The following is a 269,787-nucleotide window of genomic DNA, read 5'->3' as shown; positions in this document are numbered from 1 at the left end:
GCCTGGGGTGTGACTGTTTCACATTGACTTTTGTTTTTGGAAAGACGGAGGATGATAGTGACACCAGATATCGTCACGGGGGGGGGGGTACATTTATTCGGCATGGCAGAGGAGGAAACAGATTATTTGAAGTGCATTCAGGCGCAAGGAGTACCGGGTGATTGGCAAGGCTAACGATACAGCCCGGGTCATTTTAGGACTCAAGACTATTTGCAACGTTTTATGTCATGTAATATTTGTCAAAGGCCAGGGGCTATGTATGATTCAGCAGAGCTCTTGTCTCTTGGTATTTATAATCTCTCTCTGTGTGTATCTTTGTTGATGTCGTGAGGAGAGGTTGTGGCAACATAGCGTTGTGCAATATCAGTCATCCATAGGTTGGGAGTTTGGGGTTCTCATTTACGTATTGAATGGCACGGTTTTAAGACTGAAGATATACTTGCTAGGATGTTAGAGATGTATGTTTATCGTCGAATTATACAATTGAGTTGAATCAATATTCCTCGTCGCCATCTTCCTCCTCGTCACTGTCCTCGTCTGAAACTGGGAAATGTGAACCATTGTTCTTCCTTAGGTCACCACCAGATGGCACATTTCCACCTCTCCGTGACTTTGCCGGATCAGCTTGATGTTTTCCCTTGGTACAGCCTTTTCGTCCACCTAATTTGTCGCAGCACGTCCAGCGGAACCCATCAGGCATCTCCTCTCTCATCTCAGGCGTATCAATCTCCCCATGACAATCCTCATCATGATCCGCCCAGAAATCCTCTTTGTCATCAACAATAAGTTCCCCTAACGTCATCAGCCTCATCGCAACAAACATGCACACAGAAGCGCAGGGGCTGGTTAACGTACCTGGATGGTAACGGCACGACGTCTCAGTGTTATCTTGGTGTGTGAACGCCTGGTCGCACTGAACACAGACAAACAGGTCATTCATGGCTTTGCGCTTGAGGCCGGTCACTGGGTTGTCAGCGGCTTTGAGGGCGCGGTAGTGGTTTAGGGCGCGGGCTTTGACGGAGCGGTCGTCGAGGAGGGCGAGGAGGATTGCGCGGACGTGTTGCTCTGGTGCGAGATGGACCATTTCTTGTTCTAGTGTGAGTGACATTTTGGTGTTTGAGATGCTTTCAGTATGAGATGAAGTGAGATGAGTTGAATTGAGTAAGTGAGTGAGTGGGTGGGTGAGTGTAAGTGAAGTGACGTCTTGAATCGGGGTAAGTTGGGAGCTTGTTTTATTGGTGTCAGGGTGATATGCAGGGGTAGAGATACCATCCTAACTTTCCAGATTCTTCCAAGTCGACGATCACGATAATGAGTGAACTCAGAAGTATTTTGATGCATTGGAATTTGGGAGTTATTGTGATATATTCTGCCTAAATGTCATTCCTCATCCTCATAATCGTCACTATCAATTGGCTCTTCACCGCATTCTCTCCTTGATTTGGTTGGATCAGCTTCATGCCGCCCAAAGGTACAGCCGGCCTCGTCGCCTGGTTTATCACAGCAAGTCCAAACAAATCCTTCGGGGTTTTCTTCGCGCATTGAATCTGTGTCTATGGTCCCGTGACAGTTCTCGTCGTGGTCTGCCCAAACATCGGCATCATAGTCAACCTCTAGCTCTCCTGAAACTTGCATGTCAGCTCTCGTGTTTCTGTACTAAAGGCGATGATTTCTTACCCCAATGGTAGCAACAAGCATCTTTATCATTGTTGTCGTTTGTGTAAAAGGCCTCGTCGCATTGGACACAGATGTTAAGCTCATCTTCCGCCTTGCGTTTGCCGTTGTCGGAAGAATCATTGACAGCTTCCAGGCTCTCAAAGTAACTGAGGGCACGGGATTGGGTGCCACTATCTTGGCAGAGAGCTCGGAGAATGGCACGGACTGTAGCGTCTGAGGCTTGTAACATGTCTTCCAGATCAGACGAAGGCATGATAGATGGAACAACTGAATGCAGAAATCTCGTTTGATTGTTTGGTTTGTGGGAGTAAGGAGCTGAGTTTGCTCTTCCCGTGTCCTTGTCCTTTTAGTGCCACGGATTGACATGGTTGCTTTCCCCCCCGGGTTGAAACGCCAAATATTAAGACATGCCTGCTCGAGCACTTACATACATGCCCAATGAGAAGGTTCTACGGTAGATCAAGCCAAAGCCAAGGTTTATACCCGTGAAGGCTGATCGGATGGCGTTTGGTATTGACGATATTCGTGACTTACATCGCTTGGCTGTGAGACAGGCTTGATGAGGTAACTCACTGGCAGTCAAACATTGATATATATGTATCTGTTTGCAATGCACAACCAAACGGGACGTGGACTCAGCTCATACTGTGAGTCTACCCGTTCATTTGTCCTTGTTTCTTTCTTTGTCTTTTATCTTGTTTCTTATCCTTTTGCCCCTTTCCTGTTTCCTCCCGTGCCGCCGACCAGAGTCAGTTAGCAAATTGGACTACGACTAGACTTCAGCTTATATGTTTTCGTCAGTCACAATCCTTTCAACATTACCAAATCTTATTATTGTATCATCCTGTGAGGTTCAGATTGGTGTAAGTTTCCCTATCTCATGTTTGCCTGTCGGTTATTGATCTAATCGCTAATCTTGTTAGTCTCTGGAAGTTTCTCACGATGCTCTTCATACTCAGATACCTCATTCTGTTTGCAAACTTTGTTGCTTGTCAAGAATATGGTCAGCCTGGAAACGCCAGCTGTGTCTCCGGAGCTCACATCATTGTGGCCAGAGGCAGTTTGGAACCTCGGGGACCAGGCATCATCGGAGCAGTTGCTCAGCAAGTCCAGCAAAGAATCCCCCACTCCGATGTCGTGTCTCTGGAATATCCTGCCATCTATAATCCCTATCAACCTTCACAGATGGAAGGTGTGGCGGCCCTCGCTGTTGTGCTGGCGCAGTATGTCACGGTCTGTCCCAAGACGAAGATTATTCTACTTGGGTTCTCGCAGGTCAGTCCATCTAGACATCACTTTTAGCCCCATTAAGAAGAGCCTTGTGATCCTTTACTGACTCCGTTATGCAGGGCGCCCATGTCATTGCCGATGTCATGTGTGGTGCGAGTTCCATCGGATTCCTCCCTACCAAGCCCTCGCCTTTCGCCATTACAAACAACAGTCAGTCAAAAGAGCCACAAACCCCCATCACTCATACATTCTAATCCTCTTGAAGTTGCAGCTGTGGTTCTCATGGGGGATCCGAGCACTACCAAAGGCCAGCCCTTCCATGTTGGAAGTAGTGTTGGCAACGGTGTAAGTACTGGGAAGCCTGCTAAGCATGATCGACAGCTGACTACAATTATTAGATATTCCCCCGTCAGAAACCCGAAGGATGCAAATGTGTTTCGGACAAAACAGTCTCTTTCTGTGACACCGGTGATCCTTTCTGCGAAGCTGGGGGTCATGATCTGAGAACTCATATGAACTACGTGACTGCATATGGACATGCTGCCGCGGACTATGCTGTTAGCATGTTCCATAGAGCCTAGCATCTTTACTGAACTGAGTTTTCGTTTTTTGGAGTATGTACAGAAACGGATAAGACTGGAATTGATCCATCATCACTGGGAAGAATATCTAAGAATAAATCGTCATCGAGCCAGCAACGTATTTTGGATTTCTCAGATACAGTTGAAGTAAAATTTGTGGTGTGAGTGGTCTGTAGTACTTACTGCACAAACGTGTTCTTGGAATAGGGGTAAGCTCCCGTTGATTGTTAACGGCCATGATGAACGAATCAAGCCCACTCCGTCAAGGACAATCTTGGCAGCAACTAACACAGTTTTCGAAACATCCAGTTTAATCATGCTGTAATTCTAGCAAACATGGAGATCCAATCCAACCCCAGCACAGTGCAAGGAACTAGTGTTGATTCTCTCCACTTACACAAACAGACAATAATAATATAAAGGCAGAGAGAGTTAGCTATTTAGTACGGTCGTTGGACATGTCAAATATAATTTCTTTTCATCACACTGTTCATCCATGCTCTATAAATTACTATCTTCCATATATAAACCCGTCTGATGTCGAGTTACGCAGACTATAGTGACCGAATCAAGAAACAAGTCCGATACCATCGATCTACCCCAGTCCCTGCAGCCGAACCGCAAAAGTTGCAAAGATGCGATTTGACAGTCGAGGTCCACGGTTTTGCTTTTTCCAACCTTCACTAGAGCTTCTAGAGTGCTGTTGTGGGTCTTCCACTGCTACGCCGCTGCTCTACTATCTTGAAGATGGATATCAGATCGTGAGTGAGGTTGAGGTTACTATCTATCACTGTCTGCCACTGGCAGTGATCGCGTTCTGATTCTGCAGCTGCCACTGCGAGTTGGCACTGGCAGTCGCCAAGGTGAGGCTATATATTCTCTTGTACTCTTTCATCCGCTCTTCTTCTTTTCCTCCTCTCTCTACTTTCATCCCGACTTCCACTCTACCAAACCTCATCACAATCAACAACTACACTCTCACAGAAAGTGATTACTTCTTCATTATACCTTCAGAAACTTGTCTTACGGTTCACTAACCAGAATTATAATCAGCAACATCATCACCATGATCGCCTTCATGCTCATCGTGAGCCTCTTCCTTGCTCTGGCTGCGGCCAACGCCACAGCCAACGCTATCACCTGCGCCAAGGGCGCTCATCTCGTCGTTGCCCGCGGCAGCCTCGAGCCTCAGGGCCCTGGTGCGATGGGTGTTCTCGCTGAGGAAATCCTCAAGCTCATCCCCGGGTCGGACATGGAGGCCCTCGTCTATCCCGCCCTGTATAATGAGTATGTCGAGTCTCAGACTGAGGGTGTTCGTACCATGACCTCGGTCATCAACAATTATGTCAAGAACTGCCCGGACACCGACCTCATCCTCATGGGATACTCTCAGGTAAGTTCCTATCTTTGTCCTTGTGGATGATCTTGTTAATGATCCCTAGGGAGCGCACGTCACCATGGACACAATGTGCGGTGCCAGCTCGGACGGCTTCCCTGGTACTCTCTCCCAGCCTGCGTACATCACCGACAATGGTAAGATACTCTCACTCAGGACATACTTGAAAGGTTGCTAACCTTTGACAGTGGTGGCCATCATTGCCATGGGCGATCCGAGTCTCACCGAAGGCCAGCCCTTCCTTGTCGGAACCAGCGAGGGTAGTGGTGTAAGTCTTGACTGATATGCACATCATAAACACAACTGACACATTCCAGATCTTCCCACGCAACCTCCCCATCGGCTGCGATAGTATCGCCAGCAAGACCGTTTCCATCTGCGACAAAGGCGACCCGTACTGCGAGGCCGGCGGCAAGGATCTCTCCGTTCACTTGAGCTACATCAAGAACTACGGAGAGTTCACTGTCGGCCACGTCGTCAAGGCGTGGAAGGCTCGCAACTAGGATCACTCGGATACATTCTTGAGGTTGGAGTTTGGGAGTAGACCAGATCGTTTTCGGATTGATGCGCAGAGAGTGCTTTGGAAATACCACCAGCCAAAGATGCTGAGTTTGGCTACATAGAGATGCTGGATTGCTCTCACGAATAAAGACACTTTTGCGACATTACTGCTATCTTGTGTGATACGAATAAATTGCCTAATCTCTAAACTTGCGATAAAAAATCAAAAATCTCTCAGTCTACATTCTTTGTCGTCTTATCATTAGAAACGAAGGAAATAAAAAAACATCCATCTAGGGTATCATGCGATGCGTAGCTGTAACCAAACTTTAACCCCGTAAGCGTAACCATAATCCATATCCATGCTGTGCTGTGCTGTGTCGTGTCATGTCGTGTCGTGTCGTGTCGTACTGTGCCGCCGTAATTCCCCAAACTCCAAATCATTCCCATGTCACTCAGTCTCATTGATCGCAGCTCATCTTAATACCATCCCTCGTTGGGAATGCTCCATCCGGCCTTTGCAAATAGAGGCACCGATTCTGGATAAGATAGTGTGAAGGGCAGCCAGAAGGTCTCCCTGGTCAGGTGAGGTATCCTCTCAGGGCGCAGCGCATGCTCAGGCAATCTGCACTGGATGATTCTCTTGAGGATCCAGATCATCTCGTGGGCCAGATTCTCCTGCCTGTCGCGGTCCGAGTGCTTGAGCTCATTAACATAGGTCCTCGCGAGCTCATCAGCCAGCCCCGCTAGCGACAACATGGAGACGGGGTTGCTGCCGGCGGTGCCTATTTTTAGGGCATGCATCTCGTTGAAATCGTAGGGAAACCTCACGCGGATCTGCTGGATGATGCCGTCCGAGGTCGCGACACCCCAGACGTGTCGCTGCCGCGGGATGGGGATCATGCCCTGCGCCTTGGCCCAGCACTTTTGGTTCTCGCGCGTGTGCTCGGGACACACGATGCTCACTCTGTACGGCCTCGCCTCGTAGCCGTAGTAGACCATGGCCGCGAGACCGCTAACGGCGTAGGGGATGTGGCTGAAGCGCTGTGCTATCATGTCGACTACCTCTGACACGGCCTCGCGGTTCATTGAGCGGTCGTCGGAGAGGAAGATGGCTTCGTTGCTCCCCTGGTCCTGATCCTGATCCTGATCCTGTTGGTAGAGAGTATGTATACCATGCTTCTTCCGGTTCACCTGCTTTGACGCGTTTGGTCGGGTATCAACAGCATTGCTGCGTTTATGTTTCTGATTGTGGCCCTCCCTTTGCAGGGATGTATCCTCTGATGGAGTCCGCCGTTGGCCTCTTGCTTGTGGGGGACGTTGACGTGGAGCCACAGGCAGAGGCTTCAGTTGCTCACTAAGACGATGCTGCTGCCCGCCTGACGCGTGTTGATCCTTGTGACTCTTTTTCCTTTTTGCCTCACGTTCACCCCTAGAAAAATCATTGTCTCCGTAACCATTAGTACCGTGGCAATGGCTGCAATAAGTTCGCTTCTTGGGTAACCCAAATGGATTCTTCCTTTCCCTTTTGTGTCGCCCTCGATTTCGGTCTGGTAGAGGACACTCTCCTCTCGCTGATTCTATACGGACGTCAGGTTCTGATTCAGAGTCAGAATACTTATCCGACGCAAACCAACCGCGCAGGATTGAGCGTAGACTTGTTCGAGAGCTCATGGTCGCCTGAACAGATCTACAGCTCTCTCAAGAGCAAGAGAAGGGTAAAAACTTACCTGCTTTTATAGATATCAAATCTGAGTATGCGCTCTTATAAGAGAAGTTACTGAACTGCTAAAAAGATATTCGGCGTTGACGAGCTGCTTCTGGTGGCTGTTGTTGTCTTTGTTCCAAGCGTGACTCTAGATTAAACAAGCAATAGCTGAAAGCCGAAATATGCAGTTTGTCAATATGAGCGCAGTTTTCGAAAAGTGAATTAAAAAGCAGAAGAGAATTTGTGCATCTTTCGCCTTTATAGAATCGTCAACACCTTTGTTCTACGCACGAGTAACTGTGTTCCAAAACATAATACCCAGAACTCACGGCGCTCACAGCGTATGAACACCAACGACAACCATTCCGCACATCAACTCACTGAACATGTTACAAGGTACACGCGGAATTAATTCATGCATGCTATCATGCTAACCTTGTGCAATAATTCGTGACATGGCTAGGTCTCTAAATCTTCCGTCCCGACCGCCAACGCCCATTAATCTTACAAGTCCATCCCGTGGCCTCGTTATTTCTTGTTAAAGGTATTCATTTCCTCGCGCTTATAACTCCTCTTCCACGTCCATTTGTTCACCATTCACTTGCCCCTTGGACCCTGCTTGGCCCTCCTTCCTGGGCATGGTGGCCTCCTTGTCGATCATTTGTCTCGACACAGATACAATGTTGTCCTCAATGAGCTCCTGGCCAACATCCTCGAGATGCTTCTTGGGATCCAACTTGCCAACGTAGCGAGTCTTGAGCTGATCCTTAGTCAGCTCAGTCTCCTCCTTTACGCGCTTCTCATAACCATCCGCCAATGAGACCAGCTGTTGCAGTCTGTCCTTGTTCTTGCAACCCTCGTGTCGGAAGTCGTCCATCTCCAGAGCTTCGGTCCAAACGTGCTTGTGCAGGTTCATAAGCATGTTCTCTTCGAGGGCGGTCTTGCGGTAGTTGATTCCAATCGAGTAGTAGTGTCGGTTCAAGCCGTGGATGAGAGCCTGAATCGAAGGCTTGTTGAGGTGACCCAAGTTGCTAGTGCTCTGTCGAGGTTCTTGTCCAAGCATCAAGAGCTGGGGGTTGATGAGTCGGAAAGCGTCAATGACGACTTTGCCCTTCACGGACTGGATAGGATCAATGACAACGGCAACGGCGCGGGGGTTCAGCTGCTCGAACGACTGCTGTGTGTTGATATCAACAGAAGAAAGCCAGCAGCCGAATCCAGGATGCGAGTGGTACCATCCGACAACCGACTCGGGTCTGTTCAGTCCATTAGGTAGTGATAACAAATAAGGGACTGTAATCAACTAACCTTCCTGTTTGCCTAAGCATGTCCATCATCTTGGTCTGGAAAACGGGGTCGACAGCCTCGACACTAACACCGGTACCGCTCTGAGGCATGGCAAACACATCCATAACCTTGACAGTGAAGTCATCCACAAACTCGCCAAGCATCAGACCCATGACTTCCATGGGCACACCTGCGCGACCGTGTCGAAGCATTTTGAGGAGGGCAAGGGAGGAGATATAGACTGTTTCGGAGTTATCAATCAGATTTGTGTTGTCCTACAGTCGTCAAGGTCAGCGAAGCTCAGAATTGCAAAGCACACCCCATTAGGGAACTCATATGAAGGAGATGATAGCTTACAGTGCCATGTGCAGCTCCTCCAAGGCCCATTCCACCGCCACCAAGTAAACTCCTGAAGCGCTCCATGATGTCGACGGTGTGTTGAAAGTTTTAAGGATAATCTGTGCGTAGAGTAATTCGTCGACAAAAATAGCGTGCGGGTGTTGATGTTTGATGGTGGGCGGTGATGGAGGGTTGGTGTTGCTATGATCGGAGCTTGGTAAGGTAATTGACGTTGACGCCAGCCCGGCAGCCTGGGAGCCACAGCTGAGAAGCTTAGTCAAGTCACGTGCACGATCTTCGTCGCTCTCTGTGGCGTATCTTATGCGAGGGACTCAAATTGTGGCTTGCATCAATTAAAACGGAGCGCTTCAATATTTATTCCGGTGTAAACGGGAGACTTTCAAGCTCCGGGGATATGCTTCGCATCAGCCAGTGTTAAGTGGTTCTGCCCATGTAACTTTACATACTTACACCCAAAGATTCTTCTCGAAAGCTTGTCACATCCTACGAAACTCTTGCCTAAACTTCTCCCTCGATCATGCTGAGCTCTCCCTGAGCAATTCACTATCGAAATACCCATCACAGATCTTTTTATTTCGAGCGCAAATTTGATCTAACCCTTTCTTTCACACCCGCTTTCCGAGATTCGCGACTCCACGAGTAGCCGCAGTCATGGGCGACGATATACGTGTCGAGCTCGGCTCGGTTGCGCTCAATGGCTCATCCCCCAAGAAGGTCGCTTACTTTTACGATTCCGACATTGGTAACTATGCCTATGTTACTGGTCATCCCATGAAGCCTCATCGCATTCGGCTGGCGCATAGCTTGATTATGCAGTACAACCTCTACCAGAAGATGGAGATATACGTGAGTCCACTCTTGATCCCCCAGCCAACTCTTGGAGTCACTGAGTTTGGGATATCATACTGACAAATCCCAGCGCGCAAAACCTGCGACCCGAGGCGAGATGACCCAATTCCATACCGACGACTACATCGATTTCCTACAAAAGGTCACACCAGACAACATGGACAGCTTTATGAGAGAGCAAGGAAAATACAACGTCGGTGATGATTGCCCCGTGTTCGATGGTCTATTTGAGTTCTGTGGTATCAGTGCGGGTGGCAGCATGGAGGGTGCCGCGCGACTGAATCGCCAAAAGTGCGACATCGCCATCAACTGGGCTGGTGGTCTTCACCACGCCAAGAAGTGCGAGGCCAGTGGTTTCTGCTACGTCAACGGTATGTCTCTCCCAGATATCTCAGGTATCGCGATCTAACCCAGTATCTAGACATTGTCCTCGGTATTCTCGAACTCCTCCGATTCAAAAAGCGGGTCCTCTACATCGATATTGATGTGCATCATGGCGATGGTGTTGAGGAGGCTTTCTACACCACCGACCGTGTCATGACCGTTTCTTTCCACAAGTACGGAGAGTACTTCCCCGGCACTGGTGAACTTCGGGACACCGGTATTGGACAAGGAAAAAACTATGCTGTCAACTTTCCTCTTCGAGATGGTATCACCGATGTGTCCTACAGGTCAATCTTCCAGCCTGTCATCGAGAATGTCATGAAGTACTACCAGCCCGAGGCTGTTGTTCTTCAATGCGGTGGTGACAGTCTGTCTGGCGATCGACTTGGTTGCTTCAATCTGAGCATGGACGGCCACGCCAACTGTGTCAACTATGTCAAGAGCTTTAATCTCCCGACTCTTGTTCTCGGCGGAGGTGGCTACACAATGCGCAACGTCGCTCGAACTTGGGCCTTTGAGACCGGTGTTCTTGTGGGCAAGGAGATGGACCGAACCCTGCCCTACAATGAATACTACGAAGTAAGTTATCTGATCTTGTGTTGACAAGCCCCCACTAACGTGGTACAGTACTATGCTCCCGATTTTGAGCTGAATGTGCGATCCTCTAACATGGAGAACTCCAACAGTCGAGAGTACCTTGAGAAGATTACTTCTTCAGTCATCGACAACCTTCGACAAACAGGACCTGCTCCTTCAGTACAGTTGCAAGACGTCCCCCGAAAGCCCTTCGGCGGCATGACTGATGAGGAGGAGGCCGAGTTGGACGACCTAGATGAGGATGAGAACAAGGATGTTCGCATGACCGAACATCGTTGGGACAAGCATGTTGAACACGACAACGAGTTCGAAGCCAGTGACGACGATGAGATGGCTAGGGCGCATGGTGCCACGCGCCAGAATGGCAACAAGCGCACCTTTACCGACTATCGCAAGGGGGAAATGGAAATCGATAATGCCGATGCTCCTCCTGCCAAGGTAACCAACGGTGCTTCCGCTGACGAACCTGCTGAGGAACAAGCTGGCGAGGATGCTCACGATGTGAATGACGATACTATCGACGACATCTCAGCTTCGGCCCCAGTCGAGAAGGAAGTCCCACCCAAGGAGAGCGAGAAGCCTGACGAGACCGCCAAGGAATCTGAAGCTAGTAAAGTGGATGGAGACGGTGATGTTGGCATGGAGGACTCAGCGGCTCCAGAGACAACAATCAAGAAGGAAGAGGTCGAGCCTGAGGCACCTGCGGAGCCTTCAGCGCCTACTGAGAAGGCTTCAAAGGACGAGCCTGTTGCCCAAGAGGCCGCCGATACCGCTACGAAGGAGCCCACCACAGAACCTAAAGGTACTGAAGAGGCCTCAGATAAGCCTGCAGTAGCACCTGAGAAGGCTCGGAGCGAACAACCCGACGATGCTATGGACGTCGATACGGAGAAGGATAAGCCAGAGCCAGCTGTCGAGAAGAGCAAGAGCCCTGTAAACTAGGGGCTTCTGGGCAAAGCCCTCTTGATTTCTTAGGAGATAATTTCACGTTACAAGAACAAGCTCATGCCACGTGCACCTTTGCATGGAAGCAACCGGCCTACGACACTCAACAAGTGAGGAGACGAAAGCCTTGCATGCGAAGGAAACATGTGGCCTGCAGTCAGGCGTTCCAGGCGCAGGGGTAAAGACGATACGAAGGGCCAAGCATCGAATTGTACAAGAAGGAGGAATTTCAAGGTTCGGTCACACATAATTGTGATGCTTTCTTTATTATGATGTTTGATGTTTGTACTGAGTAGTTTGTCACTAAAGCGAAAGAATTTCTTTGAACACTACAAGTCACGATATCTTGAGCATGAGTGACATGGGTGAATTTCAATATTATTGAAGCATGATTCTTAGTGATGATGATAAGGTGTGTTTGGCGCGGAGTGACGAACCAAGTAACTTTGGACTGAGTACACAATTCAGTTCCTCCCGTAACTCGACTACTGCTCTCATTATTCCTCCTCGTTTCTCTCCTATTGTAAAGCGTCTCTCCACGGATATGTCCTAAAGTCTACTTGATCTCAGCATGGACATCGGTCTGACTCTCACGCGGGCTTGCCCCTTCACCTTTCTCGGGTGACTCATCGGCCAAAGGCTCAGTTGAGCTCGGTGGAAGACCCATAGTTTGTGGGTGATTCTGCAGTGAACACATCATGTTCAAAAATGCTTCATCCTGACTCCAGGGACAGTGGCGCTTGAGAAAGTTGTAGCGTTCGATCGCTCTGGCGTGTGAGGCGAGCTCCGGGCTCAAGTGCGCGAATCTGTCGCACATGACTGGTGACTTTGCGGAAGAAAGATCCTCCTGTGTGTCTTTTCTTGTGCCTTGTGTGTTTGTTTCATTTGCTGGGGAGTCGGCGCTTGGAGTACCACTGTATGAAGCGTCATCATTCGAGATAGCTTCGTTGAGGTGGCCTCCAAACATGTGGCCAAACTCGGCCATGAAGGCCGTGACCTCTTGGTCGAGTTCTTCTCTTTCGGCGGCTGAAAGCATTTTGAGGATAGCTTGTAGATTATGTTTAAGGGATTGGTTCATGTAATACTAAAGTCGGGTTGGCTTGATGTTGCGTTTCGTGAGGTTCGGCAGTGATACTACATTTGGAAAGACGTAATGTTTTCGAGGAAAGGGAGGAGATATATTAAGGGTGAAAGAGAAAGGAGCATTGCTCTTGGTATATAGTTAGATTGGTGAACTCTTTATATGGGGGCTCATTCGATGAGTTGATACGCCCTTTCACGATCCTAGAGTTTATTTATGAGCTCATGGAAGCCTCAACCTTCACATTCAGTGGCAGCTTCGCGGCCGTGGCGAGGCTTGGAAGAGTTAAAACACAGTCAATGTCGGACTTCACGGTATATTATGTATTCTTTGGTGTTATGTCGGATTGCTAGACCGTCAGGTATTTGTGATGTTGGTGTCATTAGTTGGGCACGAGAATGTGCACTTGGCAGACACGAACAAGATGTATAAGTGGAATAGGTGTGTAAAGGTATATGCGATCATGAAGCGATTTTACAATGATCTCAATATTTGTCTGTGTCAGGTCTCATCTGGGGAGACCAGGCCGTTATCGGCTGTTACGTATACAAATGGTTTCTGACTTCAATTATCCTTCATAGCTCAGGACTTCAGACCACATTACATGGCTTTAGATAGCATTCCACATGATTCATATAAGATCAAGCGAGGGACCCTTGATCAGAGCATAAAACAATGTTACTATCGCACACATGTCAACTCACAACTCTAAAAATATTCAAACTCTCATGACAGTAAGGGTCTAGGGTGGCTGGAGGCATTGACAGATGGTGGGGGACCGAGACAATGATAAGATACCCCACATTCCGCGGGCACTGCCGACATTCCGCCGGGTCGACTCACAGGCAGGGAAGGCGGAAAGGTGGGAACGTAACCTATTGTTCAGTAATAAAGTAGCAGGGTAGGGGACGAGCTACACTTTAGCGTCGACTGTGGGGGACCTCGAAAAATAATTATTTCCAACCTAACCCAGCCGCTTCTACTCCAAGAGAAGCCCATCGTCATCCGTCTTCTCTCTCACATTCTCTTACTCGCCACTCGCTATCTTATGTCAATGTAGCATCAAATATAATCAGATCTTTGACTCTTCTTACCAAATCCTCCCTCCTACGACAATTCTATCCCTCCCTCCTGTCGCATCCTCGCTTGACTCACAATGCCCACCCCCGCGCCCGCCGAGGGCGACGCCGCGACGGCCAAGCTCGGCGTCTGGAAGCAGGCCCTCTACGATCGATGTCGCGAGTCTGGAACCGACATGTTCTCCCAGGACGATCTGTTGCGCCTCGATGTCATTCCAAACCGAGACCTCATGCTGCTCGCCCGTGTCGTTCAATCCCTCACAGACGACAAGCTTTTCATCACCATGCGCGAGGCCTCGGGCCAAGTGCTATGGAAATGGCGCGACTCTGAAGAAGCCCACAAGTGCGTAGCAACACCTCTGGAACACTGCATCAAGCTCTTCGCTGACAATTGGCTAGGTATAAGCAGTGCTCGACCGACGAACAGGTCATGGTTTACTCTCTCATCGACGACTCGGGCGGCGACGGTATCTGGTCGCAGACGCTGCAGAAGCGACTGAACATGCACGACTCGGTCCTCAAGAACGCACTCAAGCAACTCCAGACAAAGGGTCTGATTGCGCCCTTCAAGAATGTCGAGCACCCGAACAAAAAAATGTTCATCAAGGCCTCTATACGACCCAGCGATAGAGCTACCGGCGGCCCGTGGTACACCGATCAGAACTTTGATGAGGCCTTTATTGAAGACCTACAGCGAGTTGTATATGACTTTATCAAGCGTCAGAGCAGCTATCACAGCACACACGGGGGAGGTGCTGCGCGGACGCAAGTTCCTAAGAAAGGTGTCGTGAAAGGTGGCGTGGAAAGGGGCAAGAAGCGAGATGCTAGTCACATAGATGAGCCCCCAGCAAAAGCCACCAAGATTTCTCCCACGGCGGCCGTGAAAAAGGACGCCCTACTTCCTCTTCCTGCTGGATACACCGGCTATCCGACCGTACGCGACATCGCTCGTCTCCTCTCCTCAAGCGGCATCACCCATAACACCATCCTTTCCGAGCACGACGTACAGAAGCTTGTCGACGTACTTGTCTGGGACAACCTCATCGAGTCGGTCAAAGTTGCTGGGAAGGTTGGCTACCGCGTATCTCGCATTGCCAAGCAGTCTTTAGAAAGCTGGGCTGGTCGGGATGATCCTACAGGTCGTGAAGGCGGCCCCGAGCCTATTATCAGTGCCTTCACCGAAGCTCCCTGCGGCCGTTGTCCCGTGTTCGAGATCTGCGAAGACGGTGGCCCTGTAGGTCCCAATAACTGTGAATATTTCAAAAGGTGGCTGGGCGTTGAATAGAGCACGAGTGCAGATTTTGCATGTCGATACGATAAGTATGGGTTATTGATACCTGCTTTTTCTGACGGAGAACGGAGTTATGGTCTGGAAGAAGGCTTTTTGTTTCTAGGGATAACAGTAAAGGCGTAGAAGGACAAGCGATGGCCATTTAGAATGCAGCCAAGCGCAAATGATCGCAGCGATGATCAACCAATTTTACCAAGTAGAGGAATAAGCTGTCGAGCGGTGTTTCAAGAATGAATCATTCACAGCATGATAGTATCAAGTGACAATGCATATGGGGTTAATGGTTGACATTTCTCATCAGCTAAGCTAGTCTTTTATGCCAGCTTGCGAAAATCCAGCTATTTAGTGCTAGTCCTCATTCAGTCAGTTTTGTAATGTGCTCCCAAATCCCATCCCTTTGCCTTGTCCTTTGTGAGAGCTTTTTACAGCTCACCACAGTCGACAATGGTGGCACGCTTCTGGTACTTGACAGCACCACTGCCGGAGCCGGTAGCCTCAAGAGCCTTGACAACCTTCATGGACTCCTCGTCAGCGACCTCGCCGAAAACGACGTGGCGGCCGTTGAGCCAAGAGGTGACAACAGTGGTGATGAAGAACTGAGAGCCGTTGCTGGAAACACTGTTAGTCTATTGAATTTGTAGCCAGGAGTGGAAGTGCTTACGTGTTGGGTCCGGCGTTGGCCATGGACAGCAGACCGGGGCGGTCGTGGGTGAGCTTGAAGTTCTCATCGGCGAACTTCTCACCATAGATGGATTTTCCACCAGTGCCCTTGATCGTGTTAGTATGCACCTGGAAAGTTTGGGTTGACAAAAACGTACATTACCACGGGTGAAGTCACCACCCTGGAGCATGAACTCGGGGATGATTCGGTGGAAAGAAGAGCCCTTGTAGCCGAAGCCCTTCTCGCCAGTGCAGAGAGCACGGAAGTTCTCAGCGGTCTTGGGAACGTCCTTGTCGTAGAGGGTGAAGTTGATGCGACCACGCTGGTCTGGAGAGAAGGAATGTTAGCATTGATGCAACAGCACGCGGAGCTTAAGCTGTGAACTGATGATGCGAGATGATGACGAACGCTGTGCATGCAGATCCAAATGCCGCAAACATCAGATCATCGTGCATCTCTCGAGGTATCGAGCCGGAGGGTAGGGTAGCTGAAGATGCAGCTTGCCGTCTCGGATCGCTGGGGACGATGGCATCGGGGAGGAATCAATACTTACTCTGAATGTCACGGGTAGGATGGCCGTTTTGGAGGACGGGGCCCTCCCACTCAATATCGAAGAAACTGATCAGAGTTAGCTGATGCCTACATCAATGCGATGATTGGGGAAGAAAGGGATGACTTACACCTTGTTACCCATGACTGCGGATGAAGCTGAGAAGAATCTAACGGATCTGATTGTGTTGGAGAGTTGAGGAAGAGAAGAAGAAGTTCTCGCTGCAGAGAAGCAGTTATGGCGGGGTAGGAGGGGCTTGAAGAGGGAGGGTCTCATTTTGAGGAAGCTGGAGGGGCAAAGTGTTAGCGTGGGCCATTGAAGCCAATCGAAGCGTGTAGAAAGTGTGAAAGAGTGGGACAGTTGGCCGAGAGCAGATCACGTGAAGTGATCCTGAGAGCTCCCTCTGGTTGTTTTGCTGCCCGCTAGACCATGAGGTCACCGCGGTGGCTATGGCCACAGTGGGGCGGGGGAGGGGGAGCTTTGCAACAGCTAAGGTTCTGGCTCTGTTGATCAATGATGAATCCATCAATACCTGCTTGTTATTGCAAGCAAGCGAGAGCTGACGAGCATTTTGCATTGCCCCTGGCTCTCAATGGCATGACTCTGACCGCCATTACCTGCTGCCATGCCATGCCAGACATTGCAAATAGCGCAAGCACGCGCATTGAGAAACAACAAGACCACATTGGACTGTGCTGTGGACTCAATGGCTGGCTCTGGCTCGCTCGCTCTACCCGTCAAAGCTTCAACGGGGCTATCCTTGGAGCTGATGGAGGTTGCCCGGGCCACGTCAAGCAAGCAACGTATCGTATCGTGCTGGACTCACACACTCCTCTCTGATCTGTCTGGCTGCAGCAAGTCTTGTACTGTACTGTACATAGTACATACATGGCCCCTCAAACCACCCAGAAAGACGCGTCGAGTCAGTGGCCCGATATGCCCGAAGTGCAGCAGACTTTTGCCAAAGCATCACCCCCATTGGAGGGGACATGGGATACGGCCACCCCAGTGGATTGCATGGGCCCTCCACATCGAGTCTCATGTAATGTACCAGTATCCAGTCCATGAATCAACCCGTGGGCAGAAGTGACCATTCCAATGCATTTTGAACAGTCAGACGCCGGGAAAAGAAGCTCCCTTCCCTCCGCAGGACCGGGTAGGACAGGGGCAACCAGACCAGCACCAGGCAAGCTCAAGCTGGCAGTGAGGAACAAAGGCGAGAAGAAGCCGACAATACCGGTACTGGGCCGATCAGCTGGCTTACCCAAGATCCCAATCCGGGTCAGAATAATACTATTGACCCAAGAATGGTGCTCAGATGGCCAATGTTTGCCTCAAGGCGTCTTGCTTCTCCTCTCTTTGCAGCGTGCACTACAGCTTGAGCTTCCCAGAGCTCTCTGTGGTAGAACAAAGGCAAACGCGGCAGGGGAAACAATTGAACTTGCACGTACCTTGAAGACTAATACACTTGGGGAATCGACTTGATAGTACAGAAGATGCAGATTTAGATAGATAGAATTACAGAAAACTGGTGATGTACGTGCTGAGGTTGGTCTTTTGGACTGATCTCGAGAAAGGGAAGATAAAAGTTTGGACCAGCTTGACGTCTGGTATCCAATTCTAGCGCCGTGACTGGCCCTCTAGGGCCCTGTTCAGGCCTGAAGTCTAAGGTTGTATGGCGGGGACTTAAAAGGTTCCCATCCATGGAAGTCTCCAGATGAGTTAAACCTGCTAGAAGCTTGGTTTCTGGCTCTACAACTGTAACATCCATATGACAACTAGAGGACAGGAGATGCTGGAAATTCAATTGTACCTCAGACCAGTCACATAAGCCCTGAATGAATGCTCAACTTCATAATCTCTATATTCTCATACAGGAATGTCGACAGTATCACGTGATCAGCCATGATCCATGCTGACGTTGGGCTCTGGGAAATGTCCAAGTGTCCACCATGGCAATAGCGTAGCAAGGGGCATCTTGAACTCCAGATACTCCATTCAATTCCATTACGAATCCCCTCAGGAGCATCATCAACGGCTCCGCGTCTTTTGCGCCAATCCTTCGACTTTTCTGCTGGCTTTCATCTTCTTGGACTAATTCACCATGGATATTAACGATTTGAAGAACACGGTCTCCAACCTGACCTTGTATGACCTCAAGGCAGGCTTTCGGAAGGCACAGAATGGTACCCCCTTTTAGCGACCACCTAATGCGCGTCATAAGCCGCTGACGATGTCCAGCTGTTATGAACTTTACCGAGATGGAGGCCAAGGTTGGTTGAGCTATGCGCGACAACAGACCGGGACATTGTCGACTTACCCATCTCCAGGTGCGAGAAGCAACGAATAACGAGCCATGGGGTGCTTCATCGACCCTTATGCAAGAGATTGCCAATGGAACATTCAACTAGTATGCTCGCCATTTCGAACCGTATCCAAGACCAACTTTGCTGACCATGAGCCAGCCAAACCCTTAACGAGATTATGCCTATGATCTACCGTCGCTTCACCGAGAAGGCTGCCGAGGAGTGGCGTCAGATCTACAAGGCCCTCCAATTACTCGAGTTTCTTATCAAGCACGGTTCCGAGCGCGTTATCGACGATGCTAGAGGCCACATCTCGCTTCTTAAGATGCTGCGCCAATTTCACTTTATTGATCAGAACGGAAAGGACCAGGGCATCAACGTGCGCAACCGAGCCAAGGAGTTGGCCGATCTTCTTAGTGACGTGGATCGTATCCGGACCGAGCGCAAGAAGGCGCGTGCGACCAAGAACAAGTACACCGGAGTTGAGGGTGGTGCGACTTTTGGAGGTGGTTTCTCAAGCGGTAGCTCTGGCCGTTATGGTGGTTTTGGCAGTGAGAGCGCTGGCTACGGTGGTGGTGGTAGCAGCGGTGGCCCTGGCAACTATGGCGGATACTCTGGTGGTGTTTATGGCGATGGCGGTGGCTTTGGAGGTCAGTCTGATGACTGGCGAGGCGATGGCGCTGCCAGCCGATCCGAGCGATTTGAGGAATACGATGAGTTCGACGAGGGTGAGAGACCAGCCGCCAGCTCATCAAGAGCTGCCGCCAAGCGACCCGAGCGCACTCCTGTTAAGAAGGCCGCTGAGCCTCCCAAGAAGAAAGAACCCGAGGTTGATCTTTTCTCCTTCGATGACCCTGCGCCAGCGTCTTCTGCAGCACCAGCGTTGGCCCCAAGCAACACTGCCGCCGCTCCTGCGCAAGACGACGACGACGAGTTCGACGACTTCCAGTCAGCTACCCTAGCTCAAGCAGCACCATCCAACAACTTTATGCAAAGTCCTGCTGTGACATCGACGGCCTCCTCAACCGCCCAGTTTGTTGCTCCCCAACCTCAATCGGCTCCTCAGCAAGCTGACATTAGCCACATGGTTAGTATGGCGTCCATCTCGCCTGCACCAAGTGCCTCAGGAACTCCCGGGCCCAACTATTCTGCCTTCAGCATCCCTGCTGCCCCTGCGGCACAGGCTCCCAAGCCTGCTGCCTTCCAACAGACTGGACCCAACTACTTCAGCTCTGTCCAAGCACAGACAGCAAAGACCCCAACAACATCTGCCTTCTCAGGCATTGGAAGCGCCTCCAACGCTGCGCCCAGCGGCCCTACCACTATGGCTAACATGAAGCCCGTCACTAGCTCATCAGCCAAGCCAGCACCCGCTGCTGGTGGAGATGCCTTTGGAGCTCTCTGGGGCAAGGCCAGTGGAGGTGTCAAGAAGCCAGAGACACCCAAGACTGGACCCGCAATGGGCCAACTTGCCAAGGAGAAGAGCAGTGCTGGAATCTGGGGAGCCCCAGCAGCTCCATCTTCCAGCGGCAGTGCTCCTCCCAAGACCGGCGGATCTGCCATGGACGATCTCCTTGGTTAAGCTTATGTGCTAAATCTATCTTGAGAATGGTGGATCATAACCTGGAACTGAGACGACGGCTGGGGCACTAATGCCTCTGTTGGTTGTGTGGGCTTGAGAATGTACAGAATAATAAGCAGTGGGACAGCATGTTTGTATTCATGATAGGATCCTAGATAGGCGTCTGGCGCAACAAAATGAACTGACATGTCATGTCGCTCTATTTTCAGCCAATTTGGCGTGGCCCCTGTGGTAGGCCACCAGCATTCGATCGATTATGCTGTATCAGGTGAAACACAACCAACAACGGATTCACGACGATCATTATGAGCCACACAAGATCAGATCAACAGCCGAGATCGATCCTGGACCGGATCAGTCGCCGTTGCAGTAGGACGACTATCCCGGAATAACTTGCAACAGTGGACTCATAATCTTCACCCACGCAATCTCGCCGTGTATGCGACCTCACTCTAAACAAAGGAGCCTCATCCGGGCCAACGAACCGTATTTCCCCAAGAACGACTCTCACCCAATCATGGCCATGTCGATGTTTTCTGAAACACCAGCCGCTCTCTTCCCTGCGCGGCTATTGCTATTCATCCAACATCCCTGCTCGTCTAAGCGCCGCCACAACGTTAAGCCTCTGAAGCCTCATTGGCCGACGGAACCTAACGCCCAGGAACAGCAGGAGAATCGCTGTATCATGTTGTTGAACTGGCAGGGTTGAGATGATCGTCTGTGGGAGAGCGTGAAGCGCGATGGCGGCTGGTAGTAGGCGGTTGCTGTAATTGGAAACGAGGCTAGACAAGGTCCTACCCATGAACTGAGTGTGTTATTCTTGTATCTTGGAGAGGTTTGTTGACTTTGGATTTGTGTATAAAGACACGGAGTATCGGGCTGGTTGAGATATCCTTTTCTCTCCATCAAACAACTTAGACAGCAAACACTACAATCTCTCTCTTTTCCTTTTGTCTCTTTTCCTTAGTTTCCTTTGTCCTCTCTTGGGTTTTTCTTCTTACTCACGACCAGACGAATCTCATAACGAATTCCCTTTCTTTTACAAGTCCATCTCTCGCCTCTTCTTTGGGCGGGCCGTTCACTTAGACAAAATAACTTCCTCACCCCCCTCCATCCCTTTCTACGCCAAAAACTTTCCTTTGCGCACAGCTGGCTCGTCGCGCCCTCGTCTCTCTCTAGACACAGAATCAGTTGGAAACCTCAAGCTCAAGATGCAGCCTGCTCTCGGAGCCCTCGGGCACACATGGACTGCCATGCGAGCCATGGAGTTCATCTCTCTGATCACGATCATTGGACTGACTGCCAACTTCATTGGTGAGATGGTCAACGCTGATTATGCGGCGCCTTCTGCCTTGATTGGAACACTGGTTGTTGTAAGTGGACTGGTATATGTGCTGTGAGCGAAGGGCGACAGACTAACATGATACAGGCCTGCATCTCGACCCTTTACACTGCCATTTCTTACATCCTCTACTGGGATGGCATGCTTCCTCTCCTCCTCTCGACTGGTGCCGATATCATGCTTCTCGTTGCTTGCATCGTGGTCGCATGCACTGTCGGCAAGCCCGTCAGCTACCTCTCGTGCCCCAAGTTTCCCTCGGACGGCAACACGGCCAACTTTGTCAACTCCCTCTTCCACAACGTATACCACTCCCGTGGCAACACTTTCGCATGGGTCGACCCTGATAAGGCTTCGTGCTACCAGATCAAGTCCATCTGGGGCCTCAGCATTGCCCTCTGCGTGCTGTTTGCCTTCTCCGCCATCACCTCCGGATGCCTCTGGAAGCGAACAAAGGGTGCCTCTCGCCCTGCTCCCAAGGATATCGAGGGTTGAGGGTGCGGCCGTGAGGGGCAGGTCAACGCCCTGGGCATCAGCCTAGGACCGCATGTGATGGCCCAGGAGCGAAGTCTGGGGACCATGGCCATGGCGAAGCGGTTCGACAGCGACTCTTCTGATGCTGAGAGCGCACGCCAGCCGTGGTGTCCCCCGCCCCCCACGGCGCCTGTCCGAGTAAAGAGAAAGGAAGTACCACAGCCTCTGCAACATCTTCCCCCTTTGCCTCCAGTACCGGTATCACCGGGACGTATGAACGACAGTGGACCAAAGAGTCCTCTTGAGAGGGTCTGGTCGAAGCGCAAGACTCTGCTAGAGCGAGTAGAGGGTTGGTGGGATCTTGATCTGCTCGAGAAGAGACAAACACTCTTCGGCGGTAAAAGAGTTCAGGGGTAATCGTGCTTTTGGAATATAATAGATTGGACGCCTTACTTTGTTTGTCGGTTTACGGAAATGAGTGTTTGGGAACACCTGGGTAATGTCTACTGGCTAGATCGGCTTCATCATCAGAAAATGAATAAAAATGGGATTTGGGTTGACATGGATTGTTCAACCATAAACCGCTGTACCAACGTACCTTGTGATCTATCGCCCCTGGCCAGAATAACTGCTGCTGAGAGAACACGAAACAGATAAACAAAAAATGTTTGAATATAAGACGGAGTATAAAAGCAAGGTGCCGCTTCAAATGGAGTTATCTGGAATTGTAGTAAAAAGGGATGACATTTGAGAACAAGACACGAAATGCCAATTCATATATTCTTCCTGAAATGACGGAAATTCAGCAACTCCCTTTCACAGTAGAGAGTGAGGTAAAGCAATATTCATATCCTGAACCAATCAACGAACTCACTCCCAAGGGTATCAAATCAGCAAAACTCCGTGTCCCAGAATCTGAAGGCACTTGGCCACATCCCAACTCTCATCAATCTGATCTCGCCTCGACCAAACCTTCTCCATAACTTCAAGCGCCTCTCTGATTGTGCCGAACACACTGACCGGGCCCAGACGCTCCACCATTGCGCGGTATCTATCTTCGTCTTCAGGAGGCGAAAGGCAACCTGCAATACAAAAGGGCCACACCAGAGTTCGGAGGCAGACATTGGGTGGAAGGGTCGTCAGGAGTTCTGTCATGCGGGAAACGGAGGCTTGTATCTCTGGGCAAGACGGTTGCCAGCCGGATATAACGACGTGGAGGTATGTGAGAGCTGCTTGGAGCCAGATCATGTTGTTGACCGCAAGGCCAGGGGCTTGTTTAGTATCAACACCGTAGCCGTAATTTTGAGTAGGGTTTGCCACAACGCTTATTACGGGATCAAAGAAGGGGCCCGATGCTTGGATCTGCGCTTCAATGACACTGAGTCCCCCCTTGAGGGCGTCTTCCATGATTTTGCCTCGCTGAACCAATTCGTTTATTGATAACGAGTTTTTCTTCTTCTGCTCCTTCTTCCAAGCATCCAGCGCCGCAATGTCACCAATGATCTGCACGACCCAGTTGTTAAGACCGACATAATCTTCCATGAAGAGTGAGCCCGAGATCCGAACTTCTTGTGGGGTGGTGTAAGTTTTGCAACTGGGCATAATGTTATCTTGGTACTTCTGAAGGCGTGGTGCCTGCTCGAGTGTGATGCTGGATATGACATCGATGTAGAGGACATTAGCTGTAAAGAAGCGAAGGGCAGCTTGATTAGTGCTAAAGGGTCTTCGGATACCCATCTCTGGCGGTGGCCAACGGTAGCTGTAGAGAGCCTCCAATGTCTCGCCCCATTTCTCTGATTGCGGAAGGATCTGTTGAAACATGGTGATAGCGGCATCGAGGTGCATCTTCCAGTGGTCCTTGTTACTCGTTGAAACTTCAAAGATGAGCATTTGTAGGATAGCTTGTAGAACAAGGAGGCGATCTCGGACGCCGGCGCAGGATACCTTATGGTTGACAGCGGTCATCTCACGCTGTAGTTCCCTCAAACCCATCTCAAGTTGAGACTGTAATTGATGAACCATTCGGTTTGTGCACTCCTGATGCTCGACTGCGCCATTGGCCATGACGATGCTGAAGAAGTACGAAGTAAGGGACACAGCTGTATGCCAGACGGACTTGTTGCTTTGGAGCACGTCGAGGACCCAGCCACGACCGCCTGCCAAGATGGGAGGGCGGTAGAAGGGGAAGAGATAAGGGAAGACGTAGTCGAGGTAAATCATGATGAAATGAATCTCGGTACTGGCGCCAGTTGAGCTACTGGAATCTTCGGCCGGGACAACGAAGTGACTGTGCCATGGCATATCAGGGGGGGAGGCGCCGCTGGTGTTGCTAGAAGCAGGTGTCGATCCAAACTCATGACCCGAAGCAGGATCCGTGTCGGATGCAGCGGACATTGCAGCGTCATGAGGCTGCCGTTGGCTTTGGTCCTCGTTCTGTAGTGTGACGTTGCGAGTACCGGCTTCAAGCATCTCCATATACTTGCGATCGCGACGCTGGCTGGCCTGCTTCTTGACCTGAGCCTTGATCTTCTCAGCCATGGCCTTCTGCTTTGGTCCACCATCCATCCATTCTGGCTTTTCTTCATCGAAGAAACAACTGATCTCGAGAGCGCCACACGAATCACAGACAGGACGCTTCTCATCACATTTCTTGCGGCGGAGACGACAGGTCCAGCAGCCTGCGTTGGAGCGCACCTTTGACGACATGAGATGGCGAAACATGATGGCTACCTAGTGAGCCTCTGTAGTAAAGACTTGATGGAAGAGCAATAAGTCCAGTATAAGTGAGTCGTGGTGGTGCTAGAGATGAAGATGGAGATGGAGATGGGAGTGTGATTAATAAAGCTGTTGCATTTGATCAAAGTTGCGAGTTTGGTCGAGACTCGAACTGGGGGCTGCTCAATTGGGTTAGTAGGACAACCCCATGTTGAGGACCGACAGGTTAACGCCAATCGAAATTGGGGGGACATCCACTTCCTTGCCAAGATAATTTGTCAGCCAATTCATCTTTGATTGATAACAACTAGGTACCTGCCAACTGACAGACAAGAAACAAGAGACGTAAATGTCCCGTTTAGTCTTAGATTGGGATGATGTCGTCAAAAAGACACCTGCTTCCCAGATCAAGCCAAGCAAGCCTCTTGTAAAGGCCTCGGGGAGCAAGAAAATATCAGACTTTGATATAGGTAGGGTGTCAAAATAAACTCAGCAAATGTATCCTAAACTCATGCTACCTACTCCGTAGTTTACCTAAGTCTTTTTGTCATTCATTTAGGATCAAGGCCCCAATAAGGCTGCTGGCTTACACACAACATGCACTGCGGTCATATAAAAGAATCAACAAGAACCTCTTATTATGTACTAAGAAGCAATGTAAAATAAAGCGTAAAAGAATGGAACCTCTCTACCAACTTGCAACCAAGCAATTCGTAAACCTCCTCCAGCATATTGTTGCCCATGCTTTGATCCCTTCCCACGCTTCCTAAACATTACCAAAAACGATAGGCCGCTGGAAAAGACGCTGATAAACATTTGGTTTGTTGGCTTTGGCCACCGGTTCTCGCCAGAACAATACAGTACCAAAGAAATGACCGCTGAAGATACAAATGATGATGTAACCATTGAAGGAAACAGCCATTAGTATGAGGACATAGGTCACGACAACCTGAAGCGTGCGCAGTGAAGCCTCGATAATATGTTCCACGAAGCTGGGACAAAAAGGGGGAAGGCGGTTGGCGGCATCTTGACCATTGCCGGGGCCATTAGCGGGAGCAGGTTGAGCAGGTTGAGCAGGTTGAGCAGGTTGAGCAGGTTGAGCAGCATCAGCAGGTTGACCACCAGCAGATTGAGCATCAGCAGATTGAGCATCAGCAGGTTGAGCATCAGCAGGTTGAGCGGCAGCGGGTTGAGCGGCAGCGGGTTGAAGGGGGGCAAGTTCAATTCCAGTAATGGGATCAAAGAATGCTCGAGGATTGCCGACGTTTCTGGCGAATAGGTGACGCTCCCATTCTCTAGAGGCACGACGTGCGAATTGAAGAAATAAGGCCAGACCAAAGGCGGCGAGGCAGGTGGTGGCAAACAAGGCCCCGGAATCTATATCACGCCTCGGAAATAAAGCAGACACCAATAGTGTTCCAGTTCCAAAGCATCTGGAGGAGGTGTTGTCAGCTGCGATGCTCGAGATGATGAGAAAGGGATGAAAGAACTTACAGGGTTTGTAAGGCAAGACCTAGACTCCCCAGAGCTGAAGTTGGCGGGGGCAGCTGCAGAAGTCGGAGGCATTGTAGCGGTGGGTAGATTGTGACTTGTGATTGGAGGCATGTTGCAAAGCTATAGCAAAGCGATGTCTTTGTTGATCGTTTGATGGAAGTTGATTGTTGAAGCAAGTGGATGATGATGATGATGATGATGGAGAAGAAAAGCAAGACTGCAAGACTGCAAGAAAAGAAGATATAGATAGATCCTGCGACGAACGTGGAAAGTCCAAATGAGTTTGTTAGCGAAGGAGCAAAAACAAGGAAGGTAGCTGCAGCAGTATTCGACCTTCCCTCAACCACTACGATGGGACAGGCCATCACCTTCCATACGCCACGGGCGACGAGATTACCCAAGGCACCTACCTTAAGTTGCTAGAACTATGGCAGGGACAAGGATGTGCTCGGGGACCAAGAAAATATCGGACCTTGATACAGGCTATTAAAATAAACAAACTCAGCAAAAGGTATCCTAAAGTTATGCTTAGTTATCCAAGTCTTTTTATCGTTTAGGATCGAGGTCATTAATTGTTGAGTACAACGGACGAAAAGGGCGTGAGCGCAGACTTGGAAAGTGGCACAGTAAGTGAGAACCTGAGTCTGAGTGGCAGGTAGGTACAACTTTACTGAAGTTGGTGTTAGCCATTTTTGGTGGATGAGGAGAGACAAGTGAATGCCAGGCAGTCTTCGTTGCACGATTGGATATTTACACGATTAACTTGACATCTGCAAGAAGAGACACAAATAATTATCGAGATGATGTGAGGTATATGCAGTATTGACTGTCCATGCTCCTATTGTGAAGGGTGGGCAGGGATAAATATCATACGTCCTCAACACCACATGATTACGTATCTACCGGCTCACAAGATCATCTTAGAATTTCGTGTAATAACATCAACCGATAACTACCTACCTAATCATCAGTGGCCACGGTAAGGTAGGTATACCATGTGGTAAAGGATGGCGTCATTTGACACTGCAGCTTGACACTCCAGTGCCGGCCGATTCAACTCCCATCGCCCCGCCCCTGAGGCAGCAACACTCTTCCACCAGATTCTGCATAATCCTCGTAACCCCGGGAGACGGACTGACCGCAAACAATAGAAGAGTATCCGACTGCTGTGCATGACAGGTTTGTGGATTATTAATTTGTGGTTGCACAGTGCCCTACCCTGAGCTTCCCACCAAACGAGCCCACCAGTGAAATAAATAGTGACTGCTGGCTCGATGCATTTGTTCTTGGATGTCTGGGAGGGGGAGTGCACAGGAATGGATTTGTCTAGTAAAACACGCCTATTTTGGGCTTGCTACACTGGGGTGTCCACAGGAGAAGGATATACAACACTGCTCAATTTTAGACTTCGAGCGCACTGAGCTGTGATTCAGGAGTATCAGTCAGGTCAAACAGATTCTAGGGAATGTAGAAATATAGAAATGAAGTCATTCACGTCAGAGATGGTCAAGTTTGGGTATAGTCGATGTATTGTGCGAGTCTCGAAGAGACAGCCATGTTAAAACCACTTCATCTGCTGTAGTACTGGCACCCGTTCAAAACCATAGGCATCGCTCCAAACCCTCAAAGACCCTTCCTCGTCGTGACTTTCGTAAAGCTCATGAATTCGTTGGTCGTCTGGGAAAGATGGATTTAGATAAGGTTGGGGCTGGGGTTGCCAGTCGCGTCGTCGTCCTTAGAAGCACCGCCATCCCAGATACCACCCCCATCCGGGGTGGCGACGTCCTTACCAACACTGGCGTGAGCAGCATTGTAAGCCTGCTGACTCTGGTGGAGCTCACGGGCCTCCTCAGGGGTCACCCCGAAGTTGGTTGTGCGAGGGAGCATGTGAGCTCCGTACACACTGCGACGAGCAGCGACCATAACATCCATAGAACGTTCAATCCGATGCTCAGTCCCCTCGCTGCTCAAATATAGGTTAGTTATGTCGTGAATGTATGACGAGAGAATTGGAGATAAACTTACACCCGCTGGACTCTAGCGAGACGCTCCTCATGTTTGGCAGCGGCTTTCGCGTCTTTCGCGAATCGGCGGCGGAGCTTGATCTTCGCCATGAACTTGCGAACTTTGAATTTGATCTTCGCCATAGTACCCATGATGTAGTGAAGGTTGGAGATGGAAGATATGCTAAGGGCAAATGTGAGATGCTGGAAGGGGAGACAAAGGAACGTGAAGTGAAGTGGCCCGAAGGGAAACAACACAAAGAGAAGGGTGACATACCTTAGGAAAGAGAAAGTATCGATGTAATAGGAAGCAGACTTGAGTATGAAAGCGAGTGGGAGGTGTCTTTGACTGATTTGTGTGCGTGTTGTGGTGGTCGTGACTGGGCGAGCGATGTTGACCTGAAGAAGAGAAAAGAAGTCTGCGGGGGAGAAAGGTTGGGTTTTTATAGCCAAAAGATCTAGCAAGTGATTGCAAGTTCAGCGGGCTCTTTCGAGCTTCAGGGCCATCAGTTTCTGGTGCAGCAGTTTCGTAGTTCTATTTCTGATATCAAAGGGGAGAGTATGGGAAGCTCAACTACGCACTCACTGATCCTGGGCCCAACTTTGCGATGCACGTTTCGAAAAAAATGGACAAGTCGCATCACTATGATGCCAAACTTCGCATCGAGTTTCAGGTCTATATCTTTTATATCAGAGTTGCGAATATCAAAAAACCATGTTGCAGTTCCATGAAGCTATTTTTCCCTTTTTGGGTATTCTAGCGCACGTCCTGCTAGGTGGCTCCCTACCGGCCCGCACCAACAGTGGGACTCTCGAGGGTGCGAGGCCGGGTACCTGACTAGGCCCCTTAGGGACGGGAGACTCGCATGCCATGGTGGGTAGGGGTGGGCACAGGAATGCCACCAAGTGCCGTCTTGGCCTTGCGAGGTCGTGATCCCCGATGATCCTCGATTACGGGATTAGTTCTTCAGGACCGGCTCTCCTTCAGCACACTCCGTCTCATCACGAACGTAACGATCGACTGCAGCCGCTGCATCTTCCTCACCGTCGAGAACATCCAACCAATGCCCCTTCACACCCTCTTTCTCCAACACCAAGGCCATGACTCTCGCTGTTGACGCCCGAGTGGTCATGCCTCTGGCCTGCTTCGTCTGTCCCAAGAGCACTCCCCCTTCGTCCTTGTCGGTGAGACCGCCAGGGCGGACCGATACAGCGGTCAAGCCGTCTCTCTTTCTGGCTTCAGTAACAAGAGCTTCATCAGCGGCGGTCTTGGGCTCATAGTAAGGACCCAGGAAGGTTGAGTTGACCTTCTTCCAGCCTTCCCAGTCTTCGGCAGTCCACCAGGGAGCTTGCTCGCGTCGAGCGCCCAAGTAGGAGACCTGGACATGATGACTGACTGACTTGTTGGCGACCGAGGCCTTGACGAAGAAGATTGCAGCATCACGATCGATGCGGATGATCTAGAAACACATCAGTTACACACAGCAAGTCACGATCCATAAGAGAGCTTCTACCGTGTCTTGATCAGTTCCCCTTCCAGGGCCTATCCACTGATCAGCGTACACTTCTCGCAGCTACCGGACGGAGATCCAACCCACCAGCGCTGAATACGACAGAGTCCGGCTTCACTTCGTCAAGAATAGCCGCGGCCTTCTCCTGACTATCAACTTTGATGAGATCATGGACCAGGATCTTGTGGTCTCCCGGTAAGCCCTCCGAGATCTTCTTCAGGTCATCGATCTGGTCAGGGTTACGGATCAGACTCGTCACAGTCCAGGACTTCTTCAGCAGGATGACTGTGAGAAGCCTGCTAATCTTTCCATTGCCTCCGAGCACAAGAACGTGACGGTTGGAAGCCATTGCGTTTGTTGCGAGTATCACGATTGGGTTTGGAAGTTGGAAGTTTGTGTAAAACACGCAAGGGACAACACGACATGCATGTATCTATCAGCTAAGGTAAGTTCAGGACCCTGGCTCTTCTCCCCCTTTACTGACCAACCACGACACAGACTACGGACTTCGGACTTGTCCATGACGTGAGCAGCTCCACTATTTGTCTTAACGGGACATCACTTACAAGGAAGGTACAACCGTCGAACTACACACGAGAAAATACAACATCACGAGATATGAGCATGGAGGAGCCAATGGCTTCAACTAGCAGCTGAGAACTATAACAAACACCGTTTTCGTCGATCATTGCTCATTGCCAGCTTCTGGCTCTCCTTGGTCGGGCACAAGAGCTGTCCCAGACGGACTTGACTCCCTGTGATGATGGCGGTGATGACTATGTCCATGGCAATGTCTATGCCTATGTCGATGTCGATGTCGATGACTATATTCGTGGCCGTCAGGACGGGGTTTTGCACGAGCCCCATTGGGAAGCACGACATATCCCTCCGATTTCGATTTCGACCGCCTTCGCGTTGGCGGTACTGGGTGGCTAAAGCAACACCCCATGACGATTGATGGAGACTCTGGCTGAGAGAGACTTTGGTATCTGTTTAGTCAGTTTGAAAGCAAGTATAGTGTCGATAAGGAATATGGGCTTGGAAAGAACCAGGTTTTGAGCCCCTTGGCCAAGGACTTTATACTCTCTTCTGCGGCAGTACACATACACAGCCAACAACTGTTCAAATACAAACACCGGATCGCTATCCTCTTAAATGGAAGCATATTCTTTGACTCAGTGTTGCGTAACCGCCAAAATTGAATGTTGGCGATCGAACATTCAGTACGCTGTCATGAAAAGCGGTACTATTAGACCAAAACTATGTAACACCATCGCCTGGCGTTCGTCCTAAGTTGAAATTCCCCTCAGGGGCCTCGAAACCTGAATGCACTGAAGACCCAGACCTCTCACTGTGCACAGTGGGCCTTCGAGTATTTTGGACTTTGAACACTACCACCCGAAATCAAGACAACCAACGTTAAAGTCTACATAAACAGGATGACATTAGTCCTCACAGGCTTTGAACCACCCACACGATCTATTTAGGAACGAAGAGCTATGTATGAAGACATGGCCTTGATCTTGAACCTTGTGTTGACTCCCACAATACTGACATTGAAAATCTTGCTAACCACATCCATCCCAGAAATCAAAAACTCCTACCCAAACAAGCAAACACCCGTCGATACGACATCCAAGATCTATCTCCGAGCCTAAATAAACCCAAAAGCCCTTCTCCCGAACCGTATGCGTCGAATCCTCATCCAAAGAAATCAAAACTCCTCCCATACAGAACGCTGATCCCATCTCAAGTTTTGCCCTCCAAGGGACTAATCACTGAGGTCGCTCTCAGCACATCTGAATCATAACTATGCGGTAGTAGGTCTGGTACCGGTGGTCGAGGACTCGAAGTGGCGTCACCACGAGCTTCAGTCACGACCCGGGTTCGGGTGACGTGTGCTACTCTGGGCTGTGTATCGCTCAGAGGCGTTAGGACATCAGGAGGAACGAGTCTCGGCGGCTTCCTCGCTTTCGCGGCTGGACTGAAATTCTAAGAAACGCTCGGAATGGGGTTTTGGACTACCCCAGACAGCGTGGATGGAGTCTATACTAGACTTGAGGTCGTCAATATTTCGTGTAAGTCAAACAAGCTCTGGCATAGGTATAGTTTCGACCGCTGACTAGTTTAACTTACGCTTCTCTGTTTCACATCCATCGGAGGCGATCTACCGAGTGAGCTTTGAGGAGTCAGCAGCAAGAATCAACTAGGGCCAGTCTCCGCGACTTACTCTACGTAGAGAGCTTGGAGATCAAGAAGATCACGGGCGTAGTTCGGCAATCCATCATCCTCGGGTCGGCGTTAATCCTCTTCGATCATTCGTGGAGAAAAGGGTGGTTGAAGAGATGAGGTCTCCTCCTTATGGTCAGAGTCGACTTGAACCGTGGTACTGTCGGTGCTATTGCCAGAATACGTCGAACTGGTGTCTTGAGGTTCACTAGAATCAGAGTTCGTGGAGCTCGTATCTGACCCCCTGTCACAGGCTGAAGAGACATCCGAATCCCAGCTCGTGTTTGAACTTCTACTGCCGCCGTTCTTCTGGCTTCGAAGCGAAGAAATTGAACGAGCCATGTTGGTAATGCAATGCTGGCGACAAGGCTCGTGAATCCGACAGCGGTCTATGAGTCTGATTTTTCCATTAATATCGTCTTCAGGATTCTGGTAGTTGTCCACAAGAGTGATGAGATGAGGAACAAGCGTTGGCGCAGTGCTGAAACCGAGGTTTTATAGCCATTCCACGACTCATCAGAGGGCCTGGAGTCATTCCTGGTTTCTTTCAAAAATCGTTTCTGCAATATGACTTATGAGGCACTGACATGTTTGCAAGTCAGGTCTTTATTTCTTCCGCTATCCGATGCAGTGTGACCACGACTTTACCATAAGAATCTACAACTTCAAAGAAAACGCCGTTTATTCCTTTTCCACGACCCTGTACCAAAAGAGAGTCTACAATGCGGGAGAAATTCACCGCTAGGACAAGGGGAAAAGTGAAGATGGTTGGCACACCGATCCATTGAATTTCTTCGACTAACAAAGCTACAGTTTTCATCCTTTCACTTACCAACAACGCCAAAGAATAACATACGCACCTTTCATCCAAGCCCGACAGAAAGAACCCAACTTCCCGATCACTGCTTCAGACTCCGAAGAGCGTAGAGCTCCTGAGGCTTGCCCTGCGAATCACAGCTCGAAAACTTCCACCACTTCCCGTACCAAGAACCCGCGATATTTGTCAGGCCCCAAGAGATAGGCGCAGGCATTGGGGGCCAATTAGCCCACATACCCTCCTCGGCGGTTCGATCCAAGTTCAGGAGGAAGAAAGGTACAACATCGAGCACGCCAGCCTTTGTGACTGTCTTCTTGCCCCATGCCTTAAAGGTCAGGCCAGCGGCGGCGCCTTCAGGGGTGTCTTCCTTGGGAGCCTTAGGGTGATTCGAAAGAGCGGCGATGGTGGAGATTTCGCTGTGGAAGTGATGCTCAAAGGGCTCCTTGAAGGCATCCAGGAGCTTGATGACTTGAGCGCCATCGAGATCGTTGGGTGAGGCGAGGTTAGAGAGGTATGTGTTGAACTCGGCGAGGGGCGCAAGGAACGACTCTGCGGTCTCGGTCTTAGTGACAAAGTACTAATTGAAGATTAGGGTTCTTACCATGCTCATGATGGGTCTCGTCCCATACTGGCTCATCGCCGAGAAGCTCTTGAACCTTGGGGAAGAGGTTGTCCTCCTCATCATCGTGGTGCGATTTGACGAACTTGAACCAAGTCTGAGAATATCCAATGAAATCGGCCTTGTCGGCCTCCTTCACATGAGGAGCTTGGAGGTAGATGGAATTGAAGCCACGAATGATGGCATTGTGCAAAAGCGCCATGTGAGTTGCGCCTGTGGTGAAGAGATCGGTCTACCAGATTGAACAAGTCAGTATTGTCAGTTACACCCCAGAGCACCCGAGTTCAATTGACTAACCTTCTTAGTTTCATACTGTGGTGTTGTCACCAGCTTCATAGGTCCATCAGCCCATGGCTGGCTACCAGTCGGTGAGGCGGACATATTAAGATACGGCGAATGAGCGAGAAACACAGCAAGTCCAGCAAAAAAAGCCTGAGCTACAATAAAGAGGAGGATGCGTTGGCCAGGCATGATGAAGAACACAAGAAGAGGGGAGGGGGAGGGGAGATAAATGCGACAGAAGAGGCACAACGAGGGACACGTTTGTCCAACTTGGGAGTGAGACAGCCACTCAAGATTCAGCTTCTGGGCTCACTTCTTGATGGTTCGATAGCTCGTCATGTCATGGGAGCTCATGCGGGTGTGGGTGGGAGCTGATTAAAAGGAGATACATAATTGGGTGAAACGCGAAAGATCCTGGAGCAAAGGGGACCCAAAGGGGTAGCAGACGGACCATTTCGAAGGCCGGACCCCGGAAGTTCGGACTTTTGATGTGGGGCCGTCCGGGGTTGTTCATGATGCAAGTCCTCGGAAAGAAGATATCATGGCGTCTCAGTGGATTGTGAGTGTCTACATAGTACCTACACATGCAGTGTAGTATCACTCAGAGAGTACAAGAGTAGACAAACGAAATACGACTAACATTATCAATAAATGTATCGCTTCGCGTTACATTCAAAACTCCGTTGCCCACCCTGAAAGACGCCATTGACAAGATGCCACCAATTTTACGTTCTATGTACATCAGTTCTTTTAAATAGTCCCGTAGCCCCCCCTAGGCAAATGCTCCAACGGCAGCCATCAAGAGTGCACCGGCACAAACAGCCATATAGGCCTGCAACCTCCTCTTGCCCTTCAAAATCTTGTAACTCTTCTCTGTCAAAAAGTCCTCCGCCAACAGTTGCACAAGGCCAGCATACAGGAGCAGTCCCGATGACACGGCGTTCATGAAGCCAACCACGAGCAGACCTCCTGCGCTCTTGGGGTCGTACATACGATGCACAATAAGACCAATTGCTTGGCCGATTGGTGTTGTGGTACCATAGGCGAGAACCATGAGCCATGGACGGAGAGATTTGCGGGGGAACTGAATCGCGGCGATGCGGCTGCCAAGGGCGAGGCCTTCGAAGGTTTGGTGGAAGCTGATAGCGACAAGGAAAACTACGAAGGCGGGGCCGGTCGCGACAGAGATGGCCATACCGATGAAGACGCTGTGGAAGAGAATTCCGGCCTCGAGCAAAAGACATTGTAGTAGCTTTCTTTGTTGCTCTTCGGGGTTATGTGGTCCAGGAGACATTGGCGTCATAGGTGTCATAGGCTCCTCCTCGGCCCCAGCTCCCTCGGGCTTGAGCGACGCATAAGGCCCATGTCGATGTCTCGTGCTGCTTGACCCAGCCGGTTCAAGCTCTTCCATATCCAAGTCAAGATCCGAGTCGTCATCGTTGAAATCATCGTTAAGCTTCTTGCCCTCCTGTCCCACCAGAGGTGAAGATCCTGGGAGTGGTGACACGCCAGCAACTAGCCCCTGACTCTCCATGTTCTCAAGGTGAATATCCGGTGGTCGCGGTCCGTGTCTCCTTTCGGACAGTCCAGCTGCGTCCATCATGGGCAGCTCACTCTCGTGTTCATCGTCAGAGTCAAAATACCCATGGTTGTGGGAGTGGGAGTGACCAGCTCCTCGGGCCGTGAGGTACGATTCGATGCCGACGACAATGATAGCAGAAATCATAGCCACGAAACCTGGGAACGGCGTATATCCTTTGCTAAAGAAATCGGGGAGGCAGGGGTCGGTCATGGACTCGAAAGCGGTCGGGAGGAGGTGGACAAAGGCCGTTGCCAGAAGGACACCGGTTCCAATGTGCTGGCAATAGAATATCACGGTTTTTTGGCCTCGGCCGCGCATCGTTCGTCGCGAGAAAAGAGGGAATGCGCATGCTGGGAAGATATCAGTACCGTGTCAAAGCTCCCAATTGAACAAACCTACCCAACGTGCTGAGGGTCAAGATCAGTATCAATGCAAATACATGCGCCGAAGTATCATAAGAGCCCTTTGTTCTCGAACCGCATTCTGGTTTGTCGCCATCATCTTTGCGACGCTTCAACTCGGCGAGAATCAAGTCTGTTGGGATTGAAGCCCACGACTCTCCTAAAATTGTCAGTAAAGGGGCTCAACTAAAAATCATAATGTGCAATACCTCGGGGCACCTCTAAGTGGGCGCTCATTTTTTGACCTAACTACCTGGTTTCCCTATAATTGCTGCTTTGTCGACAATGGCATCGCGGGAGAGGACACGATTACATGGAGGTCAATGTGTGTTGTGTCTTTGGCGTGTGCTATTTTTGTTTGCGTCACTGTTCTAGTTAGTTAGGTAAGTTGAGTTGGAGTAGACGCAGACTCACATGTTTTGAGTTTGTTTGACCTGTTCTTTTCTTGGAGGCGCATAATCCTCGGCTGAAGGTTTCAAGGGGCATATTTGTTTGTTTTACCAAGGGATGAAGCGAGGGTTGTGAATAAGAAACGTCAATGGCCTCCTTTGTTTCCTCTTCAGGTACGAGGAACTTGTTGGTATCTTTATATACCGGACAATTTGGGTCTCTTGTTGCTTCATGGTGATGCGAGGTACATCTAATGGCGCTATTCCTTTAGTGGTGCTCCAACTCTGCAGCTGTCAATGGCGATCGTTCAGGGGGGGTCCAACAGGACACAGGGCAGACTGAGGCCTTGCAACACGGCCACAGATTGAAATACTTGACCAAACTCCATTACGGCAATTTTCCGACGTTTATACGAGATTCTAACAGACTCTAAGATGTTTGTTTGAATATATAAAAACATGACATGCAAGTGTACTTCTATTCTTATCAATTGCAAGTGACCCTACCGGAACTTAGGAGCGAGGAGCCGACGTTCTCCACTGAACGGGACACTTCTATTTAGCCGATGGGTGACACTCACTGGCCTCACCTTGTATCGTACTTCTGTGCACAAGACACAACTTTAGAGTGCAACCCGAAGTCACTCCAAGCTTAGACAATAGGCAACGGCTAATCAAAGGGCTCTAGAACTCTATTTACGAGAAAAAGGCATGCTTAACTAGACCATCTCGAGACTTTCAAGGCTATTCACTGGGAAAGATCCGTCTGAACATCGGAATAGCCTCGGATCGGTACCACTAGCATCGATAGACTCACCACTAAATCAAGGAACCACCTTGTCCGCGACCCAATGGCACAACACCGCGTCCTACGCAGATGCACGTAAAGCGGGTACTCAATGGCCACATGAGTGCCATTCTTCGGTTGAATAACGGATCACTCGGGTCAAGTTCATGCGAGTTCACTATCCTGGGGAAGTCGTCATGGCTTTGAGGGGTTGGCTGTTGTGCTACTAAAGAGCTGCCTTCTCCTCGTTTCACAAGATGTGACTCCCCTTCACTCCTCTTCAGTCAATTGACTTCTTCCTATCAGCATGGCCTCTGTTGATATCCAGTCCATCCTCTCTTCCCTCACTCTTGAGGAGAAGGTACGTTTCACTTACATATATCCTATCATTCATGTCCTCATTCAACTAACTGATCACTTCACTCGCAGATCTCACTCCTCGCTGGAAAGGACCTTTGGGAGACAGTCCCCATTTCCTCCAAGGGCGTTCCTCATGTCAAGGTCTCAGATGGTCCCAATGGCGCTCGAGGAGCTGCCTTTGCTGGTGGTACATCAGCTGCTTGCTTCCCTGCCGCTTGTTTGATGGCATCAACCTTTGATGTCAACCTTGCCAAGAGGATCGGCACCGCCCTCGCCGAGGAAACCCACTCCAAGGGTGCCCGGTGTCTTCTTGCGCCTACCATGTGCCTTCATCGTCATCCCCTGGGCGGTCGCAACTTTGAGTCGTTCTCAGAGGATCCTTTCCTGACCGGCAAGATGGCCGCTAGAGTCGTGGAGGGTCTTCAAGACAAGGGTGTTTCAGCTACCATCAAGCACTTTGCTGCTAACGAGCAGGAGACTGAGCGCTTGACTGTCGATGAAACCATTAGCGAGAGAACGTTGCGAGAACTTTACCTCCGACCATTTGAGATCACAATTAAGGAGGCCAACCCCTGGGCTGTGATGACTTCTTACAACCAGGTCAACGGACACCATGCTGACTCGAACGAGTTCCTGCTCAAGAAAGTCCTCCGAGGCGACTGGGGATGGGATGGTCTCGTTATGAGCGACTGGGGTGGTGTCAACTCTACCGCCGAGTCTCTCGAAGCTGGTCTGGATCTCGAAATGCCTGGTCCTACCCGTTGGAGGAAGACCGAGGATGTCATCGCGGCTATCAAGGCTGGCAAGACTTCCGAGGAGACCATCAACGAGCGTGCAAAGCGTGTGCTCAAGTTCCTCGAGCGTCTCAACTGCTTCAAGGACCCCAGCATCCCTGACGAGAGGGCTATCAACAACCCCAAGCACCAAGCTCTTATCCGAGAAGCTGGTTCCAAGGGTATCGTACTACTAAAGAACCAAGACAATGTCCTTCCTTTGTCGAAGGACAAGGTCAAGGGCAAGAAGATTGCCCTGCTAGGCCATGCCAAGATTGGTCTCGCCCATGGTGGCGGCAGTGCGTCTGTCAACGCCCACTACAAGGTCACCCCCTGGGATGCTCTTCACGAAGCTCTCGGTGACAGTGCAGAGTTCTCTTATGCTAAGGGTAGGCATACTCAGAAGCATCGTTTTAGGGAACGATGACTAACAGTACAACAGGAGCTCACACATTCCGCATGCTTCCCCCTATCGCCGAGAACGTTGTTGACCTGGACGGCAACCCCGGTTTCACTTTCAAGATCTTCGAGCCTGGCAACCCGGAGCCTATTGAAGTCCGACCTGCTCATCCCGACTCTGAAGTGTCCGTTCTGAGCGGCTTTGGTTTCAGCAACAAGGATGTCACCCTCGAGGGTACCTTCACAGCCCAGGAGACCGCCAAGTACTACTTTACCGCTTCGGGTCTAGGACCCAGCAAGCTTATCATCGACGGTAAGGTCGTCTTCGAGCAGAAGGAGAACTCCAAGGATGCGATGGGTTTCCTGTTCGGCGGCGATAACCCTCCTGAGTTCAAGGTCTCCTTGGAGGCGGGACGCAAGTATAAGCTCGCCATGCACACCTCACCCCCTGCTGCTAAGGACGGAGAGGATCTTGATCTTGGCATTTTGGAAGGACGATGTGGTCTGCGAGTAGGATACATGTCCGAGGCGGAGCATGACCGTGACCTCCTCTCGGAAGCTGTCGATGTTGCCAAGGACGCCGACTATGCCATTATCTTCACTGGTCATGAGCCATTCTGGGAGACTGAAGGCCAGGACCAAGTTAGCTTTAACCTGCCCAAGGATGGTAGTCAGGACCGCCTGATCGCCAAGGTTGCTGAGGCCAATCCCAACACCATTGTCGTCAACTCGACTGGTGTCGCCATTGCTATGCCCTGGTTGGAAAAGATCCAGGGTCTTGTCCAGACGTGGTTCCCTGGCCAGGAGGCTGGTAACTCTATCGCAGATGTGCTGACAGGTGCCCAAACCCCTGAAGGCCACCTTACCTGCACATTCCCTAAGAAGCTCGAGGACTGCCCTGCATATGGCAACTTTCCTGGAAAGCACGTTGACGGCAGGCTGAGGGTGACATACGGTGAAGGTGTCTTCATCGGCTACCGCTACTTCGATTGTCTTTCTGCCGACAAGGTCAACTTCCCCTTCGGTTTCGGTCTCTCGTACACCACATTCGACTACTCCGATCTGGAGGTCAAGGAGTCTAGCGGTGAATACACTGTCAGCGTCAAGGTTTCCAACACGGGCAAGGTCGTCGGCGCCATCGCTGTGCAAGTCTATGTGGGAGCCGCTGAGACTGCTAAGGGCGATCCTCTGAAGCAATTGGCTGCCTTCGAGAAGGTTACGCTGAAACCTGGTGAGAGCACAAAGGTCGAGATACCTGTTCGTACTCGTGACTTTGCTTTCTTTGATGAGTCGGCAAAGAAGTGGGTGGTTAAGGGTGGTGATTACAAGTTTATGATTGGAAGATCTGCTGGTGATATCGCTCTGGAGTCAAAGATTGCTGTCGAGGAGAAATCATTCGACCCATGATCGCAGATATTTAAAAGCATGTATAGCGTTAATAAATTGGATTCATTTAATCATAAATCAGTCGATGAATGCTGCCTGGCTAGGCCATTCACCACAAAAGTAGCATTGGTGTGAAGTTTGTTGTAAGTGAGCTACCCTAAATGACAAATTTGTTGACAAATTTACACAACTGGATACTAACATTTCAAAAGTCAAAGGCCCATTTCTTTATATGTGCATGTCTTCCTCTGTAAACCTCTATCATCTATCATCTATCATCCTTTCATGTAATAAGACTTATGGATGGTGTCATGGATACATACCTAATAGTTATCCCCTTAATCAAAGACAGTGCTTCTACAAAGTCCAATACGGCAGAATTGCCCATTTCACAAGCATACTACAATAGCAAGTCTATAGTTTCTATTCCTTTATGGACACCACGGTCCTGTCTTGAGAATTACTTTTGAGGTTGGAGAGCATTTGTAATCCGTGATGTTGCCGTACAACCTTAATCCGGGGTAAAAATTCCGGGTCGGCACTGCATCCCGTCATCATCACCCAAGGTTAGTAGCTACGATATAAAGTGCAAGTCTTCTCACCTCCAATCTGCACTACACAATAATCATTTCTAAGCCTTGATTCAATATCGTTTCTATAGAAATCTCATAGCTTGTTTACGAAACTTTGCTCTCTTCCCTTAAAAAGTCACATCATGGGAGAAGACGCCCCGCAGGACACCCCGCAGAAGCAATGGTGGGAGGAATTCCCTGAGCCAAAGGCCGAATGCCCTCGAACGGACCCTTCAATCGTTGCAAAGCTTATTGAAGTGAATGCAGCTTCTGGAAGAAATGCCCACAGGGACTTTTTGCTAGTCGATGTTCGAAGGACGGACTGGGAGGGCGGCACTATCGCCACATCTATCAATCTCCCCGCTCATACTTTGTATCAGACCCGTCCTCAGATCTATCAGCTTGTCAAACAGGCGGGTATCAAGAGAATCATCTTTTATTGCGGTAAGTAATCCCTAGGTAGCTGAACCGGTCTAGTGCTCATTATCACCCAGGAAGCTGCGGTAGTCGAGGCCCACGATGTGCTGGCTGGATGCAGGACTACCTCGACGAAGTTGAAGAGACAGAGATCAAGGCTGAAATTCTGATTGGAGGTATCAAGGGTTGGCAGAAGGCGTATGCTGGCCAGTTGATGGACTCCTATGACGAGAAGGCCTGGGAGAAGAAGGAGTAAGGTAGTGTAGTGTTTGGCTGGACATGGTGTAACATAACAATTCGAGGATATCCTTCCTCTCTTGATATCTAGTAAGATGTGACCCAAACAAACTGCCCTCAAGGACTTGTCTCATTTTCGACCTTAACGCCAATAAAGATCACATAATTTCCGTCGTCTCTTCTAGTGTTTCCGCCATTCTTCAGGGTTATCGGTCTCCACGTCGGTCATCGCCGCCAATTCTTTCGAGAGCCTCGAGCATTACCACCGAGTTACCACGGATGACCTGTCCAAGTGTTAGTGTCTTGTCTTCTGTGGTCCAAGAGTGCGTCAGGAAAACGTACAACCATGCCAATTCTCTCCTTCTCTCCTCCATCCTTTTCCTCCACCGCTTCGTCGAGGACAATGTTCAGGAAGACCTGTCTCTGTTAGCTTTGTCTATATAATCGCACGAATATTGCTCACATCGTAACCTCGGAGGATACCGATGACCTTTCGGCTGCCGTTCAACTGGACGAACAGTCTCTTGTCGAGGTACTGTTCACAAAGTTAGCTATGGATCAGCAGCCACAGATCGCAATGCTTTAGCCCGGGAGAAGTGCTGAAGACGACGCTGGGGAGCATGCGACACGGAAAAGACCACGACTTGCCTTCTTCAGCTCAGGTTGTGCGGGCGCCATCTTGAGCAATAAATGGTTGGATAGTTGGATGCTGTTTCATGCGACGCGATCGCGGCCTAGAGCTATCTCCATTTCTCTGGGTCACGTGCTGATAAGATATCGAGCTAAAAGCACGTCACTTTCATTCCGCGTCGCGAACTTTCTGCCTCTCAGTTAATGCGCCGATATTAAAGATAATCGCATCATGAGTTTTTCTACGAAACGAAAGGCCAAGGTCATCAAGATCGCCGATGAGGACTCCAGCGAAAATGCCCCTTCAGCAGCAGGTGGCCACAGTGCTGGTAGCGATGGTGAGTATTCCCAGAACTTGAAATGCGACTCTTGCTGATGAGATCAAGGCTAACCCTTGCGATTACAGAACCCGTCAAACCAGTATTTGGCGCAAAAGCTGGCCGTAAACCATTTCGACAGTCGGGGCTAAGGAAAAGCTTCAATCCTGCTGATAGCGAGGGCCTGGGAGATGCACCAGCCGCGAACGACGACGAGGATGATGGACCAGTGGTGGTTCGACCAGCGATTAGTCGATCGGGATCTTTGAAAGGAAAGAAAAAATCCAGTAAATCTTCACGGCTTTCCTTTGGTGGAGACGAAAGCGCTGCAGGAGATGATGAGACAACCGAGGTATTCACCCCCAAGAAACTGCCATTGGGACGAGCTTTGGAAAACAGTGCTATCAAAAGAGGACTGGGCACGAAGGGCCTTCCCATGAGGACTGTTGGGGATGACGACGACCGACCCAAATACAGTAGAGAATACCTTGAAGAGCTACAATCATCAACACCAAATACTCCACAAAGGCCGTCAACACTGCCGCCCGATGACGCCGATCTCATGGACCTGGATGCTTCTGAACTTGAAGGCGCGGTTGTCGTTGATTCGTCAGAGTTCAACCAACCACAACCAACGGCTATTCTAACAGAAGCCGAGATTCTAGAAAAGAAGGAACGGCGTAAACGATTAGCTCTGGAGAAGGATTTTCTATCGGTTGAAGATGATGAAGATCCCTTTGGTCGCAAAAAGAAGGATGATACACGGTTAATAGCCGAGGACGAGGATCTCGGTGAAGGGTTCGATAATTACGTTGAAGACGGTGGGCTTTCCTTGGGGAGACGTGCCGAAAAGGAGAGGCGGAAACAAGATCGCAAGATGATGGAAGAGCTCATCACAGCTGCCGAAGGACACACTTCAGATTCCTCCTCCGATAGCGATGCCGAGAGACGAATCGCATACGAGGCTGCACAGACACGCGCAGGTATGGACGGTCTGAAGAAGCCTCGAAAAGATCCCAGCCAGGACTTGTTACAGGCGCCACCCAAGATATCACCTCTACCAAGCTTGACGGAATGTCTAGCTCGTCTGCAGACTACGTTGAAGGGTATGGAAGAGGCGATGAAGGGGAAGCAAAACCGTGTTGAGAAACTGAAGAAGGAACGCGAGGATATTGTGAAGAGAGAGGGGGAGGTACAAGCTCTGCTGGATGAGACGGGTAAGAAATATCAAGAAGCTATGGGACAAGGAAAGGTCGTTGAAGGGAAGGGCGTGGAAATCCCAGCAAATGCGCCCGTGGAAATGGTGGGAGCTAGGGGGCTCGAGACACTTGGTACGCCATCAAGGAAACCCGAGGAAGAGGAGATTTGAGCACAGAGGAGCAGTGGCTTTTTTAACTCTACTCGTTCGATACGGACAAGCGGAGTTACTTGCTGTATGTGTTGAATAAATGAATACCCAGTAAGCTTCATGAGAGTTGTTGCAAATCTGACTTCATGAGAGTTGTTGCAAATCTGATCTCTTGTGTGGCACAATATGTTATTCGATGCCGGCTTTAGATCTGAATATGTCGAATTCATATGACTTACATGGTACGTCTAGGATGTGAGATACATACATGTTAAAGCTTCGCGTCCAATCAATTGCACAATAGAAGTCAATTCTCTTCGTCATTACGCTGGGTGATCGTGACCCAAAAGTCTGAAGCAAAGAGAAAGACCGACGTTTGTGTCTTGATAGGTCTTTCAGCGTTCAGTATAGCAAAATCGTAGCGTTTAAACAACTAGCATCTGTTAGCATAACTATGTGAGGTGCCTTGTATAGGCGTACATACCTCGAAAACAGCCTTGTGAATCTCCATGAGAGCAATCGGCTTTCCTAAGCACGAATATTTCCCATGTCCGAAATGCGTGTCCAATGCCGCTGTCATATCCCTCAGCCTGTCTTCATCAGCGAGTAGCCATCGCTCAGGCCGAAAAACATCAGCATCATCGCCCCAGACAAGCCGTGACCGACCAACAGCGTAGAACCCCTGACCGACTTGCGTTCCGCCGGGGACGAAGAAGCCGTTGATGGTATCGCCCTCTGGAGGGACTTGCTTGAAACCAAGACCAGCTACTGGCGGCCACATGCGCAAACCTTCGCGAATGACGGCTTGAAGATATGGTAGTGTTTGCGTCTGTGCCCAGGAGATGGGAGTGCCGACTGTAGAGGTGACCCCTCGAATCTCGGCGATGAGGGAGCGGTATGCGCTTGGGTTTGTGATCAAGGAGAGTATGATCATTCGAAGAGCATGTGCTGTTGTGTTAGAACCAGCGATGCTGAGGTTGGTCAATCGGAGGTCTTTGGAGTGTTTTGAGAACTTACATTGAGATGAAGGCTTGTTGGATAAGTTCTTCCTCATTCATTCCGTTACTGATATGCATTTGCATCATATCCTTCCTCATCGTGACCCCCTCGGCCAGTCTTTTGCGAACCAAGTGCCTCGCGAAGCTACAAGAGTCAGCTTGGGTTACCGTTAACCGATATGTAACTCACCCCATGAGTCGCCCGAAGCCAACCTGGTCCTCTTCCCGTGGCAGCAACAGACTTAGCGGCCACCGATGAACAATCCTTCCTAGCCAGGGGTAGACGGATACCACGTTCATGACCGGTAGTGAACTGGCATTTATCTTATTGTATTGGTACAGATCTTCATCTTTGATCAAGTAGCCGAATGGTTCACCAAAAGATACATCGCCAATCACATCTAGGGCAAAGAACTGTGTCTTTTCGGTAAGGTCGAGAGGCCGTGATTGGCTTGTAGTTGAGAGATACTTTCGGTCGATGAGCGAGATGAATCTGAGGAGTTGACGATCTATGCCTGCCTCGAAGCCGAAACCTTCATTCTCCCTGTAAGAATACTCAAGAAGCTATCAGTATCAGAAGAGCAGTGCGATGCTTGAAATGACTTACACCGGGAGCCATCTTTGCTCTCATGAATTTGTGCTTAGCCTCATTTCTCTCGGAGACGACATTGTCAACACCAGGAACTATCCTGCCGCTGCTATAAAAGTCGCCTTTTGTATAAGTGCTTCGCACAGCGGACATGTTGCGAAGCACAACTGGGTCTGTTGAGAGTACCTCATTGGGACCAATACGAACAAGAGGGCCTATTGACTGGCAAGTCACAGGTCACATATCATCTGCTTGACTTGCTCGCACTCGTCATTATCCAGACCTTCAACACACCTTATCACGGTCAATTGATCTGTAACCATGGGGTTTCTGACAGACCAATCGCTAACCAATATCTGTCTGCAGGTTACCCTTGTGTTACTTATCGCTCAGCTATTTCGTCTTGTTCGTCGCTGGTCTCGTCTCCGCCATATTCCTGGCCCAGCCAGCGCAGGATGGACTTCATGGTGGCAGTGTCAAGGTGCTCTTAGCGGTCGCTATCATGAGCATTTAAAGAACGCAGCTGATCAATTCGGTACGACATACTCATCCAGATCACTACCCAAAATCACTGACAGTCTCGATCTGCCTGGATCGACTAAGAGCAAGGGAATTGACTTTAGACTAGATTAGTCTAAACTTCGGCCCGCGTGGATGCCATGGAGCGGCGTAGGCTCAGGTGTCCCATTATTTCAGATCTTGAGATTCGCCAGACTGAAGACGTTGATAGAAAGTTGGCGTGGATATGGCAGGGTTGTTCAGGCGAGGAATATAACCGAGAGTAACAGTTCTGGGCTGTTATCAGCATGTGTAAATGAATCTTGATCGTGATCGAGATTGTTTGATCATGAAAGTAAACGGATCGGAGAGTAACTAAATAGTAAAACAGCCAATCGGGAAGAGCTTGAGGCGTTTTGCTTCGATTGTGCTAGCTCTAGGCCCAAGCCCGACTTTGACAATAGAGGCATCTTCAGCAGCCAATAACCTTGGCAGAAAGGAAGACCAACAAGTCTCAATTCAGATGCTCAGAACTGGTCAGCATGAATTACATGTAAGATATGACATTACAAGGATCCTGATAAGCTTATAAGGTAATGCCAATTCTCATCATTCATAAATCGTGTCAGCAAGCGATCCTCCGGGAGTGTCGGATCCAGGCAAACGCCATAAAGATCCAACAAATCCCGAAAAGCAAACTCGTGGCGTTCTTCTTTCGCTCAAAAATCTACGTCTCAGATATCCTTCTTTCTTTGTCCTCCGCTGTAGAGAAGCCCACTCGACATATCACCCATTAACCACGCCCACCAATCCTTGGCCAAGTTCACCCGTCCATACCACGGACCTTCATCAGTCACCTTTGGCATACGGTCCGCAGCCTTGACAAAATAACTGCTGGTAGCACTGACGGGTAGCTTCTGCGGCTTGCTCCTATCCTTTTCGTCGAGCACGGGCATAACACTCGTTGACCCCGTCTTCTCCATTTCCTTTATAACACTTATCAATGTCTTGGCCATAATGTCTGCGCCGGGCGTCCAGGATGTTGTCACGTAGCCCATCACGAAGCCCATGTTAGGGACAGAGTCGACCATGCAACCACGCCAGGCGTAGTGTGAGCCAACCTCGATGGGCTGCCCGTCTACTAAAGGGGCTATGCCGCCGAAGAGTTGGAAGTATAATCCCGTTGCGGTAACGATTATATCGGCTTCGAGCTTGCGACCAGATTTGAGCAAAATACCGTCCTTTGTAACAGTCTCGATTGTGTCTGTCACAATCTCGCAGTTGTCCTGATGCAGAGCCTTGAAGAAGTCCTCATCTGGACACATGCAGAGTCGTTGTTGGAAGGGATTGTACCTGGGGTTAAAGTGAACATTAACGTCAATGTCTTTGGGCAGTGCCTTTTGCATCTCCCCCATCAAAACCTTGCGACCCAATGCAGGGAAGTTGAGGAGGAACTGTGTGGAAAAGACCTCAAGCAACACGTCTTTCCAATATACGAACCAGTGTGCTAATGAGAAGGGGAGAAGGTACTTCAAGCAAGAGTCGAGACTGGAAGTCGTGGGTCGGGAGATGACGAAGGATGGACTGCGCTGGAGCATAGTCACCATCCCTGCCTTTTCAGCAAGTGATGGGACAATTGTGATCGCTGTGGCTCCTGACCCGATGACAATGACGCGTTTGCCAGAGTAGTCGAGGTCTTCAGGCCACCATTGAGGGTGCACGACCTGTCCTCCGAAGCCCTTGAGACCTGGAATCGTCGTTGGAAAAGCCTTGTCGTACGCATAATATCCCACGCAGCTGATGACGAAGTTGGCGATAAACGTCTTTGGCTGACCGTCCGCATCAACTTCTATCTTCCAATTCTGCTCGTCTGTTCGCCATTCGCACGCCAGCATCTTATGTCGGAACCGAATCTTGTCCCTCAAGCCTGCTGCATCAACAGCCTCTTCCAGATAGTCCACGATCTCGCCCGCCTGCGCCATCTTATGTTTATGTTTCCAAGGATACCATGGCAGGCCAAAGGCTGTCATGAATGAGTCGGATCGAAAGCCTGGGTATCGAAAGAAGCGCCATGTTCCGCCAATGGCCGATTGCGCCTCGAGGATCGTATACGAGCGGTGGGGGAGTCTTTGGTTGAGAACATGGGCCGTATTGATACCGGAGAGACCAGCTCCTATAACGAGAATGTCGTGGTGCTCTGATGATTCTTCCATTGCTGAGAGGTTGTGCGACGACGAGGTTGGAGGTGTTGAGGAGTGAAACTGGTGTTGAGAAATTGCGCTCTGAACCCCCTAAGTACATGTACTTGCTCCAAGGTGTTAGGTACCTTAGGTAGTCCCGCAGTTAATTGACGCCACAAAGCCATTTTACGGCGTCTGAACCAATTGCAGTAAATACAAGCATCTTATATCCAGAATCGGCATCGTATGAGGAGTTTTAGGCGTATCTTTTTCTCAATTGAGTCTATTTTTGTCCAAGTCCCCGGTACTGGGATCCAACTGATCCAGAGTTATACAGCACTGATTCTGGTTCTGACGAGGTCACCCTACAGGGGAAACCATTTCGTTAAAACGGAATTTGGCAGCATACAATGCAACGATTGTTCTCTACAGACTGATAAAGCATTCGTGTAATTCATATAAACTTCAATTGAGATCTGACAGGGCAGGGTGGAAAATAAGCATCTGACAGGCCCCGTGGAATACCCTGATCGACATTACCACAGTGTATGATTGGCCAGACGAAGCCATCTTCAACAGTCGATTAATGCTCTTTGACAGGTACATATTACCCATGAGAGTCTGTCCAGTGAGACTTCTCAATGAAGCAGTCCGAGATTTGCGTACTTATCCGCCAACAATCTGACTGGAGGGGGCACCTATAACTGCACATTTACAATTCGTGAAATTGATATTCATGCCTTTAAAATCAAATTAAATGCTGTGACATGAGCCTCTATCGTTTAGATATCGAACTCAATCAACAGCTCCTATCTCTTTGAAATCCGTTTCTCGTCCTGGTATCAATCCCTTATTATCATTCATATAATCATCTTTACCCTCTCGTCGAGCTACTGGACATGCTCGGTGAGTGAGCAGGGCCATATCTCGATACCTCCCTCAGATAATCGGGTGTCCCTTGAGGTTTCATCTGACTGGATCCCCATTTTCGAATTGCCACTTTGTGATCACAGTTGCTGCAGTAGTGAGCTGTGTGAGAGTGCCACTTCCCAGCATAAGGAACAACAGCGCCAGCTATCGTTGTGAATCCGAGGACTGTTGCAGAGACACTAGAGACTGTTAGCCTGAAATGTGTTTAGGACCTGCTTTGGGGATCTCACTGTGTCATTTTTGAAGATACCTTTTTCACTCGTGTCTCTGCAAGATGTCTGCAGAACGGACAATCCACAAACTTTGGGTGGTCTCCAAGCTGGTCGAGCGGTGTCACATACGTTACGACCTCATTGCTGTTGTAAGGCAGTAGTTGCGGTGGCTGAGCATAGCCGCCTGGGCCGTAGAGGTAGGGTTGCTGAGGCTGCGGTGTAATAGAAGCTGGACGAACTGGCAGCGGAGGTGCAGTTTCATCTTTGTCGAGTGTTGTGACTGGAATGGGAGCTTCGTTGTATCGTTTGTCTGTTTCCGAGTCTACTGGTATCGGAGCATCGTAGTATTCTGTGGGATTTATGGGTTGATTTGAGTGAACAACTTCTGGAAGACCTTCATCGTGGACAACGGTGCGAATTACTCTATGTCGAGTTAGCTGTTGAAAGAGAAACAGAGCTGTATTTTACTGACCTTGGAGTTGTAGGACGGTGTGGTAAGTAGGGCGTTTCTAGCGTGTTGGGCTGTGCAGTGCTTTGTATCGTGGCCATTGTTTTGTGTGTTGCTGCGCTTATGCTTATCGCTGAGTTGTATGACGAGACAAGACGGGAGCTGCAAGAAATGGAAGAACTGAGGTGGGGGCCTCAGGGTCTCTTGTATGCAATGCAAGGAGCTAATTCTAGGCACATGGAGAAGGATTCAACGCTTAACTCCTATGTCGTGCAAGGCTCAGTGGCTGTGTCTCAGCCCAAGGTTCAGCCAACAGTATTGATATCTGTGACGTCGAAGGATTTGGACCATGTTGAATTGGTCCGCCGATCCTCTTTTTGGGGGCTGAGTGGTGCTTGCATAGCGACAGGGGTAAAATGCTTAGGTAGATCCTGTCGCTCTCGCACTTGTTCCCCACTGTCTTGGCTTTTTTTGTTAGTGGTGGCACGGAATTCCGTGTTGAAAGGCCCATCTTGTGTGTCGCTTCTATTCCTCTAAGGCTGAGGGAGATTCATGAACCCAAGTTGATAGTGTAGTTAGCCGTTACAGATGACGGTTTCATGTTGTGCTGGTGGCGATAACGATATGTGAGCATCAAGCCCTGCATGATGAAATCCAGCACCTGTCTAAGGAAAAGCAAATTCCTAAGATTCTTCAGGTCGGAGTCTTGCTAACTTGACATGGCTTTGTGTCTACAGAATGCGCTTCATGGTTGGGCTGTCTCGTTTGAAAAAGTCGACACTATCATTTATCCCTTGTCATCATCAAAAGGCTGCCAGGCGCACCACAAAATTGCCCCCTGCATCGAGTTTTGTAAGGGGTATTTCTCTTTGTTAATTGATGTAGTGTTTGTCTTGCCTTGAGGAGAGTGGTGTACTCATGATAACAGGTCAAAACTCGCCACTATTGCTACTTCACTTGATTTTCCCGGCCCCCAAACTTGGATGCCTAATCTGGACTCTCCCTCCAATCACTCAAGATTGAACATCCAATAAAATAAAAATATCTATATAAGCTGTTGGCCAATAAGTGTTCTGCCAACAAAGGGTTTTTGGACGATGCAGTTTGATGTCTGAGACTGTATTCTATGGCTTGAGCTTACGTTCCCTAGTCAGAAACAGGGGTCCATCCATTATCGACATGACGCATGACTAACAACGCAATGTCCACATACCTTAGTTACAGCGGCTGTACCTGATAGAGCACAAATTCTGTTGGTTTCTTTCAAGATAGTCTCGAGTTGCATGTTCCAAAGATCAACTCTGATTCGTTGACCAGATTCCTCGACCCAGAACCGAAGATCTCCATTCATGACAGCTCAGCTCCCCACTATTGCCCCTCCTTCCCCCCCTCATGAGCTTGGAGCTCGTGTAGATTAACCGATAATGACATATTCGTAAGGATCCCCTTTCATCTTTACAACTTCAACTCATTCATTACGCCAGACAATTCATTCACCATTACCAATAACTCACAATGTCATCTGAGCAATACGTCCTCTTTGATCTCCCAAGCCGAGATCCTGTCGGTGCTTGGTCTCTCAACCCATGGAAGAGTGAGTCAAGCTACTGCTGCCCCTCATGACATATTACTAACTGTACAATAGCTAGATTCCTCTTGAACTTCAAGGGAATTGACTACAAGACCGAATGGGTACGTCAAGAAACCCATAGTAACCGCTTCTTTTATTGATCAATGGCCAGCTCGAGTACCCCGACATCAAGCCCACTCTTGAGCCTCAGTAAGTCGTCAATGTCACTCACAACAACCCAACTAACACTCTTCAGTGTTCCCGCCAACCCATCCACTGGAACATGGACCATCCCAACCGTCAAGTTCCCCGATGGAGAGTACATCATGGACTCCAACAAGATCCTCGAGCGCGTCGAGAAGGACCACCCTGAGCCCTCGGTCCACAAGGACTCACCCGTCCTCGCCAAACTCTTCTCCATCATGCCAAATATCATGAGCGCCCTTCGGCCCGTATACTTCTACACCGTTCCCAATAACATCCTCAGCGAAAAGAGCATCCCTTACTGGCACGAGACACGATCCAAGATGGCCGGCAAGCCTCTTGATGAGCTTCACCAGGAGAATGGCGGCCAGCAGGCTTGGGATAACGCGAAAGCACATATACAAGAGGTTGAGGCTCTCTTGAAGGAGAACTCAGAGGGACCTTTCTTCCTGGGAAAGACCCCTAGCTATGCTGACTTCGTCTGGGGTGGCTTCCTGATCTTCATGCAGCGTAACAACATCATTGACGAAGTGTACAAGACCAGTGGTGATAGCCAGCTTCACAAGGACCTTCTTGAGGCTACCGCTCTCTGGCACAAGCGAAATGACCACTAAGCTATACATCATCGAAGTTATAGGAACACGTGTTGAAGATATAAACGAGATACAGCTTAAAGAAAGAAAAGACACAAAATGAACACTCCGAAATAAAACAAGTCTCATCAAAGAGTCGTTCCACCATCCTCATTATCAAAGTCCGACTCCTCCAAACTATTGCTCGGCGAGTCCAGACTGAGCCCCGTAGCAAAACCCTCGCCCAGTTCATCGACATCGGGGAGATCACCAACACTCAACTCCGTCTGAACGTCCGTATACCGCACCGACATGAGAGGATGGGTACTCGAGTCATGCCTTTTACCCTCCGAGTTCCTCATCACCAAGATCCCAAAAGCATCCTGCCGAATCTTCTCTATCATCGAGTTGAAGATGCTCTGTCGTCGTGTTTGACCGAAAGTCCCGCAGGATTCGTGAAGATCTGGAAACCGCCAGTTGATGTAAAGGTTACCATGGCCTGCTCGAGTGCGGATACCGTTGTGTTGACCTGCAGCGTCGAAGTAGTAGCGGCAAAGCTGGCATGCCGGTTTACTGCTCCCAATGTAGCTCCAGCCATTGAAGAACGTGACCCCTGGGTAATGTTTCTGAGCCAGTTCTCGATTGAGGCCCATTATCCACTCGAGGACCAATATTTCGCAGTGTACAATTGGCTTGAAAGTAGATTTGGTGCACTGCGTTTGTATACGGTCATCCAAGTCAAACATCCTCTGCAGGTTCTGCGCAAGATCACAATATCGCTGTCGTGAAGCTTCATTGCTGCACATACGCCCGATGATGTTGGAAGCTTTCTCGCTCTTCTTACTGAGGGGGTTGGGCTCTGTCTGACTGGACTCTACTGAAACAACTTCGAATTCCTGGAAAATATCTGGCCATTCTCTCTCTGCTGCGATGAGATCTTGGATAGTTTTCTTGTAGCTCTGGAGACGCGATAGGCTATGTCGTAACTCTGACCAGCATACAAAGCTCCGGCCTTCGCTGAAGCGACCATTGGTGGCCCGTTTGTCGACGTAGCTTTTGACTTCACGGGTAAGAAACGCCTCGAGCGCTTGTTGAATCGTGTTATAAGTTTCAAAATCTGGTTCCTGATTAGTTCCTGCGGCAATACACGAGACCCACGGGTCTTACACTCGTTATCGCCCATGTTCTTGAATGTTGTATCCTCAATAGCTCTTTCAAGACTCCTCAAACCCTCCTCAACCGAGGTGTCTATATCTCTTGTTAGCTTTAATTTGTATCTTGGGATACCGGTAGTCTAACTTACTGGCTGTGTCTGTCTGCAGCTGGCAGTACTCAAGGCAATCCACAATGTTCTTCGCTTTTAGTGCATTAAGATAGCAGTTGATCCTTGACGAGTTGAATGAGACAATCTTCTTCCGAAGCTCACTCTCAACAGTCTTCTTCTTATCCAAAGGAAATGAATGAAAGCCATACAGACTTTCTATGACTGTCGTCAGGAGATCTTGCGTATCGCCGAGGTCTCCATCGGATATCTGGTTGCAAGCAAATATGTATTTGTACTTTTCTTCCTCATCGAGTATGGCGATTGAAGTGACGGTCTTACCGCCCTTTGTGCTATCACAGATACTTGCGAGCTTATGGAGAAAGTGATGGTACCGCTCTTCTTCAGTCCTTGGCCGTTCTGGGGCCTCAGCAGGACGAAGAGCGCCTTGTTCGTGGGTGATCTCAGTGAGAGCCTTGTACAGGACGATGGGCTCATAGAGACGGCGTTTCTGCCTGGACTTGAGCGAGATGATGTCGTCTGTTGACCGTTAGTTATTGTAGATTTCATTGATGAAGGGCCAGCTTACCAGTAGCCATGATTGGTTTTGCTATCAAGGGCCTTGTTTGTGCAATAGGCTGGAGTGTATGCTCGACAAGAGCAGTTTGCAGTTACAAAGTCAGCCATTCGAAGAGAATGTTACTCTTATATGGCTTCTTTATCGCCCAAGAGGCCTCGAGCTCTTCAGCTTCTCAGACTTTTTACACTCTTTCAAACGCCAAGATCTGCCTCGTCCAAGCCTCATGTCGGAGGCCGGCCAGTTTGGGAGGCCCATCAGTCAATCACATCGCATCATGCGGGGTGACCAACATCTGCATCTCCCAAGCCGGCCTCCAACATTCTCAATCGCCTTATCTGACATTTATCTTCATTGAATCTTCCAACCAAAATGACGAATCCCATCGAAATTGGCCTGTATTTGGCTCGCAAATGTCGGACGAGGCAGACTCGTGATATCGCGAGTTGTCTCATATCCTCACTACGCCATTGAGTATTCCGCCTTTCAGTATCTGAGGTTTTCTATCTTGTTCTCAACCCTTCCCTTGTTCAAGTATTGATCCAGCCAGCACTATCAAAGATCACAAAGATGAGAATGTGCTGTCGGCCCTCGGCCGGCCTCCAAAGAGGCTCTTTCAATGAGTATAAATTTACCTCCAATATCCTCTCAAGAGCTAATATCAAGGCTTTCAGGTCCTTTCAGTGATAATTACCATCCATTCAGCTCTTCTATAAGTCATACTCTAAGAGTGACCATATTCTAGACATGTCACGACGAAGCGACCGTTCTCACAGACACAGTCGTTCCAGCAGATCTCACCAATCTCAACAGGACGACATCCCCATTGATCCCAATCTGATTTCCGAGGCCTCATACCCTGGATATACTGATACCCAGGGCTTTGCCTCATACAGCCAGGCTGGTCCAAGTCAGAGCCAGTAGAGCGCTGACTCACAAGTCTCTGACTTCAACTCAGGTGTATACGCAACAGACACGAGTGCCCCAGAGACTCAGGATCCAAGCATGTTGTATTACATGACGCAGCAACCTGCAACTGTCAACCCCAATGAGGTTTTACTGAGTTCAGGGTCATGTTATGCAACCCAGAATTACCCCAGCTCCTATCCAACTGCCGAGCCTAGTATGTTACATCCATCTCTAGTTGAAACAGAAACAAGCTAACGACATCTCAGCTCTACCGGAGGCTTCATCGTCTACAGTCCAGGGCACCACTCCGCACTACTGTTCAGAATGTGACCGCTTCTTCAGCGGCAACAGAGACTTGAAGTAAAGTTTGCAAACATGAAACAAAGAATGTTTTAACTAATACGACGCAGCAAACACATGAAAACCCACAACAAGCCTGTCAAATGCAAAGCCGATCCCAACTGTAACGTCACCAAGGCAGAGCAGCGGGACATGGATCGCCACTACCGAACCTCTCATAAAACCTACGCAGCGAGCAAGGGTATCCTCACCGAGGAGAGGATCTGTGGATTCGAGGGGTGTAAGTCAAAGTTTACGAGGCAGGACAATCTGCTCAAGCATTGGAAGAAGTTTCATAACTACGAACAGTAACGGAACAGCCGGTATTCTTCTTTCGTTTCTCCTATCTTTCACTTGCATACGCGGGGTTTTCCTTTGTTCGTCATCAATCTCCTGATTTCATACGTTTTTGGCCAGCCTACCCTGCCATGCTACCGGAGCGGGCAAAGACGGGGGATCGCTTGAGAAGCGAGTACGGGACCACGTATACACCAATTTATTCGCTCATTATTTGGTATAGTTGTGGTTATATAGATGGAGTATCATGTCTTAGCATGTTTGTTGATTCAGGTAGAACAATGAAATTCAGTTGAATTCTCTTTTCGCTTTCTAGATACCTCCCAATCCCATCCTAAATCTCGCACTTTTCCTTCCTGCCGTTTCATTCAGATAAACCCAATGTGTCGTCGAAACCCCTTAATCGTGTAGTGTAGAAGTAGAACATGAACATGTATTATGGTTTGACAGAGAGAATATTTGTCAAAGGGAATCTTATAACAAGAGATACATCGATAAAGAATAAGATATGCGCCTAACCCGTAACGCCTCATCACTTCCCGTAATCTAGCCCATGACCGAGAGCCCCATAGATGGTTTTATTTTTTGTTCGTTCTGTTCAGATATGGTCCAAACTCATGAGAAGGGGCAGGTAGCACCATTGGTAGAGATGGCTCCGGAACTGGGGCATCTGGTCTCGTTACTGTTGATGGAATTTGCCTTTGACGCAGAGCCAATGCTCAGGTTATCGACCTTAAACTCCATGTCACCAGTGCTGAAGAGCTCAAAATGCATACGAGGGGCGTCGACCTTTTGAGCCTTGAGGTACTCGGCCATCTCGAGCATGAACTGCTCAGGTCCACAGATGTAGTACTCGGTAGAGCTGTTGCAGAGGTAGAGGTCTTCCTTGTCGACCTTGGCAAGATCCATGCGGAAGTCGTGATCGTAAGTGATACCGTAGACGTCGGACTCGGCGAGATGGGTCTTGAAGATGTTGGTGCGGAAGCTGGGACGGTTGCGTGCGATGCGTCGGACTTGGTCGTAGAAGGGAACGGAGCGGCGAGAGCCGTGGATCCAGGAGACAGGACGGTGAGGCTGGCGCTCGGAAACGGTGTTCAGGATGGACATCATGGGAGTGACACCAACACCGGCAGAGATTAGAACGATGGGAACGTTGGAAGTGTTGGACATGTCAAGGTAGAACTCGCCAGCGGGGTGAGTCAACTCAACAATATCGCCCTCGTCCTTCATGTCGATAAGGAGGTTGGAGACAACACCGGGGTTGAGGGCATCGCCTCCGAGATATCGACCGCTGCGGGTCATGTGAAGTCCTTCGTCTCGCTTGACGGTGACGCGGTAGTAGTCAGGTCGAGGAGCCTCGCTCAGGGAGTACTGGCGAGACTGGACATAGCCCTTGTCGGCAATGGGCACCTGAACAGAGACATACTGTCCAGGCTGGAAGGGAGGAAGACGCTTGCCGTCGACAGGAACGAGGTAGAAGGAGTAGATGTCGTCAGACTCTTCAACCTTCTTCTCGATGCGGAACTTGCGGTAGCCCTGCCACTTGCCAAAGTCACGATAGAGCTGAGCCTCACGACCGATGAGCATCTTGGCAAGCATCCAGTAGGCCTTCTGCCAAGCCTCTCTGACCTGGGGTGTCATGGCAGGACCGAGGACTTCAGCAAAGGCGGCGATGAGATACTTCTCGACGATACCATAATGCTCTGGCTTGATGCCCAGGGAGCAGTGCTTGTGGCACATGCGTTCCATCTTGGGGATGAGCTCTGTGATGTGGTTGATGTTGTTGGCGTAGCTGAGGATGACGGCGGTGAGGGCACGAGGCTGGCGACCGTTGGCCTGGTTGACGGTGTTGAAGTAGTCGTTGAGCTCGGGGTGATCACGGAGCATGTTGCGGTAGAAGATGGTGGTGATGCGCTCTCCGTGGTCGGTGAGGGCGGGAATGGTGCCCCGGATGAGCCTGGTTTGTTGATATGACAGAGCCATTGTGAAGAGTGTGAGGTATTACAGCTGAAGGAGTAGTAAGAGAGGCACCTCTTAGAAGGCTGAGGGTGAGTATGGAATAGACAGAGTCTTGAGAAATGTCGACAATGCTTCGTGTAACTGCTGGATATGTCGAGGTTGGTAGAGTAGCGGATGAGTAAAGGAATGAGATGGATGTTGGAATGAAGCAGAGTTCGTCAGTCGAGAGATGAATATGAGAGGGGAGTCGTCCCCAGATATTATATCCTCCTCCTCCTCCTTCTTCTCCTCCTCCTCATGGCTCATGGCCATGACACAGCAAGGGCATGGCATGGTATGGCATGGATATTGAGATATCACACGCCCCCAGTTGAATTAGAGTGGACGGGGTGATACACCCACAAACAGAGATTCTAGCCATGACTATAGGGAAAAAAAGAAAAGAAAGAAAATTTGGGCTTCTCCACAAGCCGTCTATTCCTCGTGGTAGGCCTAGCAGTACCCCCAGGCAATAGAGGGTGTATCTAAGTGAGGGCGAAAAGTAAAAGCGAAGTGGATGGATGTTGGGAAATCCAAGCTCAGGAAGTCGTACGATAGAACAGCTGGGATCCATTGTTAGTTCCCTTTAGGAGGGTGGAGGTTTTCTGTTAGTGGGGTCAGGCCCTGTAAGCTCCAGGCTCTCCTTGCTTTTTGGGGTGGTCCGGCGGCTTCCACTGAAGGGTACAGTGAGGATGAATCTTTTAGGGAAGTCTTGGCTATGGAATATGGTCCGAGACAGAAACAGGTGAGAAACGAGGCTGATCTAGATTCTAGATTCGGTAACCAAATCACAAGAAAACTCTCTTTTTAGTTAATTTTGACTTGACTTGACTTGACTTGACTTGACAGCTTGAATTAAGGCTTGACGGATATGGCGTGTGGCAAAGGCAATTAATTATCACTTATTTCCAAGGTAAGGTACTCAAGTCAGAGCACAAGCCATACAAGGCCCCAGCTTGACTCAAGTTTCACCTCTAAAACAACATAAAGAATGCCCATCACTAACTAACTTAGTTCCCTTCCAGTAGCTCTTGATCTCAAAACTCTGTGGAGATCTACAGCTGAGTTACAGTAGCTAGGCAAGTATATCATCGACGGGGATATCTGCCGTCCATATAATCCCTCACCCCTAGAAGTCTCAAGCCATGCGGTAGCCACGCGAGACAACAACATGAATGCAACTCAACGCATGGCAACCACATGTTTGAGGAATGGAACGTCAGATGTGGCCAACCGGAAGCGAGGATCCAGAACTTGGAGGCGCTATTCTAGACAACTGCTCTGTAACACGGCAAATCACAAGAGACGAAAAGCAAACATTCTCCAGGCAAACAAACGACATGTAACTTATTGGCTTTCACTGCCCGTCTTAGACTCTCAAGGCGTTGCAGCTTTATGAGTGAGACTCAAAAAACGACAGGTCATGTACGAAAGGCGAAATATACAGCGAGTATTGAACTCCAAGGACGAGAAGTTCCGAGATAGAACGAGTGTCTACACGTACTGCATAACTAGCCAGTCCAAGAGCAATAAACCTCATCCAAGCTGTTGCTCTCGGGAATAGCATGGCCTCACCTCAACACCAAAAGGACCCTTGCACCCCCAAACTCCCTGTCTACCACATTCCCCCGTAGCGTCCTGTCGGCACTAGTTTCGAGGTTACCTCACCCCAAGTTCGGGTTCGGTACCTGGGCTCGGGTCTTGACAGCCACCGTAAACTCTGTGTCTGGCCGTGGCGCGACAATAGAGAGCCATTGTGTGTGGCAGGTGGTTTGATTGTATCATCACCGGCCGGCAGAGGATTGAGCTGAACCCCAACAGCAACACTAAGAAAGCTGACAGTTGGCTGATTAAGACAGCTTCAGTTGAACGAATCAAGGGTGTCTTGTTCACAGGTTGTGTAATCTCAATTCTCCCCCACGCGAAAATGCTAGGTCTAGGTCAGATATCTCCCATTGACAAGAGTCCACTTCTCACGCGACCGTTGAGGTCTGCGTCATGGGAATCCTTTCCAAACCTTCAGATTGCCGTAGTTACTGTAACTGCAGACCGAGGTTGTATTGCATCTGAAGACCGAGTGTACGTAGTAAAGCTTGTGAGTAGAGGGATCGTCAGCGTTTTGACCAGAAGCGGCGTGTCAATTGTGCCATAATGATAGGCAATGGAATTCGGAGTTGAGATTGTGTGTTGGTTCGTTCGACCGAGGTACAGAGCAAGAGACTGGTCAGTGAATGCTTCCAGAAGACATTCGGAATTGTTCGATTACGGGACTAATCTCGTGTGTTGTGCCTGTGCCTGACATTAGAAGAACCCGGAACCATGCGAATAAGGGCATAGTTAGGCATGCGTAGCTGTAGCCCAGAGGTACTGCTCAACAGCCTAACTTAATAAACAGTCCGGTCAATGCCGTCCGTCTGCTTCTCCATATTCGCTTCCGAAGACGTCAGAGGGAGACAGAGCAAAAGAGGCCCGAGTATTCCGAATGGTCTGTGGTTCCGATCCCATCAATGCAGAATCAGAGCTTCGTAAGTAACATAAAACATCTTCAGCCCGTAAGATTTGGCTCCTCATAAAGATCCGCACCGACCACTCCTAGCTCCCGCCGCCTTTCAAACGTTGTCGATTCTCTCCGTAACTTGTTCTTGCGTCCGGGCTCAAATTAGATGCTCTGTGCTTTTCTGAACCCCATAGTCTGTACTGGGAACCTGAGTCTCATCTGTTTGACAGTTCCTCCGTAGATGTCGGCCAAAGCCGGAGACGGACGGGACGCTGGGCTGTCTTCCACCCGCATTCTTTTGGTCTCTTCTTTTCTCAACGGCCGTTATTTCCCTTATTCTCGTTCTTTCCGAGGGGAAGCTTGTCCTTTCTCCGGCTGCTTTTGCTTTTTAGTCGACTCAGGGTCCAGAGAAAAAAGGTGATTTTGAGAAAGTCTAAACTAGCGGCCCCCCAGTTACAGTCAATGGTCCATATAATTGGGTCTTTTACAACAGCAGCCCTGCCCTGACTAACAGTACTGAATTACGGATACAGTGACGCATCCAATGCATTCACGGTCACTCGAGCAGAATGATAATGAAAGAAGCAATTCAGTTTGTTTTATTACAAGTGTAGGAATCACAATGATATATCACAAATTATAGAATAAGTATCTCCCAATTTCTTACCATCCATTACAATCACACATGGCATCTGCATATCCCTATCCATAACCAACTGCACAGCATCTTGACCGACCACACAAATCTGATATGCTACGTGTACCTGCATCACGAGAGCACCCAAGATTCCCGATATCCATAGCCAAGAACCGTTCCTCGAGGATCTAGATTAGTATTAGGTCCAACTGGATAAAGGCTGAGCCATTCATTGCATCTCGAGCTCGCTAATATTAGCTAACGAGATGAGAACAAAATGACGGATACTCTTCCGCTTTGACGGAACATGATAAAGATTCATGAGGCCTCACTCGCCAGTAGACACTATCGTATTCTTAAAAATTCGGCAGCACCGGCCAGATCTGCTAATAGAAAAAGAGATGAAAAATCTTTCAACGGTCGAATCTCTCTTCTTGTCAGTCTCTAGTCTATGCTTGGCGAGCGGTGCGCTTGGTCCAGTTCATAACGAACGGTGGCTGCTCATCCACTAAGACTCATACATTATAAATATGTTAGAGGTAGTACGGAGTAGATCTACCATGTAACCTACCCCGTGTCCATGTTCATGTTGATATCAATGAATGTGGAAAAGATGAGAGACGATACCCCAACGTCCAAGGGCACTCACTGAAACTCGCTCGGCACACGGCGGATCCTCTCCCTCAGCCTTGGATAGATCAACACCTGCGTCTGCGTCTCTAGGCTCTAGCTCAATTATTGCCCAGGTATGGGGTATATACCGTACGACGGCACCGCCCGGGGTTTAGCTGGGAGGCTATCATACCCTTGTAAGTGACAAACCCCTGCTGCCACAAACTTTTTCCAACGGGCACGAGAGCCTCTTCGTGTGAAAGACGAACGTCAGTCCTTCAGCTAGAGACTGCTCAAACCGGAATAGAATAGAGAATTTCAACGTTGAATTGAGTCCTCTGATCATATCATATCATGGCAATTTCGTCATTTCTAGTGGCAGCACCTTTTTTCTTTCTTTTTCTTACTGTAGCACCGAGACAGTTGAAACCAGCCATCTCGACATCTTCTTTACGATATATCACAAAGACTAAAAAATAAAAAATAAAAAACTCTTTCGCTTCTCCAAAGATGATCGTTGCTCGCACGTTTGCACAGTTGCACTCGCGTATTCTCTCCCAAACATCCTAGTGATTCAGCATCTCACACAGCCAAACTCTCGAATTCCTCCGAGATGGCCCTGGTCTTTGCTCTCGGACCTCTGACATCCTCCAACCTTAGATCCAGCAGATGAACAGGGCATCTGTGAATCGACGATCCTGCAAAAACTGGAGAGGGACGACACTCGTCATAGCCCCTCTGAGATACTCGCATAGATACTCGCATACATATGAACACATAGGCCCAGACATGCATCAGACAGATATGGATCTCGCCGTCTGCCGAATACAATATGCACGAAAGAGACTCTTCCCCACAAGTCTCGTCTGTTTCCATATTCTGCAGCTTCTCCATCATCAAATAGAAGGCTACCAATATCATATCCCCTCAGCCTCTTTCTTTTTTTATTTGTTATACCCAAGCGAACTATGCAGCCACATCATTTCATAGCCGCACCAAAGGAAGAACACCAACACAGTGAGACAAGAAGAGAGACACCAAAGCTAAGCGCGGGCCGTCGTGTTCGGTTCATCAGTTATCATAATCAGTTCTCCGTCGAGTCATTAGTGTCGCACACAAACAAGATGAGCATCCCACTATTAAAAAGCCATTCATGTACGATAACGGAAACGGCTGGGAAAAGGAAATATCGTCATTATACAGGCGCCACGCATGAGATAAAATGTTTTCGTCAATGCTCGTAAAGTAATTGGTAGTGTAGTAGAAATAAGCTCTTGGCGTTGCGAGCTTTGTAATGACTCTGGCTTGAACCGTTCACTAGTGCATCCTCACTGTTCTCTTGAGCTTCATGTACTTCCAGCAGCGTAGTTCGACAACTTAACAAGGTGTTTTATTGTTTCAATATGTCAAAGTTCAAGGCCAGTCTTGAGCGTTATTATGAAACTGAAAACCTCCGCAAAATGTCTTAGCATCGCAGATCATGGAAACTCAAGCCCGATTCCATCCCAGGTTCACCTTGTCTTGTTTCTCTCTGTCTCTTCATATCCCGGTCCGTGGACATGAATATTTGTTTCTTTTTCTCAATGTCTCGGACCCGACCCGTCTCCTTTGTCCTCAAGCCGAGCCGTTAGCTTTCTTCACCATGTCTCACACACCCTCTCCTCTCCTTGACATTCGTTAGCTTGAGAGTCAACTTGCTTTTTCCACACTCGGGTCCAACACTTCCCGTTCTGACCTTTTTCTCCGCCAAGTTTAGCTCTCGTTTTGCTTATTGTGAAAACTCAACCTCCTTTCTTTGTAACCGTCAAACGTGGTAGACACGTTTCTTTCTCTTCCCGTTCCGTTCACTTCTCGCCGTGTTCCTGCATTACCTCGTGTCCTCCACGTGTAGTGTCTCCACGCTTCTCAGCTGTTTGTTCAGTTGCTGTACACCCTCTTGTCTTCAGCTTTGCTCGTTCCTCTTGGGGAAAGGTTGTTGGTGGGATTCGTTACTATATTCGAACCGGTGTGGCGTTGGCGTCGGACGCCGAGAGGCTTCGCATTGTCCTCACTGTCGTGAGATAACAAGGAATCGGGAGTAGAACACGGATAATCGCAGTATACTCATGCAATACTACACCAGGTTCCTTTCAGTTGTCCAATAACGGTATTCACTCCCAGCCATGTGTCGTTAATTGAAACAGCGAGGCCAGCAACGAGGTACCCTATCTCATTTGACCATTCGTAATACACCATCTCACATCACATATGATATCCCAAAAAATATGTATCAGTTTGCTTCAAAGGTTTCATTTCTCATTAGCAACCAGCAAATGACCCTGGTACTCCGTATTAATTCGTACACGTCAAGTAATCTGCCAACTCAAAATCACACACGCTCCAGATCCCTTCCCCGTCCCATGAGATTCTGGATAGGGGATTCCATGTCTGAAAAAGCAAATTTTCCCTATTGTAACCCATCACCGTCGCCATCATCTCCTTCGCTTCGCTTCGCTTCGCTTACCTACCCACCCGGATAACGCCAGCAGCGATCAGCTTCTGGATCTTGGACCGCACACCAGGGTTTCTCATATGCTCCTGAAGAGCAGCAGGATCCGACTGGGCCTGCTGGAGGATCGATTGCATCACGGGGTCTTGCATGAGTCCCATGATCTAAATATGTCAGTAAACGTTTCAGCCATTGAGCAACGGTGTGCAATCCTACCTCGGGGTCCTTCATAAGACGCTCTCGGGTCTGCTCTTCCGTCTCGTTATCACGGGCAGAGTACATGGCCGAGAGAGCCTTCTGCTGCTGTTGCTCGATCTCGCGGGCGTTAGCACCGTTGTGGTGCTCCTGGTCAACGCGCTGAGCCTCAGTGCAGGCGTCCACACATTCTGAGTACTTTCGCATGCCGAAGTAGGCCTGAGCCTTGCGGATGTAAGCTCGGATGAAGGTAGGGTCCTTCTTGATAGCCGTGTCGCAGTCCTCGAGAGCACTGGGGAACTCGAAGAGCTTGACAAAGGCAGCCGCTCGATTGCTGTAACCGCGAGGGTCATCGGGAGCTCGCTTGGTCATCTCTGTGTAGGCAGCAACGGCACCAGGGAAGTCCATTTCCTTGAACTTCTTATTGCCTTCCTCGCGAGCCTCCTCAGCCTTGGCAGGGTCGATGTAGGCCTTCTTGCCAGCCTCAGTCTTGGCACGCTCAGCAGAGCGTAGCTTGTTCAGGACATCGGGAGTTCGATGCTCGGTAAGAGACCTGTTGTAGTTCTCAATAGCCTTCTCCAAGTCTCCCTTGCGCTCGTAAGATGTACCGATGCGGGCGTAACTCTTGGCAATGAGCTTGAAGTCAGCGTAGATCTCACGTCCCTCCTCGACAGCCTTAGTGCAGGCCTCGATGGCCTTGTCGTAGTCACCCTTCTCGAAATAAGCAGCTCCCAAGTTGTTTAGGTAGGTAATATCCTTGAAGGTCTCCCAGGCCTTGGTGTAGTGTGCAATAGCCTCGTCAAAGTTGCGCTTCTTGTAGTTCTCGGTACCCAAAGCCTTCTCCTTGTCGGCCTCTTCCTTCTTTTTCTTCTTCTCGAGAGCCTCCTCGTCCAGCTCGGGCTCGGGTTCAGGCTCAGGGGCCTTCTTGGGCTCGGGCTGCTTGGGGGCTGGTGGAGCATCGGGCATGGGAGAGTCCTGGGATTCAGCGTTGGGGTCGACTTCGCGCTCGCGCATCTCCAGATCAACACCCATCAAGACACCCATGACTGTCAACAGACGGGGGTCGCTGAAGATCTCGGAAGCATTTGAAGGGTTGCTCTTGATCGATTGGAGCTTGGCCATGAATGAGGGGTCGGCGAGGAAACCGCTAGTCTTGGGGTTTGAGGCGAGCTTCTGAATCAACTGAGGGTCGTTGAACATTTGGCCGAGGCCACCGCTGGGATCTTGAGGTCCTCCTGTGGAAGTGTCAGTTGCCATAGTGTGTGGTTTGCGGATGTATTGCTTACCAACTTCGGCCTCCATGGCCTTCTTGACTGAAGTCAACCCACTCTTGAGCTGGGCGTTGTTGGCATCGAGCTTCAATCCCTCTTCATACGCATCATTGGCACCCAGAAGGTCGCCCTGTCCGTGCAAAGCAGCACCCTTACGTCCCCAGCCCTTGGCCCAGTCAGGCTTGATCTCGGTGGTCTTCTCAGCATCCTTCAGAGCATTTTCCCAGTCCTTCTTTGAAGCATAAGCAGCAGATCGGTTGCTGTATAGGATGTGGTTATCGGGCTGGATGGCAATAGCCTCGGTGAACTTTGCGCTGTGTCATAGTTAGCAACCCCGTTGTTCCGTTGTGTTATTGTCACTGCTGGTAACCTACACAGCCTCGTCGAAGTTCTTCTCGGCAATGGCCTTGTTACCTAGAGCCTTGAGCTCGTCCGCGGAAGCCATTTCGTGTGTGAATTAGCAGAATCTAAGTGTTATAGGTACTAAACGACAGTTCTGATCTGAGTATCGAGTCTGTGGTATCAAAGAGTCAAAGTTACTAGATGATGAAATATGAGAGAGTCGCCCCAGGCGATCTTTGGTGGGGAAGAAGAGGGCCGTGGATGCCTTCTAGCTCATTCGATGCAAGTCTATGCAGGGAGCTTCCCATTGGGTGGAGCTCCAACAGCCCCGCCACGCACCTACGAGGACCCTTGTGATGACCTCCAAGTTGCAGGGTAGGCAATTAATCAAGACAAACAAGGAACATGATGTCTAGAAGATTCCTCTCATCATGAGATCTTTGCATAGTATGTGAATTTGGCTTCACACAAGACATAGACTGGAGAAAAAAATACATAGTATTACGCTAAAACAATAGAACAAGTTTGCCAGACATTCTTCTTTGGAGACTCTATTTTTACCTCAAATCATTTTGTGTATTTGTTAACTCAGATGGCCTTTCTTAATCACCATAAGATTTAACTGAACTGAGAACAATATCTAAACCAGACAGATTCAATCTGGAGGGAAACCCGAAAACAAACGCCACCAAACTTGCAGGACCTAACAGAAAAGAATTGGTAAAAGATCAAAAACATAAAGACCACAATTGGCAACAGCAACCTTGACCGGCTTGGAGCCCTTACGGAGCCCATGGTGATACACCAAGAAGTCTTAGCGCATTCTCAAACACCTGTCTTGCGTTCTCATATAGAGCATATCTCGCCTCACTAGCTGTATCGAGACCAGTCCAATCTTTCTCATCATCATCGTCAAGCGTGGCTGTTAGTTGATCAACAATTCGGAGCAAGTATACCACAATAAAAGACGGTTCAAGAGTTCTGAAAGAGCCATGGGCTGCATCTGGATACTGCAATAGGATCCGCAGAAGCTCAGCATAGTCTTCTGTTTCCAACGAAGTATGATCAAGCGTCGTATAGTCGAAGCTGTCCGGTCCGGACTCTAGCTTCTTCAATAACCTGGCGTAGCAGTTCTGGATAGCCGCCCCTGTCTCTCCTTCGAGGGATAATGACTTCTTGGGATCGACTGCATACGAGGTGTTCCTCTTGTGGTAGTGGTCCTGTATGAATAGACCAGCAAGACCAAGCTGTTCCACCGACTTCTCCGACTTATCCACGTGAAACGCTTCCTCCTCTTCCTCGTCAAGACTAGTTTGTACCATCGAGCGACATCCTTCAAGGTAGTCACTCAGAAGCTCTGCGCCCTTCAACGCTTCAGGAAGTCCATTGATCTTGGCAAAAGACACATGCTGAATGCGCTCAGCAAGATCTTGTCTTCCCATGAGCTCAAGAGTCTTGGTAACTCGGTGGAAGTGCATTTCTTGCTCCATTGCAACGACATAGATCATCTTGTCGAATTGGTGTTTCTTGTATCGATCAAACACTGCAGCGAGGTCGCGTAACAGATAAGAAGTCGTCCCGTTTCGGTATCGTAATACTGCGAGCGAGAGCCCTTTTGCGTCGTGTTTCGAAAAGTCGATCTTCCACGAGTCTTCGTGCTCTTCGTATATGCCTTTGTCCTTCAAGACTTGCTCGACTTCGGCGATTGACTCGGCAGTGACTTGTGACTCCCCAGAGTACTCATCAAACGTTACTCCGAGCTGTGCGTACGATTCCGTGTAGTCTTTGACGGTTGCATCACGGAAACGCTGCCACAATGCGATGGCTTCTGGGTCTCTATCCTCCATCTTCTTGAAGAAGGCATCGCGCTCGGCATATAAGCCTCGTGACTCGATTTCTGTGACATCTTGTTTATTCGTTTTGGCGGTCTTGCATTCTTCCACTTCTGGTTTGAACAGATCCTGAATCTTATGGTTGACCTCGAGAAGATGGCGGAGCGGCTGTTTTTCAAACTCATCCTCAGAACCAAATCTCTGCCATCCAGCAGCAAGGAGACCGATTTGTTTTCCCCAGTCGCCAAGGTAGTTCATCTTGACAACGTCCCACCCCATACTAGAGTGGATATTTGCGATGTATGTGCCGATCAGCGTGCTCCTCAAGTGTGACACTTGGAACTCACTCGCCATGTTCGGAGACGAGAACTCCAGGATCACCTTCTTCCTCTGTCCATCAGTAGCTGTAGGATCGGCGAGACCGAGCGACGTGTCATAACCATAGGACGAAGACCTATCACTGATGTACGAGAGAAGGAGTCGAGACAATGTATTGGGTGAGAAGAAGACCTGCAGGCGGATGCCGTCAAGAAGGGGACACCCAAACGGGGGTGTTCTTGGCAACTACGTTGTATACCTGTCAGTGACGCTGATCATGCTCGACCCAAGTCATCGTACTTTTTGAAGAAGATCTTTCGCCAGCTCCTCAGGCTTGACTCCTTTCAGTCTAAGTCTGGGGGCCACAATAATAAGATCGCCCATTCCTGTGATGTTCGAGGTCTGTATCGCATCGTAGGCTACCAGCCTATCGCAGTTGACAAGCTTCTGTAGGGTGTCGGCAAGGTAGACGCGAAAGATGTCCTGCGGGTTATGCACAATATCTGCATCGGGGAAGTCCGGTACTGGAGTGTCCAGCCCTACCTTACCAAGCAGTGTCTCAATACCACTGACGGAGCAAGTTGTCGCTGTCATAGCCACGATGGTGTTGAAACGGTGTTGAGGACCGAGAACAGTGAATCAGCTGTCAAATGTTTTTGATTGCCTTATAAAACTAGCCAGTTGGACTGATAAACGAGCGCAGTTTGAGCCATTTCAAGCGAGGGCTCTGGAGGAGTTGGGCATCAAGACTCATATAGGCTCACAGCCTCATCTTGATAGCGGCAAGATGATTTGTCGAGGCTGCCCCTGCGCCGCTTGATGCTGTCAAGCTGCGCGATGAAGTGGCAGCCACCCAAGTCTTGTCGCAAATGAGGCTGCCAGAGAGCAATTGGCTACCAGCTCACAGGCTCAATGCAAAGTGGTGTATTATGCACGTCGTGATAGATACAGGTTACCCTCTGGATTCTGTGCTGTGTAATGCTTGTTGAGCGGGAAACGTGTCATATCTCGAACATGACCATCTTGTTGCCCAAGACCTGGTCCGAGGGTCAAAAGATCCATTATCAGTGCATGAGAGGATAAAGTTGAGGCAACTGAGGGGTGAGGAGTTCAGGGTCTGGTGATTCGTTGCCCATTTTGAGGCCCGCTTGGAACTTTCATAAGCCTCCAGTGTGAAACCTCCAACAACCGATGCAGGCGCCTTTTTTGAAGAATGACCACATGTGAATACTGTCAAATGATCATTAGTCTATTGTTTATTTTGGGTATTCGAAATTTACATTGCCTTACTGCCAAATTACTCCGTTATGTCTCTTATGTCCTTTTTCAGTAACTCAACAATCCTTCGAAACCGGTGCACAGCCGCAGAAAACGTCGACCAGGGTTTTACACCCCAAAGTCTGTAGTTTTGTCGTGTAACCGAGTAAATTTGAGGACTTGGGGTGGAGGCAACCGTCGATACACTGGTAGTGACATCTCGTCATCCTGCTCTGTCTCTTCGAGATCTGTAGCGATACACAAACCACAAAATTCCACTGATACAGATGGCATTGAAGATGACCACCATGGCAATGTACGCTGGCCAGGAGGACGAATCGTCTTTGCCTGGCTTGCCAGTATAAACCTGAGCAATCAAGTTCATAATGGCCAATCCCTATCACTCTTAGCTTATGAGTCACAAGTTTTGTTGCCGAGGTGACATACAAACGCTGCAACCGTAACTTGCTCGATTGTACGATCTCTGGTCTGCTGCTCAGCTGCATAGTCGTTCTTCCTCTGAGATGTGTTTTCTGTTAGTCCACAGGGTAGAACGTAGCTAGATTTGAAGGAAGCATGTAAGTTGGCATTACCTTGCGTCTCACATCTTCAAAGGCCTCTCTGAGATGCTCGAGTCCAGTGTTGATATCCCTCAACTGAATGCAATAACGCTTAATTGCACGTAAAGATTTGATGGCTCCGAGTTCAGCCTGCAAGCCCTGCCATAATGGTCCATAAGGCACTTCATCTGAGCCAACCATAACATCATCAGTCAAGAAGTGGCTAACCTTTTCTGCCAGCCTTGAGTTAAAGTGAACTAGTTTATTCAGAATCAGTGGAAAGCGCTTTATCCACTCGTCCATAGCAGTAGATCGATCTTCGGGAATAGCAATCTAGGTAACTTGGTCAGGAACTCTGTGCTTGCCATCGAGCAATTTTTTTTTCGTTTCCGAAAACACTGGATAGGATTACAACTCACGTAAATTTCGATACTATTCTTTAGGCAATCATGTGCGTTCGCATGATAATCAACAATCCGCTCGAGTTGTCTGTCCAGAGCTACGAGCAGGTACGCTCGTGGGGATCGGGCTCTCTTGAACTCCGGTTGGAGAGTGATTGGGTCTTCACGCCCGCCTAATATCAGGACCTCTTCCTCGCTCATTAGTCGGGACTCTTGGTCAAAAAACTCATCATCTAGACAAATTGTGGTTGAATGTTGTTCACTGCGACCCGTAATCATGAGCGAGAAGACAGCGACGTGGAGAACGGCGTTATCCGGGACGCACGAGCTCTGTTGTTGGTTTATTGGTGCTGTGGTTGGCTTGAGGTTTAAGAAGTCTATATTGTCTCGCCCTCGAAGAGCTCTGTTTTTCGATAAAGTACAGGTATCCGATCGATCTTGCGTACCAATCGCAAGATATGGTAGGCTACATTCAATAACGAAGCCAGGTCCCCACCAGTCCTTGGTGAAAATATTAGTGAGACTGATACGTACAAGGGCTAACATGGATAGGTAGATAGGCACTTACAGTTTCCGTCAAACCTAGCTCAGGCACTGGGCTGGGATTTAGGTAGTTCGCAAATAGTTTGCGAAAGCCATCAACTTGTGAAGCTGGCGTTCTTTTCAGGAGTGCCAGAATACTGACCCCGTTGGGATTGCTTATGTATCTGGAGAAAGTAAGTAATGAAGCCAAGAACGTTAGTTTGTCGCGTGGCTTACATTCGCCGAGTATTTCCAATTATTTCGTTCTCAGAATCCTTACTAAAGCGCTGATTTTATGCTACAGTCAGCTTCAGGCCCTTATTTGTCGTTGATAGTGGTTGATCATCGTTTGCGTACCTCTTGTTGCAGTGCTTCATAGAACTCGGTGTTAGTCAGGAGGCGGTCGTGAAGTGGATTTGGCGGAACCGGTATCTGAGGATTCAAGTGACAATCAAACATCCACGCTCTCGGTTCCTGCGTATCTCTAAAGCGAGAGATTTCAGGGCCGGGGTGGATGAAGTTGACGATAGCGAAGTCTGCACCTTCGCAAAATCCCGAAACTTGTGTAAGTCTGTCTTCCCATCGAGGGAACCCTGGATAAGGGAGCATAAAAGCCACAATCTCGTCCGGTTCTTCGTCTTCATCCTCTTCATAATTTCCCCTGACAACTTCGATGAACGGTCTATTCTCCTCTGTAACTTTAATCATGACTCTGTGTCCGAAGCGTTTCCCCCATTCATATTTGTCTCCGTAGGCCGAGGTAGCAGCAGCCACAAGCTCAAAAGTGGCAGTTGTGAAACGCCCGAGGTAGTCAAATCCAGAGAAACCACGAACTTTCCGAGAGTTTGCCTTTTGTGGCACCATCTGAATCGTTGTGTCCATACCTAAGCAGTTCAGAACGCGTTTTGAGAAAGCGTGGCACTCCTCCTATTGTTTCAGTGCGCTGAACAAAAGCTAAGATCGATAGAAAGTCAATTGTGATATTAGAGAAGCTAATAAATAAAGAGGAAATGAAGAGGCATTTGAGAGGCGACCGTTAATACCTGCAGCCGAGGCCACGATCAGTGCAGCGCCCAACTCTAACATCCATCATCAGGATTGGGCTCACATCCTACATCACCCGGTTGCAACCACTTGCCTGGAAGGAAGTCCCAAACTCGAGACTTTGGAATTTCGCATATGCACTTTCGATATATCTACGCCAAGGTGCGATACAAGGCAACCTAATGACGCAGAAATAAGTACCGTAGCTTGATATATCAGATTCACATTGGCCAAATCTGCTGAAGGGTACACTCCAGACCGATCATGTGATCTATCATAGCCACGGAGCTAAGCGGGAGGTTCTAGAACATTTGAAGGAAAGAGATGTCCTCTCGAATGCTTCAACTTTTGGCCTCATGTCTGTATACCAATCAACTCATGCATTGCACAGCCACATTTTTCAGCGTCAAACCCACCGGTATTTTACATTGCAGCCCTAGTCTTTAAGTTATGAGGCTCTCCCTCACCGACTTGGAAGGTCCCACACGGTGACAGTAAGGCTAGAGTGGATTACTCTTTTTGAACTTCTTTATTTGGTGTATGGGCTTACTGGGATTGGCTCGACCTTTCATTCGAGGTGCCACATCCCGATGCATCCTCCAGGAAGAGCTAGCTATGGCCGCACGTCAGTAACATGAATCTTGCCTCTAATGCTAGTCACACTCGCTACCGCAATCTATGTCTCCTACCTAAGGTACCTACGCACGTTGATGTATGCACAAGATTCCATTCCTTGCCTACCTACTCCGTACCTCGTAAGTACCTAACTTTTGCTATTGGATGTCTTCAAACCTTCATTCACTAGGTATCTTGGTTTTTTAGGCGCCCACCTTAGTAAGTACCTACTTAAGTAGCTCATACTACCTACCTAATAGGTAAGGTAACCTACCTACATCAAGGTACCTATAGTTGACGTTCCACATAACACCTAAACGGTATAGAACGATGGGCTAAAAGTCTATCTACTAAACAGATTGACTATTGTCTAACTTAACTATCGACTTAGCTGTAGGTGCTCGTATTACAATCTCCCCAGCCTCATGCGACAAACCATTGAATAATCATGTTTACTGATCCCATTGATAAGGAATGCGTGACTTCCGCTCTGTAGTGATCGCACATCATTTATTAATGGGAACAGTAATATATGCTTATTAGCCAAGAACGTATACTTATCATCCAAGCCGTCGAGTTGCACAGTTCGGACATCGATAATTGCCGCAGCAAGGACACGGGTCTACGCTAACCTTCATCCCACTTGTACCACATTGGCACTTGAATTCTTAGTTGGGAAATTGGTTCTGTTGAAGGAGCATGGAGGACTTACACAAACCCATACCCAGACGACCTTTCTTCGTGGGGGAACAACGTGGATCGGGGGAATGTAAGGGGGGCCTGGGGCCTCGGCTTCAAGAATCGCGGATCAGTCTTTTGAATCAGGATTCAGGAAGCCTCCAGAGACCAAGACGGGGCGCAACAAGTACAGAGTAAAGAGCTTGGTCATACCTTCGATGTCCAGCGAGCCAACTCCATTGGACGACTGCAAGGCGTCTTGGCTAGCACCTTTCATCTTTTGAAGTGTTGCCAAAATTGAGGTGGCCTGATAGGTTAGCATCTTCCCTGGAAAGCTGGCCCGTGACCACATGCATATGCGCTTACGTTGCACTATTTTTACTTCTGTATTTTCTGATTTGATAGAGAATACGTAGAGCCTTGACACGAGGACTTCTTGCATCAATTCAATAACAAGAAGAAAAAGAGATCACAGGTTGAATAGGCCACATCGAAGTCCCGCTGGGTTAAATGTCGACTAAAAAGTAAAAACGGTAAGGGGTTTGAACCGCCGTGGAATGGATACGTGGTATCATCATTTATTAAAATACGCGACCGACGGTACACCGCAAACTATCAACTACCTAATAATGCAACATAGATTTTGTCTCAGGAAGATGTCCCAAGCGGTGGCACAGCATAGTACATGCCCTATGTTGTACAAAAAACTCTTCAAATTCAACTGTTTTCCGTCGCTAGCCACTTAATAGCTCATGGGGAGGCCGAACATTGTCGTGCACATTGAGTTACGGAGCCGGGAGCCTGCTCCTGTCTGTGCTTTTAATATTCATCAAACTCTCAAGCGGTACAAATCTAGCTGAACCCTGTTAAAAATCAGCCAACGCTACCTAGCCGGCGAGCTCATGTTAGTTTACAAATCAACGCTATCTCTACCAACAATCTACATACAAAACCTCCAGAATCGTAACCTGGCATAAGATTGAGAGGACCAAGGCTGTGCTTAAAATTCACATAAATGATGGAACGCTCATACAACAGAGCTCTTGACTGGCCGAGATAGTCCCACTCAGAGGAACGAATCGAGCTGATGCTGAAACGTGTCATTTCCCAAAATTTGCACATCGATGATTGCTCAAGAAAAGTCTGGCAGGGAGCCCTTGCTCAAGTGTAATGGCAATGCTATTCACCGTGGAGAGGGCATGTCTAACGTTCTCAGTAGCGATGGCAGTATATTTGTGTCTGGGGAGAGCAATTCTATATTGAAATACTTGAAACCAGACGGGCAAGATGCCGACGGTTATGACGGACAGTGGCATAGTGTTACCTGAGCCCCTGAGCAGAGTATACCTTTGGAACCTTTGAAAGATCCTTGGAGTCAGTCTGCTTCACATCCTGAACACCCTCATAAATGATAGCGGGCTTGTATTATGCTTACTCAGGAAGCGTGTGCGTAATTTTCTTTCTGTTGCGATCTGCTCTCATTACTTCTCATAGTAGTGCTCTTAAGCTGATTTCGTGTCGCAAACAAGCCTTGTCAAATAAGCCAATCACGCAGGTTTTCCAGTTTCTTTGCTTCTGGGAGCTCGGTAAGAGTTAGAATAACGAGGCGCCGCCAACTTCGAATACCCCAAAAACTTCTTCAAAGGGGCTAATGTTGATAGAGAGTAGAGAGAAGCACATCATCAAGTATCTAAGATGCTGTCAAGAGCATGAAGCCTCCGCGACTATGCATTTCCCCTAGGCCACCTTTCTCAGTTGCAACCCACATGAATGACAATGCCTTAGCTTAGAGCCCAGGATTTTGATTCAAGCCACATTCATTAATTCAGAACAAGATGAATCAATGATGCATAAATGAGTTCTTGGCAGTAAGGGAATGTATATTGTCCAGTCTACGTGTGTTCAGAAACATTCATTCTGCGGACTCTATAACGTTGTACTTCGCAGCCAGGACATCATGGTACAATGCATTCTTGACGTGCAATCACGGGAACTCTCATACTACCATGTCGACACCGGCACTTGAGTCTTATCGCTATATGCTTGCAGAACAGATAATGGTGTAGTTCTGGTGTCACAGGCTGGAGACTCACATAGATCGCCCCAAGCAACTCTCTTGAGAGATTAAATTTCATGGATGGAAATAGGTTGGAAAGGGAGAGGTAGAACTGCAATAGAGATCGTCAGCTCTCCAAAGGATCAAGGTGCGGTATATTGGACGCGGCAAAACCTGACGTTGGAGTGTAGTTCAGGCATACCATCACCTTGGGCAACCGCAAGGCCTCAAATTCACCTCAACAAAAGTAGCACACCTCTTTTGGCTGAATAAAACCATTCTCTTGGTCTTCAGCTATCGTGAAAGTGGTAACTGCATAATATGCCGAGTAGGCCGTACCGTACATGTTCGGGGAGCCCCTGACGTCAAGTAGAACTTGTATAGCAATAGTACAGAGTTGGTATCGGAAAGTTGCGGACCTTCAAGGCAATTGCCATGGTGTTTGATATACGGAGTACATGCCCAGATGAAGAGAGAGCAGCAGGCCGTGAGCGCTGAAGTTTCATGAATGGAGCTTGCAGGGATGCTAGTTTATAGACTTGAAGATCAGAGACACGGGAAACATCACTCAATTACTCCAACGCTCAGCGATGCTTTGCTTTGAAAAGTTAAAATATCACCGACCAAAGTCATTTACTCTGCTTTGTGGTCAGGGGACATTGCCAATGCGGTGGGCATAGCTTCGATCTACGGACTGTTGTGGCACACCTAGTCTCAGCCATGAGAAGTCTTTGGATGCCTATTACTGCCTCTAAACTTGATCGATGTCTGAAACGTAAGCCGTCACTCCTCGGGCCACTATCAGGAAAGTTGGACTTGGGCCATAGACATGTTCTCAGCTCGAATCTGACGGTTGGGACTATGGCACACCACAGGACGGGTAGAGCTGGCCAATCGTTGAGCATAATGATTAAGTTATGCGTTATGAATATCGGGCACGCAGATAGAAGTGACCATTTACAACTTTGTGGCTCATTTCCTCAGCCGGCCACTCGCTAAGCAAACAAGAAAACACAACTTTGATCCTGTGGATCAATGGTGATATAAAAACTTTCACCTTGTGTCTTTAACATGACCTCATAACTGAGTGCAGTTAGGGTTAGGCTGTAATTGAAGCAGCTAACTTAATAATATTAACTTAATAAAGATTTGCTGCCTGTAAGGCAATAAATATTTAAATTATACTAGACTTTAGAGATATTTAGATACCTTTCAAGGCTGATATGCAAACTTAAAATAACCTCATAACTGAATTATAGGTTGATTGATCCCAGATAACGGCTTGTAGGCCTCTTCGGGTTCTAGGTACGATCCACCACATTGGCTAACACCATGCCCTCTGTTCTTAATTAACCGGCCGCTGTGGAGGAAGAACATACCGTATCTCAATAGAATGTGATCCAGCAAGTCGCATCTAACGCGGCCCGCACTCTGTCGCCATCACAAGGTTAAATTCAGTGACAAATGCCTAATGATATAATGGCTTGAGCCTTGAACCCTGTTATCTGTGTAGCATCGACCTCGGATATCACCAAGGCCTTATTACTCCCTATGTGCTAGTTGCCAAAGATGGGGTTACGCGGTCAGTATTCCTTAGGTCGTATTCTCAAGAGATCATAAAATAGTATAACAAAGTTCAGATATTTCTTAATCCTTATTCGCCTATACTCTGACTTCTCATATTTATTAATTCCACCAGTTCTCATAGAGGTGACGTAGCTGTAGTTACCCTTCTCCGTCTCCATATCGAATTATCATCACCATCTTTCTTAGCTACCTATATACCAATATGCAGAATTCGAAATTCCCTTCGAGCTCTATTTGAGGCTATATTAAAGATATTTAACTACTCCCCTGAAAGCTAAGTAATAAGCCTGCACATTTAGTTGTAAACTTTCACAAGATATTGGTATACCGCAGTACAGAATGGAATCAAACAGATGATGATGAGGAGGCTTGTACTGCCATATACCAAAGCCATGATACCAGGTGAAGAGAGAACTCAATGGTTGTGTTAGTCAGATGCTACAGGTACACCTTTCTATAGAAAAGGGTTCCCTAAGGTTGATTGGGGCAATATAGATTCAGACTACCAAAGCCTGTGACTTGTTGATGATTCCTGTTGTGAAAAAGACAATTTGGGCAGGACCGACGAGTTCAACGACCATGATCTTGTGGTAGAGTCCTCTTTGTGCTCGCTTTTGTACATTGACAATCACATTTTCGCTATTTCGACCTCAGGACCGAGAAAGCTAATCAAAACTCCTGGGTGCAAGCATCTTGCCTTAATACAGATCTGGAAGCGATCGCCGATACCCCAGCATCGCTCATCACGCGGACTATATTGGAAATCTTTGAGAGCATCCAAGTGTTTCATTACATGCTCCTCTTTTTATTGATGCTTTGCCACAGTAGGTGCTGAGGTTATTCGTCACAAGTGAGCACGAGGTGATCCGAGAAGATATACTCCAACTTTTCGATCAGCATTGAGTGGTAATGAAGCCGGATACTTTTTCCTCCTTTGATCTAATCCTACAATATTTGGGGGGACCTTTTCTTGGGAGTGTCGTAAAAAGAATCGGTAGTCCATAATAGTCCATAATGTCAGTTCTTTGTCAAGATGAGAAACTATTTCGATGCAACTTACATAGTGCCTATGGCCAGTCCCGAACTGATTCCAAATTTCCTTACGATAGTCTGCAATCTTTGCCAGGGGTGCTGCCGATCATACAAGCGCATATCACGGGGTGATTGTGTACTGTTATTAAGAGTCAGTATAATGGGGTCTGCCTAGGTATGCGTCTAGCTCTGAGTCATCTTCATCCTCAATGCTTAGGCCAGGCTTGCCCCTCTCGTCTTCCTCTTCATCTTCCTCTTATAACCTTCTCCTCCCTTTTCTCCTTCCCTCTCCGTACTTATACTAGGCTCTTCTTCTTCACCATATCGCCATTAAGACAGACAGTGGCCCAATATCCATCAGTTTGGTTAGTGACTACATTTCTTCAACTAGGAAGAGCCTTTTCCCTGAGTCTTAAAAGATAATTCAGCGCTGTCGGGTTGGTATAGATCTATATCTTCGAGCTTCAGAGATCATGCCGGCGTCAAAGTTTTTTTTCCCAAGCCAAGCATGCTGTTACCCTGTCTTCTCTGCGTACTGGTGGCCAAGAACTGTAATTTGAATGAGATCAAGAAGGTGACAGAACATCATCAAAACAGGTTACCTTATTCGCGATGAGAATGCGGGTGCTCTTTAGGACATTTACGCGCCATCGCTCCTGGACTCATGGCGGGTGTAGGTGCATTCGTGTTGTAGCCCGCAAGTAATTCTCCAATTCCTGGAGTGAGTCCCAGAAGTCAACTTGAGAATCGCGAGGCTATTGTTCTTGCCCTTTTGTCGGTATAGCTAATAAAAGGTTGGTCATCAAGCCTACCTCGAAACGAGCAGAGCATTTCAGATTCCCAAAGGAACGCTGATCTCATGATTGTCATCTGAGAGAATCGCTGTTTCAAATCCTATCAGGCTGGGCTTTTTCGCATTTCATCTTACAAAGTATGGTCCCGTGTAATTATTATGTGCTGACAAACTGTCCTTACCAAGATCATCTGTAGATCTTTTTCGTAAATGGGGTCCCATAACCTATCTGCCAGAACAAATTCGGACTCTTCAGGGCACCATTCTCTATTTAATACGCCTAACCTAGGCCCTTTTCTCCAGGTGCTCCAAAGGTCGATTGAAAGAACGCCAGTCAGAAGTCGGGTTGTGTTACTGCAAAGCCCTTTGATTCGACGTGCTTGATATTCTACGGATCGTGATGACGGATACGATACGAACAACGGATTGTGCTTACCTCCCGAGTATTTGCCTCCTGTCAATTTGGATGCTAGGGCAAGCTTCTCGACAATTTCTGCGACTGCACCGTTGCAGGACCAAGCTGGACCATCACGACACCAACATCCAAGGGCCATGCAGAATCGAGGCAGCTGTCCTCATTTCATTGGTGTTGTACAGCGAGTGAAGAATACTATTAAATGGGCAGCACAGTGGTCCCAGGGTCAGTCAGATTCTTGGGTGAATACTTTTAAATCGTAACATCAGCTGAGAACAAACCTATAGCTAAGGCCCTTCAAAGTTCAAATAAGAAGCGTATATTTCGAAGGAGCAGACTAGAACTATTATCCCTGCTTGTTCATGTAACTTCTAAATCTCAACAATGAACAGAATGGGAGACCAGTTCAATAACCCCTCTAGCAACTATCGTCTTCAACTCCGGTTCAATTTGTACGCGCGAACTTCTGAAACGACCTTCCGTATCTGCGTAGCTTTCTAGCCGTGTAACTCGCTTTCTTTTGAGTATATAATAAGAGTATCCTTCTGTCTTTCATCGGGCACTGTATTTTCGAGTATCGCAGTTTGGACAACGAGGATTACCACAATTTGGGCAAGGATCCACGCTCACTTTCATGCCCCCATGCCCACAGCAACACTCGAGAAACGGTCAGTCGATATGTATGAGAGGCGCCAGTTGATCAGGACTTCTTGCTGAGACCTACACAGAACCAAATCCATACCACTCTTCGAGATCTTGGGGGTACCTCTCTAAATAGCGGCGAGAGGAACAAAACTACAGATAGTCGTTGCCTTGTTAATCGTCTATCAGGCGAAGTTGGGCCCAGACACAGAGAGCGTGTGAGGCAACCAAATCTCAAAAAGAAGAAGAAGAAAGGCAAATCAACTTACGTTGTGCCTCGTCGCAAGCAGAAGGCCTCAATTCCACTTCAACCTCACTGACACCCAACTCTAGCTCCAGAGGCCTTGTGTTTCTAAAGCTCCTAATCTGACCTCGTATGTGCTCACATGATGAGTCTTTCAACGGTATACTCCCTGCACGATTTGTATGGTCAGTGAGAATCACTATCGAGTGGATAGCCGAACCCCTTCGATGCACCACGAGACCGGTTGCCTACCTTCGTCTCGTTCTTTTTGGGCAATTTGCGTGGCGGCCCCAACCGCAAGGTATATCGATTGGTTCCCGGGCATTTTTGTTTTCAGGGCTCAGCGTGTGAGGGTAACTCATGCTCACTTGGTTGGCAGTTTCTCTGATGGGGATGGTTGTGTGCGTAGGTTTAATATGCCCAAACCTCGCCCACAACAAGAACGTTTCTCGATTACTGTCTCTGCCATTTCAGAAGGTCTGCTTGTCTTTTAATCTTACTGTTCCTAAGTAGTAGGGCAAGTAATAAAGTTCCTGTATTGGACTGTTGAGCCAGTCTCGAGCTGTTCCACAATAAGGTACCTAACACAAACCGGGAACCCCCTTAAGGCGGCGACTACGAAAGCTGAGAGATCAAACCTTGGCTAGCAATGAGTACATGCAGAGGAAACCGTAATACAGGGCTTGCTCACCGCCACGCATCAATACTACGTACCCATGCGAGCAGCGCCGTACGGGCCGGCCCAACTGTACGACATTCCTCAAATGCAGCTTCCAAACAAGCATGGGTCTGCAAGTTAGCCGCGATGACGCCCGAGCACCGGTGTGTTGTGGTTGTTCAATGCATTCGAAAGAATTAAGAATATGTGTGGGAATGAGCAGCTGCATATCCAAAACCCCGCAAAAGTTGATGCAACCTGTAGTTATGCCAGGCACCCATACTCCGTACCTAGATAGTCCTAAAATTGGATGCTCCAGCTGTGTAACGGTGCCGTCACAACCTCGAAAGCATTAGAACGAAAAAGAAGTCCAAGAGAAAGGTTTCTTGCCTCCGGTCGGGCATTAAGACCAACTGATTCATACTAACATACCTATCCTAGCATCTAATTGAATGTCGAATTGAGAAGGGTGAAACCTGAAAATTCACTCGCAGCCTGTAACCTCATCAACTAAAAGCGCACTCGTGGTTGATTGCTGAGACAGAGTGTGACACCAGAATATAGAAGACGATATGTGGAACTCGGACAGCTTGAGGAAGGATTGATCTTGGGTTACCTGGCATGGGTCTTAGCGGGCTTCGGAAGAGGACCAATGGAAACGGCGTGCGTAGGTACCTAGATACCCTAGACAATGCAGTAGAAACGATTAGTAGGTACTGTACCTAGTAGTGTCAAATGGATAGTAGCTTCGTATGTAGGCACACAGTTCCGATCTAGGTATTCATGATGGTGATGTTGACTGGCAACACAATGATCAAGATTTGAGTAAGAAAAGCAATATAGAGCCAAGTCGTTATATGCCCTCTACGTAACCTTTCACATAGCATGAGTACGTGTTTTATAGCCTACATGCTTTGCACTCTCAATTGAAATCCCACGTCCATTCAACCTTCTGGATAATGTTCAGGCTAGGGCGGGAGGTTTCCGAGACGGTCTCATGCGTAAGGTAATACAAGATGATGCAAGCACAGGCAGTGTGATGTTCTGTCTACCAGAATCCCTGTGCACGAAAAAAGAAAAGAAAAGAGGAAAAAGAAACAATGTTTCCTTTCTGCAAAGCTGATCTACATACTAGAGATATGTGGGTAGTTGTGCATTACTTCTCATGAAGTCTAATTGGCCAGAAGCTTGTTTCTTCACAACTAACACTTGATGTTTCATCGTTACAGTATTACTTTGAGCGCTGGGGAAACCCTGCTGGTCGGGGTTGTGCTGATATCCGATACAGTCTTGTAAGACTCCCAACTTTATCTTGCGGCGAAAGGGTCGGACACAGTAACAATGAATGAACTGTGTGGAAATCTATAAGGTTAGACGTAACCGTATCTTTCAATGCATTGAGTCTCATATTCGCTTCTTCCCATGTGAATCTTGAGAGACATTCATTGCTCCGTGCGTCCCATGGAGTTCATAACAACAGCCCCCCAATCCAGATACCCGTCAAACCATATCGACGGGTCGACCCCCTGCAGCATCTCTGAAGCCCACGGCATTTCGGAGTTCCAATCTGGCATGGCGAACACGTCATGCTGTATATCCTGGCCCGTAGCCGCTACAAAGCCAGTGGCTCCGGTCTCGCTCGTGCTGCTATCTGGCATGGCCGTGTCTCGGACTTCATCGTGTATCTTTAGGGCTTCTGTCCCAGCCGCGACGATCTCGGCCCATCTTTCCAGCTTTGCCCTTGTGATCTTGACTTTGATGGCGCTCATGCTCCAGAGGTTGTGATCCGAAGAACCAGGCTCTGTGGACGCCATCTGGAATGATGCGTTGGCCTCTTCAAACCGTGCGCAGATTGCCGATAGAATCCCGGTGACATCAAGGGAGAGTCCTGGTTGGGTCTGGATCTGTGACCGAAGAGCGGCCACAGCAGCTGGTAGCCTCGGGTCTGTACCCTCCCGCAATGAAATCGGGCTGGTTTCATGAGAATCTCTTCCCGTCGTCACTGACGGTGTTGCAACTGACGGGCTTACACTCGCCGAGTATGCAGAGTCTGCCTTGTAAACCTCATCATGAGGGTCTCGTGCGCTTGTGTCCTGCGGCATCGGTGTAGTAGCCTTTGTCAAAGGAATCGGGGCCGTGTATTTGGCCCAGCGACCGAGCATTGTCATCCCGTAAACCAGTTGTGCAACTACTGGTGTTGTCTGGTTGTAAAACTCTGGAATTGGTACCGTAAGCCAATCATCAAAGAACTTCTTCAAGGCGTTTCTTGACTGGTAAAAGATGTCGAGAGCTGAAGCAGCCCCTAAGGTTGGAGAAGTCAATGATTCCGACATCGATATAATCCGAGGAGCATCCAGTATAGGAGGTTCATATAACCGGAGCATGGCCGTATTTAAAAACATATTTATCACCCCTACAAAGTCACCATCAGTAAATCAGAAACGCAATTTAAACCAGTAATAAAACTCACTGTCGTTTGTTAGCTCAGGAGGTAGCCCATTCCTGATCCTGTCGAGTTCGCTATGGAACGCAGAAACATAGGCTGATAATGGTGCTGCTGGTAGACCAACAACTTCTTCCGCTGGGTCATCTGGAGCATTGAGTTGTGCAATCCTCTCCGTCAAGTGCTGGACCCTGACGAGCGTCACGAGGCGCATGTCTGTGTCATACTCCCTTTCCTGCTCAAGAACAGCCAGGCATTGCTGTATGTATTTGGTGTACCGCATGGGTTCTATCCGTAGGAACCCAAGAGACATTCTAACAACAGTTAGTCCCAAAAGAACCGATCAGTGATAGTGGTGAAACTCACGATGAAGATAGATACCACACTCCTAACAAGGCTCTCCTCTCCTCGTTAGTCCTTGCTGCCGGTTGGAATGGTGTCACAACCATCAAGCTGGTCCGCTCAAGAACACTCGGACTGCGGTGCAAGCCCAACTCGCCCACGAGCGTAGAGGCCAAGGCGATCAAGTTGTTTAGCTGTGCGTGCATGAAGCAGTGATACTTATACCACGCAATTATGACAACGATTCCAAGTAATAAGTCCAAGGATCGTTCGGAACGGATGAGCATGTGGTCTCCTATGTACTTCATCAGGTGATACATCTGAGCCCGCATCGACCTTAGACTGCGATAAGATGTAACCATACGGATGGCTGACATGAGAAAAGGCCGCGTCGTCTTGAGTTTTGCTGCTGTGACTCCATCGGGGATGACGACGAACGGGTGAAGAGCCTGCAACTCTTTTCGATAGAGCTTCAAGAGCTCCTCGTCTGAGGCCGGGGGAGGGGGAGCCACCCCACTGGTCTGTCTGCAGATACATTGTGGAGGAGCATATGAGTTGTAAGTATCAGGTATTGACCATTCTATTGTCTCAGGAGAGAGCGAAGAATCCCTCTCTTTCGTTGAAGGCTTCCTTTGATCAGCAGTGGTAGGGTCAACTTCAGTTGGGATGCAAGTAGTGTCTGTTGCAAGATCGGCATTGGTGAGACCACCTGCTTTGAGGAGATTGACTAGTCCATTTAGTCTCTCTTCTATTTGAGCAGTTCGTCTAAAACATGTCAGTGACTGACGATATGTGAATGCGGTGTGTTGTTAGGGTTGTATGATAGGTTAACTTACGATGGTTTGACAGTCCTCTTTTTCCGGGGTCGATGAACCTGCTCTGTACAATTCTTGACTAGTCTTTCACATCTGTAAAGCATGTGTCAGTCCCATTTTCCCTTTTCAACCGCGGTCCCGGGATTAATTATGGAGAGGCTCCGTAATGGCCGCCGAAGATCCGGCCATAGGCCTCCGGAAATCTCGGGCCATTCGGAGCCTCATCTCACGTGGCTCAAGGCATCTGAGAAGTAATCGAAACGTAGAAAAGGGTTTAAAAATATACTTACCTATCGCACTTTGATCCAGGAGTGCTATTTGACCGTATACACTTGGCTTTTGCTGTAGAACACTGCGCGCAAGCAGCACCCCATTTAGCCGTTGCGGGCTTGGGTCTGTCTGTGTTGGAGGATATCATAACTGGGATCTGCCGTGCATAAAGAGCTTGCAGGAGAGGAATGGAAGGCGGTGTACGCTGACAAGTCCGGCGGACTTTTGACGAAAAGCAGAAAAACCCGGTTCTTTAAGTCGTGTAGTATTAGTTAGTATTTATCAGTAGGTTAATAAGGGAAGACGTCGAAACCGGGATGGGGCGGCTTGGAAAGTCCGGTTGGTTTAGGGTGGGTCCAGGGGTTTCAGCTCCAAGAGCCTCATAACGCCATGTCGGGTCGGAATTGGAGAGTGAATGCCGGTTAGAGCTTAGAAATACATTGATAAGAATCGCAAAAAGAACTCGATTGAGTCGCTGGATCGGTAGCGGTGTTATATCAATGTATTCTTCTTATCAAGTATCAGCCTTTAGCTGGTGATGTTGCATGATATCATCAAAGCTCGATTCGAAATCCGCTACTCATACTTATCAGCTCCACTAACAGAAGCATGTGCTAGAGTGCAATTTTCATGAGTTTGCCTGAGCTACTCAAGTCAATGAGCACTTGACGAAAGACCCAAGATATACACATAAGCTCCAGTGACGTGTTCCTACGAAACAACGCATCTCTACGAGAAACATCCATCACCAAGAGTAACGATCGCTTATCAAGACGCAAACATCCAACTCACGCGAGACAGAGCAAGCGCTTAAACATAACAGCATCACATCATATGGACCGATAAGAAACAATACTAGAAGACCAGGAGCCCTGCTCAACACGCGTCATGGCATGTCCAAGCTCAGAAAATCATCATGTGAAAGAGGGTCGGCATTCATTAACTCATCACGACATGTGAAAAGGCACTCTCATAAGTCGAATAGTTGCATGCTCTTGTACTCAATGAACTGGTCGCAAAAATCGAAACGCATTCTAACAAAAGAAGCCCCTTATCGAGGCACCTGATACAAGCTCCTAGCCTTTGTACGCCCGTATGTCAAATACACCATATGATGATACATGCCGCCCTGGAGTCATTATGTTGTGAAAACTCCCCGAGTCGGCTTACACAACTCCAGCAGCCCGACAGTTCCCATAATTCTCCCCATCTCCCCCATTCTATCTTTACTTGGACCTCGACACACCAGCGCCAATCACTCCAGGAAGCTTTTCCTCACCAACGCTGAAGAGCATGCCAATAGCCATGTACAGAATGGTAAGCAGGGCAATGGTGAAGCCAGCAAAGAGCCAGAACTGGACACTGATGTCCTGCTTCTGGCACATATTACCACCCCAGTGAGTGACGCTGCCACTCTCAGACTTGGTGACTTGGCAGTGGCAGACGAAGCAGGAGTCCTTGCTTTGACCATATTTGTTCAGGCACTTTCCATGGCCTGTGCAATTGCCGGTAGCTTCCATACAGCTGTCCTCTGAGGTGAAGCATACAGCTTTAATGGGGTTCGAAGGCTTCGCGGGGGTGGTAGAGGTTTCGGCCGGTGACTCGGCTGTCTCTTCAATAGACGAGATAACGGTCTCAGCCTGTCGACGTCGAAGCTCTTGATCCTTGTCGGACTTGTCCTCAGAGTCGACGTTGACGGGGAGGAAAACCAGGATGGTCTGCAGTTCGCCTGACTCGGCGAGCTTCTGAAGCTTGGGAAGCTCGTTTAATAGGGTAGTGGGGTGGTCACCATCCTTATCGCACGGTTAGAAAATAACTTGGTGTAATATAAATGATAGGAATTACTTACCTGTGACCTGCTGTATGACGCATAAGCCGATTGACCGTTGAAACACTTCTCGTCTAAGGCAACAATCTGGCTCAGGGGACACTCAGGCATCTTGGCAAGGACATTTGCGAAGACCTCGGGATGCTCGCCATTCTCCTTGCTAATATCCGTGGTGAAGTCTGGCTGTGTGTTAAATAGCCAGCCAAAGAATGATTCGTATTCGAAGGAGGGCATTCCCTCAATGGTAATAGCGAGCTGGCGCGGCGTCGCGATCTTCTCATCAGAAAGCAATGGCGCAGGGGTCTTTCCAAACTTGTTCATTAAAGAAACGACATGCCCTTCATCATCGGAGGCTGTGAGATCGCGAAATGAAAAGTCCTGTCCCTCGGGGGCGAGGCGCTGGTAGAGGATGAGACGGGCTTCGCTGGGGGTGATGCTCGTCGTAGGCTCGATGTGATGGGATCCTCGGAGGATGTAAACTTTGGTACCGTCAGCGGCGGCGGGTTGTTGAGATGCAGCAGAAATGCCTGCAAAGGCTGCACTGAGCCCAATGTTGAGCTTCATTTTTGATGCGGATTGATGAAGCTTGGTTGTCTTGAGGCTGAAGGCCAGGCTGAGATAGCTTAACGTCGCAAGCTTGATACAGGCAACGCGAATCCGGGATGATGCACGTGTTGGCTTGCGGGTCTGGAGTTGTTCCCTGCCGCCATACAGTGCGTCACGCCCCCAAATAGAGCGTTACAGTGGCGACTCAAACAGTGTTTAGCGTATTTGGCACAGTCTCGCCGATTACACCACCTATCAAGCTAATCGTAACCGTGGGACAGCAGTTTAGCATTGCAATAATCGTTGTCGACATTGTCACAATGCATGTCATTCCTTGAATTGCTATCTAGTAGCGAGACTAATCGCATCTTCTTTTCTTTCAACTTGAGCACTTTTTATTTGGTGTCCCCGTCCGCGGCAGCGGCAGAGGAGGCGATATGTTAGCTCGGCAAACTGCTCTGCGACAAGCAGCTCTCTCCACGACGAGGTTCCAAACCCAACGAATAGTCGCCAGCCAGATCCGACCTCTTAACAGGCGAATATCGTTCTTACCATGGCGTCAAAGGCAATCGAATCCTATACCGGTCTACTTCTCTAAGCCCAATCCTTCGACAAGCGCCAACAAGGTAAACCCAGTCTACCACGGAAGCGCAAACCAGGCGGGGTCCGAGGAAGTCAAGAGAACACTGAGAAAGGCGAAATGGGCTGTCTTCCGATATCGAATCCGGTATGTCTGGCAGCTTCGAAGCTGTCATGGTTGAGCGAACCGTGATGCTAACCCTCCGCGAAGCCGAGCGATCTTCACGACTATTGTACTCTATGCTTGTTGGCAAATCTTCATTGCCGTCGTATTCGATCCCATATTCGACTGGGCTGACGCAGAATGGGAGGCACTTTCTGAAAAGGAGAAGGAGGAAGCCGAGGCCCTCCACGACCCTGACGAGCCGTTGGTATTTCTCCCGTTCCCCTTCACAACCACAGAAGTCAAGCAACCACCATATCGAGGCTCGGACCCAGAGTGGCAAACATTCGTCAAAGTTAGTCAGGATAAGAAGCTTCTTCAGGAGATCAAGAGTAAGTGAAGCCAGTTCGAGGGGGTTTCACGTTCTGACAGTTGCATAGGTGGTCTGGCAAACGAGATCAAGCGTGGCGTTGAGCGAAACCCTGCCTTCAATAAGCTTCTTGGTGGAGAAATAACCGTGAGGAAGTACTGGCTCGACATCATCTTCCCGCCTGCTCCTCCACCGATACACTATGTCTCTGGGTGAGTTTTCAACCTACACATGATATACGTTGGCTAATCCAATAAAGAATTATGATTGACGAAGAGGGCATTTTCTGGGGTGATCGACCCATCGACTCGATTGCTGCTAGCTTTCTTGCTAAAGCACTTTACCCGAAAGCTCTTGCTATGGGTTGCTGGACCTTTGTCAGCTTCTTGACGAAGCAGGTAGTGCTGGATATCTCAAAAGCGATCGGCTTAAGTGAACCTGATCCCCCGGCATCTGGTTGGCACCAAGTGCCAGTGGGCAACCTCCCTGGCATAATTCCACCTCCGGCTGCCACCAGAACAGCAGTCCAGCACGATCCCAAGGCACATACTGCACATCTTCCCCCAGTCTTCAACGAGATCATCAGCGCTGCATTTGGTCCAGACGCAAAACTCGATCCCCGTCTTCAAGCTGCTAGCATGGCTGGCGCTCTCGCCTTTCTGCGCCATTGGAAGCCTACCAAGAGCCTGCCCGGTAGGGGATGCATCAGAGTTGACGGCATCGTTGAACTCAAGGGAAAGACTGCGGTCATGGCAGTTCTCGTTGCGGGTTACTACGATCCCAAGACTCGTCAGTACGTGGCTGTCCAGACGATGCTCAAGCACCTGATGCAGCTGAAACAACGGCCTGCGCCTGGCTAGACTTGTATCACAAAACAAAATAAATTTCGGAAATTATGCATGGCATGGCATGGCATGGCGTGGCGCATGGAACAGGTTTGGCTTGAGATACCATAGGAGATTTAGAATATCAGCGTTTGATATTGCCTTGTTCTACCCTACCCAGTTAACTTGTGCTGTGAAATGATGCAGCATCAACGTGTAAATGCTCCCTATAAGCCTATTCATTAGGCAAATTCACAAAGAAAAGAAAGAAAAAAGCATCCGTATACCCGCCCAACACCAGTACCACCCTATGCCTTCCCATATCCTGCTCATAAAAGGCATCGTTGGATATTGTTCGCACTTGCAAACACTTCCCTCATCCAATTTAGAGAACTAGTTACCATCACTAGATTTAGTAAGCGGTCTTGGAATTTCCCATGCAGAAGCCTGCTTTCTCCCATGCCCTGACTGATGACGTTGGTAGTGTTAATTCCTCAGGACGTTGATCGAGATGGTGAAAACTTCTAATTCAACCTCCGGACCGCCTGGAACACGCTCATCTCGTGGAATGGCAGCGATGAGATGTGACTCGAGTACGTTGAGCCCTGGATGTAGCATTGCCTCAAAGGCGCGCTCGTGAGGTCGCTGACCAGGAGCTTGGTGATGAATGGGCTTGAGCGGTTGCTTGTTGACCAGTGTCCAGAGGCTGTATTGTCTAGTCTGTAAATGGCTGGGTATTGCGGTTACGGCAAGAATCCGGGTGAGATGGGGAGGTAGGTTAAGAGTGGCAGACTGCTCCATCTCCTTGGGGTTGGGTCTGATGGTTGCCAGTACAGGGCTGTGTGATTGGAGAGTGGGATGAACCTGAATCTTCATACTCTCAATGAGAGCATCGTCGATACCTAGATTTGTTAGTGTTTCCGAGTTGGAAATGTGTTTGGGTAAAATACCTTTACCAGGACGACGAGGATGCTTCTGGTCCATATACCCGTTAACAAGCGGATTAGTGATTGGTTGGGGCGGCGGCACGGGTACAGGAGCAGGGACAGCAACGGGAGCAGCCGCAGGAACCGAAGGAGTTGCTTGGCTAGGTGCAGCGCTAGGCGGCTGTGACGGAACTGCTGGCGATGCCCCTGAGGCCTCCTCTGGCTTGAGAGCACTGTGTACAGAAGGACTAGGAGATGGAACGGCAGATAACGATGTGCTCCTAGCCTTTTCCAATTGAGGGTTGACAGCTTGAGCAGGCGTTGAAGTGCGTGCCGTGCCGTTCACAGTCTGACCATTTGTCAACGCCCCCTTCGATTGAACTGGCGCTGGTGAATCCGCAGAATCTCGCTGGCCTCCAACATGGATGGTGATCTTTTTGGGCCCAGGTGTAGGCGTCTCACTGGATCCGCCAACCTTTAGTTTAATCTTCGGTTGAGAAGGTTCAGTTACGACAGCTTGTGCTTGTTTTAACTGATCATAAAAGAATTTCTGCAACGCGGTTAGAAATGTTGATAAACACAGGCGAAATTACACTGACCTCGAGATCCTGCGCAACCAAGTAGATTTCACTACCTTCTTCATTGTAAAAGTACGCGTTGGTCCACAATAGCTTTGCCTTCTCCTCAAAAGCGGCCCATGACTTGAAATCGCTAACTCCAGTTGAGCCACCACGACCGTGGAAACCCTTGACTGCCTTCTGCAGTTTTCGGATCGACATTGGGTCACTGATAACCTTGAAATACTCTTTGAGAGACCGAGGCGGTAGATTGATGAAAGCTTCGAAGTAAGGGCCATCATATCCAGGGTCTTCGCGTCGGATAAGCTCCTCGATGAGCTTTTCCTGGGCCTGTTGAAATGACAATCCCTTATAGGGTACATCTTCATAGACGTGGTCTGGCTTTGCGGCTGACGCTGCTGGCTTCGGGGTCTCTTTGCCTCGAGTGGACGCCCTTCGACCAGGTGTACGACCAGGTGTTCTCCGCTTGAGTGTAATGGTTCGTCTACGAGAGCTTGGCGCCTCTTCCTCTTCCTCGTCCTCTTCATCCTCGTCATCTTTTTCTTCCTCGGGCTCATCTTCATCTTCGTCCTCGTTGTCATTCATTTCTTCGTCCTCGTTGTCTTCATTGGCCTCCTCGTCATCATCGTCTGGGAACGGGGTCGGCACAGCCTGATAACCTCTGACATGATATGCCGGATTTTTCTTGGTCATGTAATTGCTGACAGCCTTTCTCAATCGTTCCGCATCTTCATATATCTCGGTTCCCCGAGGGTAGAACTCCTTCGCGTTGCTGATCATGCGCTTGAAGTAGCCCTCAAGCTCGGACAAGTTCTCGAATTCGCCATCGTTCAGTTTCTGCTCGATCATGGATAATGAGATGGGCATGCGTGTTTGTTCGTAATAGTCTGCATTTTCCTCGCGGGATGGAAGTTCTTCGAAATTGGTTGCGACAAGACGTCCACTATAGGATGAGTCAGTATGGTAATGGTGATTGGAAATCTGGTTGGAAATACGCTTTGTCGGCAGTTTTTCGAATATGCTCTAGGAATGACAGGCCATATGTAGTTGTCGACTCTCGAGATTCGCCTTTGGAAAGATCGAAATCGCCCTGGGACGCAATGTCAGTCAATAAATTGATCGGGTGATAGCTGAGTGGCAGAGATTCTCAAGTTGTGCTATGAGGGGATCTTCGCGAACTGGAAATATTCAGATTCGCGAGAAGCGACAGGTCGGACTTACAGTAAGTCTGCGACGCTTAGAGCCTCTGTCGTCGTTGTCGACCGCAGCAGCGCCATTGGCCTTGCGTTTGCTGTCCATTGTGATTATAATCGATAGGGTCGCCTAATCGAGCGCATCAAAGATGATTACGGTATGTTTCCCTTGAGGATTTCGTTGGGACGCAATTGAGGATCGCAAACCTGGAGATCGAGGTCGTTTGCGACGGCGCTTGTGTGGATTTTGACGCGTGCGATCCAATGGTCGCGTCAAGCAAGATACCAACTCCAGGGTCGGACCTCAAAAAGACAGGGCAAAATTTAGAGGATGCACCGTATTAAATGCACCATTCGAATGTTTTGCAGGCTCCCGTTTTGCTTTAGGCTATCGCGGGTCTATGCAGGCCCTACAAATGCTCCGATGCTGGCGATTTTGATGTGGTGGTAAATGGGGCTGGCTTCTTTGGAGCTGAGGGCGAGGTTTGGAGGCACATTCAATGGATCCAATGCTAGTAGTGGCCCGTGGAGGTACGGTATCCACTTGGACCTACCGAGAAGCTATTATGTGTGCCTGAAAACGGCTTAAGGCAACAAGGCAGACATTGAAAATGGAATTCAACAATAGTGAATGTCAACAGACTATAAGGACTATTACTCGGCACAATTAATACATGTCGCATTGAGAGCGACGCCTCTGTGGTGCTATTGTTCTCACACGCTTCACGCCTCATGCATCGAACTTGAAAGGCACCCATGATACGAATTCAAGGAGATCGCCTACGCTATGATCGCTTCAGATGTATCATGAAAACTATACTTTGAACAATATGCACAATTAAATCAATCTAATGGTTTTCAGAAGGAGATAGTGAGCGAATAGGGGAATGCACTTGTCTTCGAAGAGACTATAGGTATTTAAATTCCAAACCTTTAAACACTCAACTCATAACCAAAGAAAAGTAAATAAGAATTGCCATGATGAACACAAAGTCGTTATGAGGGGTCGTTTTAGAGGCTAGGAGCCCAGTCAAACGGGGCACTGCCTACCTAGACTGCTAAGCTCAAAGCTCCCATTATTCAACCCCACATTGACCTCATTATCAAGATTCAGATCTCATCTCAGGGACAGTAACCTTTACAACTTCACTTCACCAGCACGAGGAATCAAAGTAGCCAGACAAGATGGCTGACACACCAAGCGAACCACCTCCTGACTATGAAAAGTCCACCGCCACTCAGGGCACCCCTCAGCGGCCTTTACGGAAAGGTCCTATACCGCTAGAACTCCCAATTCTTAAGCATCTCAACGGCAAGAGAGTGATTCTTGCATCTGCCTCACCGCGAAGAAAGGCATTGCTCCAACAGGTGAGCCAAAGACATCCGAGTTAACGCCAATGGCCGTTTTCTCACGATACATAGTTTGGCCTTACAAACCTTGAGATTCTCCCATCCACCAAACCCGAGAATCTCGACAAAGCTGCACTAGGTCCTTACGAGTATGTAGCTGCAACTGCTCACCAAAAGTGCATGGACGTTTATACTACCGCACTTGAAGTTCATCTGAAATCTATACCGGATCCTGATCTGGTCATTGCTGCGGATACTGTCATCGTTACCAAGGATGGTCGAATTCTGGAGAAGCCTCGAAGTGAAGCTGATCACATTCGCATGCTCAAGCATCTGCGAGACCAGAGAATGCACAAGGTCTTGACGTCGATTGTAGTAATCGCGCCCAGAGAAGACGCAAGACATCCGGGATATGTCATCGATACCTACACAGAAGAGACCAAGGTGTACTTCTTGAGTGAATCTGATGGTCTCCCTGATGATGTGATTGAGGCATATGTCAAGACTCGTGAGGGTGCGGATAAGGCCGGTGGCTACGCTGTGCAAGGCGTGGGCGGCATGTTGCTTGTCGAGAAGCTTGACGGAAGTGTCGACAACGTCGTTGGACTTCCAGTGAGAAAATGCATGGCTATGGCGGAGAAAGTTATATTTAGACAGGAAGAGGAGGACTTTGAAGGTGAAGGGGAGGAGGAGGACTAGGTGTTGAGTAAGAATAGAGGAAACCAGGGAAATAGAATGGATACTCATGCAAGTTAACGAGCTACACAAATGTGGCTTTGAGCAGTCCCCATTTTGTCAGTCCTTTCTTTCTCCCTGGCCCCTTCCAAGTTATTCGGGTTTCCAGAAGTGCTCTTTGAAGCTGATAGGTGCAAAATGGTTCTGTCCCGTCATCGTGGACCCAAGGTCTCAGCACCAGAGGACATATGATACCCGGTCCTCATGACTACTGAGCTGAGCTAACAGACAGATTCCATTAACAAGGACAAGCTGCCTTTACAGTGTCGAACAACCCAGTTTGAGCCTCGTGGATTTACTGAGAACGGTAGAGTGAAGTTACATAATTACATAATTATCATGACCAAATTAAAATATTGGTGTTGCAGATCAGGAACAAACCAACCCAAGACATGATTCAATCGCCAAACCAGGAGAACGCCGCCTTCCATATTGGATGTCAATATGCAAGGACCAGGCAGACTAAGGGTCCTGTAGTGTCATTTTCACATGGAAAATCCGGGGCAGCACCCTTGCACGTCATTTGCGACCTACATATCCTCTCTCACATGAAAGTTCTATGCGCATCTTGACAAATTTTGCACGTTTGTTTGTTTGTTTGTCTGTTTGTTTACGTCTCACTACCATTCTCCTCACTATCACTACTCAGCCAAAAGATGTCGTCTCCAAATAACAAATCTCCAGCCAATGGCGATGCCGGGGCCGCCGATGAGAAACCACGACTCACTGAGGAGGAAAAGAAGCAGAACCATATCGCATCTGGTATGTGAATTGTTTCCACGTGATATTTGCTGTCGCATGATATCTGCGATGCTCTTGAGTATTCTTTGAGATGATATTTGCTAATGCGCATCAATCAGAGCAGAAGCGACGCCAAGCGATTCGTGAAGGCTTCGACCGCTTAACTGAACTGGTGCCTGGCTTAGAAGGTCAGGGGAGATCCGAAGGCCTGGTGCTGAAGCGGACAGTTGACTATATGCGTGAGCAGCTCTCAGAGAGGCAGGCCATGGTTGATCGTATTGAACAGGCTGGCGGTGATGTCGATGAGAAACACAAGAAGTGAGTCGGGTGACCATTTTGCGATCAACAAACCAGGTACTAACTGTCTTCCAAGGGCGCTATGTCAACAGGCGGCGAACCCAGGTCGCACTAGGGGATGATTACGCACTTGGATGGTCTTCACAGCTACCGCACGTCAAGAGTCCGAACAGACTCAACGACGTTGGGCATTGAACCGATGGAACTGGTTGACTGTCGCATATCAGCCTGACCATCCCAAATCGTGATAGCAACGAGCCGCGCCATAATGGCAGCGCCGCGCTATCAGCATGACTAGGGAAGCGAGACTGATATAGAGATTATTGTATCATACAAATGTGGTTTTACAGTTATTATTACACGACATCGCATCTCTATGCCTAGGCAAATGTGTCTACCATGGTCCTGAACCGCTCACGTACCTCCTCTGGTGATAGCATCTCCTTGCCCAGCGAAACTCGCTTGTTCTCAACATCTTTCTGTCCGATCACGAGGATCTCACCATAGTTCTTCTCTCTTGCCTCCTTGATTTTCGCACCCAGAGGCCGTGCACTATCATCTATGTCAACCGACAGCCCAGTCGGTCGAAATGCGTTATCCTGGGTAGGGAGTGTGCCGTTCTCAAGCTGCTCGTAAAGTTGGTCGTTGTTACCAACCAGCATACTGCGCACTTGCCCCGCCCATTCGACAACAGGTTCGGCAGTGTTGATGGTGAGAATGATGACTTGGCGAGGGTTCAACCAGAAAGGCCATTTGCCATTGTACTTCTCAATCAGGAGAGCCATGAGACGCTCAACCGAACCCAGGACAGCGCGGTGAATCATGACAGGGCGCACAGGGCCATACTCGTCGAGCAGAGAAGCATCTGTGGTCGTCTCGCCTCTAGCTTCATATTCTGGCGCAGGGGCCTGATACTCAAGTTCAAATCGCTTGGGTAGTTGAAAGTCAAGTTGGATGGTCGCTGTCTGATGCTCCTTTCCATCCGAGTCTGTGAGGACGATATCGATCTTGGGTCCATAGAAAGCACCATCTCCTTCATTGACACCCCATTCCATGCCTGATGCATCCAAAGCTCGCTTCAAGGCGCTCTCGGCTTGGTCCCACTCCTCTTGGGTACCAATGTAGTGATCTTTTGGCCGTGTGGAGAGTGCAAGTCGGTAATTTGAGCCAAATCGCAGAACAGTGTACACCACCTTGACAAAGTCTAGGGTCTTCTTGATCTCCTTCTCAACTTGAATTGGTCGGCAAAAAATGTGTCCGTCATCCTGGTGAAAACGACGAACACGAGTGAGTCCACTCAATGCGCCGGAAATCTCGTTTCGATGCAGAGGACTAAAGTCGGCATATCGAATTGGAAGATCCCGGTAACTACGGTTTTTGGAAGCAAAAATGAGGCAGTGGCCGGGGCAATTCATGGGCTTAAGACCATAATCACCCTCTTCCTCCTCGTCAGGCTTCAGATCCTTCTGGTCACTCCCACAGCATCCGTCATGTTGCGCAGGCGGTGGCTCTGTATTCCCTCTCACAGCATACATGTCGTCGGCGTAGTTTTCCAGATGACCTGACTTGGCCCATAGTGACTTTTTGTAGATGGTCGGCGTAATAACCTCCTCGAAGCCATATCGTACGTATTGTTTTCGGAGAAAGTCAACAAGCCGATTGAAGATCCGCGAGCCATTCGGTAAGAATATGGGGGAGCCAGGGCTGTAGATCGAGCTGATAAAGAGTTCTTGCTTGGTACCGAGTTTACGATGGTCGGGAGGTTCTCGCTTTTCGGACTTTTCAGAATAGAACCGGCTGCGGGATATGCACTGCGGGCACGTCCAAGGTCTTCTTAGAGACGTATTGAAAGCCGCTCGGGCGGTCCTCGAGCGGATCATGGCCACTTCAGCATGCAATGGCGCGTGATAGATCGATATTCAATGCTTTTGCGGAAATATGACGATCCAAAATTCACAAACCCACCTGAAAGCGTTCCATGGACGCCTGCCAGCTCGTTGCTGTTTAAAGCCTAGCGGACACCCACGGGCCGCTATTCTTAGCGGTCAGCTATCGCCCATCGGCAGTCGGTGGACATGTCCAGTTCGTGTAGCGGTTAACAATATAAGGTAATACATACAGGGCGATGTCTCTGTATACCTATTAAACCTCATGAAGAACACAATCATGCTGACAGTTTGGTAGGTCAGATCATACGTAATTCCATATATGAGAGGTGATATCATAGGTTGAATGTACAGTCCCTTTGTTCTATAGTGGTTATGGACATTGTGCCATGGGTCTCTGGGTCTTTGTGTGACCCCTCCCCAATGCTAACAACCTAATGGAACCCCGCCATCCATACAAACAGAGCAACTGCGTGAGCATTGGATCTCAACTAGCCAAAATTCACGACTCATCTTCATACCGTAATTTCTCTTCGCCCTCACACAACGAGGCTTTCGCTCTCTCAATAATCCGTTGCCATACTTAAGCTCCCAAAGTCCTAACTAATCCTGCGGCTCCCACGGACATAAGCCGCTGCTGGCTCTCACCATGAGCTTCCCTATCGAAGTCCCAGGCGATGCGAATCCGCTGTCTTTGCAGTCGCTGTACCAGACACTGCAGTCAGCCACTTCAACCGATTATGCGCAGCGTCAGACGGCAGGGCAACAACTAACATCATGGGAGCTCCAACCAGGCTACTATTCTTCGTTGCAGGTGAGCCTTATGGCCGAGATGGAGACTCTTTTCAACACACTAACAATCTCGCAGGCTGTCTACCTCGACAAGTCCCTCGCCTACGAAGTTCGATTTCTCGCCATAATTCAGCTCAAGAATGGTATTGACCGCTATTGGCGGTTATTCAACCAGGTCAAGAACAGTATAAAACCAGAGGAAAAGAGCTTGATACGCTCGCGACTATTCCAAGGCTCTATCGAGGAAGAGCACACCAACCTTGCTCTACACAATGCTCTGGTGGTCGCGAAGATCGTTAGAATCGATTATCCTGGCGAATGGCCAGATGCTATGGGCAATATTATCGAACTCCTCCGTTCATCGCGAAATGGTAACCAGAGACACCTTCATGGCATCCTCGAGATTCTACTACGAGTGGTGAAGGAACTAGGAACCGCACGCATGCGAAAGAACCAGACCGCTCTACAATCAGTCACCCCTGAGATTGTTCACGTTCTAAGCGAAGTCTACTCAGAAAAGTCCCAGGCATGGATGGGCTTCCTTACTGGTGGGCCGGGAGGTCAGGAGGAAGCCAACCTGGCTATGCTCAACAGCTTACTTGCTCTTCGAGTCCTTCGTCGGCTCGTTATAATGGGCTACGAGCGCCCCCACAGTGACAACACCGTTGAGCAATTTTGGACTTTGTCCCAGAACCAGTTCGGGCAGCTCCTCAATCTTGTTAGTCATGACTCGGCAGTCCCACCAAACTATCAGGAAGTCGTTGGCAAACACTTGCTCCAGTTTACCAAGCTGCACATCGACATGGCGGAGCAGCATGCCGCCAGCTTTGTGTTTCTTCCCAACTCCATCCCATTGGTACAATCATATTGGGAGCTGGTTGCGAAGTTTGCAGAGGTATTTGACAAGTCTGGCGGTATCAGACAAGGCCCATCAGAGACCGGATCTGCAAAGTCCAAGGTCGAGGGACCCGTCCTAGAAAGACTGGCCCTCAAGGGGCTTCTCCTGCTCAGGTCATGCGTCCGGATAGGGTTCCAGCATGTCCAGACTTTTAGATGGCGAAGCCCGGAAGTAAAAGCCGAGCAAGAAAAGGCTAAGAACCTGATCAAATCGGAACTTTTGAAACCTGATCTCGTCATTCAAATTGTTAACTCCATCATCACCCATCTCTTTGTCTTCCGTAAGTCGGATCTTGAGGGTTGGGAGGAAGATCCAGAGGAGTGGGAGCAGCAGGAACAGAGCGAAGGAAATGCTTATGAGTGGGAAGTAAGGCCGTGTGCTGAAAAGCTTTTCCTCGATCTTCTCACAAACTATAAGGACTTGCTAGTTCCTCCCCTGTTGTCTTATTTCCAGACAGCACAAGATCCCCAGGCCGATATTGCTACCAAAGAGGCAGTGTATACTGCAATGGGCCTCGCCGCTGCTCATGTTCATCACGTGTTCGACTTTGATGCCGTTCTGGCTTCAACGATTGTCAATGATGCACGTCTACAAGGCGGCCTCTGCAAGGTACTGCGACGACGAATCGCCATCCTTGTGAGTCAGTGGGCTCCTATCAAGCTCGATGACTCAAGTAGGCCGATCGTCTACCAAATCTACCGGCATTTCCTCAACCCTGATGATGAGACCAACGATGTGGTTGTCAGAATTACAGCTGCCCGACAACTACGATGGATTGCCGATGAGCTTGACTTCAATGTGGACGCTTTCCTGCCATACACTTCTGATGTTTTGTCACAGCTCATCAATCTTGTTCAAAGTGTTGATGTCGATGAAACTAAGTTGGCTATCCTTGAGTCCATTAGAATCCTGGTTACACGAATGGAAGAGCAAGTATCCCAGTTTGGAGACCAGCTCATGTCGGCTCTTCCTACGGTTTGGGAGAACTCTGGGGCTGAAGAGTACATGATCAAGCAAGCGGTAACATCGATTTTCGCAGCCCTGGTTATGAGCATGGGTCCGGATTCACAACGATATCAGCACTTCATGCTGCCACTCCTCTCTGAAGCAGCCCGTCGAGGATCAGACCTACACCTCCACTTAATTGATGAGTCTTTGGAATTGTGGAATAATATTCTCATGCAGAGCTATGCTCCCCTGGCTCCTGAGTTGGTAAACATTGCAGAACTTGTTCTGCCACTACTCGAGTATGATAGTGAGACTGCCTCACTGGCTCTAACAGCTGTTGAGTCTTATATCCTTCTTGCTCCTGCTTCTATGCTAGAAGATCGCCTGCGTCGCCCGACATTGAGCGCCTTGTCTAACATCTTAGATTCAAAGAGCCGAGAACAAGTTCGTATGGGTACTAGTTGCATTGAGAATTTTATCAGGGCCGCTGTCGAGCTTGGCGGCTCGACGGGAGTTTCAGTCATCTTACAGGATATGGTTGAAATCGGCTTTATGAACAAAATCCTCGGAAACCTACATGACGCTTGGGAATCACATCAGACCACAGGTCCCAACCGAAAGGTCAGCAAACTCAGTACTATCACTGAGACAGATTACTTTGCCATTCTAGGACGATTGGCTCTCGCTGAACCCACACTCTTCAGTCAGATGCTGACCAATATGGGTTCGCTTGATCAAGTCTGGGCCTGGCTATCATCTGAGTGGTTCTCACATATGTCAAGTATGGACCACATTGAGCGGCAGAAACTCTACCTACTTGGCTTGACAAGATTGCTGGAATTGCCATCACCTGTTCAAGAACTCGTGTTGAGCAAACTCCAGGACTACTTCGACATGTGGATCAATGTGATTTCCGATCTCCAAGATGGTGTTGCCAACGGAACCGATACCCTGATATGGGGTCCTTTGGAGACCACCGAATATGATACCCCCAAGATCATTGCGGACCGCAACATGGAAGCCAAAGATCCCATTCATACCGTTCACGCGTTCGATTTTGTCAAGATGCGCCTGCAAGATTTGGTGAACAGGGTCGGAGGTGAGCAGGCCTTCCAGGAGCAGTGGGCTGTCAATGTAGATAAAGAGGTGCTGGACAAGTTTCAGCAAATGGCTTCTGGTGTTCAGCAACAACAGCAACAGCAGCAGTAAGATAATATCATTGGACATGGGATTAGAGTAGCAGAAGATTACGATGATGAATTGGGAAATGATACACCAGGGATTGGTTTGCATTAAGATTAGACCATTGTTAACGGTTTGATACAGATGGTTAAAGATTGCTATGAAGTCTTCTCTCAATAGCTGTTAACTCGGTGAATTGAAATATCAGCAACATGAATCTATCACTTGGGCCAAATATCGCCTACAGCCGCTATCTATAGCTTGCTCTGTCCCTCCTCAGGTATCTTAATAACAACCTTACCCCAAGTCCCCCGGCCACCAAGAGCCTTCAGCGCAGCCCCAGTTCTCTCAAGACCAACAAACTCCTCATCAGTATACTCAGTACCCCTGAGCTTACCCTGCTTGACAAGATCCATGATGCCATCCCACACCTTGGGTATCGTCTCCCTCTCATGGATAGAGTATGCTCCCCAGTGAAGTCCGACAATAGAAATGTTCTTAAGAAGAACCTTGTTCATGGCGACCTTTTCGATCTTGCCTGCTGCGAAACCAATAACGAGAATTCGGCCGTTCCAGGCTGTGCACTTTGTAGAAAGGTCGATCAGACCGACGGGGTCGTAGACGATGTCGACTCCACGAGACTTAGGAGTCAAAGCCTTGACCTTAGCGGGCCATGTAGCATCGTTGTAAGAGATAACATGGTCGGCGCCATAAGACTTTGCAATGTCGAGCTTGTGCTGTGTAGAAGCTGTCGCAATAACAGTCGCGCCAAAAGCCTTGGCCACTATTTCATGTCAGTTCACAATCTCATCACCACTTCTGAGAATCTCATACCTTGAACGGCCGCAAGACCAACACCGCCGGCTGCAGCATGGACAAGTACGTAATCGCCCTTCTTGACACCAGCTCTCACAACCAAAGCGCCATAACTTGTAGGCGCAGTAACAAACAGACCAGCCGCCTCCTTGAACGACCAGCCATCGGGAACAGGCAGAAGTGTCTCTTCTTTCGCCTTGATCTTTGTTGCAAAAGCGCCTTGCGATGCGCCAAAGACTCGCGATCCAACAGGAAACTTGGGGTTGGAGCTACCCTTGGGTGTGGCGACGACGGTACCTGCGAATTCGGCGCCGGCGATCCAGGGAAAGGCTTTATGGTGTTAGTATTCTGTGAGTGATGGCTTGAGTTGGTGAGCTTACGGGGTTGGTTTTGATATTTTCCTTGGATTTGTAAGATATCGAAGAAGTTGGCGGCGGCGGCGTGGACTTGGATGAGATACTCATTGTCCGTGGGCTTGGGATCGGGAAGATCTGAGACCGTGAGCTGGTCAGGGCCCTTTTGATTTTATTAGTGTATTTGATGGAGGTGAGTGTGAAATTGGAAGCTCACCTTGAGGTATTCGGTGATTTGGATGCCGCGCATGATGGATGTGGTTGTTGATATGTGCTGGCTGGGTATTATGAGTGAAGTTCCGTCGGTAAACAATTGGAGGTTATCGAGAGTTGACCAAGAAATCACGATGTATAGTTTACGAATGGCAAGTGGAGGAGAGATCGGAGATGTCGCAAAAGAAAACCAAAAAGAAAAAGAACAGATTTAATAGCTGACGTCGGTTACCTTGTCGCGGCCAGAGTCTGGGGTTACGCGGGGAAGAGATCCATGAGCCGAGGCATCTTCCCCCGGCGATCGGCCCCTACTTTAGTTAATTGATAGTGGACTACTCTGTACACCAATATGACTACATCAACTTCCATGATAACCTTATTAGCAAGCTAGCTTCATGAGTTCAGCTATAATCAGAGTCATGACTAATTACAAATCACATTAAAACAATTTGTGAAGTTCGAAATACTCTCTGTTCCAAACCTGATATTTATGACCACACCATGCTTCACCTAGAGGATATCTCCCCAACCAACCTGTATTTCTCAGCTTGTCTCGCCAGTCTTGACTCGAATACCCCTCCCAACTGAAGTGAGCAAACCCTGGATTCTAATCCCCAAAATTTCCGCACTGGGCCTCTCGTTCAAGGTCCGCTAAGCAAATGCTCAATGGCGCCCTGGACACTCCCGCCACTTCGACGCAGGGCCGCAACATTGCGGTCAAAGTCAAAGAAGCCCATATCGTTAAGCTGGCGCAATTGCTCAGCGTAGCGCTCTTCCGGGGGTCGGTTATCAGCAGGGGCCGCAGGAGCCGGGTTCAATCCACCACCACCAAGCATTTGCATCATCTGCTGCATCATCTCGGGGTTCATGCCAAAGGGGTTGTTAGGCTGTGCGCCAGCTCCAGGCGGAGGGAAGAGCGCAGCGAATGGGTTCGCGGGAGGTGGGCTAGTGGTTGAGCCCTGCTGCGTACCACCTTGGCTGGGCGTTGTTCCAGAGTTTTGCGCATCGGCCGAACTGTCCGTCGCTCCTTGGCTAGGTGTGTTACCTGTGCCAGTCTGTCCCGTCGCTGTCTGTCCCTGGCCGACGTCTCCGTACAGTGAGCGAAGTCCCTGGAGCTGCTGCATCAGCTGAGCCATGTCAGGAGCGTTGCCTCCCTGTTGGCCTCCCAACATGCCTGAGAGAAATGGGCTGGCGAGAGGGTTTGCCTGGCCTTGTTGACCCTGCGTATTTCCTCCGCTGGCTGCGGCCTGGGGTGTGGTGTCGGTAGCACCGGGAGCTGGGAAAGCTCCAGCCTCTCCTCCTTGCATGCTTCGCTGCATACGCATAGCCTGGCTCATCATCTCGGGGCTGCTCATCATCTGTCGCATAAATGGTGATGTAATGATTTCTCGGGCGTTGGGAAGGTTTCGAAGCATAGGGTTCGAATCGATCAGCATATTGATAAAATCGGGATTGTTAAGAGCCTCGTTCATAGATTGTTGAACGTTGGGATCGGACATAAGTCGTTGAATTCGTGCCTCGTCCATTGGAGCGCCCATCTAGAAGTATGTGTCAGCAACAGTCGACATCTACAGTGCATCATACGTACACCACCGTCGGGCCCAAACATATCGAGGCCGGGAAGGCCATTCCCAAATCCAGCATACCGAGCACCAGTCAAGTTGGCAAAAGGTTGGTTTGCTGTGCCTGAAGCCATGTTGGTGGGGGCGGGAGTCGATGTGGAGGTGTTGGCGGTGGGAGTTTGATTGGGCTGCTGATTGCTGGCAGCGCTCTTGACCATGTGGATTGTGTTGTTGTGCTTAATCTTGTAAGTGCTCAGAGCATCATCGTTCTTCATGACTCTGCCAGAGTAGATGAGACGCTGTCGTTCAACGGGAATGTTCTCAAAGTCCTCTCCCGCGAGCTTAGTCTTGAGGTCGAGGACAGTTGCTGTATCGTTGATAGTGATGCTATGCGTGCTGTCTGAGGAAGTCTTCACCTTGAAGGTGATCTGAGAGTCAGCGCTCGGCTCGGGGTTGTCAGCCATTGTGTAGACTGGCGATATGGCGTGGCGCGGCGCAACGAGGGGGTCGAATAGCGATAGCGGCGGGGGTTGAGGATGGAAAAGAGCGGGGAGGGAGCTCTTGAGTGCAGAAGTAGGTTATGAGCGATCTTGAGAGCTGTTCCCAGATATGCTGTTACTGCTAAATAGGTATAGTCTATTGCCTGGGGATGTTGGGAGGAAAGGTGTAGTCTTGGAAGTCAAGACGATGTTGAAGGCGAAGTTGGAAGCAGGTAAATTGAGCGAAGCCTTGAGAAGAAGTGGAGGGTAGACTAGACGTCAAGGCCCAGTCCCATACGCTAAGTGCTGAGTTACTCAATTGGATCAACTGCAGATGCAGGCGTAGGCGCAGGCAGCCTAGGCTCAGGTGGTATTATCAGTCGGTAGTGACGTGGGGCAACTTTTACTGCCAATGACGCGCTGTGGATAATTATCAAATAGAATGAAGGGTACGGAGTATGCAGAGTCGATGAAGCAGGGCAGGGTTTGGAGAAGTTATAAAAAGAAATATTCTGTGAATAGAGACTTTGTTTGCATGCGAGTTAAATGTTGTATCAAAACCTTTTTATGAGACAGGATCGTTTCTCTTGAAAGGTTTGGTTCTCTCTCAAGCATATGAACACTTATCATCTTATTCCACCGCCGTCCATCATCTTCTGGAGCCAGATTCCAGTAATCACAGCCAAGTCAACATCATTTCCGGGAGCTGCGGACTAGACCTCATCTCATCCTCTTTATCCGAAAAGGCGGACGTCATGTATTGAAATTGTTCCCCTTTTCATACCTCCTTTGTGCCTTATGGGGGACACTTGTGGCTTTAGGCTGCACATAAACTCATGATTCAAGCACCCATCTCACTCTCGCAGCTTTTCGCTTCCGTTTGTTCAAAAAGGCTTAAACAGCGCAATGTTCCGAAACAACGAGATCAGTTAGATGATGAGAAGAAGACTTTGGCGGGAGATCTCATTTTGTTATACTCATCTTGACGTTCAATGCTGAACACACCACTCACTCACTCTACATTCTTATGAGGGTCCTGGGTTGATACAGGGTAACCAATCAGCGTGGGGCGTTGGTCTTGATCCCAATTGAGTTGAACTGCGAACATGCCTAGCTTTACTTAACCATCTTCAACTCTCATCTGAAGGTTTCAATAAGATGCGTTCAAATTATTGACAAGATGGAATAAGCTGCATCGCCTAGAAGAAGACATACCATCTCTTTCATATATATATATACACCAGCGAATGGTCAGAGTCAATATCAACTCCTCTGATCAATACCAGATAATGATCCCAAGTTCATCATGATTCAAGGCATCTTTTACGCCAGATTCTTCCCCCAAGAGGGTAAATAGTCAAGACCAATGAGCTCATATATCTCTCCTAATACTATTTAGGCCCCAAGATCGTCGCACAGTCTCCCGCAGGCTGCATAACCGCCGTCGAAGGCTCAACCAAATCCCCTCTTATCGACTTCGACGTACTCCATGAATACATCATTCCGAGACAAGCCTTCTGCAATCGCTATCTCACCATCAACACGCCAGATGGGAAGTACACTGTCCTAGGATACCCAGTTGTTATTCCACACACCAAGTATCTTCGAAATGAGTTCATCTTCAACTTCGGCCTCGTGCTCGACGCTGATGTTGATCATGTTCCTTATGAACGCGTCGTTCGTGGTCTAGCCTCTACCTTTTCTGAGATGGAGAAACAAAACGAGTACTTGAGCCAAAATGCAGAGACTAAAGGGTCCGGGAGGAGACCGATTGATAGTTTGCTCGAGATTGTCAAAGAGGATTTGGACAATTATGGAGAGTGCATGATTCCCGTTGGTAAGCTAACTTTGTCGCTGGCTCGGACTTGATACTAATGAATTTACAGACGAAGCCAATACTATCAACATGAAGCTCTTCCCTCACCACATGGATCCTCCCAGGGTTCGAGGCTGGCATGTCCCTGTTCCAAAGGCCAAATTCTCTGACATTATGGATCCGACCTGGGACCTCACCCTCCAGAAAGTCATCTCTCACATCGACGGCGTCTCTGATGTTCGACGTATCGCCCACGCTGCTTCGGTCTCTCTTGAGCTAGCAAAGACCGCGCTCCGCCATCTCCTCTACTACGACACTATTCTACTTCTTGACATGTTCTTTTTCACGGCATGCTACGCTCCACGCCCTGGGATCCATGACTTTATCCGAAATGTTGACGGGATGGTTGATGAGTGTGCTGCATATGTATCTCACGGACGCGGCCTTGTGAGCAACTATCATCTTATCAAACTCATGTCCACCTTTGCTCCTGGAAAATCCGTCATGGAATGGCTCAAGGGGCATCAAGTCACAGGTTTCGAAGTCCTTCGTTTTGTTGACGTTCGCAGATTCGTTCAGTTTGGCGTCATAAAGGGTTGCATATACCGCGTTCACAAATTCGTCGTCTCTAAGCAATATCTTGCCGCCTTAGCCTCTGGCCAAAGCCGCCCTGTCCCAGGAGGAGATCCACTGCAGAAGTACACAGATGGCTGTCATCACTTTGACCAAATCATCACAGAGCAGAACATGACGGATAGTGAAATTATGGAGAAACTCAAGAAGTTGCCAGTTCCAAAGGGGGACTTGGCAGTCTTTTATAGATAGATCCAGTTTCAAATCTCTATACCCATCATTTTTAACGTTTTACTTCATATCTATGGTATCATGCAGATTACAATATAATACAGTGCTATATTACACGGCAAACACAAGCCGATTCTGCACAGGCAGCCCCTCATTTGCCTCTCCTGTCCCATGTTAGTTGAGCCCGCCTCTCACGCACATCGTGCTTATTGGGCAGCTCAATATTCGAGTTATTGGCAACGCTCAGTTGGTTTTTCTTCCTCGAGGCAATTTGAGTAAGCTCCCTGTCTGATAATGAGCTACCCTTCGCCTCTACCTCTTTCTTCAGCTCGTCCTTCATTCTGCGCAAGAGACCAGTACCAGGCTGGCCAGGATAGATCTGGCCGCTCTTCTTCCACTCTTCATCGCTGATGAGCTCGACGATTCGGACGTTGTGCTTGCCCTTGCGCATGATGAGCATGCGGTCGTCGATGAGGAATTTGGAAGTCTCCTCGGGGAACCATGCCTTCATGGGAGTCCAGGACAGATTGCCAGGGACGAGACCCCTCTTCTGGCCAGGCTGAGCGGCGATATAGGCGCCTTGTGCTGAAAGCAGACGTTGACCTTCACTGCTGCTGGATGCGAGACCGACAGCGTGGAGAATCTTTGCCGGTGAGGATTTCATGATGGAGCGAGGGAGTTGAATATCGCTTCTTGGGGCATTGTTGACAGTGACGATACCAGTGTCTGGAGTGGGCTCGTTGACAATACCCTTGGGTAGCTTGGTGCCGAATCGAAACTCGTGTTGCTTGGCCTCCTGAACAGCCCTCTGAGCTCCGTGAATAAGTGAAAGAACCTCGAAAGCCAGGGTGTGCTGGGCCTTTCGCTCCTGGGGTGCCGCTCGGTGCTCCTCCATTAGCTTGGAGATCTGCTCCAGAGGCATGAATGTGAACATCTTGAGCAAATTCTCAACCTCCTCGTCAGACCTTCTCACAAAGTAGCCGTACAAGTCGAATGCTGATGTTTTGAACTCATCCAGCCATATAGCATTGCCGGCACTTTTACCAAACTTGTTGCCGGCAGAATCTGTTAATAACGGAACGGTGAAACCAAATGGCTCATGATCCCAGGTTGAAGGCTTCTTCAAGTGAGGCGCCTCTTCGGTCTCGCGAATGGTTTTGAGGGCATCTATTCCCGCAGTGATGTTGCCATACTGATCTGAGCCTCCAATCTGCATCTGAATGCCAAGTTTGTTGTACATGTGCCAGAAATCCCATCCTTGAAGAAGAGGATACATGAATTCGCCGAGAGACATGCCGTCTCCTTCAGTCATCTTTCGCTTAACACTATAAGTCTTTGTCAGCACTCTGAATGGCAGTTTCTGGGTTTGAGGGCAACTCACGTATCCCTAGCCAGCATAGGTCCGATTCTCGTGTGCCTGGCTATCCTTTTGGCAAAATCGTACAGAGTAAGGTTCCCTAGCCACATGTTGTTGTTCAACAAACGATGTGTGGCAGCCCAGTCCTCCTCATATCCGTACTTCTGTTTTAATAGGTGGACATTTTTCCATAACTTCGTCAATTGGACATGGATCTTTGTGATGTTCTTGGAAATATCGGAATTGGAAAGAATCGTTCGGCTCTCGAGTCGGTCGGTAGGATCACCAATACGGGCAGTCGAGCCACCGATCAAGGTGACAGCAGGATAACCGTGGAACCACATCCAGAACATGGGCATCAGCGGTAGCAAGTGACCGACGTGCATCGAGTCGGCGGTGGGATCGATACCGACGTAGGAGCCTATCCTCCTGACTCGCATGATTTCTTTGATCTTTTCAGGGGATCTATTGTATCAGTTAGATTCGAGTTGAGGATCGTGGGTAGTGTCGTATACCCTGCTATATCCTTGATGTATCCTCTTTCTTGAAGTACATCTAATGTGTGTGGAATCTCGCCATTCTGAATCTTTTCTGCCCTCTCTTTCCATCTCTTCTCGCCTTCTGCAACTTTGTTGAGGTACGTCGTCGCGATGTTTCGAACTTGGAGGGACCGTTGTGCATTAAGGCATCTCGAATAAATGGTTGTTCGTGAGGGCGCAAGTTTCGAGACGATGGCATGGATCGCCATGGTGAACGGATTGAGCAATTGCTCAGTTGAAATAATTGAAAGGACAAAGAAAGAAAACGTCTCTAGGATCTAACTTTTCTCCAACTCAAACAAATCTGGGCATCATGGCTCGAAGCTGTTAGCCCAAAAAAATCCAAGCGACGTCGGATAGAATCTTCAAAAAACCGACCAATCATAGGTGACATTGATGAGGCAGCGCTATTGGCTCCGTGACAGGCAGAGGGATCCACACCACAGGGAAACCTTCGGGACGCCTTGAACCAATCACGAAAGAGGTAATTCGAGATCCTCGGCAATGGTAGGACATCCAGTTCCGGGCCAGTTCGAATTGATTGAGGTCCAGTCGACATCATCAATCCAATTCTTCCTCTGAACCACTAACGCCCTTCGAAGCAGCCACCAATTGAGCGCCGCGACAACACCAGCAAGAATAGACCACTCAACGCTTCAAAATGGCCTCAATTGCGCGTTCCTCTCTGCTTAGGCAGACCGCTATGGCTTCTCGATTGGCCGCTGTCCCCGCGACCCGAAGCACTTTCATGCCTATGCCTAACATCCGATCTCAGCTCAAGGGTGTCGCTGCTTTCCACAACACTGCTCGACGATCTGCTATCCTCCCTCCTGGACCTCGTGCGTACCAGTACATCTGTTATAAGGACCATATGCTAACGTATTCACAGAGCGCATCGAGGGTGGTGGTACGAATACATCCAAAAGCCGAATCGCAACTTGACCGGCTTCACATGACATGGATATCAATAACTAACACATACTCTAGTCAACGACCCTGCTCCCATCCCCGAGCCCAACGCCGCCCACGGCTCTTACCACTGGACCTTCGAGCGTCTCCTCGCCGCCGGCCTCGTCCCTCTGACCGTCGCTCCCTTCGCCGCTGGATCTCTCAACCCTACTCTCGACGCCATCCTCTGCAGTGTTCTCCTCCTCCACTCCCACATGGGCTTCCAGCAGGTTGTCATCGACTATATTCCCTCAAGGACCTACCCCGGCCTCCGAAAGATCTTCAACTGGCTCCTCAACATTGCGACTGTCCTCGTTGGTGTTGGACTGTACGAGTTCGAGACCAACGACGTTGGTATCACCGAGGCTGTCCGACGAGTGTGGAAGGCATAAAGCGGTTGAGTGTTGATTGGCGTGTGTAAGGTATGAAGGATGATGTTGATAGTACTACTTGTCGCGCAGATTTGTGACTGCAGACACCTGTATAGAAAAATTTCCTTTGAGTTAACAAAGATTGCGTCAACTTCACATACGACGGCTATTTTACTTTTCTTCTGAACGTAGGGTTCAGATTTCTGGTCTCCCACGGGTTTTGGCTTGTGAAATTCATAGGCTTTGCCAACACTTTCAGAGCCTAGCAGGGTGAAGGCTAAGAAGCAGCTGCGCAATATCAATTTTTATTGTTCAAGCTCGCTATTCTGTTCTGTACTAATTTCCGCAATGTCAAATCCTTGTCTCAGTCCAATCCAGCTGTCCGAGTTAGATAGTCAAAGAAGTAATCTCGGAGCCTCCAGCACGATCCATCTCGGGGGTGGGAGGAGGCAAGTTCTCTGACTTGGTGCAAATCCAGCAGCTAGCATACATGTTGACACGGTCAATGCAGGCTCCATCGAGGCGAGCACCGTGTCGTTTAGGTGAGAAGCCATGAGCCTCAAACTCTTTGATGTACCATGGGGTCAAGGCCGAAGAACGGAGCAGCACACGACCACCCATAGCCAAAGCTCGGTTAAGCTTAGTGATCTGGGCGGCAGCGGCTCGAGATCCAGTGTCGAACCAGTCCATGCTGTCCATGACGACGGCAACAGTCAGAGTACCGGGGGTGATGCGTGCAATAACCTCCTCCAGCTCATCAGTGTGAATACGGAGACCATCAAGAGCATTGGGACGAGAGAGTTTGGCGTGGGCCCTAGGGCTGAGATAATCGGGGTGACACTTGGGAGAGAACTTGCCATCCATGCAAACATAGTAGTAAGGGTTATCAGCGGCTATGTGAGTCTCCTCAGCGACAGGGTCAAGAGTGTTGACCATGTAGTGCCAAATAGCATGAGAGCGAGTGTTCTTTGCGGCAGGTTTAGGACCCTTCACGAGGTCGGACTCGGCGTGATCTGCCTCGATCATGGCCAGCTGGTTCTTAGGAACACCAAGAGCAGCCCAGAGGAAGCTCTCCTGAGAGACAACCAAGTTACAGACAAGCTTGGAAAGAAGAGCAGGGCGGATCTTTCGTCGCCAGATTTCTCGCTGCTCGTTCAGAGTCTTCGCCTCAAGAAGCTGCTTCACAGCCTTCTGCAGACCAAAGATCCGGGCAATCCAACGGAAGACACGGATAGCGTGGCGAGAACCTCCGGTATCGTAGAGACCGTAACCACTGCTGTTCTGGAACACATGGACGTTCTTGAGCCAGTACTGGAATGCGCGGCCAGAAAGATGAGGAGAGAGTTTGGTGATGAGCAACTCACGGAAGTGGGGATGCTTCCCATCTCCAAAGATCTTCCAGAAATCCTCATATGGGAGGGCAGTGTAAGAAGCAGCCTTGAGTTCGAGCAGGTGGTTCTGGGTTGGGTTCAAGTCTACAGCATGAACACGGGCAGGGCTTTGAAGGAGATACGATAGAATGTTATCACCAGCAGAAGTAATGGCCAGGACCTTGTCGTCAACACCGAGCTTCAAGAGTCGCTCATCCACACGAGTGTCCTCCCAAGTGAAAGCGTAGATGTACTCGTCCTTGAACTGAGTATGCTTGGGGAGCTGCTCATCGTAATAGATGCGCCAATGGTGGTTCTGGTAGAAGAACGAGGGGAGAGGGAGGTTGGAAGACAGATTCTGAACCGCAGTGAGGAACGCCTTGGATCGAATCTCAGGAGCAGACCTTTCAATGGCTCGAGTCAGGGCATCTCCATGGTTGGCGGGGTATAGGTAAGGAGACTCTGTAACCAGGGCGTCAATTCGTTCAACAATCTCATGGGGAAGACTGGACGATGAGAAAGGCTTCTTGTGGCATCCGAGCCAGATGTAGTAGGGGATAGCTCCGAGGCCCTTGTTGCGAGTGTTGACGTTGAGAACAGTACCAAACTTGTACTCGAGGTAATCTCGGCGACTGGGCTCGAGACCAACCCGGTCAAGATCGAACCAAGAGCGCCAAAAGCTTCGGGACAAGAAGTTGACGTGACGGTCGACAAGACCACCAGTGTAGTTTCGGAAGGCAAAGTCAACCTGGTTCTGGACATAGAAGTCAACCACTCCCAAGATGCCTTGGGGTGAGAGAAGAGAAATCACAGAGTCAATGACTGAATAGTAGTCGGGCTATTGCCGGATGTCAGCGTGGGACCCCGGTATCAAACACGGTAACTCACAATCATGGACAAGCTGTAAGACATGGTGATCAAATCCGCTCCACCAAAGTCGGGGCGAGGCTTGTCAAAATAGCTCAGAGCAGGGGAACAAGGAGGAATGGACTTTGAAGGCATTCCGGATTCGTAGTCCTCAAGACGGAACTTGCGAGCGTCCTCACAGACAACCTTGACATTCTTCCAGCCAAGGCGTTCAAATCGCTTTCGTGCCACTTCACAGAGAGAAGGGGAGAAGTCGACGAGATATACGCTCGAGAAGAAGGTAGGGACATCGACGAATGCGCCCATGGCTTCAATGTTGAAGCCAGTGCCACCGCCAATCTGCATAACATATCAGTCATTTGTTGCAACAACATGGTTGTCACAGCAGCTCACATCAACCCAGATTCGCTTGTTCTTGTTGCCATTCTTGGGCGCATCGTCCGTCAGTTTTGCCTGGATCTGCGCGGCAACAAGGGCCAGCATGTCCTCACGTCCACGAAGGAGGACCTTTCGGGTAGCATCATAAGCCCCGGCTTGCTTCTTGTAGAAGCTTTCAAGGGCATCTTGTTGATTGCCCTTTTTGCCGCCCTGGTGGGGTTTGATGAAGGAAGAGTAGAAGAAAAGGAAAAAGGATTTGATCAGGCCTGGGCTTTCGTCCTGACTCTTAATGGAAAAAATTGAGGTGAGGCAGAGCGTGCTAAGAGCAGTAGCAACGATGCCGGCCAGAAGAGACTGAGCGTTAGCCAAGGACAACATGTTACCACCCTAGCATGTTGATTAGTAGGCATTGGAGTTGGGGACATGATACAGGCTTACATGAGAAGCCATGATACTCTCTCATTGTATGGCGAGAGAACGAGTGTTGAAAGAAGGGAGCTATTGAAGCAGTGTTGAAAGCTGTTCACACGATCAAGTTGAAGACAGATGAAAAATCGAGCAACAAGAACACGGCGAGCCAGGGATATATAGGCCGAGGCACGCGAGTTGACAACCAAGGAGACCTGGCTCGAAACCAATTCGGGTACAATGTCTCGGTACAGCGGCCATTGTACGTAGTCGGCAGCTCTGACGCCTCGCACACGATGTGCTCAACGCGAATCTACTTGCTCATGTGTATGGAGGTCCCTGTTGATCTGCTCAACCCCACCAGATAGCCATGATAGCCCCGCCGCCAGGGCTCACTCTAGGCATGAGCTATAAGATGGATGATGGAGGTGGGAGCCAATAGCTGAAGCACATGTTCAGAGTTGATAGAGTTTCCAGGGTCTTGCAAGGCTGCGGCGGCGGCAAACATGTGCCATCCTTCGTTCGCTATGAGTAGTTACTCTTGCTCGTGGCGTGTGAGTGGGGTATATAGTTAGCAAGCCGTTTCAACTGAGTATAGTTGATGATCATGGGCTTGAAGAGCCGAGCGTAGCGAGGCTTCTCGAAGATGGGCTGTAGTGATGACAGAGGTTGAGTCTCAAAATGAACAAGACATTGCTGCATGACTCTTCACTCGAAGAGCAAATATCCTCAAATCATAGACGAATATGAACAGAGAAGCAGAAGTGCCGTGAACTTTTGCTTGCAATGATTAGACGTGCTTGGTGTTTTCGTATTAGTCGGGTCGTTCCAAAAGGGAATCGCAACGACCAATCAGACGATGGTAGCCAACCACATGTGGCCATCAACACTGACGTACGGATGAATGAGAGAACCCAGACAATTGGAATGAGATTCAAAAGATTTTGTGTTGCAATGAAGAAAATCCAACTGAACTGTGCGGGAGTTATCGGCTGGCAATGGCCACGTCGCTGGATCTGAGTAAGAACAAGAATCCATGGTTCTGGGAAGTAATGACAATAATTCCGATTTATGATGCTCTCGTTCGAACTAATGTTCCATTTATTCTTTGAACATGAATGATTTGTTAATGGGTGATGCTGATGCTTCCAGTGTTGGTGTTTATCGACAGTGACAAAAGCACTGTTGATTTGTTTCCCAAAGACCAAGTTTTGAATGAAGTTGAAGGCTTTCTTCTGGTTTGCCGCGAGTAAGAAGAACTATCGACGAACGTGCAACTCCATTGCACCTATAGAAAGGTTGCACTGCGAGTCATTACACGTTTTGTGCATGATTGATCTAGTCCAGGACAAATAACGCGATCTTGGTCGTCAAAGTAAATTGCTGGCAAAAATGCAGTTGACTTGGTTTATCAAACCCCCGAAACACTTGGTGGCTTTGAGGCCTGAGTCTTGGTAGGAAGTATTTGTATGTGTAGGACTTTTATTCTATGGATGACAAAAAGACTTGGGTAAAGTCAGTATAACTTTATGCCTATAGATTAGTGAATTTTGACACCTTGATTTCAAGTTAAGTTAAGATGATGGCATTCAATTGTTCGCTTCTGATCGCTCTTGAAAGGAACGGAATTAAACATATTCCGTGCCTGCTCTTCAAGTGCAAGGGTCTCATCCGGGGCATCTGTTTCCCCTCAGCTGTGAACATCAAGGGGCAGGTACGTACCGACGCCCAACCTGTACCGTGACGCACTTTAATAGGATCGCGTGCTTTAGAGCCGTGTCGTTACAGCCTGTTATTGTTCCCTTGTCGCAATAATCATCAAAATCTTCCACTCAACCTTCGATCTTATCTGATAGACCACGCGCAACTAAACCCCCAATCAAGCGCATACTAACCACGCTCATTTATACCCTCAAACACCCGCCGTCATGCCTCCAGGGGCGAGTCAGAAGGGGACGGGCAAGAAGAACTCGGTCATACCAAAACAGAGCCGCAACACCACGCCTGCTCCAGTCGCGACAGCTAGTCTACCACCACAGGAGTTCTACGATCCAGACTATCTTAACACGAGAGTCATTCTTTTTCGCAATCTTACCTACGATGATATCGTCGATCAATCCGCCTCAAATGCGACCATTCCAGATTCAAAGAGCCTCGATGGCATGATTGAACGACTTAAAAGCTTATCCAATATTATGGAAAAACGCTCGACATTTTACGACCGCGGGATGAGGCACTTGGCAGATGAGCGTAAGAAGCGGCCATCCGAAGATTATAGCAATCGCGACAATGAACAAGAAGGAAAACGACCCAAACATAAAAGAAAGAAGCCCGATTCACTTGCGCCGCAGGAAGGCAATGTCGGTATGTATTTTCATGATATATGTGTTTAGCCTGAGGCAGCCGTCTAGCCACAGAGTTTGTCAGTTGCTGGCACTGGCAATTAATTACCTAAACATGGGGTTCCGAACTAACTTCCTATAGAACGTTCGTCACCAATGCGAGACTCGAAAACCCGTAAACACGACCGCGATCCAAGTTCGCCCTTGTCACCTACACATGCTGGCTCACCATCGGCCATGGATGTTGACAAGAAGGCCAAGACCGAAGAGAAAGAAGGAGAGGAAGAAGAATCAAGCTCTGAAGACGAGGGTGCGCCTCCTCGTCGCGAACAACCCCAAGCTATGACATTCGGCGAAGATCCTTCCACCTTCCCCGACCCCACCATCTACGAAATCCGAGCGACCTATCCTGGAATGCCCGATGAAGAACGCAAAGAGATCTACTCAGTTGCGACATATCCGCCATCAGATCTCGCCGACCTTATTGCTGGCGATCCTCCCGACAAGGATTTTAGCAATGCAAAACCCAACAGTCAGATCAACTTCTCTACGTTCTCGACGTACGTGGAGCCGTTCTTCAGACCCTTTTCCGAAGAGGATCTAGCCTTTCTACGAGAACGAGGGGACCGTGTGACACCATTTGTTATGCCGAAGCGTGGCAAGAGACATTATACAGAAATATGGGCTGAGGAGGACGGCGCAATGTCGATCGATACACCACAACAAGGGCGAGATAAACTCCCCCCGAACCAGCCACGAGGAAGCATAGACAATATGGACGACGATGTCGGAGAGACAGACAAGCTTTCAGTAGGCCCTTGGTTGACCCGTTTAATGCAAACTCTTCGGCCTGAGGCCCGCGCGCAATCCGCAGACGACAAGCCGACGACAAACGGAACCACCAATGGAGATATTAGCATGAACGGTGACGCAGACGTCGAAGACAAGCCTGCATCCTCAGATGACAAACCGAACCAGCAGCCGGCAGCTTTTATGCCCGAATCGTCAACGGAGGCCTGGAAGAAAGCTTCTCATCCAAAACTGGAATATTCACAGGTTGATGAACGCATTAAGCAGGAACTCCGACACATTGGATTCCTTCCTCTTGATGGATTCGAAGCAGAGTACGATGGCCATTTTGATGACGAGGTCGCAGCAAGACTGAGACTTTTGCAAAACCGCCTCAAGGAGCAGATGCTGATCAACGGTGCGCGCAAGGCTCGTCTCACGGACCTTGTACGAGAACGTATGGCGTACCAGGAATATCAGACCATCCTTGAAGATCTTGACGGCCAGGTGCAAGCTGCATACCTGAAGCGCACACGCACAATGGGTAAAAGCAAGAAGACAAAGCGTCCCGGAGGTGCAGGTGGTGGCAGTCACTTTGTGGGCGGCGCTGCGGGTACCGCCCGTCCGGGCATTGGCGATCTTACGAAGACGCTCATGGAGCGACGAAAGCGATGGATTGATACAATAGGATCAGTATTTGATGATGAGAGCCTACGTAAGGTTCCGAGAATTACAGATCCGGAGAGTTCGATTTTCAAGCCGGCAGACATGAGCGAACTGATGAATAAAGAAAAGGAGCAATGGGATGAGGAAGTGGAGGAGGATTAGAAATCCTATTTGGCCGAGTCCCCCTAGGTCTGGTCTCTCGGTATGATTCTTCTACTGTTATGGTAGACTTGATATTGCAAAGGCGTTGGATGGTATCTACTTGATGGAGTTCAGGCGATGAGTCAATGTTACCTAGAATCGGGATACCACTAGTCGTTGTTTACTCTCTGAATACGATGATGAAGAGACTACATTCACATTGAGGACCCAATTGGCCTTCAAGTCAATTGCCCCTGAAACTACAAGCCAATTATACTCTTCTGTTGAAGTGTTATCGACTATGTATAAATATTTACACAATCAACAAGTCGAGAGCCAATAATCGACTGAGAAGAGTTGAATTTGAATGATGTAAAAGCCGTGTCAACAACGGGCGCAAGTAAGTGACCAATCGATCGGCCTCGACTTATCAATGAAGCCAACCCCAAGCAGCCCGTTATCTCAAGTTACAGTGGGGGAGGCACCGTAACTGTAGCTAGAGAGTCCAGCCCGCCCGTTGTAGGTAAAAATGTCAGGCTACTCTTGATGCGGCTATTCCGTGCCGAGATAGCTACCTTACCTTGCCTGGCTGTAACTAACCATACACTTTTGGCCCCTCTTCACACTCTCACTCTTTAGATTCTTGAGTCTCTTGATAAGTAACCAGAAAAAGAGTCTATTATCGCAAACATGCATCTGGTACCTAAAGAGGTTCGTCTTTATCCGCCAAGGCTAAGAGACCCAGTCTGCGGAGTCATGCCGTTGGTTGGAGACATTGCTTTTGCAGGGTTGTTGCAGGCAATATGGGAATAGCACATGAAAGAGCTCTAACATACTTTGTAGATCGACAAACTAGTCATCTCGCAGCTGGGATTGCTTGCTCAGAGACGGTTGGCCAGAGGAGTCAAGCTGAACCATTCTGAAGCTGTGGTGAGTATAATATCGACTCGATATGAGAAATATGAGTCAATCAGGGACTTACCTCGCTTTTAACTAACACACTATGAATTCAGGCTCTCATCGCCAACAACCTTCATGAGCTCATCAGAGATGGAAACCATACCGTCTCTGACCTGATGGCCCTGGGCGCCACGATGCTAGGTCGTCGTCACGTCTTGCCCTCGGTCTGCACGACTCTTCATGAGATTCAAGTCGAAGGTACCTTTCCATCAGGAACATACCTCGTCACAGTCCATAATCCCATCAGCTCGGATGATGGAGATTTGAGGAGAGCTCTATATGGGAGTTTCCTACCTGTGCCAGACAATAGTATCTTTCCTATGGCAGCTACTGAAGAGTATCAACTTGATAAGCAGCCTGGTGCTGTTGTTCCTGTCAAGACAAAAAAGATTACCCTCAATGAAGGAAGAAAGAGAATTCGTCTTCAGGTAACGAGCACAGGTGATAGGCCTATTCAAGTTGGATCTCATTATCATTTCATCGAGACCAATCCACAGCTTGAGTTCGACCGTATTTGTGCTTATGGCTATCGACTCGATATTCCCGCTGGAACATCAGTACGATTCGAGCCCGGAGATACCAAGACTGTTACTCTCGTTGAGATTGGAGGAAACCGTGTCATCCGCGGTGGTAACAACCTTGCATCAGGAGTCGTTGACCTCTCACGCGCCGACGAAATTCTCGCTCGATTGCAAGAGGCCGGATACGCTCACAAGCCAGACCCTGCCGGCTACATGGCCCATATCGATGTTTTTCAGATGGACCATGCGTCTTACGCGACTATGTTTGGCCCTACAACTGGAGACCTCGTTCGACTCGGCAGCACAGATCTCTGGATCAAGGTCGAGCGCGACGAAACTGTCTACGGCGATGAATGTAAATTCGGTGGTGGTAAAACACTGCGTGAGGGAATGGGTCAAGCAACTGGACGGCACGATGCCGAAACCCTCGATCTCGTGGTGACTAATGCTCTCATCGTGGACTGGACGGGTATCTATAAGGCAGATATCGGAGTCAAAGAGGGCATGATCGTTGGTATCGGCAAAGCAGGCAACCCAGACGTTATGGATGGCGTAACAGAGGGCATGGTCGTCGGAAGCTGCACAGATGTCGTGGCAGGTGAAGGGAAGATTGTGACCGCCGGCGCTATCGACACGCATATTCACTTTATCTGTCCCCAGCAAGTACCCGAAGCTCTTGCATCTGGTGTAACCACTATGCTTGGCGGTGGTACAGGTCCAAGGTTTGTCCAATGTGCATTCATCTTGTTATCTTGGAGGCTGACAGTGGTTACAGTGCTGGAACGAACGCAACTACCTGTACGCCTGGTGCTCATTATATGCGTCAGATGTTGCAGGCGTGTGACCAGCTTCCTATTAATATTGGCATTACTGGTAAAGGTAACGATAGTTCTCCTGAGGGTCTGCGAGATCAGGTTAATGCTGGTGCTTGTGGTCTCAAGCTTCATGAGGACTGGGGCTGTACTCCTGCTGCTATCGACGCCTGTCTCAGTGTTTGTGATGAATTCGATATTCAATGTCTTATTCACACCGACACACTTAATGAGTCTGGCTTTGTCGAATCTACGATCGCTGCCTTCAAGAACCGCACAATTCATACTTATCACACAGAGGGCGCAGGAGGTGGCCATGCTCCCGACATCATCTCCGTGGTAGAGCATCAAAACGTTCTGCCATCATCGACCAACCCTACGAGACCGTTCACACGCAACACCCTCGATGAGCATCTCGATATGCTTATGGTCTGTCATCACCTGTCTAAGAACATCCCAGAGGATGTAGCATTTGCGGAGAGCCGTATCCGTGCTGAAACCATTGCTGCTGAGGATGTACTACATGACAAAGGCGCTATCAGTATGATGAGCTCTGACTCGCAGGCTATGGGCCGTTGCGGAGAGGTCGTTTTAAGAACATGGAATACTGCGCATAAGAATAAGGTACAGAGGGGTTGGTTACCGGAGGATGAGGGCACAGGGGCTGATAATGCGCGTGTAAAACGCTATGTCAGCAAGTATACCATAAACCCGGCTATTGCTCAGGGCTTTGGACATGTCATTGGAAGCATCGAGGTTGGCAAGTTTGCTGATCTTGTTCTTTGGGATCCTGCATGGTTTGGCACTAAACCTAGCCATGTCCTCAAGGGTGGGCATATCGCATATGCTCAGATGGTATGCTACTCTCTTCCAGCCCTGAATTTTGCAACTTTATGAGTTACTGACTATGTATCAGGGTGATCCCAACGCTTCCATACCAACCGTTCAGCCCATTATTGCTCGTCCGATGTTCTCGCCGCACTGCGCCTCTACGAGTATTCTCTTTGTCTCCTCAGCGTCCATCGAGACAGGAGCTATCGCTTCATATGGTCTACGCAGCCGCATTGAGGCTGTCAAGGGTTGCAGAAATATAGGCAAGAGTGATATGCGCCACAATGATCTGAAGCCCAAGATGCGTGTTGATCCAGAGAGTTATACAGTTGAGGCTGATGGTGAGGTTTGTGTGGCGGCGCCTGCAGAAACTCTACCACTTACACAACAATTCTACGTGTATTAAAGTAGCAACTAGTAGCTATTGGCTAGTTAGTTGCTAAGCTATAGGGTTGCATATCATAGGCTGAATTAGGATACTGGCTAGCTCTATATGCCATAACACATTATGCCCAAGGATGATACCATGAAACATAGCCCTGTCATATATGTTCATATAGGTGCTATTATCGCCACCCTTCACGGCACAAACTGATCCGTGTGTGACACTTTTGATTGATGATACATTGGTCATTCACCCTCATACACCAGAGACGAAGATCACACAGGAGAGCACTTGAAGCCCCTTTCTGGGTAAGCAGGATTTTTACAAGGGGTGAAGTTTCTTGGATTTTAGAAGTTTCAAAACCGCTAGATGGCTAAGGCTTCAGGCTATTTTTTTGGTGTATGCAAATAAATTGTATTTGATGGTATCCTGAAATTAAGAAGAAGTTATTCAAAACGATCGCGAGCTTAGAAGTGTTCCTTCCAGAATCGGAACTCCACATCAGGAACTGTGGCTGCTTTACAAGCCGTCTTGATATCACGAGCTAAAGATAGAGTTAGCAATGTCCCAAGGTGGATGTTGAGGGTCATAACATACCGGCTGATGACGGACCGCAGAAGTAAACACCAACTGTCGTCCTGATATGGGACTCTAGGCCATTCAGGTATGTTCGGTCCAAGATACCGTTTCGCATGGTAGTAAACAGACGAGGGAAATCAGGACGACCAAAGTTTGTTCGTGATTGTAGTTCTGTGAGAGGATCCATCTGAGCACCGACACTGTTGAGTACGATGTTTTGAGCAGTGTCGATATCCAGCTTCTGTGTGAGATAGGTGTGAATCTTGAGGAACTCGACGCCCGAGCTTCCAGGCATGCGTGCCGCTTCGTTAGATTGCTCTTCTAGAGAGGACAGGAGAGTCTGGAACCACTCAAATGAACCAGTATCCTTGCACACCCAGATAAACTCGACACGGCGAAGTCGGCGGGGAGGGTTTGGTGAGTTGCGGAGATGCCAGATGTTCTTTAAAATAGAAGCCCAAGGAGTCACACCAATACCGGTACCGATAAGCACAGCGATTTCGTTCTCGAATACATCTTCGGCAGGGGCACCGTAAGGGCCGTCGATTCGGAGGGCAGGCATCTGATCACCGTTCTGAAGGGCAACTTCGTACATACCCATGGGGTCAACATCGTCGTAGAGCTTGGCCTGGGCAGCACCAGCACCGAGAGCATCACCCAACTCTCGTGTGAAGTCGCCAACCTGGCGAACGTGGACAGACACGTAAGGGTCAAAGGGGCACGAAGTGATGGTAAAAGGGTGCCACTGGTACTTGGAGAGCCCAGGGACCTGGAGGAACAGCCACTGACCAGCCTTGTACTTGAAAGAAGGCTTGTTGAACTGGATCTCAACCACGTCGTAAGGATGGCGGACAACTCGGGTGATCTTGGTCTCACGTCGAGCACGAACCTCACGCCACAGACGCTCGAGAAGGTAGAAACCACCGGTCCAGAGCTCCCATCGCCATCCAAGATAACCAATACAATGCTCCCAGAACTCGTCACCCGCAAATGGTGAGATAGCCTCAGGTGTGTCACGCACGAAACATCCAACGGTGTGGGTGTAAAGACCGAGGAAGAACGGGATGAAGAGGTGGTGGGTGTACCAAAACGTCTCGAATGACTGCTGACGGATGCGAGCGTGAGCAGTTGTATACATCAGCAACATGCAGAGAAGCATGACATGACCAGTGATTCCACCAGGCTGAGCATAATGAATCTGAAGAGCCAGGACAGGTCGGATCTGAGTCAACTCGACGTTATAGAAGTTGACATAGTGAGCGCCTGTGTGAAGGCAGGTGAAGAGGAGGATGGAGTAGGCGAGTTGGCGATGCATCCAGAGATTCTCGTCGAGTGGAATGAATCGAATCTTGGGTCGAACCCAGCGCATGATGGTTCGGCATACGGGGAGCAGGATAAGCATACAGTCGACGCTGAGAACTAGACCAGCACCTCGCGAGATCCATACTGAGAATTTGAGGGTGTTGAGACCTGCCAGTCTGGCATCTGCGGCTTGCTTCCACCTATATCATTGATATCAGTCAGTTATGAACCATCCATGAGTTTGTTTGTGCATGTTTATTCTCTCAACTTACCAACCATAGGCAAAGATACCCCAGTGAAAGGTCCAGAAAAGAAAGTGGAAGAAGAGTTTACTAGCAGTAAACTGCTTCTTTATTAATTCGAGGAATCCGATATGTGAACCCATCGTTGTGGTGTGTGTTGAGTGTGTTGATTAAGAAAGAAGAGTCAAGGTCGGCCGGCGACAGGACTAGAGAGGATCTACGCTCGATAAAGAGAGAGTGATATCGAGTTAACTATCCAGAAACCCTTAAAATAGTAAAACAGAATAAGAGACTGATCCAGCAGCGAGAGGAAGCGAAAGTCGTGGCTGAGAAGCCCGGGGGGGTTGAGAGAATGTTGGCGAGGACGCTGAGTAACAATAGCGACCCGAGAAAAGAAAGATGAAGAAGGTTCGGATGAGATCGAAGGAAGAGCCAGGTTCATAAAGTGAGAAAAAAATCGAGAGTCGACAGGTTTGGCCAAGAATATCAAGGCTATAGTAGGAACCGTGATCCGAAATCTGATGCGCTGGGGATCTGTTTAAACGGGTACAAGGAGGTATCGAGTTGCCAGATCGGGTACGGAAGATGTGGATGCCGAGATGCTACGAATTCACCAGCGGAAGTTGAAACGTTACAGAGGAGAATCGCAGCGGGTTTCGTGGTTGGGATGAGACAATTGGTGTCGGGGGGGACTCTCTAGGCTCTTTTGGTTGGAAATGGGAGTGTTTCGCGGGGGGCGCCAAGGCTGAGACCGGGGCTGTTTCTGATTGTTGCTGCGACGGTCGATATAGCGTCTGAATAAGGAGGTTAAACGTCGCAGAAGAGGTTCAAATTCAGAATATTCAAGATTCAACGAATGCAGGACAACAGGAGACTTTGAATGCTTTTACTCCAGATCTGCTACCTCCACCACAGATTGCTAGTCTAAGGTAGGTAACTAACTAGTGGTTAAACAACTCACTGCTACCACCATCATCATGGGGACAATATTGGTCCCCCGGGCGCCTATTAGAGGCCTGGGCATTCTGTTCTATAGCGTCTGACTGGCCGATTAAATTAGGAACACTGCACCTAATGCCACCGACGGCCCCCGGAACCAGTCACCGACACGAGGACCCTGAAGAGGCGCCTGGGGTTCGAGTCTCTGGGCGCTTAAAATCTCGAGATGCAACCAACGACAGGCTTGTGCCAACCACTTGTAATGCACTGTGACGGCGCTAGTCTGGGACTAATCGATCCAAGTGCACATTCTTAATTCTTGGTCCTTGTCTCGCACGATTGTTTCTGATCCTCTACTCACTATGACGACCGAGTTTTCGGGAATCAGCAGGTTAGTTAGTTAGCTAGTGATCGCGGCTCACACAAAGTGACGCTATGTAACTATCAACCAACAGAGTTTCTAACCAACCAACATTCGATTAACGAATGCACGGCTAGATCTCGTCACGGGTTCTCAGCTGTACCAAATCCCAAGAAATCGAACGACTGTCATCTGATGTCCTCTACTCGTCCACAATGCGCATCTCCTCAGGTTCATCGGATGAGTTTCGAAATAAAAAGCCAAGATTTCTGCTATTGTCGCAGATTGCTTAGCGGGTGTAGTGCAGCACCCAAGCAGACCGCTCATCACTTTCACATCGCACAAAGACTTGGTTGTCACTCCAACCGCCATCACAAAAAACCATTTGCTATCACCTCTTGAAGAACGAGAGATCTTTGTATCGTGCGACAGTCTTGTCGAGCAATTGCCTTGTTGGTGTTAGTAGCGCCGATTAGGTGTATCGAAGCAGAAACACTCACGATTTAGACTACTGTCATCTTCAAACATCTCCATTGCATAGGGGGTTAATAATCACAAATGCCCGATTTGTCTACTTCCAAAACACCACACTCCGATATAGTGCGACATGGCTGTCTTTGCCATCCTCTGTCCCGGAGTCGACGCCGTATCCGTGCCGGAGAAGTGGGGCCGATGCCACGAGAGAACCAAGAATAAATACCTGCCGCCGGCAACCAACCACCAACCTTCTAGGTATAATCCGGTAATAAGGCCAAACTAATGCCCGAATGACAGCCACAGGCACATGTCTAGTGGCCCTAGAGCTGAATCGTCAGTATGAATTCATCACTGCAACGGACGGAGCATCACGTCCTTTTCATGGCTTGTGTGGTGCAGGCGCACACCAAAACCTGCTTTTAAGGCATGGTGAAACTCATAGAATTGGCCAACACGGCTCAAGATAAACATTTGAGTGTTATATCGGTAACCCTATTTCAATTCAATGACAAGATTCTGGCCTCTGGCGATCTCGATACCCCACCAATTACCAGGGCACGCTTGGTTCAAGCTCCCCGCAAGCTGACGTGTTGGTGTAATGCCAAGAGCCCAACAGTACGTACGAGTCCTGTTTCTTTGCGAATGTGATGGAGAGCAAGCCAAATAAAGGAGGACAGATTGATCAGAGACACAGACTAATCGAGGCAGAATTAGCGGCCGGTGAATGCATTCGGGCATAAACAGGACACAAGCACACGACATAAATGGAATCGACAGCCAATGCACTAACTTCAGCTAACGCCTCTAAGGCTGTGGCACAGGTTCTCTCTAAGCGTCAACATCGTCAAGCCCAAGTTAAGACCAAGCTAAGATTTTCACTACCAAGCATTGACTCGCCAAGCTTCAAAGTAACCACAAATACTTGCTTGAGCGAGTGAGCGAGCGATCGTGGATCTATTTCTTTTCATTCTTGTGTATATTAGTACGTATAAATGGTTCCGCCAAGAAGGAAAGCTCGGCATATCATCCATGCCTGCTAGCTTATGACGTAGTAACTTACCACCTTCCATCGCACCTTCCTTCAACTTTGACAGCAACCTTCGAACTACCTGCCTGCCTTAATTCTTGTCATTCTTCTCCTTGTTCCATAATTTTCTTGGTCTTTTCATCTTCTCCGTGAAACTTATCAACTAAGCTTTTTCTCCCGCATCTCCAAGACTCTGAACAATCCCAAGTTCCTTGCCAATTGTATATCACCGATCTGTCACTACCTTAAAAAAGACTGCTCCAAGCTTACCCGCGACTCGCCATGTCTGGAAGAGACGACGCGGAGGAGCACCGTCGCTATACAGCTCCATATAGCGCCAGGCATCCTATTCCAACCATCTCCAAATATCGAGAAGAGAGAGCTGCGCGTCAAGATGCCGCAGTTGGAAAACCTGACCCGTCAGAGGCTGCGGGCTCAAATGATTATCAGTTTCAGCGAAAGTCTAGAGAGGATGATGGGCCCCACCTAGAATCAGTCGAGGATGAAAAGAATGATGACAGTAGAAAGGACGAGAATGAAGAGACAGGCAATGGGGAAGAAATGACAGACACTTCACAAGTTGGTCCCCAATCATCAGATCCAAAACAACGGAGGAAAGAAATCAAGAAGAGCAAGAGAGAAAGAGCCGAGCGAGAAGTTACGGACCCCGTTACTCATCTTCCTGTCACTATCCACGATTTCACAGACGAAGCCCTCAAAGAGATAGACACTAATGAGCCCCCCTTTGGCACAACACAACGCACAGCGACAGGGTCGGAAAACAAGAACAAGACAGACGAGCAGCTTCGCGATGAGCATCGAGATATTCAACAAAGTCATGATGCTATGGGTGATTTATTTCCACCACCCGATTTCGATGCTCTGCGCCTTGAGCTGTCATCCATCAGCAAACGTGGTGTCACATTCGGGCTTGCCGGCGTGGCTACTATCGTGGCCGGCGCATTTGCTGTCGAAAGGCTCGTCCGAGAGCTTGTTCTCCAGGGAGGCAAAACTAAATCCTCATTGTTAGTTGGCGCTTCGCTCTGGTTGATCCTGACCGCAGCCACTATGGGAGCTGTATGGTTTCTCGTGGTATCAGTTCGAGAATGGATGTCCAAAAAAGTCAACAATATTTTTGAAGATGAGGTCTGGGATGCTCATCGACGAGGTGTGGTAAAAGCATCCAAGAAGAACGATACTGAGACTACGGTCTGGCTCAACTCTCTGATCGGTTCTGTTTGGCCTCTCATCAACCCCGATCTATTTGCCAGCCTTGCAGACACCCTGGAGGATGTCATGCAAGCTTCGCTTCCCAGGTTGATTCGAATGGTCAGTGTGGAGGATATCGGCCAGGGAAGTGAATCTCTGCGGATTCTTGGGATAAGATGGCTGCCTACTGGAGCCGCAGCTCGGGCAGTCGATGAAGAAGGACAGCTCATGACCAAGAAACAAAGCGAGAATGACACTGAGGAGAAGGATGGCGAGAATAGTGATAGCAGTGCCATGATCCAGGACGGAATGGAGGCTGAGGAAGGAGACTTTATTAACCTCGAGGTTGCATTTGCCTACCGCACTCGGTCTTCATCGAAGTCCCTCAAGGAGAGAACCAAAGATATGCATCTGTACCTTGCATTTTACCTACCTGGAAACCTCAAGATACCTGTATGGGTCGATCTCCAAGGTATGATTGGTACCATGCGCATGCGCCTTCAGCTTACCCCTGATCCTCCTTTCTTCTCTCTTTGCACGCTCACCTTCCTTGGACAGCCAAGGGTTAACCTGAGCTGCGTGCCTTTGAGTAAACATGCTATCAACATCATGGACGTGCCATTCATCAGCAACTTCGTTCAGTCCGCCGTTGATGCCGCCATGGCTGAATATGTTGCCCCCAAAAGCCTTACCCTGGACTTGAAGGACATGCTTGCCGGTGATGATTTCAAGAAGGATACCAACGCTGTTGGCGTTCTGGTTGTCAACATCAAGCGCGGCTACGAATTCAAGATGGGTGATTCCGGCATTCCACTTATCAAAGAAGGAAGCTCAGACGGGTACGTCTCGGTCGGCTGGGCCAAATTTGGTAAAGTGATGTGGACGACACGAGTACTGGAGAATGAGATGGAGCCTGTTTGGGATGAAACTTGTTTTGTTCTCGTGACACCACAGGAGCTTAATATCGACGAGCGACTTCGCGTTCAGCTGTGGGACTCCGATAGGTTGACGGCGGACGACGACCTTGGACGTATTGAAATTCCCATCAAGGAACTGATGAGGGACGATAAATCTAATGGGAAAATGTCACATCGGAAAGATGGCTTCAGAGCCCTGAAATCGGGTGATGGTATGCCCGGAAAGCTGGAGTGGAGCGTTGGATACTTCTCCAAGACCAGAATCCAACAGTGTCAGTTTGAGAAGCAGACTCATGACCCTGAAATCCGTACTATGGATCAGCTTAAGGAGAAGGTCAGAGAGTCAAGTGAACGTAAGCTTCGCGAGACCATGTTCAAGGAAGGCAAGAAGGAGCGAGACGCCAGCGAGCTTGAGCAACAGACAGCTCAGGAGCTGAAGGCTGAGCAGGATGCCATGATCATTTCTGCACCCCCGCCCGACGGCTACCCTAGTGGTCTATTCAGCATCCAAGTGCATAACATCACTGGTCTTGAGTTGGAGCGACTCAATAAGCGCAAGGCCGAAAACGACGCTGAGGCGACCGACGAAGAGGACTCGGGTGATGGTCTCCCAAGTGCATATTGTACTATCATCCTTAATCACCGAAAGGTATTTAAGACGAGAACAAAACCTCAAAACTCGAAACCGTTTTATAACGCTGGCTGCGAGAGATTCATCCGCGACTGGCGTGAAGCAGAAGTCTTTGTCACGGTCCGGGATGCTCGACTGAAGGAGGATGACCCCTTGCTTGGCATCATCCACCTGCCTCTCGGAGAAATATTCCGTGAACGTTCGCAAGTCATGGGGTTTTGGCCCCTGTCAGGAGGAATTGGCTATGGACGAGTCCGAATCTCAATGGTCTTCCGAAGTGTTCAACTCCAAGCACCACGAAATCTCCTAGGATGGCAGTATGGCACAATCGAGGTCCAGCCCGCTGTCACCGTGGTAGACTGTCCCAAGGAACTTCGCTCATCGAAGCTCAAGTTCCGGACCAGTATCAGTAGTGCGAAGATGTATACTGAGGATGGTGCCGATCAAGGAACAGTGACTTGGAAATCGAAACGAGGTAGATCACTTGCTCTGGCGGTTGCTAAGAGATACAGCAGTTGCATGTCAATCGCTTTCCGGGAGAAGGGATTCTTTGGAGATGGCACGACCGCATTTGCTGTCCTTTGGCTTAAAGACATTGCCGACGAAGAAGAAACAGAGTTGGAACTACCCATTTGGAAAGGCGATTTCCAGCGTGCTACAGCTTGCTGTTTAGAGGAGTGTGGTGAACGTCTGGGCACTATCAAACTCAAGCTCACATTCTGGTCCGGTTTGGTAAGCATTCTACTAGCACCTATGATAATTTATGGCAGGCTTTATCAGTTGCTAACGTCCTTCCAGGGAAGTGCCCATTCTCGCTGGGCGAGCCGAGACGAACATCTTCAAAATGTTGTGGAAGTGATCGAAACTGCTCGCGACAATCTTGAAGTCGGCCACCAAGAAAGAGAAGCCGGTATTGTGGAGTCTGATGATTCTGATGACGAGGGCTGCAGCCAGCGTGTCCGCCGTGCAGGCTCTATAGGCAGCAACTCGGACTCCAGTTCCAGTTCCTCAGATACAGAAGACGAAGACGGTCAGGTTTCCAGTGTCCCAGATGGGAGCGCAGATCACAAACAGGGTCCTATAGACCAGCTCAGGGATTACCGCCGTCGAGATAAACGCCTGCATCGCCAACATCGGGGTCTAATGCAATGGAAGGTAAGCTCCTGATACCCTTGTATGAGTCGCACGTGGCTTTCAAATTTGTTTTCTATTTCTGCCCTCCCGCTTTTAGAGGGGGCGTGCCATAAGTAAGACTGGAACTAACAGATGGGCCTAGATCCCGCGAACGGCCAAGTGGATCAAGAATAAGATGTATCGAGTTGGGGACAAAGCTTCCGGTGTCTTTGACCACTCGTCTAAGCAGCCGGGAATCGAGACCGAGGTCTAGATCAAGCCACGATCTTAGAGCGTGACATGTCGAGATGCCCGAAAATCGTATCACGTATCTGGCATCAATCGATTGTATGCACTGTCAATTTCGTGCATGAGTCTTACGGCTTTGACGATAATTATTGAACAGTAATCTCTTTGGTATTATTAAAAGTTTGAACATAGCAAGCGAGGCGTAATTGTATGGGCCACTTGGACTGAATATGTATCTTGGTCCAGCTTCAAATAATTGAAAAGCAAATATTAAATAGTCAAAAAAGGTATCATCGATCCATCCCATCATTCATCCATGTTCCTGCTGTTTCGTACGTAACAAAAAACTTAATCCTTTCAACTATTTATCTTCCCAGTCCATAATCCATAGATGCGTATTTTCGCCAAAGCATGTACAGGCAATCAGAAAGGTCCTCCCGTTTTTCTTTTTGCCAGAATGCTGGAACCCGTCCGTCTATAGATGATAAAAGACAAAACACGCAACAATAGGAGCACAAAAATTCAGAACATCATGGCCTGAGTGTGTTCTCCACTGATTCTTCTGCTCGCTAGATGTGAGCGGTATCCCGTTTCAACGCCATTTCCACCGTGTGTAATGCAATCAATGCCTGCATACTTTTTTTGCCAATGCTGTAGCCGAAAGAAGAGTTTAAAAATGAATCCGCGCTTATCGGAGAGGGGGTTCTGTGAGTGATTGTGGGTATTGTTTCCCGCTGTGGGCGAGGTTAGATCGGCGATCCAGCAATAACATGTTTCAATAGTTTCGGTCGCGATGAACCGATCGGTTGTTGGTTCCACAGCCCGGCCGATAGTTTCATTAGTTTATCGACGTGTCGTCGACTGATTCTCGCTCTTCAACCTATTGACGTTCTCTTCGGTCAACGAATCTCCGGTCTGTAGTTCGTGGTATGAGTTCCTCCGATAGCTTGACGACCCCCCTGCAGCGTCGATGAGTTTTGTCTCTTGTAGCCTGTTAGACCATTCAGTCTCTCCTTCTGGTCGTCGGACCTGCACTGCCAACCCGGTAGAATCAAAGGGTGACGGCTCGTTCTGGTATCCGTTGGTGGTCAACGGCCGAGGTGTGATGGGGCTGCCATTGATCTCCTCAGATGTTTGCGGCATGTCATTGTCATCGATGCCAATGTTCGGAATATCAGCATTGTCGCAGTGCTCGCTCATCTCTGAACAGTCTGAGGCAGTAGGGTCTGGTGTCGCCGATGTCCGACGTCGAGAGTGGCACCATCGTAAAAGCATCTTCTCCAAGATAACACCTCGAACTGGCTTGGCGAGATAATCATCCATCCCAGCTTTGGTGCATTTTTCACGATCACCCTGGATAGCCGATGCCGTCATGGCCACAATCGGCACATCTTGAACCAAAGGCTTGTAAGGCATGTGATGTCTTAGAAGATGAGTGCACTTGTAGCCATCGATGATGGGCATCTGTACATCCATGAGGATGATATCTGGCTTCTGTTTGATACCTTTTTGAACACCGGCAAGGTACTCCAGGGCTTCCTTGCCGTTCCAAGCAGCCGTCACTTGGAAACCGAGTTTGCCAATGGTTTTCGTGGCAATCTTCTGGTTGATAGGACTTGGGCTGGTTAGCTTGATAGTGTCTTCCAGAGTCATCTTGATACTTACTTATCTTCCACCACCAAAACGTGGATCTTAGCTCTTTCTGATGCGGGAAGTTCTTGGTCTGGGCTTGACGTCGATGATATGCCGAAGCGAGTCCGACGTGATCCCGCATTGTTGGCCTGCATTCCGTCGAAGGGCGGAGGGGTGCCAACAATCTGGTCGTATTCTGAACTGTTGCAAGACAGGCTAAGTTCAGACTGAAGCCGGTCAGGGATGGCACCAGCATTAGCGAGGCCAGCCTCAGCCGGGCCGCTTGGTTTATTGAAAGGGATCCAGAAGGTTGCTCGAGTTCCAACGCCAACATTCGATTCGAGCGAGATACGGCCATGCATGAGGTCGAGTAAGTTCTTACAGATGGTCAAACCTAGCCCAGTACCACCAAACCGTCGGGCGGTTGAGGCATCACCTTGGCTAAAAGGCTGGAAAAGCTTCTTGCGAACATCGTCCTGAATACCAATTCCCGAATCTTCAACCGAAAATCGAACCTCAATAGACTCCGAGGTCTCTTTCTCTGCCGTAACTGAAAATCTGACGTATCCTTGATTGGTGAATTTAATGCTGTTGGTAAGAAGATTGGTCAGGATCTGCCTCACACGTCCAGGGTCACCAATGACCACCAAATCGTTTTCGATGCCATCTCCGATATCTGATTGAAAATCGAGGTTCTTTCGTTCAACAGCAAACTGAAGCATTCTCCCCACTTCCTTAACTATATGAGATAAGGAGAATTGTACCTCTTCGATATCCAACCGCCCAGACTCCACCTTCGAGAAGTCTAGAATGTCATTGATAACGGTCAACAGAGATGTTGCCGAGCTCTGAATGTTTTCGACATATTCTTGTTGCTCTGCGTCCAATTGCATTCCGCTAAGTAATTCGGCCATCCCTAACACACCAGTGATGGGTGTTCGGATTTCGTGAGACATATTGGCGAGAAATTGACTCTTGAGTCTATTGGCCTCCTTGGCAGCTGCTTCGTTCGCCATCGCCCTTCGCTTTTCTTTGGACTGCTTCTCCAGCGCTTCCTCGCGGACTTTCAGTTCGGTAACGTCCATGATTACACCAATGACCCCTTCGATATACGTATCGTTCTTCGCACCTCCTTCTTGTGGCCTTTTGCCAAACATGGGAAGGAAACGAGTTCGGTACCAACGATCGTCTACTTTAGGTTAGCAAAGCTTGTCGAGATAAAGTTTGGTGCCTATCCTTACCAATGCCGTGTTCCTTGAGGTCTTCGGTAGCTTTTCCGTCAAGCAGTAACTCTATGGGTTCAAGGAATTCAGGACGTTCTCCGTCTGCCAGTTGCGCTGTCAAGCGATTGAAGACAGTATACATATTCTCTCCAATGAACCACCTCGTTCCATCATGGTTCTCCTCGTGAGTGTTGTTCCAGATCAATGCGCCTTCGAGCATTGTAACCCTTCGTTTGGGGTCAACCGTAAAAATGGTAACATGAGAGTGGGCAATGACGCTAAGAAGTTGTTGTCGTGTGCGTTTCGCGCTCATCTTGGTTTGGATACTTTCGTGGACATCGGTACAGGTTCCTGTGAAACGGATGGTCAGTCCCGAGATTTCAACTTAATCGATCAAAACTTACCAAACCACTTCTCGACTTCCCCGGTTTCTTTGTTACGCTGAGGCAATGCCCGGCCGAGATACCAACGCCAGTTACCATCTTTACTCTGGCACCGGTATTCCGTCACGTAACTATCGCCCGTATTCAATGAGTGTTGCCATCTCCGGTGTGCTTCAGGAAGATCATCGGGGTGAAAAGCGTTCACCCATGACTTGCCAAGACTGTTCTCTGGAGTGAGCCCTGTGTAGGTGTAAAAGCGAGTATTCCAGAAGTCGACCATGCCATCAGGCGTTGCTGTCCATACCAGTTGAGGCATTGTGTCGCAAATGAGCTTGAAACGCTCTTCATCCCGCTCTTTTATTTGTGTGATCTCTTCTGTCATGACAGTAACGTCCCGTCCAGTAACTACACCAGCGAGAAACTCGCCAGTGGAATCGTCCCGAATAGCCTCACCAAGGACATCGTAAATCCGCTTATTTCTGTTTTCGTCATACATACCAACACGGAATCCGCTGAAGGGCTTCTCCGTCTTGAGCAGCTTGCAAATAGGCATGTCTTCAACCGCAAAGCGCTCCGAGAAGTCCTCAGTGTAAATGTGCCAATACCGCATGAGATCAAAGCCATTAAGAGATGTATCGAGCGGGGCTTCTTTCTCAAAGAGTTTCCGAGCAGCCGTGTTGGGAAAGGTGACACTACCATCTTTCCACATTGCTAAAATGGGCATTTGGGTATTGTTGAGCAGTGCATCTTTCATCAACAGCATTTTTTGCAGAAGAGAAGGCGTACTTGAATGGGTTGCGACAGAAGGGGGGCCCATTGGTGGGAAAGGGCTAGATGACATAGTGACAATTCCTGGGCTATGAAATGATGGTGAATTCGAATCTCGACTTGACGCAACCGAGGACGGGTTTGAATGAGCAATAGATTTGCGCTCGGCAGCTTCGAGGATACTCGGTCTCGCAATGGGTCGTTTCGTGCTATGAAGAGTGGATGACGGGGATTCCGTGCTGGTAAAGGTGAGTGTGAAGAACGTCTGATGATCTTCGAGTTCCCATATTGTAATAATCATCTTAGCATATACCTGACAATCCGATTCTTTAGGGTTATAGCGGCCATCAAACGCTGTCTTGTTGCCATTTTTGCGGGTGATAACAACTTCCACGATGGAGTCTTGCGTTTTACGCGCGGGTGGGCTTGGTGCCCTCTCGGGGAGAGGCATTGTGCTTGCGGTTGGCGTCTCATCGCCGCCAGACTGTGATGATCGTCGTGGATCCCTTGCTGCAACTCGCACGCCCATTTCATCCACCTGAGAATCGAGGAAAGCCTCCCACGTTGCCCACACAGGCTGTCCATCCTGGAGGATATCAACACCGACTTGAGACAAGGTCTGGCCGCGAAGGCTTTCGATAGTCGGCAGAGTATCCTCTTCATCCGAATCTTCCGTAATGAGTCCTAGCATTCGGCCCATTGCTTCGTTGGCCAGGACGACGGTCTTGAGATTATTAAGAACGAGGGTTGGTACCGGCAAGTACTGCATTGCAGAGAATGCAAGCTGGCCAGGAGATATACTAGGCATGGCTAGGCGAAAGGGGCTTTGCGAAGGTGAGCGCGAAGCATCTCCCAAATCCCTGAGGAAACGTCCCCCGGCAAATGGTCGTGGGGTGGCATCATGGCCCTTGATATCATTAACCAAGTCGAAAGTGGCTCTCGGTCGCACATTGTCAAATGTGGTCGGAACAGGAGCTTGGATTTGATTTTGATGTGATTCGGAGCAAGCCAAGGGAAAGCCGGTGTCGTGCACAGCTGCTGCGGGCCTAATAGCTCGAGTTTGGCTGCTCTCACGAGGTTGTTCGGGAGGGCTCATATCGGTGCTGCGTTATAAGTCATGGAGAGTGAACGCCGTTCCGTGCGAGTTGAGTATTAAAGGATAAGCAAATGATGAGGAGCCGAACAACAGAATGGCAAGGGAGAGTAAATATTCAGAGTTGCAAGTTGTGAATGCACTGGTCGTAGGCGAAGGAAGCGATGGCCGGGGCGTCAGCGGTCTCGACCTTGACACAAGGTCCAAAAGAAAGCAGTCAGTGGAGTTGATCTACTTCGAATCGACAAGTGACCAGCGACGGGGAATTGGCATGGCGCAGAGAGGGAAAAGTGCCGTAAAGGTCAGGCAATCCGTGGCTCAAGTCTAGCTAGTCTTGGGACGGCGTCGACGGAGGCGGGATTAGACTTTGAAGGGCGTGTTAAGACGGTTTACTGGTTTGGGTCAGGAACGGGAGGGAGGTTAATGGTAGGGCGAGTTACGAGAAGTTGATGTCTTTGTAAACAAAACAAGTATGATATACCACGTTTTGGTGTGCCTGAACCGGAAAGCCAGTGGACGAACGAGACAGCTCAGCTGAGATGGCAATGTATACCGTAAAGCTGGAATAGAGATGACAGCTTTAGCAGGATGAGCTGGAAGCCCAGGCTTGAGGTGGAGAAGACCGGGCTTCTACAACAAAAGTCAAGGTTGAATCAGATGTTGGTGTAGGAGAAGATACAGGCAGAGGAAGGGAAAATAAAACATTCGAGGTTTTTCTTGTGCAACAGCGTTGAAAGGAATAGGTATTGATTTTCACTCCAAGCCGCGAAGGAAAGCAGTCGACACCCAAGGACAGGAAGGACCCTGAATTGACACACCTCCCGTCACCTTCCTCCTGGTGCCGGGGTACGTGATAGGATAGGCAAGAGCTGGTGCCACCACCAACACAATGAGCGAGCGAGCGAGCGAGGGACAAGCGGGCGGGGTCTCACAACCTTCAGCAGTGGAGGGTTCTTACGGGGGTCTAACGCCCTGTTGGTAGTCGCTTAGGTCCCCTCTCAGCGCCTCACAGAGGGTCTGGGGGGCAAGGCGTGCGGATCCTCTCCACTGAGAGGTGCTGTAGAGTGGGGCGGTTGAAGCCGGCTGCTCACCTAAGAGAGCGCCGCGGCGTTGTCCAGGGTCGGGATCGCCTCCACAGCCGGGCCCACTTCACCCTCCCTTGTTCTTGAAATGCCGATCGAGCATGAGAATGGCATGGCATGCATGGGCTCCAGTCGCAAGCCCTGATTTCTGCGGTGAACAGTTCTTCAACGAAAGACCTTGTCTCGAAATGGGCACAGACTCGATCGCTGAAGATTCCTCGTGAACCTCGGAAACGCACGATAACATGCGATCCCGATGCCGCAATGTCAAAATCGAATATCACATCTAAGAGAGCCCAGAATCGTAAACTAGGTCGCTTTAGCTCTGGCGTGTCAGTATAGACCTGCTCCTGCTCGCCAACATGGGAGACCCCGGCTAGTCTGTTACATCTTGAGGTTAAGAAAGCACAGTACTGGACAGTACAACAAGCACAACAAGTCCAACTGAATACAAAGACCAACAACCCAGCCTTATGCAGAGACGGAGCCGAATCGGACAAGATAACCTTACCGTAGCCGATTGCGGTCACGGTTGCACAAAACTCGATATTATGCGAGCACGTTTCTTTGATCGATCAACAAGCTTCAAACATGTGCCCGAAGACCAATTCAGGCAAGAGAATAAGGCGGCCTAATCTACAGTAAGTACAAGGGCCATCCCGTGGGAATGGTAGCCTCGATCTCCGCAACCACAGACAGGGCAGGGCAGAAACAGAAACAGACCAGAGTTGATGAAGGTGACGGAAGTCTATTGATCCGTGTCATCCGCCCGACTTTGGGGCTGCGGAACCACAAGAGTTACCTTTCCACATCGGCTTCCTCCTCTGATATCCTGACCTCAGATTGGTCATATTGGACATTTAAACATGATCCTGATCATCATCATGGGGATTTTTGAATTGACTGTTGCAACATAACGTCTAACCAACACCCTCCTCCGCAGCCATCCAATTCATTCGTAGACCTACCCTATCACGGGACGAGTTGTTTGTCATTTGTCCACCATCAACAGCGGGAGCTCCTCGGCGCTAGAGATTCCATAATCTCGGCACAATCAATCAATACCTTACGGGTACCCAATGAGACTATTTTCGATCAGACTCAAATCATTGAATCCTACAAGGCATCACCGCCTCGTCAGTACATATGTTTGCTGTCAACTGATTTGAACAATATGGCATATGGGTCCCTGGCGCACAACGCTTTGTCACAGTATGTACAACACTATCTCGTCTGATGTGGTTACATTTGCACTCGCATCTCCATCCACGCTGATGCTGGCTTTGGAAGAGTTTCCCCACTTCCAAGGGATGGATGTGCTGCACGACACAGGAGATCGCGGGAACCGACGAATGAGGTGTTGCGGCCTTTCAGGCACCACGCAGACACTTTCACTTTTTGCATTTCAATGTTGGGGACACAAAGATGGTGACTATAAAACCGAGTCGTTCCGATTCCAACGGGTTTATAATTACTCATCAAGTTTCACTGCTTGTCCTTGATCAGCTAGCCGTTGAGGGCAACAAATGTGCCTGTTTTAGCAACTGGGCTGGAATCTACTCTGCCAGCTGGCAGCTAATAAAGCGGTTGTGTTACGATGAAATGCACAATTATCCTCCCACAGATGCATTCCGGACAGTTAGCTGCATACTGCCGCCGTCTATTTGTGGTTGTATCGAGTGGTCTGGCCTTGAGTCTATCGGCATCTAGACCTTATGGCTAAGCCCAGAATTGATTCTAGCATGAAAAACTCCGGTGTCATTTGCACATCCGCATTTCAAATCACCAACTTCCATTCACGCAGGAAGATGCAAACACATCAATCTCTTGGCATGCCAACTAAACCCAAGCAGGAACCGCAAAGGCATCTCGCAGATGCATCCTATAGCATTTTCATGCAGGATACCTAACAGTTACTTGCTGCACCCTTCTGCTTGGCTGTTCCTCATCAGCCGCTTCAAGCGTAAGCACTTCTTTTTCCTCCATCTTTTGTTGTTTCACCCGAATGCCTCTGTCCCCAACCCGCCCGGTTTCTGCTAGGGTCTAATTGTTACAAGCTCCGATGGCGTCCAAGCCCGCCTTGCAGATCATCTCCAGTTCCAATCGGCGCCTTTCCGGATCCTGCAAAGTCTCATTAATATCATCTTTTTTTCTCTTGGGAATCTCAATACGATCTTGGTTGACCTGGCCCCTGCGTCTTGGCCTCGCTCCAGAGGGAAAAAAAACCCGCACTTGACATATGAGACTGTCGCAGACTTAATCCTTAAAGACCAAGACCCAGCGTCTATGAAGTCATTATTGATCGACAACCAAGACACGAGAAACAAGGGTTCAAGGCTTTGATTCGCTCTAGTTCGTATTGTTGACCAACCGCAGCGCAATTCTCAAACTAACTATCGTGAATTGTCCTTGATTTTCCCACATGTCGAACAAGTCCACCACTTCTTTTCCATCACCGTCCCACAAAAACTACATTCCCACATCTGCGGTCCCGACGATGCAGTTTCTTGACCTGTGACTCTTGGCCTTGAATTCCGCGACGCTGTGGCAGACTTCTGCTGATCTCGTGGCGGACTCGAAGTCGTCAAGTCAATAACAGCAGGTTGCGATACTGGCGATCTGGATCGGCGGTTGTTCTTAACCTGTTGTGACCTTGGACTCATCTCGGACCGCTCCATCCCACAGGCGTCACAACATAGATAGTTAGCAGGATTGTGCAGAGTACAAGTGCTGCATGTCCAGCCTGGAGGCTCTCCAGACCTCTCCGAACTACCACCAGGTCCCCTATGCGGGATTACTGATCCGCCTCCATTTCCAGTTGGGTTGTCCGCCGTGGGAGCGATGTAAGAGTTGCCGTATTCGACAGATTTGTCTTCCTGCACTAGTTCCCACAGGGCTTGAGCTATGGCTGCATCATTAGCCTCGTCTTCTTCGGCCTGTGTTCGAAAACCGTTCTTTGTGGCATTGTCTGAAATGTTGCGAATTTGAGTTTCGCTGAGGTTATCTGTGCCACAACCCTTAAGGATCCTGCTCCGCCGCTCAGCAGCATCCGCAATTACTCTCCGAATATCTTCACCTGGCCGAGGAGCAGAGCCCCCTAGACGTTTGCCTGATCCAGTACCGGGGCGAGCTCGTCGCTTCTCTTCAGCCTCTCGTGCCACTCGACGAGCCTCGAGGGGTGGTATTCTTGAGCCTCCAAGACGCCGCCCCTCTGAGAGGAAGCCTTCTCCGGTGTAGCCTTTAAGAACCAGACCCTCGTGCTCATCTCTGAGCTGATCCCAAAGGGCATGAAACTTGGCATCGTGAGGGCCATGGACTATGTGCGACAACTCGTGTAGCATTGTATCGACAACACTTTCGATAGGCATAAACTGGTTTTTATCCCCAGCATGTCGCAAACGAAGACATATCTTGGCTCCTCGGTTGATATTGAGACCTATGAACTACATTTAATATGGTCGATGACCTGGAGAAGTTCATCTGGGGCCTACCTAAAAGATTATGTTGTTCAGGATAGAACTCGGCCAACTCTCGGACTTTCCAGTTGCGCGCTCGCATTATAGGCTTCACAAGGGAAGCTACTTTCTTCAAGGTCTGCAGGGCATCGTTCGCTCTGGGAAGCTTGGCCAAGTGGCTATACGACAACACGAGTGCATCGTGTTCGGGCATGATGATGTCGTGCTTTTGCAGGGTAAGTTGTGGTGGTTTCACGATCGATGCAGGTGTTTCAGTGCGATAGAGATGGAAGAAATGACTTCATGAGCTAGGTATCATCTAGAATGCAATCTTGATGTAATACAAAAGGATTCATCATATTCAGGAAGTAAATATTTTGCAGAAACCGCTGGAGGTCAGTAGGCCACGTAAAGTCTAGGTGCCTTGGGCTTTATTGCCCCTGGGGCAAGTGATTGCATGAGACTTGAACAATTCTCAGTTACAGACGCTGACGCAAGTCGCCTAGAAATTTCCGAGCTTCACTGACGTGACTGACTAATCATCACCACTTACATTCTTACGGCCGGGCATCGTTCTAGAAGATCCTCACAATGATACACCGATATCGGTGGAGCTTCAATACCACTAACAAGATTTCTATCAAGATGGAGAGGCGTTTCTATTTGACGTTTCCCCATGCTACAGTTACTATCAGTCATAGCTCATGGTTCACCACTATTCAGGCTTCCTCGCTACGCCTCTGAGCCTCACATAGTGTATCGTCTCCCCACCAGAAGGATTACGACAGACCTCCCTCAGCACGCCCACACATTCCTGCACAGCTTCCTCCCTCTCCTTCTCATCTGAAATGGCATCTATGAACTGACTTGCCATGAGTCTAATCCAACCCTCAACACCGCCTTTGTCAGTTGGTGTTGGCCGCCACTCCCGCTCAGCCCGTTCAACAACGAAGCCTGCGTCTTGCAGCGCCTTTGTGACCCATGCTTCGTCAGGGAAGAACCATGGATCAGCTGCAAGAGCGGCTTGCATACCAATGCGGCGACCAACAGCACTAAGAGCAGCAGTTCGCATTTCAGAAACGTTACCGAAACCGCCCATCTCGAAGACGAATGAACCACCAGGGGCCAGTGAAGCGTAGACACCCTTGAAGAATTGAGCACGAGTATCTTCTGGGCGGAGAATCCAGTGCATGGCTGCGTTAGAGAAAACCTTGGTGAAAGCTCCTTTTTGTAATTCTGGCTTAGAGACAAGCTGCGTAGCGTCCAATACTACAAATGGTCAGTGAATCAGGGATAAGCAGTTAGGTTGGCTGGCTTACCATCAAAGGTAGCGTTCTGAGAACCTTTGCACAGTTCTCTGGCAGCTTCAATCATGGAAGCGGAGCTATCAACTCCATGCATCGAACCGCTTCCCTGTGCCAAGATCTTTGCGAACTCGGCATTCAAGATGCCATCTAGACGATCAGTCTCAGGTCTATGGTCCAAGTTGGGACTCAAGTACATACCTCCACATCCGATATCAAGTAGGACATCTTCTTTCTGTAAATCAAGCCATTGAACAACTTTTGTTGCTAGCTTGGGGACAAAAGAAGCTGAGTGCTGATAAGCCTGGATTTGGTGTAAGTGTGAAGCTCCCCCAACGACAAAGCATACGCACGTTGGTAGACCATCTATCTTTCTGATCGGCCATCGTTGCGATTGTGGAGAGTGTGAATTATCTGAATGAATCCAAGAGAATGAATCAAGAGGATTTACTGCCTCTTTATACCTGGGTTGCTTGCATGGGAATAATCAAGAACAGTGCCTACGGTGCCGGAGCTACCGCCGAGATCGGAGCACTCAAGGTTGGAACCCCAAGAACGTGCATGATAATCGGATATAGAGGTTTAAGGATTGGTGCTACGTCTTTGCGGACTTGGGCACGGAAATTGTGTCTTTTGTTTCTTATTCGACGATTATACAAGGTTTTGTTAGAAAATGTGGACTCTGATGCTTACTTGTATCTATACTAGTATAGCATGATCCGAGTTGGACTCGGAAGTCTCATGAGATACCATTTTCCTTCTCCATGTTTGGTACCCCGCGGTGGGGTTGCATTGATGGATGGCCTGTCACTTACACGGTTGTGTTCCATTGAGACAAAGGCGTGTCTCGAAAGTAAAACACTGTGCCCTATCAGGTCATGCCTGTGAACCAATGCATACCACGTCCGAGGGCCAAATGAAAAGACCCTGCTCATGGCGAAGAAAGGTTGTTGGTGGAGGTGTCTCGGGATATGGAGAATGCCAAAATCGGTTATACTGATGGTTCTCTCCATCTTTCTTCTATTCCTATCAGCCAACCTTTTCTCGTCTGATCGTAGTATGAGATACTCTCTGGGAGAGGCAAGAAACTTAGGATCTCTACCGCAAGTAATAAAAAGACTTACGTAAGTTTGGCATATCTTAACGTCAGAAGTCTGCTTTCTCTCCGAGGGCGCTCAATTGCTGATAGTATGGGACTCGCTGTGAGTAGAAACACTGCTAGTAGTGATTTGGGTTTTGCGTACCTAGCTCAAGTAATCCTCGGCGTGATACGGGAGCGCACCTTGGACCTTGGTGAAATACTGACATGCTTCAAGCCTCTTTCATATCCTCACTTGAATAATCAATCACTGTTCACCCCTCAGGCTGTATTGTATTCGTCTGCCATTGTTCATACTCTGGCTGCTACTGTGGTGGGTGCGAACAGTCTACGTGCATCTCCAACGCTAGTTCAAATAGGTATTTCGTCTTCAAGTTCCATCCAACACAGATAATTTCAGATCTAAACATCTTACAACACCTTGAAATCATCGACGAACTCGATAAACCGTTATATACCAAGCCCCTCGCGGAAGAGAAAATAGAGAAAAATAACATGAATCATCGTGTGTCGCGAAGAAGTCGCTTATGCCCCCGAATGTTGGGCCACGATCATCCTTGAAATGGAAGCATTGCGGACCTTGTATTAACTCAGATCCAAAAGCAGTTCGGGGTAATAGTGATCATTTGATCCAACCTGTCGCACGTATACTTTGTGTCTCACGATCTTGGAGTCGTTCAAGATGTTTGTAGCTCACTAACACCTTAGACTTGTCCGAACGAGAGCTGCTCCAGCAAGGCACCAGTTGGGAGCGGAGAAAGTCCTGAAAGGCGAGCTTTATGAGACAAAAGGTAAATTACGAGCAAAGTAAGGAGCCGTTGAGTATGCTATCTGCATTCACCTTCATCTTGCTGTTGTGCTTCTCGATCTGTCACATACGACCACAGCTCGTGGAGAATACGGGGTCCCGTCTGCTCCCCCAGAGTCAAGCCGCGAAGCGCCGGATTAGTGGTTGGGTCGGTGACGACCAGCGAATACCTGGTGTTGTATGTTCTTTTGCTTCGCTTATTCGTTATATTTTTGGTTGTTTGAAGCTGTATTGTGGTGGTGAGATTTTGTTGTCTTGTGTCAGTCGCCCATCATCGACAGATACTCAGAAACAAGAAACCCCCAGAAACAATGATTGAAATAAGAGACAACTTGATACCTTGCCAGACTTCGCTTCCAGTCGAATTCAATTCCGTTATAAATGGTCCAGGCCATGGTTAAGACCCAGTGGCTACATGTTCTCCAGCGAATCATGTCTTTGTCCTCACATAGCAACTCGCTGCCACTGTCACTGCTACTCATTGTTCAGTGTGTCACTGTTTCTTCAAGTCTCTGCTGTTCACTTTACATTGTTCGTTGTCCAGTAGTTCAGCTCTGTCCTCTCATAGAATGCTAGTTCCCAAACCCTTCCCCTTCCTTACACATGCCCTTCAGGAATCAACCACTTGTCCATACCTGAAACACAGTTGTTATCGCAATACTTCGGAACGAACTCCCGGGAACCACGGAAAATACCACAGAAAATGTGTCAAGAGGTCGTCCAGCAATGCTGCCATTGTGGTGACAACATTGGTATCTATATCAACCCTTGTCACAGCTGGTACGTCGATGCACAAGTGGCTAACCGCGAGCGACGACATATCCCGCCAGCATGGGACTGTGATTTCCGTATGAAACAGTTCCAGCCTATGCTCACAGGCTGTCCCAATAATGACATATGCTTCTCGTGGTTTGGAAACATCCTCCCAGGTTTTGGGAACGCCCGGAATGAGGGCCCGAGATGAAATTGGCCCGCGAGTTTGTCGCTCATGAGAAGTTGGAGGAATGGGAGGATCAGTTTGCTCGTGAGTACTTTCAGAAGAAGCCTATCCCTCCTCGCAAGAATCCCGAGAGTTTTATGTTCTTGATTCGCCAGGATATGATGGGAGACCTTGAATCCGTCACGTCTTTCGACAGTCTCGAGTCCGCAGATACCGATACAGATACAGACTATGGAGAGGGGAGTAATCAACATGGCAATGAAGATAGCTACGATGCTGACAGCGAGAACTCAACTCAAGAAAACGAGATTTTCAACGATGCCGCCTCCAACGAGACCTCTGAGGTTGACCCCGAAGATCTGTTCTACGGCGATGTCATTGACCGTACCCGCGATGTTGAACCCAAACCCAGTCGAGCATATCTCGGGCCGGCCGTCTCTATCATGAACTTGTTCTTGTCTATGATGGACCTGGGACGTGATGGCGATTTTGTTGAATAAGAGGAGTTTCTGGGAACGACATTTGGGCGTACTTTGAAGGATAGACTTGGGCTTCCCTAGTGGAAGAATGAAGGTACTTACCTGGCATTAGATGTAGAGAATTTGCCATTTGGGTGATAAGACCATATAGCTTTATAACTGTAACACAGCAACAAATTGATACCCCTGATTTCTGCACAGATATCATTGCTTAAGTGAAAGCATTTGTGATGCAAGCTATCTTCCCACTCATGTAGAATCTGAGTGGCATCACTTACTCAAACCATCAACACTCCTCCTTAGTCGGTAAAATGCAGTCATATTGAAGCAGTATATTGATTAAACACGTCTGTCTATCGAGAAAAACGCCGTTCCATGTGCCAAACCTAACTTTAGGATATTCTTCATCACACTCACGCCGACTTTTTCACCCTCTTGCTCTTCTTCTTCTTCTCGCCAAATGCCTCCTCATACACCTCGGCCGCTGTCTGGCCGCCAGCCTTTCTCTTTTGCTTGGCTGACTTTACGCTGACCACGGGATTTGACTTGCCCTGCTTTGTCGCACTCAGTACCTGTTTTTCCGCCTCTTCCCAAGCAGGAGTATCTTCCTCAATCTCATATCTATTTTTTGTTAGCAGATGTCCTTGCATGTGTATCTCAGTGAAGCTTACTGGTCAAGGGGTAAAGAGTCAATGAGCTCTCTTTGCTTCTTCTTGAGCTCCCTCATCGCTTCGTCACCACCCTCCTCAAGTTCGTCGTCTAATGTTGTAGCCAGAGGAATGTAACGCTCATCGACGATCTCATCGTCGTGTGCGCCGCTAGCATTCTCGCGACTCACACCAAGACGTTCAACCTTGGGAAGTTCTGCACCCACAGCTTCGGAGACGAGACCGGCGAAGTGTTTAGTAACCTTTCGCATCATCTTAATGAACATGGCAAGGGCTTGAGAGGTGGACATATTGATCTCCTGGGCAACCACATCGATATCTTTGCGCTGCAGACCAAGAGCCAGCATGACGGCCTGCTGGACTCCTGATAAGGTAACATCTCCCTTGATGCGTCCTGTAAAATAGAGTTGGGCGATGGTTGGAACGAGATCGAGAACAACGTGGTAGTCAAGCATGTTGTTGGCATATGACTCGAGTCGCTTCAGGTCGAAAGGGCTCATATAGATATCAAGATCAGCCTTGGTCAATGGTTGAACTTCAACTGAGTCCAGCTGCGCTCCCAACTTGGCGGCCTCGTCGATACTAAGGGCAGTGATAGGAGTGAATGTGCGGAACTGGTAAGACAGGAGGGACAGGAAACGCTTCTGGAAATCTCTAGAGAAAGCGCCGAGCCAGCTTCGGTCCTCACTGTTCTCAAGCGGCCGCAGCATGACACACGTGTGCTCACCAGTCAGATCGTTGGCAGTTTGTCTTAAGTAGACGGGCGCGAACGAGGCCTTCTTCCAGAATTTGTGAAGGGGCTGAGTCAATCCGTAGCTAACACCAACATAGTCGAGTCGCTCGGGTTTCTTCTCTGACAGCTTGGCGAACAAGGGAGGCATCTTATTGATATCCCGAACCTTGATGTCATCGTCGAGCAAGTTGGCGTTAGCGAGCTCAGCATCAGTAACTCGAGTCATCGTCTCCTCCATAATCTGATCCTCATCTTCAGACAGATTGGCGAATCGCCCCTCGTAGTAGTCAACGAGCAGTTCCAAAGCCTTGGAACCGTATCCCATTGAAACATACTCAGGGTTTGTGGCAATACGAACAACTCGGGCACCAGATAGGGAAGCAAATTCCTCATCCTGGAATTGCTGGCTGACAAGCCAAGGAATGAGATCACCAGATGGTCGCTGTCCTCGGCTCAGACTGTTAAGGACGCTCTGCCTGCTGATCTTTCCTTCCAGCGAAACCTGAATGACACACAGAGGCTCGGGTAGTCTGGAGCTGTCCTCTGAAACAGGAGGAACAAGAACGAAGAGCTCGTGTGCGGGGGCATCACTCATGAGTTGAAGGTCGTCTGGCGAGTTCTTGTAGTGACTAGCTACGTACAACGCAACCATTTGCTGAAGGAACTTCTCGGAGACAGGGTGGAAGGAGAATAAAGTATCTCGGTTGACGTTCAAGAGCTGACATTGTGTAGGGTCGGGGCATCCGTTGATATTCGACTTAGCCTTGGGCAGAGTCGCGTCGAGGCAGAGAACCGTGTTGAGCCACTTCTCAACAGCATCTCCCTGGGCATATCGAATAGGCTCAGACAAGGTAATCTCTCGCAGCTTTCGTCCCGCCTGAAACTCCTCGGTCTTTGAGGTCTTACCAGTTGATCGATCAGTGATCTCCATGCCCTCGCCAGCTGTGGTAGCAGTGCGCGACTGGTCTCGCAACTGTTTGATGAGCTTGAGAGAAAGAGATCGGCCTGTACCCTCATAACCGTTGATGGTAGAAGCCATGAAGACAAGATAAGGGCCCATGAGCTTCTTCACAAGAGGCAGAGGAATAGCCGCAGCCTCATCGATAACCACCAACTCGGCCTGCCCTAACACGTGTGCATCTTGAGGTCGAATGTACTGAATGGTCTGTCTGTGCTGTCGGTGAATGTTGACTCGAACAATGGCCTTGTTGAAGTCGGGGTTTGTACTCTGAATAATAGAGTAATCGGCGTGGTCAGCATAGCCCAACTCGTCAAACCCCTTGAAGACAAACTCAAACAGAGTCTTCAAGTTCTCAGGCGAAGGGGAGGTAATAAAAATGTTGCTGTATCCATACGCAACAGCAGCTGCGACAGCGACACCCATAGCCGCAGACTTTCCACGACCACGAGCAGCGGTAAGAGTAACTGTGCTCCGTAGGGTTTTCTCAGCGATGGCATCTGTGAATGTGATAAGAGCCTTGGCCTGGTCAACAGTCTTGGCGAGAGAAATAAGAGGTCCTACGGGCTGTCGTCCCTCGTTCTGCTCCTTCATGGCCTCAAGCTCAATTTGCGACTCTGTCTTGGGATTGTCGAGGTCCGGAGGAGGAAGCTTCTTCACACCCTTTCCACCTGAGATAGGGAGAACGTTCATCTCGTCATCAATAACCAAGCAAGAGTTGCAGCTTCCCAGAGAGAGAATAAATCGCTCGTTGAAACGGGCCACTACATCGTCGTGGGCCTCTGTCCTATAACGCGAGTGGACATCCATTGACAGGCTGTAAAGCTGCTTCAAACTGTTCATGCCCTTGAGGAGCAAAACAACCAATCCACCACCCTCGACAGTTTCGATCGTTCGGGCGAGAATATTGGGGGTAATGGCCTCGAAGTCCTGGAGAATGCACATGCCGAAGGTCTGACCTAGGATCTTGTCGGTCTCCTTATAGTAGGTATATCGGATATTGTGTAGCGATACGAACAGCTCAAAGGGGTCCTCGGTATTGGCTTCTCGAATTCCTCGCTTGATCTCCTTCTTGATCTTTTGCTCGCGCTTCTTTCGGTGACTGCAAAGCTTGGGTTAGCTGTGTCGCATCAAGGAAAGAGATTGTCAAGATCTACTAACCTGGTGAAGCCCAAGAGCTTGTTCTTGTAAGCCCAGAGAACTGATTTGTTCTGCTTGATATCAAACTGGGACATGATATAATGCAGACGCACGATCACGTCCTTCGACCTGTCTCCCACCACGACGAAGAAGCTTCTCTTCTTTTCCTGCAGGCCATTTTGAATGAGCGCTGGAATGCGCGAGTCACTATAACGATGTCAGTTGAAGAGACTCAGGGCCACATAATAGTATGAACACTTACACCGCCTTGCGCTGCATCTTTTCCGGTTCTTCTTCAGATCAATTGTTCTGAAAATACGCTGGCGCAAATGCGATCTCGTTTTCGAGGTGGGACCCAGCGCCTCAAAAATCCAAAATTTTGGCGGTCGATAAGTTTCTGCCGGGCGGTGAACTTCGGTAAGATAGGTTGGAGTGGGGCCTCTACCGAACCAAGCTTGAGTCACCGAGAACTCCAGAGGCTGAATATAGTGGCGCTCAGTCTTTAAGAGGTTGTTTATAGTCTGAGGGACATGAATGTAAAATACCTTGGCCAATTTTGATTGACTTTGTAACTCACGAGATGTTTCTTTGACCCATTGGAGGCTTTCGATATGAGCTATATGACTCTTACCGCATTACTAACATATTCTTGACATATCAGTCACAACACATGAGCTTTTGATATCAAAATCGACGTTACTTGAACCTAAATTGCCTATGTTTGAGGACCAACAGGTGAATTGTACAGCTATTTATACATGACTCGCGTATCTGAGACTGAGGTCATCACGGAAGATATCTCAACCATTTGGAAATGATGCTTGTTACTTGCGCGAGTCTATGGAAACATAAGAAAAGTCTCAAAGCGCAATGCCACAGCCCAAACTCAAAGTGAGGGATCTTCTTCTTCAATGCCCAGACACCACGAATGAAAAATGTCCTTCGATATGCCCCGTATGCGAGAGATCAAAATGAGGAACATGACTCCAACAACCAGGGAAATATGTACATTTGTCTAAGTTCGATCCAACTTGCGGCGCAGGACTCGTGTCCTCTTCATAAGCTTCTTGTACTTCTTCTTTTTCATCCTAAGCTTTCGTTGTCGTTTCACGCTGATGGCGTGCATGTCTCGGCGCCCCTGGGCCTCGTCGAACTTGAGCTGGCGAAGGGCCAGACGCTCGAGGAAGCTTCGCGGTTGGTTGTCCTGCACAATCTGAGGGCTGTGGGCCATGATACGGACTTGACCATCCGGATCGATGGACTCCTCGATGGTGAAAAGAGCCTTGTACATCCGGTGTTGGGGAACATCCTCGGCGGCTTCGATATCGGCAACGGCACTATCTGCCTGACCAGCAGCCTGGGGTTGAGGCAGAGGTGGAGGACGGAAAGGCAGGAATTCACCTGACATGGTGTCGATCTGGAGATACATGCTGGACTCGGTACCATCGGGGTTCTTGATATCAACCTTGTGCATTCCTTCCTGGCCCTCGTGTCCTCCACCAATGGTCATCTGAGCCATAGGCCCTTCCAACTGTTCGATAGCGCTGGAGAGAGTAGAATCTGTATCAGCCATCTTGTTGCTTCTGTTTCGGGAGGCAAAGATGGAGGCGAAGTGCTCATCGGAAACCGCTCGGGGCATGGTCTGAGTGACCGAGATGGGCCTGTGTAGTGAGAAGAAACTTGATAGCCCCAGAGCTGCGATAATTAGCAACCGTCCCTCCTATGAGCGATGTACATCCAAATATTTACCTTCTTGTGACATGTGATGCGTGTTGGGAACGCTTGGCAACTTTCTCATGGAGGCCGCTCGATCGGAAGCATCCTTGCTGCTCTTTCGCTTTCGCTTCTCATTGCCAGACTTTGGTGATGTAGCAGCAGGCACCGACTGGCCAGCTGAGATCTCGTTGGCTCCGTTGTCAGATTTCGAAGGTTTTGAAGAAGAACATCGTCGCTGCTGATTTCGAACAAAGACGGGAGTGGTCTTTGAAGTGGCTGAGGCAAGGACGGAAATGACACCGGTCTGAGGGGTCGAGGAGACGGCTGAGGAGACGACTCGGCGCATAGAAGACGGCAACATGATGTGTTACCAGGCGCAGAGGAGCCGCTGCGTGAGAGAGGAGGAGAGGGCGGGTTTGAGGGTCAGGATGAGTTCCTGATGTTGTTCGGTTCTATCTACAAAACCCGGATTTGGCCGCTTGGGAAAAGGCTGCGCTGCGATGGGCCAACGTACTGACGCTAACTATTTGTGGCCTAAGGCAGCGATAACGGCTGTGATGAGTTGAGGACATAAAAAGCATCACATTCAAAGATTGGGCAGAGAGCTAAAATATAAGAATCTACAGGTCGTATATTTCAGCAATCGTCTAGGTTCTTGACTATAAGCCAATAATACTGTCATCTTTCTCCTACTCTGTTTTTGGCTAAGCAAACCACTCATGTGACCCGTTCAAGCCAACTCATGAGACGTTCATGATCCAGTTTGTACCGTGTTTTTGTCTACCAGCCTATCACTGTCCTAAACATGGAACATACCCCAACCATTGCACCCAGTTTCATCACGGGGCTTCTCCGCAGTTTCGACAGGGCAGCATCTACAAGTGACTCAAAATGGCGGAGACCGAAAGCTACAGCGGCTATCATGGCCTTTACCCCTCTGACTTCGATCAACTTCCGATGGACAACTCGGAGATCGATTGCCGCTTTCTCATGAGTCTTGGCAGCCCACGTCGTGCTCGTAAGATAACTCGAATCAGATCCAATGTTTAAAGTCAAATGGGTAGCCATACGGTTTGAGTGGCTTATTATGCAGGGGTTCAGTGTCTATCGAAATATGATACAGATCCAGTGAGATTCCTATTTGTGTTCTCATTTCCTCATCACCATATACTCCCCCGACCCATGAAGCAATCCAGATGATTCTCGAAAGAAACATCAATCCATCGTGAATACAGAAACACTTCTATATCTATGTGAAAAGAACTGGCAGGCAATCTGCGAAGCATGAGGTGTTTCTTACTGGGAGTTGACCCAGCTCAGGTAAGAGTTCCAGCCAATCGCTATGATATTGGCAAAGAACAGACGGTATTGCAAGGGAATGAGGGAGAAGTTGATGACCTGGACGGCAGGCCAGAGCATCCAGTTGGCCTTCAGGGCTGGCCACCAGGCCTTGTCGATTCGTTCCTGTGCACTCTTCCCCTCCATTGTGGCCATACTGCCAAGGAATACACCTATCATGACAGGTGCAAAACCAAGCTGATCGCAGGCGACCCGAGTGAGGACTTCCGCCTTCTTGTTCTCTGGCACGTTGACCCTGCGTGCGAGGAAAGCGAACCACGTTGTAGCAACCGGACCGAACACAACTGCGAAATGTCAACGATTGTCGAGCTGTTGGGCTCAAGATTGGAGGAACCCACAGCCACCGTAGAGAGCCATTCGACCTGTTCGGACGAGGTCATGCTTCTCAACGCCTTTCTTTTCAACGAGCTGCTGAGCTGTGATATCGCCTGTAGCAAAGAGAAATGCAGTGGTAACACTCTGAGTGAGCAGTGGACGCGCAGCCAACCTGGCGTTGTACCTGATCATATATCAGTAGGTAGTTACTGATTGATAAAGTCTTTTCGACTGACCAACGAATGAAAGAAGCCATGGCTGCTTTCAGGAACTGGTTTGGACGGAGTCGAAGTTTAATAGTCCTTCGGAGTAAAGATTCTCGAAAACCCGGGATGTTGGTAACAAGCCACAACGTTGAATGGAGAAGATAGTGCGTGCTTGGTTTGGGCGAGTCGAGCTAGGAGAACAACTGGTTGTAGAAAAAGAAAGGTTCAGGGTTTAGGAGGACTGAGAAATGAAAGCAGATTTCTTATGAAGGATGGTTTTCATAAACAAAGCAGAGAAACTCAATGCTAAGCAAATGCGCGTTAAAATTACAGCTTCAGATTCAAGAAAAGGTAATCGAAGCTATAGCGGGCATGACGTAGCATTAGCAAATGCGCTGTGATAGAGGTTGGCTCGTGGTATTTAGCCTCAAACTCACAACCACCATCAGAAGCTGGACCGCGACTTGCCCGGGGCTCCAGACTTTTTGTGTCCCACTGCGGGAGCTGGCGATCTTCTAGGGGCACGCTCCGATAAGGACGCAGTGGGGGTTACATGCACACCGATAGCTGATTGTGGAATGATGTCTCGTAATTTATCGCTATAACGGTATATATATGCATGGGCTTGCTGTCGCTCGATGACAGGAAATGCGGAGCTGCCAGTTGAGGTCAAGGTTACCCCAAGATGCTAGGATATAGCCTGGCACCTGGAGAAAGAGGCTTGATATAATAAATGAAGATCCGATTGAGTTATCGCTGATTGGACTCGTAGAGTTTGAGGGGCCTAGAGCCACGGTGGAGAATGCACTTGGATATATCACAGGTTTGTATACGACAACATTGCCCGACGAGTCTGTGGTCTGCATAAGGTTGAATTCAGAGCCCTCGTGGAAAGTCTAAATGTCTTAGTATTGCTAAATCCACTTGATAAAAGGTGTTCAACTAATTCTGGTCACTAATATCGTTGGGATACGGTGCCATTCAAGAATCGAATCTGATACAGTCTAGCTGATACCACAACTCCAGTCTGCTCATCCGACCCAGCTGGTACATCCCAGTCTCTAAGAATATTCCGCCATTCATGCATCACGAGGCGCGCCATGGAGACGCAGGTTCATCTCGCGATGGAGGGGTATTTGTCCTGTTCCTACGATTATTCTTCTTCCTGACATCAACAACCTCCGGCTGCGCCTCGGCCTCCTGCGCAGCACTCTCAGCACGCTGTAGCGTCTCTTCGGTCTCATCATCGTGATACATGTTCTCTTCATTCACAAATAACGCCGAATAATCTCCATCTCGTCGCTCTCGTAGGCGATCAAGCCATGGTAGCTCTGGAAAGTCTGGGCGTAGTCGGTGGTCACAATGTGGGCAGTCAGGGGGTAGAGTGCGCCAAGCGAGCCATTGTACGATACTATGCACAGCAAGACCCGTGTAGAATGACTCCAGAGCGATAATAAGATGAATGACACTGAAATAGTTGTTAGTTTGTATGCAAGGCAATGAATTTCTGAATGTGGGACTCTGACAAGTTGACAAGAAGGGGAATAGTGGCATAAGCTGCCAGCATACTCAACGACGCCAACTGGTCATTCGAAATCCATGTAAAGACCAACACAATCATACATGCTGCCGCTAGTACCACATCAAAAGCAAAGGCCACCACAGGATGTGAGAGCTTGCGCGCAAGTCCATCGTCTCGTTCTCGTCGGCGAAGGAGGAACAAGCTCCCCCCAGAAGAAAAAGCAAGCGGAACCAGACCGACCGCAGGAGCTGCGTCGTTTGACAGAACTCCGTGAGCAATACAGAGGGGAAATGCGGGGAGAAATGAGGCGATCGCGACTAAGCGAAGAGTCCTGTGCGAAGCAGGCAGCTGGTGGTGAGCCGTGGAATCAGCTTCTGAAGGGGTGTCACTGGGCATTTCGAGATGATTTATGATGAACAAAGAGACTCGGTTGCACAAGGAGAGACGAGCCAAATTACTCTTGTAAGAAGATGAATCATATCTGTGGTAGTATTTACAAAGCGGCAGGAAGGGACTCGTGATTAGACCCTTGTAAGTGAGGCCTGGCACTATCAGGTGGCCTGACCAATGGTGAAAGGACAAAAGATAGCATAGCTGCTTGAGCGTAGCAATTGGTTCCTCCAAGCCTAACTGTAGCAGACCTTCAGTAAAGTCAACACTGAGTATTGTTATTCAAGAACAAGAAATAGTGTTATCAACAGATTCATGCTCTAAGTCTCCCTTGTCATCCTGGAAAACGAACAACATGCTATCAAGTCAGATACACATTGGGACTGGATTACACTTAGGAGGGCCGAGACTTCAACTGTTCACTTTTTCAAGAATAATAGGATTTAATGATAAATCATTGCTATCATTACGGCATTGCTATGCACGTCCAAACAACATAAGCATCATACAACTCAGCAATCCCTTCAACTGTCCAGCCGTGTCGTCGATGAAACCCTGGTTTTAACCACCCCTAAGCCCCAACATCCCGTCTGAGAACGAGTACAAGCAAATAAGAGATACCCCCAAAACGCCTATAGAGAACCCTATGTATATAGCACTCTCCTTAGGTATCATGCTTCCCCGCAGTAAATTTGCGACAGGAGCTCAACGGAGAGTAAAGAAAGCCATAGCATACCAAGTGCTTGTCAAGAAAGAGAAGAAAAGATGAAGGACACTCAAGAACTCTTAGTCTTCTTGCGACCCGACTTCTTAGGCTCCTCCTGGGGTTCGGCAGCGGCAGCCTTGGTAGATGTGCGTCGTCGCTTCTTGTCAGGGCTAGCGGGGGCAGGCTTGGCTTCCTCAGCGGCGGCAGCAGGTGTGGCTGTCTTGCGCTTACGGCCGCCAGTGGCCTTCTTAGGCGTCTTAGCAGGGGTCTCAGCCTGCTCAGGCTCGTCAATAGCGGGAGCCGCAGCCACAGCTTGGAGCTGTTCAGCAATGGCATCCTGATCGTCGGCAGGTGCTTCGTTCTGAGCAGCGTCTTTGATCTCAGACATGGGGACGTTGAAGTCCTCGGCGTACTTCAAGGCCTCCTCATCAGTCATGTTCTTGGCCAGAGGGTTACCGTGCTTGTAAGAATGAACACGGGCATTGTACAAACGGAGGTTGTACTGGTAAGCATTGTTCCAGCCCTGGGACAAAGTTAGTGAACTCCAAGTCAATATTCAACGTAGAGCGGCTTACCTGTTTCTCTTGGGGACCCATGTGAGCCCAACGACGTTGGCCCTCCTCTTGAACGGCACCCTTGGGGGCCTCAGAACCAAGGTCATTAGCGATGATGGATCGAGCATGCTGCATGTAGAGGAAGTAAGGAGTCAAAGGACGCTTGGGCGCGTTAGGATCAATGGTTCGCTTCTTGCGCTCCTTCTTCTCCTCGACAGGAGGAGCCAGCTCAGGAATGGGCATAATCAGCTGTTGAGCGGCATGCTCGAAGTTGGCGAGGAGGTTATCCTGCGAGCCTTCGGCAGTGGGCTCACCAAGCAAGAGATTTGTCTGGCGAACATAGTCGGCAGTGAAAGATCGGAGAAGCTCAAGAATAGTAGTCAATCGCCCAACAGCCTGCAAGGTAATGTTAGTAATGTGTCTGTCTTGTGTTTCTCGAGGACTAGAAGTGACAGTGATGAAAGGTCGAGTGTAAGTGGGTGGGGAGCTTGAGTGGATACAAGGTCGCGGTGGCCATAGCTCTTTAGACTTTGTGAAGACATTGACTTGTCAACAACCAAGTCAGAGCGCGTCCCTGGTTTGTAAAGGCATAGCGCAGTATGAAGCAAGGCCGACTGATAAGGAAGTGAATCTCCCCAGATGGTCTGGTTATGGCCTTAATGCTGCGACCGCTCCAGGTGTCCCGTTCTGCCAGGAGCCATGGAAGACTACCGGTTTGACAAGAGATGTGCCGTGGTATGGGTGGGGGGGGGTGGCTGGTACCTGGGTCGTAGTGTTCGACCGAGGACGAAAGACACGAAATACAAGATGAAATGGTGTAAACCTACCGAATCTCTCACGCGCAGAAAGCTATCTGCCTCAACGACGCGTTGAGGCATAACAGCCTGAGGTTGAGGAACTCCAACAGGAGGAGGCATGGGCATGGGCATCGCAGGCTGAGGAACAGCGGCAATGGGCTGCGGGTGCTGAGGGTATTGCTGAATGTGCTGAGGAGGGATAGGAACGGGAGCAGGCTGTTGCTGCTGCTGTTGTTTCTCAACAACTTGCTTCTTGGGGCGAGCCATGATGATTCTGGTGATGATATTGGGGATAATGGGTAATGTTGTTTTTTGAGCTTCTGGTGCTTTTCACCTGAAGTTTTGCGCTGACGATTTGATGGGACGCGTTGAATGAGTAGTGGGACGCGATGCGCTGTTCTGTTATTACAATGGAGTGTCAAAGCGTGCAAATCCAGGTGGTTTTGGCGCGTTGAGGGGAATGGAAATTCAGTGATTCACTGAGAAGTGCTGGAAAATGAGGGTGCTGAGAGTACTGAAGAACGGGGGAAAAAGAGAAAACGGGCGCGGGGTGGGCGATGCGCTGAATATGTAGGGGCCAGCACCAAGCGCAATCAGTAAATGGTTCTCCAGGCGGGGGCGCAAAAAAAATGGCAGCGCCTAATAAAAATAAAATCAGCGCCCGCCTTCCTACCCGAAAAAAAGGGAAAAGCTGCAGCAGGCGCGCATTCTTAGTGGCCAACCACTCGAGTGACCCTCCAAGTCCAGCCAGCACCCGGAGCACAATGGCGAAAATTTCATCACCTCAGGGCGGGGGCCTTGAAAACGGGGCTCGAGGGGATCGAAGTCGATTTTCTCTTGGGACTACAGCAGCACCCACGGGCTGTCCACGATATTCCCGCGGCACCCGATACCTCTGAAGCTCAGTGGCCTCTTGCACCTCTCAGTAGCCTCACCAGACCCCCTCCCCCAAGGAGTCGCCTACCTCTCCGTACTTCCCACTCTCGTTCAAAATAAGGCAACCGAGCCCATCCACGCCTTCTATTACTAAGGGCATAATGACCACCACTGTAGCACCTGCCTAATAATTGCAACAGCAGATGCAAGTGCCAGCACTATAGGACAGAATGCAAGAGCGATTCAACACAACTGAACAACATCGGTGCCTTACTCGTGACAAGCCTCCATGACTGAACCCAAACGCTCCAAGTTGGGATCTTTTCGCGTACATCACTCTTCTCTCACTCATACAGAAACCAAAACACAACAAACGCAAGCCCCCGACGCGCAAACGTTAACAAGGCCAGATGAACTTTTGCGCGGGCAGCGCTGACTGGTCAACCAGCCAGTCGCAGCGAAGGAACAAATTGCCCGCCCGCGCTCAGTCGTGCAGCCTTTTGGGTGCTACTGATGCAAGTGCGGAATTCACAATGTTGTATGTATCGCGACTGTACTCGTCTAATATTTTTCAGTATTGGGCTTCAGAATTAAGGAAGCTCCCTAGGTATTTCCTTCGTTGAGGGTATTGTCATTGTGATGCTACAGGTGTTGGCTGCTTGTGCATCGTAAATTGGTTGTCAATTTCGACTTACACCTGCGTTGAGGGCCCTCGCAAGTGCAATCCTTAGAGCTGTGATATTTCAGCGATACCAACGAAGGACTCATTCAGCGGCTTTTCTAGCGCTTTACGTGACCCCTTCTCAGGGCATCCTGAAGCGATGTGTCACTGTCACACCCTACGGAGTGTGTCGCTCTCCACTCACCGCTTCTCAAAACCCAATCCGAGGGTGTCGTCACTGGAAAGCTGCTGATGATGCTGGACGTATGTCCAGGCGGGGTCATTCCAGCACCTTCACCCTTGACCTGTATATTTCAGCACGGTGCACCCAGGGGCACATGGATGGAATGACGACCACTACCACGGGCGGCTCAAGGTTCGAGCCTCTTTTTCAGGCACTTGGCGCCCCCCCCAACGTCTCGCTGTGCGACAGAACCTTCGCAACTCTCAGAAGAGCCCAACCCCAACCGGGCCACAGTCTTCCCATTCCACCCAAGTCACCTGAAGCAGGGAGGTTTATCGTTTGCTCCCGTTAAGTCCCATCTTGTGCCCTGAGCTTTCTGTTCTGGGTTGTAATGTCATTGTTGGTCAGAGTGCTGAGCTCCTGGTTTCAACAGGTGGGCTTCAGCACATCCAGGCAAGTTTACCTTCAGTGCTCTCTATTTCCACATCATAGCCCAGTATTTTCGCCTTACAGCGCAGTCGTGAGAGTCCCGAAGCCACCATCAGGCGATTTCAGTAGCAGCTAGCATCCTGTGAAGAGAACTGGCATGCTACCTAGCCAGCCTTTGCCTGTAGTTTCCAATCTTCCAAATACGTGTAGCGTCAGATTCTCATCCACCTGGACGCTGATAAGACTACATTGCGTAGTGCCATAAACACTTAATAGACCTCTACTGTACTCTCGTCACTGGAATACAACGATAACTGAGATGCGAAACAACCATCTCATCACGTTGCTTTTCATCACCTAGTATTTCATCCACTGTCTTGGTCTCTTAAGCCCCAGAGGGAAACACCTTGATGGTTCTAATCTACTCTTATGATATCGTGTAAACTCTTTTACCTTGACAGACACCTCAACCCCGCACAGCCATAGATTGTATATAAAGGCATAGGTATGACATGTCTTTACCGAAAGGGCCTTTCCTTAAGACTGATCCCGTTGTTCACATGGCGGCCCATACCGCCAGTAGCCCCATGTTCATTCAGAATATTGTATTGTTGCCTGACTACACCAAACGTTCTATGAGCATAACCAAACGGTGATTAGCACATCAAACGCGAGCAAACGCCATGGCTTTTGTGTCCCGAGTCAACAACACACGTCGAGGCGAAGTTCATTCTTCATGCGCATAGTACTGAAATTTGGCAGTGAGACCATTGCTCAGCACGTCTCCCGCGTCTTATCAAATAGTTATACTTGTGTCTGGCGTCTATCGCCGATAGAAGTCACTGTTTCCTCTTGTCGCATCTATGTCTAGCAACCAGACGCGATGAGGGGTAGAACGGCCCCTCCATGTCACCGAAAGAAAACTAGCAGATGGCTTGACTGGATCCTTGATATATGTGCTATGGCAAGGTAAGTATCGGATCTTCAAAAGATGGTCATTATATCCAAGAGCCTTTCTGATGTATCCTGATCAAGCTACGTTTGGCTTATCTCAACCGTTACCGGTTCGAAAGCTAATGTTTGATCAGTGATCAACTACGTTATTCCTTCAAGCCACGCGCCCTCTTAAGCTTGATTCGACGACAGTCCATGGTCCCGTCGGCTCGTGTTACAGACCCCTGCTACTGATGAGAATGGAGGGGTGAGGTACTTGATTTTGCGTGATGATCACACTCAATGGCAATGTACTGGACCCCTGTCACAGCTTGCAAAAGCTCCCCCCAGCTCCTCTACCCCTCGATAATTCTCTGACAAAAGTTGCGGGCCCTGGGCGCGTATGATTTCATGCTTGGCATGATGAAGCAGACCAGACCAGACCAGACCATCCTCCCACTGCCGACCATGCCCAGCGGATCGCCGGGAAAAACTGGACTTAGCAGGATCAAAGCTGCTATCGTCAGATCGAGTGAGCTTGGCATGAAGCAGGCCAGCTCGGGAGGGAGCTCACTACCGTCCACCCGTCTTACCATTCTGCTGTGTTAGCGCTGGACATGTGCAATGGAGCGAGGTGTGGTGGTGGCTTGACTTGTCTTGTTAAGCTTGTCTTGGTCTCGTCCAAGGTTGCAACGCAATTGGTACGTATCCATGGAAATAGCGTAGGCAAATAAGGTCATGTCTACCTAGTGTTTCGTTTCTGCTGGTTTGCCCTAGACTCTCACTGTCCGTTGCTGTTATTATGGAGAGCACGGGCTTCTTTTATTCGGTTGCCAGCTGAAGCTGCGTCACTTGGAGGCCCGGCCAGACTGAGGTTGCCCCTCAGCTCCCCTCCTCCACCTTTAAGCATAAGACAAGGTAAAGCACCTTAGATCCCTACTAATCTTCCACCATCTCCCTGTTTTTTTCCTTCTCCTCCTCCTTCAGAACGACCCTCCCCCGATCCTCATTCTTTTCCTGTCTTCAAACTACCCCAAGATAATATCTTGTTCCCCTCTGCTAGCTCAGAAGGGGTTCTTTTCTTTCCTATCCTTGCAGCACAACTAGCTGACATCCTGGGACACTCCCAGCTTGAGGACGTGAACCACAGTCATGTCCACCTTCAGATCTCACAGCCTCCTGGTGGGGCTTGTTATCCTCGTTGCTCTGGCTTCTCCAGCCTTTGCTTTCGGTGCTGGTAACATTGCTTCAATCTCCAAGGTCGAAGGCCAAAACTGTGAGTGATCATAACCACGACCAAACACTGTCCGTCCAGCAGTGGCTAATCAAGCTCTCTTCCAGGGCGTCACGGCGATATCACCGATGCACTCTTGATCCTTTCGCAGGCTAAGGCCCTCAATGGCAAGAAGTTCAACAAGATCAACGTTTCGCGAGTTTACTTTGGAAACTGGCTTCGGGATTACTCTCAGGCCATCGATGTCGGTACTGTAAAGTCAGTCTCTGCTGAGGCCATCCGTCTTCTACTCTGTGTCCTCGGTTTCATGACCTTCGGCTACGGCTCTGGAGAGTTCGAGGTCACAGCTGAGCGCCTGGGATGCTACCGCCCTGAGGACCACATCGACAATCCCAAGGACTACGCCGAGAATGTCGATGCCCGCCAGTATGATGAACGCCTCCGTGGGCCAGTCGACGAGGATCGAGAACTGGCTATCGACCCTGAGACAGGAATGAAGAACTACATTGCGAACGAGCGTGCACGTATCATGACCTCCGCTAAGCACGTCAAGAAGCTCTTTACTGGTACTATCGAGCTTGGTCGTCGATACAAGGACTCTCAGCGTAAGGCAGACAAGTATGAGGCTCTCCGACTCATGGGAACTGGACTACACTGCTTGGAAGGTTTGTCATCCCGATTTCTCAAGCTAGTTGGCTTGTTTCTAGGGTCATATAAAGCTAACTTGTCTGCAGATTTCTTTGCCCACAGTAACTACTGTGAGCTGGCCCTCATTGAGCTCGGCGAGCGTGATGTCTTCCCCCACGTTGGTCGTAACACACAGATCGAGATTGAGGGTGCCCGTGGTCCCGTCTATCCTATTGTCACTGGCACCTTTGGTGGTGTTGACTTCCTGCACTCAGTCACTGGTGAAGGTTGGTTCTAATGCTCCATATGAACGAGAGGAGAGCTAACAGGTTCAGTGTCCGACAAGCTCACTCAGAACGAGATTGAGGAGCTCGAGGGAACTCTCCAGCAGGGTGCCAAGTCTGACACCAGCATGCTTCGTGACCTTCTGGATAAGATCCCTGATGGCATCTTTGGTGATAAGCACCAGAGTGACCGGGTCGACGAGCTCCAGAACAACGCTGCTGCTGCTCAGATGGAGAACACCACTGTTTCTCCTCGTGACCCCGAGGAATTCACCACTTACATCCAGAATGTCTTTAAGCAAGTCATGCCTGCTATTGAATTCCACGACGACATCATGAAGAGCATTTCGGGTGCCATGGAGAAGATTCCTGTGCTTCCTAAGATCATCGAGCAACTAGAGGAGCAGCTCTCCGTCTTCATCTTCTCCATCATTGCTCCTTTCATTGTTCCTCTCATTCAGCAGATCCGCAATGAGCTCAAGACTGGTTCTGATGAGATCATTGCTAGCAGTGAGCGTGAACAGCACATTGTCTTCCACGACGATGATTCTAGCAACCCCACTCACTCTATGCTTTCCAAGGATCACTTTTCCAACGTAAGACAAACCACACAATTCAGTATGTTCAGCAGCTAACTTGGATGTAGATCTTGAACGAGATTGCTGGCCGAAACGCTGCTGCGGTGGTGCAATGGGTTGTTCCTCAGCTCATGGATGCCATCGATGACGAGAGTGTCGACGTGGATAGACTCCTCGACGACATCGTGAACGGCGTGATGCATCATCCTGCTCAGCGTGACCTCGGGAACCGCAAGGTTCAAGAGGGTCGTCGCCGCTCCTACGAAGGTGTCAAGGAGTGGTGGAACAACATGGGTGACCGCCAGCGTGACGATTACCGTCAGAAGCTGACCCGAGAAGGCGTTCAAAATGGCGAGAACCACAAGGAGGGTGTGGTCGACACTGGTCACGGTCACGGATGTGCTGGCAAGCTACAAATGCGAAAGCTGTACGGTGGTGGCCCTGAGACCCTCGAGGACAAGATTGCTGGTGCTGCGGCCGACGCTATCTTTAAGGGCGCTACCGGCGCGATCTCTGGCATGGTTGAGCAGAATACCGGTTACAAGATGCCCTCTTCTTCCCATAAGGAGGAGAAGGAGGAGGGTGGTCTCAGCGGTTTCCTCAGCCAGGCCGGCTCCATCCTAGGCGGTGCTTTCGGCAGTGACGAGACTAAGAGACAGTCCAGCAGTCGCCGTGAGGATGATGGCTCCTACACTAGAACTGAAGTCGAGTATGGTCGCCACGGTGATCGCTACGGTCAGGCTGAGTATTCTCAGACACAGCGCCCTGATGGTAGCCAGCAGTCTGAGTACCGTCGATACGAGCAGCAAGACTCCTCGGACGGCCGTCACACCGGTGGCTACGGCTATGAAGAGCGAACTGAGACTCACCAGAGTTACTCTGGAGGCTACGAGCAGCGCACTGAGCGACATGAGTACTCCGGCTCGACTGAGAGTCACGGTCGTCGTCGTGATGATGATGACGGTGGCTACGGTGGTCGTCGTCACGATGAAGGCGGCTACGATGGTGGTAGCAGCTACGGCCGACAAGAGGAGAGCAGCTATGGCGGAAACAGTGGTTACGGCCGCCAAGAGAGCAGCTACGGTGGCAACAGTAGCTATGGACGTCAAGAGGAGAGCAGCTACGGCCGCCAAGAGCAAAGCAGCTATGGTGGAGGTTATGGAGGAAGTCATGAACGCCGCGATGAGGGCGGCTACGGTGGTAGCAGCGGTGGCTATGAGCGTCGAGAGGAGAGCAGCGGTTACGGTCGCCGTGAGGAGGGTGGATATGGGGGTGACAACTACGGACGCCGAGACGAAGGAGGCTATGGCGGAGGCTCTGCTGATGAGTATCTTCGCCAGAGCCAGGGAGGCCATGGACGTGAGCGCCGTGGCAGCAACGAATATGGCGATAATGGCTATGGTGGTGACCGACGTTGGTAAATTGTTGAACAACTCTACGGTTGGGAAAGCTCTCTGTGAGGGGAGCTCCAATCATGCTTAGATATCAGAATGTCGAGCCAAATGAAGGAAAAGAAATGAAAGTAACTTCTGAATTAATCTTGTGAAATCCACATAGCCATTGTCCGACCCACGAGACATTGGAAACGACCTTCTCTCCAGTTATTAGATTCTGTTGTAAAGATGCTTATTTGAGGATACCAAACATCCGAAGCGCTTTTCCGGAAGACACATTCAAACCATCAATCAATGCCTGAGTACACGAAGCCATGCAAGGCGTTACTGAACTTGCAAGTTTGAATCAGGATATTGGAAATGGCCAGGCTTGGCCTTCTTGCTCAGACTGTGCGTTGCTGATCTATGCAACATAGACTGGAGATCTCGCTGCAGACAGTGTCCTATCGCAGTGGCCTCCTCTTTACCACCTGCACAGTATGAGTCTATGTTTGTTGGTTCTCACGTCTGAGTGGCATTGATTGTCCCACCCATCACGCTTGTGTTGGCAGTCTCAATGCAGTGAGGACAGAATGGCAGTGTCATGAATCATGATGTTATGACGCGTGTAGTTTAGATGAGAATTTGGGTCGTCAGAAAGTGTAGTTTTCGTTTAAACGTCCCGATGTTCTCATGCTCGGATCCTAGCAAGGTACAGATTCTTGTGGATGAGACCTTATCTCTGAGTGAGATTCGGCCCTGGAGGTGTCTGCCTCAGGCTGCTACGATCTGGACAGGATCGCCCGCTTTCTTATTACGTATTACGTCAAGTGGCGTAGCACGAGGAGGCCGGGATCTTCTAACCTCGAACAAGCTCTTACAGGGATGCGACAAGGGGAAACAGTCGACTTGCTGACTTGTCCGAAGTTCTGCCTTTACTATTCAGTCAGAAGCATGAACTGCCAGTATCTGCAGACAAACCAACAGTGGACAAGGCTGTATGTATATGTATGAATGAATTTGTTGCATTGAAAATTCTTTCACGTTTGATCGTCCTTTCAAACCCCGATACTTACTACCTACGTAGATGCCGTTTGCCGAGATAGCTCCAGCCACAAGGACCCTCGATTAAATGATAGGCATTCGAATTGCCTGCCTCGGCATGCTTCCAGGATATCGAATGCAGTGTAGTGAGTCGCGCACCCTGAACGTGTAGAGTTGTCTCATTACGAGTCCAGGGTTCATCAAATGACAAGGTCCTTGAGTGGGCGACAGCGCTTGATTGCCCTACCCGTTTGTCTCTGACGGTTCGACGGGTGAGCTCTTGGGGTGTCAGCCAGTCATTGGCGCCCAGAGACATAACCCTCCTTATCCATCGGGCAGTAGGATTTTGAGTGCGCTGCGCCTCCCCGTCTCCGCGGATGAGAAGAGTGATGGTGACACGAGCAAGGGTTCAAAAGAGAGTAAGGGTCAGGGAATGGGCCTGTCGACAATAACCACGAAAACTCGCATCAGCAGTCTAGCAGTGGCCGGAATTGATTGTCATCGACGGATCAGCAATATGTACGTATTACCGTTGATCATTGAGTTTAGGTTACAGTGGATGACTGAACGTGTCGCGGAAGACAAGCTTTGGTCACAGAAGCTTGGCTGGGTACAAGGTTATGTTAGGTTAGATCCGAACCGTTTCGTCAGGCCACAGACTTCGAACCTCGAAATCTTTCGAATGTAGTATTCGGGATGTGCTCTGAAAGCTTCAGCGAGTCATGTAAACTCGGTGACGAGCTGCTTTCTATCTCTGGAGACTCCATTGATTGACCGGTAAATACTATGGTTGAAACTCGGCGTCGTACTAAGGTACATCAATTGACTATTCAACTGTTACCGTTACAGTTAAGCTCACGGCACCTCCCTTGTATCTTAACTCTGCAAGGACCACGAGGTGATGGTGAAAACTCTTTCAGCCTGCATATCTACACGGGTTGCGTCCGAGTGATATGGTAAAACATCCATGTCCTTGGTGGTGAGAGATAAAAAAGGGACATTCAAGGATTACGACTGCGGGTCAAGTATCCCAATACGTTCAAGTCTTGACCAACAAGCTTTTGGTTTGTGGGGAAGTGGACGGGACAAATCTTGACTGCCTGATCTTATCCTTTTCTATCCTTTCCTATTCTGAGGCAAGTTGATGTGATTGATGGAGATGGAGAGCACAAGCTTTGTTGTACCACTAATGCAGATTGCTCTGTTAGGTTATTCTAGACTGTTTGCTACTCTCACACTCGTCTGATATCAATAACACCAACTGGAATTTCGAAAACTGAGACATTGGGCTTGCTCTAACTCACCTGGACCTGGCCAACTCCGTTATTATTCCCGACTCGGGCTTTTACAAGCATCCATCTGGTCTTAAAGTCCGAGCCAAAATTTGAGGTGGGCTGTCTAATTGGCCACCCCTCAAAAGTCAATGAGATTATCAGAGACAGCTACATACCAGACCAGATCAAGAAAAACAACGACGATTCTCTTGTTTTTTCTGTTTCCCAAATGCTCGGGTCGTCAAGAGATAGCCGGCTTGGCATCAGCCATCGCTTTGACTTCTTTTCCTTCTGTTGCTCTTGTTCCTGCACCTAAAACAGAGCTAGCTCAACGTAGCTGTAGCTGTTCCTGTAGCTCTCTTTTGATTTGGTCGATTTGCATCGTGGCCCCCGACACTTTTCGCACCTTTAGAGTTGGGTCTCGAATCGGACTTTTGTGTACGTGCCTGGACCGACTCGTCATTTCTGCCGGATCATCGTCTCACTTTGGTATCACTATTTTGCCATGGAGTCCTGATTCTGTCAATTATTAGTTCCTCTCGATTCTTTTGCTCTTGAACGTAGTTGATTCATAACTCTTCGATAACGGTCCCTGCATAAAATTGTCTTATACCCTCACACCCTTGTTCCATCGTCACACTCCGAAAACCGAAACGCGCCACCAACGAAACTGCCCAAATTCACTCAATCGCTCAGTCACTCTCTCCACCCCCAACCCTGCCTGCCCTGCCATTCATCGAATCCAGTTTCCCAGTTCAGGACTCCCCCTCTCTTTTCGCGGCTCAGCAGGAGGCAGGAGACAGGACAGGACAGCCCAGGCAGGTAGGTTCACTGCACTTCAGTTCGTCACCCCCCAAAAACACTCACTCGCGCTTTCTCCCTTTCGTATTGCCTCTGCTTCCCCTTCTCCACCAGCCCGGCCACCCTATCCATCCACATCCGCTCCCTCCCGTGCCTGCCTGCCTGCCTCTTGCTTCTTTCTCTGGCTTGTCCTTCTGTTCTTCCTCACCCCAGCGGCGGCAGCCACAATCAGCGTCCGGCCCATTTCCACCCTCCGTCCTGGTTTCCCAACCCCAAGTCCAGGTCAAATCAAGTCCACCTTACTTACTCTCGCTTGATTCTCTCGCTCTTTCTCTCCCCCCAGGAACGCCAACTCGTTTGCTCTTACTTTTTTTACTCATTCTCATACTCAGTTTCAAGTCTCAATTCCAATTTTCACCAGATTCCTCCAAACGTCACTTCGTCCTCTCAAACTCGCCTAGCTACACCAGATAACTCATCATCGAATCCTCACTGTCACCCTGGGTCGTCACTTGGATTTTTGCGCCTTTGGTGCACGCCATATAATGCCTACGATTCCATGATTGAATATGTTTTAGAAGCATGTGTAAGTTATATCACTCTCTTTTCAACCAACCTTTGTCATAACCTCTTATTTCCTCTCTCCATCTCGTCTTACACTACATGGCGATTGATTCATTCATTCATTGATCCTACCCGTTCTCCCCGAAGGGCGTCTGTCCCTTTCCGTTCCGTTCCTGCTCATCCGCGCCTGCGGGTTCGAGGCCAAGAACCTCGCATCATACCCCAGTCTTGGCATCCCACGAACTGACATCAAATCGTCCAGCGCTCACCGAGATACGAAATGTCGTGTATGTCTTTACTCCATCCATTATGTCTCTTTACCTGCAATGTCGTTGTATTCTCGTGGCCGTTGTTCTCATCATTGTTGCTGGCGTGACATAACGACTACGCCGCTCTCGACTCCCCGCTTGCACCAACTCGGCAAACCACACGACATCGCCTACGACCCTTCGATCAGACGACGACACTCGCCTTGTTTGATCAAAAGCTGTGAACATTGCTAACCAATTTTATCAGCCTCCTATTCAGTAACCCAGTATGGAGCGGCGCCAGTACGGTCCCGTCGACAATCATCCGAAACCTCACGGCTCTTTCGGTGCGTTGATCCACTCCATTCCGTTGCGACGAGGCAACTACAATACTAGCCTAGCATTAACTGACCACACAAACAGTCCGACATAGCATATAAGGAGAGAATTTCCACCAACATTACCACACTAACCTCCACAAATGCCGACTCGTCTAATGGCCTTATCACCGGCCTTCTCTACGTCCCCGACCTCGACAACGATCGTGAGTGCGACCAGCAACAATACCAGTTTATTCCTCGAAATGTCACCCGCCGAGATAATCTCCCTCCTACCAATTACAACCTCATCGCTCTTGCGCCGTGGTTCAGCATCGACTGTACCCTAGCCTACCTTGCTTCTGCGCGTCTCGACCCCATTCGCGCTTTCATCTTTTACAAACCTAACAACTCGTCAAATCAACCGCAAGATGCGGACTCGCCTGTTTGGAATCTGGAAGATGGTGGAGCCTGGATGACCGTTAACAAATATCCGATTTACGCCATTTCTGGTCAAGAAGGCCAGAATATGATGCGACAACTCAGTTACTATTCAGGCAGCGTGGACGACATACCTTACGGCGAAAATATCAGCACACTATATGGCCCGAACCCGAAGGACTATGTCCGTATTTGGACCGAACTCAGCGTTCAGGACGAGTCTGATATTCCACCACTATGGGCGTTCTTCCTCATAGTGATTGGTGCCTTGCTTGCCATATTTGCATTCGTCTCGATAACAATGCACCTTGTTCAGCGAAGACGACGTATATCACTTCGAAAAAGAGTTGAATCTGGCGAAGTCGATCTTGAAGCCATGGGAATTAAACGCCTGACAGTACCTGCTACCCATATCACCAGCTTTCCTCTATTTACCTACAACGCGGACCCGGACTCGGCAGCGCCTCCTCCTACCCCATCATCTACACGACGCATGCGAAGTAGCCGAGGATTCGATCAACGCAGTATACGATCCGGTGCCAGTGTCCGGAGCAAACGATCCAATATCGGAGCCTCGGGCGACAACGCTGCTACTAATTTCCAACCTAGTTGCCACATCTGCCTCACCAATTTCGAACACCGAGTCACAATTATTCGGGAGCTTCCTTGCGGTCACATATTCCATCCCGAATGTATCGACGAGTTTTTGTCAAAGAACAGTTCTCTCTGTCCTATGTGCAAGCATTCGATGCTGCCCAGAGGTTACAGTCCAAGGATCACGAACGGAATGGTGCGTCGAGAACGTGCTCTGAGAAAATTACGTCAAAGAGTCGACCTCGAGGATTTGTCTGAGGAAGGTGATAACACAACGATGAAAGACTGGAGTAAACGACTATTCCGAACCTCACCGTCACCTTCACGGCCTTCCTCGTCGCCACTTGTTAATTTGAAGCTACCTAACTTCAGACGACAGCCTGCTACAAATACAGCAACAAATGATGAGGGACGAGTAGAATCGCCACCAGCATCGTCCACACCCGCACAATCCCAAGAACTAGAGCCAGAAGCAGAAGCAAACACCCGCCCACCAGCTCCAGCCCAGATTCCGAAGACAAGGAGACCCAGACCTCGACTTTTGAATATGCTCCCAACACAGCCAGAGAATTCCGAGTTGAATACGGATCCAACGCCAAGACGTGGAAGTCCTTCTTCGTTTGCTCGACAACGCATGCGTGAAATTGCAGCCAAGAACGCGCCTTTCGACGATCCGGACTCTCAAAGGGCGATATGTAAGTCGTTTATCTAAATGGACGTAAAGGCATAGACTAACGTGGTCACAGGGCTACGAGCACTCTCAAAAGTTTTCCCAGGCTATTTCTAATTCTGCTTTGATAAATATCATGGTCAGAAATCATCTCTTGCATTTGATGGGTCAGCATAGGTCAGGCGTTCATGTGATGGGCAGGGTTTTGGGATCTAGGCCGATCTGGTAAGGCCATTGATTATACGACTTTTTTCGGGTACATTGGTGCATTGGAAAGGCATTTAATGAGGCGTTGGTTGGATTTACGAGTATTGTATATACAGGGGCTCGTTGAGACGATAGGAGGTGCAGAGCAGTGGGCTAGCAATGGCATCCCATCTAATTACCTATGTGTTGTTCACAATATGCATCAATAAAGCATATATCCAAGCAATATACCATCACGATATGAAACAAAACGAATAGCACTATCACATGACCAAGATTTTTATATTGTAGATCAGACTATCGAGTGTTTTCAAGTAGTAGCTATTCCCCTGCATGCACCAATATATATTTGAAGGGTCGAATCGTTCATATTTCTCGGTCTAGGTACGCTCCAAACGCCAAACATAATCCAAGTCCAATGATCCAAAGTTCCTAGGTTCTGGTATATGGTCATAATGCACTGTTCAATTCCCTTCGCCACGCTTTCCTTTACCCTCCAGCAACGGCTCATTACGGACTCCGCCTCTAGCAAGTGCATCTCGAACGCGATCATTCTCGGCAGCACGAATTCTGCTTCTTGCATCCTCCAGACGTTCGACGCCTCGATCAATAGTCTCAATATGCACGCTCAGAGGGATTGGGGGTCCACTACCAATACCATTGCGGAGCACCTCAGGCTCAGCGACACGGTCACGCAAATCGCCGAGACCGGCTTGAATGCTCTCGAGTTCGAGGATAAGCGCGTTGACCTGTGCAACTGCTGAAGAGCGCTGTGCATCAACCTGGCGCAGAAGAGCCAGTTGGCGGGAGAGGCTATTGAGTTGGTTCGAGTTTGCGCCGACAAGTGTCCAGATATTCCAGAGGACGTTTTCACGACGAGATGCTGTATCGGCAGAGGAGCGAGAACTGATGTCGTAGATGAGCATCAGATGATCCTCGGCTTTTGTAAGCAGGCGCAGAACGGCCTGCGCTTCAAGGATAAGGGTCGCGATACGATCCGAGACAAGAGCCGTATGTTCAATATACTTGTCTAGGAGAACTCGCTCGTTGAAAATATGATCTGTAGTTGGCTGGAATGGGTGAAAGAGCCACGACGCCCAGCCAAGAATAGGTGAAGGTGAGGAAAGCGACTTCCCATCGTCTGTTTCTGGGGATAGAGTGTCGAGATAACGAGATGTCCAGCGATTGATGCTTATGACAGCATCAACAGCAGAGCCAACATGGGTGTTGAACTTCTGCAAGTCCGAAGACGTCTGCCTCGCCGTGTCGATGTAACCGTCGAACTCAAACAGCAACTCATCGCGAGCTTGTAGATCGCTGTGTCGCACAAGGCTGCGTAAATCTCGGATGGCCGTTTCGGATCTTTTCATCTCGAATGGGAGCGAGACACCATCAGAGCTCTTTTCAAGAACTTGCTCGAACTTTGACTGCACATTCATGAGATCATCGAACTCAACGGGTGAGCCATCACCTCCAGCAGGTACTATCGTATCCAGAGAAGGACAGAACGGAAGATTCAGTAGCGATGCGCCCGGGATACGGCAAAGAGGAGATAGGGATGCGGCGATAGAGCGAGTTGCCATGTTCTGTGCAATAATAAGACCACCAAAGCAAAGATAGATAGCCAGTAGAATCGCAAAAGGTTTCTGAGCGTAGCGGAATGCTAGCCCGATAACGTTGAGAAACCATCCAAGTGTGTTGTATATCGCTGCTGGGACGCTTTGAGCGATTTGATTTCCAACTGTTGGCGGTGGCTGTTCGCGGTATTGGCGGCGATGATATTCATCCTCGGTCTCATATCTTGCGCGCGCATTCCTCTGCTTAGGAGGACTCGAATGTGGTGGATTTCCTCTTCTCCTCACGCCTTCATTGCCACCATATCCTATTCCCAGTCCTCTTATCGTGCGCTCACTCCTACTACTGCTCTCACTCGCAGTATCGATGCGCGGCATGTGAAATTCTGGATCGGGTGATCGAAAGACTCGCTCTCCGCTAGCGCTCACACTTGCGCGCGAAAGACTCGGCCTGAACGGCTCTCGTAGAATGACCTGCTCGTCGTCTGGGTCTGCCCCAAAATCGCGAATGCTGTCCTGCGATGCGAAGCTAAGATTTCCTTGGGAAAACGGTTGTGAGGGTACGTTGCCGGAGGATGTAGGTGGTGATGATTCCCCAAGCGATGGGAGGATACTTGTGTCGAAACTGTCGTTCTCCCCTTCAACAAAGCGCCACGAGTCCTCGGGTCGAAGCTCACGCTGGCGCGAAGATCCCATGTTGTTCACCCTCGGCGCTCGAGTATGGCAGAGTCGCACACGAGCAGACGTTAAGGTCACGTCACCTCAGTTCAAGAAGTATACGAACTCGGCGTCCGGTCGCATCAGATAAGCGAGATGTATGGTGAAAGTGCCGTGTTTATAGTGTAGAATGTGAGATAACAATATGCGCCAAGTTAGATCGTGAAGCGCTGACTGGCGGCGCCCTTAGCGTAGGCAGGCGGAAGTTTTAGGAGCGGTGAGTCATCGGCAGTTGTGATGATCATTCACGGTGATTATCGACGGGAGTGCGCTTGATGTGCCAGGTCGTGAATGGGCGTCAAAATGAGGTTGAGGTTGTTAGGTTGTTGTCTTTATAAATGATGTAAGAGCAAGGTATGGTAGGCGAGGCGGCAAATGGACCTACACGGCCTAGGTACCCACCAAGTCATAAGGTACCTGCGGGGAAGGACAAGGACACTGGGGATGGAAGGAAAGGTAGATGATACTGAAGTTTAATATTTATTACACTACCTTTAACTCAGCTTCTTAGTTCAATTAACTCTATATTTAAGATTATGTTTGATATAAATTACAGTCCGCGGTTTGTTATGGCCTGTACTGATCAATCGATACCAGAAGACTACTACTAGCTTCTATCTTATCACCAAGTACCTATATTGTCGACCCTTGTCGCGCTGCCTAGCGCCGGTCAATAGTGGGGACATATAGAGGCTGACCGAGACCTTGTGGCCAATTTATTTTAAGTCTAGGGTATCAACGGTCACCATCTTAATTAGACGTCAATAAATAATAACCAACACCAACTTCTTTCCGGCTGTCAATTTACCAAGGCATTCATGGATATTACCGAATTTTCCTCGGTGGTCAAGTTTACTGTTTTTAGAAGCTACAATATTGCCAATTGAGCCCAAAAACATCCAGGTATTCGAGCCCCTTAGACAAAATTGACCAAGCAAGCATTTAAGCGTAAACCGACCTTCCACATCTCGACTATATCTCTTTTGTATCATCAATTTGGACGAGACTTAAGAATCCGGGTTAAATTCGCTAGCATTTCTCCTCCAGAGCAGGTCAAACTATTATCTAGTTATGTACATCCAACCAAGGACACATTGTCGTCACTTCTCTACTTTCACAGGAACTAAGCCTCCCGCCGGCTTGCCACCAAAACACCCTGCTTCCAAGTAAATATTCGAAACTGAACTTCCTGTTTCGGCTGTCATATCCGGGGCTGTCATGTCTTCGCCAGGAGCTTGAGTTAGATTTCCTACCCAAGCCACGTCTCTCGTCTCTGGCTCACATTGTAGCGAGTATGATGGCAGCCCCGACCAACCACCCATATGCTCTATTGTGGACGACCTGAGCCAGAGAGACTCTCCTTCGGCTGTAGACGTAGGCCTATCACCAAATGCCGAGATAGCTTGAGAAAGTTCCATATACGCATGCTCATGACCACCTCTGCCCAGTGTCTCCATGAAAATGTCAGACAACACCTTCGACCTGGGCCAAAATTCCCCAGACTTTTTCAGGAACTCTGCCAGATACAAAAATCTGGATCTGTAATCTGGCTGCCCTGCACAGTGGAGCACAGCATGACACAAAGGCGAGGCTGCTTGTTCCAAATCAAGTAGGCATGAAGGGGAGAACTTCTCTGGTACAAGCTGAGAGCCAAGAAGAGCCATCAGACGCAACGGTGCTTGGAGAGCCAGTGGCGACTGAGCGTTGTGTTCTGTAGCAACACTGTGAAGTAATGAAGCCGCGTAATGTTCATCCCAGTGCCCGTAGAGATGGGCCTGCATCCGGATCTCGAATCTTTGGAAAGATTTAGCCTTTTGGAAACGACTTTTTAGGGAGTAGTGACTTACCCAAAAGAGAACACCAACTGCAAGATAAACTGTGAGTAGCCGAACTAGCTCCTGAACGAGTCAAAGAACTTACCGCATGATATAGGATCATATCAAGCATACCATCTTCCCCAACGTGATATTTCTTCCAGTCATTGATTCTAAATCGCCAGGAATCGATACGCTGACTTGCATACTTGAGGTTGTACCGGGCTGCCTGGCTATAATCATGAAGAAACGGGGCCACATGAATATCGTATATGCGAATAAGATCAACGAAGTAGGCCCAAGAAGAGTACTCGCGAGAGAGGCCGAGGCGATCGTACTCTTCAAGAGTTATTGGGGCTGGAATATTCTAATGGAAAGTCAGCGTGAAGTGGCTACCTCGAACGAGAAATACGTACACAGGCCTGGTAGTCCCAATCCTCACATGGAAGTCCTACCACCAAACTGGGCCCACGAGGGTAGAGTGTTGAATGATACTGATTCTGTCGCAAACCAAGCAACATCTCGTGGGTATATAATCCCCAATATGCCCGGCGGCATGATTCAGCGAGGACTGGATCTGTTTCTCCCTCCGCGAACTCCTTGCTCTGAAGTCCCATACAAGAAGCCAGCGCCCAGGCTTTGTTGAACATACTTTGGCCAACATTAAAATGCAGTTTCCCGAACGCTGTGACAGAAAGACACAGAAGTGCCTGAACAGACCAGATTGTTAAGGAGAGGGTGCCATGCGACATCTGGTAGGCATTCTGTTGTAGCTGTGTGTTGTCGACCTTGTCCAAGTAAAGAGACCCAATGTAGGTAACTGTGGCAACGGAGAAACGCAAGTTTTCTGGTTGCGTTTTGCAGAGATCCTCCAGTTTCTTTCTTGGGGGTAGCCAAGAGTGGGCGACGTGAAAGTTGTTGTAGTAGAGGTCGAATGGATGTATAGTACTGCAAGGTGTGGAAGGTATCATTTGAGGGAAGGGAATGCCGGGCCCAGCAAGGCCTGGCAACGGTGTGCTCTCTGCAGTGTCATCTTGATCGTTCAAAAAAGCTTCTCCTTTCTTCATACTTGTCTTCTTTGTGTTTTGGAACCCTCGACGTGACTTGGTATAATGACACAGTTTGCCTTCTTTGCATCGAGTGCATGTCTCCCGGACCCCATCGCACCTTAAATGCTTAGAACGGCAAGGATCGCAAGCTGAAGAGACACGCTTCTGGGTTTTTGAGGTTCCCGTACTAACTTGTTTCTGACTCGAGTTGAGTTCAACCCCAGGTGAAACTTCGTCTCGTGGTGAACTTGCCATAGTTTGATCGACGAACCGGGCCTTGCAAGTGATGGCGAAAGGAGATCTCAAGACACCGTACAGTTTCGCTTTGTTGGCAAACACCAATGGTAGGGCCCAACAGGTAGGCTAGAATCTATAAAGGATGTGTTTTGGCACCAAACTAAGCTTGTTTGTCAAGAACCAACAGGTTGGACAGGTTTTGTGGCAAGTGCCGGAGCCATGGAATATATGCACGCATAGTAAGGAATTAGAAATGGAAAGAGGTGGATGGAACTACGAGGTCAATACAAATACATGGTACAGGTGCAACATTGTGGAGGCGTAGGGCAGAGAAGATGGTCGTCAGGCTTAAACAAAAGCAAATGATCCAACGCATCATGATTGGAAGAGGTGGGTAGTTGAGTTAGATTCAAATCTCAGAAGCATGTTGCAATACCTGACTCCTCCAGTCATGTTCGCCCAGGGAGGTATGTGGCGTGGATATATGTTCCCACTCAAGGACCAGGTAGAGGGAAGATCTGTCAGAAAACGGCCGCCTGCATCTCCATTTCGGCCATTATCCATTGGTAGTTATGGCAGCTGTGACTCAAGTGACCATGTTATTGGTCTCACGTTGTTAGGTTCGCATATCAAGAGAGTGAAGAGAGGTCAAGAATGGGCCGCTCCCGACTCGATGATGGCAACTCTGACACGAGAACCGGGTTGCTGGTGCTTCTAGCACTCGGGGATTTTCACAGAGACATACCAGACGGCGTACACGTGTTGTTCGATTATGCGTTGAAGGGTTGTCGTTAAAGTGAAGTCTAACCAGCAAAGGCAGGCTAGTCTATACTGTTGGATAGCTCTTGAACCGCCGCTCGGAGCGGGCCTTTCAAGGCTCCCGTCTCTCTTAAGACAGTAGGCAATATACATAGTCACAAGAGCAGCCACTGTCTCATCAGCTAGCAACCCGAGCTCTGATTTTTTGAATGGTATCCACAGAGGAGGAGATGTTTGGTCGCCGGCTGGAGGATTCACGTTTCTGACGTGTAAGAGGTCAACAAAAGAGTCGTGATGCAGATGCAACTGCAGCACAGCCAATATAAAAATTGCCAAAGGAACTCTGTGTAACACAGTGCCCATGTAGCTAGTCGTCAGTCCCAGCTCCCAGGTGTCTGGGACATACTTGGCAGATTTCAGCTATGGATGTACATATGTTTGAGGCTTGACCAGCGACCAGCAATCAATGGCGCTATGATATCTCCGATAGCCCTGTATGCAACCAGTAAGTGTGGCTTATCTTTCTCAGAGCCTGCTTAACGTTTAGTTTATCGACAATTTGTGATGCTCTAAGAACGAAGTGTCTCCGAGTTTCATGATTTGATGGAATCGGCCGAAGTTTGTTGGAGGAAATGTGCTTTCTGGAGGCACAGAAGTTTGGAGGCGGCTTGGGACGAGTTGAGCCGCACTTGCCATCTCAAGTTCTGTGTAAGGTAACTGCCATTCGAGCTATGACACCCTCTCCTCATTGGAGCAAGGGGGGAAAGAGAGGGTCCCGGCTTATGGCCCAGCCCCAGACGGGGACAGAGAGAGACACGCACAGTGGCTAAGGTAGGTTAGTATATAGGTAGGAATCCAAGCCAGCAAAAAGACTTCGGTAAATTCAGTATAAATTCAGGAGACCCTAGGCTAGTTAGTTTTGGCAACTCGCCGCAAGGTCAGAGGTTATCTCGCTCTCTGAAGAGTGGAAACAAGCGCCAAAGCAAGTCTCAATGAGCAAGGAGTAAGACAAGCGCGTGAAAATAAAAAGTCCCGTCCTCTACGGAGTACTCTTTTACGAGCAGGTACCTAGACTATGGGCCTGGGCAGAGGCACAAGGGAGGAACATGCACGCACGGTATGGTAAAGTAGCCGACAAGGCCTACCTAGGCACTGTAACACCTCGGCTCGGCTTCTGCTCAACAACCCCCGGCCCTGGCGTCATGGGGGGATTTTAGCATGGGCCCGCACAATCCCCAGATGAGATCCAATGCGATGCGCCGAGACGAGCTGAATGAACTGCGTGCTTCCTTTTTGCTTTTATCACCTACAACAAACGAATGCTCGCTCTACCCAGCTGTAACCGGACCAACCCACCACCAAATCGACCGATAGACTCCCAATCAAATACCCGAAACTCAACCAACGCCCTCATCTTCATGCGCATGCACCAGGTCAAATGACCGACTCGAGCTTCGTCCAAGCCCAACGCCGCGTCGCTGCGCGTCGCCAAACCCGTGAGGCCGAAGCTACTGCTCGCATCGCTGCACATCGGCAATCTTCTCGACCTAGAGCCAACCTCGAGCGCTTACCTTACCCCCTGAATCGCATAGGATCTGCGTGGGATGCTGTGTCGACAAGGGAGGGCACGCGCCCGGCATTTCGAGTAGGACAAGTCGATGCCGAACTACTCGATGTAGAGCTCTTGGACATTCTCAAGGACCAGGTTTGCGAGGGTCTCAAATATTTTGGTGGAGGGCATCTGCATGATGACTGGTCAGCCGAGATTATGTTGGCTCTGAGGGCGGTGCTTTTCAAGCTCACTGTCTGGGACCACGATGCCACATACGGAGCGGCTCTCCAAAACCTCAAATATACTGACGCCAGAAACGATGGGCTTATACTCAAAGCACCCTCAAAGGTGCAGAAATCACTCTATGGACTTGTCACAGTATTTGGAAACTATGCTTGGACGAGATGGGAGGACTGGCTTCTGGATCATGACGATGGTTACGACGAGCCAAGTCCCCGAGTAAAGCGACTATCGAAACTGACATCTACCCTCTCAACTGTTCACTCGGCAGCGGCATGTGTCTCATTTCTAGTCTTCTTACTGCATGGACGGTACCGAACCCTCCTTGATAGAATTCTCAGAATGAGACTTGCGCCACCCACAAGCCAAGTAAGCAGAGAGGTCTCATTCGAGTATCTCAACAGGCAGCTTGTCTGGCATGCCTTCACCGAGTTTTTGCTTTTCGTACTGCCCCTGATCGGCATCCAGCGATGGCGACGCTGGCTGACCAGGACATGGCGGAAAACAAAAGACATTATCAGAACGGGGCCTCAGGAAGAGGGCAAGGCCAATGGTGAATACGCATTCCTCCCTGAGAGAACATGCGCAATTTGCTACCAGGACCAGAATACTGCAACTTCTGAGAACGAAGTGATGGCAGCAGCAGCATCCAGTGGTGTTATTGGCTCAGCCCAGACAGACATAACCAACCCATATGAGACAATACCTTGTGGGTGTGTATACTGTTTCGTCTGCTTGGCTACTCGATTGGAGAGAGAAGAGGGCGAGGGCTGGACCTGTCTGCGTTGCGGTGAGCATGTCAATGAATGCAAGCCTTGGAGTGGTGACTTGGTTGAGCCGTCTGCAAAGCATGCTTCAGCCAAGACGGTGGCTTTCTCAGATGATATTACTGGGGGTGTGCTTGTAGAGGAGCAGGAGGATGATGAATCGTTCGTAGAGAGTCTGAGTACAGCCTCAGAGTGAGGGGTTATGGGAAGCGTTGATCTGCGGCGTTAATGGATATGTATGGATAGTTATATTTTGTAATATGAAGCGCAGCGAATGCGGTGTTGTTCCACTTTCTTCCATTTCTCATTACCAAGTTCTCCCACTCATAGTGCCACCGATAAAGGGTGTAGTAGTCGCTGCTACCTTGACTGCATTTACTGCCTCGAAGCCCTTAGAAAGGTATGCTTATGCGCTAGGAAAGCAAAGAAAACTCTTGATTAAGGAGTGACTGGATGAAAAAACGTAAAAAGATTTGGATTTTATGAAAGAGAATCTAAGCTGAAAGTCCACCCCAAGCTCTTTAAAAAGACCTGAAGGGACCCTGAAATGGCCAGCCCACATTTTCATCCTCTGAAGGCCACTAACAAGGGTAGCGCGTCATAGCAGGGGAGATGGAACCTTGGACCCCTGTTCTATTCCTACCATTGTCAGCCGAGATACGGACCAACATCAGCCCAATCTAATGCTTGGACAAAACAACACCAACTTCCAAATTCACGATACCGACATTTCAACATAATCATTCTTCTAATACTCGACGAATCCAATTACCGTGCCTTGGAGAACCCGAGACGCAATCCATCGACTTACTATACAGAATACGCCATAATATATAATCGAAGCCTTTCAATGTAGCCCGATATCACAACTCGATTACACCGACTCCCTCCCTTCATCCCATGCCCAGCTTCTTCCAGTTCACGCAGGGCACCGAGTCGCACGTCCGACCCAACGACTCGGCCCCTCTACTAGGCCGCTTCCGCGCTGTTCCTCCGCGTCCTGGCGTGGTATCTCGAAGGCGCAGTCAACTTGGCCTCTTGTCGAATACCGCAGACAACAGAGGCAGCGTACATATACTCGGATACGGTGCATTTTCTGCAGATGACGACGATACGGACAGTGATTATGACCTTGAGGATGATAGGAGCTTGTGGCAACGTCTTTGGCAACGATGGGTGTTGGATATTTGGGTTGATCCGAGACAGTCGGCGGTGAAGAGGGTCGTTGATAAGTGGTGGAGCCGGTATGCATTTTTGGTGTTGATGCCGGCCTTGTTGGTATGTGCTGGAGCTCCAATGAAACTACAAAGAACCAACTGACTCAAGAACAGGCTGTGGCGTGGTGTTCTATACCTTTTCCTCAGTATAGAATTCCCGACGACCATATCGGTGATGGGGACGAGGATAGACTCCCCGACGGATCTAAGACGCCTGGTCACGGAGCTGCTCGAGTCCAGGTCAACTTTTGGTTCTTTCTATTCGTCTACTATGGTTTCTACAACCTTACTGCTCTTATCTGGATCACAAAGGTGTTCAACCTTTACAGCCTCAACTGGTGGCCCCAATCTTTGGGTTTCCCGCTTACCGTCTCACTCATCGCCATCTTGTCCATTGCCGTCCCCATACCCATGTACTACAATGACAAGGCGCGTTATTTGCTCGTACACAATACAGCATGGATTTCATGGACCTTCATCATCATGGCCTTGCCTGTCACGATCGCCTTTATCATCCTCACGACTAATGAGCGGCACATCGGGCTTCGTCACTCGCTATCAGAAACTCAACGCATCTTTACCACATCCTGGTGGACCGGAGAGCCAGACACGTTCAACGGTAGGGACCGTCGGCGCCGGAATGTCACGGCTGATCTATTCGACGCCGACGCAACTCAAGTTGAACCCGAGCTGAGGCCACAGGGCGTTAGGATGCGCCGACTGTGGTTGCCAGCAAGCTTTGTACGATTCTTATGGTTCTGCGTTGCTCTGTTTATTGGCCTCATGGCATACGTGATCGGAGAGGCATACGCAGAGATTTACCTCCGAACCTTACCGCACAATAACTTGGAGACAGTAGTGTATGTCTATGGCTGGGTAGCAACGGTGCACCTCCTGGACGCGCTGAGCGGCTGGGTGCTAGGAATTCGAGAGGGTGAGCGTGTTGGAAGTTATCCTTTGAGCTGGATCTTTAAACTGTAAGCCTCGATCGGTGCAAATACTATTGTTTCCACTGCTGACACCACAGCCAGATACTTCATGTTGACCTACCAGATGTACGTTCGTGCGCTATATGCACGACTGCGTTCACCACAACAATTCATAACCCTTCAGATCTTGTCATCAACAGGTCTGGTTGTCATCACACCCATCATGATGACCTCCTTTGTGCACAAGCTCTTGACAATTCTTGGGCTGAACTCGCAAAGCTTTGGTTCATACCAAAAGCTCCAGACCCGCAATGTCTTTATCCGCTTTCTTGCCGAAAACGTCTCAATGGTTGCATTCCTTGGAAGTATTCTAGTACTGCACTTTGGAGCCAACAAAGACGTTTACCCATATTTCGCTTTCGATACGGAGGGAGAGGACTACAATTTTGGCCTCACTTTCTACGCCTCATCGGTAACCTGGGCGTGTGAGTTGGTAGCGAGCCTCGCCGTGCGAGGACTCATCCGACTATTCTTCCAAATCGATGTAGGCCTGGAGGGGAAGCTGGACTTGGCTGTCTGGCCAGAGTTGATGCCAACCTGTGTGGCAGTCATGCTGCACGTGCTGCAGAACATGCTATTTTCCATCATTCGACTACAATTTCAGTGAGTGGAGAAAGGATCTACTATGGTCTGGTGTGAGTGAGGACCGACAATCCAGGGGCTATTTTTCATAAAGGATTGATGAGTGAGAGGGTCGGAACGGCCCGAGAAAGGTTGCCGAGAGGTGCCGCCATTGAGATGGTGCACCCATTGACATTCGCACCCGCGCAACGAACATGAGTTGGGATGTTTGGCCTCTGCTTTGCTTTTTCTGTTTTTGTCACTATTAAATCTGTGAGTCGTTGTCTTGAGCTGTCTTTCACTGGAGCGACTTCTTTTGCATACTTTGCGATGGCCTTGGACTGGGGAAGTTGTGCTCTTGATCCAAGTTGATACCCATTAGAACGTTTCTAGAGAGTTTTGATACGTTTCATCTTTGTTACAACGCATTAGATACCACATACTGTTTGCCGACACGTTAGTCATTGCCGTTAATAGCAATTCCGAGTTGTAACTTCTGAAGTGGACCGAGATAGCGACCATTCCAGATCGTTAGGTCGACTTGTCTAGGTATGCAACTATATTGTTTCAGGACTTACGGGCTGACAATGATTGGGCGACGGAGTTCAAATAACCATTTCCCGTGCCCTGTGTTTCATAAAGTTTATCTGGCAGAAGCAAGCCTGGGTCATGATTGGGTCGGTGCAGCTTCCGTAGAGTAGCCCTTTTGAAACCCCATGTTGAAGATTGAGATACTTGCGTACCTTAGTGCCTGCTGTCTTTCATAACAAAGGCCATGATGTGCACTGTAGTAGCTACGGGATGCAGCAGCTCTTGAATTGCCTGAATCGCAGTCGGGCTGTCCCCAAACCGATCGCTCGTATTGTCTCGAAAGGAGTAGCTCAGATTGGCTGTGTGCTTATGTTGGTGCCTGCACAACAGTTCTACTGTCTTGTACCAGTGTGCGACGGACCCAGTTCTATCAACATCCATCCATGGCGACATCGCCCATCAAGAAAGATGGAGACACTTGTATCAAAATCTCGCGCCGAGCGGCCCGCAAGGGCGCCAACACAGAAACGCGCACCTGCGGCTAATGCAAGCTCCAACCAGTCTTTTCTTCGGAGAATGAGTACAACAAACGGCGGTGTACGATATTCAAATAATATCAACAACCGGTCAATATGGCAGAGGAAGGAGAACTGATGACGCGGCGATGAAGGGGCAGCCGGTCAGCGAATGCTGGAGGGGAGGATATGCAAGACATTGGGTGGAGAGCTGGGGAAGCATGAGGCACAGCATATAAAAAGGAACTACTACAACCACAACCACAACGCCAGATGGTGAGCGAAACCGATAAGGCAATGTATTCCGGAACGGTCAAGAGAGAAGAGGCGAGACACAAGAAGCAAAGCAGGCAGGCAGGTCGATGCAGAGGGCGGCACGAATGCAGCCGAGCATCGCATCGCATTACATTACATCGCATGACATCGCATGGCATCGCATTAAAGACGCAGAAGATTGCTGCATGTTTTTCAGGAAAGGAAACGAACCTGGTGGCCGGGATCAGGGCTGAAGGAAGAGATCGCAGCGCAGCACATGCGCTGGCTGGTGTGGTTTGAAATGGCTAGGTGTGATGTCGGGCACAAGCTCATGATTCGCGATAGCGACTTGCAGCGAGCTGAAGGGGTAATCCTCAACCGTCTTACATGTTGCTAGAGAGCTCAAGATGCATCCTATTTCGATGGGTCGCCAGCTAAAAAAGGACCATGTCCTATCTTATGCGGGTGTAGCGTAGTGTCGTGTAGTACCTACGCTTGACAAGATACTAGACATCTGCCTGGTCTGAGTGCGTATAGTGTGCCTCATCCTCAGCAGCAAGAATCCATATTGGGCACAGAAACGGTCTCAGCTATCAGCGTCTGTGGGGTTGCATTATAATCGGCATGAGAGAGATAACAATCGATCAGTCATGATTCAAAAGGCAGACGGGGTCTCGGTTGTGCAATAAAGACGAGATCAGCGCATTTCAACCCTTGATAGGCCTTGAACTTGTGTTATCTTGGCATGATATAACGTCGTTCGGGAGCCTGACGAACCCGAGCCAGTAAGCTCGGCCTAGTATGCCCTCGGTTTGGCCGTAATGGACACATCGAGATGCTCTCTGCCATTTTCAAAGATGGGAGCAGAATTGCGATATCGTCTTATTTAACAAGAATAATAGCATGTGTCGCGAGATCCTCTTATGTAACAACGTCTGCCTAAGGTGCAATGTAGATATGAACCCATGCAAGGAAACTTGATGTCGTTGCGTAGCAATGTGAATGGCACAGCTGCATACAAAGAGCGGCTGGGCGTGGGGAGAGCTTGATAGAGGGTTGCTAAGAAACACGGATTTGGCCATTTAAGAACGCCATGAATGAGAACATGCGATCAAAAGATAATAAGACTCCATAAGCCTTATTCTTTTGTCATGTATACTTCTCTGCAGATTATCATCGGCCAGAGACGGACCATGAGCGAAACAAAGCTCTCATGAGCCATGCATTTGGAGGCGCTATGGGACGATGGCTGGCATGGGTTTATGGCGCCGCCTCCGGTCTTGACCACGGAAACACAGTGGAACAACGTTACTTGAGCGGAGCCAGTGGATAAGTTGTAGCTAAAAGTTTTTCTAGAGGAACTCGTTCATAGATCGTATGTTGGGTATCCGTACATTGTTATGCATGTTAAATCAAGCGGGTAGAATTGCCAACTTCGAAACCTCCATGATACAGCTCCCGGAACGTATCACTACGAGAAACAGTGGTTCTCGAATGTACCTAGGAGAACTTCCTGCGAACTGATTACTAGGTAGTGGTGTGATGGTTGATGTGGTGAAAACGATGGACTAACTTAGTACTGAGATAACATCGTATCATGGAGACATTTGTGTTAGCCCGGACAGGCTACAGCTGCTTCGTCTTCGGCCTTGAGGGTTGTCCACCAAATGGAAGCGGGAATAAGCATGGCAGCCACTAAGAAACTACCTTAGACCAGTTGAAGAAGAAAGGGTGTCCAGAGACACCCATCGACGGTAACCTTGCCGCTGCTTCGATCCTTTGTTCGAGAGAATTGCCTAAAGAGGCAGTTCGTTGAACAACCTCCCTCCGCATTAGTATTCATCCCTTCTAAAACAGAAATAGGCTGAATCTGCCTCGATTCTTTGTTATAGAATCATCTTGGAGGTATAGTTCAGCGAGGATGATGCCAGGTTCAGACCTAAAGAGCTTGTATAAAGCTGTAATCAACACCTCATACTATGTATGCCAAACATACGGCAAGGACCCATTTCGTTTGCGGGAACCTGGACCTAGAAAAACAACTTGGAGGTAATACGGGCCAGTCTAGAATGTGCAACACATAGTTAACCCTCAAGGCTGGCCGAAGCTCCGCTGGGCTTACGTGACTTTGCTTCCACATGTGTACTGTATCTCAGTCTCTTTCCTTCAGGTTCCGTCAAAAGACTCGTTTCATAGCGAGCTTCAGCTGTCATGTTATTAACTGGGGTTTCCCACCCGTGAATGTCCGGGTGGCTGTAGATGGATGCCGGAATAAACCCAGCAGCGCATATAAGACCCAATTGAAGTTGAGATTCCCTTGAAGCCGCTCCGAGGGCATGACCTGAAACCACGGGGATGCTTATAGTTTGCATTGGGCCAAATTCTATCTGGAGCCATTGCCCGTCCATCCGAGGCTGGCGGTATGAAATGCGGTAGCGGGAGGTAAGGCAGTGAAGTAAGCCTGGAGCGAAGAATTCTAGCGCGCCCTCCAATGGACGCTAGGCTCGCAGCAGGCCCAATACTGGGGTAAGATAATTAATTGGATGCTAGGGTCTTGTTCAATCAAGGATAAAGGATCAAGGGACGACAATGGATCAAGGCAATCGAGTGAGCGTGCATAAGGCATGGAACTTGATAGAAATACCTGGCATAAATATTGATCTTGTACAGCCAAACTTGTATTCATGATGCTTACAACGAGCAAGCAAAAACAATGTACATTCGATGTACAAGGAACAATACAGACCAACCATCATTCAACGGGGTCCATTGTGTGGCGGTTAATATTGAGTTGGACTTGGTCCCGCCATTGAGTAAAAAAAGTACTTGAATGGTACGACCTGGCTGGCATCCATGACATGTACAGAACACAACAGCGGAGCTTTTGTGTTTGTCGATTTGTCGCAGCTGATGATACCGAGACTCTTGTCTGCAACAAAGAGACGCGTGGAAAACATACATACCGTACTCCAGTCACTCAGTTCTTGGCGGCAAACGCTCGTGAATCGCATCACAACAGAGATTCGTGTTCGCTCGGCAGCGTAAAGGTGAAGGCTGATTTGGCAAGTTGACTCATAGAGGTACAAAATATGACCATCCAATGAGAGTGTCGATCAAGGGTTCGAGCTGTCGATTAGCATCTAATACTGCATTGATGCTACATTGATACTGCAATCATGCATGCAAACCGAGGAGTATGCATTGCTTGTTTGTAAGAAAATGGCGTTTTGCATATCAGAATTCTCATGCAATCGTTGCGGTACTGTACCATTATGTCGACGGGACATACCTACTAACGAATGTTTCATGATGATACAACTGGCTGGCGGGGTACTACTCATGCTACCTATTTATCATTCTATACGACAGACGTGATTGCGCGTACTGGAACAAGCTGCAAACAGACGAGAACTTACTTCCTCGAAACAATGCTGCCTGGTAAGAGTTGCATTCTCCATTCGGACATGTCTGCTTGTCGATATCCAATTGCACCATTGGTGCTTGTTGAGTCATGTAGACTAATACCTTGAATCGTTGATATCTGACCTGAAGCTTGGACACCGAAAAAGCCCGCTTGACCGCTTGCTTGTCCATGGTTGATGATGATGGAAACCAGCTCTTGCTCCCAAAATCTCACTCTATCCATGTCTACTTGTTCGTCTGTCTCTGCTTGGCGAGATGCTTACCATTATCACATCAATTCGACAAAACAACCCCTAAGTCGAGGTGCCGATTATCACAGATAGCAACGGGTGGATATCAGCAAACACCCATCCACGGATCTGAGCCTCCCCACAATTTACTCCATGTTAGGCACTGCTGGGGCTTAATGGTGTGTGCTGGACCCAGAGAGCAAGAAAACTTCTTACCTTAAGCTGAGGTGCCAAAATTAACCAGTCTTTAGGCCTACTAGACAATACTAGTCCTAGCTCATCTTTTTGTCATCTGTTCCAAATTTTCTTGGCCCCTTGGGCTGGGTCCTGGGCGCTGGCGCTGGGCATTGATCACCAAAAGGCTTCTGTATCCGACTCAGCGGCCAGAATTTTTGCTGAGATCCATCGCTGCCATTGCTGAGAGAGTTTCGGAAAGGGAAAAAAAAGTTAACAAAATTTTCCCCTCCCCCACCTTGCATTTTCCATTTGCACCCCTTGGAAGGCTTCCAAATCAATGGGACCCTGTCGGGTTCCCCTCCCCCTCGCTCCCAATCGTTCAATCGTACCTGCCCGCCATTCCCCCACTAAGACCTCGCACGCCTGCGGCATGCCTAGGTTGCACCCCTCCTTCCTCATCGTCAATGCCACTGAAGTTGATGTGAGGTGCGCATCCGTCGCCGTCTTTCGGCAGCCCTGTCCTGGGTAGGTAGGTAGGCAGGTAGGTTCACAGCCAAAACAAAATTACCTTGGGGCCTTCCATTGTGCTTGTACCTGCCTCTTACTGTTTTGCCCGTCAGGTACTAAATCAGCCAAGTAACTCTCGTAGACGGAGCACGTACCTCGTTCGTACTCTCTTTCCGCCTACCACTAAACCACTGTAACTACTTCTTCCGACGCGGCTTGACCACCGACTACCTTACCTTCCTTACCTGAGGTGCCTACCAGGAAAAAAACCACTCGAGTGCTTGTGCCTGGCAACTGCCTCCGCTCACCCTTTCCCGACTTGCCTTGCCCTGTATCCCTCGTCTCTTTTCTCCTTCTCCCCTTATTCCTTCCTTCTTTTTACCGACCCTCCCACCCCTTCTTCTACCCTGCCTCTTCCCTCTCTCTCTCTCCTCCTCTCTTCTTCCCTCCACAATGAGCGCTCAAGAACCCCTCCCCTCTACCAACTCATCCTCAGCGATAAACAACACCACGTCTACCGCTGTCGCTAGCCAAGATGCCTCGGGACGACAGCCCTCCTCCTCCGCCGCCGGTTCCTCCGAACTCTCCGGTGCAAAGATAAGCCTGCGCAAGTCGCTGCGAAGCTTCCCCGACTTCCCCATCCCGGGTATCAACTTTGTCGATATTATGCCTCTCTTCGCCGACCCAACCGCCCATGCCACCCTTGTCGATGCTCTCGAACTTCAGATCGCCGAGGCTTTCCCCACCAAGCCTGATGTTATCGTAGGCCTTGACGCCCGTGGCTTTCTCTTCGGCCCTGGTCTTGCGCTCCGTCTCGGTGTTTCCTTTGCTGCTGTCCGCAAGCAGGGCAAGCTCCCTGGACCTTGTGCTACCGCTGAGTACGTGAAAGAGTACGGCAAGGATCTGTTCCAGATGCAGGAAGACGCCGTCCGTGAGGGCCAGAAGGTCCTCATTGTGGACGACATCATTGCTACGGGTGAGTTTATCTGTTTGCAAAGCAGTATGCATGAGGCGTATAGGACCTTAACTGACATGAATCATCAGGTGGTTCTGCAAAGGCTGCAGCTGAACTCGTCCAGCAGCTCAAGGGCGAGGTCATTGGATACTTGTTTATTCTTGAGATCCCTGGCCTAAACGGCCAAGAGAAGCTCGGCACTGCTCCTGTCAAGATTCTTCTTGAAGATGCTTAAGTGGCTGATGCCAGGCTTCCTCTATTTTCGATCCCACTTTCAGCGATAAAGCGATGCCGGGCCATAGATCGACTTGTGGTGTGCCTCATCGCGGCGCATTTGTGAGAATTTTTGTTAGACCTGGAGAGTCTGTTTCTGCTCTATGTTTTTGAAGTATTGGCGGCGGTAGTGACCAAATTTTACAGCAATTCACTTATTTTACTAAGTGAGATCTATATTGGTTGGCGTTTGTGGATGGCTTTTTCACGACTCAACAACAGCAAAAGTCTTTTCGGGTTCGCGCATATAGAATGGGGTTTTGGCGGTTACCTTGATATAGCCATATAAAGAAAGATCGCAAACTAATAATCATAAATGTCAGTTTTGTCTGCCCACCTTCTGGCTGCTTTGCCATCATGAGACAATAATTATGTGTCTTGCTAGAGTATCATACCACCTACAGCTAGGATTAGAATTCTCGAGATTATGAGTAGGTCAGGTTGTAAGTGTCAGGTTGAGCTTACAGGCAAGGCTTTGATTGCTAAACGTGTCATACAAAGAGACATCTACCTCTGTTTCCCTCAAAGCCTGAAGGTATCATACGCTATCAAAAACAGCAATATACAAAAATGACGATAAAAGCCACCAGAATAACTCCGAGACATGAATATGAACTCTATGCGTTCGTTATAAGACAATGGCGTTCTCTATCAACATCCCTTGACTCTCCACCACGTACTTGCGCCGCATGCCCACGCCCTTAGCCTCACCGAAACGTTCATAATCACCCTTGGCTCCACGCATGAGAACGAGAGGCACACCGTTGAGCCGCCCCATGCCTCGGGGTGTCACTTGCGCCGTAGTTAGCAGGGGGCGAACGATATCATCAGGGCCTTCTTCTGAATCATCGCCCTCGTCAATGACAATCACAAGTTGTAGTGTATGTGGCGATGCTGGGAAGCTAGGTATGCGCTCTAACTTTTCGCTGAAAGAGCAGCCGCCGCGACGAATGACAATTATCTGATGTTGGCGAGACGATGACTCGGGCAAGGGGGCACCACATGCTTCACCACCGAGGAAGACGGTTTTCCAAGGAAAGTTGGCGATGGGCTTGCGGGAGTTGTAGCTGGGTGACCCGACCATCGGCGTGTCGATAATGGGCGGCAGAGGAAAAGCGCCGGGGCCGGTAGATGTGTAAGCCGTCCAACGGAGGATAGTGGGGCCGGGACCATCCGTCTCCGTCTCCGGGAGATCGGTATATGCGGGTTCAAAGACGGAGCTCACGGCACGGAGAAGCGACTTGAGAAGTGATTCCGAAGGAAGAGCCGCATGGCTCGGAAGAATCTCACTGGATACATTGACACCCTGGGCGGGTGCCGGGGCACTGGCATTCGACTTCTCTAGTGTATCGAGGAGCAGGTCAATCTCAACGATATCCTTTCGTCGAATACAAGTAAATGCATCATCTTTGTAAGATCTCACATGCTCTGCATGAAAGAAGACACTCTCGTGACGACCAAGCTCTCTACTTGCGGCGTGTGTAATTCTCCATGATCGATCTGCGACCTTGCCGCCCTTTTGCTGTTCCAATTGAAGCCGCATGCCATCAAGGTTGCGGACCGTTGGTCCGTTGTGGCTGTACCACACGAGAGATGTCCCGAAACGAGACACAAGCGAGCTTGCCGTGTCACCGGGTGGAAACTCTATCCATGTCATGACGCGCTCGACGGGTGCGGCACACACGCCATCTTGTGGCAGCATCGTTGGCGGTAACGTCCATGGAAACATCGTGTGATTGGTTTTAGCTCTATATCTCATTACATGCCCTTTCTTTCGATCGAAGACTTCTACGGCTTCAAGGGGTCCGTGGACATTGGGAGTATTGTGCAAGTCGACGAATAGTGCGACACTGAAAAGGTCAGGACGGGCAGCCGTAGCTGAACCGGAAAGACCTGGAACTATAGGTACCGGGCATGAATGCGTGAAGCCCTCATCAATCGTGTCGTTCTTGGCTGCGACTCGTTTCGATAATGAGTGCCGCCGAGTCGGCTTCTGACGGCTGCGATTGGGTATAATAAGGGGGTGACCCTCTGTGGAAAAGACAAACGCAGCATCAACCTTGTTGAGAGCATGGTCTGGGTCGAAGAGGAGGTACATGTACTTTGTTGTTTCACCAAGGAAGAAGCTCTCCATGCGGTCAGAGAGCTCTCCTGTTCTGACATCTTGAAGACCAGCCCATCCACATGGAGCACGACATCGTCGCTCAATGTCTCTAAGAACCATCTCTCCGACATGCAAGTACCATGGGTCTTGTGTGGCACGGTATATATAATATGTTGACTCTATGAACTCGGGACGGCCTGGCCACCAACCGAGCCCCTGATCAACAGTGTTTTCGCGGACAGACCATCGCTCAGGCAAAGCAGCATACCGCGTCCAGAGAGCAGTATAAACAAGATTTGCCTCTACGGCTTCATCGACTTCGCCAGCCATAGCTAAGAGACCAGGATAGAAGGCACCCAAGCTATCAATCCACATAGTATATGGTTGCCCAGTTGTGCGATGATTATTCGAGTAGTAAGGGTAATGACTTCTGTCAGTGTACAAATATCGCTTGACAGAGGCGTGTGCCTGATGCCATGCATCCAAGAACGCCTCAGAGGTCTGTAGCTCAGTGGGCAGAGGAGGGTGGAGGACGTTGGGATCGAGCCACTCAGTGCTGCTCTGTCGGCTAGTGGTTGATTTGTTGGGCATGCCGTGTCCCGAAAGCAGGATATGGCTCTTCAAAGCATATTCGAAGAAGCTATCCATACCGGCACCAATTCCGGCGTGTGGCCCTATCCACTGCCCAGCCTCTGCGTCCAGACCGTTACCGACGAGTCCAATTTCACTCCTTCGTCCCCAGACTGCCCAAAAAGCCCTCTTGGCCGCTTGCTCGAATCGAACGTCTCCTGATAAACGACTGAGAACTGTGAACTCTAGGGTAAGACTTCCAGCGCCGGCACTGCAAGTCTCAGTGATCTCCCCCGAAGCAGCCTCAGGTTTGCCCTCCATGTGACGAAAGAGGGGCGAGTTGGTATAGAAAGGAATCCCATGTCGAAGATTGACTCGAGGATATGGAATGCCGGTGTCTGTGTAAAAGGCTGGGAGAAGCCTTTGTCCAAGATCAAGGGCCAGCCTTAAAAGTTGGCCATCGTATTTGAAACCATTCGGCCATGTTATAGGCGCAAGTTCAAGAGGGTCATCGGCCTGGGTCGCCCAGGCTGGCTGCACAGTATAACCGCTGATAGGCAGCTCCCCTATGGCAAAAAGATGCGCACTGAGAAGGCCACCCAGTCCACGTATTACGGTCTCAAAAACCTGAACCTTGCTGTCGAGGTCAAATCCAGTCGCTCGAATGCCCTGGCCCGAAACACCTGGTCGTCCATCGCCATAGTATCGCACAAAATCCGCTATTCCATCTTGGAAATCACTCAGAGCTTTCGACCCTGTCCCTGACGCATCTTCGGGTCCTCCAGCGAGGATCGCAAGTGTCGATAGACTATCAATAAGTGTAAGGGAGTAATTTCCTAGGGCATCGTTCAGACCGATATGGGCGGGATTTTCTCGATCTCGGGTCAGGGGCGAGCACGTCAAAGGTCGAAGCTGTAGGAAAAAAGACAGTCAGCTTTGAGCGGTGATCAGCTGCGGCACCAGACAAACCTCATCCTCAGGAAATGCATGTTTCATGTAATTGCCAAAGCCATGATAGAACATATCAACTGTTTGTTGGCGCAACCGCACAAGGTGGTCCCGCCGCATTGCTTGAGCCGTCCATGATAGTGAGGCCCAGATCAAGAGCTGCACCCAGACCAATAACATCATGCCTCCTGGCTCGAATAGCCAATGCCTAGGCCTCCGAGACATTGGCCAAGGGAAAATGGCGCTCGAGAGCTACTGGGCTCATCGAGGGAAGCCTAAGAACAGCGAAACCGACTGTAAACCATACAGTTAACATACGAAATGCCTTGAATACGACGCGCGACAGACGCTTGGCGTCGCGATTTGATAGTCTGGAAGAAACGAAACCCTCACGAATTCGTGGTGACAGTTGTTTCCTGTCATCCCTGCGCCACATGTGGCTGGGGCGTTGTGGCGGTTTGCGAACTGCGGTCCAATCAGATGCCGTGGTTAATGTAGGCTCTTTCCAAAACCAAGTCTCCGCGAAGTCAAATGTCTTGAGGGCTTCGACAGACCTGGAGGTTACTTATTCTTTACAGTTCTAATCTCATAACAGATTATCTTTGCTTCCCTTCCGTGCATGCATGTCAACAGTGCTTACATTTTCATACTCAATTTGATCATAGTAGCCTCGTCCCTTCCTATCTATCAGTCATCAAGATCACCTTCCTTGTCATTCGTCACCCTGAACCTCAATGCAACACCAGCACCAAGGTAACGACGAGCCAACAGCATCATTCATAAGCAGAAAACTCTCTCTCAGCACTAGTTGCCACATGTTTAAATGTTCACCCCTCTTGACTCCTTTGTTTCGACGCCTTCTCCGAAGACTTAATCTCACTAAATACAACCAAAATACGCGAAGCCCACACAAGTTTATGCTAAGATAAGAGGTCACGATGAGAACACCTCATGTGTGCCAGCACGTCACATCCCTGGCGCTAAGGCGAGAACAGGGAGGGTCCCTTGGATGAACGTCACTGTTGATCTAACCATATTGAAGCGTCAAGCGGCAATCGGCCAGCCGTCTGAAGCGCTGGCTGTAACTCAACGTTGGTTATGCCTTGAACTGCTCAGGCGATAAACGTTAAACGCGTTTCGAGTCGTCAAACCGTCATCTCCCATCACACCATCACGCGCAATAGAATCTCAAGCGCGGTTTGGCTGGCGTTGGCCCCCTTCGTCCGTGATCACTCGCTGGTGAACTTTCTGGCCCTCAATACTCAAGGCGCCTAGGGATCGAAACATACGCCTGTCCTGTCTGTGCTAAGGGAAACAGAATCAGATCAGTCCCCACTTGAGTTCCTTTGAGGATCCTCTGCTACAGGATAGATTCATTGTTAACGGCAAGCCACGCGGACTGCTAGTAACTCCTAGCGCGTCATCGGGATCTTCGTTTCCGCTGAGTCTTGACCTAAGCTATATCTGGTTACTATAGCAAGCCAAAGTCCCTGGACATGCGATGAGAGCGAAGTCCGACATGAAGATTCAGCTGCATTCTCTCTCAAATTACCTTGCTTCTAGTCTGGCAGCACTGCTGCAAAGCTCCGTCTCCACCATGCAGTCCCTACGGCATGACTCTACTGTTCAAGTAAGAACCCAGAAACGGCGATTTGCACAGCTTCCTATTGCAACTCAACGACATTGTGTTGTTCTACTGCCACAGCGCAGTTCAACCACGGTTAAGTTTTTACTCGGCTCTTTTTCAGAGTGCAATATAATCTGCTGGAGTGTCATGCTGAACAATCGCTGGTCCTTCCAACAATGGAAACGTGGAAGTACCCTCACCACGTTTCTTTAAGTCCCTGTAGTCTTGTCAAGGAGCCAGATCAACCATATCGTTAATTAGCAGGTCGGAATATCGAATCAGAACAGCTGAAAAATCGGGGTTTGATGCCTTGACAAGCCTTCCCATTCTGAAATGGAGAGCTTCGTCCTCCCAATCTTGACATACTTCTCAAGACCCGCTTGCTTCAACTGTCACAGCTCCGAGTGGTTTGACCTCTGCCATTTTTGGGAAGAATCTCTCCTGGGTTTATATTCTCTCAAGATAAACCTCTACAATAATTTCGCTGCCATTTTCCATCCTATTTCAACTGTGGTGGTCAAGCAAAGGCAGGCCGTCAGCCAGTTATTGGTCTCGTCTGAGGCTTGACATTGCCGAACTGTCAAACGGCGTGATCTGCATCGGGGGGCTAGAAACCTGGATCCCTGGCGGCTAGGTTAAGGGTGTCCGCTAATGGGGCCACTAGCTTAGGCTCAAGGGGGCCCCGTCAAGCTTGTCTCGACACCCTCCCGGCTTCCGAGGGCACCCTGAACCCTTGCCAACCTGAACCCAGTTACATGCAAGTTGCAGCGAGAATCAAATTTACTTGAAGCGCAATTTTCCAAACTGTCGGGTCTACACAAGACCAAGTTTGTCAATACGAGCTATGTGTTGTCTCACTCACGCTCCGCCCCCTTTCTCAGTCTTTCCAGGTCTTTCGCATTCCCCCCTTGCTTTCGTGGCAGCGAAACACGCCATATTGTCAATTCCAAAATCGCCAATCTTAAAAGTACCCAACCAGATATTGTCTCAAAAGTCTGACCCCAGATTCTGTGTGAAGCCACTCAAGTCACTTGACTTCCCGCTTGCCCACACAATTACCTCTCAAACTTGGCAATATCTTCAGCAGCATAGAAGACATAAATACATTCTACAAAAGTATTGGGGAGACGTGGCACGACGTGGAATTCTTTCTTGTGCAAAGATGCCGGGATATTCACAAAGCTCTATCTTGAACAATTCCTTGGGGTATATGGACTCTTATATGGAAAATACAAAAAAATGAGGGGCTCTTCGTTGGGAAGATGAAGTTGTCTATAATGCCATTCCCGAAAACAAGTCAGAGGGGTTTTCCTTTCACGACCCTCTGCGTCCTCCATACATCGTCTGTGTTGGGCTCAATCTCATCAAGGGTTGCATGCGATCGTTTTGTGGTGGCATAGCTCCAGGTTCCATCTTCATTTGTTGGTCCCACATATGCGCGCTCATCATGTGGCCTCCAGGGCCATCTTCTTCCATCTTGATATTGGGAAGGCCATGCACCTGGTTAATAACCTCATCTTCATGAGTGTTGTGGGATCCGACGCTCATCATCTCGTCGTGTTCATCACCGCGTCCAGTGCGCTTCCTTGGTTGAACCGATCTGCGTCGTCTTCTAATGTTTATATCCCCATAGGACTCCATGTAAATTCCCTCCTCAAGCTTTAGATCGTTGACGACTTTGACTTCTATGTCGCTGGCGTTCAATCGCATATTTCGGGAACCCCCTAATTCGTGGAAGGTGTCAAGAATCATCTGATAGCGATTTTTCTCGACGATCTTGAAAGCCTCCCGAAGCAAGTCCTCCTAAGAACAGTTAGCGAAGCTCTCCAGGGTCTGAAACCAGAATGACTTACATCTCTGGTCAACCAGTCAATGTACTTGGATCGTCCTCGTTTGAATTTCATCTGAAGCATTTCCTTACCGGGGCACTTCTGGAAACGACTCTTATAGTCGCTCTGGATGCTCTCCCACATATCCTGACCCTTTTGGTTGCGGTGCTCCCAGCGAGATTCGAATATGCAGCGCTCCTCATCGGGACAGGTACTCTTGAGTGTTGGTGGGACCTCTTCTCCAAAGCAATTCTTGTGCTCGTCTACAGGCTCTTCAGCAGCTGCACTTCTAGAGGCTCCTGGCCTCTTGGTTGTGCGCTTTTTGACGCGGCCAGGGGCGTGTAGGGCAGATTTTCGACGAGGGGATCCAGTCATAGAGCGTGGAACATCTGAAGGTAATCCGTGCAGTCCTGTATCTTCTGGGCTTCTTCGACGGTACGGAGGTGGATGATGCTCGGCCAGCAGAGGAGCAGGCGCCATTTCGCGATGATGAATGCCCATTGGAATATGATGGTTGTCCCTCATCATCATGTGGTCTTGGTGCTCAACAGGAGGCGCCATATTGACGTAATAAGGGTTACTCATAGGTTGTGGTTCCGGTCCATTTGAGACACCAAAGGCTCCCATATAGGGCTCTGGGGGTCCGGGGGTTCGACGTCCATCGTGGACATAATTGGCATGAAGGAATTCCCCTCCAGCCACCGGGGCTTGAGAGGTCATGGGCGAACTCGCTTGTGGGGATTGGCTATTAACGTCAAATTGTCCTGCCCACTGCTGCTGCTGGTGATACATTCTGGAACTCCCAGGAGGGCTAGGGTGTTGATTAGGTGTGCTTGGAGGCGGAGGATATTGCGATGCAATTTTTGACACGCCGTGCAAAGGAGGAGATCCCACGACTGAGATGGGAGTTAAGAGATTTGGATCGCACTGGCCAGAAATGCTGTTGAAAGGTGAAGAAACCTGCAAGAACAAGCGTCAGTTTTACAAAAGGACCATTGGGGCCAGAGCTTCGGATCTATAACAGCGCTTTAAAAGACTCTGCCAAGTTCACCTCCACTCCGGACGAAGCTCGACTTACAGATGAGTAGGATGTCAGATCGTGGTAAGGGGAAGTCTCAGTTGTTGGAATTGAGTCGTGTAAACTGGGAGCTCCCGAAAGACCATCCGGCTGGGTTAGACCTGGGGCAATATACTGCTGCTCGACCATGATCATGTGGGTATCAAGTTGGGGGATTGGACAATCGCAGTCCAAATCGGTTGGTTTATGGTATAGGCGGGGCTGAATAACAGAAATGGTTGCGTCTGTGAGTGGTGGGGAGCTGTTGATGCTGTGGCTGCAAGTTCAAGATTCAGACCGAGACTGATAATGGCACATTTATGACCAGAGACCAAGAAACTTCAAGAAGGCATCAAGACCTGGCGAGGCAGATATGGAAGAACAAGGTGCAAGACGATTCAGCCTCTTCTGGCCGCGGCCGCTTTTTGAAGACCTGGGGGTCAAAGATCGAGGCCAAGAGAGTGCAGGGGCAGGAAGGATGAGTTGAAGGGAAACAGAGCCTTGTGGGGTCATAGACGGGCCGGCCGCTTTGTATAAATGGTGTTTGGAGATGAAGAGCAGTGGAGTGCAGATCGTTGGAGTGTATGTAGGTTTGATGTACATGGAGGTCAGCCTGAGGGACAGCAGCAACGAAGTACCAGGACCTTTGGAAGAGCCGTTCTTTTGGCAAGCCCGGGAAGATATGAACGAGCCAGAGACAGGCCTCGGTGCCAGGGGCAAATGGGGGAAGGACTGGGGGTGTCGAACAGAGGGATCAAACCCCAAGTACAGTATGGGTACGGCCTGGCATTGCCTTGAACCTAGGAAGTGGAGGGCTCAAGCTGTGAGGGCTCGGGGCTCAATATCCTCCGCCATGCCAAGGTACTGGAGCTGTCGTGCATAACAATAGCCGCCGAGGGGTCTAAAGCAGCGAACGAAACGAGTTGGAAATAGAGGAAGACTAATGGCAGAACAGAGGACGTGCATGGTATGCCCGTGGAGATGACACTGGTATGGCTTAAAGGATGGAGGGGAATTATCGCGACCATCGCGGCTTCAAGGGTGTGTGTAGAGTGGGAGTGGCGTTGGATTTGGCTTTTACTTTGGCGTGAATATGGGTGTGGGCATGTAAAACGAGTGAATATGGGGCGGGGGGTGTTTGTTTGGGGTGTTCTACCATCCCCTCCATCCATCACATCCAGCTTCAGTGCGTCCATTATGGGTGTGAGACGATGGGATGGGATGGGAAAATGGATTGAAAACAACACCGAAAAGAGTCGGATGTTTCTTCGGAAGCTCTCTCGATTTCACCAGACCGTCACTCTTTCGTCAGTCAGGGATGCTTGGAACTTTTTCCACCAGGCAAATCCCCCCTTCACACGACCACCGTCTCGCATACGGTCTGGAGCAGTCTTCTATCCGACAGTCTGGATAGAGTATGTAATGGCAATCTCTGGCTATCAGTCTAGGAAGTGGTGAGGAGATTACGACTCAACTCGACTTGACTCAATTCTCATCCCACACGGAGCCGACCTGTGAGGTCGGCGTTGGATCAACAATGACAGAGGAGAATACAGCACGACATTGAATAGCAAGACAGGAGGCCATTCAGAACCGCAACTATGATATATTGTGTCAGGCCAAAGACATCATGAGCTATGGCTGCACCGTCAATCGTGTACATACTGAAACGGAGGGTTGACACGAGTAGCCAAAAGAGAGACGGATGCCCCGAGAGGGAAAGGCGAGACAAGCTGAAGAGCAATTATTAGGTCTTTGCCAAACTAAAAGGCCAGGCTGAGCTAACGGGGACGAGAAATCAGTAATGCCCGAAGAGAACGAAAAGAACGGGGACCTGGGGCCTAAACCTGGACCTTGACAATAGACGATAACATGGGCCATCGACCACTGACCAGGTACGCAAAAGAGAAAATATGTGAGCGATAGGGAACGCAGCAAGGTGGGGACAAGAGTGGCCAAGGACCCTTTGTGTCTGGTCTGTCTGTAAAGAGGGAAGAGACAATCAGAAAGGTGGGAAGCTGGGAAGCTGGACCGGGTTGCGCTACCTGAAGGCAGTCCATGGGCCGTGCTTCTGATGAGTTTCTCATCACCTTCTTCGTAGACATGAGTCAGTGAGTTAACAAGTGACAAATCCATCTTGGGTTTGGTCTGACCAAGTTATCAGAGCTGGGACGACAACAATGTATGACGGACAACAACAAGGGCTGTCAGCAGGAACAGATACAGGTACAGGAACGCGGGAACTCATAATCCTGTGCGGGCCGTTTGGCGTCCATCGATCTGAGGATCGGCAGCTCTGAGAGAAGTGGTGCGCCAGTGACGTCCCATACGGTACTGGGATGTTAGTGGAGGAGGAGGGCGGAATACAGAAAGTCAAGACATGAGAGAATAAGAAAAGACGCGATGATCTAAAGTGGGAGCAGGGGTCTGCCTGGGGAGCGCATTTGGGGCTGGGTGAGGCCTGGCCGGGCCAAGCCAGGCCAACACAGCACAGCCAAATAGCTCAGCCGACATAGAAGAAAAAGGGTACAGAACGGATTTTACCCTATTACTGCTTTGCTTCTTAGTCTCGAAGCTATTTTGTTTTCCTTGTCAATAAGCAGCGAAAACAAGAGCGAAAGCGGAACGGCGTCGGAGACGGAAACGGAGATGGGCGACGAAAGGGCCCAAAAAAGACGACATGACAGAACACAGAATGACCATGCCTGCAACAGCTTAGGCAGATCCCAGCGACTCCACCACTTTGCTTGGCACTCGCCGGCAGATTGCCTGCCTTGTCATTGTCATTGTCATGTGTGGGTGGTAGAGAAGTATTGAGCGGAGCATTGCATTGCATTACACTATGTACATTGTATGGCTTGCGCACATGCTGAAGATTCTGTCAGTCAACTAACCATCCATGAAACAGTTCCAGGTCTGTAATATCGGTCGGTTGGATGCTAAGGTGTCCTTTGGCGCAACGACAAGAAGGAAATCTACAACCAACAACAAGCTTGATATTATACGCGCGCTACCTGGGACCATGATAGGACCGCGTGTAGCGGGAGGCCGTTGAGATGTGAACCTCGCCGCAAAATGGACGGTAGTGTTAGCCTTAAAAGGTCGCCTCGTGCCCCCCCTGGGGTCATAAATTAACGACGTTCTACCGCGATACCTTGATCAGAGGCTTTGACTATACGTATGTACATACTGTACAGGACGGTACGGTACAGTACCTAACCGTTTACCTTATGGTTCCCCACAGGTGGCTTGTCCTGTCGTGCCTCGTCGACTCTTCCCCTAGTCCGCGGATGCCAGCCGGCCTGAGCAAAAGCCGAGCAATGACGCCGCTGCACAGCATCAGCAAGCAACGTTCAGACAAGTCAATTATGTATTGACAGAAAATAGAGGGCTCGCTTCAACTAAGATGAGCTTTTTTAATTAATTATCCTTCAGCTACTGCAGGGCTCGTCTTGGACGGAGAAAAAGCAACGGGGATTATGATACTCTGAAGCCGACAATACCCCGGTTACCTGACTCAATCAGTCTCAGCTCCAACTCGATTCAGTTTCGAGGCTGGCTGAGCATGGTCATACATACACTACAGTACCACAACTGACGCAGTGTCTACACATCACGATTCATACTGTGCGTATTTAGAATGGCAGAGAGCAATGACCACGAAGACACGACTAATTGTCTAATAGCAAGTTTAAGCCCACTTGCCCTGCTCAATATGCAACCCATAACATAACATGGCATGCGCCTCGCGGCGCTTGAGAGATGGCAGGGGTATCGGAGTTAGAGGGTGGCCCGCCCTGGTGCAGAAATACGGCCCCGCTGCCGGCCATTCAGCAATCCGTGCCGCAAGCTAGTGATGACGCTAAAAAGCTTAGCTTACCAGACTGTCGGGACCACGCTAAGCAGGCATCAACCCCTGTTAGGTTACTCGTCTTCCCAAAGAAGCATGGACCGAGCAGGGGATGTCCTTGTTTTATAGCGGGGACAATGCGCTGCCATTGGTGGCCCATATGATCAGCCCTTGCTCATGCCTGATGATTGCAATTGTGGCCAATGGGTGAAGGCTCCGGGCTCGCACGCTTTGCTGAATACGGTATAGCGAGTATGCGCGCGTTTACCATGCGGTTGGCTGTCATTGGACAGCGGCTTGACTGCAAGCGAAGGTCCTGCCAACTCAACGCTGCTGCCCTGGGCCTGACTTTCCGTGTCTGGTCCCTGCACGCCCCCCCCCCTTGCTCCTTACACATTGATTGCGCCTCTGATTTCCTACCTCACATCATCCATCAGAATCAATCAAACCCTCTTCATTCCACCAGCTTCGTTCGGCCTTCTTGTCCCGACAATCCATCACCGATTTACTCACCGATTTTTCGTTGGCCTTTCTCTTCCCTATTCTGCGTTGCAATGGGAGCAACCTTCCCCACATCCCAATCAAAAGGCTCCATTGCCTCTCTCTCTTTTCCCATAAAGTTAGACTACGTTTTGACAAATTCATTATGAGATGCTGAGAGACATAGCCTGAGATTGAACTAACCTTATACTACTCCAGCATATACAATTGGAGTCTTGCCGATTCCTATCGGTTGGATGTGCCATATGTTACCTCCAGCATTTATATGGATGGCTCACTTGCTATCAGTCTATCACAAGCCAAGTGCCGCCCTGGACGGCTTAAGCCCCTGGGCATCGTCTCCCTCGCTTGTGCGCTATAGGTAGCTCATCTGTTATTAACGCTTAGCAATTAACTTAGCTGCCAACGTCGCCCCCATCGCACGCCGCTGCCGCCAGATCTGGGGTTTTGGTTTGAGGGTTCCTGCAGATCCATTCTCGGATCTAGCTAACGTCGCGGATGTCAAAGATAACACAGCCTTGTCACGCCATGTGTCCATATGGTATGGTCACTGATATTCTGCCTAAAATAATTTCTACACTGCATCGCGGGCTTCAAGGCAGTGAAAACGCTCCGCCCTGCTCCACCGTTTCATCAAGCTTGGCCTTGTGGGTTTCAGCATTGGCTTTGCCTCTTACCCGTGATTATAGGTCCTTGGAATGCGGTTGAATTTCAGCGAGCAGGCATGTCTTGCCAAAGACTTCTTGCTCTTGGTTCTCAAGAATCAAGAGCCCCCTTATCTGGTTATGTCCGTCCTAGCGTGGTGTCACTGGTACTCTTGATTTTGTTTCCGGTTTCAAACTTCTCCATCTCATTTACCCAACTGCCGGGACTCTTAACGCGTACATACTTTGGCCTGAATGGGAAAGTTTTGCGGGAGATTGCTCGATTCACCGGCTTTTTCGATGCGCATCTGACTCGTTAATGTCCACTCTAAGCGCTCTTGTCGCGTCAGGTTAGATGATCGCCCCCTACCACTTACAACACACCAAGCATATCGAAACTACCGAGGCATGTTTGCTAAGGTGTTTCTAACGAGCATGGGAGTGTTTGCCGCGAGTATTCCGCCTTGTTCGCAGGTTTAGCCGCGTTTTTGACGTCTCATATTTCAACTCAAAAGTTCGTATATGTCGGTCCATAGGGTCGCATTTCTGTCCGACCCGCTCCCCCTTCTCCCAGTCATATTTCGAATCACACGCATGCTCATGCAGAGTGGGCGGTACCAGACTTTCGGGACCAGATAACGTGTTTGTTGCTCGTACGTTGCGAGCAGAAGAGGCAGGTGATGACACGGTTCATCAGCGTTGAGACAACCATCCATTACAGGTGTGGTGCCGTACATATCCGTCCGTCTGCAATGAATGGCGGCCCCCCCGCTGTGACATGGCTCTCGCTGGGGTGCACCTTGCCAATGCCAGGCTTGACATTCATTTCTCAAGCCTTGAGCCCTGGCAGAAAGACGTTTTCGATTTGTTGCTAGGCTGAATTTTAGCGTTGCCTTCCGTAGCCAGCACAGGCACAAGGCGACGCCCCCAAACCCCTCCCTCGTCTTTTCTTAGCTTGGCAACCCATCTCATCTTATCATCTATCGGGCGATCATCGTTAATGAGGAATAAAACACACACCCTCGTCAGAAGTCAGAAGCCAATCTCGTGGGGTTCCGCACCCATCTTTTGCCCTGATTGCGCATGTCTACGGCCCGACGCCTCGACTTGTTTACATCAAGGTCAATTGCAGAGCATGTCATTCAGCGTCAATACACTCACCCACGGCGCAGACCTGCGGCATGCGCTACGTAGTAACGAGAACAAGGGGATGTCCGATTCCCCTCCATGCTGCGATGGCACTTATGTTGTTCTGCTCGGCCAGGGTACGTGCGCTCTCATACATCATCTTGTAACCGCAATGCTTGGATACGCCCGCAACAAGCAGACCCGACATCCTTTTTTGGATGTCAATAGGATTCTTTGCACCTCTGCCAAGTGAGCAGCTGATTGTGGCTACCTATTGTTCTTTACATGGACCAAGTCCTAGCTCACAACTGTCATGTCTCCAGCTTGCTCTATTTGGCTTAGCAGCATTGTTGTTCTGTGCTCCCAGAAGACCAAATCTCCTAAGGCTAGTCGTCGGCTTTGCCGTTACGTGAATAGCTAGAACTTATTTGCCTGAACTTTGTGTTATAAAGGCGCCAAAACGTGCGCAGCTATCGGCCGCCTCTGCACTAGGACAAACACTCGCCCCAAAGTTCTATCATGGCTTCTAGCCTGTATTGAATGTTTCTCTTCATATCAAAAAAACTGAGTTAGAGACTTTTGTGGGATTTTCTCATATCACAGCCTACTGCCATATCAGCCCCCTCCTTGATGCTTACCGAGAAAGCCGAACACATGGCCTACTCGGAGGAAAGCAAGACAGTCTCGAATCAGCTACCTTGTCCAACCTGAAGGGAACTCTTACCAGTTACTTCATTTATATGCTTCACCGACAGCTGCTTGCTCGCTGTAGCACTGGCTCCATGTTGGCCTGGAACGTTGGTCTACTGGCATGCCTCTCTCTCCAGTCACTGGCGACGGGGACCCAGAATTCCTGGCCGTTTGATCATTTCAAACATCTTTCCTCTTGTGTCTCTATGCATATAGCATGAAGTTACAGTGACGGTATCGTTTTCCAGGGCCTGAAATTCAAGAAACACCAAAGTACTCGGCAAAGAGCCTTGAAAATTGCAATGCAATTCTTAACACCAAATAGCCTCAGCAACGTGATCTTTTTTCTCTCTATCAAGTCTAGGCCTCTATAGATATAGGGCCTTACGGACCTGAGTCTATCCACATATTTGACAAGTCTCCAGTTTCTTCTGACCAGGGGTTGATTCATGCCCTCGTTGGGAGCAGGATATTTCTCTTTAATTTCAGGCTCTAAAAAGAGAGAATCACGGTACTGACTTAAGCCAACTTAAGGATTCATGGGGCCTGTGCTCTGAATGTAGGATCATGGTTGGTATTTTCTCCATCTCGAGATGGTGTTCTTGAAGGGAAATTGGAGGACGAGGCCACTTTTCGGAATTGGCGGCACACAGGCAGAAAATACAGCAGTTGCTTGCAACTATGGTCAAGAGAATAGAACTTTCAGGGCGGGTTGGCGCGTGACTCCCGGCACTTGAAAGCGCCGTCTAACGGCTTGCCGAGTCTTGCATTCTTTAGTGAAGCAAGCTGCGTGGAACTGGGCTGGGCTGGGCTCGGATTGCTCTACTACAGGCAGGAAGGCTTATCCTAGCGTAGATCGATGGCCAGTTTCATGAGCGGACACAGGATGCAAGCACTGGATGGGGCTGGGAGGGGGCGTGTTGTTTGTTGTTGGTTGTGCCTCTGTTGGTTGTGTTTTCTCAGAGTCAGTCAGAAGAGAGAATGACCGCCAGGGACCAAACTCGACGTGGTTCTCTGCCAGGGTCCGCTACAGCCTTGAAGAGTAAGTGGCTCGTCTTCCGTTCAGATACTAATAGTGGTTTCGTTCTCCAGATGCCCTTGTTTCTCGTCTATGAATGCTCACTGTGTCGACTTGGATCATCGGCCGCTACCCTCAGCATCCCTGCAATGGAATATCAATAGAGAAATCAGGATTTGAAAAGATTATCCGGAGCCGGCACTGCTCAGTTTCTAGAATGTTTGGCCCAAGCATTACCCGCATTGCTTGCTTTACATAGCCTACTGAGGATGCCTCGTCGAAGTGAATTCGACACAAACAATAATGGGCCATCATCGTTGAGAGTAAGTTTTCAGCCAACTCTTGTCGTCTGGGAGGCGCTTAATCCAGGTATTTGGTTTGTCTTCTGCCGCGCACCAAGGCCCCCAGCCGTTTCCGTTTCATGCGGTCATGGGTCTGCAGAATAGGCCAAACAGGGCATTGCCGGCCTGAAAATGCGGCCATATACTTCACTTGACAATATAGGTCATGTCATCTCTGCTGCGAGGCGTTATTCCAACTCTATAGTTGATGAATGGATTGCCTGACTGCCGAGACTTTCTGAGCTTTGCGGAAATAGTCGATATACTGTACTGCCCTGACGAGGCGTTTTCCGGGCAAGGCAATGTTCCGAATCACGAAGGCGGACAAGGAATGCATTCATCTTGGCTCTCTGAGGCATGGCCGTTACCGACTCCAAGGGCTTGTCACTCGTGGAATTCATGCTCAAGCCAGCATCTATTCAATCGATATTAGCTACTATTGACTTGATGTCATTGACGCCCAAAACTGTCTCTTTTGCATTCTTGAAACCCAATGGTACCTTTTACCCGTCAAGAACACCACTGGAAACGCCACGGCAACTTCATTTCGGATGGATGAGGAATTCGGAAATAAAGTGAAGGCAAACGGCTGTGGCGTAGATTATTCTATTGTTCCTTGCTCTCTACCGCACGTCGAATCAGGGCCATCGTCACGCAACCGACAATAGACTTGTCGACGCCGGGAAACGCCAAATTTGACCACAAATTCTTGGCGAGGGCTTCGGGGATTCTACAATGGCATTCACTGTCCTCAACCGTATCGCCACACTAGCTCGATGGATGGGGCAGATGCGACTGACGGCTGCGAATCAACCTCCAAGAGCCGGGGTCCTTGGTTGATGAGCTGCATGCATCTTCGGCGATTGCCTCTCCAGGCTGACATCGGTGAGCCGAGTCATATATCGGTTTAAAGTTAATTAGATTGATCTACAGGTACTGTTTGTGTGAAACATCGCAGCAGGCAGAGGCAGAAGTGCAGCTCCAGTTCTCATCCTCGTGCTTCGGCTTCAGTTATGGTGCCCCATAGGGTTCTGAGAGGGCACATAGTGGTACGTGCCATTGAGACGAGAACGACAGAATGCTCCGATCCCTGTCCTCGCTGGCCCTGGACCTGGTTATTGCTGTCTGTCGCTTGTCAACGTCAATGTCACCGTAACTTCAATTAGACTCGGCTCACGGATCAAGTCCCCGCGTCTCCGTTTCCCTGCAACCTCGCCTTCGCCATGGTATCCATATACGTTATGAATGTGAAATGGCATGGGTCAGAGACGACTTCTAACTCGCTTAGCCAAATGCCTCGGCCTAATGGGGGCATGTATTTCTGCCTGGGAATCTCCATGGGCTATCAGGTCTCTGTTCGAAATTTGCCCAAGTTGCAAAAGTGCCTCCGAGCTTTGTCTCGATACACGAGAATGGAAACTGTACAAACTGGTAGACATCATGAGAACCAGTAAATTATTGGCTTTGCTGATCCTAATATTCATCAAAGAAAGTACTTGCTCTTACCATGGGTCAAAACGAGCCAACTTTAAGGCACGATACGGTGTGTCTTGTGGCGAGGTCACATTCTAGTGATCTTTTGTAGAATCAATACCTTTTCACATTATATGGCTTGAGCAATAATATCTGTATCCCCTGGAAGGACATAGACAACAAGAATGATGATTATTGCTTGTCTTTATTGAACTCTTAACATCTCGTCATACTGCATAATTACACGTAGACTGTCTTTTACCACTTCCAACTTCCATTTTATTTCTCAACAAGCTCATCCCGGCATGGAAACACAGTAGTTGAGCAGATCCTCCCTGGCTCAAACAGTCTCAAGATTAATCACGATGCAAACAGTGCGAAACCCAAGATCAGAAAAGAAAATAAACCCGTGCGAAGACCTAGTGTCAGCAAAAGAGCAGGCTCGCTTCAGTGGGAGAAGGAAGAAAAGTTCTTGCCGCTGGCTTATGATGCTCCGTTACAGTGCCGAACCTCACGCCAGTTTTAAAAGGAAAAATTGCTCTCAAGACTATGCATGTCTAATGCACCTCTCACTCATCGTACCAATGTTGTTGATCACGTTCCTAGGCGCCTTCCAAGGGAGGCACGTATGAGTAGTTAAAGTCAAGTAGACCGTCCAACATCCAGTGCTGGGGGTCGAAGAAGTCGTAGTTGGCCGCATCTCCGTAACTGACACCAGCCATCATACTATGAGCTGACGATACAGCTGAGAGTCCCGTGGCCCCCGGTGTCAGGGCGCCGTTCGAGTTGGGGTTGCTGTTGTGAGTGTTGTTGGTACTGAGCAGACTCGAAGGCGGGAGGGTGTGAGACGGTACGAGAGTGCTGTCCATGTGTGTTGATGATGCTGAAGACTCATTAGCCGAATCTGGATTTGTCGGTTGTTTGGCAGCTGTTGTCTGTATTAGCATTCTTGCAATATTTGCACAAGACAAATCAAGACATGCTCTACTCAGGGACCTTCACCAAAACATAGGGAGAGAGGGGATCACCTACAGTCTATAGTACCTCGCCCCGATGCCTGGAAGTCCTCCCTCCACCTCCAGACTGAATCGAATACAAGGCTCATGCTGTGACGACATCGAACCTTGAGCTGGAGGCTGTCATCCATCTGGATCGGCGAGTTGTCGTTATTGTTGAAGTTATGTTGATTGTGTTCGAGTCGAGCGCCGTTCCACATCTGCACCATGAGTTCAGCCAAACGCCACTGAAGATCATTGTGAACAACACTGGTAGCCCGGATAGCCCGGATCGTCTGATGAAAGAGGGTTCGACCTCGCTGGAAGTCTATAGTCTTCGAAAAGAACGACCTCATGAGCTTGAGAAGGGCAAAGCCGGCTGCAACCATCATCTGTCCGATGTAGTTACTGCAGTGAAGAAGTAAGTGTCCGCCGACGCCGTCCCGGGGACTAGTGGCTTGATCAACTTCGAGAATTTCGTCGAGAAAAGCGACAGTGGCTCGCCATAGGCCCATCAGATCATCCATATAGCCTGGGGTCTTACTGGAATCGAAGAAACCGGCCAAGCGCATGTGAAGAGCTGCTGCCCGGAGATGCAATGAGACAATGGGGCCCAGCCCCTGTGAAAGGATAGAAGCATTCAACTCTGCGTAATCTCGACGATAGACACGCATCAGCATTGCCCGGTGTTCATCTCCTGCAACGCCACGGGGATCGCTAGCGTTGCTGTACATCTCCTTCGATACCTTGTCACAGAATCTCTCAATCTGTAGCCGCGCCTCTAAATCTCGTGATAGTTGGAAAGCACTCTCTTCTCCGGCTCGTGAGGCCAGAGTCCAGTCATAAAGAGTTGATGCTGGCTGGCCGTAGCCAGTTCCAACAGACTGCGCAACAATGTTACAAACCGCCCACGTTGTCACACGGTCATTGAGTTGTTCCTTGTTCAACTCAACCGACACCCTAGAAAAGTCTTGGATATTATTGGGCCGGTGCAGACCTATTCCAGTAGCTGTTTTCATCATTACTCCACACAAAATGTGCGTAGGGTCGGACGAAGTCGTACTTGTGGGTAGTGGCCATGTGCACAGCAGACACATGGCCTTGACCACGTAGTAGTTGCTCGGGACTTCTCCTATCGTTGACCACAAGAAACGTGTCAGAGGTCCCGAGAGATTGTTGAGCAGATCGTTTGTGCTTGGTGGATTGTATCGTCGGGCAGCAACAGAGATAATGGACCAGAAGAGGAGGGGATGCTGTTGGTAGAAGAGATCAGGTGCCTGTGAAGGGTTGAGGAAGGGTAGGAATTGATGGTAGAAAGCCCAGAACTGTCGGAAGAGGTTGTTGACATCTTCTTCCGTTAGCTTGACGTTTTCTAGTTCGTGTGAATATCGTGGCACGTTGTAGTTCCCGCCGCGCTTGAGATGAAGCAGGGACGAGACAGCTTCGTCAGAACCCATTAAAGAAGGATTTCGGGTGTGAGTGTGAGTATAGGTAGGGTTACTCGCAGCAATGGGAGAGTCCATATCGTCATCTGCTTCTGGAGTGAAGCCCTGAGACTTTGCGTGAGCAAGACTGCGACGCAGTCGATCGATCTCCTTCTCCATTTCGGCGTGCTTGGATCTTTTGCCTACTCTCTTGAAGTTTGATTCAATTTTGCACTCTAGTTTCAGGCGATTGCACCGAGAGCAACTTTGGAAAGGGTCTTGCACCACGTCGCATCGGAGCTATTGGAAAATTCTGTTCAGTACAATGGTATCTAGACGGTCTGTTCTCGGAGGTTGACTCACCTTTTGCTGTCGACACTCGTTGCAGGCCCTTTTGACGCCAGGCTGGCGCTTCTTCTCCTGCTCAGCATCGTGATCGTCAAGATTACTGCCTGGGCTACTTTCAATGCCAACCATGCTGCTCCTCTTGCGCTTGTTGGTGCCATTGCTGTTCCCATGGCCATGACCATGGCGGGAGCTGACAGGGCTCGTAGGACTCATCGAGGCCGCCCCACCAGCCATCATGGAACCGTCCATAGGGACGATGCCCTGAGCCGGAGGCCCGGAGGAAGAACGCGACGGGATGATGCGAGGATGCAGCGGCGCCGAGACGGACACGGACACGGGCAATCAAAGGATCGGAGGCTTCGAAAAGCAAATACCCGGAGTTCGTTGACCGGCCGGTGCCGGTGTCGGTGTTGAGAGTTGATATGGATATTTCGGGTCGCGGCGCTGAGTGGGCGCGTCGTGTGTTGGCAAAGACAATGCGCGTGAGCAAAGGCCGACTACGGAGGAGAGGGGTTTGTTTGTTAGGGAGAAGATTGCTTTTCGCTGGTTTCAAGGTGCGAAAAAAGGCGACTCGAATGTGAGTGGCTAATTGGCCTGGCCAATTACCAGCTTTTTTCACCGTCCTTCCGTGAAAAGAGTAATTCGCTTGACAATCTTAACTGGGAAGGTGCAGCAAGGTACAGAAACGGTACTCTTTCACCGTTGTTGCCTCATGCAACGACTTTTGAGCGACCTGACAAACTGGAGACGAGCGGGGCAGGCCTAGAAAATTATCCCTACGGCGGGGATTGAAGTCTCTGATTGGCGGGTCATCAACACTCACGTGATGTATGCATTATTCAGCCGAGGCCTATGATCATGATGATATGGGGCCCAACTCAAAGATATGGCAATTGGATATACTCAAATGAGGTCCTGAAAGAAGAATATGCTGCGCGACGATTTGGAACTCAGGTAATTTCGTAAAAATGTTTGGTTGGCGATACAAGGCTTGGACGCTGAGTACTACCTATGTAATGTGATCATCTCGTATTTATGAGTTCCACCATCTCATCACATGATGCTGACAAGAGTGTAACCAAAAGAAAGAAGAGACAAGAGGGAACTACTGTTGATGACCTTCTCATATTATAGATAAACTATTTTATTCCTTCCGGTAGTGGTATCTACAAGTCGAGAAGAGAAAAGTGTGACGATGTGCTGAGTAGTATATCTTGGTATTGCATTGAATCCGAACCGGCCCTTTCATCATCTAAACCTCAACTTCTTCTAGGGATGAAACCACTGCAAACTGTCATCTCTAACTGTAATGGTAATTTGAAATCACATAATGGTGATAGTACCTTGGAATCCGTCCATCAAGTCGCAAATGCTATTTGTCCTTCCAATGAAGGGCATGAGCTGCTAAGCCAATCAGGCTCAACCACTATACACTGAATGCTCTGAGCGCATCCTGCTAAAAACATATCTCCCTCCCTGCCTTACTTGCGTCAGATAATCAATCATCTTTGCTTTTTGCATAAAAACCACTTATCTTTTCTTCACACATTGTTCTTCATCAACAATCATAATCACCCTTCCTCAAACACTTCATCATGTCTGAAACTGACAAGCCTCGTCAGTCGGTCAAGCGTCAGCTCAAACCCGCTCCCCAACGCCCTGGCCAAGATGTGCATTGTCCGCGATTCAAAGCAGAGGTCCACTTTGTAATTCCAGGATCGATGCCAGAAATCGGTGGGTTGATCAAGGGAATAGTGTTGGTTGTTGATGAGACACGGTTCTGACGCTCTGTGTCTGTAGAAACTCTTCGCATTCGAACAACGGATGTTTCTCAGCCTTTCCTGGATCCAAATTCGATGCAACAGTCATGATGCGTTTTATTACATACCTGCTGGACATGCGTTATTCAAACTTGGCTGATACATAACTGATACCCTCTTACAAATCTGAAAGCGCAGTCTACATTTCCAGGCTCGACCCTGCATTTCTGTTTCGGGCCGCCCAAGTCGTGGACCCTGGCCTGATGGACATCAAAAGCCAGCAATATTTTAAAGGCGAGGCGGGAAATATCCGTTAGTGATCGGCTCTTCCTGTTCCTTTCCGAAACCTTCCACGGTCCTTATAAGTGAACATCGTTCAAATATTCCAAATTATCGGGAATGCCAATGCAATTGGAGTCACTTCCCACGCTAGACAAGCCTCGGACATGGCTACTTGATCTATCTACGCCATGCTACTTGTCAAATGGCGATCTCCAGTCCAAACCCGGTGAAAGTGCCGAACAACACCACAATTCAGGATCCCCCTCTTATTCCGCGGGTCGCCCACACTCAATATGCGGGGCTGTGTACTAGTGTCTAGGGGATCCTACTCCTCCTTCTGTGCGTCTCTTACCTCTTTCTTCCAAGTGGAGGAGCCGATCCGCATCACTAAGCTATCCCACATGCACTGCTATATGCTAAGGATGCATAGTAGACTACAATGTACCAGTAGCAAGTTACGTTCTTTTCATGGGCTTTCTCTCGTCGAAACCGCCTATATAAACAGTCATCCTGCCCGACTGTCGCCCCATCCAGCCTGACTACAATATCACCTACTCTCTAATCTGAAACTTGATACCCTCCCTGTCTTCATCATGGCGACCAAGCTTCATACTGTGCCTTTCCTCATCAACGGCAGCGATCACACCAGTGAAAGGGCTGTTGATGTCGTGTCTCCCGCCAGCGGCGAGGTCGTCCACCGCTACCACAGTGCTGACGTCAAGGATGCCAATGCTGCTGTCGAGGCTGCTGCTGAGGCTTTCAAGTCATGGCGCAAGACAAGGCCTAGTGAGCGCCGGGATCTCTTTCTCAAGGCCGCCGAGATTATGGAAAAGCGACGTGATGAGCTGCGCAAGTACTCCATGTCAGAGACTGGCAGCGATGCTACCTGGGCCGATTTCGATATCAGCACAGGCATTAGCCATCTGAAGGAAGTTGCCGGTCGTATAGGAACACTGGAGGGCGCCATTCCCACTGTGTCGGATCCCAACACAACCGCTCTCGTCTTGAGAGAGCCTTATGGTGTCGTTGTAGCAATTGCGCCATGGTACGTTTCTCGTACCCGGATGAGTCTCAGGAGTGACTAACATGTCAATCCAGGAACGCCCCTTATATTCTCGGCACAAGATCTGTTGTTTTCCCCATGGCCGCTGGTAACACAGTGGTCTTCAAGGCCAGTGAGGTTTCTCCTCGAACACTCTGGGCTATTGCCGATGTTTTCAGAGAGGCAGGACTCCCTGATGGTGTCCTTAACGTCATCTTTCACGAGAGAGCCAATGCTGCAGCAGTCACCGCCGCATTGATTGAGCACCCTGAAGTCAAGAAGATCAACTTCACTGGCAGCACACCTGTTGGCCGTATCATCGGTAAACTTGCAGGCGAGAACCTCAAACCTGTTATATTGGAGTTGGGTGGCAAGGCCCCAGCTATCGTATGGGAGGATGCGGACCTCGATCTCGCCGCGCTGCAATGCACCCTTGGAGCGTTCATGAACTCGGGGCAAGTCTGCATGTCTACCGAAAGGATCCTTGTGCACAAGAATGTCAAGGACGAGTTTGAGAAGAAGCTGTCAGCAACCATCGAACAAGTCTTCTCCTCTAAGGCGGACGCACCTGTTCTTGTGGCATCGGCTCCTGTTGAAAAGAACAAGGCCTTGATCAAGGATGCCATTTCTAAGGGTGCCTCCCTGGTTCACGGAAACCCTGATGTCGAAGAGTCAAGCAAGACCCGTATGAGACCAATTGTTGTGAGAGATGTCACCACAGAAATGGACATTTATAAGTCGGAGTCCTTTGGCCCTACAGTTTCTCTGATGGCTATTGAGACGGAGGAGGAGGCCATCAAGATCGCCAACGATACCGAGTACGGCTTGAGCTCTGCTGTTTTCACATCTGACCTCCAGAGAGGCCTCCGAATTGCTCGCGAGATCGAGACAGGTGCTGTCCATATCAACAATATGAGTATTCACGATGAGAGCGGTCTGCCTCATGGAGGAGCAAAGGCTAGTGGATATGGCCGTTTTGGTGCATCTGCTGGTCTTGACGAGTGGACTCGCACGAAGAACATTACCTTTAGGAATTAAATGACGGAATGATTATAATACCAAATAGCGCAATATGAAAGAATAGTTTATGTCAATTGTAATTGGTGTGGTAGTGAAACAGTGAGGGTTAAGTCAGTGAGTCCCATTAGTGCTAGTCGATTGAGGCTCCAACCAGCAACAAGACGATGCTGCCACAATACTTGTGTATTTCCCCTTATTCCGGAGGCATAATCCAATATCATTATAACGTTCATATGAGAACGCTGCAACTATAAGCGTTATAACGCCCTAAGTTCATGTACAAATTGGTTCATGATACCTTGGTGCAGGGTAGCTGGAACATGTATCCTTACATAATCGGCCAATCCGCGATAAGTGGAAAATTTCCCATTATCCAGTTCAAGACCCCAAAACGCCGTCATAACGCAGCCTTTAACCATCACAACGTCTTAATTAAACCAAACCGCCCAACCACCTCCTCCAACACCGCCAAAATGAGTTTCCTCGGAATGGGTCGACCTCAGCCTACATCGGAGCAAAAGATTGCTGCCGTTGAGAGCGAGATGCGCATGATGGCCGACACCTACAACCGGTAAGCCTCAACGCTCAACAAGCACACGCATTGATACTAAATTGTGATGTCACAGTCTTCAGCAGTCTTGCCAGAAGAAGTGCGTTCCTAACGACTACCGTGAGGGTGAGCTCAACAAGGGCGAGTCCGTCTGCCTCGACCGCTGCACAGCCAAGTTCCTCGATACATCCATGAAGGTCAGCGAGATCATGCAGCAGCAGGGCCAGGCTCTCGGAGGCGGCCAGCAGGCCGGTGGTGGCATGTTCTAAGCGTGATGAGCGAAACGCGAACATTTTACGACCTCAACAGACCATTTAGAGGACGGGCCGCAAATAGGCTGGGGTTATGAATTGAAGCTTTGTACGATTACTCGGGAGAATGGATAGATATTGGGTCTGAATCGATATCTGGCGCTTGCATCACGAAATGATGACCGACGGTGCAACGGGAGATGTTGCTGTATAATATATGCCTGTACATGAACGAATCCAGGTCAGGCCAGAGATGACGCTTTGGTATATGGATAACTAGATTAAGTTTATTCAGTATGACCCTAAAAAATGCCTTGTACTCAGGGGTGTGCTATGCTATGTCTGATATGATATCGATGTCCCAAAACTCCGTGCTGATGACCTTTTAGGGGAATATCATCCCCAAGAAAACGCTCTTTACCCAACATCACCCCCTGGATCAAGACGGCGACCTTGTAATATCTGGACCTGTCCCGATCCCCGTGACAGTTCTGAACATCCAGTGAAGCCACCCTTCGGTCTCAAGCTCGGCCTTCAAAGCCTCAGCTCTCTTCTCCATATCCTCCACCTGCCTCTCAAAAGTAACAATGCCATCTTCGACATCGACCACTTTTTGTAATAGAGCATTGATTTCATAGTCGAGACGAGCTACGAGCGCCTCAACCTCCTTAAGGCCCTCCAAGAGGTGAGACCGCTCCTCAGCAAGGAGCTCATGAGAAGTTATACGTATACGCTGGCATGCCTCGTTCAGCTGGTAGTAGAGTGCATGCATTTCGTCCTTGTCTTTTGCGTAGCGTTCATCGAGAGCCTCAACTGCACTGATCTTTTCCGTGACCCATGGCTCAATACGGTGCTTCATTTCCTCCAAGCATTGATTAAAATGCTGAGCTAGGTCGTTGAAGGCTTCGATATTGGCAAGACCATCCGCTACATCTGACACGTCGATGAGGGGTTCCCACTGCAATACTGCCTCTTCAGCATCGCCAAATGACATTCGTCGTGGCCAACGATTTTCGTTGAGAACGGTCATGTGTGGGCACTGTGATAACTGAATACTGTGTCGTCGCGAGAGCCCCCTTTTCGATAGATCATCATTGAGTTCTGCATCCAGAACAGGCCCTTGGAGGTCATGCTCATCAACAAGAGATCCAACAGCGGAGGGTGCTTTAGACAACACATCCTTACGCACTTCCACCCCAATATCAAATAACTCCCCATCTTGCTCGCGCTTTTGTGCTTCCACGGGAGCTGAGGCCGGCTGCTTAATGTCAACTGTCGAGGTGGACGCAAAGTGCGAAAGCTGTGGGAAACCTGCTGCCCCTTCCGCGTCTGCTCGTTTCATCGCGGCTAGATACTCCTGCGGTTTGTTGTTCCATGTGAAGGCTCTGCCCACTCCTTGTGTGGGCGCTGGTGGTTGTGTAATTCCTGGTGTGAGCCCCTGACTTGAACTTCTGGGGCCCGATTCTAAAAAGTCATCTCTCGTTGAAACCGAAGGTCGACTGGTGTGACCACGTAAGCCTCCCCCAACGACATCCTTGATACGTCCAAAACCAGACCTAGCGTCGTTCATTTTCCCAGCGACACCTTTGAAGATATTCTTCCGCGAAGCCTCCTTATCACCTGATCCATCAGCGACACTAACGGCGGAACCAGGTGGGTGGCCCGAGTAAACATCAGGAGTCTCGTCCAGTCGCTTCGCATCTAGTTCGTTCTCGGCAGGCGCTGAATGTACGCGTTTCGGGTTTGGATTCGCTTCTTCCTCTTTCCAAGGTACCGCGCTGCTCAATTCTGGACTGTGATGTGGTAGCTCAGCGACGCTTCTCCGAGGCTTGCCATGCCAGAGCCATTTGGCCCGTTCGCCATATGCTAAGCTAGCAAAAGTGCCAATGTCGAGTGTCTCGATATCAGCCAGTCCTCCTTTGTCTTTTCCTGACACCATTCCCATTACAAGCTCACCCCTCTTACCTCCGACTTCTGTCAGTGTTGACTTCACAGCCCTCTGTACACCCCAAATTTCGCCAGCAGCAGCCTTGGCAGACACAGTGTAGAGCTTGAGAAGAGTTTGACGGTCCAGCCTTCGCGTCTTCTCGAGCTTTTGTGATTTTTGGAAGTGACCAATACCACGCTTAGTGTTTTCGAGGTCAAATACATCCTTTGACACCGGGGCTCCGTACCAATGGAGACGATTTCGAGCACCCATGAACATGCCCAGTAATGCCGCTACCGTACTGGGGCCTAATATGCCATCGGTAGGCTCAAAATTATAGTGTTCAGCACCAATTTCGATCCACCAGTTGTTGATAGCCATTTCTGTCTTGTCGCAAAGCAGCCCATCGATGTATTGGTGCCCCAGCTTGTCAAACATGTATAATGTGACTTGACAAAGCTTGATGAGTTCGACTACAGCTTGCGGAACAGGTACTCGATCGCTCGTCCTGTAGAGCTGCAAGAACTTGAGCTGCGTTGCTTCAGTTGGATCTGACAGAGTCATGCCTGATCGCCCAGAACATCCTAATCGTTTCAAATCCTCATTGACAATGAACGAGGTGCGATATTTTCGGATATCACCCTCAGGTACCATAATAACGGTAAGGGCCGAAGGGAAATTACTCAGATTAGTAACCATAAGCTCTCCAAGCTCAGTCTCCTTGGGCCGCGCATGTGAATCCTGGAGTTGATCAAAGTAGAAGCGTAGCCTTGGAGGCCAAAGACTCTCGTCTATTGGAACAGAGAGCACACCTACAACGACCGAGTGTTTTTCGTCTCCAGTATAAGTGACGATCAGGAGTGTTGGTGGTTTTCGAGAACACGCCCATTGTTCGACTAGGTACGACTCGTATCCGCGTAAAATGCCACGGCGCTCGACAACGACAACGTTGCTGCCTTCCTCGAGATACCTGATGCTGTGTTAGCCTTGGAAGCTCCAGGAGTGTTTGTTCGCGACGTACCGAAAGGCGAAAGGATCGGCAAAGACAAGATTTTTGCGCCTCGGCGAGGGTAGAGGTTGAGAATCCGCAGCTTCATTGTATGCGGAAACCTCTAACGGAGGGATACCGTTGGGGGGACTTTCTCGCGTGGTGCTAGAGTTGGAGGTGGTCGCTGTACGGGCGACAGACCCCTTGGCGGTGGTGCCTGTCGAGAGTTCATCGTCGACTCGAAGTCGAGGATCTGGAAATCTGAAAGCCATGGTGTCGTCATTGGCCCGTGTATTTGATAGACGCAGTCTCGAGCTTCATCCTCACCCGTGGTGAGCGAGGAGTAGCAAGAGGACGTCTCTAGTAGTTTCGTTTAGGCGCGCGTGTCTTTGGAGGCCTTTTTTCGGTGTTGAACAGGTCTGAGAGGCAACTAACATTACAGGGCCTTCATGTGATGCAATAGCTCCCAGGTTAGCTCTCGGTACCTGCTTCAAGTACCTATCGCAGACGCAGCCGAAGACTTTACAAGCTAAAGGCGGGGCACTAATTCCCAGAGGCCCCACGTGAATCCCTGGGGGAAGACTGGGGTCACTCGACACTTTCGTCGTCACTTGCTATATGAGGAGGATGATTCAATATGTGATAGTTGTTGTGGTAAGTCGAAGAGGAGACAACAGCTGCATATGTAGATTGTAATTAAGGTGAAGCTGTTGTCAAAGCGTAAGGTAGCCAAAATCTACTCTCGTTTAATTGGCCTTCATTAAGCGGGAGAGCGAGACCGGTCCCCTTTAGCAGCAAAGCCTCGGTATTCCCCTTATCGATAGCGATAATGTACCCGCCTCCCTCTTATCTACTTACCTCAGGTACCTAAGCTCGGATCGTTCCGTCACCGTTGAATCCGCAAACGACATCAACATTCAACACAACCGGCATTTTGACGTCCACCCGTGGAATATCCTAGCTATTGGATGAGCCCATGACTCTCTTTGGCTTTGGAAGCTTCACTTCGCGCTAAAAATAACTCTCGGTCTTGATCATATCTTCTACATCTGATTCAAAAACCCACATAGTCCCCAGCCATGGCGGAAGCTGATAACGATCATGTCTCGCCCTTTGCACCACTCATGGTTGAGCTGGCTCGTATGAGGAACAGAACACTCAAAACCGTGGTCGATGATGTAGATAAAGTCATTGACCTTCTTACTAATGCTCGTGAGAAGATTGCTCAAGGTGAGCTGGCTTTCCTCCGATACTATCAACAACTAACCACTGTAATAGAGCAAGACGCCACTCGAACTGGCATGGCCATGATGACATTGCAAAATCCAGTCAAAGCCCGCTTCGAACGAATCAACGTAGACCTAAAGGATATCACCAAAGCGCAGAAGTCCTTTGGAAAGGCCCTTGACAAGGTTTGCCAATAACCTCTAGCTTTTGATGGCAACGACATCTGACTGACCGACACAGGCTCTTCCTCACCGAGAACTCCCTATGGAGACTGATGCTATGGCGGACCACCCGCGACTCATCAACCGTGCGATAGCCATGCATCTTCTTCGCGAAGGTCAATTTTCTGTCGCCTCGACATTTCTCAAAGAAGCCACAGATCACCCTCCCGGCCGCAAAGCCCATACCATTTCACAAACAGACGAGGATGGCGATGATGATATGGAAAGCGAGGATGACTTAGAAGATGAAATGGCAGGTCTACATTCAGAGCATTTACAAAACAAGTTTGCGGAAATGTATAGCATCCTTTCGCAGCTCAAGGACCATAATCTCCTACCCGCCATCAACTGGGCCCACGCAAACGGCGTCCATCTCGAGGCCAGGGGAAGCACACTCGAATTTGAGCTTATAAAGCTTCAATATGTCTGGCTGTTCAAAGGCCCATCTGTCAACGGTCTTCCTGACGAACCTGCAACTAATGGACTCGGCGGAGCGATTAACTATGCTCGCCAGAACTTCCCTCGTTTCCAGAACCGTCATTTGCTAGAGATACAACAACTCTCCAGCGCTGTGGTATTCGCCCCTAACCTGGCAAAATCGCCTTACAGCCATATATTCGAGACAGATTCAGCGTTCGAGGACGTAGCCATGTCGTTTACTCGCGAATTCTGCTCACTACTTGGCCTATCGGCGGAATCACCCCTCTATATCGCCGTCACAGCAGGCTCTATCGCTCTTCCACGCCTGATCAAGTATACAACTTATATGCGGGAGAAGAAGACAGAATGGACGACAGAGAACGAACTTGCCTTCGCAACACCCTTGCCCGAGTTTATGATTTATCATCCCATCTTTGTCTGCCCCGTCAGTAAAGAGCAGACGACTCAAGACAATCCTCCCATGATGCTCAGTTGCGGTCATGTTCTCTGCCGCGAGTCTCTGAACAACATAGTGAAAGCAGCACGGTACAAGTGTCCTTACTGCCCAACAGAAGGTCACCTTAAGGATGCCATTCAGATCAGACTATAACATACTCTCCCTGCTAGCATTATTACATGCATGGTCATGTTACGTATCACAGCGCACTGCCACATTGGGCAAGGTGGATTGGCGTTTATTATCTTGAACGAGTCCAGCAAGGACTCTGCTTCGGCTTTGGTTCAAAATCAAGAATGGAAAGCGGGCGTTTTGGCATTTTGTTTTAGAATTGTACCTGTTGGGATATTTCCCTTGCCTCCTAGACCGACACGTCGATCTTTTCTCCAGCATAAGCCATGAAACATGCAACGTCCTAGCTACACTTTTGTCTCGCATCAGGCTTCACAGAGTTGAAACCAGTGAGTGTATTGAGTCAGAGTCCTGATGGTTTCATGACGTGATTCACATATGGACAGTCTCATAGACCACACAAGCACGGGCCATTTTGTATATGCCTGATTTCACTATTCAATTCCTATCGGATTATCTGATCATGAGAACCCGCAATCCAATTGATCAGGGGACAAAGTAAAAGTAACAAAAGAACTATGTATCAGCTCCTGGATCTCATTCCATGTGGTGGAGCATTGAACGCCTAATATGGTTGGGTCTAACATAGGAAACAAAAAACAACCAAAGTAAATAGAATAAAAAAGTCCAAGCAAGTTTCCGACACCATGGGATATCACTTCGTCGCCTTCTGTTCACGCCGCACCCGTTTGGTCACCGTCCATCCTGAGCCCGCCCTTTGTGACTGGTGCCATAGACAAGGGAAAAATTTTGTATCCTTTCGTAAATTCGTGTCTTTGTACAATGATGCCTCCAAAATATTGTTTTTGAAGAATCATGACTTGCGAGGGGCCGCTTAATCAATGGTCATTCGGCTGGGAATTTGAGGCTTGACATCCTGCATGTTGATTGAGTTGATATCAGGCTTCTCCTCGACCTTGCGCTTTCGAGACAAGGACTGCAGATGGGGCTTCAGGCCCTTGCCAAAGTTTCGCATGCACACGATGGCGTTGGTAATGGTGAGAAGGATGAGAAGAATGGTGATGACAGCAAATGCAGTCAATGATCGACGAACGGCTTCGTAACTATCTCGGTGTCCAGGCTGATAGATTCGTACAAGCTTGAAGATAAAATAGCTTAGACCTCCGAGATAGAGGATGATGATGCAGACCATGCCGATCTTGTTCTCTCGTCGGGTGAAGAAAGCGGCAGCGAGAAGGATGAGGATGGTAATGGGGATGGTGACGATGGTTAGGGCGAATTCAGGGTCATCCTTGTCAGCAACAACGACAACGAATTGAACGATGAAGCCTAGGAAGAAGAAGAAATCGAACTTGAGCAGAGCGATGTAGATCTGATCCGAGTTAGCCATTGACCAAGGAGTCTGGATGAAAGAGTGCAGCATACCTGGTAGTGAAGGAATCGCTTCTTCATGCGATAATCGGCACCAATGTTCTTGAGAATATCCCACGCATACTCCTGGTAAATCTTCCACGAAAGGAAGCCCATAACGAGGGTAGCAAGAGCGATGATGGCAGGAATAGCCACCAGATAAGGCTTCACATCGTGCCAAAGCTCGGCAGCAGTCATGCCACGCTTGAGAGCATTGTTCTGCTCGAGAATATCAAAGGCCTCGGAAATTTGATCAACTTGGATAGTCGTGTAAACCATAAGTGCCAGGTTAGAGAAGCAGACACCAATGACTTGAATGGTGTTCTTTTGTCGGAGAGCATCCCAGACGACGACCAGGGTGTAAAGGAAACCAAAGATGAAAAGCGTCAAGAAAGTCGGGATAGTCTTGTACTGAGATTGAACCTTGGGAGCGCTGATATGGGTGCCAAGGTTGACCTGGAACTTGCCGAACACATAGCTAGATAAGGGGTCAGCAAGAGGCACGGATGCCGAAAGATACGGAGATGACGTACGCCTCAAAGCAAATGCACAGAATGGCCTGGAGAAGAGAGACGGCCATGAAAGAGGCAGGCCATCTGCTCTTCATGAAATCGATCTTGCCATTCTTCATACTCTGCGCAGGAAGCGAAGGGGTGAGGCCTTCTCTATAGGCGAAGCCCTGGTTGTATGCGGGTTCAACTCCAGCGTCGGCAAAGTTGGGCTGGGCGAAGGCGGCAGGCTGAGGAATAGGCTGTGGAGACGGGACTGGAGAAGGAGCGTAACTGTTGTCTCCGTAGGAGTTGTTGTATGAATGGCCTCCGTATCCGAAGCCGGTGTCAGCTCCAAGGAGCGATTTGCGAGATTCTAGCCGGGTAGCCACGGTGGACATGGAATGACTCCGACCGGGAGTCACGGGGAAATAGTCGAAGTGATGAAAATACTCGTCGATATCGCTCGACGGACGATGATGAAAAGTTGCTGTTGTTGATTGAAGAAAATTCGACTGCGACAGACAGTAAAGACGCGGTGGTTCGGTTGGGGCGGTCGTGTCTATATTAAGGTACAGGGTGCTTTGCTCACGCGGATGAGGTGGCCACGGGTACCGAGGTGAGCAAGTGCACTACAGTACAGAACAGTAGTCGAATAAAGTTATACGAAAATTGGACAAAAAAAGGAGTCGCGCGACGAGGAAAAGCGGAAGAGAAGCGAGAGACGGAGTCGCGATTACGAGGGATTTGTTGTCGAGTTAATTGGTGGCTGAAAACGGCCTGACCAGGGAAATAATGGATATTGTCGTTGTTGAGAAGAGAGAAATGAGATGAAAGGAAAAAGAAGAAGAGCCCAAGCGTTTGTAGTAAGAGGATGTCAGCTTTAGTTTAGTCAAGAGAGAGGCAGAACAGATGGGAGTGAGTTCCTTGACCTCCATAAGATTGGGTCGCTGAAACAGCCCAAGCAGGGGGGGTGAGAAGAGAGGGCGGGCTAACTTAAAGAGCACCTAACCATGGACGGGCAGAGAAAGCCTGGGGCGGGCGAACCCAGCCCAAGGTACTCCGTAAAGTACTAGGTAAGGTCAGCCATATGGAAGTCCGCCAAGCCCAGGGTGGCAGGGCACAGGACTCCGGGGGTTCAGGCGTTCTTTTTTCGCCTAGGTACTCTTTCTGGGGTGCCCAGCCCGTAGCGATAACTGATGGAACTCCACTGGCAGTGAGGTGGAGTGCCCTGACCTGGGCTTTTCGTCGCTACCAGATCCTGAATTGGAGGTGGGTTCCTTGATTTCTGGAGACAGGATTTGGCCAGAGTGGACGGTTTTGCTGCAACTAGCATGTCTCAGACTACCTAATGTTGCTACTGTTTACGTCGGATGAGGCAGTCTTGTCTTGTCTTGTCTTGTCTTGTATAGTCTTGCGATAATTTTACTATCATGAATTCCGATTTCAGATGCTATGACGCATACGGCCAAGAACGACGTGCTTGATGAACATCTCATGCAGCCCCTCGTGTTACTGTATGGTCCGTACATACTAACTGATCTTTACTGCACATTTGACGGACGGGTGGGGTCTGAAATGAGTTGGATGGAACCGTAAAGACGGGACGCAGCATCCCGCCTCCAACGGCGGATTGGCTTAGCTTTCCACTAACGTTGTGCCTGTGGATGAACTCAATCAGCCTTGGGAGGGATCCCACAACACACTTGCAGAACTGCCGGAGTCAACGAAGGCAGTGCTGGCCATTCACTGGATGGTGTCTCTGGATTTGATTAATATGCCGGTCTCAGAATAAAAGATCACATCATCGCACTCCTCCTTGCCATGCATCGATCGGCATGACATAACTAATACTTTGCTGGGCTATGTTGATGAGGGAACGGATGCAGATTGAGATGGAGGACTGCGGCAGTGCAGTCATGCATAGGTAGTCCCCACTGTTAGTGCACATCCCAGCCATCCACTGAAATGACATATAAACTCACCAGCTAGCGTAACAATTAATACTCTGTCTGCACCATGCAATGGAAATGTCCGTCGGACTCAGCCCATTCGTATAGCCACCTCACCCTTCTGATGGTCTCTCTCTCTGCCATCCATCTTGATTTAAGGTTACGGACCCTCTGAACTGGGATAACGTGATAAAATGAGGCCGCTCCCTTATGCATGCATCCATTGTTGCAAATGAATTAATCAGTTTCTGTATAAAACAAACAAATCAAAGAAACAGTAATTAAATGGCGGGTGATCGATCGTCTAGACTAAGTATATCTGATCATGAGTCCGATTCACCACTAACCGTATTTTCCTGCTTTTTAGCTGTCTATCAAATTCCCTGCCATTCCACGATATGCAGCCATCATCAATCAATATTCAGCCACTGTCAAACCATCCATTCCTTTATTCCCTACCTAATTAGCCAGCACAAATTCATTGATCTCAAGTCAACTCGTGCTTCGCTATGTACATCGCTATAATTATCACCTCAGTCATGATCGCTGACCATATGGCAAAAAGCCAAGGATATCTCGTGTTCCTGGCAAAACACCTTGCAGTGGTAATCTCTACCGATCCACAGAGGAGAGTTCCATAAATAAACCTGCAGTCGGTCCATTGAATAAATATAGTACGTGTATCCATCCAATCCCGTCCTTTTTGGGGCAATCAGAGAGTCGCGTTAGAGGCATGTCAGCGGAGGAAAACCCCCTTCCATGTTAATTGAAGCGTCGTCATCACCCAAGTATAGACAGATAGACAGATGTACACTTCTCACACATAGTAATAATAGATCACATATGCAATCCTCTTGTATTGGCCCGTCCACACTTCCTATATGCCAGACTTCCTCAATGGTGTGAACTCAAGTTCCAATTCAACATTATAGTTAGTAGCTAGAGGGGTCTGTCTGGTAGGGCTGGCAGAGCCTCCAGCTAAACTCTGTCCCCAGCCGTTGAGGCCCGCTATCGACCTAGAATCGAGGCTGTGTCGCCGTTGGAATGATATGCATTCTATTCAGTCAGTTGAATTTGGGCACCCTTAATCTTCAACGGCCGGAAACCTTGTCCGTTCGCCTGCGTAAATATTGATCATGGATAATCCACCACTCGCGATATCGTCAGGGTCTGAGGCTACTCCACGCCACTCCATGGAATGAACTGATAGTACGAACTACAATACTGCCCTTTAACCAAGATCTAAATACAAATCAGCTGAGTTATCTTAAATTGAATACTCTTCCTTCCAAAATGCTCACATTGTACCCAGTGTTTGTACTGGTTATGTGCACCAATTCTTTTTATTAAAAAATTAGAATATTATCTATCCGTACACCGGGAGATATACATGTATTTAACTCGCTTAAAGGAAGTCAAGATCCCATGAACCCCATCCATATCCCAGTACTGCCTCTTCATTAACTCCCCCAATACTTGAATCTGCTCCATTCAACCATAGCGAATTGGTCGACGACTGTTGCGTGGCTCCGATCTGCCCCATTCTTTCAACCTCTTGAGTCTCTTGTGCATACTCGATCGACTGGAAGCATGTCGCTTTACCCAAGAACTGATGTAGCAGCCCTGTGAAACTAGCGATGCACTGCTTGACGAGCTCTTCTATAGTCTCGCCATAGTACGCAGTGGCCATACCCCCTTGTCCTGTCAACACGCCAGCAAACTGCTGCATGATGCGAGCTGCTTCTTGTGCCACTGTCCATCCCTCTGGAAACGCTTCGAGAAGCGTGATTAGTAGCACTACTTCTTCCCGTGCCGATGATGATGCCCCATCAGCCCTATACGATGCTACGAAATCATGCATCAACAACAGACATACTGGCAATAACCGACTCAGGGATACTCTGTTTAATGGTAGTTGCCGTTGTTGAAGGAGCGCTGAGTTGGCTTGGAGTTGCTTCTGAGCAAACTCAAGCTGTTCCTGACGAGTAACAGCTGCTGCAGAGCTATTGAAGTGGTTCGGAAAGTAGAGAAGAATTAACAAGTGGTAATACTGAGCACTCAACCAGGTGATGCTACTGTGGATAGGCAGATTATCTGCTTCCATGGGCGACATGAGGCACCCATTGCTGTACCAGTCCTCGATTTCAGACCTCAAACTATTCAGTACCGTACGCCTATCTGCGGGAGCTAGGCGTGCAGTTTCAGAGTTTTGTTGTAGGTGTACCGCGTGAAGAATTCGATATTCGAGTTGCCGGAGCTGGATGACGTGCCGACTAGTCTGCAGGTTCCGAGCATACACAGCTCGGTCCGGACTGGCAAACTCTTCCACCGTCAGTCCCGGGAGCGGCACATTAGCATGCTCATCTGTAAAAGCGGCTGGTAATCCTTGGGACGCCGACATCATACGGTCAAGGACGAAGATACTCCAGTAAAGTCGATGTCTGAGTTCGGTCTCCACTGCCGTACGTGGCTGCTCATCTGGTCTGGTCAGACCGATGACCATGGCTTGTCGTGCGGCAATACCGACGACGAAGTAGGCTGAGGTTGCTACTGGATCAAACAAAGAGTATAACCCTAACAAGATGAGAATCTGTACAGACTCGATGGTCTCGTTCGAGAGACACTCTTGTATGATGTCTGGGTATACCACATCGAACCGACGTGCCGTATCACTGGGGATCTGCCCAGCCCGTACCAGCGACGTGCATCCAATGGCCATGACGAGATACAATAGAGTCATGGGGGGATCCTGATCAGCTGGAGACGCATCGCCCAGAAGTTCAAGATCTCGCCGTATTCGAGTTTGATCGACAAATGGATATGCCCTGTTGACGTGACGAAAGAAGGCATCGACAAAGCGACTGGGGGCAATGTCAGGAGGGAGGGCTTGTCTTGCAATCAATCTTCGTTTTGTTACTGATCCGTCTGTTGACTCTCCATAAGATAAACGACTGCTCGTGGTTCGCACACTACCAGGATCACTTTCCTCCAGGCGCATATCAACACTCTGTCGCCCAGTTGAGGGGTGGTCTTGTCCACGCATAGAGGGAATAGAGCCTATGGTCTCCAAAGGAGAAGCCATCTGACCTGGCACTCGCGATAGAGGTGATGATACTGTCCCCGAAGCTGCGATATTACCAATACCGCTCCGTGGCCCATGGCCTAGTGCAATACCCAGGTCGGATCCTGTCTCGATACCTTCTATCACATCTTGTCGACCTGGCGGAAGGATAGTCTGTTCAATGTATTGGCTCAGCCATTGCACTCGAGAGCGCAGCTGATGGACTTGCGCCTCAGCATTGGCAACAGGGTTAGTATAGGAACACCTCTGACCAGCGCTGGCACAGAGAGAGCAGACTGGAAATGTGCGACTGCACTTCTTTTTGAAGCTGCGACACCTATCACAGGCCGGGGCTATAGGCCTCCCAGTCGCGCTCCGGCCCGCGACGACCGTTTGAGATTGCTTTTGCTGATCCTGCCGCCGAGCCTGCGCCTCTCCCTGGGGCGTATCCTGCTGCTGCAGCCGCTGGTCAGGAGATACCGGTGGTGAAGCGGACCGGGCCCGACCGACGTCCCTCGGGGATGGAGACACCCTGCGGAGGCGGAAACGGTGGATCGAAGCCTTCATATCAGATGCAGATGCCATTTTGGGCAATTGGCGTCGTCAAGAGTAGCGAGTGGCATGGCAATAAATGGAGACGAGAGCGTTATCAATATACGATTGATATCGCGACTGTACAAGAATGTATGTAGAGGTTTTGAGATTGCACGTCATTTACAAAAGGATAAGCATTGAAAAGAAAGACATTCAATCACCTCATTCGCTGATAAGATGAGTCTTCAGAACAGCAGATAAAGATACGCCATCGTGCCTATTGTTGATGGATGTTGATGGAGGTGGACCAAATTGCGTGCTTGCACGAGGTTGAGGTGCTATTCCTTCAATGGGCAGGGCCCTCACCTACGTTCGTTAGTGAGAATTCGCGGAACCGCAGGGACAAAAAGTCTAATAGACCCTGATGAGTTATAGGCGTGAATACAGAGATTTCAGGAACTGTGATATGAAGGTATCGCGAATTCACATATTGAATCAAGTTGAATTGTCTCATCAGGTAAGGTACTTAGACATGTCTCAACGACTGGCAGCGCCGGGGCCTCCGATGCCCGGAGTCGGGGTCGCGCGGAGGCCGACCGGGATTACCTAAAGAGGCAACCATACTCACTGAGACAATCATTCGACAGTGCCGAGCGGATGAGGCTATTGTGCGGGATCCATCGGCAGCGTCTTTTGTCATTAATCGAATGAGACGAGGAGCCGTTCATGGGAAGAGGACTGAGCTGCTGAGAGTATTATATATCACCTTGCACATCCCACATCGTTATCGAATGCCTACATCCCACTATTGCCAGAGCTATTTTGTGTAATTACTCACATTGTTACATCACTGTGACTTGAGCCTACGTGTGTCTTATCGTTTCAGGAAAGCCATATCTGGGCCCAGTGTTCAAACGTCGACCTGGAGATAGAGAAAGAATGGCGTTGGCGGATAAACTCGACGTTCGTCGCATCGCCATCATCGGTGCTGGCCCAAGTGGCCTCGCAGCGGCCAGGTAATCACTGATACCACTTACACATACACCCAAGTCACTGACTCTCACTCTAGATACCTTCTTGCAGAGAAAAGGTTCTCCAAAATACGAGTCTTTGAGCAGCGTGCCACACCAGGAGGTGTTTGGAACTATACACCCCTAGCCCGAGAACAAGGCTTTTCAGTCCCGAGAACCCAGCCTAGTTTCACCCCAGATCAAGCCCTGTGGCCTAACGACAATGGCGATGTTGAGTTTATGTCACCCATCTACGACCTCCTCGAGACAAACATTCCCCATTCCCTCATGAGATACTCTGATAAGGAGTTTCCTCAAGGCTCATCACTGTTTCCCCGACATAGCGTTGTGCTACAGTACCTGAAGGAATATGCCCAGGAAATCAACCCTCATATCTCATACCAGACACAGGTGTTGAATATTGAGAAACCTGGTCCAAGCCGTTCTCAGCCCTGGACGGTTGAGGTGCTTGATCTCAAAGCCAACAAGGTCATCAAAGATGAGTATGACGCTGTTGTAGTGGCGAGTGGTCACTATAATGATCCATTCATTCCCGATATTCCTGGCCTCGTCGACTTTGATAAAGCATACCCAGGGGCTATATCACATTCCAAGTTCTATCGACGCCCCAATGACTTCAAGGATAAGGTAAGGATAGGATGCTTGTTGGCCCTACAGAACGTTGACTAACAATTTTCCAGAAAGTCATTGTTGTCGGAAACTCTGCCTCTGGAGTCGACGTGAGTGCGCAACTGTCTATTGTTGCAAAGCAGCCCATCTTTGTTTCTGAAAAGGAGAAGCCCACCGTGATACCACCAGCCAAGGAGCCATGGGCCGCTGGCGTCCCCGAGATTGTCGAGTTTCTCCCTTCTCAACGTGGTGTTCGCTTCGCTAACGGCCAGGTCGAGAACGACATTGATGCTGTCATATTCTGCACTGGTTTCCACTACTCGTATCCCTTCTTGAAGTCTCTTGACCCAACTGTAGTTGTACCTAGAGGAGGCCATGCAGCACATCTCTGGGAGCAGATTCTCTACACTGCGGATCCTACTTTATCATTTCTCAGTGTTCCACAGCGAATTGTTCCATTCCCTATTGCTGAAGCACAGAGTGCACTAATTGCTCGCATCTGGTCTGGGCGCTTGAACCCCCCTTCAGAAGCTGCTATGGAAGCCTGGGTACAGGAGCAACACGAAAAGAAGGGAGAAGGCAAGGCAATCCATGTCATGGCGTTCCCAGAAGATGTCGACTACATCAACCGTTTGTACGAACTGAGCAAAAACGCGACCAAGGCCCCTGGGCTCGGCCTTGAGAATGATGGCGAGGGCAAGAGACCGCCTTACTGGGGACTAGATAAGCGATGGGTGAGGGAGAGAGTACCTAAAATTAAGTTGGCAAGCAGAGCAGCGGGTGATAAGAGACATGAACTGAGGACATTGGAAGATCTCGGATTTGATTATGAGGAGTGGAAGAGGACGGTCGAAGAGGGGGAGAAGTTATTTTAGACTCGATCCCATGAATTCCTTTTGCGATTACCAATCGCTTGAATCAGCCCAAGCCTGCCTGGCCTAAGCCGTCGTGGAGATAGTCCTCGTTATGAATTCCTTAAATCATAGACTAATTACTTCAACGATACAGCTTGGGGCCCTTACAACACCGAGTGGTTCTTCACAATTACAGTTTACATATAATTTCGGTAGTATTTCTCGAAATAAATTCATTAGCAGCAGTCTATTTACAAACGCTCGTATGTTTTATATCCAATAATAAGTGCTCATGTACCGAAAAGCAGTGTCGTTTCATGACTGCGGGTATGTTGAAATATCCTTAATAACACAAGAACAACATAAAACGCCATTTTAGTTGTCCGTCGTCTTTTCGTTACCTGTCGTGACACCCTCTGCGGCATCAACTTCCTCCTTCTCATCATCGCGTTGCTTTAGTGATTTGAGACCTGTCTTGTGCTCCTTATGTTCCTTACTGAGGTTGACTTGCTTGATCATCAGGCTGATGATGAGCGATAGGCCTGCAAAGCATGCATAGACGATGTACATTGTTTGCAGACTCTTCCAGAAAGCTGTCTTGGCGACCCTGCCATCGTGGCCCGTCAAGGAGCCAACGAGCTCGACGCTGCCTGCTGCGTTGGAACCGGAGAGTCTATCTGCGAGTTCGGAACCGAGTTCTTCCTTTAGTCTAGGGTACTGGCTTTCCATCTTGTTGTTGAAAATGACACCTCCTACAACAACGGAGATTGATGTGCCCAACTGACGGATGAAGGAGAAGCATGAGGTTGCAGAACCAATGTCTCGAGGCTCAACATTTGTCTGGAGTGCAATCAGAGGAGCCTGGAAGTTAGGGCCAATACCGATGCCGGCGATGATCTGGAAAATGATAATCTTGGCCCAGTTGGCGCGCGGTTCAAGATTGATAAACAGACCGAAGCCAATGACGGTAATGATCAAGCCCAAAACGATAACGAGCTTGTAGTTGCCTGTCTTCTTGATGTAGACTCCAGCACCAGCCGACACAAACGACAGGGAGAGCACATATGGGAGCAAATAAACACCAGAGAGCAACGAAGATGCGCCGAGGACTCCCTGGTAGTAGAGTGGAAGCCAGTAGCTGCCTGACATGAAGACGAATGCGTGAGTGAAACCAACTCCATAAGATGCAACACTGTTTTGTGTGTGAAAGAGGCGAATAGGGAGAACGGGAAACTTGGCGACTTTCCACTCGTATACGAGAAAGAGACCAACGACGAAGATGCCAAAGACGATGAGGCAAATTGTCGTAGCCGAGTCCCAGGGGAAAGAAACACCACCAAGCTCAAGTCCGAGCAACCACATAATGGTACCGCCAATGATGAGAATACTGCCAGGCCAGTCCAATGCCAATAGACCCTCTTTCACCGGTGTCCGTGGGTTGTGGAGCTTCAGGACGAAGACAAGGATAACGATGGCAACGGCTGAAATGGGGAGGTTGATGTAGAAACACCATCGCCAGGTGACCTGGCTAGTGAAAACACCACCGAGAATAGGGCCAACCGCAGATGCTAAAGCCCAGACCATACCCAAGATACCAAAATACATTCCACGGTTTCGCATAGAGAAAAGGTCGCTAATGGCGATATTCGGCAGGACGATGAGACCACCTCCGCCAATGCCTTGAATGGCACGCGAAGCGATGAGCATTGGCATACCATTGCTAACAGCACACAGCAGAGATCCAATCCAGAAGATGACAGCCGCAGCGAGAAGAACAGGCTTGCGACCAAAGATATCTGAGATCTTGCCCCATGTCGGCACGAATGCGGCGTTGCCCAACAGATATGCACTTCCTATCCAGATGTAACCCTGACTAGAGTGAAACTCGTTGGCAATAGTAGGAACGGCCGTGGTAATAATGGTCGTATCCAAAGCGGCAAGGAAGAGGGCAAGACATAGAGCGCCAACTACCAAGATGGTCTCCGACTTGGTCCGTCCGGCCTCGGGGTCACCGGCCTCAGGTGCTCCGGGAGATGGGTTACTGCCGGCCGGTGTCGTCTCCGCTCCCTCGGAAGTTGGTTCGGCGGCTGGAGGGTCTTGGGAGTGTCCATTCGCTGCATATGCCCCGTCTTGTTCAACATCAAGAGTACTATCTGAGCTAGTCCTCCGCTCCGGTGTTGGTGGTGAAGCGGCCATTGTTGTGCAAGAAAGCCCAAAAGGCTAGATGAAAAGATGAAGCCCCTACTTCTCTTCACCAATTTGAAATGGTTGAATGAAAGTCGTCGACGTAGTAGCTGTAAAGATCCTTGTCCGGAAGCCGGCGTTGACCGCAACGGTGATTGCTAATCAGGAACCTGTAGTTTTCTCAATACGGTTATATTTGGCTTGGTTACTCTGCGTTCAGTCTACGATTTTCATATGAGGATCCTGGTCAAAAAGGGGAAAAAAGAGATTGAGTTGAGTTGAGTTGAGTTGAGTTGTTGATGTAGTCAAGTCCATTGTGATCCTTTCTCCGAAAACGGGGACCACGTACGCAATAACCATGGCCGCCGTATTCATTAATTAAATCCGAGGCGCGAGGGCGAGGCCAGGAACTTTTTCGAGCAATTCGGCAAAAGGAGCCGTCTGGTCTCTCTTGGAGGGTGGAGAAATAATTCCATTGCAGTGAAATAAGAGCGTCAACGACATTCAAGACCCCAAGAACAAGGGTGTGTGTGGAGTCCGAGTATTATTGCCGGGGCATAGTTCCGTACACTTTTACGTACTCGCCTCCAAGATGATCCTTCGGCTTATTTGTTGTATGTATCCTACGTATGTAAGCGTTAGCTTGAGGAGGCTGCTATGTAATTGCTCTTCGGAATGACTCTTCTGTTCCTGTGCGTGTCTGGTGATCACCTTGCTTTGACTAGGCATCGGAAACTAATTTGATTTCTCTCTTGTTCACCTAGCTTGAGACTTGTCCAGGATGAGTTAGAATGAACTCCTCGGAATTGCATGACTAACAGTGTGAGTTCCTGATATGATTTATTCGTATCCCTTATTCGTAATGAGCTGACGTCCTTGAATGAGACGGCATCAAACCAGCATCCATTCTAGCATCGAGCATTTTGGGGCGAATTTACGTCGGAGGATATCATTCGATACAGCTGTGCCCAATATCGAATGAGGCCGTCGATACAATCGAACGTCTGTTTACCCAAGTGTTACAGGAGCAACACCAGCATATCGCAGGGCACAAACAATAAGCGAATATATGATGATATTTGTACACGGCCCCTAAACGCCAAGAACAATGTTTTGACGCTGATAATATCTCTGCCTATTTTACATTTTTGTCCGACAGCAAATCTCAAGTCGTCCTGTTTGAGTACTTGATACACCCATTAGAAGATCTTTGTGATGCTTTCTCTCGAGATGACACTGTTTTGTCGTTCATCTCGCTTGACTCTGAAGAAACTGTCACAGAAATCGCTACACCTCATATGTCGCAAAAAGTCCTCGTCATGAGTAATCACAATGAGCTGGAAATTGCTCTGTGCCTGTCGGGCCTTGATGATCATATGGAGACTCTCCGCCAGACTCTTGATATTGTCGCGATCCAAGTTTGTGGTGGGCTCATCGAGTGCGATCAGGCCACAGTTGACGCCGAAAGACTCAGCCAGAGCCAGGCGAATGATGATAGACGCGAGAACCTTTTGTCCAGCAGAGCATCGACCGCGCATGTCCATCTCAGTGTCCTGCTTCACCATGCAGAGTCGGTAGTTGTAGCTGCGTTTGCCTGTGTTTGACTCATTGTCTGAGCGGATGAGAATAGTATCAATGTCTGTTCCTTGGTAGGTGCTCTGCCACAGTTCGCCAGCAATGCGATTCACTTCGGCCATCTTCATGGAGTGAAATTGCATCACAGCTTTGTCCACGGCCGAGCTACACTGCGCCAAATCTTCGATAGCAGCCTTGGTCGTTTCCACGCGAATGTGCGACTCGCGATACTTTCTCTTGGCGTCCTTATAGTCCATTTCCCACTCTTGAAGGAGTCTCCCAAGTTCTTCATCTTTAGTTTTCATAGATCCCATAACAGAGCCTCGCTCAGCAAGAAGGCGGTTATAGTGGTTCTCTTGCATGCGAGCTTCAGCCTGGAGGCGTTCGTAATCCTCATCTGCATTGCGGTCTTCCAACTCAGCAATCTCTTGACGGATAACGTCGATCGTGCGAAGGTTCTTGCGGTAGTTCAAGTTGTCTTTGATGTTTTTCTTCTTGCGGTCTCCATTGTCAATGTCCTGCTTGAGCTTGTTCGTGCGAACAGTAAGGTCTGTGACCTCCTTTTCAGTACTCGCAATTGCCTTCTCAAGTGTGGCAATAGATCGTTCATTAGATGCCAGATTAGAGGGTCCTCCTCGGTCGATATAATCTTGAATATCAGCATCCATCATTTTCATCTCGTTGACAGAGTTGGCTACGGCATCACGGGCCTCAGCAATGACTTGCTCCTTGGCCCGGCCGCGTCTTAGGACTTCATCACGGGCAGACCTTGCTTCAGTAATGCTGGGCTCAATGGTCTCTAACTCCTCGTCAGCTCGCTGGATGACGTTTCGTTGATGCGAAGCCTCTTCTTTCAGTGCCTGGATCTGATTCTGGAGGTCCTGCTTCTTGTCTAATTGGCCCGCTGCTCGACTGATCTTGTTTCTTAGCTCGCTCTTTTCAAGCTCAAGAGAGTTGAGCTGGTCTTTTGTGCGCTGGCGATCCGTAGTCAACTTCGCGATGCGATTTTTCAGGTTCCTCATCTGGTCCGATAGGCCAGCTTGAAGCTCATGAATCTCGTCGGGACTTCGAGTAACGCCACCTGACATTTGCTGAGACATGATACGGTCAACCTGGTTCTCAGACTCTGCAATATCCTTGACAGTTTGTGCAATGCTGAGGACAGTCTTTGACATATCTTCCAGGTCTTTCTGCTTCTCTTCCTCAGCCGACAAGACGGATCCTTGTTCTTCCACTTGTCTCTCAAGGGCATCAAACTCTGCTTCGGCAACCTTGCACTCTTCTCGAAGACTAGGCAGTTCGGCAGTCAACCGCTCATACGTATCATAAGATCCCCTGACGGACCGTAGCTTTTCCAAGTTTGCGACAGTATCCTTGAGGTCTTTCTCTGTATCAATTTTGCCTCTTGGGTCAAGGTGTTTGTCGATCCTTTTGCTCAAGCGCTCCATGCTTGCAGCTTGGTTGTCATCAAAATGGCGATCACAGAGTTGGCACTTGCGTTTAGTATCAAGCAAGCGCTTGCATTTTGTATAGTAGTCCACGAGAGCGTCGAAGAGGCTCAGCTCATTCCTGAGCTCTTCTACCTGTGACTCAGTGACCTCGATTTCCTCTTTGTAATCCTCAACGGTAGCATGATCGCGAACGGCAAGAAGAGCACTGACGACCTGCTGTTGGCAAGTAGCCGCCTCCTTGGATTTCTTCTCGTGGGACTCCTTAGAAGTTCTCAACTTGAATTCCACTTTCTGTTGTTTTTGGCGGATTTGTTCACGGCGCTTCTGGGCCTCACTGACAACCTTGCTCTGGTCCTTAATCAATGCCTGAAATTTAGAATCGAGTGTTTCCGGCTGCCAGTCACTACCAAGAATTTTATCGAGCTTCGGCTTCCAGGTGCTTGTCAAGGTATCAAGCTTGCGCTTGCGGTCAGCAAGTTCCTTTTTCCTGTAGTCAAGCTGGGCTCGCTCAGACGCTAGACGAGTGCATTCTACAAGTTCCCGGCCTAGCTTATCGTTCTCGTTCTCGAGCTGATGCAGCTTATCGTTCTCGTCAGAGATTTGGCGGTCCCAATCGGCGTTCTCAAAGGTCTTCTGGGATGTCTGAAATCTACTTTCAAGGTCTTGCATCTGCCCATCAAGTACAGCCTTGGCACCCTCATCCACGTCTATCTGACTTGACTCGTTCTGGAGCACCGAAGTGCGTTTTTCAATAGCGCCCATTCGTTGTTTCGCGGACACGCGGTCTTGTGTGCGAGCAGCTTTACGGCCTTCAAGCTCAGTGATGACGCCAGTGGCCCGGTCGAGCTCAGCGGAGTTGTCTTTCTGCAAGCGCTCCAGGTCCCGTTTCTTCTCGCTCAGAAGTTTTTGAAGTCTGTCATTAAAGGATTTCACATGGTGATCCGATAGATCGCCGTCAAAGCCCGAGAAGCCGTAAGACTGGGCGGCTTCCTGAATGGTTTCCATGCGTATCTTCAATTGACGCTCGTACTTGTCTTTGTCCGATTGGTGTTTGCCCTGTTCGGAAAGCTTGGCAGAAAGATCCTTTCGTGATTTTCCTAATTCGGTCTGCAACTCGTTATACTGTGCTTTGTTCTGGTCGGCCTCATCCTGAAGATGCTGCATACGGTCTTCGTAATGTGCTAGGTCACCCTCGAGTTTTCCGTCATCATCGGGCAATTCGTCGATAGTGGCCTTCAATTCTTTGACAGCCTCTTCTCTGTACTCAAGCTGTTCGCGCTTGGTGTTGAGGTTCTGCACAATTGCAAGGTGGCTATTCGCAGTTTCTCGGATGTTTCGGATCTTGTCTTGCGTTTCCTCCATTTCGGAACTGATAGACTCACAAGTTTCTCGAGATCCCTCAATTTCGGCTTGCAGGGCTTTCATCCTCTTCTCGGCCCTGTCACCGCGATCCTTGTTCACCTTGTTATGAGCCTCGTCATTCTGAAGCTTGCCGAGCTGCTCGACCTGTTTCTTTCGGAGGACCTTGAGGTTGTCGATGGCTTTCGTATATTTCATGGCCTCGAATATCTCGTCAAATCGTTTCTTTAAGGCAGCAGGTTCACTCAATGGCCAGAGGGATTCGTCTTGATGGCAGAAAATGACAGCATCAAGAATTGCAGGAGAAACACCGAGACGCTCTGGAATCATTTCATCTAGCTGAGCTTGCCGAGTAGAAGTTGTTGTTCGCTCTCCATTATTGACTACAACTAGGGAGCAGTCTAGGGTTTTCTGAGAGCGGGTGGTCTTCTTGACGGTAAGTTGTAAACTTCGAGTAGCGACATGTTGACGGTCATTGATCGATCGAAATTGGAGTTTGACCTGGGCCATAACCTCCTTCTCACCACAAAGCTACATTATGTTAGCATCAAGATCTGCTTGATCTGCTTCTGAGGAAATGCGCATGTTGGCACCTTTGGATCATGAATGAAAGCGCCGCCCTTGCTGTTAGGCGGCAGCTCGCCGGTCGTGGCATATTTTAGACACTCAATGATCGTTGTCTTTCCCGATCCATTGTAGCCGACAATGAGAGTCAGAGGGGTATTGAACTGGATAGCCTCACGGACTGAGGGGCTGAAGGACCGCACACCCGAGATCGAAAGCTTGTCAATTCTGGACATGGTGACTACTACCTCATCAGGGGAACGCGGTAGCGGCAGTGTCGATTACGTAGACTAAAACATTGACTACTAAGAAAAGCTGCAGTTCACAAGTCACAACAACGTCGAGGCCTTGAATAAGGTAGACAACAAGTGTCGCTCGTTAGCGTGGATCGGGCAGCTGAAGTCAAATTGGCGGGTAACGCGACGTTAGATACGAAGACGCGTTGAGAGGTTCGAAAGCTAGGAACAGTCGATGCGTAAGCACGTGGTTGGCTGGTTTAGCCGGAGTTCTCGCGACTTCACTGTGAAGAGAAGATGGAAAGTACCATGATCCGATCCAAATCTACCTTAGGTAGGTAGCACCCATCCTGCCTGCGGCCCTGCGGACATGACTTGTTCACTAATCATTTCTCCAAAAATGGCCAGTTTTGAAAAGCTGTTTGAGCCAACAATTCTACACTCCAGCATTGTTTCGACGTTTGCGAAAGTGTTTCATTTTTTTCATTCTCTCATTGGCAAGTACAAATTTGTGACGTTTCATCAATTGACGAGATCGACTAGAAGATTACGTCTTTTCAACGTCAGCAGATCATCAAGTGGCAAGTCTCCAGAGACCCCTAAAATCAAGACCTCCAAAATCCCTGGGCCAAAACACAAGCAAACCCACACCAGGCCCTGGCGCCACTCCGCTTCGGGTCTGTACTATCTAGACCCGAGACCCCTTACATCTGGAGCGACATTGCTTGATGATTTTCCCTGAGAGCCAGAGAGCCTAATAAGGGCCTCGAAGGGTCTAGAGAGCTGCAGAAGCAACGAAATACAGACATTTTAGCAGAAGACAAGAAAATTTAGGGCCCCTGTTCTAAGTGACAGAAATATTTAGGTAAGTTTAGTATATTTTGGTTGGTCTTTAGACCAGTTAATCTTGGCACCCTAGGTTCATGTCAGAGGTTTTCTTGTATCCTTGGGCACTTAAGCAGTTCAATAGCGTATTTTTCTTTTTGGTGATAGTAGTTGTGCCATGACGGTGACATATTTTTGTTTTCCTTGCATGAAAAACTGAGAAAACAGCAGACTTTAGATGAGGCGACAAATTTGGGAAGGATTTGCTTACGAGGATCGGCTGACGAGACCTGCAGACGTGCATCCTACTATGTGGTTTTGTACAAGACATGGCATTTTTCTCTTCGCCTCTTGGGCATCTCTTGTTCCCCGATGCCATTTTCTTTCCCGATATCTCGATCACAAGTCTCTCCAACGAAACCCCGTAGCTGCCTGCCCCGCGATGATCCCCCTGAATGTCAAACTAATTAGACATCATGAATGCCCACGAGAATCGATATTTCTCCTTCGAGGCGCCTCGAATGAGAAGCGACAAATATTGGTCAGCCACTGTGGATGGTGACCTACCTTGACGCTTGGCTTGCGCTACTGCCGCTGGACCCTTTACGCTGGATCCCGCTAAGGCGATCCAAGGGTGCGCTAAAACGGACTACGCCGATGCAGTCAACCAATAGATCCGGCTGGAGAAACTCCTGTGAGAAATCAGCCCGCTTTTACCGGGGCATAACCTCCGGAACACAGGCTTAATTGTTGGACAAGTTCCCATGAGGCTAAAGACAAGAACAGGGGGTGTTGCCGAGCAGTGCAGATTGGGCCCCCGGACACAAGAGGTGGCGTTTCATGCCCCGTTCAATCCAAGGCAGCCCAAATTCCCATGTGTGAAAGAATCCAATTCTCCAAAAGTGCCATGTTCTACAGTGGCTAACTCCCTGATAGTCCCTGGCCACACCTGTTTTGCTGAGCTGCCCAGTCTGCCATGGCAGTCTATGGACTGATTGAGAGGGACACACACACACCACAAGCCTGTTTGCTGCCCTGTCATCAGACCCAAGCAAGGGGAAACAATTAAAAGTCGCTCTCAACCTCTGTCTCTGTTGTGAACCTAAGGATCTGCACCTTTCAAAGCGATCCTGAGTCTCGCCTTGACTCAGAAAGCGGGCCATTCTTTGTTATCCTAAGACGCTACTTTAAACCGTGGTGTAGGTAGGTGACATGACAGATGGATATGTGCTTGCTGATATCTCTTCTCATCTTGCCCCGTCACAGCAAGTTTATCCAAAACCTTTCACGATCTTGCCTCTCACATGTCCTAAACCTTCTTGCTATACCAGGCGTCCCATCTCTCTGAGTTCTGTCAGACAGGTAACTCCAATCTGTGCCCGTGCCCACGCAACATCTCTCATGCCTTGTTTTCTTTCAGGCCCCTTCAGCGCTGCCTCTTCATTTGATTTCATCACGCCAACGGCATTTTCAATTTCTGCTGTTGTTTCTAACATTTTGTAGGCGGCTAATAGGGACCCCTTCAACTTCTTTACCACTTTGTTCCTGGCCGGTTACTCGATGCTCTTTGCTGTTCATTATCTCACTGGATATTAGAGAGGGGAAGCTCGACATCCATTTCTACGTTTCGAGTTAGATGTTGAGCTCAAGAATTTGCCATCGCCATACCCAAAAACAAAATTGAAGGATAAAACGCACCGATACGACCCCGGGATACCTTATTACCTCCCGGGCATATCTTTTCGTTTTTCCCCCCCAGAATTTCTCATGGTACTCAAGCCATCGAAACAATATTTCAATTGGACAACTCATCCCAGCTCTTATCGCTACCGCTGTCGCATCCACTGAGTCGAGCGCTGAAGAGACCACCAAGGGCCACGCCCAAGGCCACTGGAATTGCCCTTTCCGGGTTCTCGCCCATGCAGCTTTGAATACTCGACTGCCACATGAATGAATGCGCCGCAACCATGTCCCACGGACCACCTCCACCACCACCTCCGCCCCAGGGCGCCCCTCATCCGAACAACTTCAACAATTTCTACGGTTTCAACCTCGATATTGGTTCTCTCCCCGACATGACGGGTGGCCAGGTCAATTACCACTCCCCTCCCCGCGACGCCGACGCCGACGCCGGGGCTGCGGCCCTATCTATAGCGCCCCCCCCATCGGCCAAGGCCAACGCAACCTTGATCTTCGATCATTTCGGCTAACCCGATTTTGTAGATGGGCGCTGATGGTCAGGACAACGATCTTATGGCCATGCTCGATAATAGTATGCTCGGTGGCATAACAGACATTCCAATGAACCTCGAATCCGCAGATGACTCCAACATGAGCGGCTCTTTTGTCAATGGGCAATCGACCACTGAAGAGTCTGTCGCGAGAGCTGAAAATCAATTCAACACAGCAGCCAACAATGTTCCTGGCGCCGGGCCCCTCCCCGCTGGCGCCTTCGCTCAGATGAATCTCGCTGGCGCCAGCACCCTCACTGAGTTCACCAAGCGAAGAAATTGGCCCGCCAAGGTCGTGGAAGAGCTCAGAGACTTTTTACAGATTCTCGATGCCAACGGTCGCATCAAGTACGCATCACCTAGCATTCTTCAGGTCACTGGATACAGTGTAGAGGAGATCCAAGATGTGTTCCTGAAAGACCTGATCCACCCAGATGACCAAGGTGTTTTTGTCGCAGAACTCAACGAATCCATCGCATCAGGCAACCCGCTACGGCTTTTTTACCGTTTCAAAAAGAAGGACGCCGAGTACGCAATATTTGAAACTGTCGGCCATGCTCACATTGCTGGCGCCAAGTTTGCCCCCAATCCAAATAACCAGTCGCCCTTCTGCCAGGCCGTGTTCATGATGGCGCGACCCTATCCCACCAAAAACGCTGGACTTTTAGACTCGTTCCTTGAGCATAAGATCGAAAATGAAAGACTAAAGCGCCGTATCGCCGAGCTACGCCGTGAAGAGGAGGCCGAAAATGATGAGGCGCAAAAGCAGTGGCTGCAGAGTCAATCGGGTCGGTCAGACATGACACCATCCGAGGGAACCGGTGTCTCTTCGGGAACCTTTTACCGTCCGGGTAGCGAAAGAGGAATGACAGAGGCCGACCGAGCAGCTCTCAATAAAGCTCTTACACGCGAGAATCTCGAAGGCTCAGTCGCAGGCGGTCGGCAGGATTCGCTGAAGGATAAGATGGCTCGTTACGAAGGAGCATCGCACACAGACACGATTGAGATGTTGACGGGATTGCGATACATTGAGGGCGAACGAAGCCGGGGAATTACGACTGGTAATGCTAGCCCGACCCTGATCAAGGGCGATGCAGGAATTGCCATTCCGATGGAGCGGGACCCTCGAACCGGCGATAAAAAGAAGAAGCTCAAGACGTCTGAGGAATATGTGTGTACGGACTGTGGTAAGTGATTTTTGTTGCCGTAAGTGGCCTGTTTCAACAATACTAATATAACACAGGCACCCTGGATTCACCGGAATGGAGAAAGGGACCCCAAGGACCGAAGACATTATGCAACGCGTGCGGTTTACGTTGGGCCAAGAGGGAGAAGAAGAGAACCAGCACCAGCCATCCTCCTACGGTGGATCAATCTGTATGATCACGAGGCGACGAAATGGCTTCCAAGGATTTATCGACCTACCGGCCTGTAAGGTACATGACACGACCGAAATGAGGGCCGCAAGTAGCAGTGTTTGCCATGATATAAGACGAGCTGGCTAGAGACACGGTGCCTGGGGCACGACGGAGTTTGGGCTGAAATTGCTGATTTGGATGGCGAAAAGCGGGATACACGAGACGCTCACAGCCGGTTGTTTATTTGATTACTTTCTCTTTGCAAACTCACGACTGAACTGGATATTTGATTTGTCACGACTGGGACTACAACAGATACCTGGAGCGTAGGGAGCATTTGGACAGACATAGCTGACGTGCGCGCCCTTGATGCGCCACGAATATGAATTGACGCATTGTTTGTAGTGACTGTCGTGACTAAAAGATGCAACGACATGAAACCCCATTTCCCTTCTGGCTACAGTCCCTAACCTACCGTATTCAGTGTTGGTCAATACAGTCAGTCAGGGTCTTGTTTCCATACGTGACGATGTATGTAGTTGAGCTGAAGCTATGATCCATGGCAGCTGAAATAAGCAATAGCTAATGCTACAGGTCCCACTAAAGACCGAATGGATTGCGTAGGTCATGACAAGCTCCCCATAATTATGAGGGGAGCTGTAGCTTGTACAGCTGGGTCCACGTCAGACACTTCGAGGGCAATCACAGCAAAGTATTGGATGGATAATACGGCATAAGGCACCCAACACACGGTGATACACTCTGGTAGAGGGTCAAGTAACAGTAGATGCCTTATTAATTGAGCTGATTGGACGTCTGTTCTCCGAGCTCAAAGTACACAGAGCACCTGAGACTTGAACCCCTCCCTACCTATTTCAACTCAATCCTTTGCATCATCAACCTCTCTCTCATATACACTTCCCTCTCGAAACTAAACAAACTCTCAATACAAACCCATTCTCCATCCTCTCAAACTACAATCGCAATCATGGATAAGCTCATCAACGCCGCTAAGGACTACCTTGATGACGACAAGGACAAGCGTCAAGGTATGTTAATGTCAACGTCCTCTTATTACCCCGCCAAGAATCCATGATGCCCCTCATACGACCTCAGACCGTCGAGGGGGTTTAAAGCATCAGTTCGCCGTTGTTTTACAGATCTCGGCATTTCAACCACAACTCAAACTTCAGGTGGCTTCAGCTAATTGATATTCTTTCTAGAACACCAGCAGCAAGGACACGGACAGCAGCAGGGCTACGGAGGCCAAGACCAGGGCTATGGCCAACAGCAAGGCTATGGACAACAAGAGGGCCAGTATGGCCAGCAACAGCAGTACCCTCCTGCTGGTGGCATCCGTTAGTTATTAACACAGGCTTCCACTCGAGCGAGCGAATCTAACAATACACAGAGTCTCAGGGTGGCGGTGGCTTTTCCAGCTTCCTTGGGGGAAACGTCGACTTTGATAATGCCAAGGAGGAAGCCCATCAGAAAGCCGGATCTTCTGGTGACAAGGACCTCTTTGGAAGCATTCTAGGATCTCTGGGACAGAAACAGAACAAGCTTGCTGACGAGGACCTTGATGAGGAGGGTAAGTAATAGATTTCTGTCCGATGAGCAAGACACACGCTGATGACATATGACCATCAGATGCCATCAAGCAGCACAAGAACACCTACAACGACGACGACTCCCAGCAAGACAGCAAGAGTCTGGGTACCGCTGCTGCTATGCAAGCTCTCAAGATGTTTACCCAGGGCCAGGGCCAAAGCAGCACTGGTGCCAACAGTCAGACAGCGTTCTTGGGACTTGCCTTGGCCGAGGCCAGTAAGGTTAGTTTTGATGTACAGCACACGTATAAGTCAACGTCTAATATGAATTTATAGCTCTTTGACAACAAGGCCGCATCAGGCAAGGTATCTGAGGGCACGAGCAAGGAGAGCGTCATCCAGCAGGCTGGTGAAGTCGCTTTCAAGATGTACCTCAAGAACCAGGCCGGTGCTGGTGGACAGCAGGGTGGTGCTTCTGGTCTTATGAGTCTTGCTTCTAAGTTCCTGGCTAAATAGGCCCAATAGTTGCTACGACATGTAGTCATATGAGGGTGTGGGCGCTAAGCGACACCCTTGATCACCACAAGCTGAATAACAATTAAAAGACTCCATGTTCCATTTTCATTTTGCGATGTAAGTGAAAAACAGCGAATCATCATCTTAATACAACGTGTTTATGCCTTCTGCTTAGCCAGATCCACAACATCCAACCACTCATCAGGTCGACGGCGGCCAGACTCTGTAGCGTTATGCAGATATTCTTCTGTCTCTGCTGCCCAAGCTAGGAGCTGCTCCTCGCTACCCCATTCTCCTGTAGCCATCAAGCCAATAGAGAGCTTACCCTCACCCTGATCCGGATCTACGTATCCCACAGGAGCTGAAACCGCAGGTGTGCCGGTCAAGTTGGCCAAAAAGACGTAGAGCATGTTTCGAATAGTCGTGTTGGTATCACTCATGCCGTAGGCCTGGTCACCGGGGACAATAGGCCATCCGATCAGGGGACTTGTAGGTGTCATGATAAGAAGGCCAGGGTGTTTCTGGAATAAGTAGGCGAGATGTTGCATGATGAGCTCTCGTAAAGCGCCATATTTGAGCATATCAGCTGCAGGAGTCCTGGTACCGACAGACATCACGACTTTATTAGCGGGCCCTACCAGAGAGAGCCAGTCAGCGGGATTGGGAGTTCGTCGGCGGGCTGACTCGGCCATTTCAGTGATACAGACAACACTGTGTGCAAGTTGCGCCTCGGGGATGTATGGGATAGTGATGTCGATGATCTCATAACTGCACTTGTTGGCGAGGTAATTGACCGCCCTGTCACAGACCTCCTTGACACGGGGGTCAGCCTTGTTCCACCAGTCACGGTAGATTCCCATGACCTTCTTCTGGCCCTTCGGCGGTGGGTCAGAGCGAGCAAAACGGCTCTGGATATGACAATCTGGGTTTGGCTGGGACATGACGCGGTAGGCAATAGTCAAGTCTGAGACAGTAGCGGCGATAGGGCCGGTGATACACATGGTGTTATTCATAAACATAGTTCTGTTATGTGTGGTCTTGAGTCCGTAGACGCCATTGAAAGTGGGAGGGATGCGGATACTGCCTCCCGCGTCAGTGCCAACGGCGATGGGGACAACACCAGCTGAGACAGTGGATGCGCCTCCAGAGGAGGAACCGCCAGGATAGTAGGATTTGTTGAGCCAGTTAGTGGGTGTTCCTTGTGCAGCCTGGATTTGTCAGTGGTGTCTTGTACAAGGGGGCCTATGCGTACATTGCATCCGCTGGTGTCTGATCAAGGTCAGTAATTGCATTAGAAAGACGTTGTATATAGACTCACCGGAGCCAAGCTCATGCATTGCATTCTTTCCAATGACTACAGCACCGGCTTCCTGGAGTTTCTTCACTGGCCACGACGATGCTTTCTGCTCCTTGAAGGTTTCAATGGAGGGGTCATATTTCATACCAATGTGGTTATGAAAACCCTTAGCATCAGTATCATCCTTGACACCAATAGGTACGCCGTCCAATACACCCAGTGGCTTGCCAGCGGCATAACGCTCGGTTGATGCTTTGGCAGCCTCGAGGACTAGGTGATCTTTGCCGTGGTTATCAACCCAGCCATCAGAATACTTTCCATCTGGTCTGGAGATTTGGGGGAGGAGAGCTTCAGCGACTTGAAGAGGTGTCACTTGACCTAACTTGTACATCTCATGGTAGTCACTAGCCGTGTAGTAGCGTGCTTTGGAATCTGCATACTGGGACTTGAGAAGCGTGGGTTCAAAGTCAAGCATAGGCTCTGTAGGGCCCAGGGGAGTTACGGTAGGCTGAGGATGTTAGCCATGTGGGATTTGGTATGAAGTAATGACCATTTACATGAAACCTGTAGGGAACATCATCAAGAGCAGGAATATCTTTGATAGTGCCAAAGTGGGCATTGTCCCAGAAATATTGCTGAAGGAACCCAACTTTGGCGATGCTACAAGACTTTAGCTTTGGTAAGGATATGAGCCACAGGGTATAAAACTCACAGATTAGCACCAACTACGAGAGGAATGCCTCGAAATGTAGGGTTGTTTTCGACTGTGGGATTGTATGTAGCTGCTGGAGCCTCAACAGGCTTGGGATAGTCGGCAAAGTCGGAGGGGGCCATGGTGGAAGATCCGGGCCCGCGATTGTGTTAGTCTGAGGAAAGATTCTGGGGTAAGGAGACCCGTAGAGTTTATATAAATGGCAGAAGCAGAAGGACAAAGAGTTATGCCCCAATAGAGCAGGTCTGGAGATAAATAAGAGGTTCAACTCTTTCCTAAGCTAAGCTGAGCTTAGGCTGCATCTGCTGTTTACGACCCCTAGAACGCCAACCTAGGCTACCCCACACGAGGTTCATGAATAAGATGCCATTTGCCGAGGCTCGTAAAAGATCGATCATGAAGAGAAACTAGGGAAAGTATTCGGGAACAATCTATTTTTTGCTTGGAGCAGTCTGTTTTTCGATACGGAAAGACCAATCACACCGACTCCAGCGGAATTCAATTCGCTGGACCGCGATTCGTCCATCAGGTGGATTAGACGCCATCACAAGCGATATGGCGTCCATTATCTGGAGTAACTAATCCTTGCACAATTGAAAACACAAGCATTTACGCGTCTGACACAGAATTCATCCAGATCAAAGTGTCGGGTCGGTCAAACAAGACGAACAACCAACCAATTGAATAAATGATTAAAACAATAAAGTGCCCAGGCAAGATGAGCAGCATCTAAAGACCATGTGGTTGCCTTACGTCATCCCAAACTACTAGGTACCTCACTAGGTAGGTCTCCCTTTAGTGCGTTTAGTGCCCCGCGTCACAGCATCGCATCACATGGCATCTTTGTCACTCCTCACCCGATAAGCTGAGACTCCAACAGCAACAGACACCGTGACCGTGGCCGTGACCGTTTTCTTTTGATTTGATCTCATAACTCTCCATGGCCTTGCTTTCTAAATCTTTCGCCTAACAAAAGACTCATCCATGGTCAGCAACCTACAGTCTACAAAGCTCTCCTAGGAGCTCAGCTCTTACACAGCTCAACCCCTCCAGGGATAGCTTCGCGATAAGCTACTTAGTATCTACAATATCATCGCCATCAACATGTCACTCTTTACCGCACAGCTTTATCCTGGCCGAGCACTAGGCTTCCTAGGTATGGTAACAACATCAGAAGACTTAGTAACATCTATTGACGTATTTGTAGTCCTCGGTGCAACTCTTCACGATGTCCTTACCCGTCTTAAAGCTGAACCCCAACGCTTCCCGAAGATCGAGCTACTTTACTCCCCTGACCGACCTGTCACCGAACCCGTTGGCGTCGAACTCCCTGGGAATGGTATACGATTAAGATTTGACGGCCCCGAACAGCGTCTGCGCCTTGTCGAGGTTACCGACTTTACCAAGAATCACATTACCTTCAAAGAGCGAGATCTTGTAAAACCATCTGCTGGTACCCCTGGGTCTCCTTCACCAGGCGACTCGACATCAGGTCCGACTTTCCGACACATATACCATAAACTCCTCGGCCCTACGTACGCCGGTGAATTTATTCCGCCATCTAGTGGACACGATAATGGCATCTATGTCCTGTCCTATCCTGGTGTTGCCTTTAACTTCGCACTTAATCCTTCCGAGTATTCGCCCGTGAAAGACGTAGTGTCGACTTTCGCATCGGCATCTAGTCAAGTCGCAACCTCGATGGCTATCTTTAGTGGTGATTCCTGGGCCGATGCTAGACCGACTCTTTGGACTGCGATTTTGCCCAGCATCAAGTCAACCACCGTGATTCCTCGAGGTAAAGATATCTACCCCGACGAAATTTCGCTTGTTCGATTACATGGAGCTGGAAAGATTCAGCTTTTCAGGAAATGGACCAGCAACTCTTTCTGGATCACCCTTGGCGAGACCACACCTCAAGATCTCCTCATGGAGTTGGGGCCTCCGAATGCCATTTATCGCAAGAATGATCAGAAAATGGTTATTCATAAGATGCGTACCGCAAGCAACGCCAAAGGTCGTCCAGATGCTGCTGATATAGGCCGACCTGAAGATCTCACCGATACAGATCAGTCTTCCATGCACGAGGGGTCTGATGCGTCCGACAATGAAGAAGTTGTCGATGATCAGATCGGTCTTAACACAAACGGCGAATGCTTTTATAATTATTTCTATCTTGGGTTCGACATATTAATATCGACTCGTGTACCCCCGTCACAAACTCCTCCTGGTAGCTTAGGCAGTGAAGCAGGGGGTCAGAACGGCATCATATCCCATTCTCCCGATCGATTAGTAGCCACAAAGCTGGTGCTACATGGTAACATACCTGGCTCATACGAATTCAATCGTCATCGCCGTTGTCGCTGGGAAATTGCTTACCTAGACTCTCTAAATGATGGCAACGGACCGACAGATTCGGAAACGTCTTTCCCACAAATAGAGGACCGTATGAATGCTGCATGGGCATCTGCATTCCCACGAAATGACTCTCAGCAAAGACAACGCGGCATGGTTCTTAATCGTGGCTGGGGCGATAGTCCAGGTAGTAGTTGTGAGTTCTTGGGAGGGTGGGAGGAGAGCGGCGCAAGGAGAGCAGAAACAAACGGTGATTCCACGACCACGCTGTATGGATTCCCAGGGCTGGTATTTGAAGTTTTGAAGAATGGGCATGTCAACACTGTCACAGTGTTTTGATCTAGGGCGTCACATATGGATTTTGTTTGGGGGGAGTTAGTATATGGTGTTTGGGAAGAGTCGATATGATGGCTCATTTTCGTTTGCTTCGATACCTTTGTGCATATGATCTTAGATTTCCTGTGAATTTGTATTGACAGGTTGTTATTCTTGTATTGTTCTTTGCTACGTTGCCATTGTCTATGCAATTTGATGAACGAGGCATGAGATGCGGGAAAGTGCATCAAGGGAGGTAAGAGCTTCCACAACTACATGGCTCAGTGCACTGCCTTGATTCACTGCCAACCTCGACTCTCTTCACTCTCGCTTCCCCTCGCCAGTTTATATAAATTTCTACAGCAAACATTTCTCTTCTTCGTTCGCAACCAAGAAATCACCATGTCGCCCACAGAAAAGGAAAACACTACAGAGCCAGTCGACAAAGAAGCCATCCGCAAGTTGATCAACGAGCTCGAGGGCAAACTCGAAGCTCTATACACCCTCAGCGACGAGATCAACAGAGGTATTCTCGAGAGCAAAGATGCGCTCGAAAGCCTCCGCGAGAAGCGCGTCAAGCTTATCAGAGCGCGATTGGACCAGACCTTCCAGCAGTGGAACATCGGGTCTCTGACTAGCAACCATCAACCGTATGTTACCCTTGACTTCTGCGAATCCGATGCTGAGTGCGGTTTTTAGTTCAACCCAGAACCAGGGTCAGAATCAGAGTCAGAATCCGGGTCTCGGCCCTGTTCAAGGATCGAGCCAGGCGCCGACTCTAGCTGGGATCAACCAACAAGGGCAGTTCGGTTTGCCATGGTAGATACTAGATTGGTCGGTATGTGAACCATTTATCTTTTGTGACACAATAACGAGGCTCTTGCTAATGTTGAATTGAAGGAAACTCAGTCAACAAACTTTCTAGTAAGAAGATGGTGGATCAGACTATGAGCCAGTGAGCCAGTATATTGCGTTATAGCATAGGAGGAATAGGCCATTATCAGCCTTATATAAATCACACTCCGAGATCACGAGATACTTATCGATATTCCCGTAGTATGGGGCCCTGAAGTGTATGTTGTACTCCTATTTTTCATCTACTGCAAGTTGACCTTTCACGGTGCCCAAAGTAACTGGAAAGGCACAACTATTGTGAAGAGATCCCCGTCAGTAAGGCTATAGCCTCGGTATTCAAGTTATGTTGTTCTTCTGCAGTCAATGTTTTCATTTATTGCGCTGGATCAACTGAGTTGTGCATGATCTTGGGCATCTTAGATAGGATCTGGGGCATGAAAGAATTTCTCGGTGTCCTTACAAATCTGACTCCAGTGTTGTATAGAGATTGACTCACAACATATTTATGCAGGCAGCCCGTGGCATCCAAGAGCTGACTGTAATGAACCCCTAATAAGTAATATGAACTCAAGGTAACTGCAGTTAATTATATTGACTTGAAAGTTAGGTGTGGTCGCCGAAGGTCATAGGGCCTTTAGCACTTTGAAAGCAATAGAAGAAGAGCGAGTACATTTCCGAGTGCAACATATGACTAACAACTACATCAACTGCTAAGAATCAATAATGCACCATCTTTATAAATCGCAAGGGTGAACTTTGTCAAGGTTTCTGCTAAACTGTTCTTATACACAAGCTTTTGCAAAGACGAGTCTCTGTGACTGCCGTTCAAGCCATCTATTCCTACATCGTACACGCTACACCAGGTATCATCATGCTCCTTTTCCTCCTATCCGTTCCCATATCATGCGTATTTCATGACTCTCTACCATTCGTCGACCTCTCCCTTCTTGGGTTTTTGTACCCGCACAACCTTGTCACAGTTGAGCAAACATAGAGGATCGAAGGCCTTCTTGATCTGCAATGACTGTTAGCAAGCTGCTCATTTCAATATATGGGCAATATTTCTTACCTGTCGCATAGCGTCAACTGTAGACTCGCCAAGCTCATGGGGGAGATAATCCCGCTTGACAAGTCCAACACCGTGCTCACCCGTCACGGTACCCTCCATCTCAACAGCCTTCTTGACCATGCGATGCACAACAGCCTCGGCCTTTGCACGCTGAGCATCGTTGTACAGCAGAATGGTGTGGAAGTTGCCATCACCGACATGTCCTACGATGGAAGCAAACAGGCCACTCTTTGCCATATCCTCTTTGGTCTCCTCGATCAGATCTGGTAGCTTGCTCATGGGTACAGCAACATCACCTGTCCACACGTGGTCACCGGGCTTCTTGACAGCTGTAGTACTCCAGAGAGCCTCTTTTCGTGCACTCCACAGCTCGTCCTGCTCTTCTTGGCTCTTAGCAAACTCAAAGGTCTTGCTGCCAGCCTGCTTAGCCAGCCCCTGCACTTGGGCAACCTGCTCCTTGACACCGGCAGGAGTCCCAGCGAACTTGAAAAAGAGTGTTGCTGCCTCTGTCCAAGCTCGCGATGTCATGCCCGCATCGTTGATGCACTTCATCTGGTTGTCGTCGAGAATCTCGACAGCAGCAACGGGGATGCCCTGGGCCACGACCTTGCTCACACAAGTAGCAGCATGACGGATCGAGGGGAAACTGCACACAGCGACGCTGGTAGACTCAGGCTTGACGGTGACCTTGAGAGTAGCCTCAGTCACGAGGCCAAGGGTACCCTCGGAACCGATGAACAGCTTGGTGAGATCGTAGCCAGCAGAGCTCTTGCGAGGTCGCTGCCGGGTCTTGATGACAGTACCATCAGCAAGAACGACAGTCAAGCTGAGAACCCACTCGCGCATAGTACCATAGCGATAGGCGTTGGTGCCACTGCACCCAGTGCCAATCATACCTCCAATCATAGCACCAGGGCCAGGGTCGGGAGGGAAGAAGAGACCCTCATGCCCCAGGTGGTCATTTAGAGCTTCCCAGCCCATGGCAGGCTGGACAACAACATCTAGATCCTCTTTGTGAAGATTGATAATCTTGTTCATACGGCCAAAGTCGATGGAGATGCCCTTGCGGGTAGGTGTAAAGTGACCTTCGAGACTGGTACCGCCGCTATAGCCTGTAACGGGAATCTTGCGCTTATGGCAGACCTTCATAATCTCAGACACCTCTTCAGTGCTAGAGGGATAGACAACGCAAAAGGGACGGTCTTCGGGGCCAGCCTGATGAGAGGACCAGCTGGACGTAGCATGGTGTTCGAGGTCGTTCTCGGCGGTGCTGACATTTTCTTGGCCGACAATCTTGACAAAGTCGGCCCAGGCAGCCTGCATGTTCTCGAGCTTCGTGTTGTGCTTGGGAGCTTTGGATTTGTTGAGGGGTAGTGTCGACGTGGGCTCGGGGTCTCTTGGCCAATATGTACCAAGCCAGTATGAGATACCAACGCCCGAGAGGAAGACTATCATTTGTTGGACTTCTGGTCTTTAAAACGAGGGATTGAACGTACCAAATGTCACCATCCAGTTCCTTGTAGGGTCTGTCATGTTGCGCCACTCCTCGTACTTCTCTCGCTGCTCCCGCTCACGCCTTAATCGAGATCCAATACTGCCCATGACCTGTCCTTGGAATGTCCTTCCCACCTTTGTCTCGTTACTCTGTCGGCGGGGGTTTTCTTATTCGGCCTCTCAGGCTCGATCTCGGTAGCGTAAGAGCGGGAGAAAGAAGCAGGTAGCCTCGTAGTTCGACAACTAGCTGTGGTGGGTGTCCGCAAGCTCCGGAGAGCAGCACGCTGAGTGCGCAATTGAAGAGAAGCCATGACGATGTAGCTTGTGCGCGGGCAGAGGTTGAGAGTCAGCAGCAGGAATAATTAATATGTATAGGTCGTAAAAGGGTGTAGAGGAGCTGGTCGAAGCTGTAGGAGTGTGTCGGGATAGGAATTGGCCGACGAGGAGACGTCGATGCCGAGCTTAAGTGTTGAAGTCGACGGCAATGGGAAAATTGTTAGGACGGAGTTGGAATACCGCACTATAATTCCCGAACCCCACACCACGGGGCCTTGTTTCGGACGTCTTCAGGCCCTGGGATCGGCTTCGATTAGATCTGCTACGGCGTGGAGGCTTTTGTCTAATTCTCATTGGTTGTGTTATTCTATTTCCTCTTATACTTGCCTTTTCCGTTATTGTTTCCTCGGTATAATTCAGCAGTCGCGCTGTGCAATGTCCGTCTTCTCATATCTACGATCCCGATCCGCACCGGCCGGGCCCGGAGCTTCTCACTCAGTCTTGGAAGATAGGATCTATCGATGGCTGAATAACTGACCAAAGTGGATGCTCAATGTGATTTCAAGGATCAATATTGACTATAGAGGGGGCACTTTGAAGAGCAATTATCACATCAAAGCACGTCACCGCCGGCCTCGGCCAGTTTCACTATCATGTATTACCAATCCTGTTCCAATGAACCTCGAATCAAGTCTTTATTCTGTATTATATGTTCTGAAGCAGTGAATGCTTTCACGTATCCATACAATGAATTACAATAGCCGAGACGTCAGATCTTCGGAGGTTGGCCACCGCCGTTGATGAACGTCTCAGCCGCATTCCCCAAAAAATATCGCGGAGACCAAGTCCGCTCTCTCAATGCTTCCATCCCGACGCCCAGAAAACTGTCAAGCCTGCCAATCATATGCTGTGTATTGTCCCGAAACTCCGTCCGCCCGTCCTATTGTTGTTGTCATTGTTATCATAAGTACCATGGTAGCTCTTCGCATTCAAAGGTACACGAAGTGATCATATGCTGCCGTGTTGCACAAGCTGAACAGTAAAAGTCGGCGTTCCACTCTGCATATGGTCAAAATATGCTGCCAACTCATCATCTCCTTGTATCTGAAGGGGTAATTCGTTGCCCTTGGGGTCCTTAATGATGCCCTCGATACGAACACACATCGCCCCGGGAAACTTGGCAACCGCGACCTGTCGTAGCTCCTGGATTGATTGTGAAGACATTGTAGATATCCACAGGCTGGTATTGGCTGGATATGTCGAAGTAGGGTGCAATCGCATGAATACTGCAAAAGATGATGGCACGGCAGGTACTGAAGGCACAGGGGAGAACATTGTATTGGACGCCGATGCCGAGAATGGGTGCTGCACGTATTGCTGCTGCATATAGTTTGCCTGTGGTTGATTCCCTAAGTACATCGATGAGCTGTACTGAGCGTCCATGGGCACGGTGTTGGTAGTGGACGAGCCCAGCATTCTATGGGGTTGGGGTAGGACAGCCTGAGAAGTGGGCATGCCCAGAGCCGGTAATTGTACCTGTCCTGGCCGTTGTGGTGCTGGTGGCTGTCCGGGTGTTGTATAGGCAATACGTGAGACGACTGGCTCATGGACAGGCTCATACCCGTTGTCATCCATGGGCTGGTCTATCATCGGATGCGCAGGTGAACTGGACCCTGGGGCTCCCCTCTCCGACATTCCGAAGGCATGGGGTTTGTCTATCGCTCTTTGGGCTTGTTGTTGATATATGCTTGGTTGGGCCTCGGTGAGTTGCGGGTCCTGAACAGTATCTCGTGGTTTGTCATTCTGAGACTTGCGCTTTGGTGACTCCTTCTGCTTAGGAGCTTTGCCACTCTTGGTGGTCTTGGATCTCTTCTCGTCGCGTCTTCTCTTGATCACATCTCGAGCGACGATCTCGACTGCCTTGACTTTTCGGCGAGATGATTCATCGTTTCCATGAAGGGGGATTGCCCTCATCCGTTCTGACTTCTCGAGCCATCGCTTCTTCAGTTCTTCCCATTGCTCTGGGGTTCCATCAGTTTTACATGTAAACTTTGCATCGCATAGAACTTCATGCAAAGCAGCGCGGATTTCATGAGACTCTTCTGGGTTGAGACCTAGCTCATTCTTTGCATCGACGAGAGTCATTCTGGTATCCTGGTTGCGTAGACGCTTGGTCACGTCAGTGCAAATAACGTCCAAGGCAAGCTGCTTTCTCTCAAGGTCCTCTTTGGAAAGCCACAAGGCCTGTTGTAGATGTGGTCGCTCATGGATCAGGCGGTTCTTAACATAGTCCCATCTTCCTGGTCCAGCTTGGGTTTTCTTGACGATGGACTCTTCTTGACAGATTCGAGCAAAACACTCGCGAGCCTCTGCATAAGTGGTCGCATCGAGACCGAGGGCTTGTTTGGAATCGTTCAGGGTCATTTCAGATGGGAAACGGACAATGTGTTCTGATTCAGTGAGATGTTGACGATTCCTTCGGCTTTGTCTTTTGCTAATCTTGCGTGGTTTGGGTGTTGTTGGGACAGAGATGGAATCTTCTTGCGTTGAGTTTTCAGGAGCATATATTGTTGGCTGGTCAAGATCTCTGGGTTCTTGGTCAGGCAGTGGAATGGTCACGTCTCTGTCGTCTAGTGAAGTATCATCCTCGAGATTCTCATCGTCAGGCTCAGCATCACCACCAGATCTTGCTCGGTCACCATTTCGAACTCTAAGAAGCCATCGATTGCGGGCACGCACTCTCATGAGTTCACGGGAATTGATGTCAAAGCCATCCTCATCAGTAAGGATTCGTAGCATTTCACTTTGAGGGACATTTCTCTTCCATAGCTCATGGACGCGATTCACAAGTCGATCATCCTTGTGTTTTAGTCTTTGTTTTGTAGGAAACTTCCATCGACTAAACTGAACTTGAAAAGCGCGTTTGCTGAAATAGGTCGTGTAAGTCAAGTCGAGAAGAGCGGTCACTTACACTGAGCGAGCACTTACCTCGGGGTGAACTGGTAAACATTCTTCATGTGCACCATGATATCCTCGAGGGACCGACGTTCATTGATATAGAGTTGATAGCACACATCTTTGTGTGGTTCCCATTGATAGACCATGATTCAATACTCGAGACAGCATAGTCTCTCTCGCGTTTGCGTCTTTGGTCAGAACGGCTCAACTAAAACTTGGAGCTTGTGGAGAGACTTTTGCATTGGTGGTTAATCTGGGCTTCCGGAGTTTTTTTTTTTGGCTGGTCAACCAAGGATTAGTCATGTGTGTACGGTGTGTTTAGTGGAGAATGCACTGTACGTGCTAATAATTGCTTGATGATGAACTTGTAATAAGCGATGTTATTTAGATATGATGATTGAATATGCAAAAGGTCCAAATACTGCATGAGTGGCCTCAGTGTACGATTCATGGATTAATATTTAATGAGAAGTAAAAATACCAACAGGATACAACACTTAACGATAACTTTGAAACCCATTTGTACCTTAACGGCTATATTGGACTTTAGAATAAACACCTTTAGAATAAAGATGTGAGAACAGCCGAGGGCAATGGTCGAATAGATAGCTTAGAATGATCCCGCTCACATTTTCTAAGTGGAAATGATCTGAATAAATGCTCTTTTTGGTTCTCATCAAGACAACAGGAGGCGGAATTTAAGCCGCTTGACGATGACACTGACGATCTTGAACTAATAAGGCCAATACACTTTCATGTGATACTGGCATTCACATGCTCTCTCATTATCATTCCTCTTTCATTCATTTTCACAATCTTCTTTACTTACTTGAGAAGCTAGGAACTATATACAACACCGGGGATAATCAAGCGACACTCACTCGACACTTCTGCGCTTATTTAGATTGCACCTCGGCTCAACCTTGTAAGTCAAGAGACGCTGTCACCATTCCGCGGCTCAACTGAAGAAGCCCAATCAATCCGTCGCACTCTAAATCAACATCGTCCTGGCCTCAGCTTCACTCATTCATACCATACTTCGTTTATTACTCACAATACCAAGAATCGCAATGGCATCGCCTTGGCTTCCCGACAGCTATGCAACCCTCAACCTCCCAGCCCTACAGCTCTTCCATCATCCCCCCTCTTCCAAAGAAGTGACACATGTCATAGTCATAAAGCTTCACCGTCCTGAAGCCCGTAATGCATTCACCGACACAATGGCGGCTTCGCTCTCCCATGCGCTCAACACACTCTCTGTTGATCCTCGCGTTCGCGCTATAGTTCTCACTTCGTCGGATCCAAAGAATCGCATGTACTGCGCTGGTATGGACTTCAATGAGGAGCATGCGTTGGGCAAAGACGCTGCTGATCATCGCGACTCCGGCGGCATTGTCACTTTACCCATGTATCGATGCAACAAGCCTGTCATCGTCGCCATCAATGGCTCTGCTGTTGGCGTGGGTATCACAATGACTCTCGGCGCCAACATCCGCGTTGTGAGCCGCGACGCCCAGATTGGCTTTGTGTTTGGTCGCCGTGGCTTCAGCATGGAGGCATGCAGCAGTTTCTTTCTCCCACGCCTCATCGGAACCAGCCGTGCACTTCACCTCACCACCACTGGCGCTGTCTACCCTGCCACCCACAAGCTCTTTGACGGTCTCTTCAGCGAGATTGTTGCACCTGAAGAGGTTCTTCCCACAGCGCTCAAGATCGCGGATGAGATAGCGGCCAATGTAAGTGGTGTTTCCGCGCGGGTAATGAAGGACATGATCTACAGGGGTGCCTCGTCGCCTGAGGAGGCGCATCTACTTGAGAGCAAGATATTTTGGGACTTGTTCACAGGTAAGGATGCGAAAGAGGGAATGAATAGCTTCTTAGAGAAGAGGAAGCCGGATTTCACGGGAACTATGGACAAGAACGCGCCCAAAATCTACCCTTGGTGGACGCCCGTTGATATTGCCAGGCCAAAGCTGTAGTGATTCACTGCTGGAAACGTGTCTATTGCTGTATTTTAGGATCACTTTGATATCTATGCCTCACAAATTGTACTCCCTTTGTTTTGGTGCAAACTCATCACCAAACTTCTACAGAATACTGCTTCGTGATGCCCACAAATGCATTTCTCCTCATTCCTTAGTGAGACAAATATCTGCATTCATCTCCAGCAATAACGCTCTGTCTCATAACCCCAGATTAACGTCTCCATAGATAGGACTCGAGCAATGATTTAGCGCTGAACCATCAAAAAGAGGTCATAAGATCCATGCCTTTAAGACCCTTGTCTAACTAAATCCTCCCCACACTTAGGATCTCCGTTAAGCCGACCCACTCTCTGCCAAAGGCCGCAAACGAACGTCATGTGCAATTGATCGATGTCATGTGAAAGGGAAGCAGAGGAGGCAAAGCTGAGCCACTCTGATACACACGTACGATGGATTCGCCTTCTTCTTGGCCCGACACTCGAGTCACTATAATTGGGGGCTGTGCCACTTCACAGGATGTTTGCCAAGAGAGGGAGGAGACGTAACGTTAACGTGAGTGAGGCAAATTGCCGGCCATGTCTGTTCATGTTTTGATCCGGTTCTATGGTAGAAGCGTCTAAGCCGTTCCATCCGATATGCCACAGCCGTACAAGCCGGGCTGGAAATGATACTCGAAAAAAACAAGAAACAATGCAACAAATCGTCCCAAATCAAAGAACAAAGTTCTTGAGTTCATCCCGCGTAGCTTGAGTCCCTTGATGCAACCATGCATGCCAATCGTAGAAGTAGAAGAAGAAAGAAACAAAGTGGTAAACCCCAACTCCTTGCCTATAAAATGTCAAAAGATAACGTTCCTCCTGATCGTGAAAACTCGCTCGTTTCCATGCGACATTGCTCCAAAGGCCGTGAGTGCGTGTGCGTTATACGTGGGCGAATGGGAAGTGAGGGATATACTGCTTCCCGTAGGTGAAATTCAAGGTATCGTAGTGAAGGATATGGCTAGCTGTAAATTTGTGCTCGCCGAGTATCTGCCGAGGAAAGCATTCGTAGATTCATCGGCGAGGGGTATATGGTGATGAGCAGTATGCGTCAAAGGCGCTAGTCTGCTGTCGCGGCTGGTATTGCTGATAGGGAGTTCTGACAACGAACCCCTTCTTTGGGCCAGAGAATTTGGTCTTGAGTTTGGTCTTGGTCTCACTGGTAAAATTCTCCTATCTTCGACCAAGCTTGAGCAGTCGCGTTCTCAACCACAGAACAAAAGCGGTCCAAGCACTGGTGGTTTTCCGCTTGGTGGTTTTGGTTCGGTGAGTCGATTGAAAGTGCACATCGTCAGCTCTAGCGCCAGGTGTCTGGCCTGTAGGCACAGTGTCGTAGCTGCGGGTACCAAAGTCGACCTTCTCGTTCTCGGTGGTCAGACCCAGACCCACGCCAGTGCCGGTAGTCTTGCGAGAGATCGAAGGCCGAATGTCAGTACTACTGGACACACGATCACACGAGATTCGAGAGGCCCCAAAGCTGCCCTTGCGACCATTCTTGTTGAAGCGGTGGGCTTCGCGACTCTCTGCACGTTCCTGCTTGCGGATCTGCTCACGGGCGTACTTTTCCTCCTTGGCTCGTTCTTTTTCCTCAAACTTGCGGCGGGCCTCGCGGACGTTCTCCTGGCGGGTAACAGTGTCCACCTCGCTGCGTGAGCGGAGGCGGAAACCGCTCATGTCGAGAGAGCTCCGGAGTGGCGACATAGCGTTGGAAGATGTAGACGCAGCGATCATCTGGGGTGAAACAAAGGAACCAGAAGGTGGGCTGGTGCTTGACGCAGAGTCGAGAGCAGTGGTTGAGCCTGTGTTAAGGTGGAGGTCAGATCGGCTGCGAGTCACGATGCTATGGGGCTTTCGCGCAGATATTCCTGGGGCGGCGCGGCCGTTGGTAGTGATGCGCAGCGGTTGATTCACATCTGATAACGAGCTGGTGCGCTGACTAGCAAGAGAGGGACGGCGGGGCCGGGAACCAGAATGATAGGCACGAGTCGAAGTCTGAAGGCTCTGAGAGTCGAGGTTGTCTTCGTTCTCAGTTATCGTGGGAGAATAATCGCGAGGTCCGGTGGTATTGTCCAGGGATGCGAGCGAGTTGGCGTAGGAGAGAGGTGGTGTTGAGGTGCGCGGCGTCTGTTGAAAAGGATGCACAAAGGAGCCGTTTCTGCCACCACTAGCAGAAGTCGCAATAGAAGCATGAGAAGTGCCACTGGTAGAGCGAGCATGCCCGTGCGAATATTTGTTTGAGCGAACACCTCCATTGCTCAGATCCGTGGCCGATATAGAGAAGCTGACATCGCGGGCGCGGGCGGCAGGTGTTGGCAGTGCTGATGCACCTGCCGTATAAGACGAGTCGTCGCCGTCCACATTATACGAGGAATAACCAGATTGGCCCTGCTCGTCCCAGCCGCGATCCAAATCGAGAGAATTCTTTTCCGAGTGGGAGTGATGCGATTGCAGTTTCTTGAGGATTGGCTTCACGGCAGGTCGACTGCGAGGTTTTGTTATTTTAGCATGCCCATGGCCGTGTTGATTACCATGACCGAAGCCGTGACCATGTAGGTGACCCGGTAACGAACTGCTGGTCTGCGCCATTGCCATTAAAAAACAGGCAATAGTGAAGAGGAGAGGTTGAAGAAGAACCCGAAAGGGTTTCAGAGGGTGTCAAAGAGGTATACGAGGGGTTTTGTGTTGTGTTGTTGGTGTTGGTGTCGGTGTTGTTGGGCGTCTTGTCGCCGTTGCACGGATACGGGCGCAGCGCAGGCGGAGGGTGAGGAGTCTGTCGCACGCCCAGCGTATCTCAGAGCATCATGAAAGAAGTTGACTTCTCTTTTCTTTCAGGCTGTACAATGAACAGACAAATCACCTCCAAACACACACGCACAAAGGATTCTTCACAGAAGATACACTCTCTTCGCTCTCTCAACGACCAGCGTATGCAAGTAAGTAAACAAGATAAGAAGAACTGACGAGCGACAACAACAGGGAAATGTCGCAAAGAAAGAGAAAAGACTCGGACAGGTCGGGTCGGGGAGGCCTGGCCTTAGAACTATCAGGGGTGTTCCCAGGTCCTAGAGAACCGAGAGTAGGTACTCCGTAGTGGGTGGGGCTACTGCTGTCAAGGAGGAGTCCGGGCCCGGCGGTAGCGGTAGCCTGTAAGTACTGACTCTCACTTCTGGAGTCGAGTCCCCAAGCCAAGGAATACCAGAGTTTAATGCGGCGACAAAGCCAAGACAAGAGTCGAGTTTTTTATTTGGAATGATACAAATGAAAAAAAAAGTCAAAAAGATGAGGGGAAGAAGGAAATAGGGAGGGTGAGACGGTAAAACCTCCTCTCTCTGTGTCTTTTCTTATTCTTCTGCCTGTGGCCGTGTAAGAGGCGGCAGATTACGACGGTGAAAGCGGCGGAGGCAGTGGAGGTCGATTTTGAGAATGGCGGTGCGGCCGGAGGAGGCAAAGACCGGTCAAATACCGTTGTACTCTACCTAGCAATCACTATCACTCAGCACTAGATCAGCTCAGCATATGGGAAGGATACCTACAGCCTGGAACTGTACCTACAGTGGGCTCTTCAATCAGAGACACTCTAACCTTTGGTGGTAGAAAAACTGGGTTTCGGTGGCAGCGAAGCCAGGTGATTGAACCAATGTCAGGACGTTCTAGGCCAGATTCAGCCTCATCAAGCGCATTGGCACGTGGGGTTTAGTGGAGAGGGTTCTTTCTTGTTGAGTCCTTTTCACTCCTCTCTTCTCTAGACTCTTCCTCTCCGTCCACAGGCTGTGACGCTGACCAGGGATTGGCCAGGGTATCTTGTTCCGTGGATATCGCCAAGCCAACGTCGGTCTGCGGTCTGCGAACCTGTGATGATGTGATCGAGTGCCGATGTCCCGTTACAGTGGTAGCCGCAGTAGTATTCGACTACAAGTTGTTGAGAGGCGGTAAGGCAATACAAGAGATGTGATATGCGGGGGTTCCAGAGGCCAAAGAGAGGTCGAGGCGGTCGGGTCGCAGATATTCACATCAATCAATCAATGTCTTGCAAGGCCACCTAGCCTACAGTAGAGTAGTGGCAGATAACGACAACGACACGGATAGATAGACGTGAGTGAGATTTGGGGGCGTTTGCGGGGGTGATGAATCCTTGGAAACTTAAGATGCAGCAGACCGTATCTGTCTCGATAGAGGGGAGTATCGGTCCAATAGGAAGAGTAGGGACAGATGATGATGCGCTCAAGTCTGGATCACAGAATGTTGTGTACAGAAGAAAAGAAGACAAGATATGGAAGAACTCGAAAGAGATGCGGTCCCGAGGGACATGTCACTCACATGCGATTGTCCCCTCATGGACTCAAGAATTACCTACAATGTACTCCGTAATATCAAACTCATGACGCTTCTGATCAGACGAAATTGGGCGATTAATTACTCTGTCAGGAAGCGAGCAGCCAAGACAGAGCGAAATGAAGTTCCCCAAGGTTCAACCAACCTATTGGTTCGCCAATAGTCTCGCCAGCTTTGCAAGGATAAAACTGTTAGGTATGTAATCTGATTCTGGGCGCACGCAACTCTGATAATGTGATTCTTGGTGTGTGTCGTGATTTCGCTCTCCTCGAGTCATCCACTAACAATTACACTCACGTTTTATCGGCCCTTCTCTAGTGCAACCATTTGCAATAGCTAAAGAAACAGCATGGCCTACAATTGTTTTTCAGCCTTGTTTCTCTGTCATTTTGGATGGGTAGATCCGTCACAAACTGTCCCCCCTCGTTGCATCATGTACTGTTTCATCCGTGTTGATCCCCCGGGACATCAGCATCATCATCCCGTTTCATATCCGGATCTACCAGCAACGCTTCTGTTTGCGGGGGGTTGTCTCGGGTCCTGTAACGCCGTGAGACCAACCGGCTCAAGTTCACGACTATAGGTTGGTTGGTTCTTTCTATTCACTGATGCCTGGATAGTTTCGTTTTAAGCATCATCATTAAACTTTTGACTCCGCGATTAATTGATACATTCGCTTCTCTAATTGCCTCGTCTCCCGTTGTCCCGCGTTCCTTATCTTGGTCCCGACCTCGAATTCGTGGCTCTTGACCCCTTGTCTCTTGGCACTAACGTCAGATATGGGGAAACCGGCCACCCCCAGAAACCGGCCACCTGCTTTTTAACCTAACTACCTAATTTATAATATCTTAATTAATTTATAACTCTATCAATTTTAATTATAGAAACTTATAAACTATATTAATTAATTTAAAATAATAAAATTTACTAAAAAAGATATAAGTACTGCTCTTTAAATAGTTATAGATAGAATTTCTATAAATAAAGCTACTATAGCTTATAGTATTAACTATTCTACCCTTTAAGATTAAATTAAAGGTACTATAACACTAAAATAAGCTTATAAACCTAATTAAAAGCTTTTAGCTATTTAGGAAAGGCATTTAAGAGATTAAATACTAATTTAAGCCAATCTAGGATATTCTATATTATACTAGTAGGTCTAATACTTTATAAACTAAATTATAATATATAATAGCTTTCTAGAAGGCATTAGAAAATATTAGTTATTTGCTTTTATAAATAGGAATAAGAAAGTAAAGACTTTATTAGGAAAGTATATAGATTCTAATTAATATAATAGAGTATCTATTAAACTTATTAAGGCTTTCTTTATATTATTATTAATACTAACAGTTTAAATAATTAAGTAGAAAAATAGATATAATATTAATAAAGTTAGTATAATAGAAGGGATAGAACTAAATAGTCTTTTTATTAAGTTAAAGGATAAGAAGTTAGTACTTATTTATTAGCCTGATTTAAGGTCTTAAATTACAATCCTTAAGTATATTTTAGTAATAGGGAAGGTCTTAAGACCTTTAATAATCTTTAAAGGGAAAATAGTTTAATAATAGTATTTTCTAAAGAAATTAGACTTCCTAAAAGACTAAAAATTTACTAGCAGTAAGAAAGGCTAGATAAATAACTATATTGTATTTATTTAGCTAAAAATAATATTTATTTTATTAATAAAGCCTAAAAATCTTAAAGAACTTTATTTATTAATCCTTAATAGTTATAGAAGTTATATAACTAATAACTTTTTATTTAAGTATTATAATAATAATATATTTATACTTTTTCTTTTAGTATATACTTCTTATATCTTTTAACTGTTAGATATTGCAGTCTTTAGACTATTAAAAAGGGTATATTAAAAATTCCTCTTAAATCTTACTTTTATTATAGATTTAAGTTATATCGGTAAGATTACCTTCTTATATAATTATAATAAAGCCTAAAAGAAAGCTATTATAAAGTTAAATACCCTAGCTGGCTAAAAAGCAACTAAACTGTAGCTAGTTAATTTAGTAAAGGTCTTAATAAACCTAATAGTTACTTAGACTTTTAAGATACTTACTTCTATTATTATAGCTATTTTTCTAGTAAAACTAAAGAATTTTAGTCTTTTTATAACTCCCTAATTATCTATATAGCTTTATTAAATCCTCTAAGTTATCCTAAGTATTATCTCTAATAATCTAGCTATTAGGCTACTTTTTTAGAAGATTGGCAGTTAACTTAATAGTTATAACTTCCTAATTAAGTATTAAAAATAAGAAATTATAATATTATAGATAAAATAAGAGAAATATCTTTTAAAAAAGAGAAAGAAAGTTATATATAATAGAAACGCTAAGTTTATAAAGGTATTAATAATTTTAAAGGCTTATAAATAGATATAAAAAGTATTATAACTATAAAGAATATTAAATTGCATTAGAAAATTAAAACTTAAAGATCTTTATATTTAGTTTTATTTAAATATTTACTAATATAAATTTCATTAAATTAAAAAAATATAGTAGTAGTTAATTAATTAAGTTCCTAATTATATCTTATTTTTAGTGTTTTATTAAGGGTAGCCAGTTTCTAGGGGTGGCCGGTTTCCCCGTATCTGACGTTAGTGGTCGATCACTCGCTCTAGGCCAGTCCAATTTGATGTCATCACTGATCCTTTTTGTCTTATAGTAGGAATTGACTATTGATGAAAGCGGGAAACGTGGTTTATGGAACTTATGCATCTATCGCTGCACAGTTCTGAGTTTGATTACACTTTATCAACAACACTGCCTGATATCAATTACGAATCCTTTGACAATATTCAACAATGCCTTTTACCCTTTCGACAACCGTGTGTTCGTCATTCCTCGTCCCTATGCTTATTCAAGAGGAGGGGAATCCAGACTGCGCCACCAGGCAACTCGTCATCAGGTACAGAAACGCCATTAACCGTCGTCTCCTGGCGATCACTTCTAGACTTACTAGACAATTCTCAGTCAAGTGAGGCATCCAATTCAAGAATCCTTCTTGGAATTCCACACATTTGTCAACTAATCCAAGGTCACACGACCTCAAGTCTCAGCTGAACACCACATGTTGTACATACAAGACAAGGTCTTCTAGACTTTCGGCCTCGTCAGTTCACGGTGGTCTCACAACTAGCTACTATGTAAATTCCCCTCAAAAGGGTCCCTCAACTGGCGTCTTTAAACTTGCGCCACAAGTCGATAGCGCCGTGTTTCTCCTCATTGCCCCTCTCTTCACGATGGACCCCTCCCCCGCCTCTGCTTCTCCTCTCACTTTCGCCTCAATAGATTCGCAACTCATCTCTCGTGATGAAGTCAGGTTGAAGTGGCAGCCAGACTAAGTTGCCAACACGCCTCGATGGCATTTGACCTTCCTAAGTGACTATTACGTGGCCTTCTGCTTGTGCATTACGTTACTCTCTTAGCAGGTTCCAGTCCTAAGTGGGCGAGTCTGCCTCCGTAGCTTATTGTTGGTTGAGACGTACGTACAGAAACATCTGCAACTCTCTCCAAACGCCTCGCGAGCATGGAGTCTCAATATCAATATCATTCCCCATGGGATCCGTTCATCTTGCCCTGTTATAGTATTCGGAGTGGGGGGCTCCTTGGCTATCTCCATACTATGATGCTATTGCACTAAGAACAAACTATAACGCGTAAAATGACATTTGTATCCACCAGCTAAAGAATTATCTTTAGGCCATGACCTCACAGCTAGATACTAGATGGGCTCACAAGTAATCCTCTGCGATTGACTATCATTTGCTGTGGAGACCAAGTCGTGTTATAGTTCGAATTGGAAACTCAGTAAGTCACGCCGGAAACATCTGAGACATGCAAAACAAGTTTCATGATGATCAGATATCTGCAGTTCTGAAAGTCAAATCATTCAGGCCCCCGCTTGTATAAAGATAGTATACATGGTATTACTACGACTTCAATACAGGCTCGATTGAAAAACGCGGCTATATACAGGAGTCTCACTCATTGAGTCATCGAGGCTCATGCCAGCGAAAACGTCAATACTTTCGAAACTTTATGTAGTCAATGACCATATGTATCAGTAAGCTCTGGACGGGAGAGCTAATTATGCTATCTAGCAATATATGTTGAACCATCTTGAATTGACTAGGTATATACTCAGTCCTACGTACACGCATCACCAATCTTGATGACTCTATCTTCAAACACGATGCCCCCATGAGAAGCTCCAACACTATGGTTTGAATCACGGAAAGGCCCGCCTTGGCTCCTTCGTCTGCCGACGTTACCTGTCTGGTCTCGAAACATTTTCGGTGTTGGTGTTTCATGACGTGCACTGGGGAGTCTCTGATAAAATATGTAAGTCTGCACTAATGACGATAGTATTTCACGCATACCTAAACTTAGAAGGAACTGCTACATTTAGATCTCTTGATATAAGAATAGAATATCACAAAATTGATTGTATCTTGAGCTATACTGGTCTTGAATTTCAAGGCCAGTCACCGCATCACACGATGAAATTACGAAGTCACCTTCTAGTAAGCTTATCTAGACACAATTACCTGCCAGAATGTGAATATATTTACTCACTGAACAGCTATAATTTTATTGGATAGGATCTATTCCGTACAGTGGTTATGTCAACCCAGAGTGAACAAATAACATGTCCCCCATCAGGATGGAGCTATGTCACTAACGAATGCCAACCTACAGGCCACTTTATAGATTGTAGTCCCAGAGAGAAATGTCCACGATCTGTTCTTAGAGTCTTGAACCATCTAACCTTAACTCGCTTGCTTGAGAGGTCCGTGATCGGGTTCTATGGGATGAGCGATGCAGCTTTGCCATTACGGCCACCATTCGTTACTGTGTTCAACAAAGCCCTGGACCTTGGATATTTGTTGCATGTTATATAGCTTGAAAGCTCTTTTTCGTGATTAAGTGCTGGCGGGGTTCCTAGCCTGTCTTTTCTCTATTTGACTCACATTAGCATTCTGCCTCAGCACAATATGCATTAAACTCCTTGAAACTGGAACACACAAGTATAAGACCGCTATAATGATCATACATTTGTATAATTAGTGCTGATTCATTGTCGGTTCAGCTTTGTTTGTGTAGATCATGCTGTGTTATCGCCACGACTCGACATGTCTAACATTTCTCATCCTCCCGGCGTTTCAACTCGATGTACCTTCTAGTAACTTAGCAATCCCGTGCTCACAATCACTCTTGTTGACTTGAAGAAGCTCCAGGACCAATGTAGTGTATGTAATATTGACGTCTGGTTGAAACCTTGGATATGTTGAGCTCTATATATGAGTTTCTCGCGTACAGGGTAGTTGGTATTAGATGTTACAATTCATGGTTCCAGGTAACTTGAGCGGCAATGTAGATATAATTACTCTATAGGTGAGGCACTATGCTTAAATATACTGATTGCGACGTTGCGGGCCTCGTGTGTGGGCGTTGGCTGTGTTCTTGGGCGAGGAAATATTGTATTCAGCGAACTTGGTTTCAGAGACCTAAGCGTCGTACGCAACTTCTACTTAAACCAGAATATTACCGAAATAGTGACCACTGGAAAGTAAGCTGTATTAGGAACTAGTTACGGCAGTATCAATTTTTATCTTGGGTATGGTGTATCAGCTTCGTCTGATATTTCATTACACCAACTTTCACTTCCTGGTACAAAACACCATATCGAAGTTTCGTGATGTGTGACTTGGTGCCATAGTTGACTGCGGGAAAAGGCATTAGTGCAGGTACAATGAGCTTTGACCTATGAAATCGATCAGTTATGACCAAGTCCACGATGGTAGCTCCCATGCTGCTGCATGCTTATTCCGACAGCACATCCGGCAGCACCTCGTGCTTCCCCGAAGCATGCCAATGCCCCGCCATGGCCCGGTACGATCTGGGAACAAAAGAGCTTCGTTAATAGCCGTCCATACGAAATATATATGTATGTGCTTACGACACAAGAGAGAAGTTCCGACGGAGACATTGCACGAGCGGTTATAAGCGTCTTGAGGCAGACACTTGAGATCCGAATGGCTTCTTTGCACTCACAAATTACCGTCTCAAATAGCAGCCTTCCTACTCCCTCAACATGGCTCATACTTGTGTTGTATCTGACTACCTATATTGGAAGCTTAAGTTGACAAGAACTGCCTACAAGTCAGTACAGAAGTCTTACAGTATGCGAGAAAAGAAGGCTCAATGGAGGTTTGATGACCAGGAGCGACAGACAAATTTGCATGTGAGTATAAAGGCATCGAATATAGCTTCGCATCGGAGAGTACGAGCTCACTGTCTGGTAGACGACCTTATATTAGAATCCTGTTTGAGGAACTCTGGATGGAGACTTCATACTTGATGCGCCGACCCATGGTTTGAACGAGCTGCCCTTTCCTGCCGACTGACATGTGCAAACGTCCTCATGCATAAGGATGCCGGGTGAATGACACCAAGGCCGTCAAGCCATTGGGCTTCTTATCTATGTATTCCTTTCATCGAGGCCTGCCACTTGAATCGAATCAAGGCCAAGGTGCATATAAATGAATGCAACAGTATAAATTCTTGACTGGAAACTCTTCGAATATGTTAGTTGCGCCAACGTAGATGTTATCTGATCTATATATGAACCATATTGAACAAGAGGCTGAGGATTCAGTACAACGGCGGGATTTTGACCAAGTTGACGTTACAGAGCGACAAGGAAAAAGTAGTCTATCTGGTTTGGAGATGTGACCGTCAAGATTCAACCCTGTCGACGTTGGTTTAGCAAATGCTCCGTGCTTCAATCGTTTCTCCCCTGTCTGTCTAGCTAGCCACCCTGGCCTCCGAGTAAAGCTAGGGTTATCCCGGCTCCTCCACAAGTTTCGTAGCACTAAAAGAATAACGGCATGAAGATCGGCTTCGTCTTCCAACATTTTGAATGTGATATCACCACGCATTGTGAATATGGCCTCTCTTGAGGCACAGCTTTGATATATCGGACCAACAACGTCCGGGGCCGTTTCTTGTCACTGCATGGTGGCGAGGTTACTCAAGATCTGCGAATGAATGAAAAAAATACCTCGAGCATGCGCCCATGAAAATGCCAATGGCTCCATAGCGGCAAATCAAGGTGTAAATGTGAGAGGGTTCAACAATAAACGAGCGGCATCAGGATCAGGGTGCAGTGGAGATCCCTGCAGTCTTGTCTTGATGGACAGACTCCCTCCGAGAGAGCCTGTCTTGAAAAATGCTGTAAACAAAAGGTCTGACCCACCATGCATTATCGATTGGCTTTGATTGAATAATAGCACTCTTGCTACCTGTTGCGTTGCAGGTAATGGTAAGTTGTCTTTGAGCTCTTGATGCCATTCGAGATTGAATTGCAGGCAAGCAACCTCAAGCGCAGCAGTAGGAGCACAGCAGCACCTTTTTTGTGAACAGCTGCAGACTGAGTGACAGTTATGTCTCAACATAGTGGTCAAAGCAACGCTACTTGGATTGGATGTTCTGAGTTGCTACGTTAGATAGCCAAGCAAAACTTGAGACCTACAGGAGCCAACCAGCGAGAAATATGGCCGATGGTCTGCAGTAGTCTGCAGGACGATAACTATTGCCGAAACTGTCGAGCTGCGTTGCGCCGCGTAGAACTTGACTCGACCTTAGACCAACAGATGCTGGCTGATAACTAGGAGTTGATTGAAGGCTCCTTACAGGACAGACGTGCGTATAATATCCACATGCTGGAGCGCACGCGCCAGCCTCTGTGAGCCTAGATCACATATGGTATGGGTTCGGGATCTGGCGAGCTTGATTTGCTTGTCCAGTGTCGACTGAGCAACAATTACAGTGGCTCTTCGCTGACAGTGGGGTCGATTCGACGAGGAACGAACGGCTGACCCATTCTGCGCCAGGCGTAGGAGAATGAATCGACGGATCATTTTGCGGCTCATCATCGATCACGAAGGACTGGGACAATGTGCAGTCGACAAAGATGAACCAATTGGAGTATATCATGACCGACATGCCACTAGGCCTCGTTGCTATCGATTTCCGCATGTGCGCAAGTAGGTGGTAGTGCTGAGCTATTTTTGCATTGGATGCAAATTGAGCAGACCTTCGTCGTGTCTGTAGTTCCCTCTTATGGCTCAAACCAGTGGTGTTCATTTGGCCCCAGGCGTTGTGGCACCGTCTTGGCTGTCGTACATGATACTACACGGAAGACCCTTGTGGTGCCTGTCTCAAGCAAAAACCAACAACAGGCCATGTGGGTTCGAGCATCGCGAAGAAGTAGCAGGTCCGGGTATGGTGTGATTTTACGGGTTTAGTTACCATCTGCAATTGCGTACGACTCCTCCAGACCTTATGCCCGTATCGTCAGCAAGGAAACTCCAGCGAGGACCAACCGCATAAAAGTGCAGCTTCATCATAAGAGGGGTCCAATCTAAGAAACAGAATTCAGTGATTTGCTGGGGTAATCATAAAAAAGAACAGCCACAAACGGCCAGGAATTCCGCTTTCCAAGCAGAACAGCCATAAACGCAGCGAAGCAAAACAAGGCTGTGTTCTGATAGACAGCGTAGTGGCATATTGTACCAAGCCATCCATACAGTGACATCTGTCATATTACACCAAGACTTGGTATCTCAACAGATAGCAGCTAGCCACAGATCATCGGCTTTTGGTGCGTTGCACCGTGCACTGACTCTCAAAGCTGCCGATGTAGGTAACACAACCATCATGACTGGAAGAGAGAGACAAGGGGCCAGCGGAGATGATGCAGAAGCAGACTCTTGGCTCTTCTCGGAGTCTTTCAAAATGTAAATCTCATCAGCCAGCCGAAGCCGAAGAGGATCCGCAGCGTTGCAACCCTGTCGCCTCTGTTTAGCTGCCGGGTTGGTCGATCTGCGGTTTTGTAGTGTCCGCTGGTCGGTTGTTTTCTCCAGGCCGGTTTCCTCCCACCGAGCATAATCGGCCGCGGGCCCTTACGAGTTCCATTGGAGGTAGGCGACGCAACGCGGCAGCCGTTTATGGGCGGAGCGGATCCAATCTTGACGACTCGAGAAGGCGAGACAATGCGAAGTGATGTGATAATGCGTTTCCTCTGGCCACTTCATACATGCACTGTACTCTCTGGCTGTCCTCTCATTGTCTCTTCCTGCGTGGATAGGGCACGGGAATCCTCTCTGCACCACAAGCGACTTTATTACTTGACTCGGAGAAAGATATCCATGCTGATCCATGGTGGTTGATGTGGAGGTGCATGTTGGCGATAAAGAAAAGCAAAAAGAATTCGTAACATCACAACGGATGTTTGAGTGTATCAGGTTGTTATCTAGACGATGGGAGTGACACATCTGAATCATTATCGAGGTACCTCAGCACGAATTCGATGAAGCCACCAAGATGTCAATTATCAGCTAGGAAAATTAGAAGACGTGAGTTATGCAACCAGGAAAGACACATAGGTAGGCGCATTACATTACCTGGGCCTAAGTGCTAAGGTGGGTTCCCCACCATTTCTTTCCTCGACAACTAAGCTAACGTTGACCAGACAGGGACCTCGGATTTGAGGTTATCTGCACCTTCTGCACCACTTTCCTCCGGACTATCCATGATTCAACCTACAGGAATCTGCCCAAAGAAGATAGAAACTCACTAGTGCTGCTCCTCCCCCATCTTGTCGATTGCACTTACCTCGAGATCAAGATTGATCTTAGCATGGACCTTCCTTGCCCGTAGTCACCTCAAATGAGTTTATCTCATTGCCACGGAAGGAATCAGCCGTCTTCCGCTCAGCTCCCTTGTACATTGTGTGATATCGCTTCTTCGACCTACATGCTGCATCTTCTCCATACATACGCTAACATCTCCATACTTCGTCCAGTAGCTGGCGCGCATCAGGGCCCAGTTCCTGCATTCAAGGATTCTTAGCCTGCACGTCCATGATATCCGATATCGAAGACAGTCCTCTGTACCTCGTACAGTAGCTCGCTCGCCAATTGTCCCTCCAGTCAGTGGCCCTTGGTTGGCCAATGGATCAGTGATGTTCTCCTCATCTGTCGATATGCAATCTCGAAATACATATACGTACGTAGCTGTATCCAGCCTCTCACAACTGCAGCAGCAGAACTGCAATTTGCTCATTTGTCCAATGCATTCCACTGGATTCATTCTGAACCTCAGATGCAAGATGCAAGACAACCACCTCTTGCTTCTGATACGATGAGCCGGCCTGTCGCACCACAGGCGAGCGGCTAATGGACTGGCATATCTCCAAGTCAGGTTGTGCTTTATGCTTTATGTTGCAGATTGATGAGTCCCTAGATACATGCATGCAATACCCTAGTTCATGTCCAAGCCGCCTCCAGCTATTAACCCACTCCCCACCAGATCCTCACCAAGGTAATGCGATGCTGAATGGTGGTCTTGTTTTTGTCTTGGCTTCGTTGGACTTTACTCGCTCGCGCCAGCAGCAACGATATCCACACGCTAAACACGAACAAGGTCCCATGTCTCCTCTCCCGTCCGTAGCCATCGACGCCATCGAGGTTTGTGTGAACCCTGCACTTTGGACCCCGGAGGCAAAACAACGAAACGACAAGGCTCATGATGTGCGCCGCGGGCCGAGCAGCACTGGCCAAGTGCTATTCAATACCTTGACATGGGCTGCTACGGGCACGAGACGTGACTCTCATGCGCCAGCCTAGAATCGGCGCCACGATGATAGGGTCTCGAGAGAAGCGAACGGACATGCTGGAGTTTTCAGGCCAAGGCACTGAGGTGCCTAGCAAAAGATGCTAATGTCGACTCCACGCTTGCGAGCCTGCGCCCCCATGCCCTGTCCTGAGTATAGTCGCAGTACTCCATGTCTACAATGTACAGTCACCCCGCTTGCTCAGTTGCTCCAGTGTTTCTCGACAGCTTGCAGCAGTAGCATGGAAATGGACAACAAGAAAAGACAGAAAATAAACCCGTACCGTTCTCGGTAGTAACGCGGCCGGGGTCGGCGTCGAATGAGACTCAAATGGCTCTCAGTAACACATCTGAAATAACGCGCGCCAGTCTCTTTTCTCTTTGCTGTGATCTCAATACACCCCCTCCTCCAATCCCATGTGCGCTACTAATTAGCTACATAGTTGTGCCCTCTTTAATCCCCCAATTCGAGCCGCCGTCGCCGCCGCCATACATGGCCCCTCCAACCCTCCCAAGTCATCTAACCCCTCGCTCCCCACTGGTCCTGGTCCTAATGCAGTGAGCGCAAGACCAATACACCCCTGCTGTCTTGTCCGTTGTCCAGAACAAGATCAAATCTCGACAGACTTGCGCGCTTGTCTCTACGTACATAGTTGCCGCCCTACCAGTGCCACCACAACTAGGTACACACTACGATGGCCCACGACCTCATCAAGGACCCTCACTACTCCATGTTCATGCATGGTCCGTTTTAGAGACGGGTTTTGGCTTAGGTATATATCATAGACCCGTTCCCCGTCTTCACCCCAGGCTGTTATCATCGCCACTACCTCTTTTCCTCCTCCTCGCCCTGCTCCTACCGGCCAATTCCTCTTGTCATGGCCATCTTTGAATAATTCCTTTTCCCGTCATTGTATATTATTCCGGTGCCTCGAGTCTTGCAACGGTGCGACTGTGTCTCTCTTGCATAGTGTGTTTGCTTTGGTACTTCCAGCGTCTCTGATTCACTTTCACCACAACACAATCATCTTGGACGGTCAACCACCATCAATTCCAAATTACGAGACACAGAGTCTTGTTTTGAAATCACTTATAAACCCCCCCTCGCCTTACTCTTTCGAATCTCTATCCTCGTTGTGCAATACCCATCAACAGCCGTGTATCACAAGAACATTTCTTCCCATCGCGGGACCAACAGCACCTCCTCCCACTTCTCAACCTCATTGGATTTCGACAATTAACAGCTTCAGCATGTCTGACGCTGAGACTCAAAGCATTGGGCGCAGCCATTTTCCTGGTCTTGCTGGTTTGTTAGCACTGCCAATGCCTTCTTTCAACTTTTGGTACTCAACGACCTTTTGGTTGTACCTTTTTGTAGGCCTTTGGTAAGTCATTTTCAATATCTTGAGATGAAAACTGCTTTTTTCAAGAAGGCTTTTAGGCAGCCATAAATCTTATCATGGCCAACCAGTTCTGACATGATCTCAGGGTTCATCGCTATCTCCGCCTTCTAGTTCATTGCGTCAGCCATTGGACATATAAGTCGAAGCCCATCCCCAGCAAACCGACATTCACGAGTAAGGATGTGACTGTGGTTATCCCAACCATTCACAATGCTTTCGAGGAGCTGCGCCCTTCTATTGAGAGCATTCTTGCTTGCGAGCCTGCCGAGTTGATTCTGGTCACAACGCATGATAAGCGAAAAGACCTCCAGCGCCTGGCAGACTCCCTGGTTTTCCCCAAAGCCCGTGTTCTGGATACTCCTATTGCCAACAAGCGCCTGCAGGTGTGTGAGGCGCTCCCCAAGGTCGAGACTCCCATCACTATCATGGCGGACGATGATGTGACCTGGCCCTCGACTCTTATGCCCTGGATCCTCGCTCCATTTGAAGACCCTCAAATCGGCGGTGTAGGAACTTGTCAACGAGTTCGACGGGAGCATGATGGCTCTTGGTCAACCAAGG

The 269,787-nt window shown here is 49.0% G+C and overlaps 91 protein-coding genes; 38 read left to right on the top strand and 53 right to left on the bottom strand.

Moving 5' to 3' along the window:
• Window positions 1-493: 493 nt before the first annotated feature.
• FFUJ_00450 (uncharacterized protein) lies at window positions 494-1,108 on the bottom strand (the record flags this gene model as incomplete). XM_023573280.1 has 2 exons in its annotated part: window positions 494-792; window positions 856-1,108. The coding sequence occupies 2 exons, from the start codon at window positions 1,106-1,108 to the stop codon at window positions 494-496; spliced, it is 552 nt and encodes a 183-aa protein (XP_023425026.1).
• A 272-nt stretch (window positions 1,109-1,380) lies between these two features.
• FFUJ_00451 (uncharacterized protein) lies at window positions 1,381-1,906 on the bottom strand (the record flags this gene model as incomplete). XM_023573279.1 has 2 exons in its annotated part: window positions 1,381-1,622; window positions 1,678-1,906. The coding sequence occupies 2 exons, from the start codon at window positions 1,904-1,906 to the stop codon at window positions 1,381-1,383; spliced, it is 471 nt and encodes a 156-aa protein (XP_023425025.1).
• A 713-nt stretch (window positions 1,907-2,619) lies between these two features.
• On the top strand, window positions 2,620-3,488 carry FFUJ_00452 (related to acetylxylan esterase precursor; the record flags this gene model as incomplete). XM_023573278.1 has 4 exons in its annotated part: window positions 2,620-2,952; window positions 3,027-3,117; window positions 3,173-3,252; window positions 3,306-3,488. The coding sequence occupies 4 exons, from the start codon at window positions 2,620-2,622 to the stop codon at window positions 3,486-3,488; spliced, it is 687 nt and encodes a 228-aa protein (XP_023425024.1).
• A 1,066-nt stretch (window positions 3,489-4,554) lies between these two features.
• Window positions 4,555-5,387, top strand: FFUJ_00453 (related to acetylxylan esterase precursor; the record flags this gene model as incomplete). XM_023573277.1 has 4 exons in its annotated part: window positions 4,555-4,881; window positions 4,931-5,021; window positions 5,073-5,152; window positions 5,202-5,387. The coding sequence occupies 4 exons, from the start codon at window positions 4,555-4,557 to the stop codon at window positions 5,385-5,387; spliced, it is 684 nt and encodes a 227-aa protein (XP_023425023.1).
• A 478-nt stretch (window positions 5,388-5,865) lies between these two features.
• FFUJ_00454 (uncharacterized protein) lies at window positions 5,866-7,059 on the bottom strand (the record flags this gene model as incomplete). XM_023573276.1 has 2 exons in its annotated part: window positions 5,866-6,764; window positions 6,816-7,059. The coding sequence occupies 2 exons, from the start codon at window positions 7,057-7,059 to the stop codon at window positions 5,866-5,868; spliced, it is 1,143 nt and encodes a 380-aa protein (XP_023425022.1).
• Window positions 7,060-7,655: 596 nt separating this feature from the next.
• Window positions 7,656-8,803, bottom strand: FFUJ_00455 (probable multidrug resistance protein; the record flags this gene model as incomplete). XM_023573275.1 has 3 exons in its annotated part: window positions 7,656-8,349; window positions 8,402-8,655; window positions 8,738-8,803. 3 exons carry the CDS (start codon window positions 8,801-8,803, stop codon window positions 7,656-7,658), a joined length of 1,014 nt encoding a protein of 337 aa, XP_023425021.1.
• Window positions 8,804-9,391: 588 nt separating this feature from the next.
• FFUJ_00456 (probable histone deacetylase RpdA) lies at window positions 9,392-11,512 on the top strand (the record flags this gene model as incomplete). XM_023573274.1 has 4 exons in its annotated part: window positions 9,392-9,586; window positions 9,660-9,960; window positions 10,011-10,552; window positions 10,601-11,512. 4 exons carry the CDS (start codon window positions 9,392-9,394, stop codon window positions 11,510-11,512), a joined length of 1,950 nt encoding a protein of 649 aa, XP_023425020.1.
• A 559-nt stretch (window positions 11,513-12,071) lies between these two features.
• Window positions 12,072-12,551, bottom strand: FFUJ_00457 (uncharacterized protein; the record flags this gene model as incomplete). Its single annotated transcript, XM_023573272.1, has 1 exon — window positions 12,072-12,551. One exon carries the CDS (start codon window positions 12,549-12,551, stop codon window positions 12,072-12,074), a length of 480 nt encoding a protein of 159 aa, XP_023425019.1.
• Window positions 12,552-13,752: 1,201 nt separating this feature from the next.
• FFUJ_00458 (related to RPC34-DNA-directed RNA polymerase III, 34 KD subunit) lies at window positions 13,753-14,960 on the top strand (the record flags this gene model as incomplete). XM_023573271.1 has 2 exons in its annotated part: window positions 13,753-14,018; window positions 14,075-14,960. 2 exons carry the CDS (start codon window positions 13,753-13,755, stop codon window positions 14,958-14,960), a joined length of 1,152 nt encoding a protein of 383 aa, XP_023425018.1.
• A 428-nt stretch (window positions 14,961-15,388) lies between these two features.
• Window positions 15,389-16,453, bottom strand: FFUJ_00459 (probable peptidylprolyl isomerase precursor, mitochondrial (cyclophilin B); the record flags this gene model as incomplete). XM_023573270.1 has 5 exons in its annotated part: window positions 15,389-15,575; window positions 15,628-15,734; window positions 15,785-15,954; window positions 16,181-16,245; window positions 16,308-16,453. 5 exons carry the CDS (start codon window positions 16,451-16,453, stop codon window positions 15,389-15,391), a joined length of 675 nt encoding a protein of 224 aa, XP_023425017.1.
• Window positions 16,454-18,281: 1,828 nt separating this feature from the next.
• Window positions 18,282-20,065, top strand: FFUJ_00460 (related to cytoskeletal adaptor; the record flags this gene model as incomplete). XM_023573269.1 has 4 exons in its annotated part: window positions 18,282-18,363; window positions 18,419-18,450; window positions 18,508-18,587; window positions 18,643-20,065. 4 exons carry the CDS (start codon window positions 18,282-18,284, stop codon window positions 20,063-20,065), a joined length of 1,617 nt encoding a protein of 538 aa, XP_023425016.1.
• A 1,211-nt stretch (window positions 20,066-21,276) lies between these two features.
• Window positions 21,277-21,899, top strand: FFUJ_00461 (uncharacterized protein; the record flags this gene model as incomplete). XM_023573268.1 has 2 exons in its annotated part: window positions 21,277-21,438; window positions 21,495-21,899. The coding sequence occupies 2 exons, from the start codon at window positions 21,277-21,279 to the stop codon at window positions 21,897-21,899; spliced, it is 567 nt and encodes a 188-aa protein (XP_023425015.1).
• An 84-nt stretch (window positions 21,900-21,983) lies between these two features.
• On the top strand, window positions 21,984-22,295 carry FFUJ_00462 (uncharacterized protein; the record flags this gene model as incomplete). The annotated part of the gene is made up of 1 exon (XM_023573267.1): window positions 21,984-22,295. The coding sequence occupies one exon, from the start codon at window positions 21,984-21,986 to the stop codon at window positions 22,293-22,295; it is 312 nt and encodes a 103-aa protein (XP_023425014.1).
• Window positions 22,296-22,763: 468 nt separating this feature from the next.
• On the bottom strand, window positions 22,764-24,599 carry FFUJ_00463 (related to C6 zink-finger protein PRO1A; the record flags this gene model as incomplete). Its single annotated transcript, XM_023573266.1, has 1 exon — window positions 22,764-24,599. The coding sequence occupies one exon, from the start codon at window positions 24,597-24,599 to the stop codon at window positions 22,764-22,766; it is 1,836 nt and encodes a 611-aa protein (XP_023425013.1).
• Window positions 24,600-25,359: 760 nt separating this feature from the next.
• FFUJ_00464 (uncharacterized protein) lies at window positions 25,360-26,452 on the bottom strand (the record flags this gene model as incomplete). XM_023573265.1 has 2 exons in its annotated part: window positions 25,360-26,026; window positions 26,088-26,452. The coding sequence occupies 2 exons, from the start codon at window positions 26,450-26,452 to the stop codon at window positions 25,360-25,362; spliced, it is 1,032 nt and encodes a 343-aa protein (XP_023425012.1).
• Window positions 26,453-27,779: 1,327 nt separating this feature from the next.
• FFUJ_00465 (uncharacterized protein) lies at window positions 27,780-28,243 on the bottom strand (the record flags this gene model as incomplete). XM_023573264.1 has 2 exons in its annotated part: window positions 27,780-28,050; window positions 28,113-28,243. The coding sequence occupies 2 exons, from the start codon at window positions 28,241-28,243 to the stop codon at window positions 27,780-27,782; spliced, it is 402 nt and encodes a 133-aa protein (XP_023425011.1).
• Window positions 28,244-29,049: 806 nt separating this feature from the next.
• Window positions 29,050-29,950, bottom strand: FFUJ_00466 (uncharacterized protein; the record flags this gene model as incomplete). XM_023573263.1 has 3 exons in its annotated part: window positions 29,050-29,550; window positions 29,605-29,633; window positions 29,689-29,950. The coding sequence occupies 3 exons, from the start codon at window positions 29,948-29,950 to the stop codon at window positions 29,050-29,052; spliced, it is 792 nt and encodes a 263-aa protein (XP_023425010.1).
• A 2,779-nt stretch (window positions 29,951-32,729) lies between these two features.
• On the bottom strand, window positions 32,730-33,737 carry FFUJ_00467 (uncharacterized protein; the record flags this gene model as incomplete). XM_023573261.1 has 3 exons in its annotated part: window positions 32,730-33,196; window positions 33,249-33,498; window positions 33,564-33,737. The coding sequence occupies 3 exons, from the start codon at window positions 33,735-33,737 to the stop codon at window positions 32,730-32,732; spliced, it is 891 nt and encodes a 296-aa protein (XP_023425009.1).
• A 583-nt stretch (window positions 33,738-34,320) lies between these two features.
• On the bottom strand, window positions 34,321-35,768 carry FFUJ_00468 (related to low affininty zinc transporter; the record flags this gene model as incomplete). XM_023573260.1 has 3 exons in its annotated part: window positions 34,321-35,480; window positions 35,530-35,691; window positions 35,741-35,768. 3 exons carry the CDS (start codon window positions 35,766-35,768, stop codon window positions 34,321-34,323), a joined length of 1,350 nt encoding a protein of 449 aa, XP_023425008.1.
• Window positions 35,769-37,014: 1,246 nt separating this feature from the next.
• FFUJ_00469 (related to beta-glucosidase) lies at window positions 37,015-39,646 on the top strand (the record flags this gene model as incomplete). XM_023573259.1 has 3 exons in its annotated part: window positions 37,015-37,068; window positions 37,137-38,229; window positions 38,283-39,646. 3 exons carry the CDS (start codon window positions 37,015-37,017, stop codon window positions 39,644-39,646), a joined length of 2,511 nt encoding a protein of 836 aa, XP_023425007.1.
• A 694-nt stretch (window positions 39,647-40,340) lies between these two features.
• On the top strand, window positions 40,341-40,870 carry FFUJ_00470 (related to arsenate reductase (Arc2); the record flags this gene model as incomplete). XM_023573258.1 has 2 exons in its annotated part: window positions 40,341-40,641; window positions 40,692-40,870. 2 exons carry the CDS (start codon window positions 40,341-40,343, stop codon window positions 40,868-40,870), a joined length of 480 nt encoding a protein of 159 aa, XP_023425006.1.
• A 187-nt stretch (window positions 40,871-41,057) lies between these two features.
• FFUJ_00471 (probable small nuclear ribonucleoprotein) lies at window positions 41,058-41,529 on the bottom strand (the record flags this gene model as incomplete). XM_023573257.1 has 4 exons in its annotated part: window positions 41,058-41,135; window positions 41,194-41,268; window positions 41,315-41,386; window positions 41,479-41,529. 4 exons carry the CDS (start codon window positions 41,527-41,529, stop codon window positions 41,058-41,060), a joined length of 276 nt encoding a protein of 91 aa, XP_023425005.1.
• A 184-nt stretch (window positions 41,530-41,713) lies between these two features.
• Window positions 41,714-43,167, top strand: FFUJ_00472 (uncharacterized protein; the record flags this gene model as incomplete). XM_023573256.1 has 2 exons in its annotated part: window positions 41,714-41,819; window positions 41,888-43,167. The coding sequence occupies 2 exons, from the start codon at window positions 41,714-41,716 to the stop codon at window positions 43,165-43,167; spliced, it is 1,386 nt and encodes a 461-aa protein (XP_023425004.1).
• Window positions 43,168-43,453: 286 nt separating this feature from the next.
• Window positions 43,454-44,886, bottom strand: FFUJ_00473 (related to pisatin demethylase (cytochrome P450); the record flags this gene model as incomplete). XM_023573255.1 has 5 exons in its annotated part: window positions 43,454-43,579; window positions 43,631-44,117; window positions 44,164-44,289; window positions 44,335-44,708; window positions 44,752-44,886. 5 exons carry the CDS (start codon window positions 44,884-44,886, stop codon window positions 43,454-43,456), a joined length of 1,248 nt encoding a protein of 415 aa, XP_023425003.1.
• A 1,079-nt stretch (window positions 44,887-45,965) lies between these two features.
• FFUJ_00474 (related to monooxygenase) lies at window positions 45,966-47,444 on the bottom strand (the record flags this gene model as incomplete). The annotated part of the gene is made up of 1 exon (XM_023573254.1): window positions 45,966-47,444. One exon carries the CDS (start codon window positions 47,442-47,444, stop codon window positions 45,966-45,968), a length of 1,479 nt encoding a protein of 492 aa, XP_023425002.1.
• An 841-nt stretch (window positions 47,445-48,285) lies between these two features.
• FFUJ_00475 (uncharacterized protein) lies at window positions 48,286-49,102 on the bottom strand (the record flags this gene model as incomplete). XM_023573253.1 has 3 exons in its annotated part: window positions 48,286-48,520; window positions 48,572-48,976; window positions 49,026-49,102. 3 exons carry the CDS (start codon window positions 49,100-49,102, stop codon window positions 48,286-48,288), a joined length of 717 nt encoding a protein of 238 aa, XP_023425001.1.
• Window positions 49,103-50,516: 1,414 nt separating this feature from the next.
• Window positions 50,517-51,389, top strand: FFUJ_00476 (related to putative glutathione S-transferase; the record flags this gene model as incomplete). XM_023573252.1 has 4 exons in its annotated part: window positions 50,517-50,595; window positions 50,647-50,693; window positions 50,744-50,781; window positions 50,828-51,389. The coding sequence occupies 4 exons, from the start codon at window positions 50,517-50,519 to the stop codon at window positions 51,387-51,389; spliced, it is 726 nt and encodes a 241-aa protein (XP_023425000.1).
• Window positions 51,390-51,496: 107 nt separating this feature from the next.
• Window positions 51,497-53,207, bottom strand: FFUJ_00477 (uncharacterized protein; the record flags this gene model as incomplete). XM_023573250.1 has 4 exons in its annotated part: window positions 51,497-52,464; window positions 52,515-52,595; window positions 52,651-53,148; window positions 53,198-53,207. 4 exons carry the CDS (start codon window positions 53,205-53,207, stop codon window positions 51,497-51,499), a joined length of 1,557 nt encoding a protein of 518 aa, XP_023425539.1.
• A 725-nt stretch (window positions 53,208-53,932) lies between these two features.
• FFUJ_00478 (uncharacterized protein) lies at window positions 53,933-54,745 on the top strand (the record flags this gene model as incomplete). XM_023573249.1 has 4 exons in its annotated part: window positions 53,933-54,095; window positions 54,144-54,308; window positions 54,361-54,454; window positions 54,505-54,745. The coding sequence occupies 4 exons, from the start codon at window positions 53,933-53,935 to the stop codon at window positions 54,743-54,745; spliced, it is 663 nt and encodes a 220-aa protein (XP_023424999.1).
• A 600-nt stretch (window positions 54,746-55,345) lies between these two features.
• FFUJ_14429 (probable flavohemoglobin) lies at window positions 55,346-56,713 on the bottom strand (the record flags this gene model as incomplete). The annotated part of the gene is made up of 1 exon (XM_023573248.1): window positions 55,346-56,713. One exon carries the CDS (start codon window positions 56,711-56,713, stop codon window positions 55,346-55,348), a length of 1,368 nt encoding a protein of 455 aa, XP_023425461.1.
• Window positions 56,714-62,973: 6,260 nt separating this feature from the next.
• Window positions 62,974-64,873, bottom strand: FFUJ_00479 (related to stress-induced protein STI1; the record flags this gene model as incomplete). XM_023573247.1 has 4 exons in its annotated part: window positions 62,974-63,126; window positions 63,179-64,392; window positions 64,444-64,742; window positions 64,803-64,873. The coding sequence occupies 4 exons, from the start codon at window positions 64,871-64,873 to the stop codon at window positions 62,974-62,976; spliced, it is 1,737 nt and encodes a 578-aa protein (XP_023424998.1).
• Window positions 64,874-65,552: 679 nt separating this feature from the next.
• Window positions 65,553-67,514, bottom strand: FFUJ_00480 (related to arginyl-tRNA synthetase, cytosolic; the record flags this gene model as incomplete). XM_023573246.1 has 2 exons in its annotated part: window positions 65,553-67,166; window positions 67,221-67,514. 2 exons carry the CDS (start codon window positions 67,512-67,514, stop codon window positions 65,553-65,555), a joined length of 1,908 nt encoding a protein of 635 aa, XP_023424997.1.
• A 792-nt stretch (window positions 67,515-68,306) lies between these two features.
• FFUJ_00481 (uncharacterized protein) lies at window positions 68,307-70,542 on the bottom strand (the record flags this gene model as incomplete). XM_023573245.1 has 8 exons in its annotated part: window positions 68,307-68,525; window positions 68,625-68,696; window positions 68,771-69,070; window positions 69,157-69,541; window positions 69,673-69,677; window positions 69,707-69,845; window positions 69,898-69,947; window positions 70,018-70,542. 8 exons carry the CDS (start codon window positions 70,540-70,542, stop codon window positions 68,307-68,309), a joined length of 1,695 nt encoding a protein of 564 aa, XP_023425585.1.
• Window positions 70,543-80,866: 10,324 nt separating this feature from the next.
• FFUJ_00482 (uncharacterized protein) lies at window positions 80,867-83,442 on the bottom strand (the record flags this gene model as incomplete). XM_023573244.1 has 5 exons in its annotated part: window positions 80,867-81,837; window positions 81,895-82,181; window positions 82,234-82,974; window positions 83,046-83,117; window positions 83,315-83,442. The coding sequence occupies 5 exons, from the start codon at window positions 83,440-83,442 to the stop codon at window positions 80,867-80,869; spliced, it is 2,199 nt and encodes a 732-aa protein (XP_023424996.1).
• Window positions 83,443-84,520: 1,078 nt separating this feature from the next.
• FFUJ_00483 (uncharacterized protein) lies at window positions 84,521-85,686 on the bottom strand (the record flags this gene model as incomplete). XM_023573243.1 has 2 exons in its annotated part: window positions 84,521-85,087; window positions 85,144-85,686. 2 exons carry the CDS (start codon window positions 85,684-85,686, stop codon window positions 84,521-84,523), a joined length of 1,110 nt encoding a protein of 369 aa, XP_023424995.1.
• Window positions 85,687-86,105: 419 nt separating this feature from the next.
• Window positions 86,106-87,580, top strand: FFUJ_00484 (uncharacterized protein; the record flags this gene model as incomplete). XM_023573242.1 has 4 exons in its annotated part: window positions 86,106-86,395; window positions 86,459-86,742; window positions 86,791-86,932; window positions 86,980-87,580. 4 exons carry the CDS (start codon window positions 86,106-86,108, stop codon window positions 87,578-87,580), a joined length of 1,317 nt encoding a protein of 438 aa, XP_023424994.1.
• A 450-nt stretch (window positions 87,581-88,030) lies between these two features.
• FFUJ_00485 (uncharacterized protein) lies at window positions 88,031-90,347 on the bottom strand (the record flags this gene model as incomplete). XM_023573241.1 has 5 exons in its annotated part: window positions 88,031-88,446; window positions 88,495-89,020; window positions 89,070-89,991; window positions 90,044-90,138; window positions 90,270-90,347. 5 exons carry the CDS (start codon window positions 90,345-90,347, stop codon window positions 88,031-88,033), a joined length of 2,037 nt encoding a protein of 678 aa, XP_023424993.1.
• A 1,079-nt stretch (window positions 90,348-91,426) lies between these two features.
• FFUJ_00486 (related to septum formation maf) lies at window positions 91,427-92,290 on the top strand (the record flags this gene model as incomplete). XM_023573239.1 has 2 exons in its annotated part: window positions 91,427-91,609; window positions 91,664-92,290. The coding sequence occupies 2 exons, from the start codon at window positions 91,427-91,429 to the stop codon at window positions 92,288-92,290; spliced, it is 810 nt and encodes a 269-aa protein (XP_023424992.1).
• A 692-nt stretch (window positions 92,291-92,982) lies between these two features.
• FFUJ_00487 (uncharacterized protein) lies at window positions 92,983-93,486 on the top strand (the record flags this gene model as incomplete). XM_023573238.1 has 3 exons in its annotated part: window positions 92,983-93,088; window positions 93,187-93,385; window positions 93,441-93,486. The coding sequence occupies 3 exons, from the start codon at window positions 92,983-92,985 to the stop codon at window positions 93,484-93,486; spliced, it is 351 nt and encodes a 116-aa protein (XP_023424991.1).
• Window positions 93,487-93,744: 258 nt separating this feature from the next.
• FFUJ_00488 (related to threonine--tRNA ligase) lies at window positions 93,745-95,244 on the bottom strand (the record flags this gene model as incomplete). The annotated part of the gene is made up of 1 exon (XM_023573237.1): window positions 93,745-95,244. The coding sequence occupies one exon, from the start codon at window positions 95,242-95,244 to the stop codon at window positions 93,745-93,747; it is 1,500 nt and encodes a 499-aa protein (XP_023424990.1).
• A 655-nt stretch (window positions 95,245-95,899) lies between these two features.
• On the top strand, window positions 95,900-99,097 carry FFUJ_00489 (related to nuclear transport factor; the record flags this gene model as incomplete). XM_023573236.1 has 2 exons in its annotated part: window positions 95,900-96,064; window positions 96,119-99,097. The coding sequence occupies 2 exons, from the start codon at window positions 95,900-95,902 to the stop codon at window positions 99,095-99,097; spliced, it is 3,144 nt and encodes a 1,047-aa protein (XP_023424989.1).
• A 227-nt stretch (window positions 99,098-99,324) lies between these two features.
• On the bottom strand, window positions 99,325-100,489 carry FFUJ_00490 (related to quinone reductase; the record flags this gene model as incomplete). XM_023573235.1 has 4 exons in its annotated part: window positions 99,325-99,854; window positions 99,905-100,216; window positions 100,267-100,402; window positions 100,457-100,489. 4 exons carry the CDS (start codon window positions 100,487-100,489, stop codon window positions 99,325-99,327), a joined length of 1,011 nt encoding a protein of 336 aa, XP_023425460.1.
• Window positions 100,490-101,093: 604 nt separating this feature from the next.
• FFUJ_00491 (related to ubiquitin-like protein DSK2) lies at window positions 101,094-102,478 on the bottom strand (the record flags this gene model as incomplete). XM_023573234.1 has 2 exons in its annotated part: window positions 101,094-101,990; window positions 102,041-102,478. 2 exons carry the CDS (start codon window positions 102,476-102,478, stop codon window positions 101,094-101,096), a joined length of 1,335 nt encoding a protein of 444 aa, XP_023424988.1.
• Window positions 102,479-103,799: 1,321 nt separating this feature from the next.
• FFUJ_00492 (related to nitrogen permease regulator) lies at window positions 103,800-105,134 on the top strand (the record flags this gene model as incomplete). XM_023573233.1 has 3 exons in its annotated part: window positions 103,800-103,842; window positions 103,893-104,330; window positions 104,380-105,134. 3 exons carry the CDS (start codon window positions 103,800-103,802, stop codon window positions 105,132-105,134), a joined length of 1,236 nt encoding a protein of 411 aa, XP_023424987.1.
• Window positions 105,135-105,264: 130 nt separating this feature from the next.
• FFUJ_00493 (probable tyrosine--trna ligase precursor, mitochondrial) lies at window positions 105,265-107,218 on the bottom strand (the record flags this gene model as incomplete). XM_023573232.1 has 3 exons in its annotated part: window positions 105,265-106,438; window positions 106,495-106,935; window positions 106,986-107,218. 3 exons carry the CDS (start codon window positions 107,216-107,218, stop codon window positions 105,265-105,267), a joined length of 1,848 nt encoding a protein of 615 aa, XP_023424986.1.
• A 452-nt stretch (window positions 107,219-107,670) lies between these two features.
• FFUJ_00494 (related to succinate dehydrogenase precursor) lies at window positions 107,671-108,349 on the top strand (the record flags this gene model as incomplete). XM_023573231.1 has 3 exons in its annotated part: window positions 107,671-107,848; window positions 107,899-107,916; window positions 107,997-108,349. The coding sequence occupies 3 exons, from the start codon at window positions 107,671-107,673 to the stop codon at window positions 108,347-108,349; spliced, it is 549 nt and encodes a 182-aa protein (XP_023425538.1).
• A 366-nt stretch (window positions 108,350-108,715) lies between these two features.
• On the bottom strand, window positions 108,716-111,393 carry FFUJ_00495 (related to S-adenosylmethionine:diacylglycerol 3-amino-3-carboxypropyl transferase; the record flags this gene model as incomplete). XM_023573230.1 has 4 exons in its annotated part: window positions 108,716-110,536; window positions 110,587-110,904; window positions 110,959-111,330; window positions 111,382-111,393. The coding sequence occupies 4 exons, from the start codon at window positions 111,391-111,393 to the stop codon at window positions 108,716-108,718; spliced, it is 2,523 nt and encodes an 840-aa protein (XP_023425537.1).
• A 1,886-nt stretch (window positions 111,394-113,279) lies between these two features.
• Window positions 113,280-115,310, top strand: FFUJ_00496 (related to NGG1-general transcriptional adaptor or co-activator; the record flags this gene model as incomplete). XM_023573227.1 has 2 exons in its annotated part: window positions 113,280-113,715; window positions 113,836-115,310. The coding sequence occupies 2 exons, from the start codon at window positions 113,280-113,282 to the stop codon at window positions 115,308-115,310; spliced, it is 1,911 nt and encodes a 636-aa protein (XP_023424985.1).
• A 669-nt stretch (window positions 115,311-115,979) lies between these two features.
• Window positions 115,980-118,819, top strand: FFUJ_00497 (probable urease; the record flags this gene model as incomplete). XM_023573226.1 has 5 exons in its annotated part: window positions 115,980-116,000; window positions 116,133-116,219; window positions 116,303-117,492; window positions 117,546-118,437; window positions 118,499-118,819. The coding sequence occupies 5 exons, from the start codon at window positions 115,980-115,982 to the stop codon at window positions 118,817-118,819; spliced, it is 2,511 nt and encodes an 836-aa protein (XP_023424984.1).
• A 446-nt stretch (window positions 118,820-119,265) lies between these two features.
• On the bottom strand, window positions 119,266-121,064 carry FFUJ_00498 (probable NADPH oxidase heavy chain subunit; the record flags this gene model as incomplete). XM_023573225.1 has 3 exons in its annotated part: window positions 119,266-119,342; window positions 119,396-120,879; window positions 120,952-121,064. 3 exons carry the CDS (start codon window positions 121,062-121,064, stop codon window positions 119,266-119,268), a joined length of 1,674 nt encoding a protein of 557 aa, XP_023424983.1.
• Window positions 121,065-124,007: 2,943 nt separating this feature from the next.
• Window positions 124,008-127,869, top strand: FFUJ_00499 (uncharacterized protein; the record flags this gene model as incomplete). XM_023573224.1 has 3 exons in its annotated part: window positions 124,008-127,214; window positions 127,281-127,637; window positions 127,759-127,869. 3 exons carry the CDS (start codon window positions 124,008-124,010, stop codon window positions 127,867-127,869), a joined length of 3,675 nt encoding a protein of 1,224 aa, XP_023424982.1.
• Window positions 127,870-128,687: 818 nt separating this feature from the next.
• FFUJ_00500 (related to histidine kinase) lies at window positions 128,688-132,946 on the bottom strand (the record flags this gene model as incomplete). XM_023573223.1 has 4 exons in its annotated part: window positions 128,688-129,459; window positions 129,510-130,665; window positions 130,718-131,050; window positions 131,104-132,946. 4 exons carry the CDS (start codon window positions 132,944-132,946, stop codon window positions 128,688-128,690), a joined length of 4,104 nt encoding a protein of 1,367 aa, XP_023424981.1.
• Window positions 132,947-136,418: 3,472 nt separating this feature from the next.
• FFUJ_00501 (related to WSS1 Protein involved in sister chromatid separation and segregation) lies at window positions 136,419-137,694 on the bottom strand (the record flags this gene model as incomplete). XM_023573222.1 has 2 exons in its annotated part: window positions 136,419-137,461; window positions 137,517-137,694. The coding sequence occupies 2 exons, from the start codon at window positions 137,692-137,694 to the stop codon at window positions 136,419-136,421; spliced, it is 1,221 nt and encodes a 406-aa protein (XP_023424980.1).
• Window positions 137,695-138,195: 501 nt separating this feature from the next.
• FFUJ_00502 (uncharacterized protein) lies at window positions 138,196-139,170 on the bottom strand (the record flags this gene model as incomplete). XM_023573221.1 has 3 exons in its annotated part: window positions 138,196-138,749; window positions 138,800-139,088; window positions 139,138-139,170. 3 exons carry the CDS (start codon window positions 139,168-139,170, stop codon window positions 138,196-138,198), a joined length of 876 nt encoding a protein of 291 aa, XP_023424979.1.
• A 2,481-nt stretch (window positions 139,171-141,651) lies between these two features.
• Window positions 141,652-142,131, top strand: FFUJ_00503 (uncharacterized protein; the record flags this gene model as incomplete). The annotated part of the gene is made up of 1 exon (XM_023573220.1): window positions 141,652-142,131. One exon carries the CDS (start codon window positions 141,652-141,654, stop codon window positions 142,129-142,131), a length of 480 nt encoding a protein of 159 aa, XP_023424978.1.
• Window positions 142,132-142,523: 392 nt separating this feature from the next.
• Window positions 142,524-145,888, bottom strand: FFUJ_00504 (related to A.ambisexualis antheridiol steroid receptor; the record flags this gene model as incomplete). XM_023573219.1 has 4 exons in its annotated part: window positions 142,524-142,731; window positions 142,782-145,571; window positions 145,631-145,816; window positions 145,872-145,888. 4 exons carry the CDS (start codon window positions 145,886-145,888, stop codon window positions 142,524-142,526), a joined length of 3,201 nt encoding a protein of 1,066 aa, XP_023425536.1.
• A 736-nt stretch (window positions 145,889-146,624) lies between these two features.
• Window positions 146,625-147,671, bottom strand: FFUJ_00505 (uncharacterized protein; the record flags this gene model as incomplete). XM_023573218.1 has 2 exons in its annotated part: window positions 146,625-147,304; window positions 147,359-147,671. The coding sequence occupies 2 exons, from the start codon at window positions 147,669-147,671 to the stop codon at window positions 146,625-146,627; spliced, it is 993 nt and encodes a 330-aa protein (XP_023424977.1).
• Window positions 147,672-148,621: 950 nt separating this feature from the next.
• Window positions 148,622-149,255, bottom strand: FFUJ_00506 (probable glomerulosclerosis protein Mpv17; the record flags this gene model as incomplete). XM_023573216.1 has 3 exons in its annotated part: window positions 148,622-148,968; window positions 149,023-149,183; window positions 149,236-149,255. The coding sequence occupies 3 exons, from the start codon at window positions 149,253-149,255 to the stop codon at window positions 148,622-148,624; spliced, it is 528 nt and encodes a 175-aa protein (XP_023424976.1).
• Window positions 149,256-150,291: 1,036 nt separating this feature from the next.
• On the bottom strand, window positions 150,292-151,123 carry FFUJ_00507 (related to nucleosomal binding protein; the record flags this gene model as incomplete). XM_023573215.1 has 2 exons in its annotated part: window positions 150,292-150,673; window positions 150,732-151,123. 2 exons carry the CDS (start codon window positions 151,121-151,123, stop codon window positions 150,292-150,294), a joined length of 774 nt encoding a protein of 257 aa, XP_023424975.1.
• A 770-nt stretch (window positions 151,124-151,893) lies between these two features.
• On the bottom strand, window positions 151,894-153,441 carry FFUJ_00508 (related to nonhistone chromosomal protein; the record flags this gene model as incomplete). XM_023573214.1 has 3 exons in its annotated part: window positions 151,894-152,346; window positions 152,399-152,773; window positions 153,205-153,441. The coding sequence occupies 3 exons, from the start codon at window positions 153,439-153,441 to the stop codon at window positions 151,894-151,896; spliced, it is 1,065 nt and encodes a 354-aa protein (XP_023424974.1).
• Window positions 153,442-157,409: 3,968 nt separating this feature from the next.
• On the top strand, window positions 157,410-160,401 carry FFUJ_00509 (related to Het-c protein; the record flags this gene model as incomplete). XM_023573213.1 has 5 exons in its annotated part: window positions 157,410-157,533; window positions 157,599-158,156; window positions 158,226-158,405; window positions 158,454-158,998; window positions 159,049-160,401. The coding sequence occupies 5 exons, from the start codon at window positions 157,410-157,412 to the stop codon at window positions 160,399-160,401; spliced, it is 2,760 nt and encodes a 919-aa protein (XP_023424973.1).
• A 3,653-nt stretch (window positions 160,402-164,054) lies between these two features.
• On the top strand, window positions 164,055-166,423 carry FFUJ_00510 (uncharacterized protein; the record flags this gene model as incomplete). XM_023573212.1 has 5 exons in its annotated part: window positions 164,055-164,058; window positions 164,299-164,323; window positions 164,553-164,631; window positions 164,708-166,331; window positions 166,383-166,423. 5 exons carry the CDS (start codon window positions 164,055-164,057, stop codon window positions 166,421-166,423), a joined length of 1,773 nt encoding a protein of 590 aa, XP_023425584.1.
• A 554-nt stretch (window positions 166,424-166,977) lies between these two features.
• On the bottom strand, window positions 166,978-168,783 carry FFUJ_00511 (uncharacterized protein; the record flags this gene model as incomplete). Its single annotated transcript, XM_023573211.1, has 1 exon — window positions 166,978-168,783. One exon carries the CDS (start codon window positions 168,781-168,783, stop codon window positions 166,978-166,980), a length of 1,806 nt encoding a protein of 601 aa, XP_023424972.1.
• A 1,121-nt stretch (window positions 168,784-169,904) lies between these two features.
• Window positions 169,905-171,922, bottom strand: FFUJ_00512 (uncharacterized protein; the record flags this gene model as incomplete). XM_023573210.1 has 4 exons in its annotated part: window positions 169,905-170,628; window positions 170,652-170,668; window positions 170,725-170,985; window positions 171,035-171,922. The coding sequence occupies 4 exons, from the start codon at window positions 171,920-171,922 to the stop codon at window positions 169,905-169,907; spliced, it is 1,890 nt and encodes a 629-aa protein (XP_023424971.1).
• Window positions 171,923-174,101: 2,179 nt separating this feature from the next.
• Window positions 174,102-175,418, top strand: FFUJ_00513 (probable peroxisome assembly protein; the record flags this gene model as incomplete). Its single annotated transcript, XM_023573209.1, has 1 exon — window positions 174,102-175,418. One exon carries the CDS (start codon window positions 174,102-174,104, stop codon window positions 175,416-175,418), a length of 1,317 nt encoding a protein of 438 aa, XP_023424970.1.
• A 704-nt stretch (window positions 175,419-176,122) lies between these two features.
• Window positions 176,123-178,035, top strand: FFUJ_00514 (uncharacterized protein; the record flags this gene model as incomplete). XM_023573208.1 has 3 exons in its annotated part: window positions 176,123-176,500; window positions 176,554-177,416; window positions 177,471-178,035. The coding sequence occupies 3 exons, from the start codon at window positions 176,123-176,125 to the stop codon at window positions 178,033-178,035; spliced, it is 1,806 nt and encodes a 601-aa protein (XP_023424969.1).
• A 6,045-nt stretch (window positions 178,036-184,080) lies between these two features.
• On the top strand, window positions 184,081-184,817 carry FFUJ_00515 (probable APT1-adenine phosphoribosyltransferase; the record flags this gene model as incomplete). XM_023573207.1 has 2 exons in its annotated part: window positions 184,081-184,603; window positions 184,672-184,817. 2 exons carry the CDS (start codon window positions 184,081-184,083, stop codon window positions 184,815-184,817), a joined length of 669 nt encoding a protein of 222 aa, XP_023424968.1.
• A 666-nt stretch (window positions 184,818-185,483) lies between these two features.
• Window positions 185,484-188,702, bottom strand: FFUJ_00516 (probable glycosyl hydrolase; the record flags this gene model as incomplete). XM_023573205.1 has 2 exons in its annotated part: window positions 185,484-188,441; window positions 188,499-188,702. The coding sequence occupies 2 exons, from the start codon at window positions 188,700-188,702 to the stop codon at window positions 185,484-185,486; spliced, it is 3,162 nt and encodes a 1,053-aa protein (XP_023424967.1).
• A 2,716-nt stretch (window positions 188,703-191,418) lies between these two features.
• FFUJ_00517 (uncharacterized protein) lies at window positions 191,419-193,140 on the bottom strand (the record flags this gene model as incomplete). XM_023573204.1 has 3 exons in its annotated part: window positions 191,419-191,907; window positions 191,958-192,893; window positions 193,012-193,140. 3 exons carry the CDS (start codon window positions 193,138-193,140, stop codon window positions 191,419-191,421), a joined length of 1,554 nt encoding a protein of 517 aa, XP_023424966.1.
• A 9,010-nt stretch (window positions 193,141-202,150) lies between these two features.
• Window positions 202,151-202,421, bottom strand: FFUJ_00518 (uncharacterized protein; the record flags this gene model as incomplete). XM_023573203.1 has 2 exons in its annotated part: window positions 202,151-202,287; window positions 202,340-202,421. The coding sequence occupies 2 exons, from the start codon at window positions 202,419-202,421 to the stop codon at window positions 202,151-202,153; spliced, it is 219 nt and encodes a 72-aa protein (XP_023424965.1).
• An 816-nt stretch (window positions 202,422-203,237) lies between these two features.
• Window positions 203,238-205,636, bottom strand: FFUJ_00519 (related to zinc finger transcription factor; the record flags this gene model as incomplete). XM_023573202.1 has 3 exons in its annotated part: window positions 203,238-203,563; window positions 203,668-205,354; window positions 205,418-205,636. The coding sequence occupies 3 exons, from the start codon at window positions 205,634-205,636 to the stop codon at window positions 203,238-203,240; spliced, it is 2,232 nt and encodes a 743-aa protein (XP_023424964.1).
• A 1,361-nt stretch (window positions 205,637-206,997) lies between these two features.
• On the top strand, window positions 206,998-207,273 carry FFUJ_00520 (uncharacterized protein; the record flags this gene model as incomplete). XM_023573201.1 has 2 exons in its annotated part: window positions 206,998-207,136; window positions 207,203-207,273. The coding sequence occupies 2 exons, from the start codon at window positions 206,998-207,000 to the stop codon at window positions 207,271-207,273; spliced, it is 210 nt and encodes a 69-aa protein (XP_023424963.1).
• A 764-nt stretch (window positions 207,274-208,037) lies between these two features.
• FFUJ_00521 (related to aldehyde dehydrogenase) lies at window positions 208,038-209,524 on the top strand (the record flags this gene model as incomplete). XM_023573200.1 has 2 exons in its annotated part: window positions 208,038-208,489; window positions 208,543-209,524. 2 exons carry the CDS (start codon window positions 208,038-208,040, stop codon window positions 209,522-209,524), a joined length of 1,434 nt encoding a protein of 477 aa, XP_023424962.1.
• A 455-nt stretch (window positions 209,525-209,979) lies between these two features.
• FFUJ_00522 (probable mitochondrial import inner membrane translocase subunit TIM10) lies at window positions 209,980-210,325 on the top strand (the record flags this gene model as incomplete). XM_023573199.1 has 2 exons in its annotated part: window positions 209,980-210,077; window positions 210,133-210,325. The coding sequence occupies 2 exons, from the start codon at window positions 209,980-209,982 to the stop codon at window positions 210,323-210,325; spliced, it is 291 nt and encodes a 96-aa protein (XP_023424961.1).
• Window positions 210,326-210,746: 421 nt separating this feature from the next.
• Window positions 210,747-213,494, bottom strand: FFUJ_00523 (related to SIN3 protein-binding protein STB2; the record flags this gene model as incomplete). XM_023573198.1 has 2 exons in its annotated part: window positions 210,747-213,204; window positions 213,256-213,494. The coding sequence occupies 2 exons, from the start codon at window positions 213,492-213,494 to the stop codon at window positions 210,747-210,749; spliced, it is 2,697 nt and encodes an 898-aa protein (XP_023424960.1).
• Window positions 213,495-214,301: 807 nt separating this feature from the next.
• FFUJ_00524 (ubiquitin-protein ligase RMD5-like protein) lies at window positions 214,302-215,700 on the top strand (the record flags this gene model as incomplete). XM_023573197.1 has 3 exons in its annotated part: window positions 214,302-214,452; window positions 214,501-214,634; window positions 214,690-215,700. The coding sequence occupies 3 exons, from the start codon at window positions 214,302-214,304 to the stop codon at window positions 215,698-215,700; spliced, it is 1,296 nt and encodes a 431-aa protein (XP_023424959.1).
• An 814-nt stretch (window positions 215,701-216,514) lies between these two features.
• On the bottom strand, window positions 216,515-217,939 carry FFUJ_00525 (uncharacterized protein; the record flags this gene model as incomplete). XM_023573196.1 has 3 exons in its annotated part: window positions 216,515-217,012; window positions 217,066-217,528; window positions 217,584-217,939. 3 exons carry the CDS (start codon window positions 217,937-217,939, stop codon window positions 216,515-216,517), a joined length of 1,317 nt encoding a protein of 438 aa, XP_023424958.1.
• A 2,956-nt stretch (window positions 217,940-220,895) lies between these two features.
• Window positions 220,896-223,136, bottom strand: FFUJ_00526 (related to STB5-SIN3 binding protein; the record flags this gene model as incomplete). The annotated part of the gene is made up of 1 exon (XM_023573194.1): window positions 220,896-223,136. The coding sequence occupies one exon, from the start codon at window positions 223,134-223,136 to the stop codon at window positions 220,896-220,898; it is 2,241 nt and encodes a 746-aa protein (XP_023424957.1).
• An 888-nt stretch (window positions 223,137-224,024) lies between these two features.
• Window positions 224,025-225,600, top strand: FFUJ_00527 (related to flavin-containing monooxygenase; the record flags this gene model as incomplete). XM_023573193.1 has 3 exons in its annotated part: window positions 224,025-224,101; window positions 224,155-224,743; window positions 224,797-225,600. The coding sequence occupies 3 exons, from the start codon at window positions 224,025-224,027 to the stop codon at window positions 225,598-225,600; spliced, it is 1,470 nt and encodes a 489-aa protein (XP_023424956.1).
• Window positions 225,601-225,954: 354 nt separating this feature from the next.
• On the bottom strand, window positions 225,955-227,775 carry FFUJ_00528 (related to DHA14-like major facilitator efflux transporter; the record flags this gene model as incomplete). The annotated part of the gene is made up of 1 exon (XM_023573192.1): window positions 225,955-227,775. The coding sequence occupies one exon, from the start codon at window positions 227,773-227,775 to the stop codon at window positions 225,955-225,957; it is 1,821 nt and encodes a 606-aa protein (XP_023424955.1).
• Window positions 227,776-228,962: 1,187 nt separating this feature from the next.
• On the bottom strand, window positions 228,963-232,948 carry FFUJ_00529 (putative RAD50-like protein; the record flags this gene model as incomplete). XM_023573191.1 has 2 exons in its annotated part: window positions 228,963-232,679; window positions 232,742-232,948. The coding sequence occupies 2 exons, from the start codon at window positions 232,946-232,948 to the stop codon at window positions 228,963-228,965; spliced, it is 3,924 nt and encodes a 1,307-aa protein (XP_023424954.1).
• A 2,792-nt stretch (window positions 232,949-235,740) lies between these two features.
• Window positions 235,741-237,387, top strand: FFUJ_00530 (probable zinc finger protein white collar 2 (wc-2); the record flags this gene model as incomplete). XM_023573190.1 has 3 exons in its annotated part: window positions 235,741-235,863; window positions 235,997-237,191; window positions 237,248-237,387. 3 exons carry the CDS (start codon window positions 235,741-235,743, stop codon window positions 237,385-237,387), a joined length of 1,458 nt encoding a protein of 485 aa, XP_023424953.1.
• Window positions 237,388-238,350: 963 nt separating this feature from the next.
• On the top strand, window positions 238,351-239,428 carry FFUJ_00531 (uncharacterized protein; the record flags this gene model as incomplete). XM_023573189.1 has 5 exons in its annotated part: window positions 238,351-238,411; window positions 238,586-238,720; window positions 238,774-238,953; window positions 239,013-239,194; window positions 239,249-239,428. 5 exons carry the CDS (start codon window positions 238,351-238,353, stop codon window positions 239,426-239,428), a joined length of 738 nt encoding a protein of 245 aa, XP_023424952.1.
• Window positions 239,429-239,586: 158 nt separating this feature from the next.
• FFUJ_00532 (related to amidase) lies at window positions 239,587-241,559 on the bottom strand (the record flags this gene model as incomplete). XM_023573188.1 has 5 exons in its annotated part: window positions 239,587-240,636; window positions 240,681-240,697; window positions 240,747-241,233; window positions 241,283-241,385; window positions 241,438-241,559. The coding sequence occupies 5 exons, from the start codon at window positions 241,557-241,559 to the stop codon at window positions 239,587-239,589; spliced, it is 1,779 nt and encodes a 592-aa protein (XP_023424951.1).
• Window positions 241,560-242,541: 982 nt separating this feature from the next.
• Window positions 242,542-244,131, top strand: FFUJ_00533 (uncharacterized protein; the record flags this gene model as incomplete). XM_023573187.1 has 2 exons in its annotated part: window positions 242,542-242,593; window positions 242,645-244,131. 2 exons carry the CDS (start codon window positions 242,542-242,544, stop codon window positions 244,129-244,131), a joined length of 1,539 nt encoding a protein of 512 aa, XP_023424950.1.
• Window positions 244,132-244,509: 378 nt separating this feature from the next.
• FFUJ_00534 (uncharacterized protein) lies at window positions 244,510-244,930 on the top strand (the record flags this gene model as incomplete). XM_023573186.1 has 2 exons in its annotated part: window positions 244,510-244,757; window positions 244,807-244,930. 2 exons carry the CDS (start codon window positions 244,510-244,512, stop codon window positions 244,928-244,930), a joined length of 372 nt encoding a protein of 123 aa, XP_023424949.1.
• Window positions 244,931-245,884: 954 nt separating this feature from the next.
• On the bottom strand, window positions 245,885-247,836 carry FFUJ_00535 (probable D-lactate dehydrogenase (cytochrome); the record flags this gene model as incomplete). XM_023573185.1 has 4 exons in its annotated part: window positions 245,885-245,977; window positions 246,032-247,479; window positions 247,528-247,607; window positions 247,661-247,836. The coding sequence occupies 4 exons, from the start codon at window positions 247,834-247,836 to the stop codon at window positions 245,885-245,887; spliced, it is 1,797 nt and encodes a 598-aa protein (XP_023425568.1).
• Window positions 247,837-248,809: 973 nt separating this feature from the next.
• On the bottom strand, window positions 248,810-250,905 carry FFUJ_00536 (uncharacterized protein; the record flags this gene model as incomplete). XM_023573183.1 has 2 exons in its annotated part: window positions 248,810-250,727; window positions 250,790-250,905. 2 exons carry the CDS (start codon window positions 250,903-250,905, stop codon window positions 248,810-248,812), a joined length of 2,034 nt encoding a protein of 677 aa, XP_023424948.1.
• Window positions 250,906-251,829: 924 nt separating this feature from the next.
• FFUJ_00537 (related to enoyl-CoA hydratase) lies at window positions 251,830-252,738 on the top strand (the record flags this gene model as incomplete). Its single annotated transcript, XM_023573182.1, has 1 exon — window positions 251,830-252,738. The coding sequence occupies one exon, from the start codon at window positions 251,830-251,832 to the stop codon at window positions 252,736-252,738; it is 909 nt and encodes a 302-aa protein (XP_023424947.1).
• A 1,217-nt stretch (window positions 252,739-253,955) lies between these two features.
• On the bottom strand, window positions 253,956-255,368 carry FFUJ_00538 (uncharacterized protein; the record flags this gene model as incomplete). Its single annotated transcript, XM_023573181.1, has 1 exon — window positions 253,956-255,368. The coding sequence occupies one exon, from the start codon at window positions 255,366-255,368 to the stop codon at window positions 253,956-253,958; it is 1,413 nt and encodes a 470-aa protein (XP_023424946.1).
• Window positions 255,369-269,074: 13,706 nt separating this feature from the next.
• FFUJ_00539 (related to polysaccharide synthase Cps1) overlaps window positions 269,075-269,787 on the top strand; it is a gene marked incomplete at both ends in the record, with an annotated part of 1,809 nt that continues 1,096 nt past the window's right edge. The window contains 2 exons of the mRNA XM_023573180.1: window positions 269,075-269,208; window positions 269,312-269,787. The exon at window positions 269,312-269,787 is cut by the window's right edge and continues 379 nt beyond it. Coding sequence (XP_023424945.1) covers window positions 269,075-269,208; window positions 269,312-269,787 — 610 coding nt within the window.

This window comes from Fusarium fujikuroi, chromosome FFUJ_chr01 (assembly GCF_900079805.1).
Source record: "Fusarium fujikuroi IMI 58289 draft genome, chromosome FFUJ_chr01".
Taxonomy (NCBI): domain Eukaryota; kingdom Fungi; phylum Ascomycota; class Sordariomycetes; order Hypocreales; family Nectriaceae; genus Fusarium; species Fusarium fujikuroi.
The sequence above is the reverse complement of the archived record's forward strand: the minus strand, read 5'-3'. Positions and strand labels throughout refer to the sequence as shown.